General features: G+C 42.0%; 1 protein-coding gene, 1 long non-coding RNA gene and 1 other non-coding gene across 4 annotated transcripts; 2 read left to right on the top strand and 1 right to left on the bottom strand.

Moving 5' to 3' along the window:
• Positions 1–98,913: 98,913 nt before the first annotated feature.
• On the top strand, positions 98,914–207,903 carry LOC126212651 (uncharacterized). Its single transcript, XM_049940076.1, has 5 exons — positions 98,914–99,013; positions 100,949–101,035; positions 119,162–119,251; positions 198,446–198,517; positions 207,832–207,903. Exons 2-5 carry the CDS (start codon positions 100,967–100,969, stop codon positions 207,901–207,903), a joined length of 303 nt encoding a protein of 100 aa, XP_049796033.1. The 5' UTR covers positions 98,914–99,013; positions 100,949–100,966.
• A 162-nt stretch (positions 207,904–208,065) lies between these two features.
• On the bottom strand, positions 208,066–248,856 carry LOC126213137 (uncharacterized). Of its 2 annotated transcripts, none has more exons than XR_007541080.1 (3): positions 248,791–248,856; positions 228,858–229,064; positions 208,066–208,753 (listed from the first exon to the last, which is right to left on the bottom strand). It is a non-coding gene; the product is annotated as an uncharacterized LOC126213137 (long non-coding RNA). The 2 variants fall into 2 exon arrangements; XR_007541081.1 differs by having other exon boundaries at positions 248,757–248,848.
• A 5,783-nt stretch (positions 248,857–254,639) lies between these two features.
• Positions 254,640–254,714, top strand: Trnas-gga (transfer RNA serine (anticodon GGA)). The gene has a single exon. It is a non-coding gene; the product is annotated as a tRNA-Ser (tRNA).
• The last annotated feature ends 33,644 nt before the right edge of the window (positions 254,715–288,358 follow it).

Below are 288,358 nucleotides of genomic sequence, written 5' to 3'. Positions count from 1 at the left end.
AAGAATTGTCACGGCAGTGTTTGAAACGTTTGCTGGCGTTCCACCTGGCCAAACGTAACACGGATTGTCATCGCATTAAACATTCCGACTCTTGGGGAAAGTAGGTTAATTCAATTACTACATGTTTGACACTAATACAACAAGGTTAGTTGTTGAAATCAGTACTTGATTCCATGTATAGACAATGTAACTGTCTAATCCATTTGGTTTCGAACCTAAACACGCCAAGGATTGATGCATGCGCCGTGTATATGTGTATCTCTGTTTTGGTCGAACACATGATACGTGGTGTGTGTCCACAGTTCCACATGCGCCAACCAGCGGCGTATAACGCAGTCAGGTAACGTACAATAAAGCTTTGGTGGTCTTCGTTTTTCCGATCGGCGCTGCCCAGCGACGTGACAGAACAATATCTATGACACGATCTTTTCCCTTGTCATATCCTTTTCAGTGACTTAACCGATCGTTTTTTATCTGTTACCGTTTAACGGATGTAATTTGTAGAAACAGAAGGTGAACAGTGGGATCCATTACACCGAAGTAAAACAGGTTCTCGCACTGCGTTTGAATTTCCCATACATAAAAAGCAGATGATGCTGTCAACTTGATTACTGAAGAGCGGCGGATTGTGCTGCTGACATCCCTCCCCTGCCCATATGGGGCAGGGGAATGAAAACACAATAAAGAAAAAAAAAGTCAACTTGATTATTTCATGTTCACAAGCGGTGGCTAGAGACAACATATGCGCTAATCCTACGTGCGTAATTAACACTTCGCCTTGACTCCAGAGCAATTTTTCTATCCATTAGGATCTATGTCTTCAAAACCATGGAGTGTAAATGCGTTCCGCCCATTACTGCTGTTCCTATTCCGTACAACGCGTGTCATCCAACTGAGCATAATAAAAGTATCACATGTGTTAATTGGCTAGGATAAAAATATTTTGACGGTATTTTTGACGACTTTTACACATATTTTTCGGAAGATTTTCTCACAGAATCGCCTCCATCTCAGAAGCGTAGAGTTGGAGGCAGCTGAGACAGAAGGCCATCCACGAATGTGTGGAGTGCGAAACAGGAACTGTGCAGATGCGTTAAGATGGTAAGTCCAATGTTTGAAGATGTCTTAAAAGATCAAAGTAAATGAAAAATGAGTCAAAAAATTAGTCACCACTTAATTAACGTAAGTATGTCGTAGCAAATGACGTAATGATAGTCGAATTCTCAAGAGCCCGTAGAAACTGCTGGAAACGGCAGAATGACGTAATGCGTTGGTAGCAACGTACGACTTTAAAATTAAGTAGACGGTAAGTACGTGAAAGAAAATGCGATACGTTTAACCATGGTGTTACTATGTAAGATGAAAAATATCTTTCTTGATTACAAAAAGTCCTCGACCGAAGTAGTAAATGTATAAATGTCGTGACAAAAGCGTCTGTCACATTATTATGGGGCAACATATGAGCCGCTGCAGCATCGGTATTAATGAAACGAGAGACAATGCACCATTGGTCAGTTCCCAATGCACCGACAATGAAACACAACTTAGCCCAGTTGCCCTCATTTGTTCTATTTATTTACAGTTTTGACTGAAATGTGGTGAATTTTGCCTGAAGTCCTCCATGTAGGTATCTAATACCTGCTGCAAGTTTCTATTTTTTTTACTCAGCAATCAAGATGAACGGACACAGACGAGGACAACACGGAACACAACATTCAGATGAGGAAAATCTCGGAATCCGATTTTCTCTAACCATGTGGTTATATGTTAAGCATTAATCGGCTTTGCTAGTGTCAACAAACGTCGATGTCCCGTGATACATAATTTTTACACGCATGGTTCAAAAGTCTCGTGCACGGCGATTGAAGCGTTCATAGATGAATTGTTACGCGATCAGGATTACGCTCGTTGTGGAAAGAAGCGGGATATGGGCACTGCTGCAAACATATTTCACCAAAAAGCATCAGGCGTTTAGGTATGGCTACAAAACTTCTCAGAGAGTGAAGACACATTCACCCCGCTGTGCACTGATTTAGGGGGTGTCTTAGCACCGGCCACTGTTTGCCGTAGCCCTCGCCACTATGCGAGAGGCTGGCTGTGGTCATAAGCACATTTCCAGGATCGATATCACAGAGTTTGCGTAATAAGACAGAACAGCTATTGGCAGATCGGTTTGCTAAGACGGCCCTATGCACTACGCAGTAGCAGTCCTACTATTTGACGTTCACAGAAACAGACTGAGTACCAGATACGCTTCCCTACGTAAGTATATTACTGGGAAATCGGAGATTCGAATACTAGAGAACAATTCTATCATCGCAAATGTACCGCAGATGTGTTTTTCCCACATTGGGCAGTAACTTCGAGGGAGTATGTAGATATACAAATCTCGCCAACTTGTGGTACAGCTTTCCGATGTCGACTGTTGAAACACGAAGGATAGCACGTCTAATAAGGGGAAATAAAAATTACAGCTTTGGTTTTCGTGGTCATCAAAATGCTGCAGGTTTGTTTTAACATATAGCAAGAATGTGAAACCGACTGCGATAGAATTTCCAGTTGCAAGACGCAGCAGGAATATTATTAGCATGTAGCCAACAGAGATCACTTGATCCTTTTGTCGAGGCGAACATAAAGCCATGAAGTGAATAAGTTTTGCGCTTGTAGCCCGGTGAGTTAAACACAATCGGACAGATATCCACCATTTACACGCTTTCAAAGTGTGTTAATACCAATACTAGAAAAGAAAAGAGTCGTATTAAATGGAAAAAATCATCTCTTCAGAAAAGCATGGATCTTTTTAGAGTAGTGAGAAGCAAAAAAGCCCTGTTCACTCGATTTCAGGGCTAGCATATGTGGCAGTACAGAACTGTTCGTAATGAATCAGACGGGAGTCTGGATGTTATGACGTCACCATAGAGTATCAGCAAGAGACGCCTGTCGTGGTCTTTAGTTAATGAAGTGGTGTCACAAAGAAACTGCAGGGTTACGCACTAAGCTCTTGAGAACACGGCATACAATAATGACGACAACTTTTTGTCTTCCCATTATCATCACGACGATTGTTAAGACTCTTTTAAACATGTGGCCGCAGCACCGCATCGCAATGGAAGATGCCATATTAAGGAAAATATCTCAAGCAGTCAGCTAATAAAACACAAGTTTAGGCCAGATAAATTATATGTAAGCGACAGAGTTGCATACGGTTACATAAACACCTCTGAGATAATTTTAGAGTGTACCAAAGGTACAGCCAAACAAAAACTATGCCCTTGAAACTCCTTAACTACTTAAAACGACTGAACTTTTCGAGTGCTAAATGTATTTTCTTAGTGTGACCAATAACAGACTAAGCTGTGTCGGTTCTAGAATACACGTAAACATTCATAGGCAGCATTCTAGGCAAGCAAAATCGTCTCCAACGCTGGTTTGACGGCGGCAAGTTTCCTGCACTATTATTGGTGCATTTGCTTGCCGACGGCCACAAACACATGTGAAAACAGAGAGGGTACAACGAAACGTGAATATGTTTAATGCGAAAAAACAGTTAGCAATAGACTTAAATATTCGCCGTAGTGTTTTGGGAATATTATTTTACTTTATATATATTCAGGTAAAACCGAGGTACATCTGTTCCGTGAAATGACAGGCCGCAGAGATGAGAACGTACAGCAGTAACTTTTACTGACACGGCGGTTATTGTCTTAGCGTTGAGAAGCTGCAGAGGATCTCCAAGACCTGATAACGTTTCAAGCATGATGGAACCAACCAGCGTCGCAGACATCGACACCTTCTTTGCCAGCACGGCTGCAGTCGGCTGGTCCAGAAATAGGCGACGGAGAGATTCGTCCGAACCTTGATTTGTTATTCACGTCTTATAGGGCGTGTGTCACAACAATGTCGCTGCTATGCACTCCGGTCCCATTTGTAACGGAATTTTCGGCACAGGTCTGTTTTCACGTCTTTGTAATTGATCGTTTACGTATTGATGAAGAAACGAAAATCTCTGAACTAATTACGATGATGAGTTTACGAAACATAATATAGCAATTGAAAGAGAACGATTATGGAAACTATTGTCGCTTATATAAGTTAGTATTATTTTCTACCGAAGAATATGATGGGTAGTTTCTGCTGGAACGAACGACGACCTTTGCGATTCGCTTTCCACGTCTGCATACGAGTTTTGACCGCTGTTTCACAGCAATAAAACATTATCACTCCATGTTAACAAACCGGTGCTCGAAGCTCACATAACGTATGTGACTGCAGACATGATAATTAAGAAGTAAGAAGACAATAAACCTCTATATCTCTTCCACTGCTATTGCGAAAATATTGAAATGTATTTATATGTGGACAGTGTTTAATACAGGACACAATCGTTTGCTGTAGGGAGGCGGAACAGTTATGCTAGCACGACGCCAGAAGTGATTAGTGGAAGACAGTAGCATTTTTGATTGAAGAATACGATCCGCAATTTCGATTGGCCAGAAAGATTACTTTTGCAAGTTTGTGTGTGGAAGGCCTAACTCCAAATGTGGATTTATATAGACTAAATACAGTTATGTGTGCCCCGCCGACGTTATTTACCGTTTAAAGGTTTACTCGTTTCTAACGCCGAAAAATGTAAAGTTTGACTGGTGGTTGTGCATTTACTATCATTTTTTCCGTTTTCATTCTCCCCATAAAACCGCCATTATTCGCGAGAAAGCTGTAAACTGCCGATATTTTGGAGCGCCAGCAGCAACAATCAGTCGCTGCTGAGACAGCGACAAAGCTCTGTGGACAGCAGGAGACGGACAACTAACGGAAAAATAAACTCAGCTTCTATATTTCTACGATTTGCAAACGCGATTAAATGTGCTCGAAGCCAGTACCGTGTCATTACGCGAAACCGGCGCTGGTTTTCCGATTTTGTGTAACCCGTGGCGGCGTTCGAGTGGCGTGGCGGAACATAGGCCGACATCTCTTCTGGAATTCATTCAGTGACGTATGTGAAGAAAGGCAAACGTAAGCAGTGGTGTTTGAGCGATGTTTTGTCACCTAGCAGCGTTACACATGCCAGACGTGACGTGACAAGGGTGCTGCCCGCAATCTCAGGAGCTCCGTACTTATTCTTCGATAAAATGAAAGTCCTTAAAACGGTAGACCGAGCGAGGACGGCTGTTCAAGCCCTCGTCTGGCCGATTTAGGTTTTCCGTATTTCCCTGAATCGCTACAGGAAAATGCCGAAATGGTTCCCTTGAAAGGGCTCGGCCGACTTCCTTCCCCGTCCTTCCCTAATCCGATGGGACCGATTACGTCGCTGTCTGGTCCCCCCTCACATCCAACTAACGAAAACGGTAAAATAATGGAATGCTGTGGTAGTGTTTTTTCCCTTCAAAATATAGCACGCAAACTGGCATAGGTGACCATGTTTCGTGAATCGGTATGATATCGTTTACATGACGAACCAGAAGCGGTAGTGGCAGATCGGTTTCTGAAAAGCAGATTTGTTAGCCGTATGTAGAACTGTTAAAGAACGTTTCATATTTTGTTTGACACAATGAAAGCGATTATTAACATACCGTTACTTTTTCAAAGTGGAAACACAGAGAAACAAATGCTTCATTTTTACGTTTAACATTTCTCCTCAGTTCGACATGTATAATTTTCTATAAAAAGATATCAGAATATCCGTGTCCATGTTATGTACACGGTCCTTGATCGTTCTGTGACAGAACTGCGTCCGCAGACATACTCTTTTCGCGCTGTTTATTCCGTTTCAACGTCTTATTCCCTACATCAAAGTGTAACACCGCAAATCGAATACTGCCATCTATCGGCCATCGACAACACTGCGTCTTCTGTAATTTCTTTGGCAGTTAACTTCTGCAACACGGGGCGCCATAAGAAGGCGTCTTTCGATACCGCCAGTTCCGATCGGAATCGTGCACTTTCAAGAAATAGAAACCTCTTATTGTGGGCCATGAGGTAAAGCTGTAGCCTATCAGTATGAAAGAAGATAAAATGAGATAGTGTGAGCGGACAAGACTGCGACGACAGAGAATGTCGTATAACGCAGTCAGGAGGCGCAGAATAAATTTCAGACTGTCTTCGTTCTCGAGGAAAGCGTTGGTCAGCGCTTTCAAATAAGTAGTAGCATATTAAGACATGAAATAAGTTCATGTTTTGTACTTCTTTTGTAATAGAATCGAAATAAATACATTCGACGTGCAAGACAAACAGTCTATAAAACCATCGAGAACATAGAGTTTGCTACAACAGCAGGCGATAAGAAGAACCGTATACCAGTCAAGAGTGTCGCTGCTACTGCACTTGTCGATGGACCTTGTGTTTTCTGTGGTTGTAGACTTAATTTTAGTATTGACCTTAATGATACATTTTCACACGGCAATGGTAGGCTCACAGTAGCTGTTGTACGTGGTGGTAGTGGTGTACCTAGTGTTGGTGGACTTGAAAGTTTTGTTGATAGAGACATTATTGCCTATCGCACCTACCATGTAGCTGAACTTGCTAATAAAGACTTTGGTAAATCTGCTTATACCGCGCCATCTGCACTGTCGTTGTATACTCGTAGTAAGAGAATATATATATATATATATATATATATATATATATATATATATATATATATATATACTCCTGGAAATGGAAAAAAGAACACATTGACACCGGTGTGTCAGACCCACCATACTTGCTCCGGACACTGCGAGAGGGCTGTACAAGCAATGATCACACGCACGGCACAGCGGACACACCAGGAACCGCGGTGTTGGCCGTCGAATGACGCTAGCTGCGCAGCATTTGTGCACCGCCGCCGTCAGTGTCAGCCAGTTTGCCGTGGCATACGGAGCTCCATCGCAGTCTTTAACACTGGTAGCATGCCGCGACAGCGTGGACGTGAACCGTATGTGCAGTTGACGGACTTTGAGCGAGGGCGTATAGTGGGCATGCGGGAGGCCGGGTGGACGTACCGCCGACTTGCTCAACACGTGGGGCGTGAGGTCTCCACAGTACATCGATGTTGTCGCCAGTGGTCGGCGGAAGGTGCACGTGCCCGTCGACCTGGGACCGGACCGCAGCGACGCACGGATGCACGCCAAGACCGTAGGATCCTACGCAGTGCCATAGGGGACCGCACCGCCACTTCCCAGCAAATTAGGGACACTGTTGCTCCTGGGGTATCGGCGAGGACCATTCGCAACCGTCTCCATGAAGCTGGGCTACGGTCCCGCACACCGTTAGGCCGTCTTCCGCTCACGCCCCAACATCGTGCAGCCCGCCTCCAGTGGTTTCGCGACAGGCGTGAATGGAGGGACGAATGGAGACGTGTCGTCTTCAGCGATGAGAGTCGCTTCTGCCTTGGTGCCAATGATGGTCGTATGCGTGTTTGGCGCCGTGCAGGTGAGCGCCACAATCAAGACTGCATACGACCGAGGCACAAAGGGCCAACACCCGGCATCATGGTGTGGGGAGCGATCTCCTACACTGGCCGTACACCACTGGTGATCGTAAAGGGGACACTGAATAGTGCACGGTACATCCAAACCGTCATCGAACCCATCGTTCTACCATTCCTAGACCGGCAAGGGAACTTGCTGTTCCAATAGGACAATGCACGTCCGCATGTATCCCGTGCCACCCAACGTGCTCTAGAAGGTGTAAGTCAACTACCCTGGCCAGCAAGATCTCCGGATCTGTGCCCCATTGAGCATGTTTGGGACTGGATGAAGCGTCGTCTCACGCGGTCTGCACGTCCAGCACGAACGCTGGTCCAACTGAGGCGCCAGGTGGAAATGGCATGGCAAGCCGTTCCACAGGACTACATCCAGCATCTCTACGATCGTCTCCATGGGAGAAGAGCAGCCTGCATTGCTGCGAAAGGTGGATATACACTGTACTAGTGCCGACATTGTGCATGCTCTGTTGCCTGTGTCTATGTGCCTGTGGTTCTGTCAGTGTGATCATGTGATGTATCTGACCCCAGGAATGTGTCAATAAAGTTTCCCCTTCCTGGGACAATGAATTCACGGTGTTTCAATTTCCAGGAGTGTGTGTATATATATATATATATATATATATAAATTTTTTTAGAGGAAACATTTGATTTCAGTGATAGGTGCGAGTCTAGTCCCTATGAAGTATACTTTTCAAGTACTTAAAATAATACGATTCATTATTTTTTATTCAGTTCTTCAGTAAAGAGGCACCACTCGTGGCATGGAGTGACAGCAGCCAGCAGCCGTCAGATGCGACGCTGGAAGGAACGTTATCTGAATGGAGAATGATCTAAACTAACAACCGGCGGCAGAATTCAGAGAAAGCGGTAGCGAATCAATGTGTTGCGAGCGACCGACTGTCTGGCGGATCTTGGAACGGGAAGTCTGAACTACATCAACAGCAGCGGGAGGCAAAGGCCGGGCAAGTTATGTTACGTAGGAAGAGTATCCAGAAATCTGTGGGCGGCGATATGGATGGCACCGTGTGGACAGATTGAAATCGGCGTAACTGCTCAGTGATTGGGACACGGTACTGGAATGCAACTTACAACTGGCAGGAGACGCGAAATCGTGCTGTGTTTGGAGTTTCGGACATTAGTCCGCTAGCTTGAGTATGAAGGGACTCCAACGTTTCTCTTAATCAGATATACGGAGTGACATCTGTCTCATACGTGGAAGATCGCATTTTGCATATAAATTATAAAGATATGTTTCGCACCGAATATTGCTAAAGATGTACCCGGTAAAAGCGAGCCAAGTTTGAAAGGTACACGTAATTTACTTGATGCTTACTGTGTGTAGAAAGAGGAAAGGCGGCAGCTAGCGAATAAGTATCCGACAAAAATTGAATGTAAAATTGTTTATGATCATACTGCTCGTAAAAAAGTATTATACAGCGCGCTTAAATTGAGTGTATTGATACCGAGAAAATATACTGGAGTTGAAAGGTGAGTAAATATAAAAGTGGTCGATAAAGACGATTAAATGATTAGATACAGCGAAACACGTCCCGCTTTGTCTACGGAGACAGGGACGTCACACGTCAGTGTGGGCTGCTGCTACGTCTGTAGACGCGCCTCAGCCGCTGTGGCCGCCGTTAAGATTTCACGGACGACTCAGCTGTCACTACAGCCCTATGATGGCGGACTTCTGTAGCCAAGTCTTAGTATTTTGTGCCTATTTCTCGCTGTTGCCGCCAAAATTGCAGCATTCATTCACACTATGCAGTACGTAATTCGGTTCGCCCTTCTACTAAATATTCAGTTCATAAAGTTAAATATGAATTACATGTAGAGGTAATTGTCAAATCATTTCCTGTGTCGGAAAAGGAAATGTTCAGGCTGGAGGAAATGTGTCCCGGATGATTGCATGACAGACGCAAGACTGCTATCTCGTGTGAGCATTTTGCTCATTCGTTAAGAAAAATACGAGTAGTAGTAGTAACAGTCAGCTTCGTCATGAATTACAGGCTCAGTTACGTGTAGTTCCTAAGAAATCGTGTAATTCAGTAGTGTGTAATATGAAAGTTGGCAAGGACGATAACTTTAGTGAGTTTGTCCGTGGAGGGCCCAACTTAAAACCTGGGTTTGTGTAATTGCTGTTAACTCAATCGCATCACGAAGCTCATCGTTCAAAATTGTCACCGCATGAAACTAACAGAAACGTACTGTTTGATTCCTAGTGGCCCCGTCCGTTACTTCTTTGTTTTCATTGCTTTAACAGAAGCGCAGTTACTCCGGAGTAACACTGGATGTAACTGCCATCATTCCGTGGCGCCAACAGCAACAATTGACCGCTGATGCAGCTGCGCCCCCCCCCCCCCCCCCAGAAGATATTCGCAGTTTTTTATTAGTTTACTGTTTTATTTAATAAGAAGTGTTGTATGTTGTCTCGAGTCCTTGTTTCTTGAGACTAGTATGACCTGCCCTCCCCACCTAGTTCAGATCCTGGGTACTCCCTTGTTTGGATATATCTTAAAAGGTCAAAATGAGTGAAAAATGAGACACCACTTAATTAACATGAGTATGTACAGAAAATGTTCTAACTGATCACCATTTTCATGCTGGCATAGCGCCTTAAATATTTAACAGCGACCTGCATTTTCTGTACTCAGATTCCTTCATTTGATACAGTCTTTGTGACCCACACTTTTGGTCAAATTGTTTTTCCCCGCCCTGTATATGCCAGACGGTGCGTTACAAATGTTGTTCGAATTCTCAGGAGTCCAGTACACTTTATCTTTGGTAGAAAGTGCCAACAACGGAAAAATGGCGGAATTCGTTGGTAGAGATTTGTAAGTTTACAATTCAGTAGACAGTAACTACTTAAAAGGAAATGTGACATGTTTATCGAAGCGCTAGGGAAGTAGACGTGACATACGTTTCTTGATTACAAAGAGTGAGTCCTCGAGTAAAGAGTGCCTGCCACGCTGTTATGAGGCAACGTACGAGAACCTACAGAATCGGCATTAATGAAAGCGTGCACCGTTGGTCAGTTGCCGAAGCGTTCAAAATTAAACAAAACATTTAAATGGGTCGATCACATTGCATTTATCATCGTGAATGAAGACGAAATAAATTTATAGCGTCTATCTACATCTGCATCGACATGATTATTCTGCAATTCACACTTAAGTGCCTGGCAGAGGGTTCATCGAACCATTTTCATACTACTTCTCTACCATTCCACTCTCGAATGGCGCTTGGGAAAAAGGAACACCTCAATCTTTCCGTTCGATCTCTGATTTCTCTTATTTTATTATGATGAACATTTCTCCCTACGTAGGTGGGTGAAATATTTACGCATTCGGAAGAGAAAGTTGCTGACTGAAATTTCGTAAATAGATCTCGCCACAAAGTAAACCGCCTTCGTTTCAGTGGCTGCCAGTCCAACTCGCGTATCATATCAGTGACACTCTCACCCCTATTGCACGATAACACGAAACGAGCTGCCCTCCTTTGCACTCTTTGGATGTCCTCCGTCAATCCTACCTGGTAAGGATCCCATACCGTGCAGCAATATTCCAGCAGGGGACGGACAAGGGTAATGTAGGCTGTCTCTTTAGTGGGTTTGTCGCTTCTTCTGCCAACAAAGCGCAGTCTTTGTTTCGCCTTCCCCACAATATTATTTATGTGATCTTTCCAATTTAAGTTACTCGTAATTGTAATTCCTAGGTATTTAGTCGACTTGACAGCCCTTAGATTTGTGCGATTTATCGTATACCCAAAATTTATAGGATTTCTTTTAGCACCCATGTGGATGACCTCTCACTGTTCATTGTTTAGTGCCAATTGCCACTTTTCGCACCATACAGAAATTATCTGTAGATCATTTTGTAATTGGAATTGATCATCTGATTATTTTACTAGTCGGTAAATTACAGCGTCATCTGCAAACAATCTAAGGGGCCTGCTCGGATTATCATCTACATCATTTACGTAAATCAGGAACGGCAGAGGGTCTATGACACTACCTTGCGGAACGTCAGATATTTCTGTTCTACTCTATGATTTACCGTCTATCACTACGAACTGTGACCTCTCTGAGAGTAAATCACGAATCCAGTCACACAACTGAGATGATAGTGTATACGCACGCAATTTGATTAATAATCGCTTGTGAGAAACGGTATCAAAAGCCTTCAGGAAATCTAGGAATATGGAATCGATCTGAGATTCCTTGTCCACAGCACTCATTACTTCATGGGAATAAAGAGCGTACTGTGTTGCACAAGAACGATATTTTCTGAATCCGTGATGGTTATGTATCAAAAGTCATTTTCTTCAAGGTGATTCATAATGTTCGAGTACAGTACATGATCCTAAATCCTACTGCAAATTGATGTGGAAGTGAGGTTTCAGAGACTGATGAATACTGTGTTAGTTCGAAATATATCCACGACACAAGGACGATACTCTATGGAACCAAGTATCTCAAAATGGTTCACACGGCTCTAAGCATATGGGACTTAACATCTGAGGTCATCAGTCCCCTAGACTTAGAACTACTTCAACCTAACTAACCTAAGGACATCACACAAATCCATGCCTGAGGCAGGATTCGAACCAGCGACCGTAGCAGCAACGCGGTTCCGGGCTGAAGCGCGTACCAAGTAGCCCTTATTTCTTCTCGTGACCAGAGGCAAACAGTATTCTACTTATTAACTGTTTTGACAATACTGAAATGTGGTGAATATTGCTTCTAGCCCTCCATCAAGGTGGGCTAAGAGAATCTGGTACTTGCTGCGAGTTTCCATATTTGTATTGAGCAGTAAAAATGAAGGGCGCGAAAGAGACTGCGTCTACGCGGGACACAACATTAAGATGACCAAAATTTCGGAAACCAATTTTCTGTAGTCATGCTTACATGTTAAACCTCAATCGATTCTACTAGCCGGAGCGAACGTCTGCGGTACGTTGCAAGCATCACCCGTTTTACAGCCAGGGTCTCTGCTGAGCAACTGTCGACGATGGAACGAACTAGGCGGTGTTTTCGTATTGTGAAAGGAAGAAGTCAACAAGTAATGTAGAGTACGAATTCTTACGGACGCCACTGAAAATACAAGATGGAAGAGTGTGAGATCACACGTGAAAGGATGTTCAGAAGCCTTATCCAGGCCCATTAAAGCGTTCGTGGCTGCCTTATTAACCGGCCAGGATTGCGCTCGTTGTCGAAAGAAATGCGGGGCGGGCACTGGTGGAAGCGTTTTGCATCTGAAGAGATTGAGCGATTAGGGAAGGCAGGAAAACTTCTGGTCGAGTAAAGACACATTCACACCGCCGTACACGGAGTAAGGGGATGTTTTTGTCACAAGTCACTGTTGTGTGCCGGAGCCTTTGCCACTAAGCGAGAGGTTGGCTGTGGTTGTAAGGACATTTCCAGCATCGACATCGCAGTTTTTCCCTGTAAGACTAAACTGCTATTCGCAGATCGATTTCCAAAGACGGCCCTATGTGGAATGTATTAACAGACCTGCTATTTTACTGTCACAGAAACGATTTGAAAATCGCGTGCACCTCGCTAAATGTGTATATTACTGACAAATCAGAGATTCGAATACTAGATGATAATTGTATCGTAACAGATGTCCCGTAGATGTGCTTGTCCCATAGTGGGCAATGATTTAGAAAGAGTACGTAGACATACAAACCGCACTGACTTGTGGGACAACTTTGCGGTGTCGACAATCGAAACACGACTGATAAAAAGCACGTTTGATAAGAGGAAATCAAAATAATAACTTTTGTTTTACGTGACAGTCAAGAAATTTGTGAGAATGTTTTAATACATCGCAAGCATATGAAGGACACTACGGCAGAATTTCGAGACTGGCCGAAGCTACGAAACATGGTTTGTGTCCAAAGTTTTACACAGGCCGACGACCAGCATATAACGCATTCACGCACCGTCAATAAAGCTTTTGTGGCGCTCGATCTCGTGACCGGCTCTGCCCAGCAAACACGACAAAAGGATATGGATGAGACACATTTTTTGTTTCAATTTTCTATCGTCTTGTCAGTGAATTACTGTTTGACTTGAACGTGTCCTTTGTCCTCACAGGTGCAGTGTGTGAAGGTCCTGGATAGATATTCTGTTATCTGCTTCCAGTTACGAATGGAATCTGTCGAAACAGAGAAGCAACTGATGGACACACTGCGTTTAAATTCCGCATCGGCACAAAACAGGTGATATTGTCGACTACTTTTAATACATCTTCACAATCGATGTCTGTTGACAAAGTATACGCTGATAATGTGTATATGATTAAGACTTCGCCTTGACTCAAGATGAATCTTTCTAGCCGTTACAAGTCTCCATAACCTTGGAGGGTAAATACGTAACATCTCTTACAACGCAACGCGTGTGATCCAGGAGAGCATAATAAAACAGAATCTAGTGCATTAACTGACCCGGATAAAAATGTTTTGACGGTGTTTTTCACGATTTCTATACGTGTTTCCTGGAAGGCTTTCTCACACAACCTCCTCGTTCTCAGAAGTTGAGGATACCATCAGCTGGAGGCAGCTGTGACAGAAGGCCAGCCATGACTGTGCGGACTGCGAGACAGCAGTGTCCGGATGCTTTAAAATGGTGCAGCTGGCCAGCGACCAGGCGTGTGATTCACGAGTTGGAATGGATACGCATCTCGTAAATGGCGGGCGACACGACGTACTGCTGAGGGTAGATTTAAAAAAATTTTCCCGTTTTCACTCACGTCATAAAACAGCCATCACTCGCGAGAGAGTCGAACCGCCGACCTTTCGGAGCGCCAGCAGCGACAGTCAGTCGCTAAGGCAGTGGCAAAGCTCTGTCGGCCGCAGGAGATGGAGAACTGACGGAAAAATATATTCGGCTTAACTATGTATAATATTTCGCACTTGTGTTTAAGCAAAAATATTAGCAGCACTGTTATCAACGCAAAACCGAGGGATCCAGACTTCTTTATTTCATACAATGGCTTGTCGTATCCTGTCATGAGAGAGAGGCCGCACAGATCAGATTTCGCAACTGTAATTTCTACCTGGACAGCAGCTGTTGTCCAGAGTAACTCGTCGAGTCACGTACGTCCCGACGTGGGCAAACAGCGTCGCAGACATCGAGACATCGACATGTTTCCTGGCAGCACGTTGACAGTGATACGCCCCCCCCCCCCCGCCCAAAAAAAAAGGGCGATGGTGCTTTATAAAATAATCCTGAATCGGTACTCAAGTTTAACTCGGCAAGAACACGGACAGCGTCTGACCCAAGAATGTCGTCGCTAGCAACTCCGTTCCCTGTTGTAACGAAATTTCGAAGTTTCAGCCCACAGCAGGTTTCGCGGCAATTTATAAACACCACGTCATTTTAATTCTCCGTTTATCTCATGCTGAAGAACTACAGACCGGTGAACGGGAAACAATTGCGATTACGATAATCAATTGCTTTTCTTAATTGTAGTTGACTCGGAAGACTGTAATACTTCTTATCGTGTTTCCTACGCATGCAGCTTTACTGTATGATTAAATGATGATGGCGTCCTCTTGGGTAAAATATTCCGGAGGTAAAATAGTCCCCCATTCGGATCTCCGGGCGGGGACTACTCAAGAGGATGTCGTTATCAGGAGAAAGAAAACTGGCGTTCTATGGATCGGAGCGTGGAATGTCAGATCCCTTAATCGGGCAGGTAGGTTAGAAAATTTAAAAAGGAAAATGGATAGGTTAAAGTTAGATATAGTGGGAATTAGTGAAGTTCGGTGGCAGGAGGAACAAGACTTCTGGTCAGGTGACTACAGGGTTATCAACACAAAGTCAAATAGGGGTAATGCAGGAGTAGGTTTAATAATGAATTGGAAAATAGGAATGCGGGTAAGCTACTACAAACAGCATAGTGAACGCATTATTGTGGCCAAGATAGATACGAAGCCCTCACCTACTACAGTAGTACAAGTTTATATGCCAACTAGCTCTGCAGATGACGAAGAAATTGAAGAAATGTATGATGAAATAAAAGAAATTATTCAGATAGTGAAGGGAGACGAAAATTTAATAGTCATGGGTGACTGGAATTCGAGTGTAGGAAAAGGGAGAGAAGGAAACGTAGTAGGTGAATATGGATTGGGGGGAAGAAATGAAAGAGGAAGCCACCTGGTAGAATTTTGCACAGAGCACAACTTAATCATAGCTAACACTTGGTTTAAGAATCATGATAGAAGGTTGTATACATGGAAGAACCCTGGAGATACTAAAAGGTATCAGATAGATTATATAATGGTAAGACAGAGATTTAGGAACCAGGTTTTAAATTGTAAGACATTACCAGGGGCAGATGTGGACTCTGACCACAATCTATTCGTTATGACCTGTAGATTAAAACTGAAGAAACTGCAAAAAGGTGGGAATTTAAGGAGATGGGACCTGGATAAACTGAAAGAACCAGAGGTTGTACAGAGTTTAAGGGAGAGCATAAGGGAAAAATTGACAGGAATGGGGGAAAGAAATACAGTAGAAGAGGAATGGGTAGCTTTGAGGGATGAAGTAGTGAAGGCAGCAGAGGATCAAGTAGGTAAAAAGACGAGGGCTAGTAGAAATCCTTGGGTAACAGAAGAAATATTGAATTTAATTGATGAAAGGAGAAAATATAAAAATTCAGTAAATGAAGCAGGCAAAAAGGAATACAAACGTCTCAAAAATGAGATCGACAGGAAGTGCAAAATGGCTAAGCAGGGATGGCTAGAGGACAAATGTAAGGATGTAGAGGCTTATCTCACTAGGGGTAAGATAGATACTGCCTACAGGAAAATTAAAGATACCTTTGGAGAAAGGAGAACCACTTGCATGAATATCAAAAGCTTTGATGGAAACCCAGTTCTTAGCAAAGAAGGGAAAGCAGAAAGGTGGAAGGAGTATATAGAGGGTCTATACAAGGGCGATGTACTTGAGGACAATATTATGGAAATGGAAGAGGATGTAGATGAAGATGAAATGGGAGATACGATACTGCGTGAAGAGTTTGACAGAGCACTGAAAGACCTGAGTCGAAACAAGGCCCCCGGAGTAGACAACATTCCATTGGAACTACTGACGGCCTTGGGAGAGCCAGTCCTGACAAAACTCTACCATCTGGTGAGCAAGATGTACGAAACAGGTGAAATACCCTCAGACTTCAAGAAGAATATAATAATTCCAATCCCAAAGAGAGCAGGTGTTGACAGATGTGAAAATTACCGGACAATCAGTTTAATAAGCCACAGCTGCAAAATACTAACACGAATTCTTTACAGACGAATGGAAAAACTAGTAGAAGCCGGCCTCGGGGAAGATCAGTTTGGATTCCGTAGAAATACTGGAACACGTGAGGCAATACTGACCTTACGACTTATCTTAGAAGAAAGATTAAGGAAAGGCAAACCTACGTTTCTAGCATTTGTAGACTTAGAGAAAGCTTTTGACAATGTTTACTGGAATACTCTCTTTCAAATTCTAAAGGTGTCAGGGGTAAAATACAGGGAGCGAAAGGCTATTTACAATTTGTACAGAAACCAGATGGCAGTTATAAGAGTCGAGGGACATGAAAGGGAAGCAGCGGTTGGGAAGGGAGTAAGACAGGGTTGTAGCCTCTCCCGGGTGTTATTCAATCTGTATATTGAGCAAGCAGTAAAGGAAACAAAAGAAAAATTCGGCGTGGGTATTAAAATCCATGGAGAAGAAATAAAAATTTGAGGTTCGCCGATGACATTGTAATTCTGTCAGAGACAGCAAAGGACTTGGAAGAGCAGTTGAACGGAATGGATGGTGTCTTGAAGGGAGGATATAAGATGAAAATCAACAAAAGCAAAACGAGGATAATGGAATGTAGTCGAATTAAGTCGGGTGATGTTGAGGGTATTAGTTTAGGAAATGAGACACTTAAAGTAGTAAAGGAGTTTTGCTATTTGGGGAGCAAAATAACTGATGATGGTCGAAGTAGAGAGGCTATAAAATGTAGACTGGCAATGGCAAGGAAAACGTTTCTGAAGAAGAGAAATTTGTTAACATCGAGTATAGATTTAAGTGTCAGGAAGTCATTTCTGAAAGTATTTGTATGGAGTGTAGCCATGTATGGAAGTGAAACATGGACGGTAAATAGTTTGGACAAGAAGAGAATAGAAGCTTTCGAAATGTGGTGCTACAGAAGAATGCTGAAGATTAGATGGGTAGATCACATAACTAATGAGGAAGTATTGAATAGGATTGGGGAGAAGAGAAGTTTGTGGCACAACTTGACCAGAAGAAGGGATCGGTTGGTAGGACATGTTCTGAGGCATCAAGGGATCACCAATTTAGTATTGGAGGGCATCGTGGAGGGTAAAAATCGTAGGGGGAGACCAAGAGATGAATACACTAAGCAGATTCAGAAGGATGTAGGTTGCAGTAGGTACTGGGAGATAAAGAAGCTTGCACAGGATAGAGTAGCATGGAGAGCTGCATGAAACCAGTCTCAGGACTGAAGACCACAACAACAACAACTGTTTCCTACGGGTTACGGGAGACAACACTATGCTCTTTCAGTGAATTCCCTTAAGCAATGAAAGTAAAAAGCATAAGATTTACCCACACCTGGGAAATCGCTTCACCGCCTCACTAGTAAAGGCGACCTCATTTCATGGCACCTGTAGTTTGGAAACTGAGTTTCAGCTGTGGGCAAAAGTTTGCTACCGAAACTAGCTAGAGACACTCCTTACTTCCGAAATGAAGCAATGCGTAAGGCGATAAGTGAATAACATGCACAGAAATGAATGAGAGGACCTCATATATATAATGATTTAATCGTATTTTTTTTCCTTTCTGGCCTCAATGAATAACTGCGGCACAAGACTAGCAAACCGTGTGTGACGTTGTGATCCACGTGGAGTAACGGTTAAGGATAATCTGTCGAAACAAAGGGGTGCAATTCTTAAGACCAGAAGACAGCGCATCTTCATTTGTTGCCCACTTGGTTAGACTGAAAGCTGCTACATATTGCCTCCGGAACTGTATGTGGATAAACAAAACAGTAAATGCAAGTTTTCATATTTACTTCGAAGCATCGCTCTGAACGAAACAAAAGTAGCATGCGCCTTTCACAGAAATGTTCTGGGTACCTGAGACGCTTTCCTACGTAAAGTCAGTGTATTAAAGACAAATTAAACATTTCATTAGTACACAGTAGTTTTAGCTTAGCAACTGTGTTTGCCCTAATTGGGATGTGGTTTTCAAAGATTAGCTACTAGGCGATGCGTGCCAATTTGTGGTACATTTTCCTAGTATGGACTTTCGGACACGTCGGAGAGCGATCACGAAAAGTTCGTACGAGCATCTAGTAATGATAAATTTCTTCTCTATTGTCACAAGGCAACTTTCATGCTGATTTGATACGTGGCTGGAATGTGTAAGAATCACAGCACTACTTCGCGGATGAGGAAGCAAACTACGATGAAAACTCTTTGGCAACAAAGGCTGTGCGATTCGATTGTCGATGCAGAAAATAAAGCGATGGAAATGTTTGCGTTTGGGCCTTGTAACCCCCGTTTTCCTAACGAGCAGAACAAAAATTCCACCATTTAAATGCTAAAACTTAATAGCAGGACAAATGTTTTGCAATACAAAACGTATCGTCTTAGTAAGAAGACTGTTTAAGGCCGAGCTCTGTCGACGGCAGGGGCTGCACGTGTGGCGCTGCAGAGTCGGTCGTGATAAACAGGGCGAGAGTGTCCATGTTGTGACGTCACGGCTGTGTATCAGGCAACAAGGCCTGCAGCGATGTGTATACTATATATGTAAAATTTCTAAAGGACGTGTCTACAGCGAATTATCGGCACTGCTAAATATGCAAGTGATTGCAGAGCGTCACAAACACACGTGAAACACAAGTCGTTACAGTTTCCCCAGCGACGGAACACTGAGGAAAGTTTGGACGCTCTCTTTCAAAATGGAGAATTTTAACCCAAATGACTCAACAAGCTACATGTTTCAAAATCCTTGCATGATCACGGATTTACTTCTTAGAGCATAATCGCACACATTACACCTACTCCTGAGAAAACCGCCAGAAAACTATATGCTTCCTGCCAGGCCGATATTTGCTCGTCTGTGTAAGCGGCTAGCTAAATGAGCCACAGTCCAACAAGAACAGGAATTCTGTCGTTTGTAAAAATAAAGAATTGTCAGAACAGTTTGTGACACGTTTGCTGTCGTTCCACCTGCCCCAAGCGCAAGAAGGGTAGTTATCTGATTAACACTGCGAGTCTTGGGGAAATTAGCTTAATTGAATTACTACATGTGTGACAACAATACAGCAAGGAGATCAGTTGTTGAAATGAGTGCTTAATACAGCAACTGTCTTATCCACCTGGTTTCCAACCTCAACACCGCAAAGATAGACGCATTTGCCGTCTACATGTGTATCTCTATTGTCTAACGTATGAAACGTGGTGTGTGTCCATAGTTTCACACGCGCCAACGAGCGACGTACGACGCAATCGGGCACCGTAAAATAAAGCTTTGGTGGCCTTCGTTCTCGCGTTCGACGCTGCCCAGCGACATGACACAACAATATCGCTGACGCAAGTTTATTTTTAATTTTTATTGCCTTTCCAGTAAATTAGTTGTTACTCTCAGTGCTGTACTCGACATGTGCAGGATGTAAAGACCGACGATAGATCTTTTTGCTTATCCGTTTCCTGATGCGAATGCAGTCTGTAGATATACAAAGACAGCAGCTGGACACATTGCCACGAAATAAGACAGGTTCTCACACTGCGATTATACTCCTCGTCGATACGAACCAGACGACGCTGTCAACTTGTTTATCAAACCTTCACACTCGAGGGGTGGTGACAACATATCTCCTAATCCTGTGTACTTGTTTAAGGTTTCGCCCTGACGCGAGAGGAATTTTTATAGTCCTCATACGTCTTCCACCCCTTACCGCTACGCATATTCCGCACGACGCATGTCATCCAACTGAGCATAATAAAAGTATCAATTGCGTTAAACCTGGTTAGGATAAAAAGGTTTTACGATTTACAATTTCCATACGTGATCTCCAGACGGTTTTCTCACAGAATCGTCTCCTTCTCAGGAGCGTAGAGTAACATCAGCTGGAGGCAGCTGTGACAGAAGGCCACCCACGAACGTGCGAAGTGCGAAACAGAACAATTCGAATGCGTTACAATGGGACAACTACCAGCGACTACAAGTGTGATTCACGTGTGGGATTGGACACGCATCTAGGAAGTGGAGGGGTACGCGAGGTTATGCTGTGCGTAACTATTAAAAATTAAGTGGCTGCGTTAATTAGGGGTTCACTATGGTTTCGATGACGAACACTTGCATATAAATTTCTCTGCCGTTTTCGTTTATTTCAGAAAACCACCATTACTCGCGGGAGAGTCAAACCTGCCATCGTTCCGCGGTGTTAGCAGCAACAATCAGTCGCTGACGCAGCGACGAAGCTCTGTCGGTTGCAGGAGACGGAAGCTTAACGGAAAAAGAAATTCATCTTCTACATTACTACTACCTACGTTGGTGATTAACGTTTAAATATGCTCACAATCGGTACAGTGTAATTCCGCGGATCTGCTGCTGGTTTCGTGATTATGTGTGTCGAGTGCTGGCGTTCCAGGGACGTGGCTGATTACAGGGGGACGACCAGGGAAGGAGTCATACAGTAGCATACGAGCAGTCTACGTAAAAAATGAAAAACTTAAGCAGTGCTGATTCAGTGAAGTTTGCCATACAGCCTCGTTATACAGGGCACATAGAAACAATTTGACCAAAAGTGTGGCGTTGAGAGACAGCATGAAACAGAGAAATTTGAGTATAGCAACTACGCGTCGCAACTGCACATTTTCGGCGGTACCGGAACGTAATTAATATCTCAGACACGGGCATGTTGGCTCTAAATGATGGTTAATTTACCGAAAATCTATACGTAAACGGGCTGTATGGAATAAACAACCGTCACGATGAGAACAAGATACATTTAAAGCATCACTTACACGTCTACGGCACTTAGCTGACGTACCACACTGCACCTTTTTAGAGATGAAGAGAACCAGATGTCCATGTCTCATTTTTCAATATGTCTTAAAAAAGTCAAAGTGAATGAAAAACGAGCCACCACTTAATTAACATAAGTGTGTGTAGAAAATGTTGAAAATGACCACAGCTGTCATGTTGGCAAAGCGCCGTAAATATTCTACTGCGACCTCAACTTGCAATACTAAAATTCCTTCGTTTGGCGCTGTCTTCCTGCTCTGCACTTCTGTTCACATTGTTTTTCCGCACCCTGTTTGTACCAGACGTAAGACAACAGGGCGATGGTCGAATTCTCAGCAATCCAATACACTTCGTCTTTGGTAGAGAGTACTAAATACGGCAAAATGATGGAATGCGTTGGTAGCGATTTATAACTTTAACGTTCAGTAGACAGTAACTACGTAAAAGAAATTCGATACATTTAACTGAGCCGTTACGACGTAAGATGTGAAGCACGTTTGTTGATTGTACAAAGTCCTCTAGTAAAGCATTAAATGCCGTAATTGCCGTGACGAGAGCGTATCAGGCACTACAGCACAGGTATTAATGAAACGAGAGACTATGCAGCGTTCCTCAGTTGCCAAAGCACTCACACTGAAACAAGACATCGCTGCTATCATCGTGAATAAAGACGAAATCATTTTATAGTTACTGTGATGTGGAAGTAATGACTCAGAGACCAATGAATAGCGTGATATCAACTGCTCTCTGTATCTCGATATGTACCTGCGACACAGTGACCTATGAAACCGTGTTGTCCTCATTTGTTCTCGTGACGGAGGCAAACTATATTCTCTTTGTTTACGGTTTTGACTCTACTGAATTGTGGTGAATTTTGCCCCTATTCCTCCATCAAGGTATCTGATACCTGCTGCGAGTCTCCATGTTTGTGTTGAGCAGTCTAGGTGAACGGTACGACGCAGACGAGGACCACACGGAACACAACACTCAGATGACGAAAGCTGTGGAAACCGTTTTTCTCGAATGGTGTTGTTACATGTTAAACATTAATCGATTGTGTTGGGGTGAACAAACGTCGATGTCCCGAGCTTCATAATTTTTACGCGCATGGTCTCTGCAATGTAGCTGTCCTTGACTAAGCGAACTTACCAGACTTTTTGTAAAATCGTGATGTGCTGAAGTGTGAGGAGAAGACTGCACGTAGAGGGATGTTCAAAAGTCTCATGCACGGCCATTGAAGCGTTCATAGCTGCTTTATTAAGCCATCGGGATTACGCTCTTTGTGGAAAGAAGTGCGGGGTGGCCACTGCTGCAAGCGTATTTCACCAAAAGGGATTAGGCGTTTAGCGATGGCGACAAAACTTCTCATCGAGTACAGACACACTCACACCGCTGTGCACAGAGTCAGGGGGTGTCTTGTCACTTGCCGCTGATTGCCGTAGCCCTCGCCACTAACTCAGGGGCTGGCTTTCAATACAGCACATTTCCAGATTTGAAATAGCTAGTGTACACTTCTTTCGACCTCAATCGTCACACCATCTACTACTGTTCATGATCTTTCTCAGTCATTCATTCCCTGTAACTCAGAGGATTTAATGCAGAACCCCTGACGTGGTATCGAGACAGAATACGTTACAAATACTGGCGGCAGCGTGGGGGGGTTGCAAGTAGTGGTTCCTTAGCCGAATCACTTTCAGAATACAGCGATTTTATGACGAGTTGCATCGTGGGCTACGTGTAATCGGACTGCTGGTCTTATAACATACTCTCCGGCGATCACTGTCTCGGCATTGGTCTGGAAAACCCACGTGATTCGTAGGTAATGTCGTACATGGATTTATAAAGCCTATATAGTTTTTAACATGGATACTTGTGTGCACATGTAGAACCAAGACCGATTCTGGATCGGGTTTTTTTTAACTCCTGGCAGTGTGTCTTTCTAAGACACGGTGGACAGTTTACGAGTTGAATTCGTGTCTACACATCAGTGTACTGCATTATTTAGGAGGAGTTTGCATGTCTGTGGGCTGTGTACTGAAAGTATTTCGGTAATTTAGGAGTTCTTTGTGTGTCTGTAATGCATTATTTAGGAGTAGTTTACAGGTCTGTAGGCTGTGTGGTGTGATGCCAAGCATGTCTTAGCGTGTGTTTTGTATCAGTGTGATAAATATACTATCTAAAACCCATCCCTAAATAAATTGTTCCAAAGTAAATAAAGTGTGGTTCAAATGGCTCTGAGCACTATGGGACTTAACTTCTGAGGTTATCAGTCCCCTAGAACTTAGAACTACTTAAACCTAACTAACCTATGGACATCACACACACCCATGCCCGAGGTAGGATTCGAACCTGCGACAGTAGCGGTCGCGCGGTTCCAGACTGAAGCACCTAGAACTGCTCGGCCACACTGCCCGCCTAAATAAAGCACACTCCTTCCTGTCTCCAGCAGCCCAGCGCATGCTGAGTCATTTATTCCTCCAGACAGCCATCTTGGGTTACGTCACAGAATGGACGGCATTGTCCTCTGGTGGAAGTACTGTGTACTAGGTCAGTTCGACTCTGGACCCCATGGCGAGTACACTTGATGTTGGTACTGCCTGTAATTGTTTAAATACATAGTGCATGTAAAATAAAGACTTATCTCCAGCACAGGTCCAGTCTTCTTCCCACCATTTCCTACGATGAGGTGGTGGTCGTACGACTTAGGTTAGTGGAAGTAGCCCAACTGTCCTTTCTTTCCTGTGATTTTAGTAAGTTAGTAGAGATAGGCAAATAGGCCTACCTTCCCTCCAAAATTCAAACTTCCTGCCAGTTCCTAGGAAGAGGTGGTTGTCAGATGACAGGTTAGTGGAGGTAGCCCAAGTGACCTATCTTCCCACCATCTTCTTAAGTTATTGGAAGTGTGTTGCATTGTCCTGATGGAATTTGAACTTCTTCCCATTTTCTGGGCGAGGGGGCTCAAGTGGCCTATTTTCCCGCCAAATTTGCCATCTTGGATGACGTCACCGGCCACTGTCTTGGATGACATCATGTGCTGTTGCCAAGTCTACAGGCCACCATCTTGGATGACGTCATCGGTGTCACACCTGCCTTGTCCCACTATTGATGTTTCTTCTGTAATGCTATTGAGTATTGGGTGAACCTTGTAAAACCCAGTGTTCGTAAATTATTTACGAATGTCGCCTACAGGATAACGGGAACAGGGGAAATGACATCGCTTAATACTACCGTATCAGTCCTGAACTGCAAGCAGAAGTAGACAGCGGAGAAGACCAAGCAAACGATTTAAAAAGTTTCAAAAAGAAAGTTTTGGAACTGCAGTAAAGTGAATGAGAAGGGAAAATCTGTGAAGATTATGAGCATGTGGGCAGATGAGAAGTGTAATGGAGCTCAAACCACAGCTGTTGTATTGCGATTCATCTGTCATTTGCAGCTGACCCCACGTACGTTAAGACGCTTTCAGCACTATTTATTGATTAAATTTTCGTTGAAGCTTTCTTTCCGTTATGTTTTCCTCTATGTCAATAACATGCTGTTCAGATTTGACGTCATTCTGAGCAGTGGTTCTCTTTCTCTGGTATTTTAACTCTGGGTACCCTGTATATTAAGCACTCACCAGTACTGTAAACAATAAATTATAAATGTGTACCTTTCTCGTGGAGCATTGTATCCATTAGTGAAAAATGTTGATTAACTAAACGAGAATAGTTTATTCAGACGATTGCTGGAAAAGTATCGACCCACTGCGTTGTAGTTCTCCGTAGCGGCTGGACTACCCATTCACTGCTCTGAGTGGAACCGGCCGGTGGGAGCGGCCGAATGGAGAACCGCCGATTCCGCCCGCTCTGCTTCTGTGTCTTAACTGAATCGTTTTGAGCCTGCGCCTCCAACTGAAACCACTTTGTGGTTTTTCTGTCGGCTGAACAGTGTATTCTTTTTTCACTCTATAGTATTTCAGTTGCTGGGCCAGACGTTCATCCTTCTCAGTGAAACTGATGTGTAGTATTTGAAATTTTTATCTACGCATTGCTGTTATGATCGCTGGAGGAAAATGTAGTTAGTCGATGTTCAGTAACTGAGATTTATTTCCACGTTTCGAGCAAACTGATCTTTGGAATACGTCCTTTCGTGTTCTGAAGAACAGTCTACACGAACTGTGACTAAATTTTTCTGCAGAGACCGTAGCAGCTGCGTGCAAACAAAAGATTCGAAAACTACAGACTGTTATAAGTTAGAAGGATGAATGGCAAGTTGAATCAACTAAAATAGTAACGACTGCTTAGAAGTAAAGCTCAATTTGTTTCTGAATTGTTTGGAACTTGCAAGAATAGCTAGTAATTGCCAATACCTAATTCAGACAAATCACTCGTTCACTTCTCATGCGTGACATATCAGACTGCAAGCACAGTGTGCACATAAAGTCGAAGAACACTTTCAATTATTTATTGCACAAGAACTAAACACTGTACATATGTCTTACATATTGCATTTTGAAGAGAAACTCGATTTTTTTTTTTTTTTTGAGAAACATACGGTATGCGAACCATGAGTGACGTCAATACGGTAATAGAATTCTTGCCACACCCGTCCCAGCATGGCATCGTTGGCTGTGGCAGTCGCTTCCCGCATTCTCTTCCGGAGCTCTGCTACATCGCGTGGTAGATGCGATACACACACCAGATCGTTAATGTGTCCCCACAAAAGAAAGTCACACGGAGTGAGATGTGGTGATCGGGGAGGCCATTGCGTGAAACAGCTGTCCCCTTCTGTAGCACGGCCGGTCCACCGAAGCGGCAGATCCGCGTTCAGGTACGCACGAACTTCACGACGAGAATGGGACGGAGCCGCGTCCCGCTGAAGGAGCAACGAACAGTCTGATTGCATTTGAGGCATCAGCCATTGCTGCAACACGTCCGAGTAGGGATATGCAGTGATGGTGCTCTCGGGGGAGAAGAATGGCCTGTACAGTTTTCCATGTGACAAGGCAAAAAAAACATTTACCTTTGGGGAATCACGCTCAAGTTCATTGCATTCGTGTGCATGCTTTGTACCCCAGATTCGTCAGTTGTGCCTGTTCACTTTCCCATTAGTGTGAAAAGGGGCTTCGTCGCTAAAAATTAAGCGATCAACAATGCCACGTTTGCGACTAGCACTATCAGCAAATAACCAAACTACACTGTGGCGGTATACATGAAAAAAAAATCACGGTTTCTCTTCGAAATGGCATATGTGTGATATCTGTACAATGTTTGGTTGTTGCGCAATAAATAATTGAAAGTGTTTCCGGACTTGAAGTACACCCTGTAATACAAAACATGTTAGCAAGTCCTATATACGACTTACTTATTTACCGAATTTTCGTTTGGGGAATAGAAACAGTTATTTTGCGTATAAAATGCCACACAGGCAACCAGGGTCTGCATATAAATTCATGTCTGTTGTTGGAGAAGCAGTGACCACGATGGCAGGAAACGAGCAAGTAGGAGCAAACCCTTCGACTGTAGGCGACAGACTTAACTGGGCGACATTTTGGAAGATGAATTCCTCCCACTGACAGCAAAGCGAGGACGCGCTGGTCGTGTAAAGACTGCGGGCCGCTGCCCGCTCCTCCCTGGTCGCCTGCCGGCTTACGCCCCGCGCTTCTGCTTTCACACTGCTGTCGAACGTTGAAGTTGAGCGTGCCGAGTCCAACGTGCTGCTGAACGCTCAGGAACGATGCGACTCGTGCATACGGTACGTGGGCCCCGACGTGGTATACGCGACCGCAACGCACTCCAGCGGCAGTTGACGGATGTTTCTAGTTCGTGAATCACACTGTTTACTCAACGGGCGCGCGTATAATTCCCACGTTAGCTCTATTAAATCGCACATTTCATTCACGAAAAGGAAAGTACCGTGTCCAATCAATAAGGACACAGGCTTATAAAAGTTCCATTACAAACATTGCGTTACAAATTTGGAATACTTCTCGGCATAAGATAAACATTATTTCATCATTCCCACATTTTAGTAAAACCCCAAGGTCAGTCTTACTTGATCACTGTTCCTACTCAGTAGCAAAATCTTTGAAACATGTGAACTACGAAGTGTAAAAGAAAAAGGAGCAAAATATCTTTACACAAGTCGCACAAGGTGTCCTGTAGATAAAGCCAGTCGAACAAAGTCACTCCTCAAAAAAAGGTGAACTTATATTTACATAACATCAAATATTATAGTATATATTTGTGTGAAACTAATAATAAAGTATCAAAACCTAATAAAAACGCGGATGTTAGGAAATAAATCTGGAATTGTCAAGACGCGATCCACCGCCCCATCCAACCTCTCAATGGAGGGCAGTTACGCTATTCATTACGCATCCATCATATTATGTTACCCCGTGCTGAAAACCTTAATCGTAGATATGTTACTAATTGAAATTTAATTATAACAAATTGTACGAAGAACAATACGTTTTGGGTGGATCATCAGTGTGTCGCTGCATTCAAATAGCCTACTCTCATATTACGCAAGTTACAGTAATTCTTTTCCCACGAATATGATGTTTCTCATTATTTTATTGGAACGAATCACACAGTTAACAACGGGGTTTCCAGTGATTCTCAATTTGCTGGTGCTCAGAAACGGCATATATACATATAGGCTTGAAAGGAATGGCAATATGTCACCTCACAACTCTGTACCGAAGGGAGACGGCGTGCGTGTGACGTAGGCGGCGTTGTGCCATCTCATTGGTCAACGCTCAGACGCACGCTCAGAATATCTGACACGCCAGATATTGCTCTGCACGTTCGGAAAGACTCCCGAGCGTGCTATTCCACGCTGTGACGTCAGAAACTCGGCACGCTCAACGCTCAGCGTTCGGATGCACGGTACGTGTGCCGACGGCTTCAGCCTCAGCCCGCGGCGGCCGCTTTCTCGTCCGCCCTCCTCGTAGCTCCACGAACAGTGCCTGTACAGCCCCACCGAAATCCAGCCGCTACACTTTCCACACTTTTTTACAAAATGTTGTACGTAGCTACAGTAGCGCGTCGGATTCCGACTCACAAAAAAACTAAAATATTAGCAATCTAGATGATACAAAAACCAAAAAAAAGATTAAAATATTTATTCACGGATTACTACCAATACAAAAATGTGGCACTTAGCAAAAGACATGAAAAATCACTATATTGCTCTAATATCTAAAAATCTAACAATAGATAGCGGCACCCCTTACTAATTATCTTATACGAGGGCTGTCCAGAAAGTAAGTTACGATCGGTCGCGAAATGGAAACGACTATGAAAATCCGATAAAGCTTTGCAAAGATGTGTTGGGCAGTGTCCCTAGTATGACTCTAGGTGGAATTATGTCGCTCTTTTCATTCCTGAGCTCTTAGTGAGCGCGTAAAGATGTTATAGAGAATAGTGTCTCCGCCAAGTACGAGGGCCTGGTGAGAATTTTCCCCTGAAGCTGTGCAACCAACATTACATAACTGTCGTGCGGTTTCTTCTTCAAGACAATTCTCAGCCTCATTCTGCAGGGGCAATGAAGTTGTTCCTGCATCGTTTCAATTGGAAATGTTTGGTTACCCACAATACAGCCCGTAATTGTCTCCCACTGAGTTTCATCTCTGCTCAAACGAACCGCTGGCTATGAAGACAACATTTTGGCACAGACAACGAGCTTTAGGCCAGCGTAGAGAATTGGTGGAAAGTACTGGCGGCCGCCTTCTATGATGAGTGTATTGGAAAGTTGGTACAACGCTACGACGAATGTCTGAGTCAGAACGGCGACTACATAGAGAAGTAGCTGAAAGGTGTAGCTAACTGTTACAAATGAAACATTTCTGATTTTCACTGTGATTTTCGCGATCAATTGTAACTTACTTTCTGGACAGCCCTCGTATGTAAATTCGTATGCCTTAGACTCTAATTGTACTTAAAAACTACCCTGCAACAACTTTTATATCCTAAAGATTCAGGCATTCACAGTGGTAAACACTAACGGAGACCAAATCTAACATCCAAAACTAAATGATTGAGCCCAGCACGCAACAGTAAGTCTAAAAACGTGAACTTCCTACGTGGTGGCGGCGTCTGGGAGATCTGTGAACATTCCAACGACAAGCACACGGGTCCACAGTAACAAAAGAAAGGGGCTGCACAAAAAAGACAGTGAATGTCGGCAGTACGACCTGCACGACGGGAAATAAAATTTCGATACCCACTCGTCCATGTGGCCCGAGCTGCGGCAACCGGATCGCGAACTGCCGACTCCCCGTCTCGCCGAGATGTTGATGTTTCGACGGCAGTTCTTCTCCGATTGTTCAAAAATGGCTCTGAGCACTATGGGACTTCTGAGGTCATCAGTCCCCTAGAACTTAGAACTACTTAAACCCAACTAACCTAAGGACATCACACACATCCATTCCCAACGCAGGATTCGAACCTGCGACCGTAGCGGTCGCGCGGTTCCAGACTGAAGTGCCTAGAACCGCTCGGACACTCCTCTTCTCCGATTGTGCTCGTTTCTGTGTTGTGATACGTTATTCGTGGAACCTCGAGGACGTAATCCGTAGCAGACTCGGAAACTCCACAAGGAAAGCCGGACAAACGCCCGGACTTGTGCAGTTATACCGAGAGGCAAGAAACACGGGCAGTAAAACGGAACTATTGCTACAATGAGACGTAACTGATATGCGTGAGAAACATGCACTCCAGTCTCGTGCCTCGGTTTTGTTGTTGGGGTGCGAATCACTATCCCCCACTATCTTCGCTCCACAATGAGGTTGCACACAGACACACGTATTCAGACTTGGAGGGGACTCAAACCTCTCACAACACTAAAGTATGACCCAACGCACAGCGGCGAGGGCGTTACAGCGGCCTCCTTAGCATTTCACGAATCCGAATTCAGCTCACGCAACTCAGGCGTGCCGAAGCACACTCGAGAAAACACCACAGAAGTCTGGCGCAACGCTTAAGCGCGTGCCTATACGCCCTCGAAACTGATCAGGAGACAGGTGCAACGCACGAGTGCCTGTCCCCACTCACTGTCGTTAGCATTCGTAAAGAGCGGTCAGCACCCCACAGCACCACCAGAGACACAAGACCGGCTCAGGTTTCACGCATGCCAGATGAAGATTACGCCATCAAGGACGCAAAGGCCGAAATCACCCATGTAGCAGTCATGACCCCGAAAGAGAATGCATTCACCCAAACACCGGTAAGTACCACTTATAATTATGGCGTTCACATTCCAGATAAGTGCTCCATGGGAAAAGCAGTCACGGAACAAAATGCAAACAAAAAAACACACAACTTTAGGATGGCTGTTACGCTGAAAAATGACAAAGATATTATGCAGTAGTGAGAGACAAATGCCCATCACAAACTTGTTTTCACTCAATCCATATAGCGAAAAACAAACCCTGCGTAAAGCCTAATGTTTACACAATTACATTTACAGAACATTAAAAGTAATACCTAAAACTTCTACTACTAAACAGATGTGCGGTACATTACGGAGACCCTATTCTATGAAGTGCTTCACGTGACAAGCGTGGTGAAGGCCGACCGACCTTTCCGTCTTCAATGATTCCAATTCCAGGGCATTCTCGTGAGCGATTCCGCGCACTCTGTTACTGCGAAACTCTTTGGCAACCGCCTGGCGACAATTTCATGGAGGGCCACGGTTACGTGTGTTGTGAGGCGGATTGGCTGGACGAATCTCAACCGCCTCTCCCACCCGCCGATTCCTGTCTGGGCGGCGCCGACCTCCAGAAGCTCGCTGGTTCGGTTCCCGCTGCCGCCAGTTACGATCGTAGCGCCTCGCATTGCCCCCTGCTCGGCTCTGACACCCGTAATCTCTGCGGTCGGGGTGGGGCGCTCTTTCTTCTGCCCCTCCCTGTGGTCCGCGGCGCTCAGAGCGCCAACCCCTGTTGCTGGTTGCTCCTGTCAATGTTCCCGCGATTATCCCTTACGTTCTGTCCCTCATATATCCATTCCAGCTCGCTGAGAAGACATTTGAAAGTTTCAATGTTGCCTCCGCACCTACCGATGACTGCCTGTTGGTACCACGTGGGGTGCTTCGAGAAACAGAAACGAGTAACTTCCTTCCGATGGGCTGCAGGGCGCGCCCAAGAACTGGTTCTTCTTTAATAGCGCCTCGGACATTTTTAGCGGCGCTTTGTATCCCGAAGGTTCGAGTTCAGGCCACATCATAATCTCCTGTTTTACTCTATCCTGCATTTATCGTGACAAATACGTAGCGAGAAATGCTTCCCTGAACGCTTCGAATGTGCTGCACTTTGCCGCGACATCTCGCACATTTTCGGCGGCCGTTCCCTCAATATTCGCCCAGATAAATTCCAGTTTCGCACTGAGGGACCATGAAGATGGTAACGACGGGTGAACTGCCTAATCAAAATTTTAGGGTGTTATCCTCCGCCATTTTCCCTAAAATTTTGAAATTTCAGGACGGACATCAAATGGTTCTGGTCGAACGTAGGTTCCACGCTCACACTTGAGAAGCTGTCAGATTCCGTCACGGGAATTTGGTCCAGACTATGGGACTCCTCGTGTCCCCTGTGGCCGTCACATCTACCAAAGTTCTCCTGCGACGTGTCCGGCCTGTTCCCACCCACCGGCTGAGAGGCATCGCGTGGTCGCGCAGAACACTCGGCAGCTGACGTGGCTGGCGTCGCACTGCTCCGGGAACCACCCGATGGCATCCCTCGTGCCGTTCAAGTTTCACAGCTACGTAACTGTCCCGCCGCGCGAGGTCTCGAAGACTTTTCCTCCACTCGACTTAGTCGATCGATTATTCTGGCAATACTCTCCGTGTCGGTGAACACCGCCCTGTGTCCCTGCGCCAAGGCTTCCCAACTCTCGTCTGCCACGGAGCTCGCCCGTTTCGCTCGGATGTCAGCAGCAGGAGACATCTTCTTCGCACCTGCTGCCTCTGTTCGGGCAAGGCGAGCGTCTGTCTTCACCTCCGTCCCGAGTCTGCGTACATCAGAAAGTTTTGCCCCAAACTCATCCATGCGTTTGCTAATCTGCTCCTTTAATGCGGTCACCTCACGCCCTCTTTTTCGTTCCAATTCTTCTGCCTCCTCCCTTCGTTTTCTTTCTAATTCTTCTGCCTCCTGCTTTCGTTTTTTCTTTCTAATAGTTCTAAGTGCTTGTTTTGTTTTCTTTCTAATTCTTCTACCTCCTGTTTCCTTTGTGAATCATCTGTCTGCTTATTAAGCTGACCTACGAGAGCGATGACTGGATCGAGTTCCCGTTCACAATGCTTGCCTGCCACTGGCGAAGCAACCCGTGAATCCTAATCACGGCTGCGTTGGCGTCGCACTGTGTGTCTGCCTTCTCTCTCCCTTTCCGAATTTCTACTCGTGACTAAATACGTCTAAATGGCCACGGTCATCTCCATCATCAGACTCGTCACCACTGTTCATTCCCTGTTCCGATCCCCCATCGTCTATCGGTTCCGAATGCCTCTCATGCGTGTTTGGGCCAGATTGCCCATGGGAAACCCGTCCAATACGTCACCAGAAGGTGGAACATGGACGATAAATAGTTTGGACAAGAAGGGAATAGATGCTCAAATGACTCTGAGCACTATGGGACTTAACATCTATGGTCCTCAGTTAGAGTATAAGCTTTCGAAGTGTGGTGCTACAGAAGAATGCTGAAGATTAGATGGGTAGATCACATAACTAATGACGAGGTATTGAATAGAATTGGGGAGAAGAGAAGTTTGTGCCACAACTTGTCAAGAAGAAGGGACCGGTTGGTAGGACATGTTCTGAGGCATCAAGGGATCACAAATTTAGCATTGGAGGGCAGCGTGGAGGGTAAAAATCGTAGAGGGAGACCAAGAGGTCAATACACTGAGCAGATTCGGAAGGATGTAGATTGCAGTAAGTACTGGGAGATGAAGAAGCTTGCACAGGATAGAGTAGCATTGAGAGCTGCATCAAACCAGTCTAAGGACTGAAGACCCCAACAACAACAACATCTCCAGAATGAGATTTTCACTCTGCAGCAGAGTGTGCGCTGATATGAAACTTCCTGGCAGATTAAAACTGTGTGCCCGACCGAGACTCGAACTCGGGACCTTTGCCTTTCGCGGGCAAGTGCTCTACCATCTGAGCTACCGAAGCACGCAGGAGAGCTTCTATAAAGTTTGGAAGGTAGGAGACGAGATACTGACAGAAGTAAAGCTGTGAGTACCAGGCGTGAGTCGTGCTTCGGTAGCTCAGATGGTAGAGCACTTGCAAAGGTCCCGAGTTCGAGTCTGGGTCGGGAACACAGTTTTAATCTGCCAGCAAGTTTCAACAACAACATCTGTAAATCACTGCGCATGCGCGATTGCCGCGTTTGCGCATTCTCCTCGCTCGTGTTCTAGAAACGGGGCGTCAACGAACAGATACCGTCAGTGGTACCTAGCCACCAGCAAGGTTGAACCACCCGAAGGTGTCGGACAGTTGCTCGGAGGAAATATTGTGGAATTTGCACAACCTTGATCCGGCGGCAACGCCGTGAAGACTATTTACAAGTGTACAATTTATTTTTATTTTTAAATCTTTATGCAAATTACCTCGATAATTATACTTCAATCCCCCTGAGTATCGCTCACATAGGGATCGTGAGAATAAGATTAAATATTACTGCACGTGCAGAGGCATGCATATAGCCGATTATTCTTCACGCGCTCCATGAGTGCATGGAACAGGGGAAAACAGGTATAATGGGACGTACCCCTGCCATTCACCTCCCGATGGTTTGCAAAGTATAGATTTAGACGTAGATGAACACAGCGTTCTTGAACGGAAATGGCGAAAATTTCAGGCACTAAAGTTGGAAAACAAACACCGAGGCGCGCCCACTAAGCTACGTAAGCGCACACGTGCGGTGTTCGGTACCGTATGCGCGTGCTCTCACCCTAGGAAACCTGAACCACTGGCGACTGTTTGATATTTTCGCGCGGACGCCGTTGCGGTTGGCTGAATTTCGCTCACATAGGACGACGCGTAGAAGCAGTCTGTCGTTAACCAAATCACCATTAAACATCGTGATAGATCGGGCAGATTTAGTCCGTACTGCCTGTGCAGCCAGTGTTGGAGCGTAGCGGCTGTGGGGACAGGGGAAGCAGGAGCAGGCGGGCCGAAGAGGCGGCGAGCGCAGCAGCGCCACCTACACGACAAGTGGTGCACTTGCTGGCCCAGAGATGGCGGGCAGGTGTGCGCGGCCAGGGGAACAGCTGTACCGGCCTTCCGCTAGTATTCCATCCCCACCCGCGGATTCAAAAATTTTGTCATCCGTTTTAAACTCAGGGTGTAAACTTTGCCCGAACGACGTTCCGACACCTTGTAGTGTAACGACGTAAGTTTTTTATTATAACTGATTTTCTTTGGACATATGACCATGTGCAGACTTCGTCACCTACGTCAGTTACAACCCACTTCAAAATGATTTATATTCTTTTTAAATTGTCATAGAATGGTTCTTGAACGAAACTGTAAAACATCAGTTGAGTCGTATGCAAAGATTTACAATACTTGGACCAATTGGTTTTCATAAACTTTTTCGATTTAAATTTCGTTTGTTTCTCCTCAGAAATTATATTGACACACGTTATCTTGATCTAATCGATATCAGAATCACACATTAAATAAACTTTTGAGATTCAAAGTTCCGATGAACGCTGTCAGAATCAATAATCTTGTCAAATATATTATTAATCCGTTCACATAATTCTTCATAAATAAATCCTCAGAACACGTGTTTCAACTTTAGTAGCATACACTATTTTATTAGCTTCCTACACATACAGTTGTGAACTTGACCGTTGACAAACTAGGACTGACTTTTCAATAAGATTAAGCTCTATATGACGTCATTGTTGTACAAAAAGAGTACAAAAATTCATTTTTTTAATTTTTTAGAAGCACGACGCAACAACTCGGTTCCAGGATCTTCTGTTGCTCCTTGGCTGTCGACCCGCGACGTATAGCGGCCAGCAATTTCCTCTCTGGTCGCGGCAACGAAGATGCTGTCTCCGTTCGTTGCGGCGCCCTCTCCGTACATGAAACATAAAAAAATACAAAACTTTTAGATAATTCACAGCTATTACAAATATTAAGAAACATACATAAACAAAACTAAATTAAACTTATAGTCACCTGCAAACTGGGCTGACATTGGTGGATGGGTGACGCTTAATTTCGTCCCACTACAACCTTCAACGGATTTTTTATGTCTTATTGGAACAAGTCAGCACTGGAGATTTGAAATAGTGCACATGCACGAAATCACAACGTAGCTACAATGCAGCGAACCGCCGTCTCTGTGGCCGACCGGTTCTAGGCGCTTCAGTCCGGAACCACGCTGCTGCTACGGTCGTAGGTTCGAATCCGGCGTCTGGGATGGATGTGTGAGATGTCCTTAGGTTAGTTAGCTTTAGTTAGTTATAAGTCTAGGGACGAGATGACCTCAGATGTTGAGTTCCATAGTGCTTAAAGCAACTTGAACCATTTTGTAGTGAACTCTGGTCTTAATTTAATGTATTGAATAGAAAAGTTCAAAACACTTAATGCCTAGACCACAATTTTTCGGCTACAATTAAACCACGATAACTAGTTTCCGTTTCTATCTTCAACCATCTTCAGATGCGTAAACAAATGGAGGAAAAGTAGGCTCAGAAAATTCCTTACCATCAGGTAGGATATAAAAACACTGTATGAAAACTGACCATAAAATATAGTGGGGATCCCGTTGTAACAATAAAAGTGAACATTGAAAAAATTCATTTAATAGCGTAGTACGAAATATGTTAATGCTTATAAGACAATATATTGTTGGGAATATAAAAAAGCGGTGAATATGGACGGCAAAGAACCATTAGCTGTAGTCATGCAATGACATGCATTAGCAAGTATCAAGACAATGATAGTGCAAGACCACTCTCTAGATGACCATATTTTTAAGGAACGGAAATGATCTTTATCCCGTTTAAGACGACTACACCTTTTTCCGATCAACAACCACTCTTTAACTAGCAATATCCTCTCATTAAGACGACCGCTAACAATCATAGAAGAGGTAATTACAGAACTGTAGTACTGTAAGGTGTCTCGTCGTCAATGTGACACAATAAGCTCTAAAATTTCATTATCATTTGTACCTGTAATAGCATACACTTCCGATGTTTCCTTTGTAGTCTGGGCTACTTCACACATAAGAACACATGTTGTTCTTGCACCAAAACAGCGAATTTATGTTGCTAGAGAGAGTGAAAAGGGAAAATCCCAGCGTCAGTTAGTGAGAGGATTTAATTGTGGAAAAGTCAAATATAGAATACAGTTGGAAATCGTGGCAGGAACGTTAAGGAATGGGAAGAAAAAAAAATCTACATCCTATTCCGCAAGCCAGCTAATGGTTTATGGCGGAGAGTACTTTCGGTACCACTACCTGACCTTTCCAACCCGTTTCCACTCGCGAATAGTGCGTAGGAAAAGTCACTCACGGTAAGCCTCTGGATTGGTTCTAATTTCTCGAATTTTCTCCTCGTGGTCAATATGCGAGATGTATGTGGGGGGAGGTAATACGAAGGTTGTCCAGAAAGTAAGTACCGATCTGTCGCGAAATGGAAACCTCAGTGAAAACCAGAAACGTTTTATTTGCAACAGTTAGGTACACCTTCCACCTAGTTCCCTAGACAGCCGCCGATCCAACTTCGAGTGTTGTCGTAGTGTTGCATCAACTTTCCAATATCCTCGTCTTAGACAGCAGTCACCTGCACTTTCAGCCAGTTATCTGCACCGGTCTGCAGCTCGTTGTCTGTGGAAAAATTTTGTCTTCACAGCCAGCTGTTCTCGTGAGCAGAGGTGAGACTCAGGGGGAGCCAATTACGGACTGTACTGTGGGCGACCAAACACTCCCCACCGGAAACGCTGCAGGAGTGTCTTCATTGCCCCTGCAGTGTGCGGCCGAGAATTGGCACGAAGAAGGAACTGCTCGACAGTTGTGTTATGTGGGCTGCGTGACACAGGCGAAATCTCTAACCAGGCGCTCATACTTGGTGGGAGACGCTATTCCCTACGAATCTTTACGTGCTCACTGTTCGCTCAAAACTGAAAAGAGCGACGCGACACGATAGACGGGCTCACTAGAGACACTGCCCCCCTTCCCAGCGGTTTCCATTTCGCGACCGATCGGAACTTGCTTTCTGGACAACCCTCGTATGTTGTCTGACTCCTCCTGAGAAGTGCTCTCCCGAAATTCCAGCAGTAAGTCTCTCCGTGATGCACAACGCCTCTCTTGTGACGTCTGCCAGTGGAGTTTGTTTAGCGTCTCCGTAACGCTCTCTCGCCAGCTATACGAACCCGTGACGAAACGCGCCGCTCTTCGTTGGATCTCCTCTATCTCATCTGTCGGTCCTACCTGATAGGGATCCCAGATAGATGAACAATTCTCCAGAATCGAGCGAACGTGCGCCTTATAAGCCACTTATTTCGTGGATGAGTTACATTTCCTTAAGTTTCTTCCGATGAATCTGTCCCGTGTCTGCATTTCCCACTACCTGTTTTGTATGGTCATTCCACTTAAGGTCGCTCTGCATCGTTACGCCTAGATATTTTACGGCAGACGCTGTCTCCAGCTGTTTGTCATGAACAGTCTAGCTGTACTCAGTGGATTTCTTTTCCTATGTATGCGCAGTATGTTACATTTATTTACGTTCCGGGTCAACTGCCAGAGTCTGCAACAATCATGCAAAAGACGGTGGCAACCAATTCAAGGCGTTAATAATGCTGTTTTGGAGTGATTTGACTCCCTCATTTCAATACAAACATCGGCTGGCCACATCGATTTCGTCTTCGATACAGAATTGCTTCCTGAGAAGTCTGTGGAGAAAGTTCAGCAGTTAGTCAAGATGTGGTACCGGACTGGAAGTCGAAACTTAGTGTAATTACAAGTGGCTTTCGTGATAGTGACACTTACGACGTAAATGATTTTTTAAAGTTAATTCAGACAGAACACTAACTGCGAAGTATACATCTGCCGATACTGGGCAAGCGACTTCCAAGGACAACGTCTGGACAGACATAATGGATGTACGAGTGCAGGTCACAGACACGTGGTTCACAACACGTGGGAGTTTGCGTCTGGCCCAGAGACTTGCACAGACAGCCGGGATCGAGCCCCAGTCTGTGACAAATTTTCACTGTCGCCATTCCACTCTATAGTTGATGGTTGTCTTTATTCGCAGTTGTAAACAAACTTAATGTATACTTACTGTGAAGAGTGGTCAGTGCGAAGGCAGCAAAACGGCGACACAAAGATTAACGATCGGTCGTTGAGCTAACCTATGCGGTGAAAAACAAGAACCACTAGTGATAGATACACAAAATCGTTGACGGTGCTTCAAAATGCAAATAAAAATGTACGTATGACATGTGACATTCTCCGTTCTTGGATGAATAACTTAAATTCCAAAATGGGCATTCAGAATCGTGAAATCCTATTTTTTGTATATAAGAATGCAGGCTTCCGCGGACGGTGTCATAGTGATTAAAATTCTTCTGTGTATTATGCCGCGTCATTGCTAAAAACTAACAACAATAATAAACTAAAACCGACGTTTCGGCCGAATTGCAACGGCCTTCCTCAGGGCACGTGCGCAGAAGAGTTTTAATCACTACTTTTTGTAGTTAATGCACCATGCCATTGCAGCGAAAAGTTATCAAACGTGGAAGAAAAATATTTTCCTGCCTACCCAACATCGTATCTTCAACCTCTTGACCAGAGAGTGATCCGATCTTTTATGTTAAATTACTGAAAGACGGTTCTGCGTTCCATAGCTGCGAATATGGACACCGCCACATGGGTATATGAGCTAGCTAAGCTTGTGACCGTAGGTGATGCTGTTAACTGGATTAAAAGTGCTCGGAATGAAGCGAAAAGCGAAATAATTAGATAATGTTTCATCAATTCTGGTTTTAAGTCTTCACAAAATGAGGACGCTGGAGAAGGAGAAAGAGGCGATTAATCAATAAACATCATCAGTGAGATGTTGCCAATACTGAAATGGACATTTCTACAGAGAATGAAGAAACCGGGTGCTTCCGTAGTTATGATAGTGGGGGAAATGTCGTTGCAGGAAGGAACCCAGATTCTCGGTGTCCTGACAACGAAAACACTATTATAAAGGTAAGGCAATTCTTGTAGATGCAGACCCATTAGGCGATACGCATTATTGTTATACACCAGTCACTTGCTTCTGAGGTTTTCTATCAGAAACTGTTGTTTTTAAACCTGAGGTGGAGGAGAAACATTAGAATGAGATTGTAAACGAATATATGGAAGGGTTGGTGCAGATGCCAATTTCCGTGCATTTTACTACGCAAACGATTACGTATGCCACAAGTAAATGTGATGAAAGTTGAGAGCAGGCGAGATACCACGTAGACGTCCAATAACACCACAACTTTGTGGATGAGCATACATTTTCTCCATGTTTTGAGAAGTTTGTTTTATTAGTTGTGCTGAGTATTATTCTTGTAAATATCTATATCGTAGTTCTTGTTCTTGGACCGTTCACTGTTTACATTTTGATTTTTATTTTTATTTTTTTTAAATTCCAGTACAAGTTGTTCCTGTTTTCATACTTGACCTGTGTTCAGTTTTCGACAGGCCATCCACTGGGGCTTCTTACCAATAAATGTCAGGGCCGAGGGGAAGGGGGGGGGGCGTTTGCGAATGGGAGTTTCCCTTGTTAAGGTGACAGCAACTACTGCTGCTATTGCTGGAGCTAATAATAACAACAATGACGTTCACTTTTATTTACAAACGAACTGCTACAGAGTGGGTATCTGAACGTTGTTAGTTGTAAAACAAGATGATCCTTCCGGAATCTTTAACATGCACCTACTTCTACATAGATTCTGTATACAATGGACTATAAGATGTACCTTAATTTTTAATTAATTTCTTAAACGAATATTTTTTTACCATTTTTGTTATTGTATTGCAAACCAGTGCTGAGAAAGATTCTTAGTTTATAAAACCGAACCGACTTTTAAAATACCGAAAAATCGTCATCTGATCCTTCTTTTTCGTCTTCTTCTTCTTCTTCTTCTTCCTCTTCATCGTCATCGTTGTCCTCTTCATATATAAGACGGTCTTCACTGCCAGAGACTGTTTCTTATGTCGCACTTCTTGGGAGATTTAACAATAATGTCTTCTCTCACTCTAGACCATGACTGTTTTATCCACTGGCACACTTGTTTGATTATAGGTAGCTTTAAAGCTCCCTTGGGCGTGAATTCATGTTGGATTTTATCCATTTTCCATTTGTTCCACTCCTCTCTCATATACAGTTCAAATGGATTTGTCAGTCTAGGGGACTGATGACCTCAGATGTTAAGTCCCATAGTGTTTAGAGCCATTTGAACCATCTGAACCCTGCCACAGAATCTTCCAAATGAGTAGTAAACTGACCTAGCACAAGAAGACAACTCTTCTTCAAAAAATTATTTTTCCTTGTCTCCCACACTCTGTTAATCCATAACTTCTTACCACTCTCGTCCATCCAACGCTTGTCATGTACTTGAACAACAACACCTGGCTGTATTTAACAACATTTTGGCATTGTTATGCGCTCGAAAATGATCATTGAATTAAGTTTAGTACCGTCAGCTCAACATGAAAGGACTTCAGTGTAGCACTTTTTTTTTGTCCACTTGTTTTTACAGTCACGATGTTAGCACCTTTCATGTGAACAGTTCTGTTACTCGGCACATCGAATATCAGAGGAGTATTGTCCATATTCGCTATGTCGTTTACTTCCATATTGTTTTTCCTTGAATTTAGAATAATAAAACGCTGCAAAGATAATATTTTCTCCTCATACTCTGCGAGGTGCTGGGGCTAGCAGTGTATTTAACACTAAATTCTTCTAGAAGCTTCATATATAAACGATGCCCTAAGCCCCCCCCCCCTATTCTAACTCCAACTTTTGCTGTTGCAAAGGGATTATAAAAGAAACGCGAACTGACTGTAATCGACCCTGCAAGTGGAGTAGAAAAGAGTTTGGCACCTGCAATAATTTAATTTGATAAATAAGTTAAATAAAGGAAAGTTTCATTAACATAGTGAGAAATGAAAGGGTTGCTCTACCGATTAACAGAATGAAAGTTCTGTCCAAAATAACAACATGATTTATTATGACTAAAATCAAAATAATAAACAAAACACATGAAACATTTTACAATACATCAAATTGGCTCAAATTGGATACTCAAATAAATGCTGTGAAGGTGAAGTTGTCCCTAAACTAGATTGTGACATTTATGACGAAGTGGTATGTGGGGCCAATTCCTTGCAACTCAAATCTTAAGAGAAACACACAGCCAACACAACATTAATTGCGGCTACAGTAGTGAGAATTCAGACAATGAACACCCAAGACAGAATAAAGTTAGAAAAAGGCGAACAGGCGCGCTCTGCTTAGCTTTGATTATCACCTAGGAAAATCCCTATCTGCCGGTGCTGCAGACGTACATTACCAAACTGTCTTCTTAACTGCAAGAACACGATCTGGCGTACCGGAGGCGATGGCTGGTTGCTCCGACGTCCCGTCGTGGTGATGATAATGTCGCGAGTATAGCCCGAAACTAATTATCCTGGTCTGGTTGTTCCAAACTAAAGACTTCCTCGCAATACAAATGCGCCTCTGAGGGAGACGAAGAAGGCTCGCCACACAATCACTGACGGTACAGTGATTGATTTTAACAAGCGAAGTCACACTGTAACTCTGGTACAGTCAACTTTAGCCAAAACTGCTCAAGACAGACAACATAGGCTGCTTGTACGCAGAACGCTCAGTTGCCAACTGTACTCGGAAAGTTACGTTGAAGTCGAAACTTCAGCAATTTCGTCAAACAGTTACAATTAAATAAAAGTATATTAGACAGCCAACGGAAGGCAGGCTGTCTAGAGCAGCAAGAGCTCAGTCTTGTAACCTACTCCGACCGAAAGGCGAGAGCCGACTCCCTCAAGAGCACCCGTACAAGCCAAACACAGAACATTCCCGCCCCCACGACAGTGGCCGTGGTTAAACGTTCCAACCAGCAACTCGAAAACCGGCGGAAAATTCTACTCTATTGCCGAAGCACTACCATTCCACCAATGGAGATTCTTGGCGCCAATTTCTGCGCCGATTTTGCTACGTCACGGAGCTATGCCCTGAGCAAGCCATTCACAGTTACGATTTTGCAGAGAACGCGGGAACTGCCTGGGAACACAAGTCATTCCCACGCCTCGCTGGTAGCCCGCCATAAAGTGTTTTCGCAAAGTTTCTGCGAAGTAAAGGAATCTCTAGCCCAACCGCTCCTTCAGGCCCCTGCAGGCGAGTCTTTTGACAATGTTGGCGTCTGGAAAGCATTCACTCGACTCCCTCACACTCGTCGGCTTAACCCTTTCAAGATCAGCGGTGCACACCTGTCACCGGACCACCCGGGTGACGAGAGACGCTGCGTGGGAAGTCCGCGTGTGAAGGAATAGCGACTTTTCACCGCATGCAATTAGAGAGGAAGATCGAATTACTCAGACTAAGATAGAAATATGAGAGGGGGTTTCTGCCACCTCTCATAACCCCTACACCATTTTAGATTGTAATTGGTGAGCAGTTGGCTCACTTAGGAGCAAGGTAGTGAGTGAATCGCCCAAGAACAATCTTGCAAACTAACTCCACATGCTGCACTCTATAAAAAAAAAATCACTGCAACTGAAAATTGCAGCTCATAGAGGGAGGATTATTTATGATGTAGCCAACATCAACTTCTTAATATGGAACTCTAACCCTCACATCACACATCCATACCCAGGGAGCCCCTTCCAAACACCGATTCACACAGACATTCACTCTCTAAATATGTCCCGGGCATGTGAGCCAAATATGGAGCAATTTATTCTTTACAATCAGAGTTGGAGCGCTCCACAATTAAATGCCCAAGATGTTACAACAATTTGAATCATTAAGCTAACCTGAACTCACTCACACATGATACTATTTAAGTTAACAATCTCTTTGTGAGCTTTCAGAATCCAATTACAACCTCCGATTCATTCTGTATCCCTGCAGCAAGAATAACCTTTACAAAATGTTCCCTGAACTGATGGTCCATTCACAATGACAGTGGCGGTATCTGCTTCAGTTTATGGGGACTTCAGGCCCACTGTTTGCATACACACAACAATAAATACAAAATACAAAAAAAAACATGGTGTGGAGAACAATACAGTAAATTGTAATTTGCGCGCCCTACTCTATCACTTACATAAGAATTACAGTGTAAAACACAAACACATACAAGGTATAACATACATTACAAAAACAACACTTGAGAAAGAAATTTAAGAAAGAAAAACAAGGTTCATGGGGTGTCAAGTTGTGCTTGCACATTGCACATTGTTCACGACCGTGCTGAGAATGTGGCACTAAATCACATTGCTGGAAATATTCGAAGCACTTCACAAATTCGTTAGTTTCTCTGAGGGGGTTGGTATTTTGAGTCATATGCATTGATGCACGTGGTTCCATGTCTTGAGCATTGGAGGGGGGCTTTTGGGATGGGGCCACAGTACTGACGTCACATAGGGCTAAACGTCGGGTGTTGTTGCTACGTTGTTGCAACAGCAATAGGGTGTGCTGGAGCATCTGCAGTACGCTGTTGAGATTGCAGCAAGACCCACGCATACGATCACGGCAGTACGGTAGGAAGACATAGGCTCTCCTCATGTCGATTAAATGTCTCTGAGGTCTACTAGTTGGGATGCATCACTAGTCCAGGTCTCTTTTCTCCCTGGACAGTACTTTAAGTTTCCCAATATTGCAGTTCGACGAGGGATGAGGGCACGTGGAGTGACTCCACAAGTGTGTGAGGTGATCCAGACAGGATGAACTAGGAGCGACGATAGCTACAACTGCTCTCTAAGTGAGAGGAGAAGTTAAAAATGAGACAATTCATTTGTTAGAGTTTGTGGCACGATATTGATTTGTGTATGCAGATTGGCCAATGCTAGTGAGTTGTAAACACTCAAATAAGTGATTATATAGCGTCCCTTTCTATTCTGAGGCACATGAGGCGCAGGTGCTGACACCTTATGTGATCTTCGTGTACTCACGACAACATGGTCTGCCACAGGGAATCCCTCCAAACGGCTGCCGCATCCGGAGAGCTAGCTGGGTGTTGCGTGCTGGTCGCGTGTCAGTGTCAACGGCCAGCCACACTTTCGCTTGTGGCCCGGCGAGGGCTGTCTGTTGCCTAATCCCTCAGGTATACGGCCCGGTGACTGACAGCTTGTAGGACCGGACACTCCCGCGCCCTTCTCGTCAGGTGGCACGCTTCTTGCAGGTAGCCGATGACCGCTTGTTTTTGCTCCGCCTGGCCTCTGCATTGCCACGATTCCCGTCATCTGCACAGTTCTGACAAAAATCTTATGCCTAACTTTTTCCCATGACCTTCTATGTTATAATAAATTTACATAACGATACATTTATGGTCTGTCATTTCAGACACTCTTACTTTAATTTTATAATCAATGTACGGCTATCATTATAACAAAATCTTGGTGTATCTAATCTAGACTTGGAAATAATCTATCTTGATATTTGTGTAGAGACCGATCTCACTACTGTACATTGTGTGTGACGCTATACTGGATGAACAACTAAATGTGCGGGCCCGCACTAATATTACTTTTACTCATATAGAGCGACAGTAGACATGCTCAAGAGTTAACTACCATTTGCCAACGATCTACATTCTATGTCTTTTGAATAAATTATTTTATTATGCAGGTGGAAGTTTTACTGCGTTATAAAGAACTTGCAACTATTTTACGTTCGCTCGCCCATCGTCCCTCTATCTCGGGGTCTGGGGTGGTGACCTGAAAAATAGCATCCCAACAGGTGCGCGCCAAACAACACTTGTGGTAGAAAACTCCCACAATATTAAGGATCTAGTTATTGTTAACTCCTTAAGTTTAACTTATCCTAGTATATAGTACTCTCCTTTTTTTACCTTATACAATACTCTTACATAATTCCTGTTACGCTGAGATGTCTCGCTGCTCGCCGCTATTGACGACGACAGTGATGTGCGCGCCGTACGACAAGGCCTCCGAGTTCTCACTACGCCTCCCTGAAACTCCAGAGTCTGGGTTAGCCATGGTTATACAAGACAATAAATTTGTAGTTGCAACTTCTTTTTTTCCTATGTGATGCGGTTTTCGCGATCAAAGCACACATTTCCAGAGACAATGTAATATGACCAAGCCAGGACTGGTTCCTGTTGAGGATTCCGTCACCCACCACTCACCAGCTACACAGTATGCCACGAATCTCCAAGTATAATTCCTTGGTTATTCATCTGTGACGGCCACGAGCAGCACGCTAAATCCCCAACCAGCACATTGGCATGGTAGGCTTTATGCCCGCATTTCTACCGTCTAGGGCACCATTGGAGTCAAACGCTCACAGGTTCACACCGAATTACAAAACAACGACGCTGGTGCATCACTGTAAAAACTATACTGCCCATATTCATCCTCGAAATCACGCAATATACCACAATCTTGCAGTGCACTGACTCGTGCCTGCAAGCATTGGTATGAACGTCTCACGAACTGGTTGTGGCCGCTATGGAGCGTATCACGACTTCTCAGAACGCTTCTAAGAGCACGTTCTTGCATGCGCCCGTTTGTGCGACATCTCCTCACTCATCATTATCCCTCAACATGGACACCAGACAGGAAAGGACAAAAACATTGCTCATGGAAAGGTAGTGTCTCCTACTCCATCGACATTGGAAGTCGGGAACTTAAACAAAAAAGGATAGCAGCAGTAAATTCTTATGCGAGACAATGCAGCGTGTTAATACTTTAGCAATCTTAATCTATTAATGCAACGATTATTGTTCCCCGAAGAAAGGTTCATATATTTGCCTATTCTACTATGCACACCACTTACACTACTACTATAGCAAGGTTCATGTATTTGCCTATTCTACTATGTACACCACTTACACTACTACTATTCCACGAACTTCTTTATGTGAGAGATGTGGTGGAGTCCTATGGACTTCTTTCCTTTCAGCATTGAGGTGAGCTGCTCTCCTTATACGGTACGGGCCGTTGTAAACAGAATAGAATTTTTGGCATTTCATTTTTTGTTTGTTAGAGAGTCGGAAAGACTTCACGAGCACCCTTTGTCCAATTTGGAAGTGTCGTAGACGAGCTCCCCTGTCGGCACAGCTCTTCCTGACCTCTGCTGCAGCCCGTATCCTCTTGAGAGCCAAATCCACTATTGCTCGGTGCTGCGTTCGCGCCTTTGGTGGGAAGTTTACGACTTCGGTTATCAAGTCCTTAGGAATCCGGCTTTTCAGTACTGTAATGGGTGCCAATTTTGTTATCCCATGGGGCGACTCATTGATCACCTCCTGGAAGTCTTTAAGGAAAACGTCCCATGTCGTGTGCTGTTTGTTACAGTACAACCAGCACAAGTTTCCGAGTTCCTTAATAACCCGTAGTGCAGCATTCGAGCTCGGATGGTGTGAAGATATAAAAATGGGATCAATTTTACATCGACGCAACGTCTCCTTCCATGTTTTTGACTTAAACTGTGGCCCATTATCAGAAATAATTCGACTCACATGACCAACCTGTGGTAGGAAATCCCGGATTAGGGCTCGTGATACAGTTCGTCCTGTCGCCCTCTTCAGTGGCGTATAGGTAACGTATTTGGACGTTAGTTCAACAAACACTAATATGTAAGTATATCCTCTTCTTGTTCTTGGCAGAGGTCGCATCTAATCTGTTGCTGCTAATTGTCTTAATTTGGTAGGTACGATTGGGTATAATGGTGCCTGCATGCTCACAGTGGTGTGCTCAGCCTTTTGGCAGTCTTTACACACCGACGGTACCCTCCGAATTCGACGCTCCATGTTTCGAAAGTAACACATGGTCCTTAGCAAGAGATTGCACTTGCGTGGTCCGAAGTGTCCATAGCAGAGGTGAGTATGCCATATAATCTTGTTTATTAGGTGTTCAGGGATGCATACCCCCCATTCAGTGTCATTGGCATAATTTCGGTGGAAAATTATGCCTTTCGGCAAGAGGTAGAACTGCCTGACGGTGGCGTGTCTTTTGTCTATCCATTTCTGTTTCAATAACACTAGGGCAGGGTCCTTGTCTTGCTCCTTCTTGATGTCCTGCATACTACAGGTAATAAAATTTTCAAAGGCTACTTTCTGCATATAGAAAAGGCAGTAGTGATTTTCCTCCAGATCTTCTTCCATGTTGTGCTCAAATCCGATCGGTGACAGTGATAAGGCGTCTGCAATAATGTTCTGACTACCGGGGATATATTCTATCGAAAAATTGTATTGCTGCAGATATGATGCCCACCTAATGAGCCGCCTGTGATTAAGCTTTGCAGTCATCAGGAACTCGAGTACCTTGTGGTCTGTGGAGACCCTCGTCTTGCGACCAAACAGAAGGTATCTGAATTTTTCAAACGCCAATACAATAGCCAGCGCCTGTAACTCGGTTACTGAGTAATTACTCTTGGCTAGTACTCTGCTACCAAACGCAATTATCTTCCACACCCTGTTTCCTTTGTGTACATAGTCTTGGAACACCATGACACCCAGACCTGAGTATGAACTGTCCGTGACTATGCAAAGCTCTTCTGCCAAATTAGGGTGTGAGAGGATGGGTGCTTGTAATAATGCGAATTTTAATGCTTTCCATTCGGATTCGGCAGCCTCATCCCATTCCCAACGAATCTTCTTTCCTGTTAGTTGATGCAACCTAGGACTGCTCTGAGTTTTGACATGTATAAAGCGGTTGTAAAAATTTATGACCCCCAAGAACCCCCTTAACTGCTTCTTTGTCGTGGGAATGGGAAACTTTTCAATCGCTTCGATCTTTTCGGGATTTGGCGCAATGCCCTCACCCGTAATGATATGTCCTAGAAATTTGACAGAGGACGTCCCAAAATTCGATTTTTCGATATTGATAGTCACTCCGTATTCCTTGAATGTCGCAAGGAGTTCACCGAGGACCGCATTGTGCTCTCCCCAAGATTTCTCCGCGATCAGCAAACCGTCCACATAGCTGGTGACATGACGTTTCAAATTATCGCTTAGTACGCCGTCCAGCCCCCGAATGAGTGCGGCAGACGAAATGTTCAAACCAAATGGTAGACGACGAAACCGGTAACATCTTCCAAATGCTAAAAAGGCTGTATACTGTCTGCAATTTGGATGGAGCACGATCTGCCAGAAACTCGATTTTAGATCAACTGATGAGAAGATTGATATTCCATGGAAGTTTTGTAAGAGTTCCTCTAATCGTTCTGGTCTGTCTGTTTCGGGTTCTATTATGGTATTAATCTGTCGCGAGTCCAAGACTAAACGAATACTACCATCTGCCTTCTCGACTACTGTTAACGGGTTATTATAGGCTGAAGCTGTAGGTTCTATTATTCCTTCACTCAGCATTCGCGTAATTTCAGCTGCTACTTTCTGTCGATATGCCAAGGGGATTGGGTAGGGTGGCATACGAAACTGGTTGTGCGGACGTACACGGAATTCATATTGGAAGTTCTTTATTGATCCTGTCTAGGGAATGAAAAACTCCGCATGTTCTACTAGTAATTTATGAAGTTCTTTGCGGTGGTCGCACCTTATATTCTTTATTGCTTCCACTTTTTCTCCTATTTTCTCCTTTATTTCTCCCATTACTACGACTTCATTCTCATCCGTGTCCTCTCCCCTACCCGCAACGTCGACCTGTTCTTCCTTTCTGTCTTTCTGACACGCGTAGTTTATCCGAACACAGTTAGACGGTAGTTGAGCTGGGATCAGCTGGTCGTCGAACTTAATGTGGACGGGATTCCCTTTCCTCAGAACCACTTCACCTCGTCCTAGATCAACTATCGCTTCATGGTCATTTAGGAAGTCCGTTCCTATTATCATGTCGATCGCCAGATTTGGCACGATCCAGAAGTTAGACTCTATTTTGTGTCCTTGGCAGGAGAATTTCAGTCTTGTTTGTTGGGCGACCTCCGTACATTTACCCGCTAATGCCCCTTTTATTTTGGTTTTCTTAACCGATAGGACAGGCCAGTCCACCTCCTGAGAGCACCTCTTGAATGCTACCTCAGATATTGCTGTTATGTAGCTTCCACTACCTATTATCGCATTCACACTCTTTTCAGCTATTGTTACTGTGATAAGAGGCTGCCGATCCTGTCGAGGAGTTCTTCGAGCAGGATTTCTGATAAATCTTCGTAATTTATCATCCGTAGTTGGCCAGATCCGAGATTACGTGCGAAATTCCGGCAGTCGGTGTTCGCACTAGTCTGGCGTCAATCCCTTGTTAAGCTCTCCCTCCTCTGACGTGCTTTAGGATTTGCGGGTCTAGTTTCAATCTCCTGGCTCCACTGTTGTCCTTGGTTTCGCTCTCTTCAATTACGGTCGCTTTCCCGTTCGTTATTCCTCCTATCCCAGATTCCTTGTCTAGATTGACCCTGTTCTGGTTTCCGTGTCTCTGGTTTCCATAACCTTGAATAGCGTAACCTTGACTTCCGTAACCTTGGTTTCCTAACTGACCAGTGCGATTATGCGATCTGTTGTCGTCTTCCCTTCCTGGCCCGTGGTATTTGTTACTTTGCCCCTTCTTCTTGTCCTTTGCGTCTTGTTTATCAAAGACTACTTCGAGTTCGCGCAACAGACTCTTGAATGCTTCTATGTCAGATCCACACTTCCCGACAAGTGTCTGTTGATACCTAACTGGCAGTTTGGAAAAGCAAAATTTAATGATTTCTCCGTTGCTATATGGACTATCTAAAAATTGATTCTTCTTGAGTAAATCATCAAGAAATTTGGTTGCGCTCCTATGCCCGGACACTTCCAGTTCAGGAAAAAATATTATTTCCTCTTTAATCCTGTCTTGCGTTTCCTTTGGCCAGTAGGTCCGCAGGCATGCACCAACAAATTCCTGATAAGTTCGACACCTCGCTGCCACACCACGCATCTTTTCCGCGTCTTGGCCTTCGATGTGTCCACACATGAATTCTAATTTTGCCTGGGTTGGCCATGATGTCGGTAATGAATTTGTAAACTGCATCACCCAGCTCTTTGGATGCATCGACCCTCCATTTTCTTTGAACTTCTGGAATTTTAGTATCGACAGGAAGTGATTCTGATCAAAATCCTGTCTGATCCTAGCACTGGTGTTGTCACTCGTTCCCGATACTTGCACGTCTGCTGAGTGTCCTGATCTCTCTTGCTGATAACTGTGATGTGCTACCTCTGTATCACAGTGGAAGTGGCACGCAGAATTCACTCTCCTAAGTGGGCTACAATTATTTGAGCTATTACTCGCTGCTTCTGCGTGTGCATTGTTAGTTCCGCACTCGGTCATTGGGCTAGAGCACGACGGGCTTTTCCTCGGAGACACAATTCTGTGTACTCCATCATTGGTATCCGAACGCGCAGTGCTCGTGTGCCCGTTTTGCTCTAGTTTTGCTACCCGACTCTCTACTTCTTCCATTCGTTTCGTGGCGTTCGCAACCGCGATATTACCTTGAGTTTTTAAGAACGCTAGGGATTTTGAGTGGGATTGTGCTGTACGTCGCAAGCGCCCTGCGAGTTTACAAGTTGCTTCCGCGACTTTCATTGCCCCTATTGCTGCCGTTTTGCCCAGGCCTGCTACTTTTTGTGCTACCATTGACATTTGTTTTGCTTCTCCACATTCTTTCTTTATTGTTAGTAATTCCCCACGAATTTCCCCTATATGCGAAATTATTACCTCAGTGTCCTTCTTACGCTGCTCGTAAGCTTCTTCCTTCTCCTTCTTACGCTGTTTCTCAGCTTCTTCCTTCTCCTTCTTGCGTTGTTCTTCAGCTTCTTCTTTCATTGATCGTAGGAAGCTCAGTATTGGGTTTATGTCATCTTTTTGATCCTCGTCACATATGGGCGATGTAACTCTGGAAACCTGGGCGCTAGAGCTTTGACGTGACCGAGCTGGCTCATGTCTGCTCTCGTTCGTTTGATTATAAACTTCTGCTACCGTCTCGACCTGTGTGCCTGTCTCTGTTTCATCCTCTACCTCACTATCAAAATCACGGCCGCGACGTTGCTCTAAGATCGCGTCCCAATCACCTTCCTCATCAATGACCCTGTCGTCCTGTCCTGCTAAAAATGTGCCCATCTCATCTCCGAACCTATCCCTGTCAGTAAACTGCCCCTTATCCATTATGCTATCTTCTTTTGTTTTTGCTTCGCTCGATAATAGTTGTGCCTTACTTCTCGTGAACATTCATGAAGAACAAATTTATCTAAAATGCACAATACAAATAATCTACTTAATATATTTTTCCACATAGACATAAAAATTCAACAACGCCGTTCCAACGCTGTAATTACATGCACGATTTGTTGTGGTACAGAAACCTCACACAAACCCGACAAAGTGTGATGTGGTACGGACACCACATTAAAGAAACACAAAAAACAATCAACATACAAAAAATATATGCCCTGAAAACAAAAACAGTAATCATGCGCTGCTACATAGAACTAATCACCACGCAACTTCAAGAAAAAGAACTTGGGTACTAATCATTTGCTTATCAGTGATTCACAGGAAAGATCCGAGGCTAAGAATCGCCGTTTTATGCGAGGTGCCGGGGCTAGCAGTGTATTTAACACTAAATTCTTCTAGAATCTTCATATATAAACGATGCCCTAAGCCACCCCCTATTCTAACTCCGACATTTGCTGTTGCACATGGATTAAAAAAGAAACGCGAACTGACTGTAATCGACCCTGCAAGTGGAGTAGAAAAGAGTTTGGCATCTGCAATAATTTAATTTGATAAATAAGTTAAATAAAGGAAAGTTTCATTAACGTAGTGAGAAATGAAAGGGTTGCTCTACCGATTAGCAGAATGAAAGTTCTGTCCAAAATAACAAGATGATTTATTATGACTAAAATCAAAATAATAAACAAAACACATGAAACATTTTACAATACATCAAATTGGCTCAAATTGGATACTCAAATAAATGCTGTGAAGGTGAAGTTGTCCCTAAACTAGATTGTGACATTTATGACGAACTGGTATGTGGAGCCCATTTCATGCAACTCAAATCTTAAGAGAAACACACAGCCAACCCAACATTAATTGCTGCTACAGTAGTGAGAATTCAGACAATGAACACCCAAGGCAGAACAAAGTTAGAAAAAGACGAACAGGCGCGCTCTGCTTAGCTCTGATTATCACCTAGGAAAATCCCTATCTGACGGTGCTGCGGACATACATTACCAAACTGTCTGCTTAACTGCAAGAACACGATCTGGAGTACCGGAGCCGATGGCTGGTTGCTTCGACATCCTGTCGTGGTGATGATAATGTCGCGAGTATAGCCCGAAACTAAATATCCTGGTCTGGTTGTTCCAAACTAAAGACTTCCTCGCAATACAAATGCGCCTCTGAGGGAGACGAAGAAGGCTCGCCACACAATCACTGACGGTACAGTGATTGATTTTAACAAGCGAAGTCACACTGTAACTCCGGTACAGTCAACTTTAGCCAAAACTGCTCAAGACAGACAACATAGGCTGCTTGTACGCAGAACGCTCAATTGCCAACTGTACTCGGAAAGTTACGTTGAAGTCGAAACTTCAGCAATTTCGTCAAACAGTTACAATTAAATAAAAGTATATTAGACAGCCAACGGAAGGCAGGCTGTCTAGAGCAGCAAGAGCTCAGTCTTGTAACCTACTCTGACCGAAAGGCGAGAGCCGACTCCCTCAAGAGCACCCGTACAAGCCGAACACAGAACATTCCCGCCCCCACGACAGTGGCCGTGGTTAAATGTTCCAACCAGCAACTCGAAAACCGGCGGAAAATTCCACTCTATTGCCGAAGCACTACCATTCCACCAATGGAGATTCTTGGCGCCAATTTCTGCGCCGATTTTGCTACGTCATGGAGCTATGCCCTGAGCAAGCCAATCACAGTTACGATTTTGCAGAGAACGCGGGAACTGCCTGGGAACACAAGTCATTCCCACGCCTCGCTGGTAGCCCGCCATCAAGTGTTTTCGCTAAGTTTCTGCGAAGTAACGGAATCTCTAGCCCAATCGCTCCTTCAGGCTCCTGCGGGCGAGTCTTTTGACAATGTTAGCGTCTGGAAAGCATTCATTCGACTCCCTCACACTCGTCGGCTTAACCCTTTCAAGATCAGCAGTGCCCGCCTGTCACCGGACCACCCGGGTGACGAGAGACGCTGCGTGGGAAGTCCGCGTGTGAAGGAATAGCGACTTTTCACCGCATGCAATTAGAGAGGAAGATCGAATTACTCAGACTAAGATAGAAATATGAGAGGGGGTTTCTGCCACCTCTCATGATTTGTACTGAGGAAATTTCCCTCTTGAAGGTAGAGGAAGATTAAATAATTTTGATTATGGGACCGAAGGAAAGCTTGGTTTAAGGTAATAAGGATGAAGCAAAACATTTGTCATTTAAACTACAGGAGGATTCGGATCTTTTGTGTCTGTTGTAAGTTCAATATGTTAAGATGAAACTGTTTTACAGAATAGAGGAGACCACAATTTTGCCATTCATGAGATATGAATCCAGAATAACCACCACAGGCGAAATAACTGATTTGGAAGCGAAAGGTAACTTAAAGAAGGAACGAAATCGCAGCAAAATGGGTAAGAAAAGGTAGTATAACCTGTACGATGCAGATATTTTTACCGTTCTCAGAATCATCAATGTGATTAATTCTTGTGATAACGTAATTTTAGATGAAATTTTCTTTTTATGTGTGAATATATGAGTATGATAAATGTATAATTGCGAGTCTCTTATCAGGTGTGTCAACTGGTGTAAATGTTGTGGCGTGTAAATAACCATTGTACTTTTTACTGTGTATGTTTAAGGAAAGTTCTCCATATTTATTATGTGACAAGACATATGCGGCGAGCGTCAGGAAGAGGACGAATTAGAACAATGTTGTAGTGGTGTAAACACTTTGTTGAAGTAGCATTGAAGTACCTTGTTGGATTAACTAGTAGTGGAAAGAAGTAGAATTTTGATTAATGCATGTTTATGGGTAGTTAGTTTGTAGAATAGACAACAGGTGTGCATGTGTGTGTGTAAATAACATGTGAACCCTATGCTGTCCTGACATATATTTGCACAAGGCATAATCCTATTCATTTTAGTGAATTAATAAGTAGCATTTGATTTATTAAAACGTAAGTGAACCACATTAGTGATGTGGATTTAAATATTATACTGTCAGTTCATTTAATTTTTATTTTTATACTGTCAAGTCATTTCACTTTTATTTTTTTATATTGTCAAGTCATTTAACTTTTATTTTTATATAGTCGATTAGAGTAATTTTTTTTATTTAAAAAATAAATTAAGTCTCACTTTCGTTCTTAAAAATTGTGAAAGACAATACGAAGTGGTATTATGTATGACATTTTGTAATCACATAAGTATGATGAACAATTTCTGTGAATGCAGTTGAGAATGTGAAAGCAAACCAGCTAAACTCTTACGAGACAGCGGGAGCAGCGAGGAGGAGGGCTAGTTGTAAACTGGTGGGTTTCCCAGCAGGACACGCCGTCAACCGGGCCACTTCGGGAGCGCGGTCGACAACATAAGAAGGGCACGCGACAAACACTTTCCCTTGCACCTGCAACTAATGGGCGGCCGCCCCGTGCGACCCTCCCTGGAGGCGATGACCTGTGATGGGCGAGCTGTCCACCGCGCGGAAATCCATCTGCTGGCAACGCGACCGTGACGAGATGGCCGCGGTGAAACGACAGAAGACAGGGGATAAAGGGGCGTGGAGCCTTTTGACACGTACTGTCCAGAGAAATTGGCAGACTTCAATGACGCCTATCAACATTTCATGATGGATGCCCACTGTCAAGCGACAGTAAATCATGGTTCGATGTTCTCTGGTCGCCAAGGGTGGCACAAAGAAGAGCCACTAAGTCTCATCCTTATCCAGGAATATCAAACCGGCGAGCCAATTGAGGATAACTCAAGAATTTAACAACACAAGGGGCGTGAAGCCTTTTGACACATACTGTCCAGAGAAACTGACAGACTTCAACGACACCTGGCGGATGCCCACTGTCAAGCGACAGTATATCATAGTTCGATGTTCTCTGGTAGCTAAGGGTGGCAAAAAGAAGAGCCACTAAGTGTCATCCTTGCCCAGGAATATCAACCTGGCGTGTCAAACGAGGATACCGCACGAATTTGACACCACAAACATGGAACCAAATCGAGATGTACATGACACGGGCCACCAAGAGAAACTTTATGAGAGGGCAGAGACAGCGGGATTGCACGCAACAGATGGACAAAAATCCCTACTGACAGCTGCGGCGACACCCCCCCCCCTAACCTATATTGTGCCTTGGAACAGTGGAACTACTGAGTGTGCCAGTGAACAGTGATTATACGGTTCTTAGTCCAATGCATATACGTGTGTTCTTTCAGAGAAACTTTGATCGTGTATTTTGCATGTGTTCTATTTATTGTTTTTTTTTAGACTTTGACTCTTGTATTTTGCAGGTGTTTTATTTATTGGTGTTTTTTTTCTAGACGTTATTGTACTTTCAGTGCTGTTTTATTGATCAATGTTTGTTTTTGTGTGATGTATTAGATTTGTGATATTTTGTTTCGTAAATTCATTCCTGTGGCATTGCTTCGTTTATCAGTCAGATAGCTATTCATTCTCATTGGACTGTGATCGATTAGCCTTTGCATGGGGCATATTTATAGTGAGGAACCCCATAAGGGTAACAATCACATAATTAATTGTAGTTTCAGTATAACGACACAATGATCATTGTTTGCTAACTAACTGAAATATAGTAGAGTGATAAAAATTAGTGCCACAAAGTTATTTTAATTCTACAAATTATTAGTTTAATAAGATTTATATTTTTTTTTTGCGATAAACACTTTGTAAAACATGTTTTTTCTCTTATCATTTTTTTGCTTTTGCGGATTGTGCATTGTAATGTTCTGCTTTATAATACTGATGTTATTTTCATGGATTTTTTTTAAATTGCTGTGGCACCTTTGCTATTTCCATAAATTTTACTTGTTAATAAACAGTCATAAATTTTCCTGTGACCAGTTGGCTCTTGCAATGAGCAAATACTTTTGAACTCCATAAGGTAACAACCAGAAATTGTTTTCATATTAATGATACAGGGACCATTGTTTTTACTTGCTGACCGAATTAGGTCTACACTATCTTTTAAATAGGTATCACAGATTGTTTTTTTTTTCTCTTTGAAATTGGTAGATTCTAAAGATGTGTTGAAATTATTGTGTTTTAGCAAGTAGCTGGTGACCTTTTGCCTTTTTTTTTACATTTTTGGTGTAAGTTGTATGTGAGAAGCCTGCTTGGGAATGTCCTAACATGGCCAGAAAATTCCCTGCACAGTCTTTTCCCAGAGCGTTGGGGTTATGAAAGATATTTGTTGGATTCCTTTCATTTTAATTTCTTAAATCTGTTGTCATTTACGGCATAAATTCCTCTTCTAAATTTACTGTGATGTTTCTGACTATCTGGGAGGAGACTGAGCAGTGAAACGTGTTACTTCTACACATAAACAAGAACGATCTGTCACACTACTACACTTTAAAACACAGGTTATATGTAATTCATGTCACACAGTCTCATACAGAACCTACATCCGCTTTCTTTTATATACTGTATATGATAAAATACTGTCATCCCCCTTCCCTTCTGTGTGAGAGGATGAATGAGCAAATGTATTTGTAGTTGCATGCTGGATGGTAGCAGACAAGCCTGTCTGCTAGAGAACAGTAGGACCAACGTCGGAACAGGTAGCTACGCTTTCTAAAAGCAGTTTCTATGCTTAGTATGGTCCTGTCCGTCCCTTGTCATGTTGGTATAGGAAGCTGCCTCTCTGGTCACTTCCGTTTGTATTTGGGAAGCACGCTCGGTAGGAGAGCGGTCAGTCTGTCCGCGGCGAGCGTCTGAAGTGGTAAGATCTCCGGCTATGCCCGTGTCTGCTAAGACCGTAGGACAATGGATTTCTTAAGTTCAGCCTAACTGAAAATTTAATCACCTTTATTTCAGGTTTAGCTCTAAAATATCTAATGTTATCTTAAATTGCAACGCAGTGTAATTCGAGTGTGAAGTTCAGAATAATATTCCGGTAGTTGCTTTGTCACAATTTTGTGACTAAAGTGGAACCACGTGTTGATCCGTAACTCTAACTAAATTCATCAATCTTAAATGCGAATGTGCGTGAGATTATAATGTCTCGTCTTGACAATATTTTTCAATATAGCAACTTTTCTTTATGTTCATCCCACGTGGGGTGTACTTTGTGAGACCAGTACCACGTGCTTTTACAATTGTTTGACCCACCAGGCTAATAGTAAGACAATAGTAACCAGTTAGAGGTTTTCTTTTGTAAATTGAGTTTCGATGTAATTTATTTTAATTATCAGAATTATTGTGGAGTTACACTCTTTGTGTAAACCAAGTTGACCACGTGAAGCATGTGGTGTAATCATCAAAGTAGCCCTCAGCTATTCTTTTCGGGAAGATTTCACAGGGAGTTAGTATGAATTTAGTATACCAGTGTGTGGTAATTACATGACAGACAGGATTGCGCTACGAACGTAACTTCTTTGGGTGAAAATTGATTAGATTGGTTGTGGTTAATTTCCTCTTGGATATGTTACAACGTTCTTCGTGTGTTATTTTATGAATGCAGTGTTGTATGTAGTCTCCCAATCTTGGCTCCCTATTTGATGTGTTCCGTAAGATTACAAACTCACATTTTCACATACCTAAATAAGGCACCAGCTTAGTTATGACTCAAGTTTAATATGCTGAAATTGCAATGATCAATGTTAAAATAAATTTCCAAATATAAACTGATTTATTTCTTTTTATTTAAATTGTCTTTTTATATATATATCACTGGTTGTCGTATGACGATTAAAAGATTATAATTAATGTTAGTGTTGTTGGGAATTTGGTAAGCCAGACTGGATACCTGGTGAAACAGTTATTCAGTAATGCAAGGTTAACTTCCCCAGACAGCTCACAGCTTTAACCCACTTTTATGGTCTTGAATAGCAGCACCGCTTTCATAAAAAATCAAAGCAACGACGTTAGAATAAAACGATAGTGTACTGGGAGATAACATTCTAAATCAACCTTTGTGAAGTAAACCTATTCATATCAGTTGGCTCAAATGGCTCTAACCACTATGGGACTTAACATCTGAGGTCATCAGTCCCCTAGGCTTAGAACTACTTAAACCTACCTAACCTTAGGACACTACACACATCCATGCCCGAGGCAGGATTCGATCGTGCGACCATAGCAGCAGCGCGGTTCCGGACTGAAGCACCTAGAACGACTCGGTCACAGTGACCGGCTTCAATCAGTGATATGCTGCACAACAATGTCGTTATAGCCACCCCGCGCGACTATTAACGTTACAAAAAAGCCGAGCGACCGCATAAGGGTTAATATTGTAAAAGATTTGTCTTATTATGAAGTTTTAGCATTTAAATGATGTACTTATTTTTCTGCTAAGCTTTAATACACTCTCAAAAACATATATATGGAGTACATCTAATCGATCGTTAGGAAAACGGGGGTTACAAGGGCCAAATGCACAAATTTTTCATCGCTTTATTTTCTGCACCGACAATCGAATCGCACAGCCTTTGTTGCCAAAGCTTTCGTCGTAGTTTGCTTCCTCCTCTGCGAAGTAGTGCTGTGATTCCTTACACATTGCTGCCACGAATCGAATCAGCATGAAAGTTGCCTTGATGACAACAGAGATGAAATTCAACATTAGTAGGTGCTCGTGCGAAGTTTGCTGTCCGCTCTCCAACTTGTCCGAAAAGTCCATACTAGGAAACTACTACATATTGGCACGCATCGAATATGTAGCTAATCTTGAAAACCATGTCCCAAATAGCGAAAACACATCTGCTAAGCTAAAACTACTATGTACTACTAGAATCCTTAATTTGTTTTTAATACACTGACCTTACATAGAAACGCGTCTCAGGTACTCAGAACATTTCTGTGAGCGACGCATACTACTTTTGTTCCGTTCAGTCCTATGCTCTGAAGTAAACAACGAAACTTGCAGTTATTGTTTTGAAGTTTATCCACATACAGTACTGGAGGCAATATGTAGCAGCTCTCAGTCTAATTAATTCCGGTCTTCACAAACTGAAAGCACCCATTTGTTCTGACATACTATGTTTAACCGTTCCTCTACGTAGACCATAACGTCACACACGTTACGTTAGTCTTGTGCCGTAGGTGTATATTGGGACCAGAAAGAAAAAAAAGATGAAATCATTATAAATAAGTTCCTCTCATTGATTTCTGTGTATGTTATTCACCTCTCGATGTATGCAGTGGTTTATTTGGGAATTAAGGATGCGTCTCTAATTAGTAACGGTAGCAAACTTTTGACCACAGCTGAATCTCCGGTTCCAAACCAGAGACGCCATGATATGAGGTCGCCCTTACTAGTGAGGCGATGAAGCAATTTGACCAACTCTAGGGAAATCTTCGGTTTTTTACTTTCATTGCTTAGGGGAACAGACGGAAGGAGTGTAACGTTGTCTCCCTTAACTCACAGAAAACACGATAAGAAATGTTACGCTCTCCCGATTAAGCTACAGGTAAGAAAACCATTCACCTTATCATCATAATCGCATTTCTCTACTCGTCACACCTCTGTAATTCGTCAGTATGAGATAAACGAACAATTAAAATGACACGGCGTTTCTAGTAAATTGCCGCGAAACCTGCTATGGGCTGAAAATTTCGTTACAACAGGGAACGGAGTTGCTCGCGACGACATTGTTGCGTCTGACGCCGTCCATGTTCTTGCCGAGTTAACTTCAGTAGCAGTTCGAGATTATTTTAAAAAGGTCCGTCACCCTTTTTTTCGGGACCGTATCACTGTCGTCGCGCTGCCATGGAACATGTCGATGTCTGCGACGCTGGTTCCCCACATAGGGACGTATATGATTGGACGAATTGCTCTGGAGAACTGCCGCTGTCCAGGCTGAAATCACTGATCTGTGTGGCCTCTCTGATAACAGAAAACGTAAAGCCATAATTATGATATAAAAAAGTCTGTGTCCCTCAGTTTTGCGTTCATAACAGTACCGTAAATATTTTTGTCTAAAATGTAAGTGCGAAGTATCATACGTAGATAAGCCGAACAAATTTTCCCGTCAGTTCTCCGTCTCCTGCGGCCCACAGAGATTTGCCACTGCCTCAGCGACTGACTGTTGCTGTTGGCGCTCCTAAACGTCGGCCGCTCGACTCTCTCGAGTAATGATGGTTTCCTGACGTAAACGAAAACGGGAAATTTTTTTTAAATCTACCCACAGCAGATCGTCACGTCGCCCGCCATTTACGAAATTCCCACGTGTGAATCACACTTACAGTCGCTGGCCAGTTGCACCATTTTAATGCATCCGTACACTGCCCTTTCGCACTCCACACATTCATGGATAGCCTTCTGTCACAGCTGCCTCCAGCTGATGTTAACCTAAACTCCTGAAAAGGAGGTTCTGTGAGAAAATCTTCCAGAAAACACGTATAGAAATCGTCAATAAATGCAGTCAAAATATTTTTATCGGCACCGATTAACGCATGTGATACTGTTTTATTATGCTCACCTGGATCACACGTGTTGTGCGGTAAGAGGTGTAACGTATTTCCGCTCCAAGGTTATGAAGACCTGTAAAGGATAGAAAGATTCGTCTAGAGTCAAGGCGCAATCTTAATCGCATACACATTATCAGCGTATATTTTGTCAACAGGCGTCGATTGTCAAGATCTAATAAAAATAGTCGACAATACCACCTGTTTTGTACAGATGCGGAATTTAAACACAGTGTGAGAAACTGTTTCCTTTGATGGGGCAATGTGTCCAGCAGTTGCTTCTCTGCTTCGACATATTCCATTCCTAACTGGCAAGTGATAAAAAAGGTTTATCCAGGACGTTGACACACTCCGTCTGTGAGGACAAATATCATGTTCAAGACACACAGTAACTGACTGACAGGGCGGTAGAAAATGAAAACAAAAACCCTGTGTCATCCATGTTCTTTTGTTGTGTTGCTGGGTAGAGCCGGTCGCGAGAACGAAGGCCACCAAAACAGTATTTTACGGTGCCTGATTGCGTTATATGCTATTCGTTGTGCCGTGTAAAACTTTGGACTGAAATATTACTGTATTCTCACTGCTACCTCGGAGAGCATTAAAGATAAACAGCAATCCTAATTGTCCAATTATAAAGTGACCTGTTTCCAAATTACATACAAAAATAACCACTATTTCAGTATACATATAATTCGAAAACGATGCTTTGCTGAAACCATATGTGTAAAAGCCACCGTGTGTATTTTGAATGTGCCAGAAGCATTTAACATTGTTCTTATGTGAGAAACACAATATATATGTGAAATTAATACTGTAACTAATCGAAAGAAATAGAGCACATGGTCAGGATGTACCAGTAAACCTATCATTATAAAATTACTATAGCAAATTAAATATAACATATAAATAAAGCACGTTAATTGAATCTCCAATACATATTAGCACTAAAATTCTGGCACTAGTTGATTTGTTATAAACAAATTTAGAAATGTAATTGTTACCTGTAACACAATTGGTCAGAAAATGTTATATTAACTCATAACTAAGTTGAAAATAGGTTCACCTTGTTCAGCACTGAAATTGTAAACTTTTAGCAATGTGTATCTCATATTCGGTTTAACTTTTAATTGTGATTTTATATAAAATTGTAATTTTCATTGTAGGTAATTGTTAACAAAAGTAAAAATAGAGGTCATGCAGGCGCCTTGGGGTACTCGTTTTTTGGCTAGGGTTGCGAGCAAATGTATTGTAGGCTCACTTGTTTGTTGATCGTTGAGAACTCTGTGTCGTTTGATGTCAACTTTGGGTACATGTGATGTAACCGGTAAAGTTCACCAGGCTCGGACACCAGAGTCCTGGAAATATATTGGTATTAAAACTGCACTATACTTTGGAATTTATTTGGGAGTCCTCCGCAATCCTTTTCATAGGCTACACAATGACGAGACATGAATCCAGGAATTTTACAAAACCCCGAGAACTAAACAACTCTCAATGTTGGTAGAACTGATGTGAAGACAACAACGCATCAACTGGGCATTTCACTCAAAACATTTGCAACGTGGAGGTGGGAAAATATAAACATTTCAGGACACACATCATGTTTCATACCGTCGGCCATTCTCGAAATTCTGCCTCAGTGTCCTTCATGTTCCTGCCATATATTACAACAATCAGACAAATTTTGTGGTTATCACGTGAAACAAAAGTTATCACATTGATTTCCTGTCATTGAATGAGGTATCTGTCCTATATCAACAGTCGACATCGCAAAGTCAGTGAGATTTGTGTATTTGTGAACTCTTTCCAAATCATTGTCCAGCGAGGGACAAACATATGTGTGGGAAATTTGTTATGATATAATTATTATCTAGTATTCGAATCGCTGATTTTTTGGTGATATACATACTCAGAGAGGTGTGTGTGGTCTTCAAATCGTTTCTGCGACAGTAAAATAGTAGGACTGCTAATACATTCCATATAGGGCCATCTTTGCAAATCGATCTACCAACAGCACTTCTGCCTTATCACGTAAACACTGCGATATCGATGCTGGAAATATCCTTACAACCAGAGCCAACGTCTCGCTAAGTGGCAGAGACTCCGGCACACATCAGTGACTGGCGACAAAAACATCCCCTAACCCTCCACACTGCGGTGCCAGTGTGTCATTACTCAATCACAAGTTTTGTGGCCACCCATCACGCCTAATCTTTCCACGTGGAAAACTCTTCCACCAGTGCCCACCACGCACTTCTTTCTACAACGAGCGAAATCCTAGTCAGTTAATAAAGCAGCCACGAGCGCTTTAATGGGCCTGGATAAGACTTTTGAACATCGCTTTACATGTGATCTCCTCATCACACTGCTCCACCTTATACGAGGTGCATTCAAGTTCTAAGGCCTCCGATTTTTTTTCTAATTAACTACTCACCCAAAATCGATGAAACTGGCGTTACTTCTCGACGTAATCGCCCTGCAGACGTACACATTTTTCACAACGCTGACGCCATGATTCCATGGCAGCGGCGAAGGCTTCTTTAGGAGTCTGTTTTGACCACTGGAAAATCGCTGAGGCAATAGCAGCACAGCTGGTGAATGTGCGGCCACGGAGAGTGTCTTTCATTGTTGGAAAAAGCCAAAAGTCACTAGGAGCCAGGTCAGGTGAGTAGGGAGCATGAGGAATCACTTCAAAGTTGTTATCACGAAGAAACTGTTGCGTAACGTTAGCTCGATGTGCGGGTGCGTTGTCTTGGTGAAACAGCACACGCGCAGCCCTTCCCGGACGTTTTTGTTGCAATGCAGGAAGGAATTTGTTCTTCAAAACATTTTCGTAGGATGCACCTGTTACTGTAGTGCCCTTTGGAACGCAATGGGTATGGATTACGCCCTCGCCGTCCCAGAACATGGACACCATCATTTTTTCAACTCTGGCGGTTACCCGAAATTTTTTGGTGGCGGTGAATCTGTGTGCTTCCATTGAGCTGACTGGCGCTTTGTTTCTGGATTGAAAAATGGCATCCACGTCTCATCCATTGTCACAATCGACGAAAAGAAAGTCCCATTCATGCTATCGTTGCGCGTCAACATTGCCCGGCAACATGCCAACGGGCAGCCATGTGGTTGACCGTCAGCATTCGTGGCACCCACTTGGATGACACTTTTCGCATTTTCAGGTCGTCATGCAGGATTGTGTGCACAGAACCCACAGAAATGCAAACTCTGGAGGCGATCTGTTCAACAGTCATTCGGCGATCCCCCAAAACAATTCTCTCCACTTTCTCGATCATGTCGTCAGACCAGCTTGTGCGAGCCCGAGGTTGTTTCGGTTTGTTGTCACACGATGTTCTGCCTTCATTAAACTGTCGCACCCACGAACGCACTTTCGACACATCCATGACTCCATCACCACATGTCTCCTTCAACTGTCGATGAATTTCAATTGGTTTCACACCACGCAAATTCAGAAAACGAATGATTGCACGCTGTTCAAGTAAGGAAAACGTCGCCGCTGGCGGTAAAATTCCCTCTGCCGTACAGTGCTGCCATCTCTGGGACGTATTGACAATGAACGCGGCCTCATTTTAAAACAAATGCGCATGTTTCTATCTCTTTCCAGTCCGGAGAAAAAAAAATGGAGGCCTTAGAACGTGAATCCACCTCGTATTTTCACTGGCGTCTGTAAGGAATTCGTACTCTACATTATTTGTGGACTTGTTCCTTTCACAACACAAAAACACTGCTAAGTTCGTTTGATCGTCGACAGTTGCTCTGCAGAGACCATGGGTGTAGAATGTATGAAGCATGGAACGTAGCGCAGATGTTCGTTCCAGCTAGTAGAATCGATTAAGGTTGAACATATAAGCAAGACTACAGAATTTTGGTCATCTCAATGTTGTGTCACGTGTAGTCGCGCCGTTCATCTTCATTGCTCAATACAAACATAGAAACTCGCAGCAGCTACCACATTCTCTTAGCCCACCTTGATGGAGGGCGACAGGCTATAATGACCACATTTCAGTATGGTCGAAAAAGTTAATAAGTAGAATAGTGTTTGCTTGTGGTCAGGAGAATAAATAAGGGCTAATTGGTTTCATAGAGTATCGTCTTTGTGTCATATATATATCGAACTAACAAGGTGGAATTAATTTCACCATATTGATCAGTCTCTGAAACATCACTTCCACATCATAGACGCTATAAATTTATTTCGTCTTCATTCACGATGATAGATGCAATGTGGTCGACCCGGTTACGTGTTTTGTTTAATTTTAGATGCTTTGGCAACTGACCAACGGTGCATGCTTTCACTAATACCGATTCTATGGGGTCTCATACGTTGCCCCATAGTTGCGTGACAGACACTCTTGCCACGACATTTATGTGTTTACCACTCTACTAGAGGACTTTTTGTAATCAAGATACGTATTTCACGTCTAATTGCATAGTGGTTCGTTATACATGTCACTTTTCCTTTTACGTAGTTACTGTCTACTGAATTTTAAAGTTACAAATTGCTACTAACGCATTCCGCCATTTTGTCGTTTTTAGCACCTTCTTCCAAAGATTAAGTCTACTGGACTCTTGAGAATTTGTAATATTATTGGGATTTCCGTAGCATCAAAGCTGTGAGTACCCTTGGAAAGGCATTCACCTATCTTTATATTAAATGATCAACTTATGAGATGAGACCTATTCTTTGAAAGACATTTTTTTTATATAATTTAGGTAACTGTAAAGATGCGCATCTAGCGCGGACGCTAATACACCGATTGCGCAGTCAAAGAAACATTTTAACAGAAGCTGAACTGACGTTCCGCTTCGATCTAAATAAATGATGACAGTAAAAAAACTTTGGTAGATCCTCAGATTTTAATGTACTACTTCTGCTTGCAATGTGAAAACGTAAAGAAGGTCGACTTCAAGCTAGAAAAGTGAGCGGTCTTGCCAGCATGCAGACAACATTATTAATTAATAAAATTCAAGTAATTTATGTTCAAAACTGTAAATTGGCAAGTTATTGTTATGAAGGTGTTGGACAGTGCAAGAATTGTCTTTAACGAAGGAGAAAAGTAATGACTGTAATTTGTGACAAAAACGTAAACCAAGGAGACAGCACAGGGCAGGCTGAAATCTGATCGCACCATACAGTTAGAAAAGTACTTATGTAAGTTATATTGTTTATAAATAAGCCCTAATTGGCTAGTGAGAATTGTTTGAATATATTTAGTGTTTACCAGATTTCTTATTCTGTTCTTTTCCTTTATACATTTTTAACCTCCGTGCCATATTATTTTTATAAATGTCAAACAGCCTTTACTACAGCAGAAAATGCTGCGGCATCCTGGTTGTGTTCAGAAGGCCACCCCTTGTCTTCTACACAGCTCATAGCTGCCCCATTTATTAATGATTTCATTTGCAAATGCAATTTTTTTTGTACTGTTCATTGTTAAAGGTCCCTTAGGTAATTATAAAATTCATACTGATTAAGTAAAGAAATCAGGGTTGTTCTTTTCCAAATAATAGAAGTCTTTGCATAATCAAAAAACTAGCCTCCTTCTGACAACGATCAGGAGCCGACCAGAAGACGGACGTCTTCGACCGCTTTCGTGTCTCCTGTGGCAAAGCTGTGCCAACTGGGAACACGACATTCTAGTATGAAACACAGATTTAAATTGAAAGAATTGAAATATATTTAATCTAATAATTTTTTTATCATACTAGAAATGCCAACAACACAACGCATCGTCTGGCATCTACAGGGTACGGAAAAACAATTTGACCAAAAGTGTATGGCGCAAAGACAGTATCAAATAAAGGAATCTGAGTATAGAAACTAGAGGTTACAGCTGAATATTTTAGGTGCTATGCCAACATGAAAAGGTGGTCAGTTTGAATATTTTCTATACATACTCATGTTATTTAAGTGGTAGCTCACTCATTTTGACTTTTTTAAAGATATATCCAAACAAGAAATATGGACATGTGATTGGCCTCATTTCTGAAGAAATACTATCTGGTTCGTCAGCTAAATACAATACATGTGTTAGTGATGCCTTAAATTTATCTTGTTCTCACCGTGACGATTGCTTAGTCCAAACATACTGTTAACGTATACATTTTCTGTAAATTATCCATCATTTTGCGTAAGGACCTCCGTACGTCAGATTTCAATTACGTTCCTGTAGCGCTGAAAATACGCATTTACGACTCGAAGTTGCCATACACACATTCCTCTTTTTCATGCTGTCCTTCTGCCCTGCATTTTTGGTCAAATTGTTTCTCCACAACCTGCATAACGTTGTTGGATGGCAAACCTCGCTGAAACAGCACTGTTTAAATTATTTACTTTATACGTTCGTTACACATATCTCGTTGAGTGGATCCCAGCCAGGTTGTCCCCCTATGTTCCGCCACGTCTCTGGAAAGCCTGCACGCGATCCACAAAATCACGAAACCAGCACCAGATTCGCATAGTGACACTGTACTGGTTGTAATCACATTCCGACATTAATCGCAAATGCACATCATAGAAATGTAGAAGCCGAGTTTATCTTTCCGTTAGTTCTCCGTCTGCTGCAGACCACAGAACTCTGTCGCTGCATCAGCGGTCGATTGTTGCTGTTGGCGCCACGGGCTGATGGCAGTTAGATTCAGGCTTTCTCCGGAGTAATTGTGCTTCTTTTAAAGGAATGAAAACAGAAGGAAGTAACGAACGGGGCAAATAGGAATCAACTCCAGTATTTTCTCGGTATCAATATACTCAATTCAAACGGGCTGTATAATACTTTTTCACGAGCAGCATTATCGTTAACAATTTTACATTCAATTTTTGTCGGGTACACTCAGTAAACGTCAAGTAAATTACGTGTACCTTTCAAACTTGGCCTGCTTTTACCGGGTACATCTTTAGCAGTATTAGGCGCATAACATATCTTTATAATTTATATGCAAAATGCGATCTTCCACGTAAAAGACAGATGTCAATCCGTATATCTGCTTAAGAGATACGTTGGAGTCTCTCCCTACTCAAGCTAGCGGATTAATGTCCGAAACTCCAAGCACAGCACAATTTCGCGTCTGCTGCCAATTGTAAGATGCATTCCAGTACAGTGTCCCAATCACTGATCAGTTACGCCGATTTTAATCTGTCCACACAGTGCCATATCGCCGCCCACAGATTTCTGGATACTCTTCCTACGTAACAGAACTTGTCCGGTCGTTGCCTCCTGCTGCTGTCGATGTAGTTCAGACTTTCCGTTCCAAGATCCGCCAGACAGTCGGTCGCTCGCAACCCGTGATTCGCGACCGCTTTCTCTGAAGTCTGCCGCCAGTTGTTAGTTTAGCTCTTTCTCCATTCAGATAATGTATCTTTCAGCCTCGCACCTAACTGCTTACGCCTCTTGCTACTCCATGCCACGAATGGTGCCTTATTACTGAAGAGCTAAATAAAAAATAATTCCACGTATTATTTTAAGTAGTTGGAAAGTACATTTCGTAGGGAATATACTCGCATCTGACATTGAAATCAATTTTTTCCTCTCGGGAAAAAAATGACGTTGCGGGTAGTGCTGCAATGTGACGAAAAAAAAATGTTTTTATCTCCATTCTTTTCCAAATAAATACAAAATATAAACTTATTTCATGCTTTACTATGCTACTACTTATTTGAAAGCGCTGACCAACGCTTCCCTCGAGAACGAAAACCATCTAAAATTTATTCTGGGCCTTCTGACTGCGTTATACGACATTCTCTGGTGCTGTGTGGAGGCAAATTTGAAATCGCAGCCGCCTGTCTCTCTGACGTGGCAGTCTTGTCCGCTCTCAGTTACCTCATTTTAGCTTCTTTCATACAAATAGGCTACAGCCTTACATCTTGGCCCACAATAAGAGATTTCGGTGTCCGGATGTTCTGTTTTTACTTTTTGAAAGCGCGTGATTCGCATCTAAACCACAGGTATCGAAAGACACGTTCTCATAGCGCCCCGTGTTGCAGAAGAGGATGCAGTGTAGTAAATGGCCGACAGATGGCAGTATGCGATTTGCGGTGTTAAGCTTTGATTTAAGGAGTAAGTCGTTGGAAAGGAATAAACAACACGAAGAAGAGTATGTCTACGGGCGCAATTCTTTCATACAACGGTCAAGGACCTTATTCATAATATGGACACGGAAATTCTGACATCTTCTTATTGAAAAATGTAAATGTCGAACTGAAGAGAAATAAAGCATTTGTTTCTCTGTGTTTGCGCTATGAAAAAGAAACGGTATGTTAATAATCGCTTTCATTATGTCAAACAAAATATAAAACGTTCTTTAACAGTTCTACATACGGCTAACAAATCTGCTTTTCAGAAACCGATCTGCCACTACCGCTTCTGGTTCGTCATGTAAACGCTATCATATCGATTCCCGAAACATGGTCACCGATGCCGGATTTCTTACTGTATTTTGAAGGTAAAAAAACACTACCACAGCATTGCAATACCGTTTTAGTTGGATGGGGGGAGTGGACCAAACAGCGAAGTCATCGGTCCCATGGGATTAGGGAAAGATTTGGAAGGAAGTCGGCCGTGCCCTTTCATAGGAACCATCTCGGCATCTGCCTGAAGCGATTCAGGGAAATACGGAAAACCTAAATCAGGATGGCCAAACAAGGGTTTGAAGCGTCGTCCACCCGAATCCGAGTCCAGTGTGCTAACCACTGCGCCACCTCGCTTGGTCTGCCATTTTAAGGACTTTAATTTTATCAAAGAATAAGTATGGAGCTCCTGAGATTGCGGGCAGCACCCTTGCCGTGTCTGGCATGTGTAACGGTGCTGGGTGACAAAACATAGCTCAAACACTACTGCTTAGGATTGCCTTTCTTCACATACGTCACTTAATTACTTCCAGAAGAGATGTCCACCTATGTTCCGCCACGGCACTCGAACGCCAGCACGGGTTACACAAAATCGTAAAAGCGGCGTCGGATTCGCAATGGTACGGTACTGACTTTGAACTCATTAAATCGCACTCGCAGAGCGTAGGAATATACAAGCTGAGTTTATTTTTCCGTTAATTCTCCGTCTCCAGCGGTCCACAGAGCTTTGTTGGTGCCTCAGCGACTGATTGTTGCGGCTGGCGCCCCAAAATATCGGCAGTTCATAACTTTCTCGCCAATAATGGCGGTTTTATAGAAAAAGTTAAAACGGAAGAAAATGATAGTAAATGCACAACCACCAGTCAAACTTTACATTTAACGGCGTTAAAAACGAGTAAACCTTTAAACGGGAAATAATGTCGGTGCGGCACACATAACTGTATTTAGTCTACATAAACCCACATTTAGAGTTAGGCTTCCACAGACAAACTCGGAAAAGTTATCGTTGTGTCCGAACGAAATTAGGCATCGTATTCCTTAATTAAAAATGATACTGACTTCCATTAACTATTTGGGACGTCATATTTGCATAACAATTCGTCCTGTCCACAGCAAACGATTGTGTAATGTGTTACTCACTCTGCCCGCACACAAAAGCACTGCAATATTTTCGCAGTAGTAATGAGCGAGCTATAAAGATTTATTGTATTCTTGCTTCTTAATTATCATGTCAGCATTCACATACGTTATGTGGGCTTCAACCACCGGTTTCTTCAGATGCAATGATAATGTTTTATTGCTGTGAACCAGTGGTCAAAACTCGTATGCAGACGTGGGGAGCGAATCAAAAAAGTCGTCGTTCGTTCCAACAGAAACAACCTATCTTATTCGTCACTAGAAAATGATACCAACAGATATAAGCGGCAATAATTTCCATAATCGTTCTCTTTCCAAAGGTAAATGTTCCGTAGACTCATCATCGTAATTAATTCAGAGATTTTCGTTTCTTCAGTAATACATAAACGAACAATTACAGGACTGTGTGGCTGGTCCCGGCGGAGGCCCGAGTCCTCCCTCAGGCATGCGTGTGTGTGTTTGTCCTTAGGATAATTTGGGTTAAGTAGTGTGTAAGCTTAGGGACTGATGACCTTAGCAGTTAAGTCCCATAAGATTTCATACGAATTTGAACATTTGAACAATTACAAAGTGAAAAGAGAAGTGTGTGAAAAATTCCGTTACAAATGGGAGCGGAGTGTATCGCAGCGACATTGTTGTGACTCATGCTTTAGGCGTTCTTCTCCAGATTAAACGCGAATAACAAATCAAGATTCGGACGATTCTCTCCATCGCATCTTTCTGGGCCAGCCGACTGCAGCCGTGCTGGCAAAGAAGGTGTCGATGTCTGCGACGCTGCTTCCATCATGCTTGAAACGTTATCAGGTCTTGGAGATCCTCTGTAGCTTCTCAACGCTAAGACAATAACCGCCGTGCCGGTGGAGGTTACTGCTTAACGTAACTAATGTTTCCAAAACACTACGGCGAATACGTACATTTATTGCTAACTGGTTTTTCGTATTATCGTCCTAAACATATTTACGTTTCGTAAGACCGTCTCTGTTTTCACATGTGTTTGTGGCCATCGGCAAGCAAATGAACCATTAGCAGTGCAGGAAACTCACCGTCGTCAAACAAGCATCGTAGACGAATTTGCTTGCCGAGAAAGTCACCTATGAAGGTTTTCATGTATTCTAGAAACGAGACAGCTTGGTCTGTTATTGGCCACACTAAGAAAATACATTTAGCACTCGAAAAGTTCCGTCGTTTTAGGAAGTTAAAGAATTTCAGGGGCATACTTTTGTTTGGCTCTAGATTTAATACGCTCTAAAATCATCTCAGAGGTATTTATGTTACCGTTTGCAACTCTGTTGCTTACGTATAATTATCCTTGTTTAAACTTGTGTTTTACAAGTTGACTGCTAGAGATATTTTCCTTAATATGGCATCCTCCATTGCGATGCGGTGCTGTGGCCCTTTACATATTCCGGCCACACATTAAAAGAGTGTTACAGTTGTCGTGATGATAATGGAAAGAGAAAAAGTTGTCGTCATTATTGTATGCCGTGTTCTCAGAGCTTAGTGCGTAACTCTGCAGTTTCTTTGTGACAGTACTTCATTAACCAAAGAACACGGCAGGCGTCTTCTGCTGATACACTATGGTGACGTCATAACATCCACACTCGCGTCTCATTCATTACGAACGACTCTGCACTGCCACATATGCTAGCCCTGAAATCGAGTGAGCAGGGCCTGTTTGCTTCTCACTAGAACAATACATTAAGTACTCTGGAAAGATCATGCTTTTCTGGACAGATGACTTTCTTCCGTTTAATACGACTCTTTTATTTAGTATAGGTATTAACACACTTTGAAAGCGTCTAAATGGTGGATATCTGTCCGATCGTATTTAACTCACCTGGCTACAAGCGCATAACATATACTCCTCACGGCTTTGTGTTCGCCTCGACAAACGGATCACGTGATATCTGTTGGCCACATTAGACGTGCTATCCTTCGTGTTTCAACAGTCGACATCGCAAAGCTGTACCACAAATTGGCGAGATTTGTATATCTACATACTCTCCTGAAGTCATTGCCCAATATGGGACAAACACTTCTGTGGTACATTTGCGATGATAGAATTGTTCTCCAGTATTCGAATCTCCGATTTCCCAGAAATATACTTACGTAGGAAGCGTATCAGCTACTCAGTCCATTTCTGTGAACGTCAAATAGTAGGACTGCTACTGCGTAGTACATAGGGCTGTCTTTGCAAACCGATCTGCCAATAGCTGTTCTGTCTTATTAGGCAAACTCTGTGATATCGATCCTGGAAATGTGCTTATAACCACAGCCAGCCTCTCGCTTAGTGGCGAGGGCCACGGCAAACAGTGGCCGGTGACAAGACACCCCCTGACTCTGTGCACAGCGGTGTGAGTGTGTCTTCACTCTCTGAGAAGTTGTGTTGCCACGCTTAAACGCCTGATGCTTTTCGGTGAAATATGTTTGCAGCAGTGCCCATCTCCCGCTTCTTTCCACAACGATCGTAATCCTGATCCATTAACAAATTTGCTTCAATGGCTGTGCACGAGACTTTTGAACATTCATATACTTCCAATCTCCTCTTCACCCTTCATCACATCATGATTTCACTGGCGTCTGTCAGGAATCCGTGCTCTCCACTGTTTGTTGATGTGTCCTCTTCATATTACACAAAGACTGTTAAGTTCGCTTCGTCAAGAACAGTTGCATTGCAGAGACCATGCGTGTAAAAATCATGAAGCTCGGGATATCGACATTTGTTCATCCTAGGAAAGCCGATTAATGTTTAACATATAACGACATGATTAGAGAAAAACGGTTTCCGAAATTATTCGTCATCTGAATGTTGTGTTCTGTGTTGTCCTCGTCTCTGTCGCACCGTTAATCTTGACTGCTCAGTACAAACATGGAAACTCGCAGCACGTATTACATACCTTGATGGAGAACTGGAGGCAAAATTCACCACATTTCAGTACAGTCAGAACCTCTGTCAGGAGAACTAATGAGGGCAACTGGGCTCCGTAGGTTACTGTGTCGCAGGTATACGTCGAGATACAGAGAGCAGTCGATATCACACTAATCATCGGTCTCTCAGTCATCACTTCCACATCATAGACGCCATAAAATTATTTCTTCTCTACTCACGATGATAGGAGCAATGCGACCGACGCCATTAAAATTTGTGTTTCATTTTCAATTCGTTGGGAACTGACCAATGATGCAGTCTCTCGTTTCATTAATACCGATGCTGTAGCGGCTCATATGTTGCCCCATAATAATGTGACAGACGCTTTTGTCACGACATTTATACATTTACTGTTTTAGCCGAGGATTTTTTGTAATAAAGAAAGGTATTTTACATCTTAGGTAGTAGCACCTGGGTTAAACGTATCGCATTTTCTTTCACGTACTTACCGTCTACTTAATTTTAAAGTTGTATATTGCTACCAACGCAATCCATCATTTTGCTGTTTCCGGCACTTTCTATGAACTCGCGAGAATTCGACTATCATTACATCAGTCGCTGCGATATACTTAAGTCAATTAAGTGGTGGCTCGTTTTTCATTTATTTGGACCTTTTAAGACATCTTGAAACATTAAACATGGACATGCGATTGTCTTCATTTCTAAAGAAGTACTGTCTGGTACATCGGCTAAGTATGATAAACATGTATGTGATGTTTTAATTTTTTCTTGTTCTCATCCTGAAAACTGGCTAGTCCAAAGACTGTGTTCATGCGTACATTTTCTGTGAATTTCCTTTCATTTTGAGTAAAGACGTCCCTATATCTTAAATTACGTTCCCACATCACGAAACTAGCATAAGATCCACATAACTAAACTGTACCGATTATGAGCAGACAGTAGAAATGTAAAAGTAGAATTGGTTAAAAACTAGTCTTGGTTGCAATTTTAGTTTTATTTTTTATTTTTCTACGACGCGTTTCGCCTTATTTACGCATCTTCAGGTTATCTTAATTTGGTATTTCTTAAGAATCCTTTAGTCAGTGTAGCCAAAGGGCATCGTCGAATACATCAGGCCAACATCGCCTTCGTTAAACTCAGTAACAAAGGAAGGACGGGGAAGGAAGTCGGTCGTGCCCTTTCAAAGGAACCATCTCGGCATTTGCCTAGTTTTTACTGAGTTTAACGAAGGCGATGTTGGCCTGATATATTCGACGATGCCCTTTGGCTACGCTGACTAAAGGATTCTTAAGAAATACCAAATTAAGATGCCGAAATAATGCGAAACGCGTCGTTGAAAAAAAAAAAAACTAAAGTTGCAACCAAGACTGTTTTTAACCAATACAGTTAAGCACTGGTTTGCTGTCATGCCACATATGGACTGGAAGAATTTCTATGTAAAAGTACAATTTATTTTTTCATAAATTTTCCGTCTCCTGCAATAGACAGAGCTTTGTCGCTGCCTCTGCGACTGATTGTCATGTTAGTATGGCGGAATGTTGGCAGTTTTAACTTGGCGTTTATATGAAGTAAATGGGAACGATAAAGAAATTTACATGCACGAGTTCATTACCAAAATTAGAGAGAATCTATATTTGACGCAGCGACTACATTTATAAAATCAACCCACAGCACAACCTCGCGTGTCCCTCCAGTTGCCAGATGCGTGTCAACTCCCACATGTGGGTCACACTAGTACTAGAATTTTTCATTTGTCATTGATACACTGACTTTTACGTAACATAGCGGGCCGAAGTGGCCGTGCGGTTCTAGGCGCTGCAATCTGGAACCGCGAGACCGCTACGGTCGCACGTTCGAATCCTGCCTCGAGCATGGATGTGTGTGATGTCCTTAGGTTAGTTAGGTTTAACTAGTTCTAAGTTCTAGGGGACTAATCACCTCAGAAGTTGAGTCCCATAGTGCTCAGAGCCATTTGAACCATTTTTTACGTAACATAGCGTCTGTTGTACGCAGAAGATTTCCATGAATAATGCATAGAACGTCTCTTTTGCTTCGTTCACACAGATGCTTCGAAGTACACATCGAAACTTTCAGCCACTATCAATGTTTCGGAGCCAGTAGAGATATGGTTCTGGAGGAAGTATTTAGCTGCTTTCAGTTTAGTCAGAATTGGTAACATATTGCTAGTATACGAAGGTAAGTTGTCTTCTGGTCAGAAGAAAGTGATAGCACCTCTTTGTTCCGACAGATTATACTTCACCGTTCCTGCACCCAAAACCACCACGTCCCTCTAAGTTACTCTTCTGCCGTTGGTTTATAGTGAGACCAGAAAGAAAAAAAAATACACCTGATATCAGTATACTTAGCGAAGTCATTCGTTTCCGTGTGTGTTACTCAACTCTCGCTGTGTGCACTGCTCTGTTTGGGAACCGAGGAAGCGTCGGTAGCAAACTTTTGTCAACGGCCAAATCAGCGTTTTCAAGCTGGAAGTCTTCCGTACTAGCGAGACGATGAAGCGATTTGCCAACTCTGGGTAAATCGGTCTTTTAGTTTCATTGCTTAGGGGAATAGACTGAAACAGCATAGTATTGTCTCCCTTAATTCACAGAAAAAACAATAAGAAATGTTAAGTTCTTCCGATTAAAGTACAGCTAAGAAAAGCCTTGAGCTTATCATCGTAATCGCAGTTCTTCCCATTTCACCGCCCTGCAATTCGTCAGAGTGAGGTAACGGAGAATTAAAATGACGCGGTGTTTACAATAAACTGTTGCGAAAACAGCTGTGGGCCGGAAATTCCGTTACAACAGGGAACGGAGTTTGCTCGCGACGGCATTCTTGCACCAGACTCTGTCCGTGCTCTTGTCGAGCTGAACCTTAGTAGCAGTTCAGGATCACTGTAGAAATGTCCATCGCCATTTTTTCGGCACTGTATCACTACCGTCGTGCTGCCAGAGAAGGTGTCGACGTCTGCGACGCTGTTTCCCCACGGCGGGACGCAGATGATTCGACGAACTGCTCTGCACAACAGCCGCTGTACAGGGTGAAATTATTTTTGCGAAATCTGAACTGTGCGGCCTCTGTGATGACAGGAAAAAAAGCCCTTTTCTTATACAAAAGAATATCTGTATTCCTCGGTTTTTCGTTGATAACAGTTCTAACTTTGCGTAAAAACGCTAGGCGAAGAGAAGAGGAAAGTAGCAAACGACGGTAAATGTTAGAAATATGGCGCGTTTCCCAGAATTACCTGTTCCTTTTGCTTCAGTTGGGTTACATATATTCAAGTCTCTGGAGGGCGTCTATCGTTGAGACGTATGGTGACGTCGTAACATCGACACTCGCGACTCATTCATTACGAAAGAACCTGCACTGCCGGACACGCCACCCCTGTAGTCGAGTGACCCTGGCCTCACATTCTTATTACTAAAGTACAGAAGAAACATTTTTCCGCATTTTAATGAGTTTCATGTTTGCTCTAGTATAGGCCTAATACAGCTTGAAAACTCGAACGGCGGACATCTTTCCGACTGGTTTCCACTCTCCCGGTTACAGCTACCTACTATATAATTATTAATCGCTGTGTCTGCTGATACAGCGAAAGGATCGCGTGAGACGTGTAGACGACATGTTTACATCCCTGTGACGTCTTCTTTCCCGATATGGTGCTGTCATCTCCTGCACATTCCGGTCAAATATAAAAAAAGGCCCGTACTCGTCTTGTTGACGATGTGGAAACACGTAAAGTTATCATTTTTGTAACCTCTTTATCAAGTATGCCGTCCATTCTCCATCGTGGTTGAATAGTCGATACCACAAAGCCGCCAATCAGAATAGGTTCGCATTCTGTATCTACATTTAATTCAAAACCGTGCACCAGTGAGCGTAACATTGATGGCTCAATGAAGTATCTTCGAACGCTTTAACGGACGTGGATAAACCTTTTTGTGCAATGTCCTTTTCCTGCGTATATTTTCACTGCCGCCCGTAACAAATCCGTACCCTCCACCATTTGGCAATGTCTCCTCTCGATATTAAGAAAGCACCGACAAGTTCGCTGTATCAAGGTCAGTTGCACTGCAGAGACCATACGCCTAAAATTTTATGAAGCTCGCAACATGGAGGCTTCTTCAGACTAGCAGAACCTATTAAGGTTTAATATCTAACCACGACTAGAGAAAAGCGATTTCCGAAATTTTCGTCTTCTGAATGTTGTGTCCTGTGTAAACGTCGTATCTGTCGTGCCGCTGACCTTGGCTGCTCAGTAAACAGGCCACATGGAAATACGCAGTAAATACTAAATTCTGGTCGACGGCTGCGTGGTTCCATAGATCATTCATTGTCCATATGTTGTAGGTATATACTGAGGTACAAAGAGAAGTTAATGTCACCGTATTTAACTGTGTCTCAGTCATCACTATCGATCACAGACGATATAAAAGAATACCGTCATTACGCACGGTAATAGGAACAATGTGACCAACACAGTTAAAAATTATGCTTCGTTTTCAATGCTCTGGCAATTGACCAATGTCTTTGCTTTCAGTAGTACCGATTCTGCGCTGTCTCATGTGTTGTCTCATAGCGTGACTCGTCACGACACTTATCCGTTTGGCACTTTACTGTACGTTTTCGTAATCAAGAAACGTATTTTACATCTATTTCCTTAGCGCCTTTCTTAAACGTATCATAGTTATCGTCTACTGAAATTTAAAGTTACAGATCACTACCAACGCGTTCCGCCATTTTGCCGTTTTCATCACTTTCTGCCAGAGATTAAGTGCACTGGACTCCTGAGAATTCGACCAACATTTCGTCACGCCTCGTCTGGCATATGCAGGGTGCGGAAATACAATTTGACCAAAAGTGTAGGGCACAAAGGCAGCGTCAAATGAAGGAATCTCAGTATAGAAGCTAGAGGTCGTAACTGAATACCTAATGCGCTACGCCAGCATGGAAACAGTGGTCAGTTTGAACATTTGTTATACATGATTTTGTGAATTAAGTGGTGGCTCATATTCCATTTACTTTGGCCCTTTTAAGGAATATTCAGAAATGAAACATGAACATGATATTGTCTTCGTTTCTGAAAAAGTACAGTCTGGTGCGTCAGCTCAGTCAGATATACGTGTAAGTGATACTTGAAATTTATCTTGTTCTCATCGTGACGTTTGGTCCCGTTTATGTATACATATTCTGTATATTACCGATCATGCTGAGTAAAGCGATCTGTATGTCAGATTTCGGTTATGTTCCTGTAGCGCTGCAAGTATGCAGTTGTTTGAAACCAAATGTATTAGGCAGTCACAGTATCTGTAGCTGGAATCGAGCACTTATTTTTACAACTGAAGTCCTCGTTGTGCCAGTATCACACACGTAGTAATTCATTTAACCTAACTTCCGCAAGACTCACATTGTTAATGCCATGAGTACCCCTGTTCATTTGGCAAGGTGGAATGATAGCAAACGTTTCAAACACTGTCCCGAAAATTCCATATTTTGAAGAACGACAGAATTACAGTCATTCCCCTATATTCTATACACGTCACGGCAGGCCTCGTTTCGTGACACACAAACACTGTCGTCGTGACATGGACACTCGCGTCTTACTATCCAACGCCACATAATGCAGCCCCTACAATCGACAGAGCTCGGCCTTATACTCTTGTACCTAAGCTGATACGTTCAGTATTCCCAAATATTCGTTCTATTATCTAGTTAATCTTTTTAAGGGAGTGCCTTTTTGCTCTGCTACAGCTTTAAACACGCTTAAAAAACATCACTGGCGTACAACTAACCAATCGTTTGGCACGCAGCAGGTTCAGGTGCCAAACGCACAAATTTCCATCGCTTTATTTTCTGACCCCACAATCAAATTGTGCAACCTCTGTTGCCGAAGTGTTAACGTTGTGGTTCCATCCTCATGCAGGAAGTAATCCTGTGATTTCTTACACATTCCGGCCAAGTATCAAGTTGGCATCATATTTGCATGGATAATGAAAGAGATGAAATTTATCGTTAGTAGGTGCTAGTGCGAAATTTGGTGTCCGCCCTCCGACGTGTCTCAATAGTCCATAATAGAAACCTGTATTTGAAATTTGCGGGAATCGTTTATGTAGCTAATCTTTGAAAACCAGGTCCCAATTAGGGCAAAAAAAGTTGCTAAGCTGAAGTTACTGTGTACTACTGGCGTATTTTATTTGTCTTTGATAGACTGACTTTACGTAGGAAAGCCTCTCCGGTACTCAGAACATTTCTGTGAACGACGCATACTACTTTTGTTTCGTTCAGACCTATGCTTCGATGTAAATATCGAATCTTGTAGCTGCTGTTTTAGAGATTATCCAAATACGGTTCTGGAGACGATATTTAGCAACTTTCAGTTTACTCAATATTGGTAACAAATGGATCTACGTTGTTGTCATGCCGTAAGGAACTGATAGCACCCATTTTTTCCGACATATTATGTTTAAACCCTTCTCCACGTACACCACAACGTCATCGAGATTACGTTAGTCTTCTGCACTAGATATACACTGAGACCAGAAGAAAAATGACAGAATCACTGTAGTAACTTCGTCACATTTATTTTTGTGTTTATTATCCAGCTCTCGATGTGTGGACTGCTGTGTCTGGGAAGTAAGGGTGCGCCTCTAGTTGGTAATGGCCGCAAACTTTTGCCCACGGCTGAATCTCTCTTTCCAAACCAGAGACGCTATCAAACCGGGTCGCGCTTACTAACGAGGCGATGAAGTGATTGGACCAACTCGTCAAATATTCTGCCTTTTACTTTCATTTCCTATGGGAACAGACTGAAAGTGCAAAGTGATGTCTCCCTTAATCCACAGAAAATACAATAAGAAATGTTACGTTCTTCCGAATAAAATGGTTCGAATGGCACTGAGCACTATGGTGCTCAACTTCTGAGGTCATCAGTCCCCTAAACTTAGAACTACTTAAACCTAACTCGTCGTCGTCGGCTGATACTCGTATCCGAGTTTTCATTTCTCTGCTGAGATTTCCTTTGTCACGATTCACGCGTGGAAGTGTCGTTGAGGCTTAGCAATCCAATCCTAGCGTGGAACAGGCGGCCACAGACACTACAGCTGATGGAAGGTGGAGGACGTAGCTGAGCCTGGAGGAGTTTACGTCTCCGGCGTTTGTCATTCTCCATTCTTCGACGTTCCAGCTCACAGTTTTGAAGAGCATGTCCGACCCATCTGAGTTGATGCCCAATGATAAGAGCTTCCATGCTATACATATTTGCTTTCCCAAGAACAGCCATGTTGGATATGAAGTCATCCCATTTCAGGTTCATGATATATCTTAGCTTCTGTTGGTTGAAACATTCTAGTTTCTTCAGATCACAGCAATATAACGCCCAGGTTTCGCAACCATATAGCAGGGTGGAAATGACTACAGCTTTGTACACCATCAGTTTGGTGTAAGAGTTAGGTCTTTATTCAGGAAGACACGCTCTGTAAGACGTCCAAATGCTACATGGGCAGCACGTAATCCATTCTACACATCTTTTCCAGATGAGCAGTTAGATGACAGTATGCTTCCTAGGTAGAGGAAATGGTCCACTTGTTCCAAGGGTACATCATAAATGGATATGCTGGAATCGGGAACGGAGGAGCCAGGAGTTGGCTGCGCCATTACCTTTGTCTTTGGAATATTGATGGGGAGACCAAATCGTTCTTATGCCCTGCTGAAGGAATCAACTAACCTAAGGACATCACACACATCCATATTCGAACCTGCAACCGATGCGGTCGCGCGGTTCCAGACTGAAGCGCCTAGAACCACTCGGCCAGAACGGCTGGCTCTTCCGAATAAACTGCAGCTAAGAAATGGCCTCCATCTCATCATCGTGATCGCGTTTCTTTCCACTTCACCGCTCTGTAATTCGTCAGCATCAGATAGAGAGACAATTAAAATGACGCGGTGTTTGTAAATTGCCGCGAAAACAGCTGTAGGCCGAAAATTCTTTTACAACCGGAACGCAGTTGTTCACGACGGCATTCTTGCGTCAGACGTTATCCGTATTCTTGCTTCCAAACTTAAGTACCAAATCAAGATAATTTCGAAAATGATCATCGCCTTTTTTTCCGGGACCCTATCAGTGGTGCCTTGCTACCACATCAGGTGTCGATGTCTGCGACGCTGTTTCCCCACATGGATACCTAACAAATTCTGCCAATTGCTCGATGGTCACTCGACGTTAAGACAATAGCCGCTGTCCAGGTTGAATTTATTGTTGCGAAATATGATCCGTGAGGACTCTCAGATGACAGAAAATGTAAAGCCTTTTTACGATATAAAAAAATATCTGTATCCCTCGGTTTTGCGTTGATAACAGTACTGTAAATATTTTCGCCTAAAACACTAGTTTGAAATATTATACTTAGATAAGCCAAGTAGAAAACGACGGAAAATGTTAGAAATATGGCGCGCCTCGCAGGATTAACTGTTCCCTTCGCTTCATTTCCGTTACGTGTACTCTGGTCTCGGGGGAGGTCTCTTGCTGATACACTATGGTGACGTCATAACATCGACACTCGCGACTCATTCATTATTAACGATCCTGCACTGCCGCGTATGCTACCCCTGTAATCGAGTGTGTCTGCTCTGACACTCTGCTTCTTAAAGTAATGCAATGACTATTCTGAAAGTTCCGTATAGTATTATTCTTGTGCCGTAGGTATGTAAGAGGATAGCAAGAGGACTTCATGTCTCCGTATTTTTGTCTCTCTGACTCAGATTCATCTACAGGGGCGTGCTGTGAAGTAGTGCCTGCGATTTTTTTTATGGAAGTTGTTAAAAGACTGTAAATGAAACAAACGTTATTAACATTCCACGTCTGTATTCTTCGAGTCCACGCGGTGTGTGAGAAACTGTTCAGGGAACCGGAAGCTACGACCACAGCCACCCACCCACTCGGCCGCAGAGGCTGCCACACATCAGCAGTGACCGGCGACACAGCGTCCAGTGACTCTGGGCACAGCGGTACGGATGGGGCCTTACTCGATCAGATGTATTCTGGCCATCCCTAAACGCCTAAAGTTTTGTTCTTACACCAGCGATCACCTCACTCTTCTTACCACAAAGAGCGTAATTTCGGTCGCTCAATAAAGCAGCTGCCAACACTTTAACGCACGTGGATAATACTTTTGTACATCCCCTTATGTGGAACCTCATCATCTTCATCATCATCATCATCATCATCATCATCATTACTACTAGGGCAAGGTTCATTACAGCCCACTCTCCATTGTTGCCAAATTTATTCAAGATGGCGGCGCTGACGTCATCCTAGATGGCGGCATGTAGACTTGACAACAGCCGATGACGTCATCCAATATGGCGGATTTTGGTGGGAAAATAGGCCAATTGAGCTATGTCCACTAACCTAACCTCCAGAGAAAATGGCGGGGATTTTGAATTTTGGCGGGAAAATAGACCAATTGTGCTATGTCCACTAACCTAAGCCTCCAGAAGAAAAAATGGTGGCAAGTTTGAATTCCAACAGGATAATGCATGCAAAACCGTACTTGTCTTTATTATTATTATTGATTATTATTTATTAACATTCATTATCGTTTATTGTCATTTAAATAGACCAATTGGGCTACATCCACTAACCTAAGCCCCCAGAAAAAATAGGCCCCAAATTCAAATTCCAACAGAATAATTCATGTAAAACCGTACTTGTCTTTATTATTATTCATTATTATTGATTATCATTCATTATCATTTATTATCATTCATTATCCTTTATTATCATTTATTGTCATTTATTATTATTTATTATTATTGACCTGCCTCCACTAGAAAATTCCCTCCAAATTCTAATTCCAACACGATAATGGCTGCAAAACCTTACTTTTGTTTATTACTATTCATTATTATTCATTGCCATTTATTAACATTCATTATCATTCACTGTCATTTATTATCATTCATTGTCATTTATTATTATTATTATTTATTATTATAGGCCTACCTCCACTAGAAAATTGCGCCAAATTCAAATTCCACAGAAATTATTAGCAAGAGTTTCTTCTCTTGCAGGTAATACTTCAGCTGGTGTCCAAAAGGAGAGAATGGACTAAACAGGGTTATTTATTGAAATTTTTCTGTTGTGTACCACGTTTCCCATTTTCCTTTCCCTTGTGTGCGGCCTGGGTGGTATAAATGAGTGAGTGGCTGAACTAGCAGAAAGCTTTAGGCACATATTGTAACACTGCATGAATAGTCATTCTGGGGTAGTGTAGTACCAACCCCCCCCCCCCCCCCCCAAGTGTGAACAAGTTTAGCAGAGACCAAGTTTGCAGGTCAGGGCAAAGATGACAGGCAGGCGCACGTATTGGCTCTGTCAGGTTGGCGCGCCACCCCCACCACGTTTGTAAGCGGAACGGTTAGGCGAATTCGGTTGGAAGAGCACTTGTTCCTGGGTCGTGGTGCTGGACAGACATGGAGACGCAGCTCACATCTTGGTAATGTTAACATAGGTATTAGATTGTCTGAAATCTGCTCTGTAATGAAGTCCAGATGTTGAAATCAGGTGCGAAATTACCACTGAACCCCATAAGGGAATGGATTTTCTTAATTTACTCGAATTTCAGTAGACCTTGAGTTAGTGCCTTGTTCAGGCAACGCACCATGTGCCTTAAGCTCACTGTCACGTTATTGCTCTGTGCTTAACGGAAATTCACTCATTCAATGTATTTGAATCTGCTCTTCCATTTACAGTAATATTTTGGGGATTTTTATTTATTTTCCATATGTTTTCTTTGTGAACTTGCTTTCGCGCCACGTGGTCGGTTGGAGCAACCGCCGCAGTGATAAATTGTAGTTTCATGTGCCTTAAGCTCACGGTAATGTTATTGCTCCGGGCTTGACGGAAATTCACTCATTCAATGTATTTTAATCTGCTCTTCCATTTACAGTAATATTTTGGCTTTTTTAAATTTATTTTCCGTATGTTTTCTTTGTGAACTTGCTTTCGCGCCACGTGGTCTGTTGGAGCAACCACCGCATTGATAAATTGTAGTTTCGGTCTGAAAATATGTTGTACACGATGAATAATCGTACGATACTGAGCGAGTAACAAATAGGAAGGAATAATCGTGTGTGTCCATATTTTTCTAGGTTTCTGTTGGCTACTGAAACTTGGCTATGTGGATTGGACAGCATTGAAGTGATGTTTCTTCTGCACCCCCAAAACAATGTGATTTGTTGGCGATGTTGTGCGTTAAGTAAAATACTCGTGCCACTATAAAAAGTATTGGATTTTAATTCCCACTGATTTGATAAAGATTTGCGAAATACTCTTCCACCCTGACCTAGTTTTGCTTGTATTGACCTTGCAGTACTTGTTCTGAGTAATCTATAGTAACTGAATGTAATAACCGAGGGTATAGGTATAATTGTGCGGTTGTATAGAATTACACTGAAGCCAGGTCTACGCTCCTCTGTCCCATTCCATAATTACGTGGCGAAACTGAACCATGTTAGCTTGAGACCGGTTATGATGATGTACATTGCACGAGAAACACGACTAGTTGTTGAAATACCATCGGTACTGAATAAATATCAATTAATCTCTACCCTCGACCGATTATTTACTCCTTCCATCATGAAGAACAGGTGGCAGTCAGTACCACAGTCGAATTTTGGGTCATGAAAGCAAATAAAAGCTATATAATGCCTATTACGCCCTGTATAGGTGCCTTCTGTAGTGGTTCTAAAAATGCGTTATCCGTTGCGTTCAAACTTCTACTGGTTCGTTAAAACCTTCCGCTAGAAATTATTAATACCCACCATAACTCGCAGGGGACAGTAATTTCGTGGACCACACGAATTTAAGAAACCATTTACTGCAGACGGTAGCTTGCAGGAGCGGTAGGACATGTCAAAGCGAAGGTAATCTACCTACTTAGGTGGACTTATACAACCACCAGTACTGGAAGGTTACGTTGCAGTTTGTACATACTTGTGTATTACTCATACGTAAACTCATACTGGCCATTACTATGTACTTGGTTTTCATTTTAGCAATTCACTATCACCAATAAAGCGATACATAAAAATGAATAAAAATACGCACGAATGAGGAAACATGAAAAGATGTACATAGAAACACATATGTGCTCATTAGAGAGCCGTCTTCCCACTGGAAATTCATTTTATTGAATAACTTTGCTTGTAAAAAGAAAAATAGATACCTTTGGTTTCAATAGTATGAACAATTTATAGTGCCTAAAACTGAAAAACTATATGCTTTCATAACATGAAATTTCATGTTCTACATCTTTGATTACGTTTTCCATTTGGAGTAGGCATTTTTGAGTTACAGGAGTTGAAGACGATTTTTTACACAAGTTGCTAAAAATGAACGAACTTTGACAACTTACTGCAGCCAGACGGCTACACCGATATTGGCATTTGCGTAATAATTCGATGCAAAATTTAATGCTCCTTCATTTTGATAGTAGTGAAATTCTGAGTAGGATGCATTGTGACCGAGCAATAGGTGAAAACCCGAGAAAAGTACCCAAATTTTGTGGTTTTCTGTCCACCTAAATTGTCTTGAGGGTTTTGGATTCTACATGCTCTCAACTATATGCAAAAGATGAAAAAAATTAAATATTCTATCTCAGCTTTTGCAAGCAAACAAACCCCATTACGGACTAATAGAGTTGGAATTGCAGCAGAATAATGAACAATTGGAGTATTAAACTAACAACTTAGTGCAAGTCAGGTCAATAGTTTGTGAAACAGCCGAGTCTCAGTATAGAAATAAACTTGTTAATACTTTACATGTACTGTTACAAAACCTACAGCAGTTCTCATTTCACAAGACATCTATGGTTCTCAATAATTACATTATTTCATTCAAAAAGCCTGGAGTCGCTTGAATATCGAGGCAGACTTGAATTTTACATATTAATCATATGCCAAAACACTCTCGTGCTATCATTTGCCAAAATCTTGTTTCGATATCTCAGACCATTAATGACGTACGAGGAAATTTTGAATATGTCGTTCTAGTTTTTCACTGACACACGAGTTCGTGATGGAACGCTTTACATACATTCTATTATCTCGAGATTGGAAACAGACAGCGATATACTTCCAAGTTTAAAGAATGACTCAATATATTATCTACATTTAATACACAGCAACATGTAAGCTGACACGAACCAAACACAGATTCATAGCGGTACCTGTTTTTCACAGCAAACTAAGAATTTCTTGAATAGTTTACCTACTAGCGAAATATCACAATAAATATAACCATTAACGAAATGCTAGATGGTTCATCATGAAGCTGGCGAATTAAGCTATGAGATGCGCGAGAATGAGCATTTACTACCGAATAGTTTCTTTAAAATCGTTTCAGAAAGATCGCAGATTGCCCGGCTTCAGCGGCAGTTAAGCGAGCATGACTGATTCTGCGCCGAGTAGGTCACCTGCTCACCCACCCAGCACACACTCGTAAACTGCACTTCCCTCCACTCACTCTGTAGTGAAGTGTCGAGAGTCGCCACTTATCTTAAACGCACTTAAACTTCAGGTTTCCATAGTGTAAATTTACCACAGTTTTCAGTGATTAAATTTTCATAAATGTAATAATTAAACAAAAGCGATATTTTGCCAACAAACTTTATTTTAGACAAATTGTTTCAGGAAATCTGCCTTTGTACTGATTGTTTCGTATCCTACAAATAGAAAGAAATAAACAAGCATTTAGCGGTATAAATCATGTGTTTGGTGAAGAATCGTGTCTGTATGGTCATCACAACCCACTGTATCATATTAAAGTCGTCGGCAAACGTTTAGTTCTGAGTAATTAAGTGTATAACATTATATCTGTACTTTAGATTTCTATATGTAGTGCCATAGTTGCTGAAAGATCACGTTTGATTTGATTTCATCTTTTGGTATATTTCAACATGCCAGGAAGGAGAAACTGCCAAGAGAAGGCGAGAGTGCTCGATTACAAAATGAGTAAAAAATAATTTACTGGTTTCAGTCTTACTTCTGTCTCGATGAAAGTGTCTCTAACATTACTGTATCAGTTGAGTGAATTACTTCCTTCATCGACAGCCGCTTGTCGAAATAAGCCACCCCATTCTCACGAAGTTCCAGAATTCCTGCAGATGTGCGTCAGTTCCTTCATCAATAGGGAATACATGCCATCACCTTCCTCCCTTTTTCCCAGCCTGGTTTGAACCCAACAGTATCCGGCTTGTGCTCTTCATTATACTCCCCTAATCCTAAGAGTGACAAACACTGCCTGTCCAGTAGCTCGAAAAACAACTGCATCCTCCATGTGCATAATGCTGTAACAGTGCAGTTCAGACAAACATATTCTTGTGATGCCATATGTCATAACTTAGAACAAACAGTTTAGCCCATAATTCAGAACAGAAATAATATAGTTCCATGACAGTTACATAAGAGAACAACAATTACTTAATAAGTAATAATAAATAGAAATGCAAACAATTACTTAATAAATAGAAACTTCGAGTTCTCAGACATTATTAATTTGAATGAACACCTTTACAAGAAATCAGACAGGCCACCTCAATATTTGCACATAATTATCATCTAGTGTGAGTGCCTGGACTTACACTAGGACTATTCTGTCTGCATCATGTAATTAAGTGACGTTAACCAATGTGCAGTTCCAAGCATGTACGCTTGGGGCTCTGCTGCATAGGCTTAGTACTACATATTAGGTACATCATGTAATACAGGCTTAAAACAATACCACCTACAAGCGACGACTTCAAGCGACTACAAGAGGAAGACAGTTTTTGACAATGTTGGTTTTCAGTGATGAAACCACATTTTGTGTGTCTCAGAAGGTGAATCATCCAAACGACATTATAGAAGAATTTCGTGGTTCACCTAACATTAACGTCTTTTGAGCCATGTCCTCTTCAAAAGTTTACAGACTACTTTTCTTCCTGGAGAAAACTGTGGTTTCATGTACCTACACACATTGCAGCTGTGGCTTATGCCCTGAAGTACAGCAAGCAAGTGAAGAGTTCATTTTGCAACAAGACAATGCTCCACCTTACTTTCTTTCAGACATTTATGGTTATCTCGATGCCGAACTGCCTCAGTGTCGAAATGCATATGGTTCCCATCGTGACCCTCTTCTCCAGTGGCCCACAGGGTCACCCCTCTTAACTTAATTTGATTTCTTCTTATGGGGTTAAGTCGAAGATCACCACATTCCTGCTTCCATTGCCACTTAATTTGGAAAAGTTGAAAGGAAGGACTCATGTGGTGCCTGACAATGTAAAACTGCCTTGGACAGAGAAATGGCCTTGGACAGATTTAGAAGCATAGAGAACATAACAATATGGCATAAAATAGAAAATTCAATTTCCAGTTCTTCAGAAGGATGAGAAATGCACTGAACTCTTCCTAAGACTGACATGAAAGAACGTGAGAAACCAATTTAAAAAATGCTTTTGGGCTTGTATGCTGCACAGTGATAAAAATTTCTCTGTATTCCTATCTGATAGTAAATACGTAGCAGATGATGTGTATATTTGACACTGAAAAATTTCACTTGAGTACTAGTCATGAGCAGCATGACACCAGTAAATGATGTACTCGAGAACTAGACAACCTTAGGGCACTGCTAATAATTTTGAGCAGCTCGAGCTAATATGAAGAGACTAACACATTTTTATTCTTTCATTTTTCTAAAGTGCGTTTGTGGAGAAACACATGTTCCCCTGAGTGGCATGTGGCGGAGACCAAGTGAACTAGTTGTGACATGTTTACCACAAGCAGTCAGAGATGCTGAACAGATCTATGAATTTCGAGTCAAAAGGTTCCAACATGTCCTTCACTCTTTACGTAAATGTAAACAGTGGCATAAATGTGCACTTTTGCTAAACATTATAGATTTTAACAACTGATTAGCAGCCAAAGAGTGCTGTGTAGACAAGTCCCACAAGGTGCATTTTAGTTGTGTATGTTTTTACTTGTGGTAAATCTATCTGCAATGAACTTTTTGTGAAGCCTGTGTGGAATGTGCAATCCGATCTCCACTCAAATGTGAATATCACATGAGTGATGAATGCACAATGGAACATGATGTAGACCTGAACAAGTTTTTAATGATCTGAAAGTGACAAACTTAGCTGTTGAAACTGGTAAATAAAAGACAGTTTAGATCGAAATCTTGCCTATAGACTATTTCTTTAAAGTACGTAGAGATCTATGATTCTCATTTCTCATTATAAGAAACTTCAGAGAAGTAATGTGCCAGTTTAAGCTTAGGGAACAGGTGTATAATGAGCAGGTTGCTGGAAATATGGGGTGAAGTATCACAGAAGTGCCACCAGAAAACAAATTTTGTGAACAAACAGAACAAAAATTTTGTACACCTGCTTGATATGTATTTACGTAGAAATCGATAACTGGCTGTAGTACCTTTTCAACATAAGGAAACTTTTGAAAGTGGAGTCTTCTTAATTGAAATTATCAAATTAGAATAAAAAGTGATTGATGAACTTTTGTCATAGACTTTCTTATACCAGTATAAAGCTTACAGTAAACGCACAATTTAAGAAAACACGCAGACTCAGAGAGGAACAAAGCACAAACTGAGTGTGACTTTACCTTCTGGATTCCTTCCTGGACTTTATTACTAAACTAATTTGAATTAAAAATGTGAAAATGGGCAGTTAAATATTCATCTAATGCACTTTGCACATTTCTTTAACACAATTATTTTCTTTCAACATTCTAACGTTCTCTGTCATTGTTAGCACTTTTTTAAAAGAGGACATTTAAGCTTCATTTGGCTTCTTATTTTTTTCCTGAGGATCTCAGTTCCATATGACTTTTCAATGTAAATACGTACATTACTTGTAACAATTATTAACAAAAGATTTACATGAAGTAATTGTATTTTGAATGCTATTAATCGCTTCCTGGAGCAAAATTAAATCAATCCAAGAATAATAATAAATACCAACAGTTGAAACTGCATACAGTTTCTGTTATTCCACTTGCTGTGGCATCACATTGGTTTCAAGTCACTCCTGCACCCCACAACAGTTAAATAGGAGCAAATATTAAAATTACTCTATAACGAATTTGGAATTGTGCTTTGTGCAGGTGCACTTAAAGACACTCTAATACAATTGATTTGCATTGTTAAAAACTACACTTAATCTCTCTAATATCGTTCATTTCCTTTATTAAAAAGTATACTTGATCTGAAGTTATACTGCCACCAGAAACCTCCTTACTTCCTTCCTCAAATCCACTAGTTCAGTGTGTAATGCTTTGTACTCTGTAATGGAGACATAGGGCATCTGTGTACACTCATATTTAAATCGCCATCACCTGGTGGCGGGTGTGCCACAGAGAATTGCACTCTTTGTGGAAACAATAAGGTCACTGACCAACAATTAGGATATGCATTAAAACAAGAAGTGCACATTCTTGCAAGCATATTTACATAAGCATTACAATCCAAAACTTTTCATTGTGTGATATTTTTTGAATCTCTTCGGGGTGGTCTGTTTCTGCTATCATTTTACTCGCATTGTTCACAGATGAATCACTGTCATTATATAGACTATTGTCATGGAAATCCTTGTTGTTCTAGTTTTCACTTTAAGATTTCTGTAAAAGCTCTACAATCTCTACCTCTGAAAGGAATGTATATGAAGAACTAGCCATTTCACACCCACTTACTTGAACATGGTAATTACAACTTTTCTCTCAACTTTATGGCTATAGCTCGACACTGAGTTGACACAGACTTCCCTCAATGGGAAGCAATCAGATTCGAGAATGGCGTATGTAAGAGCTATGAAAAGCAATATTTGAAATATCGAGCACCACTGGCCATTGGAGTGGGAAGGACTAAGAGCATTGAAGCTGCCAAACCTAAAATCCGAATATACTGCCAGTTCTGTATTTAGTTTCACCATTTGTAGAAATGAGTGCGCTAATGTGCAACTACCAATCACATTCCATTAATTAAACAATAATACTTACTTACTCAGACAGAAATCTTAACTGTGCATCATATAATGGAACATCATAAACAGTATAAATTAACAATGACATACTGACAACTGCAGTGGTCAAACGTTTCATTGCTAGCAATCCCAAATGTAGAAAGTTAATATTATATTGCTGTTAAAATACACACCATATAGTTACAGTCAGGGCACATGCTGTTTGGAATAAAAGCACCCATGATGTTGTCAAAGTTACTTGGTACTCAACAATAATGAAATCATGCTCCACATCTCTTTTTCTTTTTTTTTTTTGCTTAAGTACGGTAACATTATTATTGTGATCAAACTTTCACAACTATATCCCTGCATTTGAAAGAATATGTAGGATATTTTTCTAAATGCACATAAAATTAACTGGTACTTCTTTTAAGTAGGCTATAATATAACTTATTTGCAACTATACAGTTGCAACATAATGTTTAGAAATCAGTCTTTATAAGTGCCAGTTGGAATGGCAGACACACCACTTCCTGTGGCTGTAGCACAACAAACAGTACTAAAACCGACACTTTTGTAGAGATCTTTGGTGTGGTGTAAAACTGAATCTGCATATTATCCTAATACACTGGTATAAATATCAAAGCTACCAATACTGCATACTAGCTTCAGAATCACTGAAACCATAATGGCAATTACTCGATTTACTTCTGACACTAATTAGTGTGGGTGAAGGAAAGTAGTGACAAATAGTTAAAACAACTTTGTTTCTTATGACAAAGTTAAAAGTGGCTTCACGTAAGTGATGCCACAGTAATTGGGGTGCTACAATTTTTGCATAGTTACACAGTTTTCTATATAGCATCAGTGTCAGCTGAAATTATTTAGGCAGGTATTACGTAGTAGTACAGAGTGTGGCATTCGAACTGATTGAGTTAAGAATTAATTACACATGAAAGAATATGCAAAGGATACCAAAACTGATTTCAGACAGGAATTAAATGGAAATTACAAATTCACCATTAAAAGTATTACCATTCAAACATGAAAACTGTTTTATAAATCATTTCTGAACTACAGAAACAAATTTTGAGTACTTCTTGAATCATGTATCAAGCTCCATTTAAAGATGAGGAACACAAATTTTGGATGCAAACCCAGTTTGCCTGAAACTGCAGGTGATAGATACTGGCATGTCAGCGTTATAGTGAATCTACAGTGTCCTCAAAAATACAGTTTTAGGGTACTTATATGAGATGAAGGATGCTGTTTACAGACATAGAAATCATAATAAAATTTCTATCTGTGAACCAGTTTCGAATAACAAGAACAAATGTTGTTTAGTTGTAGAGCTGCATATTGGACACTATTTAAAAATCAGATACTCATATTAAAGATGCATTATAAGTTCAAGTGAAACTGCAAATGACACTTCGATATTTCACATGTGGCATTTACCTGTCATCTCCCCAATATTTATATCATGTCCCCAAATACAAATTTTTTACTTCCGGTATGTTCTGTTGGATGCTGTTTACTATGACCAGAAGACACATTTGAAAGCTAATATTTTTTCATCCTTGCACCCAATATCAGTTAAAAATGACAAAACATTAATGTTACTCTATAATAAATTTTGGAGTTATGCTTTGTTTAAGTGCACTATAATATAATGGAACATTGAATATCCATGTTGCTGTATTAAAAGCTAGAGTCAAGTTGAAAGTATATTGCCATCAGTAACATTTGTTACTTCCTTTCTGAAATTCACTGGATAGATGCTCAAATGTATGTCGCCAGTACTATGATCTGAATACATTTTCCAATATTGCAGTGATTTCTAACATTTGTAGAATTCAATGAGATGCAGTAAAACTACAAATCGCCTTCCACTAATTACTCAATTACACATGTTTACACACAACCAGAACCTACCCATGTACCAGAGAGCACGGATACGATACATTTCCACCACATATATTAACCATATGTGCTCATATCTGCTATCTCAAAAAGTTTGACTATGAACGGCTTAGAAAGTAGGAAATTGATATATGCTTCTAATGAAATAATTTAACTAAAAACACACAGATCATGTTGTAAGAATTGCTGCAGACTCACCTTGTACCCAACCTACAGAATGATACCACACTTCATATCTTCTTGTTGTCACACTGGCTAGGGACTCACCTTGTACCCAACCTACAGAATGATACCACACTTCATATCTTCTTGTTGTCACACCGGCTAAGAAGAGTAATAACAGTATTTCTACCCAACTTTCGCAAATTATCACAACATATTTTAAAGAAAATACAGATTGTTTTTGTAACACAAAGAACAAACAAACTTCATCCAAACAGGCCTTGAAGGTTCAATAGTATTGACTGGCCGCCATGTCATCCTCAATCCTCATGCATCGTCAGATGTGGAAATGGAGGGGCATGTGGTGAATACATCATTCTCCCAGCCATTGTCAATTTCCATGAGCAGTTTTGTAAACACACATAAAATAAAATAACAGGTTTCTATAGTATAATTTTTTTCATGTAGTGCCAAACATTTTCAGAAAACAATCTTTTTAGGTGCCAGATAAATCTGTACACACGCCACTCTTCTGAGATTTTAACAATTTCTTATGTTCATTGATTTAGACATAGTGATTAATTCTTATGTTAGCTTTTGGCACAACTAAATGACAACTGTAGACAGTCCTGTGTACCTACATCTACATCTATGCTCTGTAAGGCTGCCTGAAGTCAATGGCACAGGGTATGTCCAAATACCAGTTATTAGTGTTTCTTCCCATTTCATTCCCATGAATCATGGGAAGCATGACTGTTTGAACGCCTCTGCATGTGCTGTAATTATTGTAATCTTGCCTTCAGTATACCTATGTGAGCGATGCATAAGGGGTTATAATATATTCACAGAGTCATCATTCAAAGTCGGTTCTTGACACTTTGTAGTAGCCTTTCTCAGGATAGTTTATGTCTCTCTTCAAATTGTGCAGTTCAGCTTCTTCAGTATTTCTGTGAAACTCTCACAAAGATCAAACAAACCTGTGACCATTTGTGCTGCCGTTTTCTGTGTACTTTCAACATCTCCTGTTAGTCCTATCTGGTATGGGTCCCACACACTTGACCAATATGCTAGAACCAATCACATGACTGATTTGTAAGCAATTTCCGTTGTAGACTGATTGCACTTCCCCAGTATTCTACCAATAAACTGTAGTCTACCCTCTGGTTTCCCAACGACTAAGACATCTCATATCGCTACAAAATGTTACACCCAGGTATTTTTATGGTTTGCCTATTCTAACTGTGACTCATTGGTATTATAGTCATAGGATGTTACGCTTTTTCATGTTGAGGTGCACAGTTTTATGTTTCTGATCATTTAAGGCATTTATTACATGCCTTTGAAATCCTATGACGATCTGACTGAAAATTTACACAGCTTCTTTCAGGCAGTACTTCATTATGGATAACTGCATCATCTGCAAAAAGTCTGAAGTTACTGTTAATATTGTGTGCAAGGTCATTAACATACGCTATGAACAATAAGATCCTAACACACTTCCCTGGGGCACATGTGAAGTTATTACTACACGTAACGACGACTCTCCATCCAAATAACATGCTGCACGCTCCCTACCAAAAATTCCTCAATCCAGTTGCAAAATTCAATTAGTACCCCATACAAACGCACTTTTGATATCAAGCACAGGTGCGGTACTGAGTCAGATGCTATTCGAAAATCAATAAATACTGCATCTACCTGACTGCCTTGATTCAAAGATTTTAGTATGTCATGTGAGAAAAGAATGAGTTGGGTTTCACATGACTGATATTTTTGGAGTCGTTGCTGGCTGGCATGGCGGAGGTAAGTCTGTTCGAGCCACCTCATCCTGTTTGAGTTCAAAATATGTTCTAAGATTCTACAACAAATCGATGTCAAGGATACTGGAGACTGTAATTTTGTGGTTCACTTCTATCACCCTCTTATAGATGGGTGTGTCTTGTGCTTTCTTCCAACTATTAAGCACCATGTTTTGTTTGAGGCATCTGCAACAGATTTTAGTTAGAAGTGGGGCTAACTCAGCTGTAAATTCGGTATAGAATCTGTCAGTTGTTTATCATCACCACTGACACTAGTACTTATTCCCTCATGAGGAGTAAATTGGGGCATTTCTCCTTGGTTTTTCATTTCAATGGAAAATCTGAAAACAAAGTTAAGCATTTCAGAATTTGCTTTGCTACTCTCTGTTTCAGTTCCTGTTTCATTCACTAGGGACTGGACACTAACTTTTGGGCCACTAACAGCCTTTACATACCACCAGAATTGCTTTGTGTTTTGTGAAATACTATTTGACAACAATGCCTGGCAATTCCTGCCCATCATTACGTGCGGTCTGCCTGGTCTGGGTTCAGCTATGTTTATTCCTTCACAGCTCCACTTCAGAGTCACAACATCGATACTCGACGTGGGCAGCTGACAGAACACTTGACAATGTTCTGCTACGGCAGCCATTGAAAGCCTCACACATTGATCTCTTGACAGACAAATGCGTTTTATTCAGCAATTCTCTAGCTACAGATCTATGCTTTGTTTTACATCTATTACGCAGTAGGCTCTGTTTGTTTAGCAGTTTCTTTACAGTAACTGTATACTGTAGAGAGTGCCTCCTATTATGAACTGTTCTATTGGGTACATATCTATCCAGAGCATGCTCAGCTATTCTTTTAAACTTGGGCCAGCGTTCCTCTACATACTGCTGCCCTGTGCTTAAACATTCAGTTCCTCATTGAGATATGACACTATTTATTTTTTATCTAGTTTACTGAACACACACACACACACACACACACAGATATATATATATATATATATATATATATATATATATATATATATATATATATATGCTTGTTTCAGTTATTCTTTCTACTTTGTTAGTACTCTGTTAAGCTGAATAGTGCATATCACAGTCACAATACTAGAAGGAAACATGATATCCACTATGAACAGCTAAATCTAAGTATGGTAGAGAAAGGAGTCCATTTCAGTTGCTGTAAGATTTTTAATGCCCTCCCTTCAACAATTAAGTGTTTGGTAGATGATGATCTCTTGTTCAAAAAACCTTAAGGCAGTTCCTATTGCAAGGATCATTTTATACAATAGAAGAGTCATTGAACTACAGTGTTTAACATTTCTTGTACTGTAAATTGCAAATGTATGCCCAAATTTGTATTTGTAATACTGAATATTTTTATTGCAAACGTATATTTTGTAATATCTATTTCTCTGTAACACTTATTATTTTGTGACCTTTATCAGTCTCTAAAATGTATTTTTTGTAGTGGGACTTAAGTTACTGTTTACTGTTTTTGTTTTGTTTTTTGTATTACCATAAATTCTGGCCAAAAGCTTATAAAATTGACAAATTCCATGTCCTGTGATAGTGTCACAACATGGATCACTGGAACAACAGATAAATTCAAAAATAATAATAAATAATAAAAAGTCATTCCTGTCACAATCATATCATGTTCACTGATGTGGACATCCTCAAAGAGGTCAGATCTGTTTGTTGTTGCCATTAGAAACAATATATTTTCATCATGAGAGAGGTTCCTAACTGTCTGTTCTAGGTAGTTTTCAGAGAAGCCATTTAGTAATGTCTCACGGGGTGTCTTACCACACTCATGACTAACAAAACTGTAATTTTCCCAATTGATTGTTGAATTACTAAAGTTCCCTCAATGAGTACAGTATGATTTGGAAACTTTCGTTGAAGCGAAACATTCTCACATGTAGCTTCAATTGCCATTATGGTGGCTTTGAGTTTTTTGTATATTGCTACGAATTTCTCGTTATCCTATTCTTTCGATATACTCTTAAATTTTCCCCAGTAATCTCACTGCCATTATTTTCAGGCTCAGACATCTATAATTTAAACAACCTTTATGTCTGAAGTTCTGTATTTTTGGTGATGGTTCTTGTACTTCCAGAAAAAGAACGTTCCCTACAGCTAAAGATCTGTAATAATGCTGCTAACAACAGGTCTTTAAACGTTTTTGGAGCTCCAGAATGCACATCACACACAAGACAATTTTATGAAATGGAAACCAAATTACAGCGATGGTGCTTTGAAATTCAGTCAAAAGGACGCAGCCAAATGACGCAATTCACTGGTGGGATGGTAAGTGGAGTCACAAAGTAGAATGGAGTTGTACTTTATGTCTCAAGATAAATGTTGCTTAATTTTTGTCATGTAACTGAAAACTGTGTCTTTAAGTCATTTAACTGTGGTGTCATTCCAGTATTCCATCATCTGGGGTGTCATATTAGTTGCACATGTGCACTGGGCTTAAATCATGAACGAAGATTTACTACAAACTATTTCACGTACAGCACTATTTGCTTAAGAAAACTCTCAGACATGCACTTTTGTTCATGTTGATATGCTCTGAAGTTAGGGATGAGGGATTCTCTGAATGCTAAAATTGTATAAAGCATTGCTTTATTTAAATTTGGTTAAAATCTGCTAGATGGTTCCTTAAGACAGTATTAAGCTGACAAATCATACATTCCACATTACACTTCAAGCCATGAGAGTCTCTGTTTTCGTTGGTAGTACTATTTTTTAAATTTAGTAAGTACAGCATACATTTTTCGCAATATTGTTTTAGTTAAAGCTTTGTTATATAGCCGATTGGGTGAACAATGTTTTTTTTTTTAATTTGTGTGACCATAGTATCCATAAATACTGTAGAATTATTTGTAAATTTCGAAACCATACTTGCAACTATGAAAAAATTAATAAAAAACACATAGTTTCCCGTACGACTTACACGAAACAGCGAGATGGCGCAGTTATAGCACAATGAACTCGCATTCCGGAGGGCCACGGTTCAAACCTGAGTCCAGGCTTCCTGATTGGGTTTTCAGTGACTTCCATAAATCGCTTCACGCAAATGCCAGGACAGTTCTTTTGAAAAGGCACGGCCGACTTCCTTCAGCAACGGGACCGATGACCTCACTGTTTGGTCCCCTCCCCCAAATTAACCAAAAAACGACGTTAATTTGTTTTCCTAGCAGATACGCAGCTCTGATTCCAAGATTTTTAGAACGACCTCCTTGGTAGGTTCCTTCTTCCGCATTGATTGACTTTGACCACAGCAGCAGACGACTGTAGAGTTCGTGTCATGCGTTTGTACGGTATTGTGTTGTGTTTTCTGTGTAATATGTAAGTGATTTGATGGTGGAGACAGGAAATCACGGAAAGACACATATTGAGTGTGGTACTAAGTCAATACTTAATTTTTATTATCATTACAGCTAACTGCCTCGAATGAAGTAGTTTGCCAATGCCTTGTAATGGTGCTATAGTAACTGTTCGTACAATTACTATATTAGTTTAAAATCATTTATTGGGCACATTTGAACGATAAGTTTGTTTCACATTTAATTCTTGTATCATCCTTGGCGCTTGTGGTTATGGTTTGAGATAGCCTTAGAATTTCGTAAGTAATTATTTCAGGTTATGTGTATCAGAACCAAAACCTTGTTATTTTCAGTGAGCTTGTGTTTCCGCATTGCGAGCAGGAGGTGACTAGTGTTTAGACAAACACATTAGCGCACATTACGTACCTGTGCTGTTCGGCAATTACGAAGAATACCTGATCGACGCGTGGGTATGTAATGTGCTTGCTGTTTTCGTTCTGTCCGATAAAATTGCTAAATGTTTCCCGTGATTTAGCAAAAGAACCGCCAGATATTTTGATGTGTTGTCTGTAATTACCGGAAAAGTGTCTGTATGCTGTGGTGGTTAGAGAAAGTGAAGGTCAATGTGAAATACTTTGATTGACGAAAACAGACCCTCATGAAGTTCACACCCACGCTGCATTCATAATGTTATATTTACTTGTGTTGTGCATGCGAAGTTCGGTAACAATATTTGTGAAGAAGGAATAGGAACAGTAAGAGTTCACTGTAATCTAATCTGTAGTTCGCCCGGGTTGTAGCGCAAACAGTTGTACTGCCGATACATCAAATTCGTTAGCATACATTAATACACAGTATCAGGGAGTGGTTATGTTGATATGAAAGAGAATGCTGTAGAGGGAATTCATTGTGTTGCGTTTTCCATGGATTTTCAATGTGCCTATGTGCTCCCTAGTTCAGTAAATAGTGTTAACTGCTGTTTGTAGTAATGTGCACGTTTCAATCTATGGAAGGATATGGGAAATGTAATTGACTCTGTAAGGCCTAATGGGTATGTGTAATTGCCACCGACAAAAGCATCCGAAAACCACAGAACATTGTCATGGGTACGCTTATGAGAAAGTAATTTCACTAAGTCTTGTTAGAGGAATTTAATCGTTGTTAAATCATGACAGTCAAGAATCATTTATTTTTCTATGCAACGCGCAGGCAGCAGTGTGTGTGTTTTTAGTGACTGTGTAAAGATTGCAGCATTGCTCTATATTGAGTTGATAATGTTGAATATAGATGACTGTATAAGGAAACAGTTGTTAAAAATACATACTAAACTGACTGAAAAAAAGAAACTTCTGTCTCTATGGGTGGATTTTCATGTTCTGCTTTTCTGAATACTATGAGTAAATATGGGTTTATAGATTGATTGAAAGTGCAGCCAGTATGATTGAGAAATAATTATTTTCTGTTCTTGCATACGTTGTTAAGAACATAATTATAAACGTCTTACATTATTCTATATGTTAAGGATTTAGCAGGATACATTGACAGGCTTCGATATAGCTCGAGACTCATTTTAATATTTTATTCTTCGTACGTAAAATTGTCTACAGTAAATAGATTTGTCTGGTAAACTCACTTTATCTTACTTGCTTCACATGACAGTTAGAAATTTATGTGGAAAAAGAAAGTCAGCTACCATATTCAGAAAAAGACTGATTACCACAAGCAAATGCTACTAAGTAACAGCAGTAACTGAAAGTCATTTGTTTCCATTGTGTGGGGGTTTTTGTTTTCTCCCAAATTGAGTTTTGTTTTCCATTAATGGCACTGAGGCTTCAGGGTCCTCATAACCATTAAGTTGTAAATCAGTTCATTTTGTCAGGTTCTTTGTCCCTCAGCCATTTTTAAGTTTTTCATATGCATCGACTCATTTGCTGAAGCCAGAAAATACTCCCTGTGCACTATGTCAGATAATAACAATGTAAACATATCACTTTGGCTTTCTTGTTTTTCAGTGGCTTAGAAGGGCAATCATGGACTGCAAGGGAACTAGTTGGGTGAAAAAAGAGAAGAATGAAATATATGCTGAACCAGAATCCTTGGTAAATAGCTTCTTGTATTTTTTACCATTGTTTCATTAATATCTTTGTGCAATGTTGTGTATAAACAAGCAGATTACATGTCCTGTTTGTCAGATGAAAAATTTGGTATTGGCTGTTGGTTTTGTTTCTCGATCAAACGAAGTTGTGGCTGTTGGCTGTGCAACATATTTGCAATGGATTGGTGTCTTGTAGTATATGATGCTGCTCTCTAATATTTAATATGTTTCAAAATTTCTGCAGCTTATTGTTAGTGTGATGTTGGCATCCCAGTAGTCAATGATCACATGTTTGCTGTCTACTAGGAAATTGTCAAATGTTCTTGAGTTGTGACGTTAGCAATCACTTGTTACAAATTAATTTTCTGCTTTGTAATTTAGTTGTGTGTTGTTAATGTCTAGATTTGTTCCTTTTTTAGAAAGAGGTATTATTAATGGATATGATAAAGTAATATACGAGTGGACTCCACTTGCTAGAGTGCAGATGATTTAGCTACTACTGTAGATCAGTTGTATGGTTTGCTGGACGAATTGATCATATGCTATATTTTTGGTCAATTTTTAAGTTGACTGGAGTTGCTTTCTCAGACAAGAGGGATATATATGTGGATTTACTGCAAAGACAATATCTGGCAGTCTATTCGTCATGGCGCCTGATGGAGAGATCTAAACTCATGACCTACAATATTTCTTTCCTGGTGTATAATTTTTGCTATTGTTCATCTAATTGGTTTTATGCCCTCAAAGTTATTGTTAACAGTATTACCGTTCTTGATCTGTTTTTGTTTTGTCAGTAGGTATTCAGAATCTATTAAATATAGGGAAGTGGTAGGGGACCAAGAGTTGATGTTGAAATCCTTTGAGGAGCTTAAATACTATTAAATGAAAGAGCAGTTGGTAGTGTAATGTACAACCCTGAAAAGGAAATGGTGGTAATGCTGAAACTAAAAGGAAAAAAGGAGTGTTACAGTTTTAACAACATTACCACTCTAAATATTTAGTATCAAATAAATTACTTAAATGTTAATATAATCACAGAGTTAAACTGTGTGGGCTCAAGTATGACACGTCTGTAACATACAACATCTGCTTACAGCTTTGGAGATCATAAAAGGAGTAATTATAGCAGAATGTCACTGTCAGGTTCAGGGAAATTAAAACATGCTGAAGTTACTGTTACAGCTCACTCCTTGATTCAGTTTTTCTGAGATTAGTAGGATTTTCAATTTCCCATAGTGTGGCCATCAACATTTTATGGAAAATTCACTCCTCATCGAGCTTGTTTCGAAAATATATCCTTCATTTCTTTCTTCATCAAAGCACTGTAATTTGTTTTATGTAGCTAGATCAAAACACTCCTGTGACACTGTAAAGATGTCATTTGCTCTGAATTGTTCATCTTGAGAGTTTCTCTAGAAGCAGTGAAAACACAAATCTATACTCGCGCTAGACAACGTCAAGTAATAAAAGTAGCCTTGTCAGGTTTTTGTTAGCGTCAGCTGCCAAAGTCTGTGTCAAGTAGGACCTTACTCCCCCCCCCCCCCCCCCAAGAGAAGAAAAACTTTGTGCTTCGAATTACTCACTTACCTTTCTTTCTATGAACTTGGTGTGTGTAGTGTCGTGCTCATATTCAGGATGTTCATTCTTCTAGTGGTATTGTAGTTGGTGCATTGATATCAAAATGTCAGCAGTTGGTAAAGGCAAGTAGTTGTAGATATAGCACACATGCCTTTGCTGTACCAATCTTCTTATCACTTCTTTTTGAAACAACTTCGGAAGTGAGGACTATATTGCACATTCATATCATGTGTTACATCTGTATTGTAAATGTATCTGTTTTTCCATTAGCTTAAAGCTGTGTAACTGAGCAATTGCTGTTCAAGCTTTTCATGTGAGGTTGTATCTGAACTGGTCCAATGGTGACAAGCAAAACTCAGTTGCCTCAGTTGTGTTTTCCAAAGAACAGAGATATTAAAATCAAACACGGGAAATGTCAGGATAGAGTAATGATATACAAAGCATGCATTCCAACTCAACACATTGAGGAGACCTTAGGTTGCAGGTAGGTAGAATGAATTGACTGCTAAATATTTAAGCTTTTGGACAAGGTAATTCATATGAAATACAGAACAACACTAGGCCATGAACACATCTAATGTGAGTAGAAATCTGTTGTAGTGAGAGGTAAAGAGGTGCTGTGGGGTGGGAAGTGAGGGAGGTTAGGGGTGGAGGTGATGCTGTGCTGCCTGTGGTATTGCTCAAGGACATGGGGGGACAGAATAGGGTTGCTAGGTGCAGTGTTGGGAGGCAGTGTGGGGCATGGGGTGGGGAGGGGGGGAGAGTTGTGGGATAGGTGTGTGCAGTGCTAGAATGAGAGCAGGGTAGGGAATAGGTGGGGTGGAGCATACAGACTAGTGAACGTTGAGGCTTATGGGGATGACTGATATGTTGTACGAAGAGTTTCCATTTGCACAATTTAGAAAAGCTTGTTATGTGTGTACGTCTCTTTTAATGTGCTCCCAAAGATGGAATCTTTGCTCATCTTCAACCTACCCTGCCACAGAAGAAACAATCATTTCCTTCACTGAGCTCCACAGTCCCTGCTTCTTTACCATTTGGCACCCTGCTCATCATTGTCAGTGCTATCACCCTCAATGATTACATCCCCTGACACCCATAGCTTTCTGTTACTGAACAGTACCTTTCCCAGTGTCTGACTCTCTCCTAACCTACAGCCCCTACCTGGTGGCAATGACCAACTAGATTCTCACCCACAATTCTCCATTGAAGGCACCTCCTACAAACAAATCTACAGCACATCAAAGGGCATTTGTATGGCACCATGTTCTGCCAGTTCATTCATATGCCACCTAGAGGATTCCTTTCTAACCACCCAGAATCACAAACCCTTCACCAGATCAAGATTCGTTGATGACATTTTTATGATCTTCTTGGTTTGTTTATTGAACCTGATCTGATTAGGTCCATCAGGCCCTCTATTAAATTGGACCACGGTTTCACAAATACTGTACCCTTTTTGTATCATATTTTCCTGAAACTAAGTTTTAATATGACAAATAGTATTACAATGATTTGGGTGTCTCAATTAGCAATGTCAGTGAATAATACTATGAACTAAAAGTTAATACTGGCAGTACTTCTACTACTGCAGTTGATACCACTAGTGGTGCTAGTAGTGGTGGTGATGAAAGAATTTGGAGTGCAAGGTAGATTTTTTCTGATACAGTGTGTTATGGGAAAAGGAAATGTAAGGAGACTCCACCAGCTAAGAATATTGGGAAACAATGTGGTTGCAAGGAATATACTAAGGGTCACACTGAGGCCTGCACAGCCTAAAATTTCCTTTCAAGTGTTATCGCAGAAACAGATGTCCCATGCCTTGTCTTGTCAGTCACAAATACAGATGTGTCCAATTCCACCCATCTACTTTGATCCATGACATCACAAATATGGCAGTAACAACCATACAGTAAGACTCCAATATGGAACCTATGACGTCATTACGTAAACATGACAACTAACACGAAAATACAATTAAAAACCCAGACACACACACACACACACACACACACACACCACACACACACACACACACACACACACACACACACACACACACACACACACTCTCCCAGTGCACTGTGCACTTATTATTTTCCCTTTCTCAGTTTCTCTCCTCCCCTTCCCCTCTCACAGTACAGCTTCCCAAAACTGCCGTTAGCAACCCATACTGTCTCTACCACATCCTTGCATGATGTCAGAGAGAACACATTATCTTCCCCCCACCCCTCCTCCCACCTTTACATTGCTATCCCTCTCTCCCTGCCCCGTGCCGCCTCATACCTCACAACCCACCCTAACAGATTGTTGCTCCTGACAAAAGCAGATGGTCATGTCTCAGTTCTTGGAGACAGTGTGTGTGTGTGTGTGTGTGTGTGTGTGTGTGTGTGTGTGTGTGTGTGTGTTCTATTTCAGAAGAAGGGCTTTGTCCAGAATCTCAATTTTTGACAATCTTTCATTGTACATGTCTGTGAGTCAGTATAGAAAGCAAACGTGCCAAATTTCATGTTGATGGGAAAGTGAACTGGGAAAAACACAACAACCAAATCTGGATGAAAAGCCCTCAAGATTGGTGTACCTTATGTGAAAACTGAGAGTAGTGTTTGGTTGTAACACGCTCTGTATGTCATATTTTGGTTCCTTTGTCAGATACATGTTTATTCCGCTGATATCGGGGGCATAAAAAATCTGTGGAATATGCTAGGCAGAACATATAGTGGTGCCTGTATTTGTTTACCAGGCTTAGAATACTAATAGTTTTTGATATCTCTATGACTCTGCTGTGGGCATCAGGAAGAATGGTAAGGAATGTGTTGTCAGGACGCAGTTTACAAACAAGATACTGTAAGTACTGCAAACATCCACATCCCAAGGCATGGGCTAGCAAGAACAGGAAACTCTCACAAAGTAAATGACCTCAAAAGTTTTATTTATTATTCCCTCCCTGCTTCACCCACATCATTTTAAAATTTCAAAATAAAACTGTGTGATTGTCTAATAGAAAATCCATGTTACAATTAGTTGTATGGTGTGGGTATTGTTGATTTCAATATTAAAGATTCTGGTTGTACCCACTGATTTCTCTACACTATTGTTTTTTTATATGATGCACATTTCGTATAAAATAGTTACCGATAAGTAAATAAAGATTATGGGAGTAGGAAATATGATTCAAAGTAGCAGCATAGGAAAATGAAGTGCAAGATGCTAATAAATTTTCAAATTTCTTGTTACTGATCATTCATATAACTTTTAGATCACTACCATTGAAATGCACCGTACTGACTGTCACTGAGAAGGCCACTCTGAAAAGAATGAGTCATTTATTCTTTGGAAGTGTCATAGACTTAAAATATGTGATAATTTTTTGTAATATCTCTAAAATTGTCTTCTTAAAAGAACTCCTGGCAGATTTTTTAAATGGATGAGCAAGTTAACCAACAGGTAATTCTAGAATTTGTGTGACTGTATGAAATTAATCAGTGTTAATTTATGGCTCAAATTTGGTGAATATAATATAGATTGGCTTGATGCACTTTCCCATGCTAGACTACCCTCCACAAACCTATATCCCTTGTGTTAGTGAAATTGGTCCCTATGTTCCTCCCTCATTTGTTGTTTCGTTTACCCATCAAATCTTCAGCATTCTTCTGTAGCACATTCCAGATGCTTCCATTCTCATCTTGTCTGAATTGCCTATCATTTATGTTTGACTTCCATACAGGGCTGCACTGCAAATATCTTCAGAAAAGACTTCCTAACACTTAAATTTATATTAGATGTGAACAATCCTCTTTATTAGGCACATGTTCATTGATATTGCTAGTCTTCCTTTTATTTATTTCTTACTTCGGCCATTGTCAGTTACTTTGATCCCCAAGTACCAAAAGTTGTCTGCTACTTTTAATGTCTCATTTTCTAGTAGAAACTCAACATTGCCTGATATATTTCAGCTAGATTCCATTGCTTTTATTGATGTATGTCACACAATCTCCTTTAGTGATGATATCCAATTTTGCTCTTCTGAGTTTTACCTCCCACACATCCCTTCATTGACAGTTTCAAGATGCCTGTTTTGTTTGATAGAATTACATTGTCATTGGTAAATACACAGTTTGCTTTACTTTCTTCCAGATTTCCTTTGGGTCTTCGTCGTACAGAGTGCATATCAGATGTAGGCTACAAGCCTGTCTCATTTCCTACTCAATGCTTCCCTTTCATGTCTTTAAAGTCTTACAACTGGTGCCTGGTTTCTGTGAAAGTTGCAGACAAACTTTTGCTGCTGCCCAAATTCCAAAGAGTGCAGTCAACTCCACATTCTCAAAAGCATTTCAGTAAATCTGCAAAAGCTGTAAACACAATTTTTTCATTTCACTCATCTTCTAAGGTAAGCCATAGTATCAGTATTGCCTTGTATTACATGTTTCTGGTACCCAAAGTGATCTTATGTAAGGTTAACCAATTAAAAGCTTTTCCATTCTTGCAAGCATGTCATATTAATCTGATAATATTCACACCTGTTAGCACCTGCCTTTCTTCAAATTTGAATTATTACATTCTGGTTGATGTATGACTGTTCGTCAACTATCTCATATCTTGCACAAAAGTGGAATAATTTTGTCATGGATGGCTTTCCCATGTATCCCAATAATTCTGAGGGAATGTCATCAACTGCAATGGCCTTGTTATTATTTCGCTCTTTCAGTGCTGTATCAAATTCTGGTCATATTATGATATTTCCAGTCTTGTCTACAACTACCTCCTTTCCCCTTTCTTGCACAAGTTTGTTCCCCTTTGCCTTACAACCATTCTTGTTTAGCCATATTGCATGTTCTGTCAACATCATTCCAGTTATGTCTGTATTCCCTTTTGTCTGCTTAAATAGCTACATGTTTATATTTTCTCTTCTCATCAATTAAATTCAGTATCTCATGAGTTGTGAAGGTATTCCTACTAGGCCTTACTTTTAACCTATGTTTCCTCCTGCCTTCACTGTTTCATCTCAAAGCTGCCTATTCATCACCCAGTGTATACTTACCCTCTATTTATCACTTGTTGCCTAATGCTCATTTTCAAACCATCAATGAGTTTTGGTTCATGCAAGTTTATCCAAATCCCATGTACTTAAATTCTACTTTTACCATTTCTTCAACGTTACTCTGCAGTTAATAAAAACAACTCTAGCCAGAGTCCACATCTAGCACTGGGAATGTTTTGTAGTTTACATTCCTGTTTCGAATTTTTTTTTTTTTTTTGACATTACATAATCTGTTTGAAACCTTTTGGTTTCCCCATGTTATTCCACATACACACGCTTCTTTCATGATACTTGAAGAAAGTGTTTGCAGTGACTAATTCATGCAATGTGCAAAATTCTACCAGACAGCTTCCCCCTTTCAGTCATTTGTGCCATTGGATGTTCTCTTAGCTATTTTACATCCTGTTCCTACTATTGAATTACATTACCTTCTAGAATTGGCTGTCATCTTCCTTACCTATTGAATAATTACTCATCAAACTTTTTCCTATTCCATTCTTCTGCTGGTCTCGTTGCCATACAAATATCTACCACTGTTGTATTTTCTTCATGCCTATTTCAGCTATGGTAATTCAGTGTCATTGCTGTTGACAATAGCTTACTCATGTGCCTATTTTCTAGCTCATTACTAGGGCTCTTCCTGCATGACCCCTATTTGATTTTTTGTTGATAATCCTGTACTGGCCTGACCAGAAGTCCTGTCCTTTCTGCCACTGCACTTCAGTTCGTACTACAACTGAATACAACCTATCCATTTTTCCTATTTAAAGTCTCTAACCTTCCTAGGCTGTTGTTGTTGTTGTTGTTGTTGTTGTTTTCAGTCCAGAGACTGGTTTCGTGCAACTCTCCATACTACCCTATCCTGTGCAAGTTTCTTCATCTCAAAGTATGTACTGCAGTCTACGTCCTTCTGAATCTGCTTGGTCTCCCTCTTTGACTTTTCCCCTCCACACAGCCCTCCTATACTAAATGGGGGATCCATTGATGCCTCAGAACATGTCCTACCAACCGATCCCTTCTTCTAGTCTAGTTGTGCCATAAATTCATCATCTCCCCAATTCTATTCAGTACCTCCTCATTAGTTACGTGATCTACCCATCTAATCTTCAGCAGCACCACATTTCAAAAGCTGCTACACACACTCACACACTCACACACACACACACTCACACTCACACTCACACTCACACTCACACTCACACTCACACTCACACTCACACACACACACACACACACACACACACACACACACACACACACACACACACACACACACTCACATACACGTACATGCAGAGAGCTGAGACCGCATTGCCAAGCTGTGGTCTCAGCTCTCTGAGACTGCGATCGTGTGAGTGTGCGAGCGTGCCTGGGAGGGTGCACGTGTCTACTGCTGACAAAGGCCTCAATGGCCAAAAGCCTTAATTGTGTGAATCTTTTTATTGTGCCTATCGCGACCCAGCATCTCTGCTATATGGAGAGTAGCAACTTTCCTTCTCTGGTATTGTTACATTCCATCCTGGATTTTCCATTGTTTGATGTTTGCTTCTATTCTCTTCTTGTTTAAACTGTTGGTCGTCTGTCTCGTCCACTTCCATACAAGACTGCACTCCATACAAATACTTTCAGAAAAGACTTCCTGTCACTTAAATCTATACTCGATGTTAACAAATTTGTCTTCTCAAGAAAAGCATTACTTGCCATTGCCACCCTAAATTTTATATCCTGTCTACTTTGACCATCATCAATTATTTTGCTCCCCAAATAGGAAACCTCATGCACTACTTTGTGTCATTTCCTAATCTTAATCCCTCAGCATCACTGATTTAATTCGACTACATTCCATTATCCTTGTTTTGCTTTTGTTGATGTTCATATTATATTCTCCTTTCAATACACTGTTCCTTCCGTTAAACTGTTCTTCCAGGTACTTCACTGTCTCTGACAGAAATAAAATGTCATCGACGAACCTCAAAGTTTTTATTTCTTCTCCATGGATTTCAATTTCTGCTTCAATTTTTTCTTTTGTTTACTGAACTGCTTGCTCAGTATACAGATTCAATACCATCAGGGATAGGCTACAGCCCTGTCTCACTCCCTTTCCAACTGCTCTTTCCCTTTCATGCCCTTTGACTCTTATTAACTGCCATTTGATTACTGTACAAATTGTAAATAGCCTTTTGTTCCCTGTGCTTGACCTCTGCAACCTTCAGAATTTGATAGAGAGTATTCAAGTCAACATTGTCAAAAGGTTTCTCTAACTCTACAAACGCTAGAAATGTAGGTTTGCCTTTCCTTAATCTGTGTTCTAAGACAGGTTGTAGGGTCAGTATTGCCTCATGTTTTCAAACATTTCTATGGAATCCAAACTGATTTTTCCCAAGGTCAGTTTCTACCAGTTTTTCCATTCATCTGTAATGTATTCGTGTTAGTACTTTGCAGCCATGACTTACCAAACTGATAGTTTGGTAATTTTCACGTCTGTCAACACCTTATTTCTTTGGGATTGGAATTATTATATTCTTCTTCAAGTCTGAGGGTATTTCACCTATCTCTTACATCCTACTCACCACATGGTAGAGTTCTGTCAGGTCTGGCTCTTCAAAGGCTATCAGTAGTTCTAATGGAATGTTGTATACTTGCAGGGCCTTGTTTCAACTCGGGTCTTTCATGGCTTTGTCAAACTTGTCACACAGTATCATTTCTCCCATTTCATCTTCATCTACATCCTGCTCTATTTCCATATATTGCCCACCAGTACATCGCCCTTCTATAGACACTCCATATAATCCTTCCACATTTCTGCTTTCTCTTCTTTGCTTAGAACTGGTTTTCTGTCTGAGCTCTTGATATTCATCCAAGTGCTTCTCTTTTCTCTAAAGGTCTCTCTAATTTTCCTGTAGGCAGTATCTATCTTACCCCCCTAGTGATATATACTTAGCCTACTAAGGTATGTAATACTCCACGCTAAGACATATAGAGTACCTGTCCTGCTTTTCCTGATAACATCCTACTTAGTAGCCTCTACCTGTAGATCTGATTGGGGATTATTTTACCTCCAGAATATTTTGCCTAAGATAATTTTGTACAGTAGAGCTGCATGCTCTTGAAAAGAAAAAAACAAACATAGCTGCAGTTTCCCTTTGCTTTCATCCACTTGCAGTATTGGCACAGGAAGTTGGTTAATGCTACAAGGCCAGGTTAGTTGATCATACAGACCATTGCTCCTGCAACTGCTGAACAGGCTTTTGCCTCTCTTGAGGAACCATGTGTTAGCTTGATTTCTCCTCAGATAATACTTATTCGTGTTTGCACCTAACTGTTTTCATTATTGTTGACATGCCAGCAACCCTACCTTGGCAGTGTCCATGGTTCATTTGTGGTGGGGGCTGTGCACTATTGTTTAAAGTGCTGTCTTGGAGCAGAAGAAATAGTCTTAGCATGTATATTTGTAGAATTACTTCGTTATCTGTATGAACACAAATAACAATTCTGTGAGACCGCATTGGTACACATACAAACCCACAGATGAAAACTGTTGCTATGTCTCCGATTTGAGGCTGTAACTCCTGGTTTCAGGATCAGTTACTCTAACAATTACCCTAACGAAGCATGCCTCCAGGGCTGCCAAGGGGATGTCACATGTGTGTCCTCATAGATTTTCATCTTAGGTTCAGGATTTTAAGGTCAGCGACCAGCCAATAATTTTGTAAAGGAGTATGACACAGTTCTCCATAGAAGTAGAAACAAGAAATGCATTTGGCAGTTGGGTGATTTGTGAATGCTGGTAAGTATAAAAAATTTATTATATAGTTGTCTGTAGCTGAGTGCATAGGATAACAGTATAAAAATCATAAAATTGGTGGTTCAGATAACACTAATTGCTACCGGTTCTTTTAGTTTTATTTACCTTCCATACGTAAAACTAATGTTAATTTTATATCATGCTGAATCATACTTTATTAAAAAATTTTTTAAGTATAAGTTACATAAAAATGCAAGTATTGTTGAAAAATTACAATTTGGTACAAACATGGAGAGCATCAAATTGAAAATAAAGAAATCTCGCAGAGATGTATCAAAATTTTTATTTTAATATGTCGAATGTTGAAAAAAATTTAATTTTTACTAAACCATTACAATTCAGTATTTGTTACATTTACGAGTTGTTTGTAGACACAGAAGTTTTCAAAAATTAGTCGTTCCGACTAGAAGATTCGAACCAGCAGCTTTTTCATTAAGGCACTTTTGTGCTATAGTTTCAATAACCAGCAATTGTGTTAATAACTGGGAAATATTTTTTAGTTGACAGCACTCAGAAATCTTCTGATCATCAAAGTCAAATTTCTTTAGTTCTTTGGTAACTGCATAATGGTGGTTTAGGTAATTGATGTTCCAGCACTAAACTCCAAATACTCTAAATCTGAAGGAAATTGAAGAGGATGATTTGCAAGATACCATTTTCAGTCAAGTTCTTATTATTGCAGGGATGTGTCGATAATGGTCATGAAAAGCCACTGTTCCGTAAAGTAACACTTGAATTGCCAGAGGTAGTTCTGCAAGATCCACTTGTTTTATTTAATCTGATGGCTGCCACTTCAGGTCTAGTGGTCTACTGTGTAGAAAAAGTTTGGTTTTTCCTTCTCCCTCCTGTCCCCACCTTAGTCAATTATGTATCTGTCATTTTAGTATCCATGCTGCAGCCAAAAATGTGAAATGCATTTTTATGTTCTTTAGTGGAGAAACTTTCTAAGGCAAAGCATTGTAATTATGACTTTTCTGTTACTGTCATCCGTTTTGCTACCACGTGCATCATTGTCAACTTGCCTTTGTAGAGTTGTCTTTGATCCCTTTTCTAACATTTTTGTTCAGAAGTTCTGGGGTTTTCGTTTTTTGTTTCATGTTTTGCAAGATATGATGTTACTTATAAATTAATGGAAGGCTTCTTATATAGGCTGTCTTGGTGGTTCTCATATGTTCAACTTCTGGTTGGCCATGGGGATTCAGGGGATTTAGCTTCATTTGAATTTGCTGTACAGGTATCTCCTGTCATGTAACTATGTAATGTTGTTAACATTTGCAGGTCCTCACTGTATTCCACAACATTCCCCATACTGGGTGTATTGGCTGTTGCATCATGTTTGTTTGATCACCTTACCAGGTTTGTTAGGCAGAAGTATGTTCCTATCTTTCTGAATTTGTTTTTAACAGTAGCAATCTGTGATGCTTCAGTAGTCCAGTGCTCATGTTCCAATCTCTGTATTTAGAGAATTTATTATTTTGGGCATGTTTATTGCTAACAGAATAAATATTTCCTGTTGTGTGTGTTTTCTAAACAGTTGCACAGGCTAATGTTTTGGAAAACATGTTTCGTAGATTTTCACAGGAATTTTTGTTCTCACAGCTGTGGTAATGTCACAGGATGTGATTTTGAGATGAATGAGTTCAGATTGGAAATTTAGATCCAAGTTTTCTGAGGATTCTCTAAATTTCTTCAAGGAAATGGATGGACAGCTCCTGATAAAATGACATGGCTCATGTTGTCTATATTTGCTCAACCTCATGTCATGTTGTACTTCATTGGTGTAATTTTCCTCCACATCTTCCTCCCCATCTAAAGTATGTAGCTGAGAAGTATATATATACTTTCACTACAATATGAGAAATTCGATTGTATACAATATTTACCAGACTATATCTTAAGCATTAATCTACTATGATGGATGGATGTTGGAACTCAAATTTTTTTTTCCCAAATCACATTTGACACTTTAAAATTATTTTTTCCTCACATTTGATACTTATCTTTATGCAGATTTCAAATTTCAGTAACATGCAATGAGATAAATGCAGATTTATTTCATTGTACAGTACTGATTTTTCATGATGATAAAGCTTTTACTGCCTGCATTCCGTGGTGCATCTTTCTAATGGGTCCTCTGTATGGAATATCAGATTTTGTAGCTAATCATTTCTAGTTTTCCTTCCAGTATTGTGTGTATAATGCCACTGTTAGTAAATGAAACTCTGGATCTTGTCTTGAATGCTTACATACTTTTCTAAGAGTACAAGGATTGCGTCTTGAATGGGTGTGAGGCTACAAATTAAAGTGTTTTGGGTTCAGTCCCAAGCATCATCTGTCACTTTTTCTATGTGGAAAATGACAGTTTCCATTCCAGTGTGAAGCTCTAGGTCTTCATGTAACTTACTATGTCAGTGAGTTCAGAAGTTGGAGGAAGCCAGTGGCATACCACATCCAGTAAGACAATGCCTAATAGAGCACTAAGATGTTAATAACTACTTCTACATCCATACTCCTCAATCCACCTAATGGTGTGTGGCGGGGGTACTTTGAGTACCTCTATCAGTTCTCCCTTCTATTCCAGTCTCGTATTGTTCGTGGAAAGAAAGAATGTCGGTATGCCTCTGTGTGGGCTCTAATCTCTCTAATATTATCCTCATGGTCTCTTCATGAGATATGCATAGGAGGAAGCAACTTATTGCTTGACTCCTCCTGAAGATATGTTCTTGAAACATCAACAAAAGCCCATACCGAGCGACTGAGCATCTCTCTTGCAGAATCTTGCACTGAAGTTTACCTATCATCTCCGTAACGCTTGCGCGATTACTAAATGCTCCTGTAATGAAGCGTGGTGCTCTCCGTTGGAACTTCTCTATCTCTTCTATCAACCCTATCTGGTACGGATCCCATGCCGGTGAGCAGTATTCAAGCAGTGGGTGAACAAGTGTGTTTTAATCTACTTACTTTGTTTTCGGACTGCATTTCCTTAGGATTCTTCCACTGAATCTGTCTGGCATCTGCTTTACCGACGATCAATTTTATCTGGTCATTCCATTTTAAATCACTCCTAATGCCTACTCCCAGATAATTTATGGAATTAACTGCTTCCGGTTGCTGACCTGCTATATTGTAGCTAAATGATAAAGGATCTTCTATGTATTCGCAGCACATTTCACTTGTCTACATAGAGATTCAATTGCCATTCCCTGCACCATGCATCAATTCGTTGCAGATCCTCCTCCATTTCAGTACAATTTTCCATTGTTACAACCTCTCGATATACTACAGCATCATCCGCAAAAAGCCTCAGTGATCTTCCCATGTTATCCACAAGCTCATTTATGTATATTGTAAATAGCAACAGTCCTACAACACTCCCCTGTGGCACACCTGAAATCGCTCTTACTTCGGAATACTTCTCTCCATTGAGAATGACGTGATGCGTTCTGTTATCTAGGAACTCTTCAGTCCAATCACTGAACTACCTCCAAGTTGTTGAAAGCTTCACTTTTACATTGGGTTTGCATAAGTTTTTGTGATATTTGAGATGTATTTTCCTGAGTACTAAAATTAGGTGACCCACACTTAGACCTGCATTTACCTGCTTATTGTCTTTACATGTGGTTTTATAATCTAAAAAATGCGTTCTGCATATAACCTGCTACTTGTTTAGTTCCTTCTTGACCATAGTGCCCTCATGGGCTTTGCAGAGGTACCCTACCATCTTCCATGGAATAACACAGGTCAGAAAATAGGGAGCTGAGATCATCATAAAATCAAAAAATATTCTTATTTGAGCCTTCACTGTGGCACAGGCAGAGGAGAGAGAGAGAAGTTCCAACTTAGTGTCAAACCCAAGTGATCAAAAATATTGATTGGACAGGAATATAAACATTTTTCTCAGTAAAGAAAAGAATTATAGCTTGTGAGAGGAGTTCTACGAAATGGACATGAAATTTTGTGGTGCAACAAAATTGTTTCATAGGTAGGGATTTGGTGATTAGCCAACCAAACTCACAGGAACATAATTTAGTTGGAGATGATAATCTATCAGTATGTAGAAAAATAGAGTATCATACATAAACTAGAAATATAGAAAAATTAGGTAATAGTGAAAAGACGTAAATTGTTATGAGACCTGTGACATGTAGCTGAATAAAAGTACTCACTGATGATGGCAGAAAAATGCTGAATCATTTTTGGGCATTTATAAACAAAAAGTTTCCATAACAGGTGGATCAGAAATTCCAGTAATTGTACTATACATTACTCAAACTCACCATTGGAATACCACATCTCAGATGGAACTTTGGCGAACACAAGATGTTGACATGCATCTTATTCCCTGTACTTTTATACTCAAAACATTATTTTATTTTTCCAATCTTGTTACATAAATAACTCAGAGTTGCTAGTATCATTTGTTGGAAAGATGATGTAGGGATATGCATCAACTTATCCACAGTGGTATGTGTCGCCATATTTCTTCATAGTGGTGTGTATCACTACACAAGGCTGCTGTGTATCTGAGTCTCACTGTTCTGACACTGAATTTCACAGTGAAGAGCAACCCCTCACTGCTTGGTTGGATGCTGCAGTGAGGCATTCGTCAGGCACAAATAAGCGAGTGGCATTGGTTTGGGTGTCCAATGAACAGTACTCTGCACATCATGGAGCCAGTACCCTCCCTTTCCTTTTGACCGAAGACTAACCAGCAAAGTCAAAAACACTGGAAAGCTTATGAGCCTGTGGCATCTTGACTGGAACCAGGGGCTTCTGTCATTCCTTAGTCCTTGCCATGGAGACCTGATAAGTGCAGGTACTTTAGATGGACATACGTTACCTTGAAATAGCTTTTATGTGCCCCCATTAATAACATAGTTCCTCAAGTCAACAACTCCTGTGGACAGGTTTATTAGCTAAACTTCACAAACAGTGCTCCACGTACTGCACTAGTTTATGGTAGAAAGTAGATATTTATATCATGTCTCTGGACCGGTTTGTTGGCAGCCAATGGGAGGATATTACATCATAGACAATGCACAGCTGTTAACCATCTCAGTCCTGCCATTAACATACAAACTAATCATTTTGTGGATAGCTTTTACTTCACAGCATGCTTTTGATACATGTTGACAATTCTGTTAATGTAATATAATCATATATGTGTGTATACAGAACACATGTGCAACTTTGATTTTGAAATTTTATTAATTTTATCTGATACACAATCCTGCTTTTGGTGAGTGGTATTGTCTGCATAGTCCTATCTTCATGTTCTTCTGCTGCTTACAAGAGGTTCTTTTATTTGGGTGTACAGCAGTGTTTCACTGCCTCTCTTCAAATACTATTAACAGCCTTCTCTCAGAGATGGATCTATGTTGTGGCAGACTTCATATATAGCCTTCTCTGAGGTTTAGGTTAGCCTCAAAACTGACTCTTTTCCCTTATTTCCTGTTTTTGTCCACAGTCCTGCTGGATACAAATAAATATCGGAAAGAAGAGTGCAAAAATAATTGATGAAAACCCAGTTTTACATTAAGTGTTACATGTTATTTTTTGTTTGGCCACTGCAAACAGGCTTTTTCCCTGAACATTCACTTTGATCCCACTCTAACATCTGATATGTCAAGGTAGTTGTTAGATTAAACACTGTGTTTGTCTCTCCATTGAATTAAAAATATGTCATTGGCTACATAAATCGGCTTTTCAGCCATCATAACTTCCCATTACAGCCTGCAACAGGTGTTACCAATATACACTTAGGGGGTTGGAGAGGGGATGGCCCATGAAAAAGTTGTACCGGCTTATCTTGGATGGTCATATTTTCCTCCAGGGTTGCAGATGCGTAACTTCATTTCCTGTCTGAGGTGTTTTTTAACTTTATAAATAAAAAGAACTTACGTGGCTTCCATGTGCAAAATAGTGAGAAGCATTTTAACTAGCTTGCTGCATCAGTGTTTCCACATTCACACTGGGCAAAACGAAAGTACCATCTTCAAACTTGTAGCTGTCAAGACATGTACTTGACGCAGTGATCTACATTGTGCCATGACTCACCCCACACTACTGTCAACAGTAGATTCCTTATTGTGGTGGTTTGTGACATTATTCCATGGTGTCAAAAGACCCCTATGTCATAATTATAATGTCATATGAACCAAATTACGTTTCATGTAATTGAAAGTTCTGCTGTCAGCCGATTGTAATGGATACATTCAAATGCCCAAATGATATTTGGAGTTTCTCATAAATGGCCAGTTCTGTTTTCTTGCAGATTCCATTTATAATACATATATTGATTGAAATAGGCTGAAAGGGGGCAGGAAGGACTGGAACCATCCAAAAATAAAATTAACTTAAATTCCAAAATAAAAATCAAGAAATGCTATTGTGATGTGTCAAGTGATTCAATGTGAATTCCATTTGAACAAGTCATAGTTCTGACATCCAATAAATATTAGTAATATCAGGTCCAATATCCAAAAAGGAAACAAAAAGTGAATATTTGCATTACACAGTAAAAATAAGTTAAATAGGAGGGTAGAGGAATAGAATTTAAAGCTAATCAAATACTATAACAGAGAGCTTAGGTTACATAAAACTAACTTTTGTTTTGTAAAATTTTATGTTTTACTTTACAAAGGAGAGCTCAATAGAATTGTATTACAAGCTTGAAGCCATTGACCACATCACATTTCACCAAGCATTTTGCAGGCAATTGACCGGTTTTTCCTACTACTGCATACTTCAAACGCGAAAGGTTCTCTATTTGGCTTCATTCATACAGCACACAGTTCAGTTTAGTAATGTTACTGGAGTTTCTAAAGTCATGCAATTGCAAACATCATAACAATAATAATTCATGTTGGCAGCTATATAAACACTGTGAGTAATCAACATCTTCCATTCATTAGCAAACACAATGCATTTATGTGCAGATAAATTTATTCAATTCCTCACAATAATGGATAAATGTTGCAGTAAAACAGTAGAAATTCTAAGATTTGTCACATAGTATGATTTGCTTAATGATACCCAGAAATGTCTGCCTGCTTACGCAAATCCTGACAGGCTCAGTGCCTTGCATAAATGCTGGTGACTGGGACCATCCCTGGCAGAGTTGCCTCAAATCAAATTACAATGGTGGCACACTATTTAAATGTTCAAATAATGCATGAAATGGGATGACAGTGGTACTGGTGAAAAGGAGAAAATTACCATGACATTTTACATGGTGTGTGTAATTTATTCCATGAAATGAAATGGTATTACATTAGTGCAATTTTCTTTATGAGCCAGCTATCCACAATAACATGTCTTCCTTGCAAAATGAGCAAAATTTTAGTTGAGAAAAATAACATAGTTTGTGTGTGTGTGTGTGTGTGTGTGTGTGTGTGTGTGTGTGTGTGTGTGTGTGTGTGTGTGTGTGTGTGTAATAGGAGTAGCTGCTTGGCAAGGATGAAATAATTTCTGTTGTTTCGTTGATGTCTGATGTGTCTATCTCCAAATTAAACAGAGTCTTCATTTCAAATGTATGGATCAATTGGAATGTAAGTAAATCTAATTTAACGTGACACAGTTTCTTGTTACCTAATGCCAGTAAGTGAATACATGTGACCAATAGGTTTTTAGCCCCACATGATGTGTAACCACCAATAAAGTGCAAGGGACAGAAGCTTTGAATATGCCTTTCTTTCTTTTTTCAGTTTCTTGAAGGTCCGCCAAAGATTGTAATGCCTAGTCTCCATATAAAGCAAGACCTAGAACTGAAACAGGATGATGGTATTGAGCGTGATGTAAGTTTTCTCATCAGTGATGTATTGTGCATGAAGTACTGTATGAATATCATGAGATGCATTGGCTGCAGTAAATTTCAGTGATCATAAATGATGAAACATTAAAACCTAGGATACTAGCACTCCTCCAGAATGTTTATAGAATTTCAATTGACTGTAGGTATATTGTTCTGTTGTGTAATGGTATCTGAATGAAACTTGTAGGAAACATAAGTTTATTAACTGTAACCCACGGTAATTTTATTGTACATGTAAATAATGAATGCCTCAAATTCGTTCTTGGAACAAATTTACCAAAGATGACTTCCTTGAAAAGATGTAAGAGGTAAAGCAATCAACTGTAAGCAGTATGTTATGAGATAAGTATCGTATTTGTCATACTATTTCTTTTCGCTGAAGTATTTAATGAAAAACAAATTGCATTACTGGAATTGTTTGCTCTGTGTAAAGACAATGGGTTTATCCAGTATGCATGGCATAAATTTACAGTGTAATGGAACATTGCTTATCCCAAACTGCCTGCAAAGAGAAAACGTGATAACAAGAATTTTTGTAAACAGCATTAAATTTAGTACATTATGCTGATAGTCTGTGAAATTCCATATTATTTTTATTAACTATCACCATAGTGTACTAAATTTAATGCTGACAAAGGTTTGTCAGATCTCCAGCCAGATGGTAGCATTGATATCATGCGATGTTTCAGGAAGTCATATTACCCATCTTCTGGCGTAGTGTTGAGATTTGTGGGGAGTGGGCTATTTATATATGCCAGCACCCCCCTCCACTAGACCTTGGGTGGCTGCAGTGGTGGGGATGGTGGCCGCATTCGGTTATCGGTGTAAGCATTATGTCTGTGTCCACAGCAGACGGCGTTGACGGTCATGCTCCCGATGGATTGCCACTATCGCAAGGTTCCATGGTGCGCTGAGTTGCTATCCATCATATCTGTTGACCAGATTGTCGTGAATCCTTATTTCTGTGGATTGTTTGATAATGCTTCCCCAGAAGCCAGATGTTCAGCACAGTACTTTGAAGTTGAAGGTGTGTTCCGCTGTGGCTGATTTTTCTGTGTGACCTAGTGGCACACATCTGATATGATCTCTGCAGCATTTAGATATACAGTGCTGTGTTTGCCCAATGTATTGTTTTCTGCATTCGCATGGTATGTTATATATACTCCTTGTGTGTTAAGGTTCAGCAGATCTTTGGTAGAACCTAGGAGCTCCCTGGTCTTTGATGGTGGTCGGAGAATGGTTTTGATATATTTATTTGCCCACAAGTCGTGCCATTTTGACCAGGAGCGGAACCGTGTACAGAAGGAATGCAAGATGTTCATCTTCTTCTTCATCATCTTTTTCTGGGGCTCTCTCTGCTTTCTTCTTTTAAGTGCCCTGTTGATCTGCATTTCACTGTAGCCATTTTGGTGGAAGACTTCCCTCAGGTTTTAATGCTCGGATGGTAGGCTGTCTTTGTCACAGATGGCATGCACCCTACGTACCAGGATGGTCAGTACGGTTTGTCTTTGTTCTGGATGGTGGCAGCTTGTTGTACGAAGGTCTAGGTCTGTGTGTCTTCTTCCTTTGTACTGCATGGCCTAATGAACCATCTGCCTTCCTCTTAATTAAAATATCAAGGATGGGGAGCCAGCCATTTTCCTCTATTTCCATTGTAAATTTGATGTTCGGATGGATGCTGTCGAGGTGTTGCATAAACTCATCTAGCACCTGTTTGCCATGTCCCCACATGACAGAAGTGTCATTGACATAACCGAAGAAGTGCTTTGGTTGCTGTCTTTCAGTTTGAAGGGCCACCACCTCGAACTGTTCCATATAGAGGTTTGCAATCACAGGAGCCTGTGGGGAGCCCATGGCCACACCATCAATCTGTTCGAAGAATTCCCCATGGCACTGAAAGTAGGTGGTTGTTAGTGCTTGTTTGAAGAGCCCGACTGTTTGTGGGTCAAAGTGCTGGGCTAAAACTGCCACGGAGTGTTAAAGGGGCTCTTCTGTGAAAAGTGATGTCACGTTGAAGCTCACGAGTGGGTCCTCCATTTGTAGTCACATGTCCCTGAGTATTTTTACGAATTTGGCTGAGTTTCTCACATGGTGGCTGCAGTCCCCCAAAAGGGGTTTGAGCAGTGTTTCTAGGCATTTAGCAAGTCCGTAACAGTGAGAGTTGGAGTGTACAATTGGGCCAGAGGTACCACTTCCTTATGGGTCTTAGGGAGTCCATAGAGGCTTGGTATTGCTGGTGCTCTGGGGTACAGGTGCTTCTTCATTGGCTCAGGTAAGTCAGATTTCTTAAGCAGAGCTATCGTCTTTCTACTTATCATCGGGGTTGGATCTGCCTTCAGCCTCTTGTAGGCCTCATCTTGTTGCAACAGGTTTTCTGCTGGTATTCGGCAGTGCTTAATAGCACTGTAGCATTCCCTTTGTCTGCTGGTAGGATCGTTATTTCACAGTCATCTCTAAGGGACCAAAGAGCTGCTCGTTCTTCCGCAGATGTTATTTTAGGCAATGGAAATCTGTCGATTATTCTGGAAGTTTCCCATGTGACTTCCTCTGCTTCCTCCTTGGGAAGCCTTTGTACTGCTTCTTCCACACCACTGATAATGTCTCATTTCGAGTTTGTTCTGGGGATAGGGGCAACATTCAGTCCTTTCTTGAGGACTGCGATTGTGGCAGCAGCCAGTTCTTTTCCAGTCAAATTGACCATGGCTCTGGTGTCATTTATCTCCTTTTTTGTCAAAAACATTGCAAGATATCAATGCTACCACCCGGCTGGAGACCCGAGAAACCTTCATCAACAGTTTATGCTGGGAAAGCCTACAGTTAAATTTAATGCTGTTTACAAAAATTTGTAATACTTAGTAGAAATCTATTATTTGTAACGGTATCCAACTCTGTGGACTAAGTTCAGTTGTGGTGAGTATTAGAATTTTTACTGGGTAGATGTGATTGGAAAATGAAAAAGAACAGAACCCTCACATTTCAGATGTGGGATTAGAGAATGCTGCTGAAAATTAAGTGAACTTAGAGGGATTATGGAGTCCTCAGCAGAACAGTCGAGGAAAGAAATGTACGGAAAATGCTGACGAAAAGAAGGGACATGATGATAGGATAAGTGTTAAGACATGAGGTAGTGAACTAGTCAATGTGTTTCCATCTCACTTGGGTCATCAAGCAACTCTAAACTAGTAGATAAAGAAGTGCTTTTTTGATGGGTATATCTTGCAAAATAATTGTGGCAACAAAATAGGAGTCATTAGAGCTAATATAGATGCTTCCTGTCAATTGTTCTCCCCAAACACCAGCTTCAAATAGAATAGGAAATGGTAAAGTAATGGATGTAGTGGTATCAGAAGTACCCTCTGGCATGCACCATTAGGTGACAAGTCTAGTGTAGATGTAGGTGTACAAAGAATCAGATATTAATAGGCAGGGATATGGACTATAATCACACATTTATTATGAGACACACTTGGGAGAGATTATGAGAGAATAAGGAATCCATTTCTTAAAGATCACAGTACTCACAGACAATGATTGCACAGCACTGCGAGTGTGTTGAAAAACATCGTTGTCATTGTCCAAGTGCATTCAACATAATACTTGAGAAATTAACAGTGATATACTGAATGGGAGAATCTGTGCTTGGCACAGTCATGGCAAATTCCAGAGCTAAAAAGGTCTGTAGCATGTATGAAAGTTGGTCTGTAAGGCATTATCCAAGGAAACAGATGTGGTGGTTCTTACTTTCGGAGTAATGCAGTGTGTGCCACTTCATACTGAATTTCATGTTTGCCACCATTGAGAACTGTTGACACATGGGTGCAAGCGACAGCTGAATGTAAAGCACTATAGCATTAATACATCAGTAACTTTGAAATTGTGAAAATGATTGTGTAAAATCACAATCTCCAGTAATATTAAAACTGAGGCATGTGATGTATAATCTCCTCACAATTATTTTGGAATTGACACTAGAGCAGGAACACATGGAGATGCAAGACGAAGTTGCTTCATTCTTCCCTGATTGTTTGCATCATCTGACATTTCATTGAACACACTCAAATTGGCATACTAATCAGTGTACAAAGGTGGAAGTGGGATCAATAGATTCTGGAAGAGTTTCACTACAATCTCATTTGAGATGTTTTTGTGGCAATAAATTTTTAATTTTATATGCAGAATATTTTCGAAAATGCATTGTTCAATGTTTCTGAAAATTTGACTTACAGGGAAACTTTGTTACTAAGTTTAAATGACCAAATTGTGTTAACAAAATATTTAGAATATATCTTATTTTCAACAGCTCCAAACTCTCTGAGATGTCTAACATAAGATTAATATAAATTAAACATTGTGTGTGATGCTCTGCTCATGTGATAAGGTATCAGTCATCTGTTTTGTTGAGAGAAACACAGCACAGCTTTTACGGGTAACATGACATTACATTTTCTGATCAAACATTACAAATCTTTGTAGCAAGAAAGGTATCCATTTTGGTAGAGGTATGGAAATTTAAGTATGAAAGTAAGAAGAGTAGTGATAACATCATTCACTACCTTCCAATTGCAACTATTATGATGGAAACAATGAAGATCTTGTTAGTGTCATCAGTGCTGAATTCCTGAGGCGCACTTCATTTGACTGTAGTTCTGTAGTTGCCAGTAACAGCATTCTTAGTAACAATTAAAATTTATGAAAATACAATCTGCTCTGCAGGTAAATACACCACACATTCCCTGGTAATTTTCCTGACAGCTTCATTACTGAGTTCCCCAACTGTGGACAGTGTACCTTTTTTACTTGTTTCATCACTGTTTTGCAACATAACTGTCAATTTAGGTCCATATCAATTCTGTTGGGTTGAAGTGCCAGTGAGAACTTGTCAGCCTAATTATTTTATGCCTGTATGTTTTTGTCAACCTGTCAGTTTTTGTATGTGGGCAACTGTGGTTTATGGAGAGGTATTGGATTTATATGCTCCATCTTTTTAAATGTTTCACTTACTTTCACTTACTTCCACTTACAGATGCTGAAGCCAATAATTTCCTCCTTTTATTTTAGCATAAGGTTCTCGTCAGCAACAGTACATTTGGGAGCACTATCAACAACAGATGATGATGTAGGCAGATTATGCACAAACCATTTATCTCAACTGATTTTGGTTTTATATAGCAATGCCTTGAACAAGAGTGATATCGATATATCCACTGAATAACATTTGCTGAAGTTGCTTTTAACGTTCTTAAGCACTACACACTCCAGAACTGATAACAGTAAGGACAGGTAAAATTTCAATCCTATAAGTGTACAAAATGAACACAAACAGAAACTCGTAGTGCAGTGAGCGATTCCATAGGACAGCAAGCTGCCTAAAACTGAACTGTACTACACTTGCATAGTATATTGGCAGTGTGGTGAAGGTGTATCCCTTGGGATAGAGTGAATGTATGATCTGCAGTCTTTGAATGTGTCCACACCATTTCATATCTAGCTGCCAGTCCTAAAGTAATTCTGTATAGAGTTTAATTAAATTACCCTGTTGCTTTCTAGAACCAGGTCCTTGATTGGGACACAGGCAGGCAATGCAAAACAAATTTTGCAGGCTGAAAATCTTGGACATTATCTTGGGTCCAGTGCAAGACACTACTGATGATTGGAGAGGAGGAGAAGTCAAAGGAATACATTGTCCAGTAATGGGTGTCAAATGCCTGAACTCATTTGAGTTAAAGCTGTGAGTGTGAGAACAAGATAAGTGGATAAATGCGGGCAACAATAGGCAGGTGAAGGCTGAAGACGAGTGATAAATGGTGTGTGGATGGGAGAAGCACAACATCGCAACTCGAGGCAAATTTCTAGGTTGCCAGATGATGGTCAGGGTCAGTAAGTGCTGTGCTGTGAAGTATACAGTGTAGGAGAGAGCTGTCAGTGTCTCTGCAAAGAGCACAGTGAAATGTACCACAAGGTGGAATCATGGTAATGTGAGTTAGAAAAGCTGATCAGCAAATTGTTTTTGTATGGACTGATTTGCACAAGCTGTATTACTTCAAATATTCTTTGTTATTTTCTTGAAGGTCTGTTGGGAGTATTTTGCCACAGAGATTGTATCAGTGAGGATCCCAGACTAAGTTTGGGGTGGGATGATCTGGATAACATTTCCAGCATTCACATCACTAATATTTCATGTAGAATGAGAAAAGTCACTGGCTAGTTGAAATAATCATAGATCGTGAATTTTCTAGAGATCAGCAGTATATTAGTAACCAGCTGAGTTCGTGGTATTGCCAGGGTACGTATATATTCCAATCTGTTAGTCCATCTTCTCCTACCACATTCATTCCATCTCCTCCTTTGTCACTCTTCTGTCTCCTCCTCACCCACCATTTTGCCATCTTCTCACCCACTCTCTCTGCCTGTCTCATCCTTGCCCTTTCTCTCTGCCCCTCAACTTCTCCTCAAGGTGTGCAGTCCACCTATGAGCTCCCTTACAGGCAGAATGACATACCTGTCTACTTACAGTGTCATGTAGCCATAGTACTTCAACTACCACCTTGAAAAATAATGTATTTGTCAGCAATGTGAAACACGTACCAAGCAGCAGTAGGAATCAACTATTTCTTATGACTAGACACAGCCATGTTCCAGTTAAAGTTGTGCTCAGTGCTATGGGCTGGTGGAAACTTGTTAACAAAATTAATTTTTTTTTGTTGATGAGAAAGCAATGACATTGCTGAGGCAAAGGATGAAAGAATACACAAAACAAATATTAAATGTCCAATTTTCTGTTTGCAAGTTGCGGCAAGAAGTAATGTAATACTGAGATGAGTAGAACTGGAATATCTATGCCAGTGGAAAAGCAGCAACATGTACACAGCATAAATGCCTGGGAAATGTGATAAATGTGTTGTATGCCAGAAATTCTGTGAGCTTATGAACAATGCAAAAAAGTTCCAACTTTGCTAGAGGTTAACAGTTTATGTTGAAGAGAAATGGATAGCAGAGCTAGCAAACAGTCCGACAAGGGGATAGAAAAACAGACTGCGGCTGCTGTTATTTAAAGTGCTGGGTATCCCACCCAAAAACCATTTGTCATGGTGGCATTTGTTCCACATATATCGACAAATTTAAATCTCTCTAAAAGATCACACCTCGTTTAGTAGAGCAGATGAGGTTTGTGGTTTAGATCCTACTACACAATGAATTTTCCTTCTCTTTTCCTCTACACTTCCTGTACTGTTACACTGGATGACAGCTCCAGTGCATGTCGTGACAGGAAAATCAGTAAGATACTTTCGTTGCACCATGAACGTTATATGTACAGCTTGCCATTGGTGCATTTAATTTGCAATAAATTTGAGAAACAACTTACTAGGGACATTATTCGTGATTTGTTTTTTATATTAATTTTACAGCCATTAACCAGGATAAGATTTAGATTCAGCTTTCTTAACCCTTATTTTCAGTCATATGCCAACACATGCTGTCACCAACAAATATCCCCCTGCGGGTCTGCGGTAAGAATAGGCCCAAGGTATTCCTGCCTGTCGTAAGAGGCGACTAAAAGGAGTTTCAACTGTTTTGGCCTTCAATGTGATGGTCCCCATTGGGGTTTGACCTCCATATTTAAAATTCGACGGAACTACGAGCCTTTTTGGGAAGGACACCTTACGTGGTGTATCACCGGTCCTCAGTGCACTAAGACCTTGACACTCATCATCGTAATGGCGTCGTAACTGCACCCACTGTTCATCAATTTAGGCCTAAACACCTGATGGGTTGCATAGGTTGCGCCCGTAGTGTGTCCCCATCTGCACCTTCGATCATGATGGACTTTCCATGGCACCCGAAATCCAGCACGGTAGCCAGCCCCTTGTGGTGGGGTAGTCATACACCCTCTAGGTTGTAGCCCCCTGACAACACAGGGGTCGTACCGCAGATACCTGAGCTGCACCCTCTCCACGTAAGCCAAGGAGTAGATGCTCGTCTACCTGGGGCATCAGGACTTCCAGCAATGGTCATCCTGCCAGGTGGCCCTTGCTGAGGCTGGGTGGCGCCTGTGGGGAGAGCCCCCGGTCAGAGTGTGTGGTATCGGGGCGGACGTTTTTCAGATGAAGCGTCAACATGCATGAGGTTGCTCTGCGGCCGCGTCTTCTAAGAAGAAAGGTTCTGTCTCCGTCTCTGGTTCTGGTCCTTCTGCCTTTCCCCCTTGGCCACTCCCTTGGAGGAAGGACAGGCCCGCCGGCTTGGTGCAAAATACTTCCCTCACTATTTAGTCTGTTCTCGGACCGATGGCGGACATTCGCTACCTCCAAGCCCATGTTCTTTGTACAGCATATCGAGGATATCTTTGGAGAAATCGTGGCTCTTAGTAAAATGCGTTCGGAGTCCATTCTCATAAAGACCACCTCCGCTGCACAGTTGATGGCGCTCCAGGCATGCGACTAACTAGGGGACATCCCAGTCTCCATTGTCCCACATCTGGCGCTCAATAGGAAGTAGGGGATTATTTTACATCGGGACCTCCTGCTGCAATCTGATGAGCTGAGGGCCAACCTGGTGCGCCGTCGCGTGCATTTCGTCGGGCGAGTCCAGCGCGGCCCCAAAGATCATAGCGTTGACACTGGGGCCTTTATCCTCGCATTTGAGGGCGATGATCTCCTGGAGAAGGTAAAGGTGATGTGCTACCAGTGTGACGTGCGACCTTACATCCCACCTCCTATGAGATGCTTTCGATGTTTGCACTTGACGCATATGTCGTCAAGGTGTGAAGTTGAACCCCTTTGTGGCGATTGTGGACATCCTCTTTGTGAGGGACATACATGCACCCCATCACCTCGGTGCGTCAATTGTCCTGGCCTCCACTCGCCTAGATATTTCGACTGCCCTGTCTATCAGAAGGAGAAGAAGATACAGGAATTGAAAACCTTGGACCGTCTGTCTTATTATGAGGAAAGGAAGAAATACTACCGCCTCCATCCCACGATGTTGGCAACGTTGTTTGCTTTGGTCGTGTCCACTCCTTCCGCAGTATCCTCACCCCTATCCTGTCCCCACTCCATCTTCTCACCTCATCCAGGGTCTATGCCTGACCCAGGGGCCACCCTTCCTCCTCCTCCTCCTCATCCTCCTCCTCCTCCTCCTCCTCCTGAGAAGTGATCCTCTTCTCAGGCATCCATCAGGGAAACGTTATGGACCCCGGCTTCTAACCCCCCAGGGGGGTCCACAACTGTTTTGTGGATACGTGCATGGGGAGTTCAGGGCCCCGAGCTATTGCAGCCTTCTTTCTCTCCAGGGCTTCATTTCCTTCCCCTTCCCCTCCTTTCCCCTCCTTACTCCTTTCCCCTCATCTCTCCCTCTCTTGGTGTTCTTGCTTATGTTGGCCCCCACTATCCTCCTGGTTTTGTTGGTTTTACAATTCGGCTTTGTTGCGTAATCATCTCCTCCTTTTGGCATTCCCTGGTCCCCATCTGGGGTTTGACCTGCATTACAAAATTTCTCCTCCGTAGTGTGTGCCATTTGGGGAAGAGCACCTTACCTAGTATCTCCGACGTGCGCCCTCCTAGTAAATTCCACCTTTTCTTTCACGTCCTTGTCTGATGCTAGGGTGCATAGCCAGCACGGTAGCCAGCCTGTGTGGTGGGGTCGCTATGTACCCTTTTGGTTGAGCCCCCTGAACACACAGGGATCACACTTCTGATACCTGAGCTGTGACCTCCTCATGCATGCTATGGAGTGGTTGCTCGTCATCCTGGAGCATCGTAACTCCCGGCAATGGCTGCCGTGCCAGACGGCCCTTCCTGTGGCTGGGTGGTGCCCGTGAGGAGAGCCCCTGATCGGAGTGGGTGGTATCAGGGCGGACGCTATGCAAATGAAACACATACGGGTCCAGAACTCCGGCCGTTCTTCTGCGGCCATCTCTCTGCATGGAACTGATTCAAGTGCTGCTTCTCTTGCCCTTTCAGCCTTCCCTTCCATGGCTACACGCTGGGAAGAGGGTCAGATGCGTCGGCTAGGGGCGAAACCTTTCCCCCGTTATCTAGTTTGCACCAGGACTGATGGAGATACTTTCACCAATCCCAAACCTTTATTTTTTGTGGAACACATTGAAGACAAGTTTGGCGAAGTGGACTCCCTGAGCAAGATGCGGTCGGGTTTGTTGCTGATAAAAACTGCTTCAGCTGCCCAATCTGTGGCCCTTCGTGCCTGTACCCATCTTTGCACAATTCCTGTGCCCATTACCCCCACCAGTCTCTAAATATGGTTCAAGGTGTGATTTTTCACAGGGACCTCATCCTTCAAACTGATGAACTTTGGGACAGTCTCAGATGGCGGGGTGTTCACTTTGTTTGGCATGTTCAGAAGGGTCCTAAAGACAATTGCATTGATACTGGTGCCTTTATCCTGGCCTTTGAAGGGGATACCCTCCCTGAGAAAGTTAAGATTATGGTTTATCAATGTGATGTGAAGCCGTACATCCCACCTCCTATGAGGTGTTTTAAGTGCTTGCGGTTCGGACACATGTCTTACCGATGTTCACAGGCCCCTCTCTGTGGTGACTGTGGACGTCCACTCCATGATGGGAGTCTCTGTGTTCCCCCTCCTGTGTGTGTAAATTGTCGTGGCAATCATTCTCCACGTTCACCAGATTGCCCAGTATATAAGAAGGAAAAGAAGATACAGGAATATAAGTCCCTCGATCGCTTAACCTACACAGAGGCCCGTAAGAAGTATACACGTCTTCACACTGTGTCCATGACATCTAGTTACGCTTTGGTTAAATCTTCACCCCTTCCTCCACCTTCCTTACCCCCATCCTGGACCCCTCTCCTTCCCCCCTCCCATGCGGCTCCCACACCTTCTACTCTGGGCACTGCTCCCCCTTCCCAGTCGGAGAAGTGTCCCACTTATTCGGCGTCTGCCGGTCAAGGGCGCCTCTCCCAGGATGCCCGTTCCTGGCACCCACCAGGCCAAAGGTCTGCTGCCACGTGACGACCGCGAGAGCCACGGTCTGTCGGTTCCCAGGTCGAAATCGGGTCGGACCCCTTCGGGCTTCTGGTGGCGTTTGTACGTTGGTCCGTACAGACATTGCTAGCACGTGGATTCCTCTTCAAACTACATTGGAAGCGGTTGCTGTTAGGGTCCACTTCGACTCTGCAATACAGTTTGCAATCGTTATCTCCCTCCTGACAGGACTCTTACACCTGCTACCTTAACCGCCCTTCTTCAGAAACTTCCTCCTCCCTTCCTCCTCCTTGGGGTTTTTTGCTCATCGTCCCTTGTGGGGCAGTGCCTTTCCATCTAGACGAGGACTTCTCATAGACTAGTTTATTGCAGACAACGACTCGTGCCTTCTTAATGATGGCTCCCCTACTCATTTCAGGGCCGGTCCTGGTACCTTTTCTGCCATCGATCTTTCTCTTTCTTCTCCCTCTCTCCTCCTTCATTACACTGGTCGCCACACGACGACCTTTGTGATAGTGTCCATTTCCTGTTGATTATCTCGCTCCCTTCCCGCTCTCTGATGGACAGGTTACCTCGTTGGCCTTTCCAACGCGCCGATTGGCCTCTATACACTGCACAGGTTGTGTTATCTCCCTCTTTGTTGGGTTGTATTGATGACGTCCTACGTGACGTGTCTGACGTGATTGTTCGCACTGCTAGGCTTGATGTCCCGCACTCATCTGGACCATTTCGTCGCTGCCAAGTCCCGTGGTGGAGTACGGCTATTGCCATTGCCATCTGTGAGCGCTGTCGAGCTTTGCAACACTTTAAGAGGAACCCATCCGTAGCCAGCGTTGCTACCTGTAAACGCCTCTATGCTACAGCCCGTTATTTATTCAAACAGAGCAAGCGGATTTGTTGGGAGCAATTCGTTTCTTCCCTTGGTTCTACTGTTCCTCTGTCACGGGTATGGGCTACACTTCGCACTCTCCAAGGTTGCCATCGGCAGTCCACCCTCCCAGGCCTTCACCTCCCAGATGGCCTTTGTACGGACCCATCAGTTCTTGCAGAACATCTTGCGACCCATTTTGCAGTGGCATCAGCATCAGCCTCCTATCCAGCTGCTTTCCTTCACCAGAAACAGCAGGCTGAAGCTTCCACCTTATGTTTTACCCCTTGTGAGTCAGAATCTTACAACGAACCTTTTACTGAATGGGAATTTCTTTCTGCTATATCTTCTTCTCATGATACAGCCCTGGACCAGATTCCATTCATAACCAACTGCTTCAACATCTCAGTGCTCTACAACAGCAACATGATCTTCAGGTGTTTAACCATATCTGGCTCCAGGGTGACTTCCCTTCTCAGTGAAGGGATAGCATCGTGGTTCCTGTCCTTAAGCCTGGTAAGAACCACCTATCTGTTGACAGCTATCGGCCAATTAGTTTGACCAATGTTGTTCATAAGTTACTTAAACAGATGGTAGCCCATCGGCTCAATTGGGTCCTTGAATCTAGGGATCTATTGTCCCCTTACCAGTGTGGCTTTCGAGAGGGACGGTCTCCAATCGATCATTTACTTCGCTTGCAATCCGCAGTTCGGCAGGCTTTTTCCCAGCGCCGCCATTTGGTTGCAGTGTTTTTTGACCTTTGCAAGGCCTACGACATGGCCTGGCGCTATCACATCTTACTTACCCTTCATCAGTGGGGTCTTCGGAGCCCACTCCCTGTTTTTATCCGCCAGTTCCTGTTCCATCGGTCATTCAGAGTTCGAGTTGGTACTGTTTTTAGTTCTCCATGGACCCAGGAGATGGGCATCCCACAGGGTTCTGTCTTGAGAGTCCCTCTTTTCCTCATTGCTATTGATGGACTTGTGGCCTCTGTCGGTCCTTTGGTCGCCCCGGCCCTGTATGTGGATGATTTCTGCATTTGGGTTGGTTCCTCTTCGATGGAATCTGCAGAACGGCAGTCCCAGAGAGCTATATGGTGTGCCTCTGCATGGACCCTCTCACATGGGTTTCAATTCTCTCCTTCAAAATCGCGGCTGGTCCACTTCTGTCGCCGTACTACGATCCACCCTGATCCAGAGCTCTATCTTGATGCACAACGATTGCCTGTGGTCCCACAGTTTCGTTTCCTGGGTCTTCTTTTCGACAACAAGCTCACTTGGCTACCCCATATCAGACGTCTGAAGGTAGGATGTTTCCGTAAACTCAATGTCCTTCGCTTCCTTGCCCACTCCTCTTGGGGGTGCGGACCGTTCCCTCTTTCTCCATCTTCATCTTGCTCTAGTTTTGTCTTGCTTGGACTATGGTTGTCGAGCTTATGGTTCAGCTGCTCCTTCCACACTGTATGTGCTGGATCCAGTCCACCATTGTGGTATCCATTTGGCCACCGGTGCCTTCCCTACTAGCCCTGTTAATAGACTCCTGGATGAAGATGGGATCCCCCCCCCCCGTTCTTTTCGGCGGTCCCAGCTTCAGGTGTCATATGCACTCGCTATCTGTTCCTCTCCCACTCATCCTTCCTATTCCATCCTGTTTCCAGACCATGGATGTCGCCCACCCAACTCCTGCCCTTGGGCGGATTTACCGGTTGGGCTCCGCCTTGCGTCTCTTTGCCGTGATTTTCAGCTTCCTTCTTTGTCCTGTCTTCCTCGCTCCCTCCCCTCCACCCCTCCTTGGGTAGTTCCTCGGCCTCGAATTCGGATGGATCTCCGCCGAGGTCCGAAAGAGCCCATCCCCCCGATGGTGTTCCGTTTCTTTTTCCGCCAAATTTTATGGGAGTTTCGGGATCCTATTATTTTTTACACTGATGGCTCTAAATCTGCTGATCATGTGGGGTATGCCTTCACGTCCTCTGTTGGAACGGAAAATCATCTGCTGCCTCCTACATATGCGGAATTGATGGCAATTTCCCAGGCCCTTACCTTTATTAAACAGTCCCAACACAACTGCGTTTTGTTATGTACGGACTCGGTGAGTGGCCTTCTTGCTATTGACCAGTGTTTTTCGCGCCATTCCTTGGTCTCTGCCATCCATGATCATCTCGCTGATATTCGCCGTGCTGCTTGTTCCATTGACTTCCTTTGGGTCCCTGGCCATGTGGGTATCCCGGGTAATGAGCGCTCTGATCGTTTGGCTGGGGGAGCAGTCACATACCCCCCGTTTTCTGTAACCTCTCCTGCAGTGGATTTACGGCTTCACATCAAATCCCACTTCGCACAGTCATGGGCCAATTCTTGAGAGGCTACTCCCCTGTCTAATAAACTTTGTGCGATTAAGGAGACACCAGGCTCGTGGCGTTCTTCTTTCACCTCTCCCGAAGGGACTCAACCACACTGTGTCGCCTCCGCATTGGCCATACCAGGCTGACCCATGGTTTTCTTTTGCATGATGAGCCACCCCCACTTTGTGGTTGTGGAGCCTTCCAGTCAGTAGCCCACATTTTGGTTGACTGCCTCCTTTCGGCTCTGCGTGCTAAGTACAGATTGCCCCACACTTTACTGTTGATGTTGGCTGACGATTCCCAGATGGTCTCTCTGGTTCTCGGTTTCGTCCAGGAAAGTGGTTTTTATTCTCAGTTTTAAGGTTTTTAATCTCTCTCTGGTGTTGGGGCAGGGCGGTGAGTGTATGGGTGTCTCCCACTGTAAGCAGTGTTTGGAGATTCCCGATTCCCCTCCCTGACCGAAATTCTCTGTTCTTCCCCTTTTACTCTGTTTTTACCCTTTTTTTTCTTTTTAAAGGATTGGTTAGTCTCCTATTCCCATACGTAATTCTACATTCTAGCGGTTGCACCTTTAAAGTCACATGTGGTCTTGCCTATGCTGCTTCAGCATAGCATTGGGTTCGTTCTCTTGCTGACTTCCCTCATTATGTTTTTACCATTGACAACATGACTGCCCTTTTACGTTTTCCGCCTTTTCCCTTTTATTGTTCTGACTTTTCTGAGATGTCACATTAGCAGAATGGACCACATTTGAAACAAGGGGCTGATAACCTTGCTGTTTGGTCCCTTAAACCCCAAACAACCAACCAACCAACCAACCCAGCTTCCGAGGTCCGGCGTTCGAAAGAGGACCCCAAGCGTGAGGACTTATTTCGGGTTCAGCCCCCACAGCCCACCATCCCTGTGACTCATTGGTCTTCCAAGAAGGCCTCAAAGAAGAAGTCTTCATCCCCCTCTCCACCCCGGCGCATTTTGTCTGATGCTCCATCCGACAGTCGCTGCTCCCGACCGTCCTCAGTTTCGCCGGGACGCTCTGCTGCCAGGCGCTCTGCAGGCCTGTCGCCAGCGGACAATGCTGCCTCTCCTGTCCAACCCATGAATGTGGCCACAGCTGGTGATGACTCGAAGGAACTGGATCCGCCTCCCGACGGTTGTGGCAATGTTCCCTCGAAACGTGGCCCTTCGCGGCCGTCGAGGTGACTAGTTCTTCCCCCTTTTCTCTGACTCGCGAAGGCTCTATTACATTGGAACATAAGAGGTATTCGATCTAATCCGGGGGAATTACAACTGCTCCTCCATCTGCACTGTCTGCTCGTCATTGGTCTCCAGGAAACGAAGTTATGCCCAACTGCTCGTATTGCTTTTACCCACTATACCTCAGAGTCATTTGACCTAACCCCTGTGGACGGTATGCCAGCTCATGGTGGGGCAATGTTGCTCGTTCGGGACGACGTCTATTACCATCCCATCCCATTGACCACCCCACTAGAAGCAATAGCTGTCCGTATTACTCTTTCTGCCTTTACTTTTTCTGTTTGTACTGTCTACACTCCATCGTCTTCTGCAGTTAGTCAGGCTGACATGATGCACCTGTTTGCTCAGCTTCCTCCGTCGTTTTTATTGTTTGACGACTTCAATGCCCATCATCCCCTTTGGGGTTCCCCTGCATCCTGTCAGAGAGGCTCCCTCTTGGTGGATGTTTTCAACTATCTCAATCTTGTCTGCCTCAATACTGGCGCCCCGACTTTCATCTTGGACTCTACTCATACCTGCTCCCACTTGGACCTCTTGATCTGTTCTACCAATCTTGCCCATCGGTTCAAGTGGTATGTCCTATCTGACACCTATTCGAGCGATCATTTCCCCTGTGTCGTTCGTCTCCTGCACCACACCCCATCCCCGCATCCCTCGAGCTGGAACATACCGATAGATGACTGGGGACTTTACTCCTCCCTGGCGACCTTTCTGGACCAAGATTTTCTCAGCTGTGACAGTCAGGTCGAATACCTCACGATTATCATCATCAATGCTGCCAAACGTTCCATTCCTCGTACTACCTCTTCTTCACGTCGAGTTTCAGTCCCCTGGTGGAATGAGGCTTGCAGAGATGCTATCCGTGCTCGACGACGTGCTTTACGCACCTTTCGCCGCCATCCTACGCTGGCGAATTGTATTAATTACAAACGGCTCCGAGCGCAATGTCGTCGAGTCATCCAAGACAGCAAAAAAGCTTGTTGGACCTCTTTCACAAGCTCCTTTAAACTTTTACTCCCTCTTCTGTCGTCTGCGGTGGCCTGCGCCGGCTGTCGGGCCTCGATACCTGGCCTGCCTTCAGGTAATGAGGTACTTGTGGACCCTGTGGATGTCTCCAACGCCTTCGGCCGCTTTTTCAAGCTCCACCCTGCCTTCCTTCCCAGAAAAGAGGCAGAAGACGCTCAGCGACCTTCCTTCCACCCGCTGAATCGCTGAATCTGGAAGATTGAGGCCCCCTTTACCATGTGGGAACTTTAACGTGCACTTGCACTGTCCCTGTCCTCAGCTCCAGGGCCAGATGCACTCACGTTCAGATGCTGACACACCTTTCTCCAGCAGGTTAAATGCTTTCTTCTTCATACCTACAACCGTGTCTGGACCGAAGGTCAGGTCCCCATGCATTGGTCTGGGGCCGTCCTTGTTCCCATACCCAAACCCGGGAAGGATAGACACCTTCCTTCTAGTTACTGCCCCATTTCTCTTAAAAGTTGTGTCTGTAAGGTGATGGAGCGCATGGTTAACGCTCGGTTGGTTTGGATTCTTGAATCTCGAGAGCTACTTACTAATGTTCAATGCGGCATTCGTCGACAATGCTCTGCTGTTGACCACCTTGTGACCTTGTCAACATTCATCATGAACAACTTTTGGCGAAAGCGCCAAACGGTAGCTGTGTTCTTCGATTTGGAGAAGGCTTATGATACCTGTTGGGGAGGAGGTATCCTCCGCACTATGCACAGGTAGGGCCTACGTGGTCGCCTGCCCCTTCTTTTGATTCATTTTTAACAGATCGAATGTTCAGGGTATGTGTGGGTTCCGTATTGTCCGACGTCTTCCTCCAGGAGAACGGAGTTCCTCAGGGTTCCGTTTTGAGCGTAGCCCTTTTTGCCATAGCGATCATTCTCGTTATGGATTGCATTCCACCTTACGACTCCGACTCTCTTTACGTCGATGACTTCGCAATCTACTGCAGTGCCCAGAGAACATGCCTCCTGGAGCGCTGCCTTCAGCGTTGTCTTGACAGCCCATACTCATGGAGTGTGGCTAATGGCTTCCGGTTCTCTGAAGAGAAGAAGGTTTGCATCAACTTTTGGCGATTTAATGCATTCCTTCCACCATTCTTACATCTCAGTCCCATTGTTCTCCCCTTTGTGGAGACAACGGAGTTTTTAGGGCTCACAGTGGACAGGAAACTTTGTTGGTCTCCGCATGTCTCTTATTTGGCTGCCCGTTGTACACGTTCTCGTAATGTCCTCCATGTTATCAGTGGTTCATCTTGGGGAGCGGATCGCACTGTCCTGCTTCGCTTATATTGGTCCATAGTCCGATCAAAGCTTGATTATGGGAGCCTCGTCTACTCGGTCATCCCTCTTACGCTGTCTCAACTCCATCCATCATCGGGGGTGTTGTCTTGCAACCGGAGCATTCTATACCAGTCCTGTCGAGAGTCTTTATGCTGTAGCTGCCGAATTACCATTGACCTACCGGTGCGACATACTGCTTTGTCAGTATGCCTGCCAGCTCTTGTCAATGAACTGGCCGGAGTGGCCATGCTGTTGTAGGTGCTACAGTCTGGAGCCGGGCGACCGCTACAGTTGCAGGTTCGAATCCTGCCTCGGCCATGGATGTGTGTGATGTCTTTAGGTTAGTTACGTTTAATTAGTTAAAAGTTCTAGGTGACTGATGACCTCAGAAGTTAAGTCGCATAGTGCTCAGAACCATTTGAACCATTTGTTGTCAATGCTCAACCTCTCTCTTATCACTCCTCCTTCGATGATTCTCTCGACCGTCAGTATGGGTTGTATGTGTCTGCCCTGCTGCCCCCTGGAGTCTGCTTTCGTCCCCTGCTTCGACAATTGGATTTTGCCCTTCCTACCACCTTCAGAGAAGGTGAGAGCCCGACACCACCTTGAATCCAGGCTCCAGTTCACATTCATCTTGAACTCCGCTCGTTCCCGAAGGAGGCTACTCCGGATTCAGTGTATTGCTCACTGTTTGTCGAACTTCTTGCGCGACTCGCCAATAACACCTTTATTTACACTGATGGCTCCAAAACTGACGATGGTGTCAGCTGTGCCTTTGTCGTTGGGGACGTCCCCTTTAAATACTGGCTCCTCGACCAGTGTTCCAGCTTTACAGCCGAGCTTTTTGCTCTCTCTCAGGCCGTTCAGAATGTCCGCCGCCACCGCCATTCTCTGTATGTACTCTGCTCTGATTCACTCAGTGCTCTTCAGAGCCTTGGAGCTCCATATCCGGTCCATCCCTTGGTGCAATGGATCCAGCAATCCCTCCATTCTTTTGCTGATGATGGCTCTCCTGTTAGCTTTATGTGAGTTCTAGGCCATGTTGGAGTGCCTGGGAATGAGGCGGCTGATGCTGCGGCCAAGGCTGCAGTCCTTCTGCCTCGGCCAGCCTCCCTTTGTGTCCCATCGTCTGACATTAGTGGAGTTGTTTGTAAGAGGTTTGTGTCATTTTGGTGGGGTACTTGGTCGTCACTTCAAGAAACTAACATCTGGGCCATAAAACAGTTCCCAACAGCTTGGACAACCTCCTCCTGACCATCTCGGCGAGAGGTCATTTTGGCCAGGTTGCAGGTTGGGCATTGCCGGTTTAGCCTCCGCTATCTGCTATCCGGTGACCCTGCCCCACAGTGCCCTTGTGGTAATGCATTGACAGTGCGCTATGTTTTATTGCTGTGTCCCCATTTTAATCAATCTTGTGTTGTCCTATCTCTGCCCTCTACGCTACAGGAAATTTTAGCTGATGACACTCGAGCAGCTGCTCGTGTTCTTTGTTTTATTACTTTGACAGACTTATCCAAAGACATCTAACTCTTTTAATTATTTTATCTGCGTCTTTGTAAGAACTTTCTTGTGTCTCCCCCCCTTGAGTTTTACCAGATTATATGTGCACTTAAATTTGTGACTGGGCGCTAATGACAGTAGTTCAGCGCCCTAAAACCCCACCAAAAAAACCAACAGATATGTAAAAGTAAGTATGAAAGTAGCATCACACCTATGAGCTGTGGAGCCCCATTGTGATACTACAGCACTCTTACCAATGTTAATGCATTTACTGTTCTTATAGGTGGTAGGTAATTTCATCTTATGTGGTTACCATGCATGAAGTTGCTGTACAACAGCTCAACAGAGTGAACAGCTTTACGGTAAGATTGTTGGCAGCTTAAGATATGTTACCACTATTCTTCAGCCCCAATATGATGTACATCCTCCACTTCTGAGGAAATTTGTTCACTGAATGAAATTTGTTTTTACACTGCACCTGTGTGAACAAATTATCATGCTTGAACAAGGCAACACAATTTCCAAACAGACTTATCAAACAGATTTTTATGAAAATGAGGCATATTACTGAAGTGGCAAGTGGCTTATTTTGACAAAGCATGGATTCATATGTATTGTTCTATGATTAAGTACTGCCAGAACAATGTTGTCTAAAGAACATTGCCACGGTGCTGTCTACATTTTTTTTTTGCAGTGATCGACATGCAGATGTCTAGGGTGTTGCTTGCTTTGCTTTTTACAGATACCACAGTTTTCAGCGTTATGTCCACACAATTCAGTTTCTAAAGCATAAATGTGGCAGTACTGTAGAATAGTCCATGACAGAACTAGATCTCTCCTTTTCTCAAGGTACAAGTGCTGTAGGCACAGTACCTGAGCAGTTGGTTGCATACAAATGAGTACAGAATATGGCACCATGTTTCCAGGCGACTGACATTGAATTGAGGTTGGCAGTATTTCCAAAATGCATTGCAACTGTTGCTTTGATCTGCAGTGTGCTGCAGACAAATAAGAACTGAATATGACAGTACACAGTAAGTGGACCAAACATTGAATGTAAGATTACAGCTATTGGTAGACGTGTCATCTGTTGGAGATTAAACAAGATTTTGGGTTTTTGACATGAACCGCATTTAGGGCAGATACGCATTATCACAAAGAGTATGCTTCCACAGGCAGAAATCACTGTAAAGGTGACCTCAAATGTTCGATAAACTGGGACCTAGAAACGAGCTATGTGGGGTGATCAACATACTACTGTGAGTCAGATGATCAACACTTTGAATTTGAAGGCAGCAGGGCCTATTGCTATGAGAACTGTACGGAGACAATTGCAATGCATAAGACTTGGCACCTAACCACATCCAATGCCTACCCATGACTCCTAGGCTACTCAACATATATGGAGATTCCCATTTTGTAAAATTTGTAACAAAGTTGTTCTTGTTAGTGTTTAGTGTGAAGTAATTGCCTTTCCAATATTGTGTTGTGGCTATCTAGTGCATGTACATACCCATGATTAATCTTCGTTCTGTTTATACATCTGTATCTGTACTCTGCTACATATGAGTCGCAGTCTTTAAAGAAGTTGCTTCAATAATTATTTTTTGCTTTGTTTGCCAGTACATGCCTGCCTTGCTGGTACCCTTTTTGTTTTCCAAATCACAGTAGGCTGTTTATGACGAAAAAAGAAAAATTATGGAAAACCTTTGGTGTAGAGTGATTCATTTCTGGCAGCAGCAGGAACGGTTGAGCTGTGTCCAGCTTATCTAGATGACTGACTTAGCTGTGTGGATTGGCTCCCATAGTGAGGAGCCACTCCCCCCCCCCTCCCCGACACCCCTTGGTTCTCGCCACTCTGGTAGGTTTGTGCTTCACTATGATAGGGCCCCAGACTTTGCAGCATCTTTCCAATTTGGTGCTGCCTGTCTGTCCTCTTGGTATTCTTTTTCCGCTCCCTTGGGCAACAAGTCTGGGGTGTTTCCTCACTGTCCGTAGCTGACATACTAAAAATCTCACACTGTTTTTCGTTCCCTTTTCCTTTCTTCATTCACCTTCTCCTGCCCTTCCTCCACTTAGGTGTTTGAGGCTCCTATTCTTCTTCTTCCCAGTGTGCTCCTGATAGCCAGCCCATCTGTCTGACATGTAACAGGTGACTGGGTAATGCATAATTCCCAGCCCTGGTTCAACAGATAGGGTTCAGAGATACAAGCCAGGCCCATGGAGGGGAGTTTGCCTGAGCTGCTACCTTTCCGAATTGCTAGTTGGTCTCCCTATCAGGTGTTTGCGAGGTGTAACCTGAGGTGTAAACAATCACCTAAGGCCAGAATGAGATTTTCACTCTGCAGCGAAGTGTGCGCTGATATGAAACTTCCTGGCAGATTAAAACTGTGTGCCGGACCGAGACTCGAACTCGGGACCTTTTCCTTTCGCGGGCAAGTGCTCTACCAACAATCTTGGGTAGCTCAATTGGTAGAGCACTTGCCCACGAAAGGCAAAGGTCCCGAGTTCGAGTCTCGGTCCGGCACACAGTTTTAATCTGCCAGGAAGTTTCAATCACCTAAGGCGATTGTGCCCACCCTTGTGACCTCCAGTTGAAAGGATCATGCCATTGGAGACACTTGCTGTCATTGGCCAGGGGAGGGGGATTTCCTCACAGTGAGCCAATCATCTTCACAATCAATGTCTGTTGTTGTGGTCTTCAGTCCCGAGACTGGTTTCGTGCAGCTCTCTATGCTAATCTATCCTGTGCAAGTTTTTTCATCTCCCAGTGCCTACTGCAACCTGCATCCTATTCACCTCTTGGTCTCCCTCTATGATTTTTACCCACTACGCTGCCCTCAAATACTAAATCAGTGATCCCTTGATGCCTCAGAACATGTCCTACCCACTGATCTCTTCTTCTACTCAAGTTGTGCCACAAATTTCTCTTCTCCCCATTTCTATTCAGTATCTCCTCATTAGCTATTTTATCTACCCATCTAACATTCACCATTCTTCTGTAGCACCACATTTCAGAAGTTTCTATTCTCTTGTCTACATTGTTTATTGTCGATAATTCACTTCCATACATGGCTACATTCCATACAGATTCATCAGAAAGGACTTCCTGACACTTAAATCTATACTTGATGTTAGCAAATTTCTCTTCTCCAGAAATGCTTTCCATGCCATTCCGACCCTACATCTTACATTCTCCCTGCTTCGACCATCATAAGTTATTTTCCTTTCCAAATAGCAAAACTCACCTACTACTATGAGTGAGTGTCTCGTTTACTAACCTAATTCCTTCAGCATCACCTGATTTAATTCGACTACATTCCATTATCCTCTTTTTGCTTTTGTTGATGTTCATCTTATATCCTCCTTTCAAGACACTGTCCATTCCGTCCAGTTGCTCTTCCAGTTCCTTCTCTGTCTCTGACAGAATTACAGTGTCATCGGCAAACATCAAAGTTTTCGTTTCTTCTCCATGGATTTTAATTCCTACTCCAAATTTTTTTGTTTCCTTTCCTGCTTGCTTAATATGCAGACTGAATAACATCAGGGATAGGCTGCAACCCTGTGTCACTCCCTTCCCAACCACTGCTTCCCTTTCATGCCACTCGACTCATAAGTGCCATCCTGTTTCTGTACAAATTGTAAATAGCTTTATTCCCTGTATTTGACCCCTCCCACCTTCAAAATTTGAAACACAGTATTAGAGTCAACATTGTCAAAAGTTGTCTCTAAGTCTACAAACGCTACAAATGTATGTTCACCTTTCATAAGTCTATCATCTAAGTTCAGTGAACCCTCCGCCAGGCACTTAAAAGTGATTTGCGGAGTATCCATGTAGGTGCAGGTGATGTAGATGTAGATAAGTCGTAGGGTCAGTATTGCCTCACGTGTTCCAACATTTCTACGGAATCCAAACTGATCTTCCCCGAGGTCAGCTTCTGCGTTTTTCCATTCATCTGTGAAGAATTCATGTTAGTATTTTGCATCTGTGACTTATTAAACTGACAGCTTGGTAATTTTCACATCTGTCAACAACTGCTTTCTTTGGGATTGGAATTATTGTATTCTTCTTGAAGTCTAGGGTATTTAGCCTGTCTGCCATGCTATCAGTAGCTCTAATGGAATGTTGTCTACTCTTTGTGGTTTCACTTACTGAAGATGGTCAGTCCTTCACAGCAGTAAATTTGTTTCTAATTCAGAAGGGTGTTGATGCAATTGCCAGCCCTGTGACATCCTGCTCTCATTTACAGAATGGCACTTTGCTTTTGGACATTGCTTCTGATTCTCAAGCATGATGGCTTCCTGCTTTGCTTCTCGATGACACCCTATTTGTGTTGAGGCCCATACAACTCTACTCTTTCTGTGGTGGTGTTTACAGTAGGCTGCTGGATGGTCTGACCGAGGTCGAAATCCAGACATACTGCTCTGACCAGGGTGCCATTGCTGTCCATCGGGTGATGAAAAAGGTAGATGCATCTATAGTGTGCGTGCTCTCTCTCTCTCACACACCTTTGATAGAGTGGTGCTTCTGTCACAGATCAAAGCAGACTATGAAGTTATCAAAGTCCAACCATGTATTCTGAATCTGATGTGCTGCTACCAGTGTCATCGCTTCAATCAGACTAGAATGTCTTTTTGACCCCCGGCCAAATGTGTAACCTGTGGTGGGGATGCACACAAGGGCAATTGTTCGCTTCCTCCCGACTGTATCAACAGCAGTGGCCACCATGCTGCTCCTCTTGAGATAGTCTCATGTATCTTGATGAGTGGGGTGTCCAGGAAATCCAGGTAATGAAAAATTTCCTCACCTGGTTGCTCGAAAGTTACTGGCTAGTCGCAAAACCTGCCTTCTACTGTCTGGTATTTAGAGTACCGTTCTTGCGAAATCTCGCTCCATGCAGACATGATACCTTAAATTCAACTGTGAGGTTGTGAAATTGCTCATTGCCATGGTAGCATGGCTATTCCCTCTTCCAGCTGTGCAACAAGCTATCAAACTCTGGCTATATGGGGTGAAGTCACTAGTTATACAGGGTGTCTGAAAAGTCTTTCCCTGATTACATAAACTGATAACTCAGGCTAGAAGTAAGATACAAAAATTAAACTGGTATCTAATTGTTTACAAACTGTTTTTTTTCACACATAAGTAAACTTCCACATGAGCACCCTTGGTAGCATGTAGCACATCTAGGCGATATTCAATTTCCGTCCACTCATTAGCCAACATCACTGGAGGGATCGATTCAACGACTGTGGTTGTCCGTTGCCGCAGGGTTTCAAGATCTGGTACATGTGTTCGATAGACATTGGATGATACTGAAGCAGCTGAGGAACAGCATACAGTTACAACATGTCCAGATACAATGCAGATGTGATGGTAGCCTTAGCGAAGAAGATTGGCCTGATAATTCGATCGTGCAATAGCACGCACCAAACATTCACCTTTAGACTGCCTCTGGTGCACTCCATGACCTCGTCAGCGGGTTGTGAACCTCTAATGCGCACATTATGGCGATTCACTACTCCACTGACAAGAAAGGTCGCTTTGTCAGAAAAGGCAATTCGTCTGAGATAACCATCATCATCCTCAATACGTGATAGCATTTAGACTGCAAAGTCATATCGACGTGTACTGTCATTGGGCAACAAGGCCTGAACGATTTGCACTTTGTATGCACTAAACAATAAATGTTTGTGTAAAATGTCATGGAGAGAGCTTTTTGGCATCTGTCATTCACGTGAGGCCCTGCGCACCGATTTCTTCAGACTTCGCAGAAAAGACTGCCTTACGGCTTCGACCCTGTCTGCTGAGGTTCGTGGTCAACCAGACCTCGAAAGGTCAGCAACCGATCCTGTGTTCCTGAACTTCTCATACTTCTCATACCAGGCTTTAATCCTCTTGATATCAGGTGGATTCCTTCCAAATGTTGCCTGGAAGTGTTTCTGCACTGTGGTGGTTGATCGTGTCTCATGGTACCTCAAGACACACTGTGCCTTCTCCTGATTGGTTAACATGGCTTCTTGGGCACTGCACTTCATCCACTACTTTCGTACTGCGAACCTAAAACAGAAAAAAACTTTGACAGTTGTAAACAATTCGACACAAGTTTTGTATTTGTATCCTACTCGTAGCCTGAGTTAACAATTTATGTAATCAGGGAAAGACTTTTCGGACACCCTGTACAACTGACAGGCCAGGAAGGAGAGCAGGAATACCCCCATGAAGAATTCGTATGTGTCTCCTGCCAGCCGCCACCTGAGTCTTCATCTGCTAGCCGGAAAGGTCCGAAGAAGTCCAAGAAAGGCAAATGGTCTTCTCCTTTGCCAATTCAAAGATCCTCTTTGGTGGTGTCACCACGTGATACCTTGGCCTGGCTGGCCTTCCTGTTGCTGGTGTGCACCAGAAATCATTCCTCTGTATTGAACTCTGCAAGCTGGCTGCACAACAAAGACGACACATCTGTAGACTAAATGGAACAGGATTGACCTGGCTCTGTGCCCTGTAGCAGTGAGTCTTGACAGGATGGCACTCGGCAGCCTTGGAGGTGACATACATCATTATTTCCTTATCATGACTCCTCGAATGGATGTTAGTGGCCTTCAGTCCAACAAAGAAAATTTATGGCTGCTTTTAGAATTGAAGCATCCACTTGCACCCATCCCTCAGGAAACAAAATTGTCCTCACAACTGCATTGATATTTTGCATTTCTTCCTGGTCTGTTTTGACCTTCCCCCCATGGTTGGCGTTCCATCTATTGGGGGAGTCATGCTGCTCATACTGGATGATGTTCATAGTAAACCCATCTCCCTGACTACCTGTCTTCAAGCTGTTCCAGTTGGCCTTTTCCTTCCTCATTCGACCTCCCTTTGCACCACTTACGTCCCTCCATCGTTCAATGTCACCAGAGAGGACTCTCTCAGCTTATTGGGCAACTACCTCACCCATTTCTGCTGCTCAGTGACTAATTGCACACCATCCCATCTGGACCCTCCCCTCCCCTGGAAGTCCGGTGGCTAGAATAGGCAAGAGGTATGCCTGTCTATCATAAGAGGTGTCTAAAAGGAGTCACTCATGTTGTGGCCTTTGTGATGGTCCCTTGACTGGTTTGTCCATGTTTCTAAATTTTCCCAAAGAGCGAGCCAATTGGGGAAGGGCACCTTATATGGTGCATCGTGCCCATTGTGCATTGAGATCTTTAGTCCACTTTATCATCGATTGCAGTCCCGCCCATTCTCCATATCTAAGGTGAGGACATCTTTCTGGGTGCATTTTCCACCATGCACTGTGCAGTGTCACTTTCTGTGCCGATGATGACCATGGTCTTCCCTGCACCTCATATATAGCACGGTATCCAGTCTATTGTGGTGGGGCTGCCATATACCCTGTTGGTTGCAGCACCCCCTGACAACACAGGGTTTGCTCTGCTGATGTCTGCGCCATTAACTCCCCACATATGCCATGGTGTATATGCCCATCTCTCTGGGGCATTGGGACTCCCAGAAATGGCCATCCTGCCTGGTGATCCTTGCTGAGGCTGGGTGGCACCTGTGGGAAGGGCTCCTGGTCAGAGTGGGTGGCATAAGGGCAGATGACACACGATGAAGTATAGTAAATCATCTCTTGTTGGTGGTCTGCCGCCAGCAGTCTCTAAGTGGGCAAAGTCTAACTTCATTGCTAAGAAATATGAGCCCAAATCGTCCCCCTCCCTGGCCACACCATGGGAGGAACGCCAGGCTAAGGATGGCAGTGAAGCTTTTTCGCCCTAGTACCTCGTGTGTACAAGAGTTTATGGGGAATCTTTGATGTCCATGAAGCCTCAGTTTTTTTTTTTTGGAGCATTTGGAGGAGAAGTTTGGCGGGGTGGAGGGCTTGTGCAAAATGCGCTCTGGGTCAGTTTCGATAAAAACAGCATCCTCTGCCCAGTCACAGGCATTACTCCATTGTGACAAGTTGGGGGATGTTTCTGTTCCCATCAGCCCCCATAAGAACTTAAATCTGTTCCAGGGTATTATATTCCACAGGGACCTAGTTTTGCTGTCTGACGACGAGCTGCATGCCAGTTTAGAATGGCGAGGTGTTCATTTCATCTGCCACATTTATTGGGGTCTGAGGAATAATCAGGTTGCCACCAGTGCCTTCATCTTGGCCTTTGAGGGTGACACATTGCCCGAGAAGGTGAAGGAGATGGTCTACCGCTGTGATGTCAAGCCATATATCCCTCCCCCAATGAGGTGCTTTAAGTGCTTGAAGTGGCCACATGTCTGCCTGCTGTACTTCCAGCGTCAAATGTCAAGATTATGGATGTACATCACCTCGCAATAAACGATGTGCCCTGCCTCCCATGTGTGTCAACTGTGGAGACCATCATTCACCTTGATCGCCAGACTGCAGGATCTTAAAGAAAGAGAGGAAATTCGTGGAAAATAAGACCCTGGACCAATGACCTAAACTGACGCTAAGAGGAAATTTGAGCACCTGCATCCTTTGGCTATGACATCTTACACAGCCACTATGAGAACGGTTGTCACCTCTTGGAAACAGAAGACTTCACATGCCCCCTTGATGGTGCGGGGTGCTTCCTGCCCTGTTGCTCCCACACCACCTACTATGGGAGCGACACCCTCCCTCCCAACAATTGGGGATATCGATACCCACTTCTTTGGCTCCTCTTGCTAGGAAGGGGTCCATTGGGTCACTGCCTTCTCAGGTTTCTGCTAGTGGGAAAGATGACACCCACCAGTGGCTGAAGAGCCCAAAAGTATTTGGTCATAGTGCTTCACGCTCATCCTCAGTCCAAGAGACTGTATCAGTGAAGTTCTCCCAGTCAGGGAACCCAGTGAGAGAAATAAAAAAAAGATCCCCAAGACCAAGGGAATTGTGGTGAAACCCAAACCACCACTACCTATAAGCTCTTCATATGCAGATAAGGTGGAGATTATGGTGTCCGCTGAGGACCTAGATCTCGCCAGACCGTCAGACACAATGAATATGGACTGCTCAAGCAAAAAGTCGGTGGCAGCAGGTGACCCTGAGGCGTAAACTGCCTCACTGAATGTTCCATGCATTCCCAGTCGCACAATGACATCATCCTCCAGTGGAATGTCTGCATTTTTTTTCCACTGCCTGACTGAGCTACAGCAACTGTTCAGCTTTACACCTGCTTTCTGCATTGACCTCCAGGAAACGTGGTTCCTGGCAAAGCAGACCCCTGTCCTCCGTGGCTGTAAGGGATACTACAGGAACCATAGTGACTATAATAGTGTGTCAGTTGGAGTTTGTGTCTGTGTCCTGAACTCAGTATACAGTGAACCTGTGCCCCTTGAAACTCATCTTGAAGCTGTGGCTGTCAGGATAGGGATGACACAGGAAATAACTATATGCAATATATATCTTCCTCCAGATAGTGAAGAATCCCTGAATGTATTAACTACACTGAGTAATCAACTCCCAAACCCTTCCTACTTTCGGGAGTTTAACTCCCATAACCTCATGTGGGGTTGCACTGTGCTAATTGGCTGAGGCAGAGATGTCGAAACGTTACTGTTACAGTTCGAACTTTGCCTCTTAAATACTGGGGCCGCCACACATTTCAGTGTGGTTCATGGTAGTTACTCGGCGATTGATTTATCAATTGACAGCCCAGGACTTCTATCTATCAACTGGAGAGCACATGACGACCGGTGTGGTAGTGACCAGTTCCCCATCTTCCTGTCACTGCTCCGGTGTCAGGCCCATGGACGCCTGCCCAGATGGGCTTTAAACAAGGTGGACTGGGAAACTTTCGCCTCTGCTGTCACCATCGAATCTTCCCCACACGGCAACATCGATGTGATGGTTGAGCAGGTAATTACAACAATCTTTTCTGTGGCAGAAAACATGATCCCTCGCTCTTCAGGGTGCCTGAGCGAAAGGCAGTCACTTGGTGGTCGCCAGAAGTCACTGAAGCAATTGAGAAGTGTTGGCTAGCTCTTCAGCGGCATAAGTGGCACCCTTCCCTGGAGCACCTTATAGCCTTTAAATGGCTTCTTGGCCACGTTAACCAACTTAACAAACGACAGAAGCAGAAATGTTTGGTGAGATGTCTTGACCATTGGGTGCGATACACCACTTTCCCAAGTCTGGGCAAAGATGAAATGTCTCGCAAGTACCTGACTCCAACAAGTATTCCCGTTTTTAACATAAATTTTGTGTTATCTACCAACACAAAAGTGATTGCCACGCGCTTTGCTGAGCACTATGCTCAGGCCTCTGCATCAGAGAACTACCTAACAGGCTTTCGCACTCTCAAATGGCTGCTGGAAGGACATGTCCTCTCGTTCACTACACTCCAAAGTGAATTCTATAATGCACCATTTACAGAGTGCGAGATCCTCAGTGCCTTGCACATCACCCTGACACAGCTACTGGACCAGATCAGATTCACAGTCAGATGATTAAACATCTCTCGTCTGACTACAAGCGTCATCTCCTTGTCTTCAACAGAATCTGGTGCGATGGCATCTTTATATTGCAATGGTGGGAGAGCACCATCATTCCAGTGCTCAAACCCAGTAAAAACCCACTTGATGTTGATAGCTGTCGCCCCATCAGCCTCACCAACGTTATTTGTATGCTGCTGGAATATATGGTGTGTTGGCTGTTGGGTTGGGTCCTGGAGTCAAGTGGCCTACTGGCTTCATGTCAGGCGGCTTCCACTAGGGTCGCTCTACCATTGATAATCTTGTCCCTCGAGTCTACCATCCAAACAGGCTCGTCCAGCTGCCAATACCTGGCTGCCAACTTTTTTGATTGGGAAAAGCATATGACACAACCTGGCGACATCATATCCTTGCCACATTATACGAGTGGGGTTTCCAAGGCATGCACTCGATTTTGATCTAGAATTTCCTGTCACTTCGCACGTTCCGTGTCAAAGTTGGTGCCTGCCATAGTTTGCTCCATATCCAGGAGAATGGGGTCCCACAGGGCTCTGTATTGAGTCTCTTTGTTTTTAGTGGGTATTAATGGTCTAGCAGCAGCTATAGAATCGTCTGTCTCACCTTCTCTGTATTCAGATGACTTCTGCATTTCGTACTGCTCCACCAGCACTGGTGTTGCTGAACGGCACCTGCAGGGAGCCATTCACAAGGTGCAGTCATGGGCTCTAGCCCACACTTTCCAGTTTTTGGCCGCTAAGTCATGTGTCATGCACTTCTGTTGGCGTCGTACCCTTCATCCGGGACCAGAACTTTACCTCCATGACGATCCAATAACTGTAGTGGAGACATACCGATTCTTAGGACTGGTTTTCAACACCTGATTGACTTGGCATTATCACCTTTATCAGCTTTAGGGGAAGTGCTGGCAGCACTCCAGTGCTGTCCCCTGCCTGATCAACACCAACTGGGGTGCTCATCACTCTATGCTGCTGCTGCTGCTCCTCTACAGAGCCCTCTTCCAATCCCACCCTGACTATGGGTGTCTGGTTTATGGTTCGGCGGCGTGTGCAGTGTTGCGTTTACTTGACCCAGTGCTCCACTGTGGCCTACGCCTAGCGACAAGAGCTTTTAGGACGAGTCCAGTGACCAATGCCCTTGTGGAGGCCAGAGTACCTCCATTGCAGATTAAGCATGCACAACTGCTGGCCAGTTACGTTGCGCACATTAGTAGTTCTGCGCATCTGAATCAGTGTCTCCTTTTCCCATCTATGGCAGTTCATCTCCCACATTGGTGGCCCAGGTCAGGGCTATTGATTGCGGTTTGTGTGCGGTCCATTCTCCCTGAACTGGAATCCTTCCCTTTACCACCTCTACTTATGGTGTGTTCATGTACACCTCCATGGTGTACACCTCAGCCACAGCTTTGGCTGGACCTTCCACATGGCCCTAAGGACTCTGTTAACCCTGCAGCTTTCTGCTGTCACTACTTCTCAATTATTGACATGTTCCAGGGCTCTGAAGTCGTTCACACCAATGGCTCGATGGCTGATGGTCGTGTTGGCTTTGTCTACGTTCATGGCGGCCATATTGTGAACAGCATTCTTTACCCAATGGCTGCAGTGTATTCTCTGCAGAGCTGGTGGCCATTTCTCATGCACTTCAGTATCTCTGTTCATGCCCTGAAGTCATTTCTTTTATGTACTGACTCCTTGAGCACTCTGAAAACTATCGACCAGTGCTACCTTCGTCATCAATTGGTAGCATCCATCCAGGATTCCATCTATGCCCAGGAATGGTCCATTCGTTCAGTGGTCTTTATCTGGACCCTTGGTCATGTCAGAATCCCAGGAAATGAACTTAGTGACAGGCTGGCCAAACAGGCTGCACGGAAACCACTTCTGTAGATCGGCATCCCCGCAACTGACCTGCGTTCGTTATTATATCGCGAGGTTTTTCAGCTTTTGGAGACGGAATGGCAAAATCTCAGTATGCACAACAAACTGTGAGCCATTAAGGGGACCGTGAATGTGTGGAAGTCCTCGATGAGGGCCTCTCGCAGGACTCGGTGGTTCTCTGCCAGCTCCACATCGGCCATGTCTGGGCGGCTCGCCACTACACCATCCGCTATGAAGACCTACCTCAGTGCCGGTGTGGCGCCTGGTTGACAGTGGCCCATATTCTTCTGCTTTGTCCTCCTTTGGCTGCCCTGTGTCTTCATCTTCAGTTGCCGGACTTGTCATTGATTTTAGCAGATGACGCCTCATCAGCAGATTTGGTTTTACATTTCATCCATGAGGGTGGGTTTTATCATTCGATCTGAGTTTTAGCGCATGTCCTTTGTCTGTCCTCCACCATAGTGCTTTTTAGGGTGCAGGTTTCAATGTGTTGCAGAGTGGCTAGCTTTTCCTTTTTATTTTCGTGGTCACCCAGCCACTGTAATCTGCTTCCTTGCTTTACTATCTTCTAACTGTTTCTTGCTTCTCTGTTTTCTTGTCCTCTTTTGTTACTTTTAGTGTTCATTGCCTTTCCTTCATTCTTGTGGTCTTTCCTTTCTTTCTGTTTTGTTTTACGTCTTGACTGTTTTATTCTCACACATGCGGCATTGTCTTATTACAAACAAGGGACTGATGACCTCATAGTTTTGTCACTTTCCCCATCTTCTAAACCAGCCAATCTTGAGCACATCTGTTCATGCCCTGGGAGTCGTTTCTTCTGTGTGCTGACTCCTTGAGCAGCCTACAAGCTGTTGACCAGTGCTACCCTCACCATCCTTTGGTAGCGACCGTCCAGGAGTCCATTTATGCCCTGGAATGGTCCAGTCATTCAGTGGTGTTTGTCTGGACCCCAGGTCATGTCATAATCCCTGGCAACGAACTTGCAGACAGGCTGGCCGAACAGGCTACGTGTAAACCTTTTATGGAGATGGGCTTCTCAGCAAATGAACTGCATTCAGTACTATGCCGCAAGGTTTTACAGCTTTGGGAGATGGAATGCCATAACGTCAGCATGCACAACAAACTGCGTGCCATAAAGGAGAATTCGAATGTGTGGCAGTCCTCCATGCAGGTCTCTCACAGGGACTCTGTAGTTTTTTCAGCTCCACATAGGCCACACTTGAGTGATACATGCCTACATTTTGTGCCGTGATAACCCACCTCAGTGTCAGTGCAGCCTCCAGCTGGCAGTGGCCCATATCTTGGTGAGATGTTATCCTTTGGGTGCCCTGTGACCCGACTATTCAGTTACGACTCATTGCCATTAATTGTAGCTGACACCTCATTGACCAATTTAGTTGTACATTTTATACATGACTGTGGGTTTTATCATTCTATATAAGTAGTAGTGCATGTCCTTTGTCCCTTTGTCTTCTTCACTCTAATGCTTCTACGGTGGATGTTTTAATGTGTCACAGAATGGCTGCCTTTTCCTTTTTATTATCGTGTTCTGGCAGCCAGTCACAGTCATTTACTCTCTTGTTTCTACCCGTTCTACCTGTTTCTTGCTTCTCTCTGTGGTTTTCTTTTCCTGCTTCGTCCATAGTAGTGTTGGTTGCCCTACTGTAGTTATTTTGGTTCTTCCTTTCTCCTGCCATTGTGTTGTATGCCTCCTTTGTTTACTTCTTTCCATTGTGTAATTCTTTTACCAATGACCTCGCAGTTTGGTCCCTTCCCCTCCCCCTCTTTTAAACCAACCAACCATCCCTTTTGGCGTTCTCCCAGAAATTGTCAGAGAGGTGCCCACTTGCCTGACTGTAACCAACTTAACCTCTTCTATCTTAACACAGGAGCACCCATATTCCTTTCCGACTCCTCACACACCTATTCCCATTTGGACATATACTTCTGCATTGCCCAGCTTGCCCATGCTCTCTAGCGGTCCATTCCTTCTGACACCTACTTGAGCGACCATTTCCTGTGTGCTATCCATATGCTGACTCCTACCCCACCTGCATTCACACCCAAATGGCAGGTTACTAAGGCTGACTGGGGGCTTTACTCCCTCCTGGTGGCCTTCGACGAACAAGATTTCCCCAGTTCTGATGACCAGGTGGAATATCTCACAAACGTTATCTTACTCCTGCAGAATTTCCATTCCTCACGCTTCTCCTTCACCACGCCATGTCCCAGTCTCCTGGTGGACAGAGGCATGTCACAATGCAATTAGCATGTAGAGATGTACTCCACACGTTTTCAACCACCATCCTACGAATGCATTCTACAGCGATGCATGTACAGTGTCGTCTCTGTTTTTTCGGAATAGCACAAAAGCTTGTTGGATTTCATTTACAAGTTCTTTTAACAGTTCCACTCCCACTGTCATGTGGACCAACCTCTGACAGCTCTCTGCGGCCAAGATCCATTCTCCAGTTTCGGGTCTGACGGTAGCAGATGACGCTGCTGTGGACTCTACTGTGATCTCGTAACGCCTTGGGCCGTCATTTTGCGGAAATTTCGAGCTTTTCTCGCTGTCGCTCTCCTTTCCTCCATCGGAAACGAGCAGAGGCAGCTCGGGCAATATCCTACCCTTCTGAAAATCGAGTGTGCTACAATGCCGCCTGTACTATGAAGGAGCGAGTTCATGCTCTGACTTCATCCCGATCCTCCACCTCAGGGCTAGATCTGTTCACATTCAGATGTTGTAGCATCTTGTCTTGCAAGCAAACACTTTCTGCTTAATATGTACAACCGCATCTGGGCAGAGGACACGTTTCCCAGGCAGTGCTGTGAAGCCAGTCATACCCGTTCCTAAGCTTGCGCAGGACAATCACCTTCCTTCTAGCTACCACCTCACCTTTCTCACCAGCTGTGTTCGCAAGGTGATGTAACATATGATTCATGGCCGGCTGGTATGGTGGCTAGTCTCCTGCAGTTTGCTTATGACTGCACAGTATGGATTTCGAGTGTGCCATTCTGCAGTTAACCATCTCGTCATTTTGCCCACCAATGTCACGAATGGTTTTGTGCAGAAATCCCAGGCTGCGGCTGCCTTTATCGTTTTGGCCAAAGCCTACGTCGCATTCTGGAGGACTGTTATCATCTGCATTCTCTACATGTGGGGCTTCCGTGGCCACCTGCCCGATTTCCGTGAAGAATTTTTAAAAGACACAGTTTTTTTTCAAGGTAAGTGTGGGTTCTGCCTTGTGGGACACCTTTATCCAGGAAAATGGTGTGCCTCAGGGTTCCGTCCTGAGCATCGCCCTCCTTGCTATTGCCATTAACCCTATAATGGCCTGCCTCCCTCCAGGCACCTCCAGCTCTCTTTTTGTTTATTTTTCCATCCATTGCATTTATCATGGGCCTGTTTCATTGAGTAGCATATTTAGCGATGTCTCGATCGTCTTCTCCCATGGGGCTTCGACAGTGGCTTTCGCTTTTCTGCTCACAGAACAGTTGGTATGAATTTCTGACATGCAGTTGATTTCTTCCACTGTCTTTACATCTTAGCCTTGTTGCTCATCTGTTCATTGAAACGGTGAAATACCTGGGTCTCTTGCTCGGTAGGAAAGTTTCTTGGTCCTCCCATGTCTCACCTGCAGCCCACTGTATGCAATCCTATGTTCCGCACGTCCTCAATGGTACGTCACCATCCTTGGTTTGTACTGATCCCTTGCATGTTCGAAATTAGACTACTGGTGCTTTGTTCATGCATCTGCACTTTCGGCTCTTGCTCCAGCTGCTTAACTTCACACTACCTGCAACTTTCCTGGTGGGTGTGAACCCTTGACAATCTTGAATTCATGTGGCGGCCCACGTTCACCTTGGCCTTCATTTGCTTCCTAGGGACACTACCCCCGCCTTGCTCTATTTCATTCAGTTTCATGACATTCATATGGAACGTCATGATAGTATCTTTGTGTACACTGACGTTTCTCAGACTGACCATGGAGTCGGTATGACTTCATCATTGGCGATGTTTTTCAGAATCGGCTTCTAGCACAGTGTTCAGTAGCTACAGCAGAGCTCCGTGCCCTGTATCAACGCTGGAGTACATCTGGTGACACAGCCTTTACAATTATCATCTGCGCACTCTGTCAGTGCCCGTCAAAGCCTCTGTGCACCGTACACCACCCATCCCATCATGCAATGGGTCAGGAAAACTGGCCCTTGCACACTCTTGATGGAGCCACTGTGACGTTTATGTGTGTTCCTGGTCATGTCGGTATGACAGGAAACATGTCTGCTGATGCTGCTGCCAAGGCTGCATTCCTCATACATCAGCCCACTAGTTCTTACATTCCCTCTGATGATCTGTGTGTTGCTGTCTGGCAGGAGGTGGTGTCACTTCAGCATCGTCACACGTCCTTTCATGGGACTAAGCTCCAGGTTTTTAAGCATCGCCTTGGACAACCTCCTCTCGACCCTCCCGCCGCAAAGAGGTCATTTTAACCATGTTGTATATTGGGCGCTGCCTTTTTAGCCATCAGCATTTGATAAGTGGCGCTCCCCCACCACTTTGTGCACATTCCGTCCAACTTGTAATTGTCTGCCATTTCCTGAGAGAATGCCCTTTTTATGTACCTGCTTGGATTTGCTGTCAGAGTAATTGGCCATTTTTTCCTTAGTGAATGACGTGCTGGCTGTCGACTGCATTATACTTTTTTATTCATCATAGCAGTATGGCAAAGGTCATTTATTTTTTAGTTATGGACCTCTGTTTCTCTATATTGTATTTTGTAGACATTTCTCTATGTATCCATTTTTAGCAGTCTTCAGTCAATTGGGATTGCTATGTGGTAATTTTTATCTCCTCTTTTGCTCCATGTTTCACAGTTTCTACATGGGTGCGTATGACCCTTGTTGTTTTTACGCCCTGAAACGAAATACTAGCAAATGTGCTTGTGAACAACAAAAATTTTATTTCACAACTTTGTTTTTGGCTACTGATTAAATATTGGAGTACCCCACATGTACACTATGTGATCAAAAATATCCTGACACCCCCAAAACATACATTTCTCATATTAGGTGCGTTGTGCTGCCAGGTACTCCATAACAGTGACCTTAGTACTCATTAGACATCGTGAGAGAGCAGAATGGGGTGCTCAGCGGAACTCGTGGACTTCGAACTTCGTCAGGTGATAGTGTCACTTGTGTCATACATCTTTACATGAGATTTCCACACACAGCTTGAGGCTGCTGCCAAGGGGTGTCACTGTGGGGGATCGAACGTGGGGTTGCAAGGGATGTCGAACATGTCCCACATGTCCTCTGATTGGTCCACTGCTGTGCCCACCCCAAGTACTATGAGGTTGACCCCTCACCTGTAGTCGAGTGGGAGATCATTCCAAAGTCTGGCAGGCAGCAAAAAACTTTCCAAGGAGCCGATTGTAGCGCCTCCCTGGTTTGTTTCAGAAACAGGTTTTGGGCGGTATCTGTGGCTGATGATGTCTCTGAGCCGGACGCTGTTGTCCAGTTTGCTGGTAGTTGGGAGCTCCAACGTTAGGCGCATAATGGGCCCCTTAGGAACATGGCTGCCAAGGAGGGGAAGGAAGCCAGTGTGCATTCCAGGGGGAGTCATTCCGGATGTGGGAAGGGTGCTTCTGGATGCCATGAAGAGTACAGGGTGCAGCCAACTGCTCTTGTTGGTACCAATGACATTTGTCTCTTTGGATCGGAGCAGATTCTGTCTGGTTTCAGGCGGCTAGCGGAAATGGTGAAGACTGTGAGTCTTGCTTTAGATATTAAGGCGGAGCTCACCATCCACATCGTTGCCGACGGAACCGACTGTGGTACTTTGGTGCAGAGCCCAGTGGAGGGTCTTAAACAGAGGCTCAGGCGGTTCTGTGACTCCACGCTGCAGATTCCTTGACTTGCACCATCGGGTGGTGGGTTTCCAGGTTCCACTTAATAGGTCAGGAGTCCAGTACACACAGGAAGGGGCTACACGGGTATTGGGGGCTGTGTGGAAAGGACTGGGCGGTTTTTTAGGTTATAGGGTATCAGGGAACCATAGTAGGGACGTCCATCTAAAAGTGGGCAGGTAAAACAAGGTGAGGTAGTTGTCGAAACGATTGGTATTGTAGTTGTAAATAGTCGTAGCTGTGTTCGGAAAGAACCAGAGCTCCAAGCCCTAATAGGAAGCATAGTTGTAGGTACAGAGAGCTGGCTAAAGCCGGAAATAAGTTCAGCCGAAATTTTTTCATATGATGCAACAGTGTTGAGGAAGGATAGATTAAATACAGTTTGTGGTGGAGTATTTATTGCTGTCAGAGGTAGTTTACCTTGTAGCGACATTGAAGTAGATAGTTCGTGTGAAATGGTATGGGTAGAGGTTATACCTGACAATCGGATTAAACTATCAATTGGATCGTTTTACCGACCCTCGACTCAGAAGATATAGGTATTGAGTAGCTAAAAGAAAAATTGAGTCTCATTTCAAATAAGTACCCCGTTCATAAAATTGTAGTCGATGGTGACTTTAATCTACCCTCAATATGCTGGAAAAATCATATGTTTAAAGCCACTGGCAGGCATCAAACTCCATCCGAAATTGTACTGAATACATTCTCAGAAAATTATTTTGAACAATTAATTCATCAGCCCACTCGAAGCGTAAATGGTTGCGAATGCATACTTGACCTTTAGCAACAAATAATCGTCGACAAACATTGAGTATTGTGTCGAATACAGGAATTAGTGACCACAAGGCAGTTGCTGCTAGGCTGAATACCATAACACTTACAACCATCAAAAAGAAACGCAAACTATATCTATTTAAAAAAGCTGATAAAAATACTCTTAACACCTTTTTAAGAGACAGTTCACTCCTTCTGATCTGATCATGTAAGTATAGAAAAGTTGTGAAATGTTTTCAAAGAGATAGTATCGACAGCAATTGAGAGATACATACCACATAAATTAATAAGTGATGGTACTGATCCCCCATGGTACACAAAACAGGTCAGATAATTGTTGCAGAAGCAGTGAATAAAGCATGCCAAATTAAAAAGAACGCAAAATCCCTAAGATTGGCAAAGTTTTACAAAAGTTCGATATATGGCACATACTTCAATGTGAGATGCTTTTAATAATTTCCACAACTAAATTCTGTCTCTAAATCTGGCAGAGAACCGAAAGAGATTTTGGTCATACATAAAGCACACTAGTGGCAAGACGCAATCAATACCTTCATTGCGCAATAACAGCGGTGAAGTCACTGATGACAGTGCCACTAAAGCAGACTTACTAAACACGGTTTTCCGAAACTCCTTCACCAAAGAAGACGAAGTAAATATTCCTGAATTCCAATCAAGAACAACCGCCCAGATGAGGAACATAGTAGATATCCTCAGTGTAGCAAAACATCTTAAATCACTTAATAAAGGCAAGGCCTCTGGTCCTGATTGCATACCAGTCAGGTTGCTCCCAGAGTATGCTGATAAAATAGCTCCGTATTTAGTAACTAGTATATGGTGTGCTCCCTGCCGCCGTTGGATAAGCAGCTGCAGCAGCAAGTCGTATACCCCTAGCTTACGTATTTGTTACATGGCTTAATTCTTAATTTCTTTGCGTGTTTTTGGGTACTTGCATTGTTTAATTCATAAATTTCGGGCGTATTATAGTATTTGAGAGTTGTGGCATCGCGCTTTAGTGTTTACTTCGTAGATTCTTACTTACATTGCGTGTGAGTTTCGTATAGGAGGTGTAATTTCGAGTTTTAGTTACTGTAATCGTAAATTCAGGCAGATTGTAGCGTAATCGTTAGGCATTTGTACAGGTTAGTTAATACATTCTTGCGTTATCTAGGCACGGACTCGTGTTTCAGTAACTGTTGTTCAACATCGATTAGAATGGACAGGGACTGTGATTGCTGTGTTCGGATGAGGGCTGAGTTGGCATCCCTTCGCTCACAGCTGCAAGCGGCGCTGACTTCGGTCGCGCACCTTGAGGCTGTTGCCAATGGGCACCACTGTGGGGAGCCGGACTTGGGTATCACGGGGATGTCAAGCTCGTCCCGTCTGTCCCCAGATCGGTTTGCCGCTGTGGTTGCCCCGGTTGCTGCCCGCAGTGGGGCTGAGCCCTGGCCTGTGGTTGATTGGGAGGTCTTTCCAAGGCGTGGCAGGCAGCGAAAGACGTCCCCAGAGGCTGATTGGAAAGCCTCCCCGGTGCGTCTGACAAACAGGTTTCAGGCACTGTCTCTGGCTGAGCCAGATGCAACTGCCTGCCCTGTTTCAGAGGATGATTCTCAGCCTTCAAGGTCCGGGCAATCACAGAGGGTGGGCTTATTGGTAGTTGGGAGCTCCAATATTAGGCACGTAATGGGGCCCCTTAGGGATATAGCTGCTAAGGAGGGGAAGAAATCCAGTGTGCGCTACGTGTGCATTTCGGGTGGAGTCATTCCTGATGTGGAAAGGATCCTTCAGGATGCCATGAAGAGCACAGCGTGCAGCCACCTGCAGGTGGTGGCACATTTCGGCTCTAATGACGTGGGTCGCTTTGGATCTGAGAAAATTCTCTCTGGATTCCAGCGGCTATCTGATTTGGTGGAGGCAAGCGGTCTTGCTTACGAGATGAAGGCAGAGCTCACCATCTGCAGCATCATTGACAGAACCGACTGCGGACCTTTGGTGCAGAGCCGGGCGGAGGGTCTGAATCAGAGGCTCAGATGGTTTTGTGACCATGTTGGCTGCAGATTCCTTGACTTGCGCCATAGGGTGGTGGGGTTTTGGGTTCCGCTGAATGGGTCAGAAGTTCACTATACTCAGCTGGCGGCTACATGGGTAGCAGAGGCTGTGTGGCGTGGACTGGGCGGTTTTTTAGGTTAGAAGGCCTCGGGAAAGTACGGGGTGGGTTGCAATCTCAAAGGGTGCATGGCAAATACAGGACGTGCTTGGATCAAGGAACAGTCGGAATTGTAGTTGTACATTGTTGTAGTTGTGCTGGGAAAGTCCCTGATCTTCAAGCGCTAATAGAAAGCACAGAAGCTGAAATCGTTATAGGTACAGAAAGCTGGCTAAAGCCTGAAATACGTTCTGCTGAAATTTTTATGAAGTGTCAGACGGTGTTCAGGAAAGATAGATTAGGCAGAATTGGTGGTGGAGTGTTTGTGTCTGTCAGTAGTGGTTTATCTTGTAGTGAAGTCGAAGTAGATACTCCGTGCGAATTGGTATGGGTGGAGGTTATACTTAGCAGCTGAACTAAGTTAATAATTGGCTCCTTCTACCGACCCCCAGACTCCGATGATATAGTTGCTGAACAGTTCAGAGAAAATTTGAGTCTCGTAACAAATAAATACCCCACTCATACGGTTATAGTTGGTGGGGACTTCAAACTTCCCTCGATATGTTGGCAAAAATTATTGTTCAAAACCGGTGGTAGGCAGAAAACATCTTCCGACAATGTCCTAAATGCTTTCTCCGAAAATTATTTCGAGCAGTTAGTCCACGAACCCACGCGAATAGTAAGTGGTTGCGAAAACACACTTGACCTCTCAGCCACAAACAATCCAGAGCTGATAGAGAGCATCTTGACTGATACAGGTATTATTGATCACAAGGTCGTTGTAGCTAGGCTCAATACCGTTTCTTCCAAACCCACCAGAAACAAACGCAAAATAATTTTATTTACAAAAGCGGATAAAGTGTCACTAGAAGCCTTCCTAAGAGGCAATCTCCATTCCTTCCGATCTGACTATGCAAATGTAGACGAGATGTGGCTCAAATTCAAAGATATAGTAGCAACAGCAATTGAGAGATTCATACCTCATAAATTGGTAAGAGATGGAACTGATCCCCCATGGTACACAAAACAGGTCCGAATGCTGTTGCAGAGGCAACGGAAAAAAGCATGCGAAGTTCAGAAGAACGCGAAATCCCGAAGAGTGGCTAAAATTTACAGACGCGCTAAATTTGGAACGGCCTTTAATGCGAGATGCCTTTAATAGGTTCCACAACGAAACATTGTCTCGAAATTTGGTAGGAAATCCGAAGAAATTCTGGTCGTATGTAAAGTACACAAGCAGGCAAGACGCAGTCAATACCTACGCTGTGCAGTGCCGATGGTACTGTTACGGACGACTGTGCCGCTAAAGCGGAGTTATTGAACGCAGTTTTGCGAAATTCCTTCACCAGGGAAGACGAATGGAATATTCCAGAATTGGAAACACGAACAGCTGCTAGCATGAGTTTCTTAGAAGTAGATACCTTAGGGGTTGCGTAACAACTCAAATCGCTTAATACGGGCAAGTCTTCAGGTCCAGATTGTATACCGATTAGGTTCCTTTCAGATTACACTGATACAATAGCTCTCTACTTAGCAATCATATACAACCGCTCTCTCACCGATAGATCTGTACCTACACACTGGAAAATTGCGCAGGTGGCACCAGTGTTTAAGAAGGGTACTAGGAGTAATCCATCGAACTACAGACCTATATCATTGACGTCGGTTTGCAGTAAGGTTTTGGAGCATATACTGTATTCAAACATTATGAATCACCTCGAAGGGAACGATCTATTGATACGTAATCAGCATGGTTTCAGAAAACATCGTATTTTTTGGTCTTACATTTGACAGGAAACTCAGCTGGTGTCCACATGTGTCATATTTGGCTGCCCGTTGTACCCGTTCTCTAAAATGTCCTCCGTGTACTCATTGGTATGTCGTGGGGTGCGGATCGAACCGTCCTACTTCGCCTATATCGGTCGATCGTCCGCTCCAAGCTGGATTATGGGAGCTTCGTTTACTCCTCTGCACGGCCGTCCATCTTACGCCGCCTCAACTCCATACAACATCGGGGTTTACGTCTTGCGATTGGAGCATTTTATACTAGTCCCATCGAGAGTCTTCATGCTGAAGCCGGTGAATTGCCACTCACCTACTGGGGCGATATACTGCTTTGTCGGTGTGCCTGTCGGCTACTGTCAATGCCCGACCACCCGTCTTATCGTTCCTTTTTTGACGACTCTGTCGACCGTCAATACGGGTTGTATGTGTCTGCCCTGCTTCCCCCTGGAGTTCGCTTGCGTCGCCTCCTTCAACACCTTGATTTCTCACTCCCTGCAACCTTTAGAGTGGGCGAGAGCCACACGCCACCTTGGCTCCAGGCTCAGGTTCGCGTTCACCTGGACCTCAGCTCACTCCCAAAGGAGGTTACCGCCGGTTCGGTATACCACTCCCATTTTGTCGAACTTCGTTCGAAGTTCATTAATATGACGACCTTCATTTATACAGATAGCTCTAAGACCAATGACGGTGTCGGGTGTTCTTCTATTGTCGGGGCACAAAGTTTCAAATACCGGCTCCATGGCCGTTGTTCAGTCTTCACAACTGAGCTCTTTGCCCTCTACCAGGCTGTTCTTTACATCTGCCGCCACCGACATTCTGCTTATGTCATCTGCTCCGATTCCCTGAGCGCCATCCAGAGCCTCAGTGATCCATATCTGGTTCAGCCTTTCGTGCACCGGATCCAACGCTCTCTTCAGCAGCTGGTGGACGACGGTTCTCCGACTAGCTTTATGTGGGTTCCTGGCCATGTCTGTATTCCTGCGAACAAAGCTGCAGATACCGCGGCCAAGGCTGTGGTCCTCCAGCCTCGGACAGCTTCTTGTTCTGTCCCTTCATCAGATTGTATCAGGGTCATTTGTCGGCGAATTTTATCGCTGTGGCATGCCGATTGGGCTGCACTTACGGACAACAATTTTCGGGCCTTGAAACCTCTTCCCGCGGCTTGGACGTAATCCTCACGCCCTTCTCGGCGGGAGGAGGTCGTTTTGGCCCGGTTACGAATTGGACACTGCCGGTTCAGCCATCGCCATCTGCTGACGGCTGCGCCGGTGCCGTTCTGCCCATGTGGGCAATTGCTGACGGTCCGCCACATGTAAACGTCCTGTCCGGATTTTAATACACTGCGTCTTCATCTTGGCCTGCCATGTACTCTAGATGCCATTTTAGCGGATGACCCAGGAGCAGCTGCTCGCGTTCTTTGTTTTATCAACTTGACAAACCTGTCTAAGGACATTTGATTATGCTGTTTTTTGATCCTATGCCTGTCAATCTGTCTTTTATCATGTTTTCCCTTTTAGTTGCTGGTTTAAACTTGTGCCTCGCGGTGCATTCCTAACGTAGTCTGGGCGCTAATGACCATTGAAGTTGTGCGCCCTAAAACCACAAAAAAAAGAAACATCGTTCTTGTGCAACGCACGAAGTAATGTCCGCTATTGACAGGGGATCTCAAGATGATTCCGTATTTCTAGATTTCCGGAAAGCATTTGACACCGTTCCTCACAAGCGACTTCTAATCAAGCTGCGGGCCTATGGGGTATCGTCTCAGTTGTGCGACTGGTTTCGTGATTTCCTGTCAGGAAGGTCGCAGTTCGTAGTAATAGAAGGCAAATCATCAAGTAAAACTGAAGTGATATCAGGTGTTCCCCGGGGAAGCATCCTGGGACCTCTGCTGTTCCTGATCTATATAAATGACCTGGCTGACAATCTGAGCAGTTCTCTTAGGTTGTTCGCAGATGATGCTGTAATTTACCGTCTAGTAAGGTCATCCGAAGACCAGTATCAGTTGCAAAGCGATTTAGAAAAGATTGCCGTATGGTGTGGCAGGTGGCAGTTGACGCTAAATAACGAAAAGTGTGAGGTGATCCACATGAGTTCCAAAAGAAATCCGTTAGAATTCGATTACTCGATAAATAGTACAATTCTCAAGGCTGGCAATTGAACTAAGTACCTGGGTGTAAAAATTACGAACAACTTCAGTTGGAAAGACCACATAGATAATATTGTGGGGAAGGCGAGCCAAAGGTTGCGTTTCATTGGCAGGACACTTAGAAGATGCAACAAGTCCACTAAAGAGACAGCTTACACTACACTCGTTCGTGCTCAGTTAGAATATTGCTGCGCACTGTGGGATCCTTACCAGGTGGGACTGACGGAGGACATCGAAAGGGTGCAAAAAAGGGCAGCTCGTTTTGTATTATCACGTAATAGGGGAGAGAGTGTGGCAGATATGATACGCGAGTTGGGATGGAAATCATTAAAGGAAAGACGTTTTTCGTCGCGGCGAGATCTATTTACGAAATTTCAGTCACCAACTTTCTCTTCCGATTGCGAAAATATTTTGTTGATCCCAACCTACATAGGTAGGAATGATCATCAAAATAAAATAAGAGAAATCATAGCTCGAACAGAAAGGTTTATGTGTTCGTTTTTCCCGCGCGCTGTTCGGGAGTGGAATGGTAGAGAGATAGTATAATTGTGGTTCGATGAACCCTCTGCCAAGCACTTAAATGTGAATTGCACAGTAGTGATGTAGATGGTGGAAAAATAGAAAATTACCTAATCGATAAAAAAGCGTGGTCCCCTACATGAGTACTAAAAAAACTCAAATTATGACTGCACGAAATTCGCCCAAATTTAAAGACTTACAGCTTGACAAAATATGTGTGCACTATATGCATTATATGCATTATAACCATAATATGCAAATTGTTGGGAAGAAGGCAAACCAAAGATCACATTTCATTTTCAGAGATTTAGGAGGAGCAACATTTGTGGAGGACTGCTTACACTGTCCTCATTATGGGAACGCTCAAGGAATGGCAGCAAACTTTGTTTTATCACAAAGTATGGGAGCTGGAAATGATATGTTAGCTGGAGTGGCAATCAAATCAAAACAGTTTTTATTTGTAGCATGATCTCTTCCTATTACTTCAATCACCAACTTCCTCTTCCAAATTCCAAAGTATGATAAAAGAATAAAGAACTTGCACAGAAATATAGTGCTCGTATATCCCCCACATCGTTGTTGAGAGTAGAAGAGTAGAGAAATATTCTGGAAGTGGTTCTATGAACTTCTGTCAAACACTTATGTGAACTGCAGACGTATCATGTAGATGCAGATTTAGATTTAGAAGCACTTAAGCTACTTGCTTGCTGCACCATTGGTCAAGGACTAGTTGTTAGCATGTCCATAATGCTGTCGCATGGCTCAAATTAACCAGTGTCCAATTGAGCTTCTCTTCATAGTGTATGTTCAAAATCTCCTGTCAGTCCTGTTTCATACAAGTGCTGCATGCTTCAGATTTGTATTAGGATGGGTTGTAAGAGTTAGTAAGCAATTTCTTTTGAGGCTCAGTGTTTTTCCTGTAGTCCGCCACTGAACTGATATCTGCCATTGGCTTTACCTGTAGCTAAGCCTGTTTAATTGTTGAATTTCAAATTCCTAAAAGTTGCTACATCCACATAATTGTTTGAGTGGACCATTTCCAGCTGTTACTCATTGATACTATAGTAGTGGGATCCTACATTTAATGCAAGTTGCCTATCTTAGCACTATGAAGTCTGATGAAGATGTGACTACATGCACAGCACTTTTCTTGTATAGATTCACAAAATCTAAACTATGTTCTATTTGTAGTACATAAGAACCCTCGAGCAACAAAGAAATCAGAAATTCCTACACTCGTGTTTCATTCAGTACACGCTGCATTTCGGATGCTGTGGTCCATCTTCAGGTGTAATTCGACTTAATACATGCTTTATTTGTTCCATTGAATGAGGGGAAATGCATAATCCTATCACAAAAAGGTTTGATGTTAGGTTACAAATTCGTAAGTCAGATCAGGAAAATATGTGCGAAATAGTGGTAAAGACGAACAGTGTACACTTACCAAATAATCCAAGAAAAGCGTTTTTAACGTTGTAGTAACGGCATAAGTTGTTTCCTCCATCGTTTTCAAGCAAATAATTTCATTCAAGACACACCTTCACAAACACATGTTTGTTAACACTTCACAGACGTTTTTGTACATAGTTTGGTTAAAGGTGCATTTTTCATAGTGCTAAAGATTTAATTATTAAACAATTGACACATACAGGAAATAACTTCAGAACAGATATTTAAAATTATAGAAATAGCTCTGGCTTGCGAAATCTTTTCATTTAACATTGATTCTGTTTTTTATTTTTTATTTTGTGAAGGTGTATCTCCAGTTCTGGCTGATATATGGTCTTACTATTGGCTTCATTATGTAATACTATCAAATTGTTATCTAGATTGTTGATGACATGATTCGTTTCCAACATATTTGTGCAATGACTGATTCTTGCAATTGGTTAAGCCTGAAAGCATTTACATGTTCTTGAAAACAGGTTTTGAAGTTCGTGCTTGTTTTCTGTACGTAGTTAGCAGGACAACTAGGGCATGATACTTCATGCACTCTACTATTGTTGTATGTTTGTATATTTGAATTTATGTTACGGATGTGTAAGTTAAGTAATTTATTATTAGTTGAGAATGAAACTTACATATTTTTTTAAAAGGTTAGCTATTTGTGAGATTGGGCCCAGGTATGGGATACTGGTGAATATTTTCTCTTCTTTCATAGTGTTGACATTCATTGTCTGGCATTTGTATGTTTGTCTGTCTGAATTGTTAATTGTTTTGGCTGTGTAGTCATTGCTTATGGCAATGCTCTTTATTGTAACTATCTCATTCTTGAGAATGTTCCCTTTTAGATCATGAGAGTGTACTCAGTGTAGCATGGATCTAAATGCAGCATGTTTCTGTGTGGTGGGATGACATGACGAGTTGTCTAGTGCTACATCTGTGTATCTGTGTTTTCTGTGTATGCTGAACTTACGTTTTTGTTTATGGTTGGTGATTTTAAGAACCAGGAAATTTATGCATTTGTTGTCCTCACGTTTATGTGGAAAGAATTGAATACTGCTAGTAGTTCCTCAACCTCATTTTTTGTTCCATGAAATAGAAGCAAAGTATCATCAACTTGCCTCCAGTAATATCTTATTTTACTTTTGAATCTATTGTTTCCATCAATGAACTTACTTTCCAGATGATTGAGAATTATGTCTGCAAGAGCACTTGATAGGCAGTAAGACCCTAATTCTGTTGGTGAACTTACCCATTGAATGTTCAGTAATTGTAAGACAATATTAACTGCAATGTGTACTTGACTTCTGATATTTCTACAATTGACAATTTTTTATGTGTTATTAAGTTTTCAAAAATTGTCTATTGTTTCTGCAGTTGGTACTTTTGTAAATAGGTTAGTTACATCAAAAGAGGCAAAATTTTAGTTGCTAATCCCTTTGTGTTCTTAAATAACTATGTTTTATCAAAGGTATAGTACTGCTTCGGAATTTTGTTCAGTAATTGGGAGACTCTTAAGCAGGTGTATTCCCAGAATTAACAATAGGCCTCAATGGAACTTAGGGTTTATGGGTCTTGGGTTGAGCTATCAGTCTTGGAGCTGTGAGATTCATTAAAGGCATGTTTTTGATTATTTTTGTGTGAAGAGGAAATTGCATTTATCAATCATTTTTCTGATTTTGTTTTGAAATTTTAGAGTCAGATCTTGCTTGAGCTCTGTTGTTATTTTCAAAAATGAAATTTAGTGTTTTAGTGAGTTATTTATCTTTGTTCATAATTACTGCAGAATTGCTTTTGTCAGCTTTCAGAAACGTGGCATTGGTGTTATTGAGTTTCATGTTTATGCTGTTTAATAACTATCTCTCCTGATAAACTGTTTTGGGGATTTCATTATGGTTAGTTATGCTTTCCTCAATAACTTTATGGTGTGTGTTAGGACTGTCTGTTCAGTGTTATTAAGATCGGCTAAATCAGTTGGTTTTTTAGTGTGTACGATGAGATGTTTTAGGTTATTAGTACTTAATCAGGGTTCTACGTTGTGCTTTAGCCCTTCCTTATGTAGACGTTGTTCTTTTTCATGAAGGTGATACCAGTTTGGTTAACGACTCTTTATGAAACTGTCTTGTTGGATGGTTGGGTGTCCTGCTGCTGATTTAGTTTTAGCTACATGGCTTCTAATTTCTTTTGGTGCCTGTGTGTGATTTCAGTTTGCATTTTATTTACAGTTCTTTCTACATACTCCTAAGCAGCTCTTAGTTCTAATGGTGTAGTGTATTAGCTAATTGTAAATACGTGTTGCAACAGAATATAACAATAACTTCTTTCGTTTTGTACTGAGAATTTACTTGAGACTTCATCTACATTATCTCACATTTCCTCTTGGCAATCTGGGCTGCAGCAGACTTGTTTGATCTTCGCTTTGACATAATTAGGACGAAAGTCACACGCTAAACGTTCTTTTATGAACTTAATACTAGCACTGGCTTTCACGAACTTTATTTTGCAATTACTGTATGAGTATACTGCTTTCAGTGCCTCGCTGGTCAAGTTAATTTTAACCATATTTTGCAGCTTCAAACGTGGTATGCTTTATTTGTCCTCTTGAATGAGATTAACGGCATATTCCTGTAATGAAAAGGTTTAATGCTAGGTTCCGAATTTCGTAAGCCACACGTGGAAAAATGTGCAACATAGTGGAAAAGATGAATAGTGTTGACTTATCCAAATAATCCAAGAAAAGCGTTTTTAACCCGTTGGTAACAGCATTTGTTTTCTGCTCTATCGTTTTCAAGCATACCATTTCATTGAAGAGGCACCTCCACAAACACATGTTTGTGAACACTTGACAGACGTTTTGTACATGGTGAGATTAAATGTGCATTTTCATAGTGCTAAAGATATAATTATTTAACAAGTGACATGTGAAGGAAATAACTTTAGAATAGGTCTTCAAAATTACAAATGCAACTGTGGCTTGCGAAATCTTCTTGTTCATTTAACATCAACTCTGGTTTCTTGATTTTGTTGAGGTGTATCTCCAGTTGTTCGAACAGATTTAGGGTCTTGCCTTTGGCTACATTATGCAGTAGTACCAAATTGTTTTCTATGTTGTTGTTGACATGTTTCTTTTCCAACATGTGTTGTGCAATGACTGATTTTTCAAAGTGGCGAGCCTGAAAGAATTTAAATCTTCGTGAAAACGGGTTTTGAAGTTCGTTTCTTTTCCATACATAGTAGGCAGGGCAACTGGGTCATGATACTATGTTCACTCAACTGTTTCTGTATGTTTGCGTATTTCATTTGATGTTATGGATGAGTAAGTTTCCTAATTTAATAATAGTTAAGAATGAAACTGTTACATTTGTCTTTTCCACTATTTCGCACATATTTTCCGTGTCTGGCTTACAAAACTCGTATCCCAACATCAAATCTTTTTGTGACAGGAATATGCATTTCATCTCATTCAAGAGAACAAGTAAATCATGTATTAAGACGAATTACACCAGAAGATGGACTCTCAGGGTTGATATGCATAATGTACTGTATAAAACATGATTAATTGTGACTAAAGGCGTTTGTAATTCATATTCCGAGTGTGTTGAGTACAGTCACGTTTTAATCTGCTGAATATGGATAAAATTAAATTGAATTTACCGACCCAGGCACTAAAAGCAGTATATTCATACAGGAATCACAAACCAGTGCTAGGGTTAAGTTCACCGATGAATATCTAGCGTGTGATTTTCGTGCCAATTATGTCAAACTGAAGACCAAAAACAAGCCTGATGCAGCCTATTGCCAGAAAGAAATGTGAGATAATGTGGATGAAGTCACCAGTACAATCTCAGTATATGAAGAAAGAAGGTATTGTTGAGTGCTGGTATAACATGTATTTACAATTAGCTAATACACAACACCCATTAGAACTAAAAGCTACTGATGAGTATGTAGAACGTATTGTAAAGAAAATGCAAATGGAAATGACACACAGGTGCCAAAAGAAATTAGAAGCCATGCAGCTAAAACTGCTTCAGCAGCAGGACAACCAACCATCCAAAACAACACTTTTATGAAAGTGTCGTTAACCAAACTGGTATCATCTTCAGTGGAAAATAACATCTACTCAAGGGAGGGCTACAACACAACGTAGAACCCTGATTAAGTGCTAATAACCTAAAGCACCTCATCATACACACTAAAAAGCAGCTGATTTAGCTGACCTTAACAACACTGAACAGACTGTCCTAGCACACAACATAATTGAAGTTATTCAGGAAAGCATAACTAACCATAATGACACCCCCAAAACAGTTTATCAGGAGAGAAAGTTATTAAACAAGATAAACATGGAACTCAGTAACACCAATGCCACGTTTCTAAAAGCTGACAAAAGCAATTCTGCAGTAATTATGAACAAAGATGAATAACTTACTAAAACACTGTTTCATTTTTGAAAATAACAGAGCTAAAGCAAGATCTGACTAAAATTCCAAAACAAAATCAGAAAAATGATTGATAAATGCAATTTCCTCTTCACAGAAAAAGAGTAAAAAACATGCCTCTTAATGAATGTCACAGCTCCAAGACCGATAGCTCAACTTAAGACCCGTAAACCCTAAGTTCCATTGAGGCCTATTGTTAATTCTGGGAATACACCTGCTTAAGAGTCTCCCAATTACTGAACAAAATTGTGAAGCAGTGATATACCTTTGATAAAACATAGTTATTTAAGAACACAAAGGGATTAGCAACTAAAATTTTGCCTGTTTTGATGTACCTAACCTATTTACAAAAGTACCAAGTGAAGAAACAATAGACAATATTTGAAAACTTAATAACACACAAAAAATTGTCAATTGTAGAAATATCAGAAGTCAAGTACACATTGCAGTTAATATTGTCTTACAATTACTGAACATTCAATGGGTAAGTTCACCAACAGAATTAGGGTCTTACTGCCTATCAAGTGCTCTTGCAGACATAATTCTCAATCATCTGGAAAGTAAGTTCTTTAATGGAAACAATAGATTCAAAAGTAAAGTAAGATATTACTGGAGATAAGTTGATGAACTACTAGCAGCATTCAATACTTTCCACATAAACCTGAAATTCACAATAGAACATGAGGACAACAAATGCATAAATTTCCTGTATCTTAAAATCACCAACGATCAACAAAAAAGATAAGTTTAGCATACACAGAAAACACACACACACACACACACACACACACACACACACACACACACACACAGATGTAACACTGGACAACTCATCATTTCATCCCACCACACAGAAACGCACAACATTTAGATCCATGCTATACAGAGTACACTACCTTGCCCTAGAAGGAAACACCATTAAGAATGAGATAGTTACAATAAAGAGGATTGCCATCACAAAGGCTACACAACCAAAACTATCGACAATTTAGACAGATAAATACACAAAACCAAGCAATGAATGTCAACACTATGAAAGAAGAGAAAATATTCGCTGGTATCCCATACCTGTTTCCCATCTCACAAAACTAGCTAACTTTTTCAAAGAAACGAATGTCAGTTTAATTTTTAACTAATAATAAATTAGGAAACTTACTCATCCGTAACATAAAATGAAATATGCAAACAAACAGTAGAGTGTACAAGGTACCACGCCCCAGTTGTTCTGCCTACTATGTAAGGAAAACAAGCAGGAACTTTAAAACCCAATTTCAAGATCTAAACGCTTTCAGGCTCAACCAATTTGAAGAATCAGTCATTGCACAAATATGTTGGAAACGAACCATGTCATCAACAATCTAGAAAACAATTTGGTAGTATTACATAATAAAGCCAATAGTGAGACCCTAGATCTCTCAGAACAACTGGAGATACCCCTCCACGAAATAAAAAAAACCGGATTTGGTGTTAAATGAACAACCAGATATCGCAAGCAACAGATCCTTTTGTAATTTTAGATATCTGTTCTAAAGTTACTTCCTGCGTATGTTAATTTTTTCCTGGATATGTCAATTGTTGAATAATTATATCTATAGCACTATGATAAATGGCCGGCCGAAGTGGCCGTGCGGTTAAAGGCGCTGCAGTCTGGAACCGCAAGACCGCTCCGGTCGCAGGTTCGAATCCTGCCTCGGGTATGGATGTTTGTGATGTCCTTAGGTTAGTTAGGTTTAACTAGTTCTAAGTTCTAGGGGACTAATGACCTCAGCAGTTGAGTCCCATAGTGCTCAGAGCCATTTGAACCATTTTTGAACTATGATAAATGCATCTTGGTCCACACCATGTAGAAAAACATCTGCGAAGTGTTAACAACCATTGTTTGCGGATCTGCCTCTTGAATGAAATGATATGCTTGAAAACGATGGAGAAGAAAACTTATGCTGTTACTAAAGCGTTAAAATCGCGTTTCGTGGATTATTTGGCAAGTTTGCACTATTCATCGTTTCCACTATTTTGCAAATTTTTTCCGTATGTGGCATACAAAATTCGGAACGTAACATCAAAACTTTTCATGACGGGAATATGCATTCAATCTCTTTCAAGAGGACAAATAAACCATGGATTAGGACGACATACACCTGAAGATAGACCCACAGGGTCCGAAATGCATCGTGTATTGGATAAAAGGCGATAAATTGTGACTAAATGCCTATTAGATACATACCTCGAGTGTATTGAGTACAGTCACGTATGAAGCTGCAAAAATCGATAAAATTGAAAAGAAATTCCTAGCTTTATGGTTGAATGATTAAACTGTGCCACACTGATTTTTCTCTGGTGGTGTTTTTTTTTCTGCCTTAACACAGCATAATATAAACACGAGAACTAAATGGGAACAGCCTTGTGTCGCTCTGGGATAAGAAAATGTTTTATCCTACAAGTGCAGATTTAATGTTCTGAACAAAATGAGTTTGTAAGTGCTACCCTTTTTCCTTGCATGTGGGCTAAATTATGTGCTTACTCCTAGAGTGGCAGACAGAAAAATGAGTGAATTACATCTTAAACAGTTTGTAGGCTTACGTTTATTTCAAGATTTAAACCAATCAACCACACCATAATGAATGCACAGTATTCTGGATCAATAATTAGAGGTAAATTTCATATTGAGCAGCTGAGCACCAGATGAAAACGTCATGTCCCATCAAGATTAATGTAAAATATTAGTTATTTTGTAGCAAATGGAACCTTTAATATGCTTATAAATTAGACCATTCTTAAAAAATATAGGCAAAAATCAATGCAAAAAGAATTTGTATCCACATGTTAAGCACAGGAAAAACAGTAAATGGAAGTGCATTTAAAATGTAATCATAAATGTTCAGTATTGAAAATTAGTTAATTTGTCGTTACAAAAACCCACATGATCTCCTGGAAGTCAGGAACTGCAGTCATTGGCAACTGGCATGGCATGGCAAGTCATGTGGAAATGCCTGTATGTGGACTGGATACACGTTGTAATTGCCACCATGTGTCAGGAAAGAATTACCTCCATTGGTATAATGAATGGGAAACACCACCTGGGTCACCATTTTCAAAATTATTGATATGTTTTGATCTGACCAGCAGATCATTTTCAGACCTAACTTGGGAAAAGGAAAAATGAGACCTAACAACACATGTTAAGAGTGTGTCACTACAGATAATACAAACAGCAGTACTGCAAATTTCGTAAATATTTCATATACTCATTCATGTTCTTTGGTGTAGTTTGTTAGTAGTGACAAGAATGAACATAAAACTATGAAAACAGTACAGAGGATGGATGGGGAAAAGTTACTTAGTCATGTGATGTATATGCACGTCAGAGCCCAGAACATTAATAGTGTCAAGAAGATTTTTATAGACAGTATGTTGATTGTGTACAATGGATTACATGATTCTTCCTTTTGTTCTTCTCCCATCATGTGTTAGGTGATTTCACCTCTGCTGGTCAACATTTTCTAGAAGTCCCTTCTGTCGTCTTTACCTCTTTCTTGTCGCTTGTGGTTTGTAGTGAAGTATTAGTGTTGGAAGTTGTTTTCAGGATGTTCCCACAATCTGTTTCTATTTCTTGTGCATTGCATCAACTTGCAATTCATTCATAATGTCTTCATTTCTGGACATATGTTCCCTGCTTATATCCATATGATTCAATAATGATTCAAGAAAGTGAAGAGAATCTTCAGAAAGATGTCTACCATCTTGAGTTGTTGGCTTCTGAATGACACATGAAAATCTCCATTAATAAATTAAGTGTTAAGGTAGTCAAGGGAAAATCATCTATCAGATCAAAAATTGTTATAAATAATGTAATACTGGAGCAGGTAACTCACTTCCAATGTCATAGTTGTGGATTTTTGCAGTGATACTGATAACAAGATTATGAAATTTTAAACAATGTGTCTCCCATGATAAAAATTAAACCACACATGTAAGAAACACACTTCCTGTAAATGGTATGTTTTTGTGTATGTTTATATATTTAGTGAGATAGATATTGTACTGTTGACATGCATATCAGATTTATATTGTTCGGATGCTTCATTGCTTAAAACACAACTGGAATAATTTACAATTTGCAGAATAAAGGAGTCTTACGTGAAAATCTGATTTAAGGAGGAAACAGAATCTGGTTATAAAATCAGCCCTGTTTTAGAAAATTATTATACTATGTATTCTTATAGTTGAAAGATAATAGTGACGGGAAACAGAATGGCCACAGAGGTGTACCACATGCCACCGCAGGTTGTGTGCCAAGTGATACACCTGTGTGTTTACGCAGGCCAGTCTGCACCAACCACCATCTTTCCATGGCTGGCAGACAGGAAAAAACATTCACATTAATGGGAGTAGTGAGCCACTGGAGATTGTATGTTTACTGGGGAACATTGTCATAAATATAAATTGTAATAGTTCTGACACTAAATGTAACTCGGTTTTCTCTTTTGATGCTAGTCAATTGTTAGGATTAGCATTACTGGAAAGAGCCTTTGATTCTAAAGCATTATGCCAGGGTGAAAATACTAAATAAATTAATTTTTCTCTCTTAACAACATGTAGGCAGGGTGGGTTCTTCCTTGTCTCGGGTATGTGGTAGAATGAAACAGCATTTTTACATGAGATAACTTTTATTGAAAGTATTGTACAACTGTTTGCTTACTGGATGTTCTGGCTCGGAGAGCGGCAGCTGTGTCGTTTGTGAAGCCTTCTGCTGTGGCAGCGGCGGCGTCTGATTACGCGTGGCGGTGTGTATCTCGTGTCACCATATTGCCCAGTTGACTGGAGATGCGCAGCGTGAGGTGGCTCGTTTAATTATTGAGAGCGAAGTCGTGCATCAGACGGTGATACCTTGGATGTGGCGTCCCAGTGTTTCTCTTCTCTAAGCGGCCGCGTATGTTGTGCGTCGGCCAGCGGAGCGGCGCAAGACCAGTGTCCCGGACTCGAAAAAACGGACTCCCGCTTGCCAGTCTTTGGCTGTCAGATCTTCATCCCAGCAAACAGGTGACTGCTGATGTGAGGCCGTCTCCGCGTCCTCACACGTCACCCGGGTACATAAAAATCAGACTTCAAATACCTTTTAACTCCTGTCTTCTGGCGCCGAGGCTGCTGCTTGCTATTCTGTTGCAGCGGCGGACTTGGTGCGTCTGTGTACGATGTAGTCTCTTCTTGCATGACGGTCTTCAGCACCGAAACTGACTAAAAACTACTGCTACTCTCTTTGTCGGGCCCACTGCGTCTCACGTATTTATTGACTTCACTTCATTTCACTGGAGGTGAACGACTTCACGGTCATTGCCTCTTTGGTCACGTTGGAAATTCTCGAAGAATCTTCTTAACGTCGGTCATTGGCTCTTGGAATGTAGGCGAGGGCCTTTGCTCACATATGACAACTGAGGAACATGTGAGCCGGTTGGGCGATGCCCTGACGGTTGAATCGACAGCGTCCGCTTATGTGGGGAGGGCGATGGCTTCTGAACTTGCTGACTTCACGGTCATTGTCTCTTCTGCTCTGCCCGCTGTTTGCCAGTATGTAACTCTCTAAACTATACCAAGTTTTTCATTTATTTTCTAATTTCTACTTCACTTTGATTTCACTAATTTATTTACTTATCTTAAGTACCACTCAACAAAATAAGTGGTGTAGGAAAATTAATTTTCTTCATTAATATCCTTTTCTTTTGGAAGTATACATTTGCTGCTCTTCAAGCAATGAAGATATCCCCTCTTGCCAACTACGTAAAATCATCTTGTTAGGCAAGTTATTAACAGAAACTGGTTGCACCATGTGTGGTGACTTCTGGGCAAGTCGATGCCAACTCATGTCAAAAGTGATTTTCTTTTGAGTATTCCGAGGAGCAGACCCTTTGAGTTAGTTTTGAGAGGGTTACAAGCCAACCTAACTTAAATCCCGCTAGCCAATATATGATGCTTTTAGTCACTATTTGGTAGAGCCCCCAAATCTTCACATTTATCTACAACTGGATATATATTTCCTCAGCCAACATATAGTGCATGATGGAGGATAGCTTACGCCACCAATGATCATTGTGTCCCACTTGCAACTGGAATGATGGAGAATTGACTGGCTATATGGCTCCCTATAAACCTTCTGAGATATATGTTGGCGGCAATATATCGTTCTACAGTTTGTTCCATATGCTGGTTATCTGAACTTTCTCACTAGCAGTTTGCAAGAACATGTTCCTTCCACAGGAACCTAAAAATACTGACCAGTTCCCTTCACACAGGTCCCACTACTTGCGTAGCCACTTCCTGTGTATGGTGGACCTCTGACCTATTAAGCAGAACCCAGAAACCCACCACCCTATGGTGCAAGTCAAGGAATCTTCAGCCTACATGGATGCAGAACCATCTGGACCCCTGATTCAAGCCATCCACTGGTCTCTGTATCCAAGGACCACAGTCAGTTATGTATACGATGCTACAGATAGCGATCTTTGCCTTAATCTTGCAACCGAGACTTGGTCTTTACTACTTCAGCTGGCCACTCAAAACCACAGAGAATCTCTTCCAATCCAATGCAACACATCTTTTTAGTTCCAACATGAGCTGCTACCTACACTTGGCAGCACCCTTTCTTCTTCATGGTATCTGGACGCACCCATTCCCCATCTAGGATAATACCTTCCAAAATTCTTCCTTCTATGTGCACAGTGCACAATGGATTCCTTCCCATCCTCAGCAGCCATATCCCCTAGTGTTGGAACTCCCAACTACCGGTAAACCCACTCTCTGTGAATGCCCAGACCTTGTGGGCTGAGTGGCTTGCTCTGGAAAAGAGTGCCTTCATCTGGCTCAGGGATTTTGTCAGCCACAAACAGCACACAGAACTTGTTTGTCGTGCTATCTGGGGTGGAACTCTGATCAGCCCCTCAGAAATTCTTTTGCTGGAGCTACCTACCACTCGATTGTAGGTGATGGGTCACCTCCAGTGCAGGCAGTTCAGAGGAGGGCCACAGTAGAGAACCAATTGGGTGGATGTGTGGGACATAGTAGACGTCTAGTCTTCCATAGTGATGCCCATTGGCAACAGCCTCAAGCTGTTTGACCAAAGCGAACACCACCTGGAGCTGTTTGCTAGGAGTCACCAACTAGGCTCAAATCTGGACAGAGCAGTCAGTCCCTATTCATACCAAAGATGGAAAAACTGTACACTACTCAGTTATTAGGATACTAGACTATGCCTGGTAAGTATTCAGACATGCAATAAATTAGGAAGTAAACTGCATCCACGCAGATAACTGAAAATAAGTCGCTCATGTTTGAGGCTGGTAAATATAATTTGCAAACAAATGATGTACTCACCTTATCTGCAGCAGCACATCAAATGAGTGCTCTGGTGGTCCAGCCAAACTGACCCAATCAAAGCAAAGCAAAAACAAAAAAAATGCCTGTATGATACAGGGCTCAAGAAAAGTGTCAGTACAGGTACGTCACACAACACTGTGGAATGAACAGTTCTCATGACAACACTAATGCTAGCCCTGTCTGGGACATGTGCGACATGGTCAGTTATAGCAATCAACTACTCCATCCAGATAGGATGCCTCCCTCTTCCAGATGCTGCACCAAGCTCACTTACGTTTTATAATTTTATTATCATATCCTTTAAACCATTTCATGACATTAGTCCTCTCCTCAGACCTTACTGTGTCAGTGCAGCACTGTAATTCCTGCTCTTCACAGAAAACTGTTTCACTAACAGCCCACATTCTCACTTGATGGCCACACTGTTCACTCATGTTATGGCTTGTCAAATGACAGCATGTATGCCATAGTGTCAGACAAACAGTGTACAGTGTCAAATTTTGCACTGGGGTGTCCAAAGTTGAAACTGATTTATTCCAGTGTAAACCAATTCCCCATTAATGCAGCGACCAAGTTTTGCTTTGATATGATGATCAAATTCCACATTGAACGTGTGCGAGTAGCTGCTCATTAATTACAACCACTTGGTGCTGAAGTCCCATATGTATAGCTCCCATATGTGACTTGTCAAAATTAGATTTATTACAGCTTTCATGAACACATTTAAACAGTCGTTCTTTCTGCGCTCCATATGTGAATAGAATGGGGAAAAGCCAGTGGGTTATATAATACTGTAAGTACTAGTTCATTATTTTTACCATGAAGTCCCCACCAATACCTGTCGATTCAAATGCACATAATAAACATGCTTCATACTTCGTATTAAATGCCATCATAGATTTCTCTAACAATCCTTGTGGATCACAAAATGATTTGTTTATATCTTGTGTTATTTCCTCACTGCTTAAACTAACATTATTGATTGGCATTATCACTAATTACATTACATAGCTACACTTTTTCCAAAAAAAGATGCTTAACTTTGATTGGTTTCTGTTCCCCCAGTATGTATGGTTGTATAGCTGCTTGGCACATTCTTCATTCCCATATCAAAATATTGCTTTATTTTCTCCCTTTTATGTACATTGACATTTCCAATCCATTAAAGCTCATATATTGACAAAAGTCTAATTTTTAGGTAATACTGTAAATACACATTTATTGTTTTTATCATTATATTTCCACTGAAAACATATTTCTTCCAACCTATATAATGTCAATTCTTCATACTTGTTAAAAAATAAAATTATTGATTTCTGTATGAATCCTTGATCATAAAATGCTTTGTTTCTATCCTATGTTGTTTCCTCAATATATAAATTAATGGTAGTGATGTATACCATCATATTTGGAATAAAAAAGGCCTGACAAGGAGTCTGTAATCACTTGACATATTCAATTGTCAGTTAACAGCTCTGTGCCGATTGTTGCCATGAAGTCTGTGGAAAGCGGTAGTTGACACTGAACAATAGAAAGTGAGAGGTCCCCCACACCAGAACTGTAGAATTCCACTAAATTTTGGTTTACATGATAAATCATACAGATTTAATGATTGTAGATTCAACAAAACACCCAGGGACTAAAATTACAAAAACGCTAACTACAACATAAAAAAATGTTGTGGGAATTTGAACTGAAGTGTTTTGTTGGCATTCCACTTAGAAGGTGCAACAAATCTAGTAGAGTACCTACACCATGCTTGCCTGCTGTCTCCTGGAGTACTGCTGTACAGTATGGGATCCTTCGTAGATAGGACTATGGAAGGGACTGAGAAAGTTCAAAGGAGGAAAGCTTGTTTTGTATTACTGCAAAATGGGGGGAAAGTGTAATGTGTACGTTACGAGATGAAGTGGCAAACAGAAGAAAGGCGTTTGTCTTTGTATTGAATTCTTTCCTCAAAATTTCAATCACCAACTTTTTTCCTCTGAATGCCAAAGTATGTTTTGACACCAAACTATGTCAGGAGAAATGATGATAAAATAAGAGGAAGCAGGGTATACACAAAGGGAATTGTTAACTGATGTGGGTAGATAATCTCATCACTGCTAGATTAGCCTCTGGCCATCCATACGGACACAAGTAGTCTCAAGGGGTAGAATTAGACTTTTATCTATATCTCTTAACTGTTTCTGACTACTGGCAAAGCAGTTCTTCACATGCCACTACTCTGAAGGAACGGGAACTCTGTGTGTGTGTGTGTGTGTGTGTGTGTGTGTGTGTGTGTGTGTGTGTGTGTGTGTGTGTTGCTGAAGTGAGAGCAAGGAAGGGGATATGGGTAGAGGACATGGACTAGCATAGGTTGAGTTTAGAGGTGTTGCAGGGGTGGTGGGCGAGCAGTGCAGTCTACTGATTGCAAGTAAAACAAACATCCTTTCAGTATACTCGATGTGTAGATTCTAACACAACTGGTGATGTATTATTATAGTTGAATGGAAGGGAAAATGGAAAAAGAGTGAAGGGCATCTACATCAATGTCCTCATAAAATCCATTCTCCAGAATCTCCTGAGAATTATATGGCAGTGAATACATCCTACTACACCAGTAAGTAGGCCTTCTTCAATTCCATTCATGTATTGAGTGCAGGATAATTGCTGTCAAGATGACTCTGTGCATGCTGTAATTAGTCAAGTCTTGTCCTTACACTCCCTGGGGAAGTGATGTAGTATGTATGATGTAGTATATAGTATATTTCTAGATTCGTCACTTACAGCTGATTCTTAAATCTCTGTAAATAGGCTTTTATAGGATAGTTTGCATCTATCTTCAAGCATCTGTGTGTCTCATTTCTTAGCAGTTGCATGACACTGTCACATGGGTCAAACAAACTTGTGAACATTGTTCTGCTCATCTTTGTATATGTTGAGTATTCTGTGATAATCATATGTGGTGCAGGTGCCACACACCTAAGCAGGGTTGTAGTATGGATTGTATAAATGTTTTGTAAGCAGTCTCCTTTGTGTACTGGTTGCATTTACGCAGTATTTTACCAGCGAATCAAAGTGTGCTATATAAGTGCGGTTTTAATTTTCTGAACAGACCGATGACCTCAGCAGTTGGGTCACTTAGGAATTAACCCCCCCACCCCACTCTCACACACACACACACACACACACACACTTAGGAATTCACCTCACCCCCCCCCCCCCACACACACACACAAACACAAATATTTTTCTGAACATTTACAGCAAGTTGACAATCTCTGCACAACTTTGAATTCTTATCCAGATGTGACGGACCATTCATGCAGCTTTATCTGGTATAGGGTGACAAAATATAAACAGCATTACAAATGACTTGCAAGCAACAAATTAGAATTCCTGGCTTTTATACAATAATTAATTAAATCTGTATTTGATACCTTATGAGATAGGAAAATTCCGATTTGTTTTATACGCACAGGAATGTTGTGTGGCTTTTGTGGTGTCACCGCCAGACACCACACTTGCTAGGTGGTAGCTTTTAAATCGGCCGCGGTCCGCTAGTATACGTCGGACCCGCGTGTCGCCACTATCAGTGATAGCAGACCGAGCGCCTCCACACGGCAGGTCTAGAGAGACTTCCTAGCACTCGGCTCAGTTGTACAGCCGACGTTGCTTGCCATGGTTCACTGAGAATTACGCTCTCATTTGCCGAGACGATAACCTCGTGCCAGCCTGCGTGAGCTTAAGCACATGCATTTCGGCTTCCTCTCATTGTGACTTGGCAGTCTTGCCAAGTCACAACGTTTTTGGCGACGAGGATGGGATTGTGCTTTCGAGTATGAATGTGGACTCCCTTATTCAGATGCTATGGTACGTGATGCAATTGCACAGAACGTTTCTGATGTTCATATATGGGAACAGATTTTGAAACTCGTCAATCCCTCCCTTCAACAAGTGATAGACATATTGGATAGGCAAGACACACTAGACTTTGCTCAGGAATCATTTGAAACTTCGCCACCTGTGTGTCACATTAACCGGCCCGCCAGGCGAGCTGCACGGAACGGTAAACAGCCCTCGCGCACGTCCGCGCAGCCACGTGTGCCGCGCAAGCACGCAAATGCAGTGAAATCATGCCCGCGGTGTGCTACTAGACATTCGCGTGAGAATTGCCCGTCACGCCAAGCTATTTACTTTTTCTGTAATAAAAAAGGACATGTTCAGAGTGTTTGCCAGAAAAAGCTCAGATCGGACACTAAAAACCATTCCGGGCCCTTTGCTTCGCGCCGGAATCGAACCAAGAATACTCAGGCTCGTGAACCTTCGCCCATGGACATTCATGTAGTTAATTCCACTCCGCCCAGTGCCACTCTCTCTAACAGTGACTGTGTTCATCCCACAAAAAGTGTGCGTCGACATCAACGGAAATCACGTCAAGTCGCAAGTGCTTCTGTACCAGCGTCAGTTCACATTGCACAACACAGTCGCTCTTGTCGTCAGCAGGACAATAAACTTTTTGTAGACTTGGACATTAATGGCAACGTGATCCCATTCCAGCTCGATACCGGAGCTGCAGTTTCATTGATCAATAAAGGCACGTACAAACAACTGGGCACACCTCCGTTGCGTGCCGCAAATGTTAAGTTACATAGTTATTCCGGACAGCATATCCCTGTGTTAGGACAGTGCAGCCTTCTTGCAACATACAAGGGACAAACAAAACTTGTGGCATTTTACGTTCTTCGTTCTTCTTCTGCAGTGAACTTGTTTGGTTTAGATTTATTTCAGTTGTTTAACTTGTCTATAGTCAATCAGGTCCTATCAGTGAACCAGACTGTGCCTTCAGCCAGTGTTTCTCGTCTCTGTGAAGAGTTTGCAGACATTTTTGCACCGGGCCTTGGTTGCGCTAAGAACTATGAAGCACATTTGGAAATGAAAGTAAACGCGCAACCGAAGTTTTTCAGAGCGCGCAATGTTCCCCACGCATAGCGTGATGAGGTCGCAAGAACATTACACGATTTAGAATCCCAAGGTGTAATTGAACGTCTGCAGGCTTCTCTCTGGGCCTCACCCTTAGTAATTTTGCCAACACCTTCCGGAAAATTGAGTCTTTGTGTGGACTTCAAGCCAACAGTGAATCCACAACTAGTGATTGCAACTTATCCTTTACCCCGCCCGGAAGATATTTTTGACAAACTGTGCCCAGGTAAATATTTTTCGAAGTTGGACCTAGCAGATGCATACTTGCAAATACCGGTGAACGAAGAATCCCAGCGCGTTTCGGTGGTTAACACGCAACTTGGTTTGTACCGATTCAAAAGACTGCCATTCGGGTGTGCATCCGCCCCTGCATTGTTTCAGCAATATTTACAAACTGTTTGTGCGTCGGTCCCTACTGCAGCAAACTATCTGGACGATATTGTGATCTCCGGAAAGAACATTTAGCCAATCTCCGAACATTATTTCAGGTCTTGCGACAAAATGGTCTTCGCTTGCGGAAGGACAAATGTGTTGTTTGCTCGTGAGTTGCCATATCTGGGACATGTACTCAATGCCCAAGGCATACATCCCAGTCCAGAGCACCTTCGTGCCATACAAGACTTGCCTTCGCTGCAGAATTTGAAGCAGCTACTGAGTGTGCTGGGAAAAATCAACTATTATCATAAACATATCCCCCATGCCTCTTCCATTTCAGCTCCGCTTCATCGCTTACGTCGTAAAGGTGTTCCGTTCGTCTGGACGACGGAATGCGAACGCGCCTTTCGCCAGTTGAAATCGGCGTTGCTTTCTAATACTTGCCTTACGCCATTCGATCCCCAGAAACCCCTTTTGTTGATGGTAGATGCATCGGATTTCGGGATCGGAGCTATGCTTGCGCACAAAGATGGTTCGCATGATCGCCCTATTGCCTTTGCGTCCAAATTGCTCTCGTCTGCACAAAGAAAATATTCACAGATCGAGAAAGAAGCTTTGGCTCTCGTGTTTGGTGTTACAAAGTTTCACGATTTCTTGTATGGTCGTCACTTTAACATCATCACAGACCACAAACCTTTGACATCGCTTTTTCATCCGAACAAGCCTGTACCTCCACGTACAGCGCAGAAATTCATTCGCTGGTATATTTTCCTTTCGCAGTACCGCTACGATATCTTGTATCGGTCCACTGCTAAGCACGGAAACGCCGATGCGTTGTGCCGTTTGCCTGTTGCTGAGGATAGAGCGTTCGATTCTTCTGAACTTGCTTGCATGTTCATTGATGCGGAAACCGATGATGTGGTCGAATCGTTTCCGATTGATTTTCGTCGTGTAGCTACAGCCACAGCTGCTGACCCTGTCCTTGCTACCGTTTTGCGTTTTGTTGCTACGCAATGGCCCTTGTCAAAGTCACGGATCGAGGATCCGCTGGTTCGCAGATTTTTTGCTCACAAGGAGACTTTTTGTTCGACGTGGTGTTTTGCTGTTGCGTTCTGATAATGATCAGTCCCGGGTCGTGGTCCCACGTTCGTTACAGTCCTCTGTCTTAAAGCTTCGTCACCAAGGACATTGGGGTATAGTGAGAACGAAACAACTTGCTCGTCAGCACTGTACTTGGTTCGGAATCGATGCTGCGATTACGAATATGTGCTCTTCTTGCGTGGTGTGTGCCGAACAACAGTCCGCACCACCGCGGAAATTCTTTGCATGGCCAAAAGCCACTTCCCCTTGGCAACGCTTACACATCGATTTTGCTGGTCCCTTCTGGAATGCTCGATGGTTGGTTGTTGTCGATTCATTCAGTAATTTTCCTTTTCTTGTCAAGATGTCTTCCACGAAGTCATCTGCCACCATCCAAGCGTTATCTGCTATCTTTTGTATTGAAGGTCTTCCACAGACTATTGTTTCCGACAATGGCCCACAATTCATGTCCGCCGAATTTCAGTCATTCTGCAAGGCCAATGGTATTCAACATCTGACGTCCGCGCCGTTTTCGCCACAGTCCAACGGTGCCGCTGAACGATTGGTCCGGACTTTCAAGTCACAGATGTTGAAGTTAAAAGAGTCGCATTCTCGGGAAGGCGCGTTGTTGCTCTTTTTGTCCTCATATCGCTCTCAGCCCCGCGATGGTCGCTCGCCGGCTGAGTTGCTCCACGGTCGTCCTCATCGAACCTTGATGTCTTTGCGGCGTCCGCCACATCAGGTTCCTGTGCAGCGGCAGCCACCTGCTTTTGCTCCTGGCGACGTTGTATACTATCGCAACTATCGAGGTTCACGGCGTTGGCTCGCAGGGCGCATTCTTCGCTGCCTCGGCCGCGCTATGTATCTGGTTTTCGGGGCCTCTGGTGAGGTGCGTCGGCATCTCAAACAGCTGCGCCTCTGTCGTCGCCTGGGTTCTGCCGCTCCCCATCTGTTTTCAGCGACGGTGCCGTCTGGTCAGCGCCCTGGGGACCCATCTACTGGCTCCCCTCATCCCCAGGTGTTACCGACGATGCCTTCCGTTTTGCCCCATGGCGTCGCGCCGCCGCCGCAGCCGCCGGCGCCGGCGCCGCCCGCAGTGGACGCGTCGCTGCCACCGCTGGGCACCTCCCTGGGTCACGCGCAGCCGATCGCTTCCTGTGACCAGCTGTCCTCCGGCATGGAACTCTTGCCCGCTCCGGACCATCTGTCGTCTTCGCCAGTCGGGTGATCCGACTCGATGGAGGTCGACCCTTCGGCCCCTCCTGACTATCTACGGGCGCATACACCTCATGTTGGCGTGCACCCTGGACTAGGTTTTCAGGCGTTTCCTAGCTCCCCTCGGACCGAATGGCCGGGTGCGGGTGGCACAGCCTCGCCTGTTGTTAGGCTCCCCACCTCATCGCATACGTCAACATGGGGTCCTCCCCACGGCGGGCGGAAGCCTTATAACACAACCGTCTGCCGATTTGCGGGGGAGGAATGTGGTGTCACCGCCAGACACTACACTTGCTAGGTGGTAGCTTTTAAATCGGCCGCGGACCCGCGTGTCGCCACTATCAGTGATTGCAGACTGAGCGCCGCCACACGGCAGGTCTAGAGAGAATTCCTAGCACTCGGCCCAGTTGTACAGCCGACGTTGCTTGCCATGGTTCACTGAGAATTACGCTCTCAATTGCCGAGACGATAACCTCGCGGCAGCCTGCGTGAGCTTAAGCGCGTGCCTTTCGGCTTCCTCTCATTGTGACTTGGCAGTCTTGCCAAGTCACAACAGCTATCATATTCTGAACAAAATGATTTCTTAATTGATTTAATTTTTCCTTGCATTTGGATGAAAACACCATCAACAAAAGTTATTTTATAACAAATGGCGCATTATTTTTCACACAGTGAGACCTTTAATTAATGTGAGAGGGAGAAACACTTGGTTTTTTTAAAACAATTTTTAACAACACATTAATGAGAGGAAGAACAATGGGATGTGTTAGGAATGTCATAAGACATATTTAATATTGGAATATGTTTTCAGTTCTAAAAAAATCTCAAGTGATCTCCTGGAAGTGAGAAACGTCAGTCATTGGGCAGTGGTTGCAGATCAATCAAATACTTTCTTCATAATTGTTTGCACCTCATGAATGCATTATCATTATTGGTATAATGAATGGAAACCACAATCTGCATCACTATTTTCTGTCATAAAGATGGTCAGTTCTCATGGGAATTGCAGATCAGCCCCATATAAAAGTTGGAAATGAAAAAATGAAAGAAGGCAATATAAATATTATGTGAGTGTAACGCTATAAAACTAGTGATAATGTTACAGCAAATACCTTCAAATCATGGACTCACTCATATCCAGGGCTGTAAGCTTTAGATTGTCAGTAATGACAATATTTTACAGAAAACTCTAGAAATTATGGAGGATGCAATACATGGACTGAATAGGTGTCTTGACAGAGCGAGAAATTGTGAAAACAGTACGGAATTCTGTAAATTATGGTGATACATTAAGGAATGCTGTGTTCATTTGTCTAATGACTACTGAACTCTTTTTCATAGCCCTGTCTGTGAAGCCCAAAGAAGTTCCATTAGGGGAAAAAAATCGTGTAGCCACTAATTTTTGCACAGTGCCAAGATGGACTGTCCTGATCAATATGCTAAAAATCCTGAGTGATAGGGTGTGTGTCTTGGGATGGGGCAGTGATGTTTAAAGGTCACATTTTACGATTTATTTTGAGTAACTGAAAAATTGAGTTTCGACTGAAAATGTTTCCCCATACAGAATCAAACTACATGAAATTTGCTAAAAATGTTATTTTTGCATCTATGACTAATAGCTTCCTCATTTCAGGGAATAGAAAAACAAGATTAGTAACAATATTGCTTTAACTATACAAAATTAATTATCTTTAAATGGAGGGTTAAAAACAAATTTGTGTACCACATGTAAGTGTAGTACAGCCATATTACAGGATAAATCGTGTTCTGGGAGCGTAACTGGATGATGGCGAGGTATTGGGAGTAGAAGCAAAGGACAGATAGATAGCCAGATCATGTTCCTGCTCTTCCTTCCTACGCAGGTCTGCAAACTGAAGATAAAGGTGGTGATTCCCCATTGCATGTACCCCACTACGTCACAAGAAGCCACCAAAGGTTGTCTCACAAAGTTATTACAGCTGTCCACAATGCGCCTATGAAGAGCGCAGTACCACAGTCTGCAGACATGCCTGGAGGCCATTTATTTTCCCCCCCAAGGGGTCCACAACTCTTTCGTGGATACGTGCATGGCGAGCACGGGGCCCCGAGCCATTGCAGCCTTCTTTCTCTCCAGGGCTGCATTTCCTTTTCCTTCCCCTCGTTTCCCCTCTATGCTCCTTTCCCCTCTCCCTCTCCTCTCCCTCTCTTGGTGTTCTTGCTTATGTTGGCCCCCGCTATCCTCTTGGTTCTGTTGGTTTTCCAATTCGGCTTTGTTGCATAATCATCTCATCCTTTTGGCATTCCTTGGTCCCACTCTGGGGTTTGACCTCCATTGCAAAATTTCTCCTTTGTAGTGTGAGCCATTTGGGAAGAGCACCTTACCTAGTGTCTTCGACGTGCGCCCTCCTAGTACATTCCACCGTTTCTTTCACGTCGTTGTCTGATACTAGGGTGCATAGCCAGTACGGTAGCCAGCCCATGTGGTGGGGTCGCTATGTACCCTTTTGGTTGAGCCCCCTGAACACACAGGGATCACACTTCTGATACCTGAGCTGTGACCTCCTCATGCATGCTATGGAGTGGTTGCTCGTCATCCTGGAGCATCGGAACTCCCGGCAATGGCCGCCATGCCAGACGGCCCTTGCTGTGGCGGGGTGGCGCTCGTGAGGAGAGCCCCTGATCAGAGTGGGTGGTATCAGGGCGGACGCTATGCAAATGAAACGCATATGGGTCCAGAACTCTGGCCGTTCTTCCGCGGCCGTCTCTCTGTGTGGAACTGATTAAAGTGCTGCTTCTCTTGCCCCTTCGGCCTTCCCTTCCATGGCTACCCCCTGGGAAGAGGGTCAGGCCCGTCGGCTAGGGGCAAAACCTTTCCCCCGTTATCTAGTTTGCACCAGGACTGATGGAGATACTTCACCAATACCAAACCTTTATTCTTTGTGGAACACATTGAAGACAAGTTTGGCGAAGTGGACTCCCTGAGCAAGATGCGGTCGGGTTTGTTGCTGATAAAAACTGCTTCAGCTGCCCAATCTGTGGCCCTTCGTGCCTGTACCCATCTTGGCACAATACTTGTGTCCATTACCCCCACCAGTCTCTAAATAGGGTACAAGGTGTGATTTTTCACAGGGACCTCATCCTTCAAACTGATGAGGAACTTCGGGACAATCTCGGACGGCGGGGTGTTCACTTTGTTCGGTGTGTTCAGAAGGGTCCTAAAGACAATCGTATTGATACTGGTGCCTTTATCCTGGCCTTTGAAGGGGATACCCTCCCTGAGAAAGTTAAGATTATGGTCTGTCACTGTGATGTGAAGCCGTACATCCCACCTCCTATGAGGTGTTTTAAGTGTTTGCGTTTTGGACACATGTCTTCCCGCTGTTCACAGGCCCCTCTCTGTGGTGACTGTGGACGTCATGAGGGGAGTCCCTGTGTTCCCCCTCCTGTCTGTGTATATTGTCATGGTAGTCATTCTCCACATTCAACAGATTGCCCAGTATATAAGAAGGAAAAAAAGATACAGGAGTATAAGTCCCTCGATCGTTTAACCTACACAGAGGCCCGTAAGAAATACGCACGACTCCACCCTGTGTCCATGACATCTAGTTACGCCTTGGTTACATCTTCACCCCTTCCTCCCCTTCCTTACCCCCATCCCGGACCCCACTCCTCCCCCCCCCCTCCCCTGCGGCTCCCACACCTTCTCCTATGGGCGCTGCTCCCCCTCCCCAACCGGAAAAGTGTCCCACTCTTTCGGCGTCTGCCGGTCAAGGGCGCATCTCCCGGGATGCCCCTTCCCGGCACCTTCCAGGCCAAAGGTCTGCTGCCGCGCGACGACCGCGAGAGCCACGGTCTGTCGGCGCCCAGGTCGCCCGGTCTCTTCCTGTTCCTGATCTTGCTGCAGCTGGCTCCTGCATGCCACACAGCCCTCCTCGATCTCAGCCTGAACGGAAGAAGAAACTTAAGTCCCGGGACAAAGAGCCTCTGGTGTCACCGGAGGTCCCTTCCCCGACTTCGCAACCGGGTTCTGACCTGTCCTTCATGGATGTCTCCCCCTCCTTGTCGGTGACGGGTGGGGACTCGGCGGTATAACTGGATTTAAAGTGTTCAACCCCCATTTAAACCATCGTTCTGTGGTTCTCCAATGGAATTGTAATGGATACTATCGTCACCTTCCGGAATTGAAATCCCTTCTTTCGTCCTACTCTGCTGCTTACGTGGTTCTCCAGGAATCTCATTTTACTGATACTCACTCACTGACCGTCTGTGGGATCAATGTTTTCTGTCGAAATCGGGTCTGACCCCTGCGGGCTTCTGGTGGCGTTTGTACGTTGGTCCGTACAGACATTGCTAGCACGTGGATTCCTCTTCAAACTACATTGGAAGCGGTTGCTGTTAGGGTCCACTTCGACTCTGCAATCACAGTTTGCAATCGTTATCTCCCTCCTGACAGGACTCTTACACCTGCTACCTTAACCGCCCTTCTTCAGAAACTTCCTCCTCCCTTCCTCCTCCTTGGGGATTTTAATGCTCATCATACTTTGTGGGGCAGTGCGTTTCCATCTAGACGAGGTCGTCTTCTAAACCAATTTATTGCAGACCACGACCTGTGCTTTCTTAATGATGGCTCCCCTACTCATTTCAGTGCTGGTCATGGTACCTTTTCTGCCATTGATCTTTCTCTTTCTTCTCCCTCTCTCCTCCCTTCATTACACTGGTCGCCACACGACGACCTTTGTGATAGTGACCATTCCCCGTTGATTATCATGCTCCTTTCCCGCTCCCCGATGGACAGGTTGCCTCGTTGGTCTTTCCAACGCGCTGATTGGCCTCTATACACTGCACAGGTCGCGTTTTCTCCCTCTTTGTCGGGTTGTATTGATGACGTCCTACGTGACGTGTCTGACGCGATTGTTCGCGCTGCTAGCCTTGCTGTCCCACGCTCATCTGGACCATTTCGTCGCCGTCAAGTCCCGTGGTGGAGTACAGCTATTGCCATTGCCATCCGTGATCGCCGTCGAGCTTTGCAACACTTTAAGAGGAACCCATCTGTAGCCAGCCTTACTACCTTTAAACACCTCCGCGCTAAAGCCCGTTATTTAATCAAACAGAGCAAGCGGATGTGTTGGGAACGATTCGTCTCTTCCCTTGGTTCTACTGTCACTGTGTCACGGGTATGGGCTACAGTTCGCTCTCTCCAATGTTGCCATCGGCAGTCCACTCTCGCTGGCCTTCACCTCCCAGATGGCCTTTGTACGGACCCATTAGTTCTTGCAGAACATCTAACGACCCATTTTGCAGAGGCATCAGCGTCAACCTCCTATCCAGCTGCTTTCCTTCATCAAAAACTGCGGGCTGAAGCTTCCACCTTATGCTTCACCCTTTGTGAGTCAGAATCTTACAACGAACCTCTTACTGAATGGAAATTTCTTTCTGCTCTGTCTTCTTCTCATGAAACGGCCCCTGGCCCAGATTCCATTCATAACCAATTGCTTCAACATCTCAGTGCTCCACAACGGCAACCATCTTCGGGTGTTTAACCGTATCTGGCTCCAGGGTGACTTCCCTTCTCAGTGGAGGGATAGCATTGTGGTTCCTGTCCTTAAGCCTGGTAAGAACCCCCTATCTGTTGACAGCTATCGGCCAATTAGTTAGACCAATGTTGTTTGTAAGTTACTTCAACGGATGGTAGCCCATCGGCTCAACTGGGTCCTCGAATCTCGGTATCTATTGTCCCCTTACCAGTGTGGCATTCGAGAGGGACGGTCTCCAATGGATCATTTACTTTGCTTGGAATCCGCAGTCCGGCAGGCTTTTTCCCAGCGCCGCCATTTGGTTGCAGTGTTTTATGACCTTCGCAAGGCCTATGACACTGCCTGGCGCCATCACATCTTACTTACCCTTCATCAGTGGGGTCTTCGGGGCCCACTCTCGATTTTTATCCGCCAGTTCCTGATCCATCGGTCATTCAGAGTCTGAGTTGGTACTGCTTTTCGTTCTCCACCGACCCAGGAGACGGGCATCCCACAGGGTTCTGTGTTGAGTGTCCTTCTTTTCCTCATTGCTATCGTTGGACTTGTGGCCTCTGTCGGTCCCTTGGTCGCCCCTGCCCCGTATGTGGATGATTTCTGCATTTGGGTTAGTTCCTCCTCGCTGGCATCTGCAGAACGGCAGTTCCAGGTGGCTATACGGCGTGCCTCTGCATGCACCCTCTCACACGGGTTTCAATTCTCTCCTTTAAAATCGCGAGTGGTCCACTTCTGTCGCTGTACTACAATCCACCCTGATCCAAAGCTCTATCTCGCTGCACAAAGATTGCCTGTGGTCCCACAGTTCGTTTCTTGGGTCTTCTTTTCGACAACAAGCTCACTTTGCTGCCCCATATCAGACTCCTGAAGGTAGGATGTTTCCGTAAACTCAATGTCCTTCGCTTCCTTGCCCACTCCTCATGGGGTGCAGACAATTCCCTCCTCCTCCGTCTTTATCGTGCTCTAGTTCTGTCTCGCTTGGACTATGGTTGTCAAGTTTATGGTTCAGCTGCTCCTTCCACACTGCACGTCCTGGATCCAGTTCACCATCGTGGTATCAGTTTGGCCACCGGTGCCTTCCCTACTAGCACTGTTGATAGTCTCCTGGTTGAAGCTGGGATCCCCCCCCCCTTTCTGTTCGGCGGTCCGAGCTTCTGGTGTCTTATGCACTCACTATCTGTTCCTCTCCCACTCATCCTTCCTATTCTATCCTGTTCCCAGACCTTGGACGTCACCCACCCGACTCCCGCCCTCGGGCGGGTTTACTGGTTGGACTGCGCCTTGTGTCTCTTTGCCATGATTTTCAGCTTCCTTCTTTGTCCTGTCTTCCTCGCTCCCTCCCCTCCACCCCTCCTTGGGTAGTTCCTCGGCCTCAAATTCGGATGGATCTCCGCCGAGGTCCGAAAGATTCCATCCCCCCGGTGGTGTTCCGTTGCTTTTTCTGCCAAATTTTATGGGAGTTTCGGGATAGTGTTGTTTTTTTACACTGATGGCTCTAAATCTGCTGATCATGTTGAGTATGCCTTCACGTCCTCTGTTGGAACGGAAAATCATCTGCTGCCACCTACAGGGTGTTCCAAAAATGACCGGTATGTTTGAAACGGCAATAAAAACCAAACGAGCAGCGATCGAAATACACCGTTTGTTGCAATATGCTTGGGACAACAGTACATTTTCAGGCGGACAAACGTTCGAAATTACAGTAGTTACAATGTTCAACAACAGATGGCGCTTAAAGTGACGTGAAAGATATAGAAGACAACACAGTCTGTGGGTGCGCCATTCTGTACGTCGTCTTTCTGCTGTAAGCGTGTGCTGTTCACAACGTGCAAGTGTGCTGTGAACAATATGGTTTATTCCTTAGAACAGAGGATTTTTCTGGTGTTGGAATTCCACCGCCTAGAACACAGAGTTGTTCCAACAAGACGAAGTTTTCAACGGAGGTTTAATGTAACCAAAGGACCGAAAAGCGATACAATAAAGGATCTGTTTGAAAAATTTCAACGGACTGGGAACATGACGGATGAACGTGCTGGAAAGGTAGGGCGACAGCGTATGGCAACCACAGAGGGCAACGCGCAGCTAGTGCAGCAGGTGATGCAACAGCGGCCTCGGGTATTCGTTCACCGTGTTGCAGCTGCGGTCGTAATGACGCCAACGTCGACGTATCGTCTCATGCGCCAGAGTTTACACCTCTATCCATACAAAATTCAAATGCGGCAACCCCTCAGCACCGCTACCATTGCTGCACGAGAGACATTCGCTAACGATATAGTGCACAGGATTGATGACGGCGATATGCATGTGGGCAGCATTTAGTTTACTGACGAAGCTTATTTCTACCTGGACGGTTTCGTCAATAAACAGAACTGGCGCATATGGGGAACCGAAAAGCCCCATGTTGCAGTCCCATCGACCCTGCATCCTCAAAAAGTACTGGTCTGGGCCGCCATTTCTTCCAAAGGAATCATTGGCCCATTTTTCAGATCCGAAACGATTACTGCATCACGCTATCTGGACATTCTTCGTGAATTTGTGGCGGTACAAACTGCCTTAGACGACACTGCGAACACCTCGTGGTTTATGCAAGATGGTGCCCGGCCACATCGCACGGCCGACGTCTTTAATTTCCTGAATGAATATTTCGATGATCGTGTGATTGCTTTGGGCTATCCGAAACATACAGGAGGCGGCGTGGATTGGCCTCCCTATTCGCCAGACATGAACCCCTGTGACTTCTTTCTGTGGGGACACTTGAAATACCAGGTGTACCGCCAGAATCCAGAAACAATTGAACAGCTGAAGCAGTACATCTCATCTGCATGTGAAGCCATTCCGCCAGACATGTTGTCAAAGGTTTCGGGTAATTTCATTCAGAGAGTACGCCATATTATTGCTACTCATGGTGGATATGTGGAAAATATCGTACTATAGAGTTTCCCAGACCGCAGCGCCATCTGTTGTTGACAATTGTAACTACTGTAATTTCGAAAGTTTGTCTGCCTGAAAATGTACTGTTGTCCCAAGCATATTGCAACAAACGGTGTATTTCTATCGCTGCTCGTTTAGTTTTTATTACCGTTTCAAATATACCAGTCATTTTTCAAACACCCTGTACATGTGGGGTGTTTACTGCGGAATTGATGGCAATTCCCCAGGCCCTTACCTTTATTAAACAGTCCCAACACAACCGCGTTTTGTTACGTACGGACTTGATGAGTGGCCTTCTTGCTACTGACCGGTGTTTTTCGCGCCAACCCGTGGTCTCTGCCATCCATGATCATCTCGCTGATATTCGCCGTGCTGCTTGTTCCATTGACTTCCTTTGGGTCCCTGGCCATGTGGGTATCCCGGGTAATGAGCTCGCTGATCGTTTGGCTGTGGGAGCAGTTACTTACCCCCTGTTTTTTGTAACCCCTCCTGCAGCGGATTTACGGCTTCACATCAAATCCCGCTTGGCACAGTCATGGGCCAATTCTTGGGAGGCTACTCCCCTGTCTAATAAACTTCGTGCAATTAAGGTGACATCAGGCCCGTGGAGTTCTTCCTTTCGCCTCTCCTGAAAGGACTCAACCACACTGTGTCGTCTCCGCATTGGCTATACCAGGCTGACCCATGGTTTTCTTTTGCGTGATGAGCCACCCCCACTCTGTGGTTGTGGAGCCTTCCAGTCAGTAGCCCACATTTTGGTTGAATGCCCCCTTCTTTTGGCTCTGGGTGCCAAGTACAGACTGTCCCGCACTTAACCTTTGATGTTGGCTGACGATTCCCGGATGGTCTCTCTGGTTCTCGGTTTCCTCCGGGAAAGTGGTTTTTATTCTCAGTTTTAAGGTTTTTAATCTCTCTCTGGTGTTGGGGCAGGGCAGGGAGTGTTTGGGTGTCTCCCACTGTAAGCAGTGTTTGGAGATTCCCGATTCCCCTCCCTGTCCGAAATTCTCTTTTCTTCCCCTTTTACTCTGTTTTTACCCTTTTTTTTAAGGCTTGGTTAGTCCTTCTATTCCCATATGTACTTTCTACATTCTAGCAGTTGTACCTTTTACGTCACAGGTGGTCTTGCCTATGCTGCTTCAGCATAGTGTTGGGTTCGTTCTCTTTCCGACTTCCCTCATTTTGTTTTTTACCAGTGACAACATGACTGCCCTTTTACGTTTTTACCTTTTTCCGTTTTATTTTTCTGACTTTACTGAGATGTCCCATTAGCGAAATGGAGCCTATTTGAAACAAGGGACTGATGACCTTGCTGTTTGGTCCCTTAAACCTCAAACAACCAACCAACCAACCAACCAACCAACCAACCATTTATTTTCCACAGAATGCGTCAAGACTTAATGAAAAGCTGATAGCAAGTAGTAATGACATTAACACAAGAAACACACACAGACAGTGTACCGAGCAAGGTGGCGCAGTGGTTAGCACACTGGACTTGCATTCGGGAGGACGACGGTTCAATCCCGTTTCCAGCCATCCTGATTTAGGTTTTCCGTGATTTCCCTAAATCGTTTCAGGCAAATGCTGGGATGGTTCCTTTCAAAGGGCACGGCCGATTTCCTTCCCCATCCTTCCCTAACCCGAGCTAACGCTCCGTCTCTAATGACCTCGTTGTCGACGGGATGTTAAACAACACTAACCTAACCACAGACAGTGTCTCTGAAAATCTTTCTAGACTGTTCTATGCTGTCAGAGGTGAAACTGATTCTGTCGTCCTGTATGGAAGTTGTAGCCTTCTTGTGGGCAGTGGAAATTCCATCAGCATGAGTGCTGCTTGCTTTTCAATTTACACAGACTGTACCTCCCCAGCATTTATTGTCTAGTTCTCTTGTGTGAGTAGACAAAATAACTTCACTTAGCTCATGTTTGTACAGTGGAGTTATTTTCAGTTTATTAAGGAAGTGCTTTGTTATAGTTGTTTGTCCGTATGTTTGTCCATATGTTACTTATATTACCATTATTAATGAAGTGTTAACTCATGTGGAAAAGAGACGAAACATCTTCACGCTTCCTCCCACCCCCTCCACCCAACCCCTCCCACCTCCCCCTCCCCCTCCCCCCACCCCTCCGACCTGCTTGTGACCCACAGAAGTATGTGTGAAAAATCAGCAGACTGACTTACATTGTGGATCTTAGATACTATGTGGAATACAGAGGGTTTTTCAAATACGTTTTCTGCTCCAAAACCCTGCATTAGTGCTTTTGTTGCAAATATCCAGCTAAGATCTGTGTTTGTCTTACGTACAACGTCAATGAAAATTCACATTTATGTTCAGTTTCTGCAAGAGACAATGAAAGTTCTACAGAAATCTATTGGCAAGCAAATTGAAACTTGTCCGAGCAGAAGTAGTCCTACTGATGGGTGACGATTTTCAACTCTGAGACGTAGAGATACCGAAATGATGCTGCTGTTGGGAGAGAAATGCAACCTCTTTTCCATAAGTATTTAGGTATTCCGAAGATACTATTAGTGGTTACTCTTAGCGCCAGTGTGTTCTTTCAGAACAAAAGCTTTCACTGTATTTGCTAGAATGCCTCCCCATTTCATTAACTTTTTGTGAGCCTGAGCGTTTTGTGCAAAGCATCATCAAGAGAATAAAAGTGTGTCCACTAAGTTATTTATCTATCTAATGAATGTATCTGTTGATTCTGGAGAACTATCTGGTTGATAATTGTAGTTGATGATGCCATCGTTAAAAAGTACATCACTTTTATCACATCAACCACTTCTTATTCAATTTATGACACGAATAGCGTACGTAAATGCCCACATTCTTCCGGTCTTGTCAACTGCGTTTGATATTGAGCAAGGAAGTTTAGTTTTTATGCCAGTAATTCCTAGACACTGCTGGACCTCTTTATTCAGTTGTGTACTGCGCCATAAGAAGTGAATGCAACAAGTGTCATTCTGGCTTGCTCTAGCTGGTTAACTACTTGAATCAGTATATGCTAGACATCACTGGGAGTGGCATTGTGACTCGAGTACACTAAAATGTGGTGAATACGATTATGCATCATAGCAAAAAATAGGAACACCAAAGCATTGATAGGCAAAGTTATTACTACAATTGTCTGAAGTATATACCCCTAAATTGACGAAAGAAACTTTCAGCAAAGTGTTATTGAAATGTAGCTTTTCTTGTACTTCATCAAAAATCAGCATGTCTTTGTTTCCATATTGTCGTTTCTGAAAATAATTCTTAATTGTTCTACAGCCTCTTGGTTAATTTCACATGAGCATTTGAGATTATTTACGTTTGGAGATGTTTCAGAAGGTTGTAGCAACAATGCGTGCCTTAAACTATGTCTATATCCTTTGAGCTTCTAATTTTCAAGGGCATGCTAGCCAGAGTAAATTCATTGTCACATCACATAGTGCATTCTCTTGCTGTTTTTAAATTGGCATTTCTTTAACATAGTGGCAAATATGATTGTTTTTACTGAGTGTACACTGATGTAGAACATTCGACTGAGCCGTCTTACGGTTTTCATCTGAGACTTGCTTCTGGAAGAGATTTATTTCGGCATTTGCTGTCCTTAATTTATCACGTAATCGGACAATTTCCAGTTCCTGGCACATCAACATTGTTTTCATGTGATTACTACTCCGTTCAGTACTGATCTGCACCCTACATTTTCCTTTAGCAGAAGGAGCACTGGCAGACATTGAAACTGCAGCTTGTTTACGGTCTTCCTTCCACAGCTTCCCTTTAGCGAATGTTTGACGGACGATTTTCTTTTGTGTAATATTTTCGACAGATATTTCAGTAAACTGGGAAATACATGAGGAACCACTGAGCCGCTCTGGTTTTAAAAGACCGCCCTTGTCTTACAATTCCAACTTATTTACTGATGATAAACATTTGTTGTTCCTCACTGAAATGTGATTCGCACACAAAACAACTCAGAGTCAAATTGTCTTTCCGAGGAATTGCTGTCAACCATTTTGAAAATATTTGGAGAACTACAAAATATTTACCTTTAGTTTCTCTTCAGCCACATCGGTTCACTGGATCGAAAAACGTGGACATGTTTTGTTCGTTTTCTTCTATAAATACCAGTAACTATAGCTCTCAACACCTCTTTATAATCACAGCCTTCAACTCTTAACCATTCACTGACAAGTCCGTAAACAAACTCTCAAAATAAGTTGAGGCAGAAGCAACAAATGCTACCCGATTACATGTCAGCTTGAGAGTCAAGTGACAGTGCTACTCGTAGTTCTTGGGTATATGAAGATGGTACCTGTTCTTTCAGACATGTCTGAAAGGGCTTACGGGCCATTCGACCATCTTCTTCTATGTGGATGCACAAACAGTGCCCGAACTCTTACGGGAATTGGCAAAAAACCGAGTAATGAGTATAGTGGGTAGGGGCACTATGAATATAGTGCGGGACAATAGGTTGGGAATGTGGGTCTCGTGGTAGGCATGCCAGAGATAAGTCCCTGCAGTCACACTATCATCTGTGTCCTTGGTGGCACAGATGGATAGAGCATCTGCCATGTATGCAGGATATCCTAGGTTCAGGTCCTGATCGGGGCACATATTTTCAGCTGTCCCCGTTGACGTATATCAATGCCTGTATGGAGCTAGGGGTATTCATTTCATTGTAGTTCTCGGGCTCGCTGCCTTTCCAATCCTACTATGTTAATGCACAGGGAGTAAGCACACTCTCTCTTCTTCTTGCTACGGGCAAACTGTCAGGTTACCAAAGGAAGGACAGGGATCAGTAAGCACCATGAAGTACGCTATGTAATGACTGATGATGTGTAAAATTAGTGCACTATGGCACAGTGTGAAATCATGGAGATGCATGTTGGCAGAATAGCTGCTCATTAAAATATATTTTTTAAAATGTTTTGTGTATACATGATACAAATCTCTAAAAACGTGTATCATATTTATAAAAAAAAAGTATTGAGAGCCATGTCATAAGTACAGAAGGGTATAAGCATTTTTAACTGAGAGTTTTTTCTTTCTTTCAGTGTCTTGAAGATAACTTGGGAATCTCCCATCCAAATGATTTTATCAAGGAGGATCCTGAACTAAATTTGGAGGTGTGTAAAACTGAGAATACTGTAAGCATTTGCATCTCTTATTTATTGCATGTAGGGTGGTAAAAATGTATTTGTGTAATTGCTTAATGTAAGGAATGCATTCCTGTGAGACAGGCACAGGTTGTGAGTTTTCTTGAGATAAATGGAATTAATAATTATACACTACTGCTGTGCTATTCCACTTGATGTGGATTAGCAACTGTTATTTGATTATTGTTCTGAATAGAATCTGAACAAAATTTGTAACAATGTTTTTAACCATATTTTCAGTGACCCTTCTGGATGTTAAACATTTTGTATAAGTTTAAACCACGAGAGTGCAGATCATTTGATAAATATTCTTCCTTTCAGTAACTTAAGATACATGGAATGCAGAGGAATACATTTCACATGATTCATCTTTTCAGTGAATCATTGATATTTGTCAGTTTGAACCAAAAATTTTCAAAGGTGCCAAAGGTATGAAGTGTGATACTATTTGTATGTGATAGATCACCCTTGCTACATTGATCTTAGAATAGTTACAGTATGGCTACCTCAATCGTATGTGTTGAATTACTTATAGATTTGTCAGTCTCAGAAGAACTCTAGAACCTATGCGGATAAATCCGTCTATTACCTCACTGTAGAAGTCATGGAAGATCCAAATAAATTATCTTCTTGGCGCAACCTACAGCTTTGATAAGGTCTGCTTGTATGAAGCATAAAATTTAATCCAGTAAAATAAAATGTTGTTGTATTAATTTTGTCCACTTTGCGTAAGAGAAAGTGGATGGTTAGATTCATAAACTTCTCACAGGAATAAGACATAACTAATATTGGGGAATATAAGGTAGAGTACTGAAAAGCCTAAATCCAAAGACTTACTATGCAAGACACCGTACGGTGCATGGCGGTGGGTATGTTCCACCACTGTTAGTCATTTCCTTCCCTTTCCCGCTTACAAGCAGAGCGAGGGAAAGGCAACTGTCTGTCTGCCTCTATACAAGCACTAATTTCTCTTGTCTTTGTGGTGTCTGTAAAGGACCCTCAGGCACATTGATGTCTGGTGATTGTGCAAGCGTACCAGTCAAGGAAAAAATTATCATTCTAGGGACAGTGCATATGGTATATATAAAAAAAAGAGAGAATCTGGCATAACTGGTTCCTGCATCACATTTTCTCTTCCCAAATTAAGCATTTGTTTGTTAGGCTTCATTCTGTTGTATATGCATGGTGTCATAATAATTTTCTATGGGGCACAGGCAAAGTAGTTTTTGCATATGGTATTCACTTTGGAGCATGTGTTCAATATTGAAATCAATTCATTTAGCAAATGTGTTCCTTTACTGTCACTGCTCTGATATTTTCCCACATTACGTCAGTTCACAATAAGAGGTAGATCGACACCTTGGACTATTAAGTCAGTTGTTGGCATTGTGCTTCATAAAATCTTCCATCAGTAAACGTGCCTCTGCATCATTTCCATGTTGCTGCCTTCGTGCTATTTTGGGAAAAATTAATCTGGAATGCATAATTCCATTTCGTCCACTATCTTTACAATCCACAGTGCACCAGGAAAAAGTATTTGTCTATGTTTACAAGTTCACCATCCGTGACTGTATACTACCCAACAGCAACATTACATAATTGATCTCTTCCCATTGTTATGTCAAAACTCACAATTTATTGGTACACATCTAAACTCTGACTTCTAGAATAATACAATCACTAAATCCTATTAATAGTTTTCTGTTTCATTATACACAAACAGATGATTTCAGAAGTAACAAAAGATACTAGATGAAAAAACAGTAAACAGAAAATTAAAGCTCCATCTCTGACAGTTACGGAGGATACACAAAGTTTGATGCATTATATTATAGGCAAATATTAGTGGACGAATCAGACACACAAACTTTCGTTATGTTTCCTTTACAATACACACTGATCAACATTTACATCTGCAGTATGCCTCAAATGCCAGAGTCCCTAAATTTTCTCAACATTGACTCAAAAAGAATGTCATCTGCCCTCCTAAGGTTCCTGTTTGAGTATCTGAACCATATCCGTAACATATGTGTGCTAATCAAAGCTAATAGTAGCAAATGTAGAAGCATGCCACTGAATTGCCTCAATGTCTGACTGGTGGGATGTCACATTGTCAAGCATGCGTATGTTCAAACAAAAAAAAAATTGGGAAAACCGGAGTTCAAAAGAGAACATATGAAAATGGTGAGATAAAGCTGGGAAAATGAGATCAAAATCACTACCACACAATTTAAACCTGCGAAGAAGCAACAAAAATCGAATTTTCTGAACTTCACTTTACGTGAATTTCAGATAGACCCTGTTGTTATAACCAGTAAGGATACAAAAATTCTCAGTGTAGGAACAAGAGAGGAATTTTTAGTCATTTCAACGTCTCTTGCATATAAACACTAGATTTCAACCTGTCAGGAAAGAAACACACATGAATAAATCACTCATCATTAACCCATTTTTCAACAAATTATTCATTCATATACCATGAATTGTAAGAAACTTGCAGACATACTGAAAACCAGATTATGCTAACCACAAAGGAAGAGAGAACACAGGTAGTGGAACATTGCCTATGATCAGGGTCTAGTAGATGCGAGGGAAAAAGCATTGGAAACTTTAAATGGTAACAAACCCCAGAAAATGGCAGGAATTCTTAAAAGTATACAAAAGAATGTTCAAGGCTATAAAAAAGTGTAAACTGGGTCACTTGAAACAACATAAAAATAACAATTTTTGTCTATTACTTTCGCTCAGTTCTCGACTGTGTGCCTCTGAAAGAACAGTGAGTTTTGGAAGCAAAACAATTCTGATTAAAAATCACCTGTTGAGGAACTGAAGGAAATCAGTACTTCGCAAAATAACAAGTCATGTGCAGAAGACAGAAACTCATAGAAGTAGTATGGAGATATGGATACTGAGCAACAGTAATCTCACACAAACAACTGGCAGAATTATGTTAAACATTTGTAAAAGTGAAAAAATTACTGAAGTGTGGAAATGTGCATTAATTGATCCTGTTCATAAAAATGAGATAAAACCAGTCTGAATAATTACAGGGAATTTCACTGCATCCAGTTATGTCTAAAATTCCATAAAAAGCCCTGTGAAGGCAACTGGATGAACAAGTAGGCCTATTAATAGGAGAATATAAGGCACGATTTTGCAAAAGCAATAGTGTAGAGAACAGATATGGGAACCAAAGTCAATTTTGCACAGATGACAATGTGTAAATACTGTGGCAACTTATGCCAAGTGTCAGACAGGCTTATGATTTGACAGAAAAAGACTTGATTCAGTATGTCAGAGGAATTCAAAATTGACAGGAAAACAGTGGGAGTTATCCAATAGACATAAATGGGTACAACACTAGACACTAAACTGACTGGAGAAAATTAAAAGAGCAGAGAATGAACATGAGGTGTATGGCTTTTGTAGACACTCACTATTCTAAGATACTGTATAGAAGCCAAACTTGTCCTGGAGAAGCTTCACAAAATGTCAAAGAAAACTAGTATACAAATCATCTGTGAGAAAACTCAGTAATGGACAGGAAGCCTACAGATAGTCTCTCCATTATAACTTGGTATGAGGAAGTGTCACAAGATACATTAAATATCCAGGAGAGATCATCCAATCACCAAGACATATTTATTTATTTATCCTATTCTGACAAGGGCCATAAGGTTCTCTTTTGCATTGGATCAGGGTTTCCCACATACACCATAGTTACCTAAGAAACAACAATTTTAATATGACAAATAGTATTGAAATGATATGATTGAAGTGGCAATGTATGTAATACTGACTATGAACTAATAAAGTTAATAATGACAGTACTAGTAGTATTACAGCTGTTGCCACTAATGTGGTGGTGGTAACAGTAGTAATGACAACAATAATAGTGGCAGGTATAAAAAGGATTTGTAAATGTACAACATAGGTTTCTGCTATAGTGAGTTCCATGGAAAGGAAATTTAAGAAGCCTTCACCTTGTAAGAATTTTGAGAAAAGAGGAAGATCTGGGTGGAGCATAATTATATGCTCCCATGTCAGTTCAAAGAGCAAGTTAAAAGCAGCCAAACCTGGGTACTTGAGGACGTTTGTAGAGGTTACACATTGATGACTTTCTGTTAAGGGATGTGATCTCTATGAACATATTCCTCTTGTTTATCTTCATGATTGTTGGATGTGTGTAAGTATATTATATGATAAATCAGAGCATGTGTATGCCCTTACTCCACCCAGTTGTCAGTTACATCTGTTGTGTCTTAAAAAGATGTAGTCTTCTCAATTTACAGAACTTGTGGACATACTTGGTTGGAGTCACATCTCTGACGGAAGTATCAGATGCAGGTCCGTGTCTTGAAATATGTGACAGACTTTATGATGAGGTGGCAGAGATCGAACATTTGCGTGTGCAGTATGAATTTTAGTGCATTTAGCTACAAGGCTCATGAAGATACGAGATACTTTAGGCCAGTGAGGTTATGAGAACAAAGCATACCAGAGTGCATTATGGTAGGGGAGCAAGGTTCCATGAAGTGAAAGTGGGAGATATCTGCAGGAGGAGGGAGGTTTTGTGGCCAAGGCCACCAAGCTTTTCACTGGTCAGTAAATGGTCCACTGAAGACAGGAAGAGAAAGTTCCTGAACAGAACTAGAATAATCTATGCACAACAATACTGAAGCAAGATAAATGGAATGACAGACTGCTGTCTTATTGTTGGTCCTAATGATGAGTAACCACAGTAATATGATGATAAATTATTAAAGTAGAAATAGACTGTAAATTATCATCTGAATCAGAGCCTTGTGAGCATATTGAAGTAATAGTGAGTTAATGAATAGTATTGGTATTGGAGTTATGAGAACTGAGCAGAAAATTAGTACTAAAAATAAACCTAAGCAAACAGATAAAAATAAGAGGGGAAACTGTTTTTAATATAATATTAGTAAAACAAATTGTTTCTTTGCAAAATAAAGACCTGAAAGTAAACACACAAAATTAGGGCAATAAGAGTTGAAAAATTTTTTAGCTTCTTAAGTCCAGACACTCCAGTTGATCTGCATTGCAGACTGATCATTCCTATTTTAGTTCTTCACCATTATCCTGCCATCGTTTGTCCACATGTTTTGCAGCTGAAGTCTTGGGATCACACTGTTCAAAATCTTCAGTCTTTCAAAAGTGAGATCCTTGCTTACTGTCAAACCTAACTTCAGGAGTTTCGGGCTCAAAAGCTTGTCAGCTGATATGGAGTCATTATAATAAAAAATCTATTTTAGAACTACTACCGGAATAACTTTTTGCTGCAGAAAGTACTTTGATTCATGGTCAAACAAAAATGACTGATTGAGAAGCAGGAAAGAAAAATTCTCAGGAAAATATTTGGACCAGTTTTTCTGTGAACGAATTTGGATATGGAGTACCTTTGGAGAGATTTATAGACAGACAGAAACAATAAGAGACAGCTTTAGATAAAAAGTGATAAAATTTTGTGGATGCATCACAGGGTGACCGTCGACAGGCTCACAAGGTAGATCTCTGAGGTAGCAAGCGCTAGCAAAAGCAATTCAAAATTGGTCATAGGTACAGAAGAAGTTGGACTCCCACAAGATAACATAATAAATCGAAAAAGAGTCAAGAAAAGCCATGAAACATACAGCAACACATGGAAAACAGAAATGGATATAAATATTTGGAAGACCACAAGAGAGACCACAGAGGACAAACACTATGTGATCAAAAATATCCAGACAGCTGCCTGAAAATGGCTTAAAAATTCGTGGCGCCCTCCATCAGTAATGCTGGAATTGAATATGGTGTTGGCCCATCCTTATCCATGGTGACAGGTTTCATTCTCGCAAGCATACATTCAATCAGGTGCTGGAATGTTTCTTGCGGAATGGCAGCCGATTCTTAATAGGTGTTGCACTGAGGAGAGGTATCGATGTCAGTGGGTGATGCCTGGCACGAAGTCAGCATTCCAAAACATGCCAGAGGTATTCTAGAGGATTCAGGTCAGGTCTCTGTGCAGGCCAGTCCATTACAGGGATGTTATTGTCGTGTAACCACTCTGCCATTGGCTGTGAATTATGAACAGGTGCTCAATTGTGTTGACAGCTGCAATTGCCATCCCCAAATTGGTCTTCAACAGTGGGAAGCAAGAAGGTGCTTAAAACATCAATGTAGACCTGTGCTGTGATAGCGCCACACAAAACAACAAGGGGTGCAAACCCCCTCCATGAAAAACATTGACACCATAACACCAGAATCACCTCCGAATTTTACTGTTGGCACTACACACACTGGCAGATGATGTTCACCAGGTATTTGCCAAACCCACATCCCGCCATTAGGTCACCACATCGTGTACTGTGATTCTTCATTCCACATAACAATTTTCCACTGTTCAATTGTGCAATGGTTTCGCTCCTTACACCAGGTGAGGCATCGTTTGGAGTTTACCTGCGTCATGTGTGGCTTACGAGCAGGTGCTCGATGGTGAAATATAAGTTTTCTCACCTCCCACCTAACAATCATAATACCTGCAGTGAATAATGATGAAGTCTGGAAATCCTGTGTGATGGTCTGTATAGATGTCTGCCTGTTACACATTGCGGCCCCGTCCAACTGTCAGCAGTTTCTGTAAGTCAACAAACGAAATCAGCCTGTACTCTTGTGTGCTGTATGTGTCCCTCCACGTTTCCACTTCACTATCACGACGGAAACAGTGGACCTAAGTAAATTTAGGAGTGTGGAAATCTGGCATACAGACATATGAAATAAGTGATACCCAATCACCTGACCAAGTTCGAAGTTTGTGGGTTCTGCAGAGTGCTCCATTCTGCTCTCTCATGATGTCTGATGACTACCGAGTTCACTGATATGGAGTACTTGGCAGTAGGTAACAGCACAATGCGCCCATATGAAAAACCGATGTTATGGGGGTGTTTGATCAAAAGTATACACTTTGTGTATGTAAATAAATTGGGAAGGATGTAGGAATAGGAAAAAAAAATTAAATTTAGACACTATCTCTTAAAAGTTAATGTATGAAATAGTAATAACGATAATAATGTAATCTGGCAACATCTCCCACAATTATCAGTGTGAGGAGATTAGCAATACTCATAGGTATCTGATTGTCAGTAGACTTCACAGAAGTAATCTGCAGTAGCAGCTTCTGCTTTTTAATATTCTGTGTGTCACATTCTGCAACCCTCTAGACAATATGATTTGTGGAATACAATGTGTAGATCCAAGAATGAATGAATGAATGAATGAATGAATGAATAACTAACTAACCAACCTCCCCACCCTCTCTCTGACCAGGATATAGGCTACAGTATGATTTCACATTGGAAGAGAAATTAAATTAATGAACGAAATAAAAAAATGAAGAAATAAATTCAGCACAAGAAAACTGAGTAAGAATACCATATTTTACTGAAAGGGAAGTGATAGCTGTGTAACCAGATCATGTGTAGGTTCCAAAAAGGTTATATCCTGGACACGAATAAAGATACAAATGTAGGATAACTTTATGTTCAGATGTATAGCTATAAAGCTTTTATTTGCAGAAGAACCATTCAATTTATCATGAGTACATCTTCTATATGCATGCATGTGTAATGGGGTACTTTTCACAATTTGGTTTAAGTTCAGTGTTTTCATTCACTTTTGTCAAAAGTTCACTATTCCTTCAACTGGACATGCAACAAACATTGAGGCAATAGACTTGTCCCATACTTATTGAAACACATTTGGAGTTCCTGTGCTCAAAGTTGTTTTTTTTTTATTTAGTGAACCTTAAGTTACTGCATGGCAAGGCAAATAGATGGAGCCTTCCACAAACCCCGACAAAAGAATGACACACATCTCACATTCACCTGCCGACCTTGAATTTTGTCTCATCTCACAGTATGTGCCCCTTATGGTTGATACATAAATAAGGCAGCTTATTGTTAAGAAGTGCTCTTTCTTGCAGGTGCCAGTGTGGTGATGCTCCATCCTGGTGAAAAATGATTTTTTTCACTGGATAGTTTCCTTTGTATCTATCTCGAAACCTTCTGTTATTTCTATTTATGTCAAAATTTCATGTGTTGTGAAGTTCCTTGCTGTACTGATTATATTCGTCATTAATAACATGAATGTGTTGCTTCATTAAATTACATAATTTGAATAATAAATGATGACCACCACCAAAAAATAGTTTCTCTTTCCAATTCACAATACATTATCCTTGTCTTTGTTATAACTCATTTTCAATGCAGTTATTTTTTAAAAATCAATTAAATGATTTAGTTACCTTAATTCAACTTCCTGTCAGAGATGACTCAGTCTTTCTTGTTATTGTGAAATGGTTTGTTTAATCTGACACGTTTCTCATTAGGTGATCATCTTCAGGTTTGCTGACTGAATTTCTGGATTATCCTTTATGTTAAAGGTTTTCTGCTAGGCTCCAGTAACAAACTTGTTTTAGTGCTATTGTAGCTGTCCACATTCTGATTGCTTCTTCATATTTATTCATTGTATACTGGCTGTTTATAATTGGCCACCTGAATTTATCTGCAGTTGTATTAATCCCTCCCCTGCTGTGAAATGTATGAAAGCACATTCTTTCATTTGTAGAGAACACTCTCCTGATGTTGACCATGTTGTTTATTTCCTATTTATGGTACTACACATTTCTTTGTCATTTATATGCCTGTAAAATAAAACTACTTCATGTAATAATTCCTATAGCTTTCATGTCAAGCTGTACTCCTGAATTTTCTCTGTGGATGAAACTGATGGAACATTTAACAACTTTGATGTTCCATGCAGTGAGCTATCTCAAGAGAATGGCATAATATTGAATGCTGCAGTTGTGAAAAAAATACATTTAATAGCAGTTCAGATAGATATTTCTTCAGTTCTTTCCTTTGCCAGTTTCATCAATAAAAATCAGAAGATTTTTTTACATTTTTCTCTGATACTTCGCATAACTGTATGTGCCTGAGAGGTGAAAGGTATTTCAGGCATTTAATTTTGAAGTATCAAGTAGGAAATTTGTTTTCAAATAAATCAATGTTTCTATAGTTACTTACACAGCTAAAAAGAAAGTGCTGAAATCAAGTGTTAATTTTTACCTATAATTTTCTTCAATAACTGGTACATTTATGTAGTGTCTCCTTTTGATAATACTATTTCCAAATATTGTTCGTAACATTCAGTGGGTGTTAATACAATTTTATTTATTTATTGTTTCATCAGTTTTAAATGACCAGTAATTCTTTGTACTATTTCAGGTGGCAGCCTCAATAAGAGAAGCATCTGATAGTTTAAGGTACGTTTTTATTATTCACTGCAGAATTTTTTGAGCAGTATAAATTTTTAGTTACTCCATGTGAAAGGAAAACAAACAATAACCCCTAGGGACCAAAATACCATAAGTTATTTTTAATAAGTTCTATTTTTGGAGTTACATTTTTTCTATATATTAACCACTTGCAGTATATACATACAGTATATACTGACTACAGCAACATTATGCATGTTATCAGAGAAAACACTACTATATCTACTATTCTGTTATTGCAGAATATTAAAAAGATGCTTTCAAATATTACAAGGTACATCAGTCCCATTTATAACAGTGGTTTGCAATAACTGCACAAACAGAACAAAAAAGCCATTTATGACTAACTGTCAATCCAAGCTTTCCAATAATGGGAGTAGATGCAAAGTGAAGCATTAATTTTATGTTCTTAAAACATATCAGTTTCTCAAATTTACTGATCACCCAAGAATGTTGTTTACTGCTGGCCACACGATGCCACATGTCACCTTATGTTTTGTGTGTTTGACTTGGCAGAAGTTGTAAAGAAATACTAGTTTTGTCCACATTGCTGGCATAAGATACAGCAAACTTTTCTCTCACTTGGTCAAATTCATGCAACCAATGCTTGCCCCCTTCTTCGTCAACTTTATTCATTTCATTGCCTATCGCTGAGCATGAAATTAGGCCTCTATTTTGGAACTTACACAGCCAACAAACAAAACAATTGAAGTCTGTTTTGAATGTGTAAATTTTCTGCAGTCTCATTTGTTGTTCACTGAATTATATTTCCACTTATAGGTATATTGGAGGTGCACATATAGCTGAAGCATTGTAAAAGTATAAGTTCAGCATCTTCATATATAACACTGTGAAGTCACTTCAGCATGCACCTGGAACACAGAGCAGCAGAATTAAGAACATTTCATTTAAGTAGTGTAGATAATGTAGACTTTCTGAGTCTAAACCTTCTTCAAATTGTGCTGTTTTTCAATACACCATATTCTGCTTCCTGCAGAATTTTTAGTTTCACTTGCTTATCTATGCTTTGTGCTTCCTACTGCGTGACAACCCTTTCACTTCTTGGAACTCAATGTTACTACTACTACTGGCTCTATTTAAAGAATATAAAAGCACATCTCACCATGGAATTGCACTTGTTGATGGAATCTAGTTTTTCACGCTGTTTGTGTCACAATTGTTTTCCTTGTTGATAGTGATTGTTGAGCAATGTTATGCACAAAGGTCAGCTAGAGAAACATTAGGAAAAAAGAAAAACGTTGACAATTCAGGTTTAATGAAACATGTAATGATGCTACAGACTAAAACACAGTTTGTAATTCATGCTGACTGAAATTTGTTAACCAGTAAAACATTGTACAATATCATGTACAATACTGCCAGTACTGATATTCTGCTGGTGTTAACCAACTGTTCACCTTAAGTGAGTTCATGTTAAGCCTGATGTTTGAAATATACATGATGGTTCATTATTATTGATAAGTAAAAATATTACAAAGCAGTTATGTTAGTAACACATTCTATAAAACAGCTGGTTGGTGTGTCTGTTCTTTAATAAAAGAGTGTACGTCTTTTATACGTAAGTGCAGGTGAGGTGTCAGCAACTGTATAGTGCTAACTATTGTAATTGAAAATGACATGGAAGTCATACAAATTCATTGTGATTGGTACAGGCCGATGTCCTACCATGTAGAACAAGTAAGAGGAAAGGGTGAGTGGTTATATATCCAAAACCAGGAGTCAAGTTTCAGCCCCTTCAGATTAATGAATGTTGGGGTGAAAAACTCTTTGATTACTGTGTCAGCAATGTGGATTTGGAAACAAGCTTGTTGTATTCACAGTTTACAGGCCACCATCATGTTCTTAAATTTCATAAAGCAGCTGTAGTCAGCTTTAGTAAGGTCATGAAGACTTAACTGGTGAGTCATCTTTTGTGACATGTGAGAAGCTACCAACCAAAGGCACCTAGAATCCCCTATGTCTGAATATGGGGAATCTAACACAGTACAATTCCCCAAAAGGTCTTAGTCACACATTGCAAATTTGGCTGATATGGGAGCAAAACTGATAGTGAATTATCTGGCCATGACAGTAAAAATGAATATTGATCAGTTGTGCTCAGATCATTGGAGGAAACTATTGTCATTACAGAATTAGAGGGAAATTACAGGACAAATGTTATCTGTAGGTATATAAGGGGCACAGTGTGGATGGACTGTTAAACTTTTTGTTAATAATTTTCCTAGTATTCTTATTCTGTAAACCACCACAATACTGACTGGAAGTAAGAGCAAGAGATGAATAACTCCTTGGACTTCATTATCTTGTGCAAGGTAGAGAGAGCTCTACCTACTTCCGAAGACAACAAACTGTGATAGTGTAATATTCTGCTATACTGTCTGTAGTGCACAATCAGATCTTACTTTGTGCTCAGTAAAACTCTTTTTTCCTGTCACAAGATGTTCTCATCCCAAATTGTAGCTATCCCTTTTTGGTGTTTGAACTGTAGTAGCCTCTTCACCTGTTGTGTAGGAAGGCTGGACTGATGAGGTTGCAAAATCATTTTTAGGAAAAAATTCAACTCTGCATTTACTGTGTATATCCATGGTAAACATTTACCATTTTTCACCTAGTAAATGCTCACAGATGAGTGTGACTGCTGCGTCTAGATACAAACATGTTCGTTGCGAAGCACTGTGAAATAAGAGATTAATATCTCTGGTTAGGCCTTTATAATAAGCATCACACACCCTTCAGCAATGTTCTGAGGTGAGTCACACAGTTGTTTTGAAAGCGTTGTATTTCTGTGGTATCCTAGCAATGGATTCTCTGGTATCGTAGCAATGGACCGACTGCTGTACCTACAATTGAACCAATGTGATGATTCCATTTGGTATCTCCACATATTGCTACACTCAAGAATATATGAGAGTAGTGATAGGATACTATGTTTCTCCTTTTTGTGAAATACACTAGTTTTAGTCGTAATGTTTGAAGCTAGCTGGCAATTCTTGCACAACTTCAAAATTTTACCTAGGTACAAGCTGATACATTCTTTTAAGTTCTTTATAATTGACAGAGCTAGTAATTATATGTGTCTGTACAGTTGTGGATAGTTTTGCCTTTTATCTGTCTTGGCTATGAAACTGAGTCCACAATACTCTTCATTATAGTTTACCTACATTTCTATATTCTTATTTATAATAGCTTCTACTGGTGCATTACTCTTCTTTTCTCCATATTCACCTGACCAGAAATGTTGTTCTTCCTCCAATGCACCACACTAATTCCCACCATATCAAACTTCAACTTATCCATATCTCATTTCATGTTCTCTGACTCACCAAATCAATCAAGGGACTTCACATTCCACACTCTGACTTGTAGCGATATTGTTTCTTTCACCTGATGATATCCACGAGTGTAGCCCCCTCCCAGAGATCTTATTGGGAGGCTATATTGCTACTGGAATATTTTACCCAATTGGATGTCATGATCATTAAACTACACAGCAGAGCGGCATGTGGTTATAACAGGTATAGTTCCCCTTGCTTTTAGCTGTTCACAGTACTAACATAGCAAGGTCATGTTGGCTAATGGTACAAGACCAATTGTATAATCATCCAAACCATTCTGCATTTACATCTACATAGATACCCTGCAAGCTAGCATATGGTAGGTATGGTGGTGGCTGGTACCTTTACTACTAGAAAGACCTGCCATCCATCTTCATTAACCACATACTAGTGTGTGGACGCTCCTTAGATATCCTTCCATTGCAGTTTTATGTACTTTATGTGTCTGTTTGTTTTGTTAAGGCATGCATGTCACTTCACTTTGCCAAGATAAATGTTTCATATTGTAAGTGGGTGCCACACAACTGAAACATGTGAAATAATTTAGCTATTACCAAAAAGTCACAAAATTAGGAAATCATGACATTGTGCCGTGGAGATGCTGATAGAATTTTTAATTGTACACTTAATATCATATATTCTCACTACATACTTTAGTAAGTTATTGGTTATCATAAGCTATTTTTTGCAAGTTACACAGGAATTAGGATTGGCTGGTAGAAATGAGGCAACACATACTTGAGGAAAGTTATGAATAACTAAAATGGTAAGCTGCAGTTAAGAGATATAATATTAAACTCAAGTTCATAAGGGTTAACAGTATGTGTAACTACTCAGGTAATCAGCTTTGAGATGATGCCGTAAGTCCCAAATATCACAACCTTTGTTGTACTGTGTCATTTAAGGGACAAGAACTCCATGAAAAATACCAGAAAGCTGCATATGAATCAGGAACATAAGTGTTGCAACAGTTGTACCAACTTGAACCATGACTGTCCAGCAATATAAGAGGATATCTGCGTGTCACTCACTTTTGTTATGGGAAGGTTGTTCCAATGAGACATCTTGGTGTATTCAGTGTTAGAACTTTCACTAGAAAAGTCTTCAAGAACACATTTGATGGTGACTTGGGGGTTGTGGCAGCTGATGGGGGTGTTACTTGATGTTCTACTCTATCCCAACAGAACAAGATAGAAAATACTTGAAACCTAAATCCACCACCGTACTCATTGGAGAAAAAACATAAATGAAATAACAACTGTCAAAATAATGAGACTTGATGCTTCCAGAGCATCAGGTACAAATACCCTATCCCATGAATCACAAATGGACTCAGCCCCTAGATGCAAACATTGATGGTTTTGTGTTGGAACCACCAAGTTCCACAGTGAAAACCCTAAAATTGTCATCTCCCTAATCAATAGTAGTAATGACACAAAAGCTTATCATTGATTAAATTACTCCTATACTGCAATGGAACATTCATAGTTTGATACCACATGTGAAGTAAATGAAATTTTTTATTTGTAGACGGTCACAATATTTCATGTGAGTCACTCTGTAAATGTTTCAATACTCCCATGCTGTCAGGGCACAGTATCTGACTGGTTGCCACTGTGGGTAAGGATTGCTGAATGGACAACCTGTGTTTTTGCTGTGTGTGAGGCATAAGTGAGGACTGAGATCAGACACTAGCTGTATAAATTCTTAGGGGAGTTACTGAATGATAACAATAGATTTTGTTTTGATTTGCCAAGATCCTCTTTGCAAGAAGCATTGCTAATATTATCCTAAAATTTTGCCAGCCATTTCATTTGTAGGAGATATTAATGTCAGTAATATGCAGGTGTAATGCCAGCGTCTCCTGGTGGGTTGTGAGATGAGCTATGTCTTCTAAATACAAGTGCTAGAATTTACTTCAGCACAGTTATTTGTTTTCTCACAACTAATCTCTAATCCTGCTTAATTATAATTGTAACCTACACACACATGCATGTCAAAAGGAGTTCACTGAGGTGCGTACCACATAGAGCAAACAGAGGATTGTTTTACCATCTGCTGATATTCAAAAATGCTTACATCTTGCCAGACTATGATTATTGCAAGGTAGATTCACCACACTGTTGGTGCACTGGCCCTGTTGTGGAAGTAAGTGTCAACCCACAGTATTCACCGTCTGAAAAGCTTGGTGATAGTTCCAATGTTGTTTGTCTACAGTGAATATTTAGCACAGAACAGCTGTCTACATCGTTTATTTTGTGATCTGGGTCAACAAAAATATGAGTAGCAGTGAGGAGGATTTGTTATTGTTGTGATAGCCCATAAAACTCCTGTATCAGGCAGGAACAAACCTAAACAGTAGAGGGGAGAAAAGGAGGTAGCTCAGACAGTGTTGATGTAATGCCACAAGAAACCTAGATATGACTTATTATTTACAAGTAGTGCTACATAACAGCTGAACTAGCAGGAAAATTTCAGCTTTATGTGAGAAAGCAATCGTGCCTCTTCTACTGAACCCAGGGGAAAATGATACATTGCACAATAATTACTGTAAGGTGGCCCTCACCAACAGTAAGCCAAATGACAAGAAAAATTCTATCAGCATGTGCCATACCTGGTCTGTAGAACCCAAGAAACTGAGCACTCATATCCAGTGTACATTTGAAGGATATTGCTCCATCCTGAGAATGTGAATGGCTGGAATACGCTGCCTTTCCCTAATCAGATAATATGTAGGAACAGTGTATAATTGTGGCTGTGTCCTCCTTGTATATGTGTTGATAGGAGTGTTTGGGCAAAGGCAGTGCCTGCCATCTATCTCATATGTAAGCTTTGAAAGTGGAAGGTGTTTCCAGCCACTTTGATAATGGGCACACCAGGCATCTACTCTTATAATATGGCCTATGTGGAAGCAACTGTGTAAGTAATATACCTACATAGGGCATACCGAAAAGGTGTTTTTTTTTTTTTAATTCAGCATACAGTACTGCAGTCAGTGGGAGATAATATTCTACATTAACTTAGTGTCTGGAGATTTTAAACAGAAGCCCATTTTACTGAGAGTTTCTCTTAAAGAACGTTTTCTGGTGTATGGCATGATTGACACAGTGTATAACTGTTCTACGCAATGTAGTGATTAACTGCAAAGGTTTTTATTAATCACATAGAAAATAACTTTTACTGTCGTCTGATTAAAACTGCTTGATAGCTGATGGGTGTCACTTGCCACTGCAATATTGCTACATCCACTACCAGCTACATTGCTTGGTTATAGGCAACACACAAACACAGCTGATTTTAAGTGACCTATGACTGTGGCAGATGACAGGTTTTGTAGCATTGAAACAAACTCATGTCCTAACCTTACCACAACTATGTGATCTGCAGTATATCTGAGAAAACAGCAATCTACAATCTGCAGCACAATTGAGATCATGATCATTTTGTTCAGAGCTTTTAGGGCTAACCTGTATGACCGAACTGAAGACTGAAATATTTCTTAGTATGTTTCTTTGCACAGCCATTTTCTGCAGCAAAGTTTTAGTTTTTGATGAAAGCAAACTGTAATTTCTCACTGTCATTGGTTACTTGAAACCATATATCCATCAAAAAGCAAAACAGTCAAAAGCAGCAATCAAGATAGAATAATAGCACAGAAGTATGTGCATGCTCCTACCCACCCACAGCCATATCCACAGTCAAATGACCTCATTGGGAAGCTCAAAGATGTCAATTTTCATTGTGATGGAATGGGGTAGCTGCAGGTGGAATGATTGGACCCAGATATCACACGGATGGACCATTCACCTACTGCAATTACTTGCTCGCAGAAGACTATGGTAGGATTCGCTGTACATGATTCATGCTGATGTCACCATTGATACGTTTGTTTGATTCAGTCAAGGATGTTTTGGAACTCCAGGGGACCAGATATTGAGTAGTTGTAAAGATAATTTTGAATGGGAGGCTGTAATTGCATTGGCATCCTCCCTGCCAGACAGTATGTCAATTAGAAAGGGCTACACGTAAGCTGTGCTGCTAACAATACATATGTAGTGTTGGAATAATTTGTGTGTGTCATTCACATTTGTTCATCAGTCTGGAAATTTATGTATGTGTTCCTTCATTTGTTGACCTGACATTATTTCTTATATATGTACAGGTGTTGTCCACATGCTTGATGGCCATACCACCTAGCCAATAAGAAATGTGATGTTGGTGGTAGTTTGTGATTAATTTGGTGTCAAATAAAATGCCATGCTTTATTGCTTTCAGAAATAAATTGATCATTGGTGGTTTTAAGAATTTCTACCCAAAGCCTAAAGTGTCCTCCAAAACAAAGAAAAATCCACATGGAGAGAGTGATTGGTTTTTATCTTAAAATCATAGATTACTCTTATTTTTTGTTTCCCTTTATCTTTTGGTGGATATGTTTATGTCAAAAGCTAGATGATATTATTTCTAATAAATGTAATAATTTGGTGTAAAAGATTGTAGAACAGTATTTTAAAAATACTGCAAGACTTTTAATAATAGAATCTACTAGAGAATAAGGGAACCTAGTCAGCACTGAATGAGACTGGGCGTTATTCAATTTCCTGTGATCATTTGCTTTATAAAAATGTTTCATATTAGGAAAATTCTATCTTTCTGGTAGAATGTCATGACAATTTTAAATCACTTACATTTACTGAATAAGTTAACTGTGATGGCCATACATTTTTATCTTTTGGTTTATAGGCCCCGATTTTGTGGATGGTGAAATATTGTTTTGTATTGTGTAAATCAACATTTCACACCTCTTTCCTCCCTCAGTTTCATTCAAAGTGCTGGTGACAGCTGTGACATTTCATATCAAGAAACATCACATCAAGGAGTAGTCAATGACAAGCTGGAGATATATGCAGAGAAGTCAACAGATTTCAGTGCGTCTGACAACTATACCAAAATACAGACTTCACAAGAAGACGGCTTATGTGGCACAAGATTAAGTTGTAGCATCAGGGAAAAGGAATTCCATACGTTTAACTGTAGTTTCTGCCTACAGAGCTTCCCTTCAAAATACAGACTCATAATGCATATCTTCATCCACATTGATGGTGTGCAGGCACCTGCATTTGTGTGTAAGTCATGTGGTGAGGTATTGCCCACTGATGACTGCTTGAATGAACATTTGAGAATGGGGGAGGGTGACAAAGCATTATCTGCTACCAACAGTGAGAAACTTGAATGCAGTGATGATCATGAAAACCACTCCTTCGAGTGTGTACAAGAAGGAATCGTGGAACAGACTGATGAGCCCCCTTCATACAAGGTACCCAGGAAAACTTTTAAAAAATCCTTTAATGACATATGTAATACACATACTGTGAAAGAAGCTGAAGAGAAACTCGAAAGATGTAATGACTGTGGAATTTTATGTACAAGTGACCATGTTCATGTCCACACTGTGCTAAGTGCAAAGAGACATCACAAATGTGATGTTTGTGGTAAAATGTTTACTCTGTTATGCAGTCTTAAGAGACACAGATCAATACACACTGGACAGAGACAACACAAATGGGATGTCTGTGGAAAATCATTTACTCAGTCGAGCCATCTGAAGACCCACATTTTAATACACACAGGAAAGAGACCACACAAATGCGTTGTGTGTGCAAAATCGTTTACTCAAAGGGGCAGTCTGAATAGACACGAAATAATACACACCGGAGAGAGACCCTACAAATGTGATACTTGTGGTAAATTATTTAATGTATTAAGTAATCTCAAGGCCCACAAGGTAATACACAGTGGAAAGAGACCCTACAAATGTACTATTTGTGGAAAATCTTTTACTCATTGGGGCAGTCACAGGAAACACAAATTAATACACACTACATAGAGACTAATGAAAGTATTGTTGAGGTATGTAGACCTACACATGTTCATAGAAGACCACACACGTGTTTTATGAAAATTGTTCACATGTGCTAGAGAGAGGTCACAAAAAATGACAAATCCATTTCCGCAGCTACACATTCGAAAAAGTTAGATACTAAATACAACATATGAAGCGCACAATTGTGATTTGTTGTAGCAAATGCTCCATGCTTTAATGATTGGGCTACCCAAAATTTGTGCATTGAGGTATATCTTTTACTCGTTTGAGAAGTAGTTCTGTGCAGTTGTCAGGACCCCATATTCTTCACGAGAATGTACCAGTATGCTGCTAATTATTTGAAAGAAACTGCCATTTCAATCTTCATGAAGCTGTATCCACTACCCAGGCGACTGCAGAAATGTGTTTATTACACATTCATAATCTAGGATATTTATCTCAAGAATGGACAAAGATACAAAAATCTCTTGATTATGCGAACATATTATTGAGGCGTGCCTCCTTAATAGTAATGCTATTTGTGTGATCAATAATCTGCATCCATTAGGAAATAACTGATGGTGGCAAGTATGCAGAGATAAGGGAAAAATTATAATCATCTGCCTAGTAGCGTTTTGTTCACCTACAGACCGCAATACAACAGTGCATCTCTATGGTATGGACTCATTAGTTCATTAGTTTTTCAGTTGTAAATTGGACTATAAGTCAACACACATCTCACACCTTTCCCATTAACTGTAGGCTATCAGTTTGTTGCTGTCTAGTTGGTGTGCAATCGCATCCCAGATTCATTTCATCATGATCTAATGAGGTGAACTGGGTGGGAGAGACAACAGTGTGAACCATCATGCTGCTCGAACCATTGCAGTGTGATTCTTACCTTGTAATTTGGACAGTTATCATGCTGTAAGATGTTGTCACTCTCTGTAAATACATCAAGCATTAAGTGATAAGTGTGCAATAATGTTCATGTTCTCCACATCTGTCATGGTGCTTTCAGTTATGACCAGCTGTTTTCTTGCCATCTCATATGAATATCCCCCATAGCATGACACTGCCTCCATCTTCCTGTACCTGTTGTGTGGTGCATGTATGAAACAACTATTCATCTGGATAATGACATATCTGAGCACAACCATTGACCTGGTCTGAAAGAAATGTCATTTATCCCAACATGTGACACTTCCTTATAGGTATGCAGTCCAATCTCAATTATCCTATTTGTATTGCTATTTTAACTGACAATATTGTTAGATCAACATGGGAATACAAAGCTGTTATATAACTTGGGGCCTCATGTTCAACAGTGCTTAATAGCTTGAAACTCTCGAGCCTGTTCAAGCATTTTCTCCTGTCTCCACAGATTGCCATCTATCCCACTTTACAGAGCAGCTACGTTCTGATCTGCTTGTTCTAAATATTCCATGGGCATCCTACAACCTTTGTCAACTTGTGGTTTCACCATCTTTCAGCAATGTTCCATAGAGGCTCACGATAGTAGCATCTGCACAGCCAACCACATTCGTTGCTTCTGAGATGCACTTACCCAGCACCAGGCAAAACCATCTGCTCTTTGGCAAAGTTATTTATGCCATTTTTTCACATACTGTCACTAGAATGATAAACACTCATTTCTGGTTGTATAGTTTCATTACTACGTGACATAACCACAATGCCGCTGGGTAGCAAACACTCCTATGGAAGTGGATATGATGATTTGGATCAACAGTGTATCTTCACAAAAAAGGGTCTTTTGGTAAATTGTTTAGTAATTCAATTTTTCTGCTTTGTTAAATTTTATGTCAATACACTATTACCAGTTCAAGTGCCGTATTTCTTATGAAAAATTTTTGTATTACAAAGCTCTTTACATAATTCTGAGTTAATGAAGATTAAATTTTTGCATCAAATCTTTTAATTATTTGTCCGTTTTTAAATATCATGTAACTACTGTACAAAAATCAGATTATAATTCCAATTGTTTGCAGAAACACAAGGACAGTTGAAAGAGCTCAGTGTGATTTCTAGGTTATGAATTTAATCCAAATGCATAATTTTTATTGTAATAAGTTAATTTATCAAATGTACTTTGTTTCTAATTGCTTTGTTTTAATTTTATTTTTTAGTTGTCTTTTATCTGCTTTAAACATGATTTTATAGTGTGTATTTTCCATAATTTCTCTGAGTAAATGTGAGGTTTTCAGAAATCTTTACTAATGCTTTGCCTTATACTTCATAATGTTTGTTTTTGGTCAGTTTTATTCGATTTACTACCAATTTCTTATTGGTGTAAGGTAGTTTGTTTATTAAGTTTTGTCATACTTTTAATAACTTGAGACAGTTGTTTTTAAGTGATAGGCATTTTTGAGTTTTGCAACACTTTAAGCTGTGTGGCTTCTTACCGAAATGAGAATGTATCTGTCATGATGGTTCTTCCAACATAATAGTGTGCTGCTATCTGGGCTATAATACTGCAGTAGCTTTTAAATATTTAGGGAATGCTGATCTAGTTGCAGTTTGTGGGCTCTCATTGTTCACACACTTGATGAGATATTTTGGTTGTGACTTGGAATGAAATTGCATGGATTTTAAATTGTGTCATTCTCCTTACAGTAATGTTGTTACACTATTCTGTCCAGCTACTTACTTACATATTTCTACTACAGTTCCTGTTGGTACTGCGCTCTCTGTGGATGGTCTACTTTAATCATAACAGAAAATATTTTGTTCTCTCAGTAACGCCTCCTGAGACAAAAATCATTACTATTTTTATACAAGTAAGAACAGCGCTCTGAATTCACAAACTTACAATACTGCTACTCTCATGAAGCTTAAATCCTGACTCGAAACTGCCCTATTTTAATAGTCTCTGAAAATAAGCTTGTGTTGATTCTGAAGATTCTGTACAGAAATTAAGTAAAGTAACCCACAGTGATATGTTAAAATCGGATTTCAAATGACAAAGGGAATGAGAGATTTACTTTAACAAAGTGCCATTAATTGTTATAATGTGGTATTTATATGAAAACACCAAAACAAATGTCATTATTAGTAACTGGTTATTACTGCCATCATCATACGATGTTCCTGACAACTTCTAGACGTTTTGTACTGAAACACATCTGGTAAATGCCATAAAGGCTGCAAGGACTATCTTCACATTATCACCATTGCTCTGACCCTGGTACCTGAGTTGTCAGCGCAACAGACTGTCAATCCTAAGGTCCCGAGTTCGATTCCCGGCTGGGTCAGAGATTTTCTCCACTCAGGGACTGGGTGTTGCGTTTTCCTAATCATCATCATTTCATGCCCATCGACGCGCAAGTCACTGAAGTGATGTCAAATCGAAAGACTTGCACCAGGTGAGCAGTCTACCCGACAGGAGGCCCTTGTCACACGCCATTATATTACCATTCACTTCAAGCTAATAGGGGTGGCATTGGCCAACCAAAAAGTTCTAAGGAAAATCAGTTGATACGATAATTGTTACCTTCCACTCCTGTGCAAAATGGTTCTTTTCAAAACCTATACCGTTAGACATCTGTCAAAAGACTAGCATTAGTGTTCACTTCAGGCCAAACTGAATCATAAATAAAGTAAGTATGATTCTAAATATTGTTATAAGAAGAATTATAGTACCTTTTGTTTGAAATTACTTGAGTGAATGGAGGTTGTTGGAAGACGATACAGCTTTCATATAACGCTAAAAAAAAGCTACTCTTCACTGTTGTTGTTGTTGTGGTCTTCAGTCCTGAGACTGGTTTCATGCAGCTGTCCATGCTACTCTATCCTGTGCAAGCTTCTTCATCTCCCAGTACCTACTGCAACCTACATCCTTCTGAATCTGCTTTGTGTATTGATCTCTTGGTCTCCCTCTACGATTTTTACCCTCCACGCTGCCCTCCAATGCTAAATTTGTGATCCCTTGATGCCTCAAAACATGTCCTACCAACCGATCCTTTCTTCTAGTCAAGTTGTGCCACAAACTTCTCTTCTCCCCAATCCTATTCAATACCTCCTCATTAGTTACGTGATCTACCCACCTTATCTTCAGCATTCTTCTGTAGCACCACATTTCGAAAGCTTCTATTCTCTTCTTGTCCAAACTGGTTATCGTCCATGTTTCACTTCCATACATGGCTACACTCCATACAAATACTTTCAGAAACGACTTCCTGACACTTAAATCTATACTCGATGTTAACAAATTTCTCTTCTTCAGAAACTCTTTCCTTGCCATTGCCAGTCTACATTTTATATCCTCTCTACTTCGACCATCATCAGTTATTTTACTCCCTAAATAGCAAAACTCCTTTACTACTTTAAGTGTCTCATTTCATAATCTAATCCCCTCAGCATCACCCGATTTAATTTGACTACATTCCATTATCCTCGTTTTGTTTTTGTTGATGTTCATCTTATATCCTCCTTTCAAGACACTGTTCATTCCGTTCAACTGCTCCTCCAAGTCCTTTGCTGTCTCTGACAGAATTACAATGTCATCGGCGAACCTCAAAGTTTTTACTTCTTCTCCATGAATTTTAATACCTACTCCGAATTTTTCTTTTGTTTCCTTTACTGCTTGCTCAATATACAGATTGAATAACATCGGGGAGAGGCTACAACCCTGTCTCACTCCTTTCCCAACCACTGCTTCCCTTTCATGCCCCTCGACTCTTATAACTGCCATCTGGTTTCTGTACAAATTGTAAATAGCCTTTCGCTCCCTGTATTTTACCCCTGCCACCTTCAGAATTTGAAAGAGAGTATTCAAGTTAACGTTGTCAAAAGCTTTCTCTAAGTCTACAAATGCTAGAAACGTAGGTTTGCCTTTTCTTAATCTTTCTTCTAAGATAAGTCGTACGGTTAGTATTGCCTCACGTGTCCCAACATTTCTACGGAATCCAAACTGATCTTCCCCGAGGTCCACTTCTACCAGTTTTTCCATTCGTCTGTAAAGAATTCGCGTTAGTATTTTGCAGCTGTGACTTATTAAACTGATAGTTCGGTAATTTTCACATCTGTCAACACCTGCTTTCTTTGGTATTGGAATTATTATATTCTTCTTGAAGTCTGTGGGTATTTCGCCTGTCTCATACATCTTGCTCACCAGATGGTAGAGTTTTGTCATGACTGGCTCTCCCAAGGCCATCAGTAGTTCTAATGGAATGTTGTCTACTCCCGGGGCCTTGTTTCGACTCAGGTCTTTCAGTGCTCTGTCAAACTCTTCACGCAGTATCTTATCTCCTATTTCATCTTCATCTACATCCTCTTCTATTTCCATAATACTGTCCTCAAGTACATCGCCCTTGTATAAACCCTCTATATACTCCTTCCACCTTTCTGCTTTCCCTTCTTTGCTTAGAACTGGGTTGCCATCTGAGCTCTTGATGTTCATACAAGTGGTTCTCTTCTCTCCAAAGGTCTCTTTAATTTTCCTGTAGGCAGTATCTATCTTACCCCTAGTGAGACAAGCCTGAACATCCTTACATTTGTCCTCTAGCCATCCCTGCTTAGCCATTTTGCACTTTCTGTCGATCTCATTTTTGAGACGTTTGTATTCCCTTTTGCCTGCTTCATTTACTGCATTTTTATATTTTCTCCTTTCATCAATTAAATTCAATATTTCTTCTGTTACCCAAGGATTTCTATTAGCCCTCGTCTTTTTACCTACTTGATCGTCTGCTGCCTTCACTACTTCATCCCTCAGAGCTACCCATTCTTCTTCTACTGTATTTCTTTCCCCCATTCCTGTCAATTGTTCCCTTATGCTCTCCCTGAAACTCTCTACAACCTCTGGTTCTTTCAGTTTATCCAGGTCCCATCTCCTTAAATTCCCACCTTTTTGCAGTTTCTTCAGTTTCAATCTGCAGTTCATAACCAATAGATTGTGGTCAGAATCCACATCTGCCCCTGGAAATGTCTTACAATTTAAAACCTGGTTCCTAAATCTCTGTCTTACCATTATATAATCTATCTGATACCTATTAGTATCTCCAGGATTCTTCCACGTATACAACCTTCTTTTATGATTCTTGAACCAAGTGTTAGCTATGATTAAGTTATGCTCTGTGCAAAATTCTACAAGGCGGCTTCCTCTTTCATTTCTTCCCCCCAATCCATATTCACCTACTATGTTTCCTTCTCTCCCTTTTCCTACAGACGAATTCCAGTCACCCATGACTATTAAATTTTCGTCTCCCTTCACTACCTGAATAATTTCTCTTATCTCGTCATACATTTCATCAATTTCTTCATCATCTGCAGAGCTAGTTGGCATATAAACTTGTAATACTGTAGTAGGCATGGGCTTTGTGTCTATCTTGGCCACAATAATGCGTTCACTATGCTGTTTGTAGTAGCTAACCCGCACTCCTATTTTTTTATTCATTATTAAACCTACTCCTGCATTACCCCTATTTGATTTTGTATTTATAACCCTGTAATCACCTGACCAAAAGTCTTGTTCCTCCTGCCACCGAACTTCACTAATTCCCACTATATCTAACTTTAACCTATCCATTTCCCTTTTTAAATTTTCTAACCTACCTGCCCGATTAAGGGATCTGACATTCCACGCTCCGATCCGTAGAATGCCACTTCACTAAAATATAAAATTGTGGAAATAGTTTGCAGGCTGATGCTACTTATTTGGATTTGTGTGTGTAAGTATTTGTGCTATTAAAAATTTTTATTGTTTAAGTTTAATGTGGCTACATTTACTAAGGGGAAGTTAACTAGTGTGCCACATGCGACTGCAGGTGTAACTCTCTCATACATTTATACCCATAAATTTGTACAAGTTGTAGCTATGCAGTTGCACATCGACATAGTTTCATATCTTAGATTACAGTGCATGGCACATGAGATAGATGTATGTAATTCATACATTGTCTCATAAAGAACAGATTGAGACACACCAGTATCCCCCTGTGGTGGTTGCATTAGTTAACTCTATTCAGTTATACTCAGGTTAGTTGATTTTCAACAAATATTGCCATAAAGCATGTTATGGGACATTTCTTAAGTATTTGCATTACTACGAATAATTATGAGTAGACTGATCCTTTCACATCAGAAGTATTAGAGACATTAAGTCAGTGGTCGTTTTTGGGCCAGTGTTGACATAATATCCATGAATATTGATGGAATACCTCCCTGCAAGCAACAACTCTTGCAAGACGTGCCGCACTAAGCACTGTGATGTTTTGTGTGTTCAAGAAATACACACATACACCCAGCAGAGATGTCCTTCATTTCCTGGAATAAAACTGGTTGCTGAAACACAACATGCACGGTATGGGAGCGCCATCCGTATAAGACCTGACCTTTAAGTCTGTAGTGTTCGTCAGTCAGAGGATAACAATATTGAAATTATTATTGTTAGGTAACAGTCACGTCAGCATATAAACCTCCAGCAACAGATTTTTTCTTCACCCCTACTGAACATTTTATTACAGGGAAAGCTTATATTGTGGTATGTGATTTCAACATCCACAGCCATGTTTGGGGGGTACACTCAAGAGGATCAAAATGGTGAAGCTGTCCTCCTGTGGGCTGAAACTTTCCATCTCTCACTCCTTCACGACAGCAAACTATCTCATTCTTTCTTCAGTGGACGCTGGCTATAATCCATATCTGCTTTTTGTTAGTGAAAGTGTTTTTCATACCTGCACTAAATCCGTCTGTAAGCCCATACCGAATACACATCGACGTATTATGTGTCAAGTTCTCCCACAAGTAAGCCCTCAAGAAATCACTTTCAGATGAAGGTACAACTTCAAAACGGCTGATTGGCAGAAATTATCAAAGTTATTGCATGAGAGAATTGTAACTATAGCTCCTGTGATAGATCAATATAAAAATTTTGTTAACGTCATTAATGCCTCCACCTGAGCATCAATTCTAAGGGGATGCAGAATGAACTATATCAAGGGTATAACACCTGAAACGACCACTCTTGTATAAGAGTACTACAGAAAGTTTGAAGAAGATCCTTTTAGTGCAGCCACTTCAATTCATGCACAGAATACTCTCTCTTCAATATCTGAGGCAAACAGAGAAGAATGGATACAATTAATGGCAGACTGTGACATGAGTAAAAGTAGTCAAAAGGCCTGGAGGCTATTACATCGCCTAGGTAATGATAACACTCAGGTCAACACATATTTTAATATTAAACCAGACCAAATTGCTCAACAACTCCCCATTAATGGCAGATCAACTAAATCCAGAAATATAGAGAAGAAACGATTATTCAGGCAAACAGACCAAGAGAATAGTATCTTATCTCCTTATTTATCTGTTGAAGAATTGAATTCCACCCTGAATAAATGTAAATAGGGAAAAGCAGCAGGACTGGATGACATTAGAGCTGAACAAATCAAGAATTTTGGTGCCGCTAAAATGCTTTGGTTACTGCAATTTAGGGGCAACTGTATTCGAGAGTGCAAGATCGCTAAAGTATGGCGAAAAATCAAGAGTATTGCCATACCGAAACATAGAAAGGATAGGAAAGATCCCAAAAATTATAGACCAATCTCTTTACTCTGTCACCTCCACAAAATACTGGAGAGGCTCATTCTTCAGAGAATGATTAGAAAGGCGGAGCCTCTTCTAATACCACAGCAAACAGCTTTCAGAGACGGGAAGAGCTGCACATCTCAGATATTAAACTTAACACAACATATCGAAGATTGATATGAGAAATGGCACATTACAGGTGCTGTATTTATCTGTCTGTCCACAGCTTGTGATGCGATCATCCATCGGCTCCTTCTGAGTAAGGTTTATGACATAACTAAAGACTTCACATGCATGTGCAATATTAGAAACCTTCCCCAGAATTCCAGATTTTTTTTGGAATTTTAGGGTAAGAAAAGTAGGTGGAGAACTCAGAAAAATGGGCTGCCACAAGGCAATGTGCTTGCACTGCTATTATTCAACATCTATGCGAACGATCAACCTATCCCTGAAGGAGCTCGAAGCTTTATTTATGCTGATGACCGCACTATAACTACTCAGGCTGACTGTTTTGAGACTGTAGAAGATACGCCATCAAAATCCTTGAAAGAATTCACTGTTTACTGTAATGGGAATTACTTGATACCTAATCCTGCCAAGACTCATATCTGCGCTTTCCACCTCAAGAATAAACAGGCAAATAGATCCTTAAAAATATCCTGGGGAGGTATCGTACTCGAACATAATCCTACTCCCCAATATCTTGTAGTAACACTGGATCGCGCGTTAACATATAAAAAGCATTGCCTAAACACCAAACAGAAAGTGGCAGTCAGAAATAAAACAGTGCGACAATTGACACATACGTCGTGTGCTAATCCATGCACTGTGAGCTCAAGTGCGCCTGCTGTATGTTGTTCCACTGCTGAATATGCATGTTCAGTATGGTACAAGTCCAGTCATGCCAGGAAAGCAGATGAGGCTCTAAATGAGTCTTGCCAGATTATCACGGGTTGCTTAAGACCTATTCCTGTGGACAAACTCCATTGGCTCGCTGGCAAAGATCCTCCTGAAATGAGACGTCAGGTAGCTGCGAGATATGAGAAAAGTAAGGCCACAACGAAGAACGCCCATCCACCATATGAGGCAGAAATCAAGAAAGAGCTTCTTGACAACTACTGAGGCTCTCATCGAGAATCCATATGTGGCAAGGATCTCGCGATGGCGGGAGAAATGTCGGTATTTGGAGAATGGATCGCTCCAAAGGAAGAACTTCCTCCTGGGTATTCAGAGAAGTGGTCAATATGGAGGTCTCTCAATAGATTACGGTCAAACACAATGGACCAATCTGCTGTGTTCCTCATCACCAACCACCTGCACCATACAAGACCTCATGAGAGATACACCAAATGCACTTGATGTGTCCAATTTTTGTCCTCTTTTGTGTAAAATTATGTCAACACTTATATATATTTTTGACATTTAGGTACTTCTGAAATGACATAAGTAAATAAATAATGTAATAAAAGTAACAGTAAGAAAAAACTGTATCATTTGTTTCTATTGTCCAGAGAAAAGAAGATTATTCATATGTTAGTGGAGGAAACATGGCAAGACAGCTTTTGGCACAGTGATATTAGCAACGAAATAAACCCAGCACTGCATCCTTTTTATGGTTAACTAGCTGGAATGCCACAATCATAGTATTAACTCTCATCATTTTGCAGGTACGAAGATGCACAACCTACTTAATAGAAACACAGTTCGATATTCCTTCTGACAAGAACAGGGAAAGTAAGGATATGGTGGAAAATATTAGTACTCAGTGTATGAAAATTTAGCTAACACTAAAAGGATGATTGATAGTAGCAGCTAAGAGTTGTGCTTAAACAAAAAGAGAAACGAATGAAATCCTAGCACGAAACTGTATCAGCATCATTTTTGGGAATATAGGAGCTGCTGCAGTGCAGAACACCAGGTGGATTGTGGGCAAGATAGAGCTGATGGTTGCGTGATTGTTTGAGGGCCAATTAAGAGTCATGAATATAGTCAGAGAAGTCTGCAGTTATTGCAGTGCTAGTTTATATTGGGCCCTCCAGGAAAATGAAGTTGCCAGTCTCGATAGCAACAGGGATGGGTTGCCTGCTCTGTGACAGAGATAAAACCCAAGTGAGGCTGTTGTAGATGGCACAAACCATGTCTGCTTTAGCACAAGTAAATAAAAAAAGACTCACAAGCATATCGGACTAAATCAACTCCACTGTACTAGCATATGCACCGAGCTATGATTGAGCACACAAGGTAGAACTGTAACGAAAAAAGAAAAGACAAAAATTATTAAAATCTAGGGATCCTTGTTTGGACTAGCACACCGAGTTGTACATTCTTAACCTTTCACCCTTTTCAGTGGGCCAGGGTGTAGGTGAAGGGATATTGTTAGGGACATAAAATTACAGGGCAGCAGAATTTGTTCAGATCTGAGGTTGGTTTATATTACAGTAACGGAATTAAAAAAAAACTCTATCCATAAGAAAAGGTTTGCTGGCCATTAGGTGACCCAGGGTAGTTGTCATATTCCATATCTGGCAGAACTGTTGAAGTGACATGCTCAGAGAAAGAAAATATTGGAAACATTTGGACAATCGTAATGGAAGGAGTCTTCAGAAATACTGTAGTAATAATAACAACACAAAAAGGCTGTGTTGATACTGAGGATAAATATGGTAAGCAATAATTATTTTAACTGTGTGAATCAAAATGTATTAGAAGTACAAAGTGCCAATACATTTACCATGAGTAGACTGATACTGTGCAAAAATTGGTAGAAATTTGAAAATTTGTTAGCCAGTTGTTAGTCCACAAGAGAATGAAATGGAAGAAGAAAATACATTAAAGGGGACAAATTCAGAAACAAATGTGTACAGTGTTTTAGAAACTAGTATTCCATATTTTGAGAGGCAGTAGTATATATCATAACAAGAAAAACTGCGTAGGAGACATGGGCTCTAAAGTACTTACTGTACCTTAAGGGGAGATATATTGGAAAACGTAAACATTTATTCAAAAAATAATAACAGCCATATTTATTAATGTACAAATCTAAAATCTTGCATGTGTAAAAAAAAGGAGCTGTGTTTTAACGGAAAAATATTATAAAAAATGCAGGAATATTATTTTACCAGAAATCTGAATGGTTATAATAACGTGAGAAATCTAAAACAGAGAAAATGGGGTTCAAAAATTTTCTGCTCATACTTCTACATGTAATAAGCTTACCTCAGATTTAAAATCGTCCTTACTGATACATCCTCCAAATTTCTCTTCCCTCTTTACATTTCCCTGGCCCATATTTGCAGGTCAGACATTGATCCATTAGCTTTCTTGACCCAGCTCTCGTCGATGGTGTAAAAAGCTTTTGTTTTAAACACACCAGGATCTATACCAGCTCTATTCATCAATTCAGTTTTGCCATTATTTCCGTTGCTGTAACATAAAACTGCATCATAGACACCTACTTTGAGTACTTCAAGTCCACAGAATGTCTCTGAAGTTTCTGGTTACATCAGGAGATGAGTTTGGAAGGCAGTAGAGGATCCTATTACCATTTCATGTCCACCACTGATACAGAGTCTTGCCCAATCAGTCTCTCATCCAGCTTCAGTTTCTATCTCAATGGATTTCAGTTTTTGTGTACTGTGACAAATACATTGCATACATTTCCCATTAGCCTATCCTTTCGATGTACACTTAAATTTTCCCCCAAAACCTCATTGCTATCAATTTCAGGTTTAAAATGGCTTTCAGTATTACGGAGGCTTAATTGCTTTTCACGAGTGCTTTGAATTCTGGCACTTTGTTGCGAATGCTTCAGCAGTTAACCACTAGGATTCTAATGCTCTCACCTGTGGGAGGCATTTGCTTCGATCTTACACTGATACTACTTGTGGATTTACTGCAACTCTTGTCCCCAGGATTGCATAGTACGTCGCCTAGTCTCAAAAGACTTTTGTTTGCTCCCACATACAATCAGCTACCTGGCCAGCAGCCTCTGATGTGTAGTGCACACCTGACCCATCTAGAGCACCCTACAGTTCTCAACAAAATGGCGCAAGTCCAGGAAGTAGCTGTCTAGCTTGTCACAGAACTTCCACTCAGTGCAGAACCAATGATCCACAATGAGTTCTGCAGACAATGCTGCAAATTGTGAGGTCTGCTGAAACTGTACACAAGGCTGGTCTTCTCAGCCTTCTCTATCAGTTGCTGGAATGATCCCAGTACGACCTCAGAGCCCAGATAATAGGCTTCATTTATTCCAACATGGTTGCTTACAGTTGCTTGCACCTCATTCCCTCAATGGCTGTTGAAATAGCCTCTTCAACATGTTGAATGAGGCCTCCAGATATACAAACAGGGTGCATCTCATGCCCTTTCCTGTCGCTTGCTGCCATTTCCCTAAGGGGAACCATCATTCCCTGGACAATTGAACCGCCAACAGTTAATACACCTCTGCCTTTTTGCGTTTACCTTCTACTGGCACTGGACAAAACAGGTTTCCCAAAAACAGGTGAAGTGAGTCCCACTGGCTTAGTTTCAGTTTCAATTTCAGTGAATGACAGCACCTAGAAATTGATGTTTAGGGTATCAGTACAGCACGCTAAGCCTCCATGGTCCCTGTTGACAATGTGGAGGATGCCTGGATCTACCACCACGAGTAATGGGAGATTCCGTATTCTCTTCAGAGGAGACAGGGTCCACAGGAGAGGACAGTACTTGAGTCACCATTGAGACTGGTACCACAGGTACATGTCTCTCGGGAATTCTTCACCACACTGATTCGCAGCAGCTGACAGTCCTTTGACAGTAGTGAAGGCGATTTCCAGCTGCCTACAAAAGCCAACCAGCTCATCCCATTTTTGAGAACTGCATTCACTCCAGGGCTCAATTTTGGCTGGCGCAATGTATTGCAGGAAAGTGAACAAACAACTTCAAAATAAGCCTTATGTCCATTGAGCTAAAAAGCTACTAATTCCCGTAAGAACTGAAGCAAATATAGAAAGCGATATTTCTATTAAGACGAGAGTAAACTTTTTAAGGTTAGTTATAGCTACTTGGAAATTTGAAAATGGAGTTAATTTATGAAAAATGTAGGTAATATGTACGTTCCTTAATGGAAAATTATATGTTTGCTACAGTACCTAAATCACAAACTTCGATTTACAACAAGTTAGATTATGCACAGGACAAGTAGCTTCTGAAAATTCTCGAAAATGCACTTTTATTAGCGTCGATATACGGTGAAATTTGGGGTGATCTACTCTTTGGCAGTAACTGTGAATAACAAACTTCGATTTTCTATGGAATAAGTTACCCAAAAAGACTCGCACAGGTATCTTGCGAAAATATAGTTTTGTAAGCGACTTTAATTTCTCACAAGTAAAGTATTTCTCAAGTAATTATACAATGCAATTAGAGATAGATCGTTTTCAAAAGGATAGGTCTACTCTTCTCAAAATTCTTATAAGAGCAAAATTGAGTTTATGCCTAGAATTAACAATAACAGTAGGCGTTCATTGTGACACTCGTGAATGTTCGAGTTTCACAATAGACCAAAATAGAAACGGATATTAATACAATCAATAATAGATTATGCTTAACTGACGTGATCAGTAAAATATGTGAATCTAGAATTTCAACTCGGCACTTCAGTCTCACACAAAGGAAAATTCCGAAGTCTACTTTTACATATAAACAAACATGTAAACTTCACAGGTTTTTAAGTTAGCTGTTTCTGTGCCAACTTCTACCCTAGCGTGCTACAGAAGAACACTGCAGAATGTGCTAATCAGTCTAAATATAGAAAAATGTGCAGCACCAACAAAGCACAGCTTCTGCTTATTCCAGCTAGCTAGATATCTGGAAGTGCAATATGAGTTAGGAGTTTCAAGACCAGCACAGAGGAGAAAACCTCTGCTGTGTGTGTGTGTGTGTGTGTGTGTGTGTGTGTGTGTGTGTAATTGCACATAAATTTGGACAAAAATTTATGAAGCAATTTTCATTAATCATTTGAAGTTTGGCTTCACTGGCCTGTGTGAGATACCAATGTAAGATATACTTTTATCTTATGATCATAAAATGCATTATTCTCATCTTAACATCTGTAACACAATTCGTTAATTCTTTTTACTACTAAAAACAGTCTTGATCACGATTTATTTATCAAGGTGACTGGTTTCGACCACTACTGTGGTCATCTTCAGACCTACAAGTTGTATACAAAGCTTTAATTAGAGGGCTACATGCATTAAAGAAAATACAGAAATTTATAAAGCTATAAAACGATGAATTACCATTGAGCAGGAACCTCTTTCTGTTGGAGAATCACTACTGGAGAAACCAATGCACATATTACTATATAGAATGGAGGCATCGTTTTGTAGCTTTATAACTTTATGTATTCTCTTTAATGTATGTAGCCGTCTAATTAAAGCTTCGTATACAACTTGTAGGTCTGAAGATGACCACAATACTGGTCGAAACTGGTCACCTTGATAAATAAATCGTGATCAAGACTGTTTTTAATAGTAAATATTTGTATGACATTGATCACTGCCTCTCCCATAATGTATTCAAAAGTAATTAATTTATTGCCAGGTCAGCTATTGGGAGACTGCAAGAAGTTTAGAGGGTTATGCACTAAAATTATGAAACTTAATTCCAAATTTTCTTTTAACAAACAATGCCTAATGAATCATGAGATACCTAATTATGTAACAATTAGTTTTAATACCAGATCAAACATAGAAAAATTTTTGTGACAGAAGAGTAGCATTTTATGGGTAAGATCTGAAATTAAACATGCATATAAAGAAAAAGATGCATTAAATCTTGAAATGTACAATTTACATTTAAAAATTAGCAGTCAGTTGTCACCTTTAATATTTTCACAGTTACTTAACTTTACAGATGACAAAATTAATGCAGTACGAGAAATTATTCTTAATAAGCATAATAAGAAAATTGCAGCCCTTGTTAGTCACCAAAATGTGTGTTCATAAGATGTTTTACCAAATGTACATAACTTGTATCCAAGAGTAAGCAATCTAACCAAAATTACTTTTACTCCTGCAGAGACAACACTTTCAAACAAAGGCCTAAAATATAATTTAGCTCCAGAATTGAGCAATGCAAATATAAGTTTCATATCAGCGCACACTCCGCTGCAGAGTGAAAATCTCATTCTGGAAACATCCCCCAGGCTGTGGCTAAGCCATATCTCCGCTATATGCTTTCTTCAGGAGTGCTAGTTCTGCAGGTTCGCAGGAGAGCTTCTGTTTGGAAGGTAGGAGACGAGATACTGGCAGAAGTAAAGCTGTGAGTACCGGCCGTGAGTCGTGCTTCGGTAGCTCAGTTGGTAGAGCACTTGCCCGCGAGAGGCAAAGGTCCCGAATTCGAGTCTCGGTCGGGCACACAGTTTTAATCTGCCAGGAAGTTTCATATCAGCGCACACTCCGCTGCAGAGTGAATATCTCATTCTGGAAACATCCCGCAGGCTGTGGCTAAGCTATGTCTCCGCTATATCCTTTCTTTCAGGAGTGCTAGTTCTGCAGGTTTCGCAGGAGAGCTTCTGTAAAGTTTGGAAGGTAGGAGACGAGATACTGGCAGAAGTAAAGCTGTGAGTACCGGCCGTGAGTCGTGCTTCGGTAGCTCAGTTGGTAGAGCACTTGCCCGCGAAAGGCAAAGGTCCCGAGTTCGAGTCTCGGTCGGGCACACAGTTTTAATCTGCCAGGAAGTTTCATATCAGCGCACACTCCGCTGCAGAGTGAAATTCTCATTCTGGAAACATCCCCCAGGCTGTGGCAAAGCCATGTCTCCTCTATATCCTTTTTTTCAGGAGTGCTAATTCTGCAGGTCTCGCAGGAGAGCTTCTGTAAAGTTTGTAAGGTAGGAGACGAGATACTGGCAGAAGTAAAGCTGTGAGTACCGGCCGTGAGTCGTGCTTCGGTAGCTCAGTTGGTAGAGCACTTGCCCGCGAAAGGCAAAGGTCCCGAGTTCGAGTCTCGGTCGGGCACACAGTTTTAATCTGCCAGGAAGTTTCATATCAGCGCACACTCCACTGCAGAGTGAAAATCTCATTCTGGAAACATCCCCCAGGCTGTGGCTAAACCATGTCTCCGCTATATCCTTTCTTTCAGGAGTGCTAGTTCTGCAGGTTTCGCAGGAGAGCTTCTGTAAAGTTTGGAAGGTAGGAGACGAGATACTGGCAGAAGTAAAGCTGTGAGTACCGGCCGTGAGTCGTGCTTCGGTAGCTCAGTTGGTAGAGCACTTGCCCGCGAAAGGCAAAGGTCCCGAGTTCGAGTCTCGGTCGGGCACACAGTTTGAATTTGCCAGGAAGTTCCATATCAGCGCACACTCCGCTGAAGAGTGAAAATCTCATTCTGGAAACATCCCCCAGGCTGTGGCTAAGCCATGTCTCCGCTATATCCTTTCTTTCAGGAGTGTTAGTTCTGCATGTTTCGCAGGAGAGCTTCTGTAAAGCTTGGAAGGTAGGAGACGAGATACTGGCAGAAGCAAAGCTGTGAGTACCGGCCGTGAGTCGTGCTTCGGTAGCTCAGTTGGTAGAGCACTTGCCCGCGAAAGGCAAAGGTCGCGAGTTCGAGTCTCGGTCGGGCACACAGTTTTAATCTGCCAGGAAGTTTAATATCAGCGCACACTCCGCTGCAGAGTGAAAATCTCATTCTGGAAACATCCCCCAGGCTGTGGCTAAGCCATGTCTCCGCTATATCCTTTCTTCCAGGAGTGCTAGTTCTGCAGGTTTCGCAGGAGAGCTTCTGTAAAGTTGGAAGGTAGGAGACGAGATACTGACAGAAGCAAAGCTGTGAGTACCGGCCGTGAGTCGTGCTTCGGTAGCTCAGTTGGTAGAGCACTTGCCCGCGAAAGGCAAAGGTCGCGAGTTCGAGTCTCGGTCGGGCACACAGTTTTAATCTTCCAGGAAGTTTAATATCAGCACACACTCCGCTGCAGAGTGAAAATCTCATTCTGGAAACATCCCCCAGGCTGTGGCTAAGCCATGTCTCCGCTATATCCTTTCTTCCAGGAGTGCTAGTTCTGCAGGTTTCGCAGGAGAGCTTCTGTAAAGTTTGGAAGGTAGGAGACGAGATACTGGCAGAAGCAAAGCTGTGAGTACCGGCCGTGAGTCGTGCTTCGGTAGCTCAGTTGGTAGAGCACTTGCCCGCGAAAGGCAAAGGTCCCGAGTTCGAGTCTCGGTCGGGCACACAGTTTTAATCTGCCAGGAAGTTTCATATCAGCGCACACTCCGCTGCAGAGTGAAAATCTCATCCTGGAAATATTAAACTTGTGATTGCTGACGTAAAGGTTGCTGCAAAACATGCACAATTTAGTAGGTCTGAAATATGTGACATTGCACATAAAACTAAAAATGTCATTACTAACGAAAAAGATAAAAATAACATAATAATGAATTAAAACTGGTAAAACAAATCAACCAGAAGTTAATAACTAATAAAGCTATTGCAATCATGGCAGATAAAGGGAATACTCTTGTCATTGTTAGTGAAGATGATTATGTTTTTAAGACTTTACAGTTTTTTTACGCTAATGGAAGAACTGAGGTTAATAAAGAACCAACTTCAAGATTTCAAACAAATATTAAAAAGCTGATTGATGATAGTGACTCTTTACTTTCACCTAAAGATAAAACAACACTTAACGTTATGAACCCCACCTTACCAAAGTTGAGATCACAAATCAAATTACACAAACCAAATTTACCAATTCATCTAATTGTTAATAATACCAACAGTCCCTCTTATAACCTGAACAAAATGCTTAATCAAATCTTAAAATTCTTTTACATTTATGAAGAAAATTAAAAACAGTTTTGAATAACAAAATTAATTTTTAATGTGGATATTCCAAAAAACGCATGGTTTGCATCGTTGGACATCACAAATCTTTACACGAATATACCTATTCAAGATACTATATTAACTTAATGTATCACAAAATCATGAGCCACAAAGAAATAATAGAACTCATTGAACTGTTAAGAATTACTCTAGATTTTAATTATTTTTCATATAATAATAAAATATACATACAGGAAGATAGACTTGCAATGGGGAATTCACTGGCTAGCACTATAGCAGATATCTTCGTCAATTATGTTGAAATTTAATTTTTCAAAAATAATCCAGAAATAACAAATAAAATTATATACAACAGAAGATGCGTTGACGATACATTGCTATTATATAACCGTTCTAAGGAAGAAATTGATGCTTTCGCTAACAACTTAAATACTTTACACCCAAAACTTGTATTTACAGTAGAACACGAAAGTAACAATAGTATTAATTTACTGGACTTCACAATTATAAACAAGAATGGAAAACAGAATATTTCTATTTATAGAAAACCCACATCAACCGATATAACAATAAATGCTACATCATGCCATCCATTAAGATAAAAAATGGCATTTTTTAAAACTATGATACATAGGATACCGAAATTACCTCTTCAAACTGATGCAATCCAGGAGGAAATTGATACATTAAAACAGATAGCAGTTGATAACAATTATAATTCACATCAGGTTGATCTGTTATATCAAAAATTACAAGAAACAAATGATGCTGTTATAAATTCCAAGAAGAGATTTACAAAAATGACATACATGGGATCTGTTTCAGATAAAATCAATAAATTATTTAAGAACACAAGCGTGACAATAGCATTTAAAACTAATAACTCCCTGCAGATGAAACTGAAACACACAATTGGGGACTCAAATATATACCAAAAGTCAGGCGTTTACAAAATAATATGTAATGACTGAGAAACAGTATATTGGCCAAACTGGCCACAACTTTCTAACACGTTTCAAAGAACATACTACGGGTACTGCATGTACCAAATCAATATTTGTTCAACATCTTGATGGATACAATCATTCTGAGGGTTGCATTTCTAACAATTTGAAAATATTACATACTGTGCCAAAAGGACCACTGCTAAATACATTAGAAGAAATTGAAATCTTTTCACTTCACAAAAGTAATCCATTATCTGTTCTAAACGAACAACTTCAGTTCAAAGACAAACATTTCTTTGAGCTTTTCGATGATCTGCCTTTAGTCGGTTTACTCTTCTGTCCTTCGTTTTTTAAGATTATTAAGACTTTTAGGAAATATTATATCTTTACATTGTAATTTTATTTCACCAAACATTATTTTATGACTGACGATCTGTTTCCGAATTTTTGCTTATATGCTTTTAGACTGTATATTGCTAATTCACATCCTTTTATTTTTGACACTATGGCTCATAATATTATAATTTTAAATTCCTTCCATTTTCATTATTTTATTTCTTTATAAGACTGGCATATAACTTAATGAATAGCAATGCCTTTTAAAAATTGTCACACGTCATTTACATACCAACTTCATTGACAATATTTCATATATATGGACAACAACTTCGTATCGTATTTGTGCAGCATGTAGTATACATGTCAGCTAAAGATTATTGCAGCCTACTCATTGAAAATCGTTTCAATAAAGACATGTTGCTGCTGAATAATACATCGTTTGACGTGACAGTCTTCGCCATTCCACTTTCGCAACAACTTCGTTGGAAAGAAGCCTGCTGCCACATCTTTGCACTGGCATTTGTCCTCACCATGGCAACCACTAGCTCGCCTATCGACTTTACAACAACTTCAGTGGAAAGAAGCCTGCTACCTCATCTTTGGAACGGCGTCCAACTTCACCATGGCAAGCAGTGGTTCCAAATGGTTCACTAACAGGTCTTGAGAGGGCAACCCATGTACTGCCAAACCGAAGTTCATTTATCCTACATGTTAAAATATTTTTAACACTCCTTAATTGACAATAGCTGTTTAATAAGCTAAGTTTAGTGTGTATTTGTTTTTAATGCTTGACAATATTCTTTTCATTAATAAATTTTAAATTGTATTTTGACTTATAACTCATTGGTTAGTAATGACATCATGCCGTCAGAAGGGGGCGGAGCCTCCATTATATATAGTAAGACGTGCACTGGTTTCTCCAGTAGTGATTCTCCAACAGAGGGAGTTTCCTACTCAATGGTAATTCATGGTTTTATAGCTTTATAACTTTATGTATTTTTTTAATGTATGTAGCCCTCTAATTAAAGATTTGTATACAACTTGTAGGTCTGAAGATGACCGCAGTAGTGGTCGAAACCGGTCACCTTGATAAATAAATCGTGATCAAGACTGTTTTTAATAGTGAATATTTGGATGACATTGATCACCGCCTCTCCCTGGATGTATTCAAAAGTAAATAATTCGTTAAGATTTTAAAAACTTTCATTATTGCCATCAGTGTCATCATCATCATAAATCTCTTATGGCAACATAAATTTGTATGAAAGCTTAAAAATATCGTGAAAGTATGTATCAACATAAAACTTTCAGTGCACGTTCCATTCCTCCCAATCCACATTACTCGCTGTAAGAGTGACAAGGAACAGTGCGTAAATCATATATTTTCAACTCTGTCATGCTGCTGATTATCAGGCGTGCAATACTACTTTAGAATTTGCCCACTTACTGTCAAATGCATTTAGCCTCAATGTACACTACTGGCCATTAAAATTTCTACACCATGAAGATGACGTGCTACAGACGCGAAATTTAACCGACAGGAAGAAGATGCTGTGATATGCAAATGATTAGCTTTTCAGAGCGTTCACACAAGGTTGGCGCTGGTAGCGAAACCTGCAACGTGCTGACATGAGGAAAGTTTCCAATCGTTTTCTCATACACAAACAGCAGTTGACCGGCGCTGCCTGCTGAAACGTTGTTGTGATGCATCGTGTAGGGAGGATAAATGTGTACCATCACGTTTCCGACTGTGATAAAGGTCGGATTGTAGCCTACCGCGATTGCAGTTTACTGTATCGCGATATTGCTGCTCGCGTTGGTCGAGATCCAATGAATGTTAGCAGAATATGGAATCGGTGGGTTCAGGAGGGTAATACCGAACGCCGTGCTGGATCCCAACGGCCTCGTATCACTAGCAGTCAAGATGACAGGGATCTTATCCACTTGACTGTAACGGATCGTGCAGCCACATCTCGATCCCTGAGTCAACAGTTGGGGACGTTTGCAAGACAACAACCATTTCCACAAACAGTTCGACGACGTTTGCAGCAGCATGGATTATCAGCTCAGACACCATGGCTGCGGTTACCCTTGACGCTGCATCACACACAGGAGTGCCTGCGATGGTGTACTCAACGATGATCCTGGGTACACGTTTGGCAAAACGTCATTTTTTCGGATTAATCCTGGTTCTGTTTACAGCATCATGATGGCCGCATCTGTGTTTGGCGACATCGTGATGAATGCGCATTGTAAGTGCGTATTCGTCATTGCCATACGTATCACCCGGCGTGATGATATGGGGTGCCATTGGTTACACGTCACGGTCACCTCTTGTTCTCATTGACGGCACTTTGAACAGTGGACGTTACATTTCAGATGTGTTACGACCCGTAGCTCTACCCTTCATTCGAACCCTGCGAAACCCTACATTTCAGCAGGATAATGCACGACCGAATGTTTTAGGTCCTGTACAGGCCTTTCTGGATACAGAAAATGTTTGACTGCTGCCCCGGCCAGCACATTCTCCAGATCTCTCACCAATTGAAAACGTCTGTTCAATGATGGCCGAGCAGCTGGCTCGTCACAATACGCCAGTCACTACTCTTGATGAACTGTGGTATCGTGTTGAAGCTTAATGGGCAGCCATCCAAGCTCTGTTTGACTCAATGCCCAGGCGTGTCAAGGCCGTTATTACGGCCAGAGGTGGTTGTTCTGGGTACTGATTTCTCAGGATCTATGCACCCAAACTGCATGAAAATGTAATCACATGTGTCAGTTCTAGTATAATATATTTGTCCAATGAATACCCGTTTATCATCTGCATTTCTTCTTGGTGTAGCAATTTTAATGGCCAGTAGTGTAACTGGGCCATGGCTGGTTCGTCTTATGCCTTGCATTAAACCTCGATTGCTATTCTGTGCTCAGTGTCCTGCAGTTATCATGATCATGCTGCTATCCTCTCTCTCTGCAAGTGGCAGAAGCAACGTGTATCGATATTTACATCCTTGTAGTATCTTTGGACTCACGCTTATAGTTTAAGGCTGTGCCATGCGGGCCGTTGGTTGGTTTGCGTGGAGCAGCGAGGAAATCTCTGTGGCGCGTGTCTGGCCGGGCCTGCTGGTGCAGTCCACATGCAGTCGGAATGTGATGGGCAGTTCCCATTGATACAGCGTCCGTGGTTCACCGATCCCAGGCACGAAAGTTGAGTCTTTACTTAATCTACCAGCCAGCCTCACCTGTTCACATTGAGTCTTTGATGTCGTAGTGCGCTGGATGTCGTAGTGGGCTGTTGGGACATTCCCGCAAGCAAAAACGTGTGTTTTCAAGTTGGCGGAATTCTAGACGCCCTCCTGTGTAGTTTAACTTAAATCGATTATTTTCGAATTGAAGTGCACCAGCGGAATCTTCCACCTTGTGGCCGATAACGCCCCTGTTACCTGCCCTGGAAGTTGATGTAAACTCAGGCAGTGTATTTTCCTCGTCGTGTTATGGCTGCCCAGCATGGCGTGTTCAAAAATGGTTCAAAAGGCTCTGAGCACTATGCGACTTAACTTCTAAGGTCATCAGTCGCCTAGAACTTAGAAATAATTAAACCTAACTAACCTAAGGACATCACACACATCCATGCCCAAGGCAGGATTCGAACCTGCGACCGCAGCGGTCACGCGGTTCCTGACTGAAGCGCCTTTAACCGCACGGCCACACCGGCCGGCCATGGCGTGTAGTTTGACAGTTGAAGATGTAATTCGTTGCGGGCGCCGATACGTTCTGCGTGTTCCATTGAACTCCCCATTGTGTGCTGGTCGGGTGGAGCGGAAGTTATCCTTTCGCTTGGTCCATTGACTGCCTGTCAGTTGGGTTGCCGTCGGATTGAGAATTGTTGGGCCGACTGCCTGTCTCACGTAAGTTATCATTAGTGGTTGAGTTCCAGGCCGACCCCTGGAAACTTCTGAGTGCCGTTTGATGTGCTATTTTTTCTTATTTGTCCTTGGTGTTTGTTTATGTATGGCTTCTAGGCGGTTTTAAATTAAAGTAGTTTTGCCCTTGTGGAGTGAGACTGAATGGCGCATTTAGCCGGGAATTAAGTTCTAAAATTAATGTTTGGCTTGCTCTGTTTTTAATGTTTCCTTTATTCTTGTAATGTTTGTAAAATGAATGAAGTAGTATGTTCGAGTGCAACTGACAGCGACTCGTTTTGGCCCCTCTCCACAAATTAAACTATCTGTCCTGTAGTGCGGGTATAGCAGGGGATCTCACTGGTAGCAGAGCATGATTTCGCTTTGTTTGCTATTCCAGTTGCTGTCAGTCTCACTCTTGTTCTGTTTTTGTGTTCTGTGGAACCATATTCTTTAGGCTGTTACTTGTTTCAGGTTTTTATCGTAATGGCAGTCAGACAGTGTCTGGTGATACACGTGCTCAGAAAAGACCATCTTGTTTACGAGTAGGCAATAAGGCGCCAACCGATTGAGGGCAGTGTTCCGGAGTTGGTAGCCCGTTTGCGCGCTGCCGTTCTTCATCCGGTTGACGTCACGTCGGCGGTGGTGGGTGAGACAGGAGCAGCAACTGAATTTTTGTTTGAGGCTGTTACAGGCTTTGAGCAAACTATTTGTGTTTTCGAGGGAACCCAACCTAGTGACAGTTATCTGGATAGGGTACAGGCACAGTTAATGCATTTAACTAATCAGATAGCGGATTTAGGCACGTTAGCTTCGGAAGATCATCACTGGAAATTAACCGTTGGGTTGGGAACTTTGGTGAGCACATTACAGGTTAAGCTTGCGTGTTTGGTGTTGGATGGGAGGAGGATTGAAGATCGGGATTTGCGCTTTCAGGGAGAGGGTGAGAGCCAGCCCGGTGGGGTACTGTTGCATCCTCTCTTACGTTAGATGCTGTATTTGCCAAGTTGCCTACTCCTCTGGCCTATTTCTTCTGAGATATTACTGAGTTGATTGTGGAGCGACTTGATGAGGCGCGGAAAAATTATTATTGTTATTGGTTCGCTTAGAATAAGAAATGGCTGCCTTTCCATTCCGCACCAAGTAATTGTGTCATCGTTGTACCCGTTAGCTAGAGGTGAGTTGCAGAACCTCCTCTCGTGAGCCATGGCGAAAGGGTTTTCCCTGCAGCAATTAATGGAGCTGGTGATTAGGCAAAGGTTGACCACCGGAATTCGTAAACAGAGAGTGTCGTTACATTTGGGAAGTACATGGTGTGAGGAGCTGTTACATCAGTATGTCGATAGAGTACAGATAGCCTCTTTGACATTGTTAGTTGATTTACCTGAACAAGAGTTGGTCTCTATTGTTCTTAGGGGAATGCGCGCGGCAGATTAGTCACATTTTGTCTTCCACAATCAGCCTTCAACATGGGAAGAGCTGCGTGACGTGGTGGTAGCAGCATCTGCAATACCACTTGGTAACAATGTACGTCACAAGGTTAAGGGGCAGGTCGTCAGCCCTGATTCCAGAGTATCTACATCCACTGAAGCTATCAGAAGGGAACGCTGGCGTTGTTTCAGGTGCGGCAGTATGGCGCATTTGGTGTGCTCTTGTGTTCATCCTCGTGCACCCAGAGCCAATAGATGACGCCGGGCTGGGCCGTGAGCTCTGGATCGAGCATTTAGACCTTGGACATTGACTTAAATTCAGGCAGTGTATTTTCCTCGTCGTGTTGTGTCTGTCCAGCACGGTGTTTAGTCTGACAGTTGAAGGTGTAATTCGTTGTGGGCGCCGATACCTTCTACATGTTCCATTGAGCTCCCTGTTGTGTGCTGGTTGGATGGACCGCAAGTTATCCTGTCGCTTGTTCCGTTGACTGTCTGTCAGTTGGGTTGCCGTCGGGTTGAGAGATGTTGGGCCAACTGCCTCTCTCACCTAAGCGAGTTTGAGTTTCAGGCCAGCCCTTGGAAACTTCTGAGCGCCATTGGATGTGCTGCCTCTTCTTATTTGTCGTTGTTGTTTGTTTATGTATGGCTTCTAGCCGATTTTAAATTAAACGTGTTTTGCCCTTAAGGAGTGAGATTGTTTAGGCCTTCAGCCTAATTTAGAGAAAAGTTTTAAGATAAGGCCGTCTGCCTTGTAAATTCAAATTCCTGTTTTTGAGTCTTAAGTTACTGGCCTTCAGCCGTTTTCAAACTAATGTTGTTTTGCCCTTAAGGCGTGAGACTGTTTGGGCCCTCAGTCTGATTTAAAGAAATTTTAGGGTAAGGCCTTCTGCCTTTTAAAATTCAAATTCTTCTTTTTGAGACTTAAGTGGTTGGCCTTCAGCCAGTTTTAAATTAAAATTGTTTTTCCCTTGAAGAGTGAGATTGAATGGTGCATTTAGCTGGGAATTAAGTTCTAAAATTAATGTTGGGCTTGCTCTGCTTTTTATGTTTCCTTTACTCTTGTAATATTTGTAAAATGAATAAAGTAGTATGTTCAAGTGCAGCTGACAGCCACTTATTTTGGCCGCTTTCCACAAGTTAAACTATCTGTCTTGGCCTACGGGTATAGCAGGGGATCTCAGTAATATCGAATGAGGTTGAAAAACGTAGAATGATAAATTACAAATAATCTGGTGTGATGTGAGGAAGAGTAAAAATTGAAGAAACATCCCACAGAACTCAAATACTACATGGTCATTAGACAGACTGACATAAAGGTCGACTCACGCATGAATGAATAGAACAACAAAAGCATTTAACAATGTTTTTCAAGATGTATGAATGGCATGGAACACTGCAGCAATGTTAAGGTTTCTTGGGAAGAAAGTATTGACACTGATGCATGGTGGAGGAGGGAGGGGACGACGATGACGATGAAATTGCTGTCGTCATCTGCTAATACCACAAGTTAATCTACATTCACCATGCTTCACCCATGTTACAGTATCGGATTTCATACATCTGCGTCTTCCTAGTTCTTATTTTATTATTATACTTTGTTTTCTTGGCACATTGCTAACTTTCTATGCCAAGTTGGTTTTTTTTATTGAATGTTCTTCCATAACAAAGGCTAGATATCTGAATGCACAGTACTAGGTAGGTTTTTCAGTAGCAGTACAGATGAAAAAATTCAACACAGTGTGTGTGTGTGTGTGTGTGTGTGTGTGTGTGTGTGTATGTGTGTGTGTGTGTGTGAGTGTGTGGTTCTTTAAATAAGAACAAAATTTATGTATCAGTTTCTTAACAGTGAAATAGTCAGCTCTACTGAAGGAAAAAAAAGCAGCTATTCTTACATTTTTTAGTACGTAGAAAGAAAAGGAACAGTGGCTAAGGTGAAAAGACTCTGCATAGTATTCCAGTTTTGTTAGACTTATTTCTACATTTATAATTTCTTTAGCAAATGTTAGTGACGATGTTCAGAAACGTTTAGGCCACACTTTTCCTAATGATTCAGTTCCCAGTAATTTAACGTGGATTCGCTGTAAAGAACATCCTTCATGATTTAGCTTTGGCCATTTATAAGCTTATATCGGTTCATGGCTCATGTCAGTACCAATGGCGTGTGTCTCTTGGAAGCAGAGGAGATTCTCTCTGGTTTCGGGCAGCTAGTGGATATGGCAAAGACTGCCAGTGTTGCTTGCGAGATTAGGGTGGAGCTCACCATTTGCAGCATCGTCAACAGAACTGACTGTGGTCCTTTGGTGCAGAGCTGAGTGGAGGGCCTGAATCAGAGGCTCAGGTGGTTCTGTGACCGTGTAGGCTGCAGATTCCTTGACTTGCGCCATCGGTTGGTGGGTTTCCGGGTTCCGCTCAATAGGTCAGGAATCCACTACACACAGGAAGCGGCTACACGGGTAGCGAGGGCTGTGTGGAAGGGTATGGGAGGCTTTTTAGGTTACAAGGTCTTAGGGAACCACAGAAATGGCGTCTGTCTAAAAGGGGACAGATAAAACACAGTATGTTAGTTGTAGAAAAGATTGGTATTGTAGTTGTAAATGGTCGTAGCTGTGTTGAAAAAGAACCAGAGCTCCAAATCCTTAAAATAGAGCACTGAAGCTGAAATAGTTATAGGTACAGAAAGCTGGCTAAAGCCGGAAATAAGTTCAGCCGCAATTTTTCAAACGATCTAACAGGGTTCAGAAAAGATAGATTAAATACAGTTGGTGGTGGAGTATTTATTGGTGTCAGAAGTAGGTTGCCTTGTAGAGAAACTGGAGTAGATAGTTCCTGCGAATTTGTATGGGTAAAGGTTATACTTGACAATCGGACTAAACTATTAATGGGATCGTTTTACCGATACCCCAATTCAGAAGATATAGCTGCTGAACAGTTCAAAGGAAACATGTCTCATTTCAAATAGGTACTCAACTCATACAGTTATAGTCAGTGTTGACTTCAATCCACCCTCGATATGCTGGAAAAATTATACGTTTAAAGCTGGTGGTAGGCATAAAGCATCATCCGAGATTGTACTGAATGCCTTCTCAGAAAATTATTTTGAACAATTAGTTCATGAGCCTACTCGATGCGTAAATGATTGCAAAAGCATACTTGACCTCTAAGCAACAAATAATCCCGGACAAATAGTGAGTATCGTGATGAATACAGGGATTAGCGACCACAAGACAGTTGCTGCTAGGCTGAATGCCATCAAAAAGAAATGCAAAGTACGAGTATATCTAGTTAAAAAAGCTGATAAAAATGCTATCATCGACGTTTTAAGGTACATTTTTCACGTCTTCCGATCTGATCATGTAAGTGTACAAAAGTTGTGGAATGATTTCAGAGTGATAGTTTCAACAGCAATTGAGAGATATATACCACATAAATTAATAAGTGATGGTACTGATCCCCCATGGTACACTAAACAGGTCATATCGCTGCTGCCAAAGCAGCGAAAAAAACATGCCAAACTTAAAAGAACGCAAAATCCCCAAGACTGGCAAAATTTTACAGAAGTTCGAAATATAGTGTGTACTTCAATGCGAGATGCTTTTAATAATTTCCAAAACTAAATTCTGTCTCGAAATCTGGCAAAAACCCAAAGAGATTCTGATCATACATAAAGCACACAAGTGGCAAGACGCAATCATTACCTTCACTAGGCAATAACAACGGTGAAGTCACTGATGGCAGTGCCAGTAAAGCAGAGTTACTAAACACGGTTTCTGAAACTCCTTCACCAAAGAAGACAAAGTAAATATTCCTGAATTCCAATCAAGAACAACTGCCAAGATGAGAAACAGAGAAGCAGATATCCTCAGTGTCGCAAAGCAGCTTAAATCACTTAATAAAGACAAGGGTCCAGACTGTATACCAGTTAGGTTCCTATCAGAGTATGCTTGTTGATTCAATAGCTCCATATTTAGCTATTATATACAACCACTCACTCACAGAAAGATCTGTACCTAAAGACTGGAAAATTCCTCAAGTCATACCAATACCCAAAAAGGGAAGAACATCTACATCTACATGACTACTCTGCAATTCACATTTAAGTGCTTGGCAGAGGGTTCATCGAACAACAATCATACTATCTCTCTACCATTCCACTCCCGAACAGCGCGCGGGAAAAAGAACACCTAAACCTTTCTGTTCGAGCTCTGATTTCTCTTATTTTATTTTGATGATCATTCCTACCTATGTAGGTTGGGCTCAACAAAATATTTTCGCATTCGGAAGAGAAAGTTGGTGACTGAAATTTCGTAAATACATCTCACCACGACGAAAAACGTCTTTGCTTTAATGAATTCCATCCCAATTCGTGTATCATATCTGCCACACTCTCTCCCCTATTACGTGATAATACAAAACGAGCTGCCCGTTTTTGCACCCTTTCGATGTCCTCCGTCAATCCCACCTGATAAGGATCCCACACCGCGCAGCAATATTCTAACAGAGGACGAACGAGTTTAGTGTAAGCTGTCTCTTTAGTGGACTTGTTGCATCTTCTAAGTGTCCTGCCAATGAAACGCAACCTTTGGCTCGCCTTCCCCACAATATTATCTATGTGGTCTTTCCGACTGAAGTTGTTCGTAATTTTATCACCCAGGTACTTAGTTGATTTGACAGCCTTGAGAATTGTATTATTTATCGAGTAATCGAATTCCAACGGATCTCTTTTGGAACTCATGTGGATCACCTCACACTTTTCGTTATTTAGCGTCAACTGCCACCTGCCACACCATACAGCAAACTTTTCTAAATCGCTTTGCAACTGATACTGGTCTTCGGATGACCTTACTAGACGGTAAATTACAGCGTCATCTGCGAACAACCTAAGAGAACTGCTCAGATTGTCACCCAGGTTATTTATATAGACCAGGAATAGCAGAGGTCCCAGGACGCTTCCATGGGGAACACCTGATATCACTTCACTTTTACTCGATGATTTGCCGTCTATTACTACGAACTGCGACCTTTCTGACAGGAAATCACGAATCCAGTCGCACAACTGAGACGATACCCCATAGGCGTGCAGCTCGATTAGGAGTCGCTTGTGAGGAACGATGTCAAAAGCTTTCCGGAAATCTAGAAATACGGAACCAACTTGAGATCCCCTGTCGATAGCGGTCATTACTTCGTGCGAATAAAGAGCTAGCTACGTTGCACAAGAACGATGTTTTCTGAAACCATGCTGACTACGTATCAATAGATCGTTCCCTTCGAGGTGATTCATAATGTTTGAATACAGTATGTGCTCCAAAACTCTACTGCAAACCGACGTCAATGATATAGGTCTGTAGTTCGATGGATTACTCCTACTACCCTTCTTAAGCACTGGTGCGACCTGCGCAATTTTCCAATCTGTAAGTACAGATCTATCGGTGAGTGAGCGGTTGGATATGATTGCTAAGTAGAGAGCTATTGTATCAGCGTAATCTGAAAGGAACCTAATCGGTATACAATCTGGACCTGAAGACTTGCCCGTATCAAGCGATTTGAGTTGCTTCGCAACCCCTAAGGTATCTACTTCTAAGAGACTCATGCTAGCAGCTGTTCGTGTTTCAAATTCTGGAATATTCCATTCGTCTTCCCTGGTGAAGGTATTTCGGGAAACTCCGTTCAGTAACTCCGCTTTAGCGGCACAGTCGGCTGTAACAGTACCATCGGCACTGCGCAGCGAAGGTATTGACTGCGTCTTGCCGCTTGTGTACTTTACATACGACAAGAATATCTTAGGATTTTCTACCAAATTTCGAGACAATGTTTCGTTGTGGAACCTATTAAAGGCATCTCGCATTGAAGTCCGTGCCAAATTTCGCGCGTCTGTAAACTTTAGCCAATCTTCTGGATTTCGCTTTCTTCTGAACTTCGCATGCTTTATCCGTTGCCTCTGCAACAGCGTTCGGACCTGTTTTGTGTACCATGGGGGTCAGTTCCATCTCTTACCAATTTGTTCTGAACACCTACTGTTGTGTACAACCTTTTTGAGTAAACAGTATTATCTTTGCAAACTTCTGGAACCAGCATCTACATCGAAATAAATGGGTCATCCAACTTTCCTCCATGTTCTTAGTTTAGTTAACCATTTATGAACCCGGAGCATCTGAAGTTCATCCAGCTGTCACACAGATCTTACGTACATTACCGCTCTACATATTTCTTCCAGCAACTGTCGTCTGAAACGTTCTGGCATATCAAAACTTTGTGCCGGATCGAGTATCGAACTCGGGACCTTTGCCTTTCTCGGGAAAGTGCTCTGGTAGGAAGTTCCATATCAGAGCACATTCGGCTGCAAAGTGAAAATTACATTCGGAACTCTCGCCTGCTTGAATCCAACAAGTGTACAACAAAAGCAACGTTCGTTCTGTAATCTGTTTCAGCACCATGCAACTTGTAAAAATAGCACAAATCAGTGTTTACTAAAGTTCATAGCTGACGCGAGCCAATATAGGAGCTCATAATAAGAGCTGTCGCGCTACAGGTCGCGGAATATAGTTGGGAAAAGAGGAAACATCTCTGTCTCCCTTAAGTTTCCCCCGTTTTCATAGCGTCCGCTTTTAAGTGTGGATAACACTGACAACAGGAGACAGCCAAATTGAGGGAAGTTACACGCACAGTATATACCTACCGTACGTTGATGGAAGGAGTATGTAGAGACTCACCAGACACGTCGGGCGCCGCGGCAGCCAGTGCAGTGGTGGTTGGCAGCGAGACTCGCCTACTGTGCTGGACTGGGCTGCCGCCTCCCACCCACTCTGTCCGCAGTTTTCCTCGAGACACCCTCCCTCCCTCAGTCCTCCTCCTTCCCCCCCCCCCTCCTCACCCTCAACGATAACCCTTGAATAGGTCTGACGTTCGAAGTATTTCTGCCATGTGGTCTTAGCCAAAGCATTCAGAAATCTTGCTTTTACGTAAAACGAGGAAGTCAGTTGAAGTACCGCATTCTGTCACTCAGTGGTCATACTGGCACCGTAATGGAAGATGATGTATTCAGTCTTTCACTGCGGAATAGGTCCCTCCTTTCAATCATCGCCGGCCGGTGTGGCCGCGCGGTTCTAGGCGCTTCAGTCTGGAACCGCGCTACCGCTACAGTCGCAGGTTCGAATTCTACCTCGGGCATGCATGTGTGTGATGTCTTTAGTTAGGTTTAAGTAGTTCTAAGTTCTAGGGGACTGATGACCTCAGATGCTAAGTCCCATAGTGGTCAGTGCCATTTGAGCCATTTTCCAATCATCGCACGAAGCCCGAAATCGCAGATACTGAGTTAAGCGATCGCGGAACACAGTACCTGGAACCGCTTACTAGCAGAAAGCCATGTGCGCGACATCAGATGCTGTTCATTCTCTGCCTCGGCCCACTGCATTCCCCGACAGCGACGTACTTGCCCACCACGAGGTGTTCATTTCAGTGGCCTTACTCTCTCCTTCTCCGAGATACGCACCCCTGATAGAAAATTGTTCTACTTTCTGTCAGCACTACGTCCAGCCATGACAGTGGTATCCAGCGACGCGCCACGTAATTGACGACTAGTTTTTTACAGCTACAAGATTGAGAAGATGTCTGTTTCGTTTTACTCACTGTTCCAAATGGTCCTTGGCGTTTGTTAGAGACTTCCTATAAGAGAAGGCGTTCGCGCCCGAAAGTTTATAAAACTGTCGTTAATCTTGTGATTAAGGAAGGAAAGCACATTAAGAGGCTGTTTGACACTGATCTTTTGGAATTTTTTGGGTACGAAGAATTAATTAGGATTTGAATCAATTTTGACATCATCTCATTCATGTTTCGAACAGTTTTCCTGAATTTCTTAGAATAATTTCAGCCAAAAATGACAAAGTTACGCTGTGGTGTTCACTGAAGTTTATGAGTATAGTTCTCCAATTGCGTGCAGTGTAGCCATTCCGATCTTCATCTGAAATCAGAAAGGTTTTGATTTTACATTAATAACTTATTTTCTAAGAATATGAACCTCAATGCAGGTGAACAGAATGAAAATTAAAAATTTTGCAGGCGCTGGAACAACTTACTTCGATTTTCACGATCTTTTTTCTTTAATTATGTAAAGAAAAATACCCTTAAAATCATGATATCATTTCACAAGTTGGTTCATATAATTCGTAATTTTATACAGAATGATACTATCACTTTTCATAATGACCAGTTATATACTTTTTGAGTTAGATTGCACGGAAACGTGAAAACAGTCATTTCGAGATGAACGCGTTTGGAAATTAAATTCTCAGAAACTAGAAATTCAGGGAAGTTAACAAAAACGTAAAATGCTTACCGATTAATCTGCGATTCCAGCACCGTATAATCATCCTTCTTCTTCCTCATAGGGTTCGTTTTGTGCTTCCAGCAGCGCTTTCCGTGCTTCCCGAACTTTGTTCGATTCCAATGATATATGTGGTTTCTGCCGGCCCACGTGCTGGTTATCCATTTGTTCGGTATAATTGAAGCTTTGTGTGCCTACTACAATTGCTGCCTCGCACACGACCATCAGATGCTATGAATTTCCTTCACTGAATAAGCCCGCTGCTAAATTCGATGCCAGTTCAACGAGTGCAACTGTTTAGGAGCTAATCGCCAAATAGTGGAATTAAAACTTTCATTCGCATTTTGTGTGTGGCCACCTAAACATCCCTCCAATAGTTAATTCCTTGATAAATCTTCATATATTGGAAGAATTTCCTTCTATTCTATGCTCGTAAAATCTAAACGAATGCGAGTTTCGCTTTGAAATTTTGTCAGCGTATTCTAGGATATTTAAGCTAACTATTTATGGAATTAAACAATCTGATTTTTTGAATCTGCTAATGTGGTTTCCTCCCTTGAACGGCGATTTGTGTAGGTGCACAAGCGATTTTACTTGGCCCTTCACTGATCTGTGGATGTGTACTGAATTTTACGCTTACAAAGAACGATGCCGCACAACATGGTAATGGTTGGGCTACTGTGGGTATAGGACGAGGACCTACAGCAGACTCTTTCAACAGTCGAGAAATTATTCCTCATCGGACATTTCTTATTTGTGTACAACAGAGACATCGCTACATCTTACTATATGTCTGCAAAGCCGTTAGTTGTTAGGACCAGGAACCGCCACAAAAGAAATGAGTCGGAGTCTGTGTCAGTATGGGTGAAAGGTGCTCTATACTGTAGCAAAATTAAAGTCGTTACATTATTACAGACAGTGAAATAAAGTGCGTTTCCTCATACCTGCCCTTTGTCCTGGTCTATATTAAATAAAAGAACTACACATTCATCTCGCCAAAAGCCGAGAAGCGTTTTCTCTTGGTGTTGTAGCTGTCTGCGACACCCTGGCAGGCCTTCTGTGTTGGTCACCTCTGTGCTCCCCTGCCCTCCTCTACGTGGAGTTCTCTGTGTGACGTCGAGAGGGACTCAGTTCCTGGCGTGGCCGCGTTAGGCAGCCAGTCGCGGCGAGATACGTACCTGTGTGTGCGCCGAACCGGAAACGGTCCGTGCAGCCCTATAATCAGGGCTGTTGTCATCTTGGAAGACGGGAATTCCAACATTATATCTACCACGAAGATACAGAAGGAAAGGTGACATTTGGACAACTATTGTTTTCAATATAACGTCGCGACTCTTGTTGATATTGAGGGAGAAACCACATTAGGAGGTTCAAGTGCATAAACCGTTAGCTTAACTATCCAAGAACACTATGTCAAAATTTCAAATTCGCCTTCGTTTAGAGTTTATGAACACAGAACCGAGTGCACTTGGGGTGCAGGCTCAGGTAGTCCTGACCGCCTCAACCCCACAGGCGCTTTGCGTACTGACGTGGCCTTGAAACGGAACTCAGACTTTGTATCTTTCTTTTCAAATAATGGCACAGAAGGTACTAGGGGAATCAGCACAAGGCATTATTTCCGTTATATTACGTTAGATAGTCGCTGTACCTTACTTGGAGTCAGTTCTATCTCAGCCTTCACTGAGTGTCTTTGTAGTTGATACAAAAATGTCTTCGCATCCGAAAGGGGACCATGTCTAAAGAACGCCGTAGTAAGCCGCATGACAGAAAGTTCCTCGAGAACCAGTAACACGATAAACAGAGTGCTAACAGCGAAGCTCGAAGTGCTAGTGTGAGAAAAAACTCGACGTTTCTACGGGTGAAAATGTGACTGTGAATCTACTGCATTTTTATAGAGTCATCGGATTTTACGCTCACTTCATTGGAGCCAAAGCAAGGTCGGAATGGTCGGCAAGCGTTTCTGCAAGCGCAAAACGAAGCCTATGAGGAAGAGGTACTGGAATCACAGATTAATTGGTAAGCATTTTACATTATTCCAGAATGAGATTTTCACTCTGCAGCGGAGGCAAAGGTCCCGAGGTCGAGTCTCGGTCGGGCACACAGTTTTAATCTGCCAGGAAAATTCATATCAGCGCACACTCCCCTGCAGAGTGAAAATCTCATTCTGGAAACATTCCCCAGGCTGTGGATAAGCCATGTCTCCACTATATCCTTTCTTTCAGGAGTGCTAGTTCTGCAAGGTTCGCAGGAGAGCTTCTGTAAAGTTTGGAAGGTAGGAGACGAGATACTGGCAGAAGTAAAGCTGTGAGTATCGGGCGTGAGTCGTGCTTCGGTAGCTCAGATGGTAGAGCACTTGCCCGCAAAAGACAAAGGTCCCGAATTCGAGTCTCGGTCGGCGACACAGTTTTAATCTGCCAGGAAGTTTCATTTTACATTATTGTTAACCTCTTTGAATTTATAGTTTCCCAGAATTAATTTTTCCAGCGCGTTTATCTGGAAATTATTTTTTTCACATTTCCGTTCAATCTAACTCAAAAAGCACAGAACCGATCATTATGAAAATTTACAGTATGATTTTTTATAAAATTACAAATTGTATGAAACAACTTGTGAAATGATATTATATTTTAAGGTTATTTTTCTTAGCATAATTAGAGACAAAAATAGTGAAAATCGAAGTAAATTGTTCCAATGCCTGCAGACATTTTAATTTTCATTATTTTCACCTGCGTTGACGTTCATACTCTTAGAACATAAGTTATTAATGTAAAATCAAAACCTTTTTGATTTCATATGAAAATCGGAATGCCTAAGCTGCAAGCAATTCACTACTCACAACCTTCAGCGGACATCACAGCGTAACTTCGTTATTTTTGGCTGAAATCATTCTAAAAATTCATCGAAATGAATAAAAATTGTCAAAATTTGATTGCGTTGTAATTAATTCTTCGCATCCAGAACAAAATCCCCAAAAATCTGTGTCAAACAACATCCTAACGTGGTTTCCCCCCATTAAGAAATGATATCAAGCAATGATATGAGATATAAAATCAAAACATCACAGCCAATAGTGTTGAATGCGCAAACGGCGCAATTAGACGTTCTGTCCCCTATCTGTGGAGGATGCATTTCACGCTAGAGGTGGTTGTCTGGTGCTTTGGGATTGTACTTCGTACTCCAAACATAAAAAAAAAGGTTTTGCATCAGCCTGGTTCCCAGAACTCCTTAAAATAGACGTTGACTGTGGGTATTGTATCACAGACACAGTCCCTATAACTGTTGAGATATGTCACCAAACCCACCCAAAGATGTAAACAACCATGAATGACCAGCGCCTAATAGACGGAGGGGGTCCGAGAGACGATCAGTTCCACTCATTCCTCCAGTTCAACCATGCCTAGACGGTCGATACCGGGATTCGATCGCGTCTGCGTTGTTACTTTGTACCAGCAAGGGCTCTTAACGGGGTAAGTGTCTAGGCAACTCGGAGTGAACCAACGGGATGCTGTTCGGACATGGAAGAGATACAGAGAGAGACAGGAACTGTCGATGACATGCCTCACTCAGGCCACCCAAGGCCTTACTAGTGCAGTGGATGACCGCTATTTACGTATTTTGGCTCGGAGCTACCCTGACAGTAACGCCACCATGTGGAATAATGCTTTTCGTGCAGCCACAGGACGTCGCGTTACGACTTAAACTGTACACATTAGGCTGCATGATGCGCAACTTGACTGCTGACGTCCTTGGTGAGGTCCATCTTTGTAACCACGACACCATGCAGCGCGGTACACATGGGCGCAACAACATGCCGAATGGACCGCTCGGGATTGGCATCACGTTCTCTTCCATGATGAGTGTCGTATATGCTTTCAACCAGACAACTGTAAGACACGTCCAGAATGAGATTTCCACTCTGCAGCGGAGTGTGCGCTGATATGAAACTTGCCTCCAAACACGTCTCTTACAGAAACTTCCTGGCAGATTAAAACTGTGTGCCCGACCGAGACTCGAACTCGGGACCCTTGCCTTTCGCGGGCAAGTGCTCTACCAACTGAGCTACCGAAGCACGACTCACGCCCGGTACTCACAGCTTTACTTCTGCCAGTACCTCGTCTCCTACCTTCCAAACTTTACAGAAGCTCTCGCAGAAGGTTCACAGGAGAGCTTCTGTAAAGTTTGGAAGGTAGGAGACGAGGTACTGGCAGAAGTAAAGCTGTGAGTACCGGGCGTGAGTCGTGCTTCGGTAGCTCAGTTGGTAGAGCACTTGCCCGGGAAAGGCAAAGGTCCCGAGTTCGAGTCTCGGTCGGGCACACAGTTTTAATCTGCCAGGAAGTTTCTGTAAGAGACGTGTTTGGAGGCAACCCGGTCACAATGAATGCGAAAGATACACTGTCCAGTGAGTGCAGCAAGGTGGAAGGTAACTACTGGTTTGGGGTGGCATTATGTGGGGCCGACGTACGCCGCTGGTGGTCATGGAAGGAGCCGTAATGGCTGTACGATACGTGAATGCCATCCCCCGCCGATAGCGCAACCATATCAGCAGCATATGGACAAGGCATTCGTCTTCATGGACAACAATTCGCGCCCCCATCGTTCACATCTTGTGAATGACTTCCTGCAGGATAACGACTTCACTCGATTAGAGTGGCCAGCATCTTCTCCAGACATGAACTCAATCGAACATGCGTGGGATGGATTGAAAAGGGCCCTTTATGGACGACACGACCTACTGACGACTCTATCTACGCCGAATCGTCGTTGAGGAGTGAGACAATCTGGACAAACAGTGCCTTGATGAACTTGTGGATAGTATGCAAAGACGAATACAGCCATGCATCAACGCAAGAGGACGTGCTACTGAGTATTAGTAGTACTGGTGTGTACAGCAATCTTGACCACCACCTCCTGAAGGTCTCGCCGTATGGTGTTACAACATGCAATATGTGGTTTTAGTGAGCAATAAAAAGGGCGGAAATGATGTTTATGTTGATCTATATTCCAATTTTGGGTACAGGTTCCGGGACTCTCGCAATCGAGGTGACAAAAATTTTTTTGATGTGTGTATATCGTGGGCCCAGTAGTTCTTTTTAATGTGAACAAAAACCACGGTGCTTATTTAAACGCAGTGTCGCCCTCTCTTCTGCATCCTCCTCACGTTGCGCCGTCGGTTGGCTGGATGGACATTACGCGTCGTTTGAGAACAGGCCAAACGTCGAGACGTCTGAGCACACTGCTCGGCCCCAGGCAGCTGCCGCCCGATCGCTGTGGTCGCTGGCCCACAGGAGGTGTCCAGTCGTGAGTGATGCTGGGGGAAACGTCTTTACTGCGAAGTGTCAGATTCCAAGTGTGCTCTCTGTGCAGTCCCCTTCTCTGTGTTCTCTGGGAAACTTTTTGAGAATGGTACGTACTAACTGTTGTGTACATAGTTCCGCATAGTCAGTGCGTACACAACTTTCCCACTAGAGATGGCGCTGCCTTAGAGACGGACCAAATTCTGTTTCCGGCGATCCGCATATTAATATGTATTGCAGCCAATAAGATTGCTGCTAATGTAGAACCTTTTCTCCTCGCAGATCACACTCGCGCAGTGATACCTGAACGCGTGAGGTATTATAACGAGTGTACAGACCTCCGGTTAGTCTGTCTTCATTTGTCTGCACCAGTCTGTACCAGTCTGCATTAGTCTCTACCAGTCCATAGTCAAGTTTCAGTCTGCGCCTAATAAGATTACCATATTCCTGTACATAGCCATGAAGATAAATGAATAGACACTTTGTCAAGTATCAGAGATATGTGAAAATAAGATTAACGTACCAAGACCAAAGGAACTTCAGATTGTCAATTGTAAACAGCAATCTGAATCAAGTTACGTAATGTCTACGCTTTTTATTATTTTAATAAATGTGTGAAAATTAATCATGTTCTGTTTAAAGTTGGTCACTGTCAATCTGCTACTCTAAGCGTGCAAGTGGCATTTCTATCGCCTGACCTAACGGCAGAAGATAAACACGCCACGATAAGACCACGAGACATATTGCTGAGACTCGCCTACTTCGTTAGAGCGACAAGTCAAATAATTTCATGGTGTGTGTACCGAAGGTCCAACAGTACGCACACCACACTAACTGACAATAGCAACTCCTGTCAGCTTTGAAACTGACTGCCATTGACAACGTGTGGCCCTCTTATTGGGTCCCTGTCAGTTAGGACCTTGTTACGAGCACTGTCCCTGTGCCGCAATGCGTGGCTGCGTGTAATGTATCATTCCCCTGGGATACCTATGTACAAATGAACCAGCTTCGTTCAAAGTACAGACAGAGGCAAGGCAATTTATCACGTCCCGACATCCACCTACCGTCTTGTGCTCATTCCATACAAACGGCCGGCACTTACAAATCGATTCGCTGCCACTACTGAAGTTACGTTTTCCAGCATTTCTTAGGAATCCAGACTGATATTTCGCGAGGTGGCCTTCTCTTCAGGAGATAATTCATGTCATATCTTGCAGCCGTGCTGATGGTTCCATACTATTCACACCATCACCTGCTTTCTTTAGTATTGCATTTACTGCATTGTTTCCAAAGTCTGAGGATATTTTGCCTGTCTTATTTGTCCTGCTCACCAGGTAGAGTAATTTGGTCATATCTGGCTCTCCCACGCGCCTCAATAATTCAGAAGCAATGTACGTCTACGCCATGGCCATTCTTTCGATTTAGGACTTCCACAGAACTGCCAAATTGTTATCCCAGTATAATATCTCTTATCACATCTCCTCCTACTTCTCCTAGTCTTTCTGAAATTTTTTCCCGTTATATTCATTTGCTTATCCGCTATCTGTTTACCAAGCTACATGTTCAATCCACCTCCATTACACACTCAGTGCACTCGTAATTCCACCTTCCACGTACGCCTGTGCACAGGTACATTTATAAACGTAGGCTTTCGCGGCGGTGGTCACATTCAACAAAATTTTTTCGCGGGTTTGTGACCGCATTGTCAATATATATAAAACTACCGACGTTTCCGTTCCTGTTGTAAGCCACCTTCTTCAGGGTGTTTTTGTTTGCTGCTGAATCAGAAAACATTGTTTCTTATATACCTGCAGACATCGTTGTTATCTAATTCTGATAGGCTGTGCGGTTTCCACCAACGAAAATAAATAATAGAACCGTCAATAGCGACTTCTAACATCCCACCCCTTCATCCTAAGCAGTCTCAAACTGTGGGAAAAGAAAGTTCTGAAGCGTATCGAGATATGTGCTTCAGTTAACAGTGTTCTCGGCAAAGAAAAATGGACGGTACAATTTTCCTGTGAAACTACACAAAACACATCTAATTTTGGAGAATTCCTCTCATGTTGTACAACTTCATGTGGTTGTTCCGTACCCCATATTCAGACATCATATCCCAACAAAATGGGGCACCGCCACACTGGCATCTTGAAGTGCGGAAATTTTTAAATCAAAGAATCACCGATCGATGGATTGGTCGCGATGGACCGTATGATTCTGCTATACATTACAGCCCTCCAAGGTCACAGAACCTGATGGTAGGTGATATTTCTTGGGCGGGCTTATAAAAGACTCTATGTGCCTCGGTTATCAGCAACAATATACTGAGACATCGCATAACAGCAGCTGTGGAAGCTGTAATTCATGACTTGCTCACTTTAGTGTGGAACAATTTGAATACCGGATTGACTATGCCATTCACCTAAGGGGTGTATAATGAACACCTAAGAAAAGGTATGAAATAAAGACTTTCTGAGTTTCCTGTAAATCAAAACAGAATATTCATTGTAACAGTCTAGTTCAGTAAGTAACGCCCCACATTATTTTAATAAGCCATTAATATGCACAAACATATGTCCTTCTTGCTACATTACATTTTATGTTTGTTCAGTGTGCGGCAGATGTCACACCCTTAGTACATCGTTTAAATGGCGTCTACATACGACTCACGTTACAAGCAGCATGCTTTTATTGAATTCTTGTGTGGAGAAAAACAAACCGCGTGAACATCCATAAACGTTTGTGTGCAGTGTATGGCGATGCTGCAGTTGATGGGCGATGGGTAAATAAAGTTACAGCCTCAGGAAATGCAGAAACGGAGCTCCATGGTCAGCCACGCTCGGGACGTCCTGTCACAGCCACTGCTTCAGACATGCTGATTCGTGCGGTTGCCATTATTCGTGCCGACCGGCGCAACACAATTGGCCAATGGGCTCTACAGTCGTCGGTCAGCATTGGAAGTGCGTCTGAGTATTGAAAGAGGTGCTCAGGATGGGTTCCACGAGTGCTCACAGCGGACCACAAGATTCAAAGAAAGGCCATTTCATCTGAATCGTTGGAGCGTTTTGAGACCGACGGAGAGGCCTTTCTGTCACGGATCGTTACCGGGGACGAATGCTGGGTGCACCACTTTGCACTAGAAACAAAAGGGCAGTCCATGAAGTGGCATCATCCTCATTCAGCACAAAAGAAGAAATTCAGGGCAATGCCCTCTGCCAGAAAAGTCATGATGACAGTCTTCTGGGATTGTAATGGCGTCATTCTGGTGAATGCGATGCTTAGAGGGTCAACCATCAACTCAGAGACATACGTAAAGACTCGGAATAAACTCAAGAACCGTTTCAGACATGTTCGATTGGACAAGAATCCAGGAGAAACCTTACACCAACACAACAATGCACACCCGCACAAAAGGCAGAGAACCCGGGAACACATCGCCAAATTAGGTTGGACATCCAATCTTAAGTTTTCCCGGCATATTTCCAATTTGAACAGTTCTCGGGTATCCGACCGGCGCCTAGAGGAACAGCACAGCATTCGTCAGGAACCACCTGAAGATGGCAGCGTGTACGTCTGTCGAAATATTGTGGAGAAATTACGACGCTACCTGGTCGTACACCCGAGAACTGTTCAAATAGATTGGACACCATTGCATCATCCATACTACAGTCCAGGCGTGGTACCCTCGGCCTTCCATCTCTTTGGGCCACTTGAAGATTCTCTATGGGGAACACACTTTGAAGATGACGAGAGTGTCTATGATGCAGTGAAAACATAGCTACGCCTACAGGCAATAAATGCTCTTCCACAACATTGGCGTATGACCATTGATCGTGATGGAGTCTACGTAGGAATATAGGACATGGACGTGTTGATGTATATTGTCACCAATTCTGATTCTAAACAATAAATATGTTCTCAGACAAATAACGTGGGGCATTACTTATTGAACGACCCTCGTATATGTATATTAGTTTCAAAAATGTTGTTCTTGTTGTGGTCTTCAGAGACTGGTTGGATGCATCTCTCCATTCTACTCTATACTGCACAAGCTTCTTCAAGTAACGACTGCAAAATACATCCTTATGAATCTGCTTAGTGTATACATGTGTTGGTTACCCTCTATGGTTCCTGCCGTCCACGCTGTCCTCCAACACTAAAATGGGGATCCCTTGATGCCTCAGAACACGTCCTACCGACCGATCCCTTCTTTTAGTAAGTTGTGCCACAGCTTCCCAATTGTGTTCAGTACCTCCTCATTAGTTACGTGATGTACCCATCTAATCTTTTGCATTCCTCTGTAACACCACATTTCCAAAGCTTCTATTCTCTTCTTGTCTAAACTAGATATCGTCCATGTTTTATACCATATATGGCTACACTCCACACAAATACTTTCATAAAAGACTTCCTGACACTTAAATCTATACTCTATTTAAACAAATTTCTCTTCTCCAGAAACGCTTTCCTTGCCAGAGCCAGTCTACATTTTACATACTCTCTACTTCTACCACCATGATTTATTTTACTCTCAAATAGCAATACACATCAACTATATTGTGTCTCATTGCTAGTCTAATTCCCTCAACATCATCTTATTCAATTCGATAACATTCCATTACCCTCGTTTTTCTTTTTCTCCTTTCGAGACACTGTCCGTTCCGTTAAACTACTCTTCCACGTTCTTTGCTGTCTCTGACAGAATTAGTGTGTCATCGGCAAACCGAAAAGTTTTTCGTTTGCTTCCCAACCTGTTCCTCAATATACAGATTGAATAACATCGGGGACAGGCTACAACCCTGTCTCACTCCCTTCTCAAACCTTTGCTTTCGTTTTAAGCCCCTTAACTCTTATAACTGCCATCTGGTTTCTGTAAAAATTGTAAATAGCCTTTCGCTCCCTGTATTTGGCCCCTGCCACCTTCAGAATTTGAAGGAGAGAATTCCAGCAACACTGTCAAAAGCTTTCTCTAAGTCTACAAATGCTAGAAATGTGGATTTGCCTGTCCTTGACCTACCTTCTAAGGTAAGTCATAGGGTCAGTAATCAAAAATGTAGACTTACCAAATCGGATTATTCTTTTTGATACGGCTTGTATAAGTAAAACGGCGAAATAATTTTACGTGAACCTGTGTATTGAACATATTATAAAATATGCAAACAGAGGGCCTCTTTACATCCTTTTCCTCCTCCACAGACCCGTTCTTGGAAGAACATTCAACAAATCGTTGGGCCGCAGTTACGTTGTTTGTTTGTTGCTCAACTGTGCTGGTGGGTAATTACTTCTCACGAAAAAATAAATAAATAAACGTTGATAGCGACTGTTAGCGGTCTGGGGCAGTGGTTCGCTAGAGATATGGGGCGCCTCGCCTTCCTTAAATCGACGGCTTCCTACGTCACACCGATAAGGCGTGACCGGAGAGGCTGTTTCAGTCCGCAGAGGCACAACGTGTCGAGCGCGGCAGGAACGTAGCGGCTCATTAGTCTTGTACTGTACTCGTTTCTTCTTTTTGTTTGCCAGCCCCAGGTCGACGATATTTCACAACTGGGGCAAAAGCTTGACAGTGGCATCTACCCTCCCCACAACCCATCGTCTGTTTGCGACAGGACGCTAAAAATTTAAAAAAAATCGATTTTTGAAACATTGTAAGACGTGTATATTTCTATTGTCTATTGTCAAATCACAATTTATGAAAGATGTTTATATTTTATTAATAGGATTAAGAAGAATAATTAATATTTGTCATGTTGGAAATAATTGTGGTAGCAGAGAATATCAGCACCAAAGTATTATTGATACTATTTTAAAAAGGGAGGGAGATACCGCGTATGGATACATTTTAAGAAAAGAGCAGGAAAGACCGCGCATTGATACCTTTTGTAATGGTAGCAGGGATTGTCTGCACCATAAAGCATTGTTGGCAGGAGAGACCGCACTTTAGCGTTCATAGGAAGTCAGTAGTAAGCGAGGTGTGAAGCGAGTCGGTAGCAGATCTGAAGCGAGAGGTTGAGAGGAGCGGTGTGCCAGCCAGCCACCAGCTATCATTTACAAGAGATTATAAACAGATGTACAGAGACATCAGCTAACTATTATCATGAGAGGGACTAATATTACTGAATTAATTCTTTGCGAAACTCAAGACTACTGTAGGTGTGATTGCGCAATGCTAGTTGTAAGAGTATTGTAAAAAGTAAGTCCCATTTGAACGTTTGTAAAATCATTTCATTACCAACAGTAAATATTTGAAGCGTTTTCAGAATATAATTAATTTTTGCCAGCAATGTTGCATTACTGATTACAGTCCATCCCAAAAACTATCAACATAAAACTTTGCAAAAATTTTATTGTTGTCAAGAAAAAGTGTAACTATGAATTACGTAACTTCAGTCAAATTAATTGTAGAATAACGTCAGCTTTGCTATTAAAGAATAACGTCAGCTTTGGTAATAAATACAGCCACTTATTATGACAGCCCACCAACAGCTAATACAGTATAGTAAAACGGAATAAGTATATTCATGTCGCAGTTCGATGTAGGAATCAGATGGCGATCCAGTAACAGTAAAAAAGGTAAGGAACAGTTTTGGGTTATTGCAGGTAATGACTGAGGGCCACGACGACGACACATTCTGTTTCGTCGAAATAATCAGAAAATCACTTTTAATAAGCAGCAATTAAATTTGTATCCGAAGATTGAGAAAGAGAATAAATATCAAAGGGATGATTTCATTTGTTATTATTAAGCAAGAGGTAGAAATCCTAAGGGAAGGTTACATAGGTTATTGTAAAAGGGAAGGTTATCATTAACAAAAGAGGCATAGAGGAGACGGGAAGGTTTCAACATGTGTTCGTTTTTCAGCGTGCATATTTCTGATGAGTTCGAAATATGAAACATATACGTTCGAGGATATGTAAGGCTTGTTATTCGGTCTTTGCCAAAGTGCAGTGCCACGCCTCTTCACACAGCAGTCTTCTCTCGCACGACGCTATCTTTCGCTCTATGCAATTCAAATGTGTATATTTTTTATTGGAAGCCATCAAGAGTATATTCTGGACAGTGGAAGTTGAAAAGTCCTGTGGTGCCTCTCCTGCTCACAGTCGACCGATTTGACATCCTAACCCTCTTAAAAAAAATCTCCCAATCAATACTTGGTTGCGTTATTTGTGACATGGAGAATAAGAACTCTTCAGAAAATTTGCACTCTTTATTGCCTACACCTACATCTTCGTGGTTACTCTGCTAATCGCACTACATTGCCTGGCGGAGGGTGCAATGGGCCACCTTCAAGCTGTCTCTCTACCGTTCTACTCTCTAATGGCGCGCGGGGAAAACGAGAACTTAAAGTTTTCTGTGCGAGTCCTGATGTATCTTATTTTATCGTGATGAGCAGTTCTACCTATGTAGGTGGGTGCCAAAAGAATGCTTTCGCAATCGGAGGAGGAAACTGGTGATAGAAATTTCATGAGAAGATCTCCTTTGTTTTAATGTTTAATCCTCCAATTAACGTATCATGTCTGTGGCACTATCTCCCCTATTTCACGGTAATAGAAAACGAGCTGCCCTTCTTTGTAGTTTTTCGATGTCATCTGTCAGTCCCACCTGATGCGGATCCCACACCGCACAACAATACTCCATAATAGGGCGGACAAGCGTGGTGTAAGCAGTCTCTTTAGTAGACCTGTTGCACCTTCTAAGTGTTCTGCCGATGAATCGCAGTCTTTGGATTGCTCTACCGACAATATTATCTACGTCATCGTTCCAATTTAGGTTATTTGTTATTGTAATCCCTCGGTATTTAGTTGAATTTACAGCCTTCAGATTAGAGTGATTTATGACCCCCGAAATTTAACTGATTTCTCTTAGTACTCATGTGAGTTACTTCACACTTTTCTTTAATCAGGGTCAACTGCCACTTTTCGCACCATACAGATATCTTATCTGAATCATTTTACAAATCGTTTTGGTCCTCTGATGACTTTACAAGACGGAAAATGAGAGCATTCATCTGCAGACAATCTACTTGTTAATAACTTTCTCATTAATGTGACACAAAGTTAAATATAGGAAACATAAAACCAGTAAAAACAAGAGACAATCAAGACAGTACACATATCATCAATCCGAATGTCCCGGCACTTTTTTTGTCACTAATCTCGCTACAGCTTTACACTCCGTGATTGCATATTTGTGAAAGAATCCATTACCACATCAAAGTCCGTCAAATGTTTTGCTACATGAAAAATGAAAGTATTGCTGTCTGATACTGAAAAAGCTGTGTTAATACAAATATTACCCAAGACCGGTGTGGTTTCTCGATTTGATTACATCTATTTCCCCACAGTCTGCTAAATAAAAGGAAATGGGCCTTTCTTATATTGCAGCATTTGTAACACACCTGATAAGTGACACTGTTTTTGCATAAATGGTCATTTCTGTGTACTTCATTTAAATAAATAACACAGCAGAAGATAACTCATGAAGTACTAATATCAAATGGCTATTATGGCCTACTACAAGCAAAAAGTCTTATATTAAGAAATAGTTTCACATTTCGTTCATACGCACCACTTCCTCAAGCATGAGATCGACAAGTAGTTAGTACCAAATTTTTCATACAATTTTGGAATCGTCAGATTCTTCCTCATAATTTCGGAGGTGTCCCCGTTTCTTCCCCTTCCTCGTTCTAACACATAATCTTTTCATCACAACTGTTGCTGCCACTGTCTAAACTTAATCACTGGTTAATTTCAGTAACCCTGCCAGCAGCACAGGTTCAGTTATCCCGCTTTTATTCGCCGGTTAGGTGTCATTGCGTGTTCGTACGACGCGTTTCCCGCACTTTGCCGAGAACAGAACTTAATGCGGCTACCAACCGGGCAGTAACAACTGGTAATGTAGCGATTTGGCAAACACTTTCCGTCAAAATTTCCTTTTCTTGGATACACCCAGAACATAATATGTGATCTTTCCAACCTGGTAGTCTGACTTTATGAATTTCACTGGTAATAATAACAACGCTGATCATTCGCACACCCAGTCAACCATATAAACAAACAAGGATCTGCATTCATCCGTTCGGGTTTATTCGGCTCAGCTCGTATAGCACCATCCCCTTTTTTTATTTCTACACGCGAAGGTATTTCCCTGGCAGACACACCACGTAAACTATGTATGCATTAGAAAAAACTTGTTATTCGTTCAGAAATCAATTCAGAATTTGTTCCAAAATGTTCAAGAAACAACTCGTATGCGTTTCAAAATCAAATGAATGATCGATAAACAACATGCGGTGGATGATTTTTGTCTTCAAGAATATGGCTGGGCGCCCAGTGGAATTGCGGTCTCCCCTAGATCCGGGTCTGAAACTTTCTCGTCCAGCCGTTTTAAACTGCGTGCAACATTATGTTGATAATTTTCACGATCATATTCAAGTGAATAAACGAGTTTTATCAGGTCATACGCCATTATCCTGTTTTAAACGGTGTTGTCATTGGTAGGGTTTGGGGAAGATGTTCCAAATGTTTTCATGTTCTGGATTTAGATATGTTCTTCTCCCTCCTTACATTCGAATTTTTTCGTTAGATCAGAACTGACTATCTGAAGGTTCCCTTGCCTCATGTTATCTTTTGAAGATAACACGGAGCAAACGAGTGTTCATACTGTCAGTGGCGTGCTGTTTAAAGTTCCAATGGCAGGAAGATGAAAAACAGCGCTGAAACCTGAACAAGGACGAGCTGTTTATCGTAGGTCGCATGGAGAAACCAAGAATAGCTAGCGACTGAAAAGAAGCGCAGGGCATTTTCATTTCGAAGAAGGATCATGAGACCGAGGTAAATATGATACGCCTGTATCGTTGACATCAACCAAGAATTATGGAATATGTATTACGCTCACAGAAACCTGCTTTATAAAAATCAACATGGATTCCATACATAGAGATCCTGCAATACTCAGCTCGCTGTGTTCTTCCGTGAGGCCCAGGACGGTGTACACACCGGTGGCCAGGTTGGTGACGTTTTCCTTGACTTCAGGGAGGCATCCGACACAGCTCCACACTGCCGTCAGTGCAAAAGCAAAATCTGGGCTGTTACGGTGGGAGACCAAAGACTTCCTATTTCAAACTCTGCACGAGCGTCTTCATAGCAGCTGCAGTGTGCTGATGAGCATTCTGATGAAAAGGAACTTTGCCTAAAGACAGCGTTCCTCTTCGCTTGTTCTGAACTGTCCCTTACGGTCAATTTTCTCGAATCGCCTTATCCAATCAGTGAACAAGAACATCAGCTGACATTCGCTTCTTTCCCTGACTACCTGCATCATGAACATCCTGCTTCAAATATCTCGCATGACTGCCACTCCTTGATATCACACGTCACGTCTGTTTCTCATGGGCCGGATGAAATCAGGCTGAATCCCTCAGCATAATGAAATCAAATTACAGCACACACTCCTCACTTGGAGCGTGTCTCTGTTGTTTTAGCCATCAGTACGTGTTCGTTTTGTGCTCAGAACTGGAAAGTGCGACGAGGCGCGATATATCGGGATACGAGAGACACTGCACACCACGTCTGAGCAAAGTTGTCATAAGTCCATTTGACGATAAAATCCAAGAAATCACCGCCATTTCTCCGGAAATATGCTCACCACCGGCTGTGCAGCGAACGATAAAAAGGATAAAAAGAAGCAAGTGCAGAAAAATCGTCCAAATCAACCTTAAAGTGATGTGTCCAAGTTTCAATTAATACTGTTTACATTGATCAAAATTATGTGCATTTAAAAGTTGCGCAAGTAACACAACGCAAGTACAGAATCTGATATCTGTCCCATCACTATGTCCAGATATTACCAATAGATTCTTGCAAGCTTTGCTTCCAGATTTACGGCAGCATAAGGCCTAGAATGTCTGGTTGCTGTTTCGTCCGCACATTGGCCGTGAAACATGCTCTCCCACATTCGTTCACACTTGTCACATTTCTTTTCAATACATCTTGGAACGCACAAATTATTATTATACTTTTGCCAGTGTGATCATATCTGCCTCAGCTGCGCTTTCAGTGAGCGAGAAAATATCTGCGAAAGTACATGGAACGAGGCAAAATAGTATCTTGAATCCTGATTTCAAATCCATGAGCGGAAGTACAGGGCTGTTCGTCCCACGCATCTGCTGCTATTCTGTCCATAAAAAGTGACACCAACTGACTGCCATATGAGGATTCCACCAAAGGATATGCCGAACTGTACGACGTGGCCGATGCTAGAGGCAGTCGTTTCTTTGCTTTCTCCTGTAGAGCCCATGTGATTTTGGTTCAGGTGGAATGAAAGTAACAAGATGATTTAGAGTAATGATTATTAAAAAAATTGAACTTGTTGTCACTTATATTGGTGTAATGAGCTGTTTTCAATCACGCTATACTTGGAGCTTATAATTTGTTTGTATGAAATTGTATTTGTAGAAATTAAGCTTATCATAAGTCTGCAGGACAAAAGTGTGTATATTGTAACATGGAGACAACTCCAGGGAAAATATTCAAAATCGCTATAAAATACCAGATTTGTGTAATATAAATTTAAGTACTACTAATTGAATGGACTTAATAAAATGAAAGCGGCGAGAATTGCTAGCCTTGTAATACAGATGCTCAAGAAGTGATTTTTTTAAAGATTTTCTCCCTGTTCAGGGATTCTTTGCTTTTCGTAGAGGAAGGAAAATCTTTCACCCGCAGATGCAGAGTCTGAGTCAAAGCAATTCGCGAACTTCATTGGTGAGTGACTTCCTCTGAGGAAAAAATAAAGACGCTGATTTTCCGGGTCACGGATCGGGGACGCTGGGTCGCCAGTGATAGGACGGGCTTCGCCTGCAGTGAAGCGGCGTGTTTTGAAATACAGTGTCACGTAGAGTAAGCGATGGCTCTGGAAGGCAGTCTCAGTCCGCGAGCACAGCAGGGGTGTCTGGCGACAGGTGGCTGCCTTACACGAGGCGGCCCTGTACGTCCTGTACTGATCTCCTTTTCACTTTAATTTCAGACGGTCTGTTTCCATCATTGGCGTGTGATATTATGTTGGCAATTTTCACATTACGGAACCGAATAAAACTAATTTTATCAAGACATTCTCATTTCGCCATTACAGGGTGTTTCAAAAAGAATATATTTACTTCGAGTGCATATATTTATTAAACCTTACGAAATACAAATATGAAACTTTACACTCATATTTACCAACCTCTCAAGTTCAGATTAAAGAAGTTCAGTATGTCCTCCATCAGTGACACGAACAGTAGCACATCGATACTCATATTCCTCCCATATTTGGGCAAGAATGTCCTTCGTCACTGATGTTACAGCAGTATGGATCCGGTTCTTCAACTTTTCCATGTTCTGTTGGGGTAGTCGTACATACACGTTGTCTTTAACGAAACCCCACAGGAAGAAGTCAGAGGGTGTCAAATCCGACCCGGTGACTGTGGAGCCCAGCTGGGACATGCTAACTCGCTAGCTCCTTGATGTCCAATCCAACGGTTCGGTAGAATTTCATTCAGATATTCACGTACTAGGCGACTCCAGCCAGTGGGTGCCCTGTGTTGTTGAAAAGTGAAGTTGTCTTCGTGCAGTCTCAGAAACAACCAGTTTTGTAAGATAGTGACATGCTACTGACCGTTAACCGTGTTTCCATCACAGAAGAACTGGCCATAAACAGATGATCGGCATATCGCTCAAAACACATTGACTTTGGGCGAATCTCGTTCAGTGGCTGTATGCGGGTTCTATGGCCGCAATTTCAACATTCTCTTTGTTTACCTGACCACTAACATGGAAGGTCGCTTAATCACTGAACACGATGCGTTGTGCGAAAGTGTTATCATTGTCAATAGTGTCGAGAATCTCGTTACAAAATGCAACACGTTTGCGTTAGCCAACAGGACACAGAGCTTGGAGCAGCTGTAACTTGTACTGCTTCATAACAATAACACGCCAAATTGTTGTTGTACGCAGTTGTAACTCCCGACTGGCACGACGAGTTGATTTTGAGAGACTGTGTTTGAAAGCAGTTTAATTCGTGCAACATTTACTTAGAGAACACGAGGGTGGACGGGACTCTTTCCTATACACACACAGCCTGTGTCTACAAACTGTCGATACCATCTGGATCAATTTGTTACCTCAACCTGAAACGTCTTTGCACTGTAATCACGGAGCTGCACTTCGCAAACTCTAGAACTCAAAATGATTTCAGCTGTGGAGTAGCCATTTTAAACATATCAAGGTTACCAACGAAAACAGAAGACCACTGACATGTACCGGCTATTACTATGAACTAGACTATGTATTCGTTTCTCCAATAACTGATCCAAGGCGCAGTGATCGTTAGTTTGGACTAAATAATACTTTGTAATACATATATTCTTTTCGAAACATCCTGTATTTTTCAAAACGCTTCGTCAGTGGTGAAGTTTATGGATGCTGCCATTCTTGTGTTCCGGGCTTAGGGCAGATTTGCTGTGTGCCATTCGAATTTTGAGTAGCAAAGGACTGATAATATGAACACTCATTTACTACGTGCTATGTTTCCGAACAGGCTAACTCTCGTTTCACTACACTTTCCGCAAACGTGACGTCATCTTGATGTCACACGCAATATCGACGACCTCATCATCGGATATCAACTTTCGGTAGCCTTCGATACGGGCCACTGACAAGAGTTAATGCCCAAGCACTGAAGATTTTCAAAGCCACGTCATTCTTGGATAGATTTATTATAATTACTGCAATCATAAAATGTTACATAATGATTTATCGATGGTTAATGTCTTCATATAAAAGTGCTCTCTCAGAAGTCACTTATTATCGTCAATAATTTCCAGATTAAGCATGGAACACGTTTGTTTTATAATTTGTGGTATTTCGTTCTAAGCTAGCAGAGCACTGAAAATTTTTTACAAACACGTTGTCATTATCGTATAATGCAACTTAAGAACGGACCAACGATGTATATATTCAGGAGAAAATATGAGACAAACTTCACATGGTTAACTGATAGTGTAACAGATAACGGCGGGGTTTCTGGAGTCGGAAATTGTGGGTTTCCATCCCATGATATGCAAATAATTTTGTCATGTTATCGCTGGTAGCACATTCTGCGACTCTCTTGTCGATGTAATACAAGTAACTTGCGCAGTAAAAGATGTTATTTACATTTTGTGTGAGGATGAAATAAATAGAAATATCCGAGTGCGCGCCTATGCAGGAACTTATGAGGACAGCTTAAATTGCTGTGAGTGAAACAAGTAACCATAACATCCATATTCCTCCCTCTCGTAAATATTTCACTCTCTATTTCCGAATAAGTGCCGTGTTCGAGTGTGAGGTTAGGCTGGAACCTAAGAGCAAACTTTAAACTTCTGCGAGTGAATCGACGTGCAATAACATTCATATCCTCCCTTGTCACAAAATCGATAGTCGATCATGCGGTCGTCCATATTGTGACTGACGTCAAAATGAGGTCACGTTTGCGGGAAATTCATGAAACGAGATTTACCGTTTCAAACATCCACATGAAGCACACACAAATCTTGCCACCGATTATTCCTTTCAAATAATAAAAGCGAAATGTGTATAGCCTCACAAACTGCATTTCTTCTTGCTTCTGTCAACCGTTACCTAATGCTCCATTTGGAAATCTCGACGACCAATGGTACTTAAAATTTATCAAACACCCATACGCGAAAATCCACACCTTCCCGGAATTTCTTCAGTATTACTAAATGTTATTCCACTCCTGCATCACAACTAAGCTTTCGTCACCATTAACCACTTGAATAATTTATCTCAACATACACTGTCTCACTGTTTCCACCAATTGCTGAGCTAGCAGGCGTATGTTACATTCGTACATACCTTGTCGCCGATAATTCATTTGCTATGCTGTTGGTAGTAGGTTTCTCACGCTCAAATCTTCTCATTTATTATTAGACCTGTTCTTGCATTAGCTCTATTTCATTTAGTGCTAGTAATATCATACTGACCTGACTTTATCTTCATGTTACCGCATTTCACTTCTACACTACATCCAACTTGAACGTATTCACCTCTCTTTTTAAATTTTCTAACCTATCTACCTACTTAAGGGCAGTAACACCTTACACTCCGACCTGTAGAATGCCACTTCCGTTCTTCTGATTACGTGCCATTTTTGAGTAGTCGCAGCCTGGAGATCGGTTTCGGCTATTATTTTACGTCCGTAATGTTTTGTCTGAGACTGTACCATCACCATTTAACGATGCAGCAGAGGTACATCTTCTTGGAAAAAAATAGCAGTTGTAGTTTCCTCTCGTTTTGAGACATTCGCAGTAGCAAGACAGCATGGCCATGTTGGCTGATGTTACAAGGCCACACCAGTCAGTCATTCAGACTAGTGTTACAAGACCAGTCAATCGTCCAGACTGTTGCCTCTGCAGCTGCTGAGAAGCCCTCTGCTGCTTGTCAGAAGCCATATGTTGGTCTGGCCGCTTCACATGTGCCCCCACAATGTGGTTCCATGTACAGTAAAGCTATGCTAGATGTAGGCAAGACATTCCACCTTGCGAATTCGACGGTCCATATCACCTACAGATTTTATCATTTATTTCTCGTGCCATACTGTATACGGACAAAAAGTAATATTTTGGTAACTGCCGTTCTTCGAGGTGTTTCCATTTTAGTGGACAGCAGAATATTTACCATAGCAGCAGCCGCCTGAGATGTGAGGAACCTTGTTAGGTAGGGGTGCATCTTACTGCTATGCCTCGAGCATGTGTTCCAATTAAAAGAATTTAGGCTAAAAATACACTGTAGGAGGAACAAGATACTGATAAAACCTAGAGCTAAGGAGTGAGCTCTATCTAATTCCGTGGGCAGGCTGCAGAGCAGAAATCCCGTAATGTGCAGGGCAGCAAAATCCTCCAGTCTCCAAGAACAAGTCGAACGACGCACGAGTATCAGATCATACACAGTTTACGCCATCGACAGTCATTCGTAGAAAAGTTACTGCGTTCGTTTAATAGGCGAGGTCAGTTTTTCTGAAATACTGTAGAATTTTTCAGATGGTAAACGTGATTCTTGTGGTAATCGTAACGAAGTTTGAACTGGATGCGTCAGGCAGTTAATTGATGACTGTAATCTGAAGATGACACTGTATCAGTTGCTTCTGTAAATGAGCAGTAAAAATGTCGCACTGTCATTAAACATTTTAGTTTGAAGGATTGGGTAGCCGAACAGATGAAAACTGAATGACGTCAAGTCCGAGGGACTCTGCACAGCGTGTACTGCCAAGAGCAGAGCTGCAGGCGGAACGCGCTTTGGACACTTAGAGTCTTCAGCAGAGCAGGAGACGGCGACGACGCCGGCCGAAGTGGCCGTGCGGTTGAAGGCGCTGCAGTCTGGAACCGCAAGACCGTTACGGTCGCAGGTTCGAATCCTGCCTCGGGCATGGATGTTTGTGATGTCCTTAGGTTAGTTAGGTTTAACTAGGTCTAAGTTCTAGGGGACTAATGACCTCAGCAGTTGAGTCCCATAGTGCTCAGAGCCATTTGAACCATTTGAACGGTGACGACACCCGTCATGTCGCAACACATAGTGGCTGACACGGGGTGATTTTCCACTGAGAATACAAAGCAGTGTCGGGGAATGTTTAATATCGATGTGCAAGGAATTTCACTCCAAATCAGAGATGAAAAAGGTGACAAAACATTGGACATGGACCTTTGAAGTGTGCAAGTGGAGGCGGAAACCATTGTGTTAGCTGATACTCAGTTGAGCAATATGCGTACAAAAGAATGGCAAATCAAATCCATTACGAGTCATGGTTTTCTCTTTCCAGTGATTTTACTGGGCGCTAAGGATTAATCTTTTGGTAAATGGAATTATGATTCGTTGCGCTTAAACATTTGAAACAGAGTGACGTACAACATCAAAATATTTAAGCGCAACGGAATATAATTTCATATACCGGAAGATTAATCGGTAAGGCCCAATAAAAGCACGCAGAAAGAGATGACTATAGTTCGCATTAAAATTACTTTAATACATTGTAACCACAAGTGCATATAGCACAATGATTCGGATGGGACATATGAAACAAACTAAGATTACCACCACTATATGAAATACAAGAAATTCAGCAACAGATCTAATAACAAATAAGATAATTAGAATGTGGGTAAGCTGCTACCAGCTGCACAGCGAATTAATCACTATGGATATGGTAACACTCACCAAAAGAGAACAACTTCATAAGCCTGATGTCTCAACACTTGGTGAAGAGACTTAGACGGTGTTTGTTGAGATAAATTATTCAAGTGGTTAATGGGGACCAAAATTTAATTGTCATGCAGGACTGGAATTCTATTAGAGGAAGAGAAAGAAAAATATTAGGAGAACATGAGCTGGCCTGGTGGGTTTTTCCTGTGAGCATAGTTTAATCGTTGGTAACACTTACTAAAACTGAAGAAATTATAGGAAGGTGTGGATTTTCACATATGGGTGTTTGATAAATTTTAAGTACCATTGGTCGTGGAAATTTTTAAATGGAGCGTTAGGTAACGGTTGACTGAAACGAGAAGAAATGAACTTTTATTTTCTGAAACGAATAATCGGTGGCAAGATTTGAGGATGGTGCATGTGGATGTTTGAAAGGGTAAATCTCGTTCACGAACTTCTCGCAATTGTGAAGTCATTTTGACGTTACTCCCAATAGCAACGGCTGCATGATCGGCTATCGATTTGGGGACAAGGGAGGATATGAATGTCATAGCACCTAGATTCACTTGCAGCAGTTTAAGCTGTCTTTTTACAAAGATTCCAGCTTCGCCTAGTACTCGAAACACGGCACTTATTCGAAAATAGAGAGTCAAATATTTACGAGAAGGAAGAATATGGATTTTGTTGTTAGTTGCTTCAGTCGCTGAAATTTAAGCTGTCCTCTTAATTTCCGACCTAACCACGCACTTGGATATCGCTATTTAATCCATCCTCCGTTCAAAAACCTATGTAAATAACATCGTTTATTGCGCAACATACTTGTATTACATTGATAAGATGGTCGCAGAACGTGTTAGCAACGATAACATGAAACAATTATTTGCATGTCATGGGATGAGATGGAAACCCACAACTTTCGACTCGACAAACTCCACCGTTATCTACTACGCTAACACTTAATCATGTGAAGTTCGTCTCGTGCCCCGATCTTCATATTCTCTCTTGAATGTATACATCTGTAAGGGTCTACGGGTTGCACGCAGCTGTACGGTACGTAACACGCGCTCGCCAGCCGACCTATATGGAGAGCCGACAGTCTGCTCGGTCAGTGCACGTGCGTCCGGCCGCAGTGCGACGCAGGGAGTAAGCCACTGGCCGCCGTCTGCAGCGCGCCGTATTAACTAGCGGGGCCTCGGGTGTAAATATGTCTCTCTTTCTTAGCTCACCATGGAGCCTTTCGATACGACGGTAATTATGTCAGACACAATGATGTGGTGTGCCTAGAGTGCGCGTTCTATAATCAGCGTTTGTTAATAAAACTGTTTCGACTTACTTCTCGGTGTTCTCGTATTGCCGCACCTGAATGATCCACTGCTTACAAACCCTGACAAATATTTCGTGTAATTGTCATCTGGAACAACAACACAACAACCCCCTTATAGAAGTGGTGTCAGAAGTGGGATTATTATGGAAAATCTACAGTTCTGAAGGGCAACGGATACACCGGTTCCCGTGCGATCACCGAAGTTAAGCGCTGTCGGGCGTGGTCGGCACTTGGATGGGTGACCATCCAGCCGCCATGTGCTGTTGCCATTTTTCGGGGTGCACTCAGCCTCGTGACGCCAATTGAGGAGCTACTCGACCGAATAGTAGTGGCTCCGGTCACAGAAAACCATCATAACGACCAGGAGAGCGGTGTGCTGACCACACGCCCCTCCTATCCGCATCCTCATTTGAGGATGACACGGCGGTCGGATGGTCCCGATGGGCCACTTGTGGCCTGAAGACGGAGTGCTTTACAGTCCTGAAGAGGTGCAGCACAACGTGAACTTCGAGCAGCAGCAGCTGCATGAACATCTTCCGACTATGCGGGGCATCCAACGCTGGACTTCAGGTTGGTCTACTCCAGTGTGTTTACAATACGAAAGGCAGTGATGGATTTTTATTTTACATTTGAGTGAATAATTGGCGTTAAATTAGCCGAACTGACGCAGTCAGAGTAACTTCGTCGATCTAAAACTGTTATTAATGAACTGCAAGAAGAGATTGCGAGAGACTTGTCAAATAATAGTTCATGCAGTACAACTACAATAAAGAATTTTTGATTATTGCCATCAGTAGCAGTTTTTAGCGGGAAACCCGAAGACGATGTGAAGGTGTTTTTTCGTAAATTTGAAGGCCCCGCCCTGTTAGGATCATGGACGGATTCCGACAAGCTAGTGGTTGCCAAATTAAGAATTCAGAGAGCAGCACAAGATTTCATTAGCGCAGAACCTCCTTGCGTGAAAACAGAAGATTACAATAAGTTTAAAACGATTGTTATTCATAGATTTCAACGTAAAAACGTGATCAGATTTTACAGAGAGCAGCTTTACAGTTTGCGAATGCGACGAGGCGAATCTATCGAGCAGTTTGCCGAAAGAATTCGAAATATCAACGCTCAAACGTACAAGTTAGTAGAAGATGAAAATGAAAATCGCATTCAATTGTTCAAACTCGACCAGAGAGCCATGGACACATTCATTCATGGGTTGCACAGAGAGGAAGTAAGCACAGCTCTTAGATTGGCATGATGTATAACGTTTCAGGAAGCACTAGAATCAGCTGCTGGTTTCGTTGAAGCACTAAGACGACCGAATGGGATGCAGAAACAAGAACGCAGAGTTTACAACACAACAGTACAATGCTGCAAAATCAGGGTCACAAGCGTAAGGATTGTAAAAAGAATCGAATCTGCTATCATTGCGGGATGCAGGATCATGTTTCGAGAGATTGTCGCAACAAGAGGAAAGGTAATGCGAACAACAGACAATCGGCCAGATCTTTAAACGAGTATGTGGACGTAGGGGCCACCCCTCTGTCGGCCCCCTGCTAGAGACAGTGATTCCTGTTAGTTCCAGCGAAAATCAGACCGAAAATGACTTCGTAATAGGTGCCGTATATCGTGGGAGAAACATCAAACTACTTATTGACACAGGAGCACAGAGCTCATTAATGAGGTGTGACATATATAAAGAGGATAAATTGAAACCACCGCTATTAAAAGTGCGAGGGTTAAACAGAGGAAAACTACGTAACTATGGAGAAGTTGGCGTAGAATTAATTCTAGGGAAGGCCAAGATGAAGGTGAAAATAAAGATAAAGATAATTACACAGCAATGGTGCAAGTAGTTTCAAATAACGAAACGCGTTACGACGGTGATTTTCTGTCCGCTAAAGAGGCAGAGATATTTGTCACAGAAAGAAAGATCAGACAAGGCGGTAACAACTACAATCTAGGAGATCATTCTTCAGATCTTACTCAAATTAGCAGCTGTACTGACGCTTTGGTAATGCACCACCCAAACGATGAATCATTTCAAACCGTCCAAGTCAATGTTCAAACAGATCAGCCTCAGCTAATTCCCAAGGGAACAGGAAAGACAATCTACGTTGATCTACGTTGAAGTTAAGTCACTCTGAGGCAAGGAAGGAACTTTGTAATTAATTGAGCGATCCAAGAAAAGTGAGTTATTGGATAAAATACATTGTTATGTTGCTAGAAGTGTAGGTGTCGGTACTATGGTGAGACAGGTTGTCGCAAAAGTCCCGGTTACAATAACGAATATGAGCAATGGGGATGTTGTTTTGCCATGAGGGACAAAAGTTACTGAAGTGTCGAGTGTAAGGAAAAGTGACGTAACACAGATTCCAGATGAGGTAACAAGTGCTGCAGTTATAAACATAGATGTTTGTAGCAGTACCGTAAAATTATAATGAGGAGCCAAAGTTAATAATGAACTGAAGCCCAAGATTTGGAAGAATATAGAACATTTGACACCTGATAAAGAGAATATTTTAGCGCCTGTTTTGTTGGAGTATGCAGATTTATTCCGAGAATGTGCAAATTTACCTGTCACTCATTCAGTTCAGCATCGTATTCATACAGGGAATGCAGCCCCAATCACACAGAAACCTTACCGAATACCATTCAGTTAATGAGAGTCGGTAGAAGACGTGGTTAAAAAAAAATGGTTCAAATGGCTCTGAGCACTATGGGACTCAACAGCTGTGGTCATAAGTCCCCTAGAACTTAGAACTACTTAAACCTAACTAACCTAAGGACAGCACACAACACCCAGCCACACGAGGCAGAGAAAATCCCTGACCCCGCCGGGAATCGAACCCGGGAACCCGGGCGTGGGAAGCAAGAACGCTACCGCACGACCACGAGATGCGGGCGAAGACATGGTTAAAGAACAATTAGAAGCTGGAATTATAAAACCACGAGATCAGCCACCGTAGTGTTCACCTGTTGTAACTGTAAATAAGAAATCAATTTCTGGAGACCCCCAGTTCCGTTTTTCTGTTGATTACCGATCTTTGAATGCTGTGACCACAACCGATATTTACCCCTTACCAAATTTAGTGGAAATCTTGAATTACTTGGGCAGATGTCAAATTTTTTCAGTATATGATTTGACAAATGGTTATCACCAATTAACTGTGCATCCAGATGTTCACACAAATACTTCATTTGTAACAGCAATAGGAGTATGCAAGTATCTTCATATGACATTTCGACTTCGTAATGCTCCAGCTAAATTTCAACGCCTGATATAATCAATTTTACCAGGGCTCACCCCAACACAAGCACTTGTTTACTGTGATGATGTAATAATTTTTGGTGAAAACATGAAGCAGCGTACTCAGAGACTACAAGCTGTTTTGAGCCTATAAGAATCGCAAACGTGTCTTTATCAGTAGATAAATGGCATTTTGCACAAAGTAAAGTTAACTATCTTGGTCATGTTATAATCAGTGAAAGTGTTCAACCTGATGAAAAATTAATTGAAGATGTAAAGAATTTTCCTGAATCACAGAATTTGAGAGAACTACAATCATTCTTGGGATTGTCAAATTTCTACAGACAATTTATTGTCAGTTATGCGAATACAGCACGTCCAATGACACAGCTACTGAAGAAAAGAGCCACATTTAATTGGTCATCAGAGTGCAAAAAGGCAATGGAAGAACTTAAAATTGCTGTAACCACAGCCCCAGTGTTAGACTATCAAGATATCAGTAAACCTTATACTCTTTTAACTGATGCATCCAATTTTGTCGTAGGTGCAATTTTGTCTCAAGAAGCTGATGGTCATGAACATCCAACAAAGCAGAATGTAATTATACTACTACTGAGAAGGAGCCTTGTGCTTTGTTTTTTGGTACAACACATAACAGATGTTTCTTAACAGGAAGAGAATTTACAGTTATTGCAGATCATGCCGCACTTAAATGGTTATTGACCTTAAAGGGTCCAAGTTCCAAATTAACAAGATGAGCATTAAGACTAAGTGAGTACCAATTTAAGGTTATATGCCGACCTGTGAATGCTGATGCAATGAGTGGAAAAGTCAATGTTTGTGTTACAATAAGTCGAGAAGAAGAGTTAAAGGCAGCACAAGAATTTTGTCGAAATAGATAGATTACTGTAGAAAATCACTAGTCAAGGAAACCTTCTAGATATTCCAGAAAGCATTAAAGAGCAAATCATGAGAGAACAACATGATTCTTTATTACCGCGACATTGTGGTAAAAAAGCAACAAACATTAAAATAGTTCAAATGTTTTGGTGGCTGAGCCGCAAAAGCTGACTTTTCAAGTTTGTTTCACAATGTGATTCCTGTAACAGACAGAATAATGTAGGAAAAAGTAGAGCACCATGCAAGAAGTGCGAGAGAAAAGCAAACCATTTGAATGAGTAGGACTAGACGTCATAGGACCGTTGCCTATGACTAAAGATGGAAACAAATACTTATTGTCAATGTTAGATCATTTCTCTAGATACCTTCTCACGATACCAATACCTCATCAGAGCGCTGAGACTATAGCTACAGTTTTTGTAAGCAAATGGATTCTTAACTTTGGATCACCATTAAGTAAATCTAGTGATCAAGGAACGAATTTTATGAGTGGATTACTTAAACAGATTTGTAAGCTCATGCAAATAACTGAGTTAAGGACTACACCAGCACACCCTGAAGGAAATGGAAGAGTTGAGCGAGTCCACAGAACAATCATTAAAATGGTTAGCCATTGTGTGATCAGCAAACTCTACAACTGGCATGTCTGTTTACCTTACTTGGTAAGTTGTTATAATGGCAAAGTGCACAGTTCAACCGGTCTAAGTCCATGTGAGATGGTCTGTGGAAGAAGAATGCATCCACCCTTGGACTTTGCGAGATAGACTGCCGGAATCAGCAATGAACATGTAAGGGATCTAGCATGCAAGCTAAAGAAGCATGGAGGGGAGTGAAACAGCGAAATCATCAATCCTTTCTTCACCAAGCAAGACAACGACCACCAAGCAGCAGTGCCACAGTATCGGGTTGGAGATCTTGTGTATCTGAGCAATGTGGTGTTAAAGAAGAGTCAAGTCAAAAAGTTTAAGAAGTTTTGGAAAGGACCATATCCAATCTTTGAGGTGTTGTCGTCAGTAACTCTTAAGCCCCAACGGCCCTTTCGTTCGATTGTCGTTCATGTCAATCGTGTAAAGTCATTTGTGGGTAGACTCCCAGTAGTATTCCAAGATGACGAGGACAGACCGAGAGGCAGATCTGTTCTTCTTAAACCCAGGAAACGAGAATCGCGATGTAACGGCCTAGAATTCGAGGCCAAGGCATCACAAAGTCCTGAGCGATCCTGTTCCAGAGACCTCTGCAATCTGCATAAACGTGTGTAGGTGTGAGAGTGCAATGCATATGTTTATTTCAGCCATGTGCGTATGTGGATATGTTGTGAAAATTTTGTACTGAAGCTATTACAACAGTGCACAAGTGAAACTAAACCTTTTATTCTACCGGTTACCACAAGAAACTCATTTAATTTATGTTCATTGTTAACTCTAGTATTTAGACTTCCGTTTGAAAAGCTACAAATCACACAAGACCCAGAATTCTGGCCAGAAAACATAAAAGTACGTCGATTTCGTTTCCCAAGACGATCAATGGAAGAGGGAGCAGAGCTCAACTAAACTAAGAAGAAAACTAGAAGAGCAAGAAATAAAAGCAGTCTTGTGGAATACAGAGGGAGTAAAAAGTGCTCTTAACCTAGCACCAACAGACATTCTGCAAAACTCGGACCTTGCAATTCTAACAGAAACCTTCCTGATAGACAGCTGGCAACATAAAGATTTCTATAATTATCACCTAATGGCAAAGAAGGGAGAAAGAGGACGACTCATGGGAGGAATATCTATCCTACTGAAACCCTGGATGACGCCCACCAAAAAAATCATAAAACAAGAAAATAGTATGCTAATAGAAGCGGCAAACATAAATATAATTGCAGCCTATTTTAAACCGCACATAAATGCTGTAGAAATAATTGACGAAATAGTCACACTCATCAAACAATGCGACAGCAAACCCACCATTATTGCAGGCGATCTCAACTGCAGAATAGACACAGAAAACTATAAAACAAAACTAGTCGTTGAAACCCTAGAAGAAGATGTTTTCACCCTACTTAACGATAGACAGATACCTACATACATATGCCACAATGTGAAGAGCACCATTGATATCGCATTAACAAGAGGAGACATAGAAGGAAGTATTCAACCAATATGGCATGACTCCATTACTCTTATACGAAAGCACATTCCAATGAAGATAAAAATAAATATCGTCACGTCACGCCAGCAAGAAAGACCCACAAATCACACAAAGAAAAATTGATATAGAAAAATTAACAAACGAGCAAGAACAATTAACAGAAATAGAAACTTTCATAGAGGAAGGAGACCTCGAAAAAGCAACAGACCAAATAGAAGACGTCTTAAAAAATTCAGTGGTGCAAACAACCCCCAAAACAAGGATGGCCAAAAGACGGTTAGATGCTGAATGCTACAGCAAAAGGAACACTGTTCTAAGAATCCTCCACAGACTAAGAAACCAGCATGACGAGGAAACATACAAAATGTACGCAGAAGAGAGGAGAATCTACAAAAAACTAATAGAAGAGAAGAAAAAAGAATACATAGAAAGTGAGGCAAAAAGAGAAGCGGATGAAGCAGAGAAAGACCCATACATAGCAGGAAGACCAAGAAAAATGCCTCATACACCAAATATAGACCTGAAGGAATGGGAAGAGCACTTCAGTAAGATACTGAACAAACGAGGACTCAAAACACCCCCAAAGAAAGAGAAACAACATCAAACTAAGGAAAAAGACAATACATGGGATCCCCTAAATGAAGATGATGTGAAAGAAGTAATAAAAGCACTGAAGAATAAGAAAGCAGCAGGACCTGAAAATATATATAATGAACATATAAAAGATGCAAAAGAGGCCCTCCAACACATATCGACCAAACTGTTTAACAAATGCCTGGAACTTGGAAGAATTCCGACACAATGGAGACACTCGACAATAAAAGTTCTCTACAAAGGTAGAGGAGACCCAATGGACCCAAACAAGTACAAAAGGCATAGCCCTGGAAAATATTCAATTCAAGATGTTTTCAAAAATAATAACACAAAAAATCCAAGCCTCTGTGGACAGTCATCTCCCAGAACGACAAATGGGTTTCAGATCTGGAAGATCAGCACTTACGGCAGTCAGGCTTCTTCTAAACAACATCGATGATGCGCTACAAAAGAAACAAATGTTCTACACAGTGTTCATAGACTTTACCAAAGCCTTTGACCTATTGGAAAGAGAGCTCATAGTCCGAAAACTGGAAAACACAATGGGAGAAGATAGCGTATGGGCAAGAATAGTCAAGTTAATCCTCGAATACAACTTAATTACAATATCAGACAACCTCTCTTTTTCGAACCCCATTCTGCAATCGAACGGAGTTTTACAGGGTGACCCAATGAGCCCTTTGTTGTACATTCTTGCCAATGAAGAAGTACTCCAAATTGGAGAAAATGAAGAAGATGTGTATGTATATGCATACGCTGACGACATAGCCGTAGGTTCAACAGATATACAGAAGCTGCAGAGAATCATTGAGAAAACAGACAGATGGGGCAGTGAACACAAACTACACATAAACATAACAAAGACAGAAATGGTAATTTTCAGAAAAGGAGGCAAAACGCCCAAGAATGCGGAAATCAGTATCAGAGGACAAAAAATAAAAATCTCATCAGACTTTAAATACCTAGGAGTGACATTGCAACCAACAGCCAAATGCTTCACAAAACACACAAAAGAACGTGCAGCCCAAGCAATAATAGCAATACAGGACATCAAAAACATCCGCCTACTCAGTCTAGAAACAGCCATGAAATTATTCAACAAAAAAATCTTGCCAATCCTGGCCTATGGGATGGAGGTTATATGGGACCACCTGACAGAAAAAAAATCTAGAAACACTAGAAAAGGTAAAATCGACCTATCTAAAAAGAGCACTAGGTCTCTCAAAGACAACAAGATCTAGACTAGTGTACCTGCTAGCGAGAGAGACATTCCTAACTGAAGACATCAGACTTCCATATATGATGCCACACACCAGGGCTTCCAGAAAGCAACTGAAGATCATGGATCACAAACGAGAAAAAATATGGCCGGAGTTTTATGGCACCGAAGCAATGACGAACCGCTCATGGACATCACCAAACTTCGAACAGCGACATGTCGTAACTAGACTTTCTATTCACGGCTTTCATCATATAATCTGCAAGAACAAAACTTATCATGACCTAACCGCAACATGTGTATTTGAACTGTGTAACGAAGCCTGTGATCGATATCACATAGAACTGTGCAGTGAAAGAGTGAAATCGATAAATGAATATGCAAAAATGTAAAATGTAAATGTAAAATATTAAGCAAAGTAACTGTATATGGCTATTTGGCTGCAATTTTATTAAATAAAAAAAATTTGACTTAATTAACCATTGTTCATTTTTATTATCATGTTTCCTATGATAGCGTAGTCTCCTTATGCTGTAGTCGTAGTACCACAGAGTGCAGGTGTTTTGTTTGAAGCACTATCCAACATGGTTGTTTCAACAAGTAATTCAAAATTTGTCCTCGAGTACAGTCTGAGTGAAATCCATCAACAGTTCAGTTCTGTAAAGAAGCAAATTGATCTAATTCGTTCTGTTAAGGGTAATGATACAATTTTGGAAATGGGTACATCTTCATATAATAACTGAGTCACAGGCAGAATGCAGGCAGAGTCTACATTTACTAATTATGAACAAGAGTTTGACTGATTTTTAAGACCTTTGTCACACAAAACTTTAATTAGATATAAACGTGTCTGGTTTGATTTTGGAGGGAGTATCCTTCATACCATTATTGGTACTTTAACTAGTCGAGATCTACTGGAAGCTAAAAGCAAAGTATTAGCTCTTACACAACAGTCCAGTACAAATTCAACTAACATCTCTAATGAAATTACCTAATTAAAGAATATGCAAAGAACTATTACTAACTACACAGTTTTCATTGAACAGATTGTAAAGCATTTTATCTCACATTTCCACGTAATTCCTAATGAAATGAAAGCAAAAATCCTAGAACTATTCCAAGGATTAAATTCTGTGAGTGCACACTAAAATTTAAAAACACTTTTGTTAAGGATTACAGATAGTTTATCAAATGCTAGATCTGATGCCCTTAACTTAAGAACAGCCTTAGAAAGTAGTTGAAATGATTGTTTGAGCAGTGTACTACTGCATCCGGAACAATTTTTACAGATCCTACAATCAATTGAGCGAGAGGTAGATGCAACCTATACTATGATTTACCCTGTTATTACAATTTATACGATTACTATAAGTAAACCAGCTCACACTCTTTAAAGATTGAATATGAATTAACTGTTATTGCTTCTATACCCACTGCTAGATCAAAGAATAATTTTGAAATGTATAAGGTTTATACTTACCTTGTGAAATGGAGACAGGCAGGGATTCAAGTAAGATATGTACTGAATAAATTATCTACTGATCAGTGTGCATTTGTCAGTAAATGAAAATGGTTTGCGTATGTGTAAACGTAGTCATAAGTTAATTTGCGCTGAATCAGAAGTATTCTTAGATAGTAGAGTGTATAGCTGTGAGAAAGATGTGTTTATGAATCATTCTCCAAGAGATGATTGCCCTAGAATTTTAACGCATCTTTATCATCCATTTCTTAAATGATGTTTGGAGGGTGTAATTGTCTCATTTAACTCCAACCTTGTTGTCACATTTACATGTAAAAATTATGATACACCTGAGCTACCCTTTACACTCAAATTGAATAATAGTGGATTAATCTTGAATGCAACACATTGTGATTTATGATGTGAACAATTTTATATGCCTAGTATATTGCCTACTACATTTCATTCAACTGGGCATTTGCCATTAATGAGAATGTTATCTGCTTATTACAATGATTCATACATATTAACATATGGAAAGCATTTCTTATCAAGGTTTTTCCGTTTGCAGTAATTTAATTAAGGATATCCATGGAAATGTGATTTCTTCCAATAATGAGTTAAGCTTAGTTGAAACAGCAAACAGAATTAAGTCTTTCGATTCATTCAGTAATGTTAATGCATACTTGCTTGTCAGTATTGTGTTTTTATTGCTTTTATTAAATTGTTTTTTTGTCAATAGCATTTGTCATGTATGAAATTGTCATCCTGAAGGCACGCTTCTCTGTACCGAACGTTGCTGTGTCTGCAAATGAAACACATGTTGCAATGCCTTCTGATGCCACAAATGGCGAAATAGATTCATAACGCCCAGGAACTCGTTCTGAGCCACCTATGGTTGCTCTCCTTCTCTGGGGAGAGTGATGTATGGGTCAACCGGTTGCACGCAGACATACGGTACGTAACACGCGCTCGCCAGCCGACCTATCTGGAGTGCTGACATCTGCTCGGTCAGTACACGTGCATCCGGCCGCAGTGCGACGCAGGGAGTAAGCCACTGGCCGCCATCCGCAGCGTGGCCTCAGGTGCAAATATGTCTCTTTTCCTTAGCTCACCATGGAACCTTTCGATACGACCATAATTACGATGTCTGACACAGTGGTGATGGGTGCACGTAGGATGCATGTTTTATGATCAGCCTTTGTCAATAAAACTGTTTAAACTTACTTCTAGGCGTTCACATAGTACCACACCTAAAGGACCCACTGGTAACAAATCCTGACAAATATTTCGTCTAATTAGCAACCAGAGCAACAAGACAAACAAACCCTTATACACTGTTGATGCGTTACTAAGTGACATTTAACGATAATGATCACATTTCTGTAATAAATTTTCAGTACTCTGATGGCTTGAAACGGCATACTACTAATTATAAAAGAAATGTGTTTCATGTTTAATTTCCAAAATATTGATGATAATAACTCACTTCCGAGAGAGCACTCTTATGTGAAGCCATTAACCATCGATAAATCATTATGTAACATTTTATTATTGCAGTAAATATAATACATCATTCCAAGAACGTCGTGTTTTTGTAAATATCCAGTGTGTGCGCATTAAGTCATGTCAGGGGTCTGTATCGAAAGCTAACGAAAGTCGATAGCCGATCATGCGGTCGTAGATGTTGCATGTGACGTCAAGATGACGTCACGTTTGTGGAAAGTGTGGTGAAACGAGAGTTAACCTGTTTGGAAACAGCCATAGTAAATGAATGTTCATATCCTCTGTGCTTTGCTACTGAAAATTCGACTGGCTATTAGCAAAACTACTCTAGCAGCACTCCTAAACGTTGTCACTGGCGGAGCGTTTTAGAAAATAATAGCGAATTGAGAATGGCTTGGTAAAATTAGTTGTAATGGGTTCCGTAATGTGAAAATTACCAACATAATATTACACGCAACTGAGGAAAACAGGCCATCTAAAATTTAATAAGAAAGGAGATCAGTCACAGACGCACAGAGCTGCCTCGTGGGAGGCAATCACCTGTCATTAAACCCCCCTGCTGTGCTCGCTACGTTGCACTTTTGCTGGCTGAGACTGCCTTTCAAATGCATCGCTTACTTCACGCGATGCGGCATTTCAAAACACGCCGATTCAACGTAGCCAAAGCCCGCCTTATCACTGGCGACCCAGCGTCCACGATCCCTGACCCGGAAAATCAGCGTCTTTATTTTTTCCTCAGAGTAAATCACTCACCAATGGAGTTCGGGAATGATTTTGATACAGACCCTGCGTCTGCGGGTGAAAGATTAGTCGTTCTTCTTCGAAAGGAAAGAACCTCTGAACGAGGATAAAATCGTAAAAAAAGCACATCTCCTGTATATGTATTACAATGGTATCAATTCTCGCCTCTTTCATTTTACGAAGGTCATTCCAAAAGAAATGCACACTATTTTTGTAAAAATACAGTTTTCATTCTGCATGTGTGAAAGTTTTACAGTGTGTATAAACATCCTTCCCGCTTGTGTTCAAACTTAGTTCCACCTGTTCCAGTGCGTAGCAGCGTCACAGCACGTCTTCAAGATGGCTGCTACACTTGACGTTCGTCAGAAGTGACGTGCTGTCATAGAATTCCTGTGCTGTGAAAACGAGACAGTGGGAAACATCCACAAGAGGTTGAAAAAGGTGAATGGAGATGCTGCTGTCGATCGCAGTACAGTTAGTCGGTTGGCAAGCAGGTTACGTGATGAAAGCGGGCACGGCAATATTGAGAATTGTCCTCACAGCGGAAGGCCTCGTACTGCACACACTCCAGACAATGTGCAGAGAGTTAACGAATTGGTGACTGCTGACAGACGCATCACAGTGAACCAATTGTCATGCTACGTTCGGATAGTGGAAGGAAGTGTTTGCAGAATACTGAAAGTGTTGGCGTTAAGAAAGGTTTGTGCCAGGTGGCTTCCCAGGATGTTGACAGTGGCTCACAAAGAAACAAGGAAAACGGTATGGAGCGAACTTTTGGAACAGTATGAGAATGGTGAAGATGAATTTTTTGGAAGAATTGTGACAGGTGATGAAACATGGCTCCATCATTTTTCACCAGAGACGAAGAGGAAATCAATGGAGTGGCATCATGCAAATTCACCCAAGGAAAAAAAAATCAAAACGACACCTTCTGCTGAAAAAGTTACGGCTACGGTGTTTATCGATTCCGAAGGACTCTTGCTTGTGCACTTCATGCCAAGTGGAACCACCATAGATGATGATGTATATGTGACGACACTGAAGAAACTTCAAGCTCGACTGAGACATGTTCGACCACATCGGTAAAAGCAGGATGTTTTGCTGTTGCACGACAATGCACGGCCACGTGTCAGTCAAAAAACCATGGAAGTGATCACAAAACTCGGATGAACAATACTGAAACTCCGGCTTTACGGTCCTGACCTGGCCCCATGTGATTATCATCTCTTTGGGAAACTGAAAGACTCTCTTCGTGGAACAAGGTTTGAAGATGATGACTCCCTTGTGCACGCTGCCATGCAGTGGCTGCAACAGGTTGGTCCAGAATTTTACCGTGCAGGTATACTGGCGCTGGTTGCAAGATGGCGTAAGGCAGTTGAGAGGGATGGAAATTATGTGGAGAAATGAAAATATTGTTCCTAAAGGATGTATCTACACACTGTAAAACTTTGAAACATGTAGAATAAAACATGGATTAAAAAAAAATAGTGTGCATTTCTTTTGGAGTAACCCTCGTATTAAGTCCATTCATTTCGTAAAAATTAAATTCATATTACTTGAAAGTGGTATATTACAGTGATTTTGCATATTGTCTCTCAAACTTTCTCCATATATTGGAATGTTCAGCTTTTCATGTTACTAAATATACAATTCCTGCTAAATTATGAAAATCTTAATTTCTACAAGTATAATTTCATACAAACGAATTACGAGCGTGATTGGAAACTGATTATTACATGGATATAAGCGACAAGAAACTCAAATTTTTTTAATAATGATTATATAACATATACTGAACTATTTAACAAACGTACATAAGCGAGCATACAGTGTTGAGTCCTGCCTGGTCGTCTAAGAAACCTGCTTTCTCGTATCGCCAGACAACAATTACAGCAAATCGTATTACTGTGTTTTATTAAAAAAGGAAAAAAATACAATACTTAACTTTATGTTACACAGATGTGTGGCATGCAAAGGGTGGCATGCAAAATAAGCAATGTTCTTTGGTATAACAGTTCCCATGTCCGTGTTACATAGACTGCACGTGGAAAGTAACTAGCGTCCATGCTGCTACAGACGCCGCTTATCTTGAAGCTACTGTCCAGTTGGGCCGTGGCCGGTCGGGCGTGGCGTGCATAGTGGCCGCTGCTGTCGCGTTGTCGTCCTGGAGAGGGGTCGGCCAGGCTGCGGCTCGCTGACGTCTTCCTCACAAAGCTCTCTGCTGCATCGTTCCCGACTGGCGTGCCGGCGCTTGACTTCAAGTCGACGAGCGATCTCGCGTCGCGCCCACCGCCGTCTGCTGCCGCTAAAGAAAC

This window comes from Schistocerca nitens, chromosome 11 (assembly GCF_023898315.1).
Source record: "Schistocerca nitens isolate TAMUIC-IGC-003100 chromosome 11, iqSchNite1.1, whole genome shotgun sequence".
In the NCBI taxonomy this organism is placed as follows: Eukaryota; Metazoa; Arthropoda; class Insecta; order Orthoptera; family Acrididae; genus Schistocerca; species Schistocerca nitens.
Note: the sequence above shows the minus strand (reverse complement) of the source record. Positions and strands in the feature narration are given on the sequence as shown.

Bases quoted from the DNA above. Each gene is read 5' to 3' on its own strand.
- LOC126212651 (XM_049940076.1), top strand. From the start codon at position 100,967: ATGGACTGCAAGGGAACTAGTTGGGTGAAAAAAGAGAAGAATGAAATA. The intron at 119,252-198,445 runs GTAAGTTTTCTC...TCTTTCTTTCAG, and splicing joins ATGATGGTATTGAGCGTGAT to TGTCTTGAAGATAACTTGGG. The intron at 198,518-207,831 runs GTGTGTAAAACT...GTACTATTTCAG, and splicing joins ATCCTGAACTAAATTTGGAG to GTGGCAGCCTCAATAAGAGA.